Source organism: Sylvia atricapilla, chromosome 1 (assembly GCF_009819655.1).
Source record: "Sylvia atricapilla isolate bSylAtr1 chromosome 1, bSylAtr1.pri, whole genome shotgun sequence".
NCBI lineage: Eukaryota > Metazoa > Chordata > Aves > Passeriformes > Sylviidae > Sylvia > Sylvia atricapilla.
This window is the reverse complement of record NC_089140.1, coordinates 44,488,499-44,776,856: the sequence shown is the minus strand read 5'-3', so window position 1 is coordinate 44,776,856 and position 288,358 is coordinate 44,488,499. Positions and strand designations below refer to the sequence as shown.

The window sequence follows — 288,358 nt, the reverse complement described above, 5'->3', positions numbered from 1 at the left end:
TGAAGAAAGGCTTTTACTTTCTAAAGATTTTCTGCTTTTTCTCCCCCAGTCATATCAGTAACAATATCTTCTGACCGAATGTATGGTCTCCTTTATTAATTCTTGGTATTAAAAAGTGACACTTGAAGATCAGAACCTCAGAGTGAGACAAGGAAGTGCATTTGCTCATACACATAATTAACAGGCTGTATAACTTGAAATATCTATATCTCATGATCTCTGCTCACTTTAGAATTAGCAAATTGATGGTTGGTGTCATTAGCACAATGAGGTCTGTGGGCTGCTGCATTAGACAATAGACTGCATCACCACCTACATTACACTTGGGGCCACTTGCAGCTCATGAAGGGAAAAGGGGTGCTCTCAGAGGCTTGTGTGGAGGTGTTACTTCAGATCAGATCTCAGTTCAGAATGCATCAGAAAGTAAAACTAATGTTATATGAAAATAACTCGGAATGAGGTATTGAGCCGATAAGCTCAACAGAGTCGTATCCAGACAATTGCATTATGACTAATGCAGGTCAAGCAACAAGGGGAAATGACCTGTATTTAATAAATTTAATTTGTGATTACACATTACTGATAGCCCTAATTGAATAACTTATTCAATACATATTCCTAGTACTCATCAGATGTATTCTCTCAGGAACTCTAGCAGTATAGAGCTTATATACTAAATCCAGAAAAGCTATTTACAATATATATTATTGGTCACAGCAGTCATACTGCTGAACAGTGTAACTATAATAGAACATAATTATTCCAAGCAGGAAAAAGCAGACTGGCTGAAAAAATTACACCACCTTTATTTAGAAGCATAGTAACATGCACACTTGTCATTAATGTCATCAACAGGAACTTGGCTGAGAAGTCATATTTCAATCACAATGTTTAAGGCTCCCCCCCTTGGCACTATGCAATTCCAAGACTGCTCCACAACAGCATGATGTAATGCAGTGCAAGCTACAAAACAAGACCTAGGATTTTTTTTTCTTTTTTTGGAAATTGTTTCCTTCTCTGTCTTTTTCTTACAAAAATTAAATGGGACCTGCCCATGCGAGATGTTACAGTGATCAGCATGGCAGTAGCCAATAGTTTGTGTTAGCTGTAGGATTTACCATGAGCTAGAAACTCACTGCCTGCTGAAGATGCATGTGTTGGATGTTTTTTATATGAATATAATAGATAAATATGGCCACACAAAGAAATCAGAAAATAAGGAGGAGAAGGTGTGGCATGTGGTAGGACACCTGCTTTTTACACTACCCCCACCCAAGGTCAGAGGACTCTCCCAGGGAGTGAAGGAATGGGGGTTTCCATCCTGCTTTGGCCACAGAGGTTTTGGCTGCACACACTCCTACCCAAAGAAATTCCCAGGCTACCTGGCTGTAGGTACTGAGCTGGAACTGTGCAAACAGGGCCAAAATGGAAGGGGTGGCAGTGTCAGGCTGTAGATGAGAGGAGATCTGGGGAGTTTTCTTTCTGTAGACTGTCAGTCTTACAGTAAATGAAACCATAATGAACTTCCGAAAAGTCTTATGCATTACACCAGTCTGAAGGAAACTTGTACCTACCTCATCTCAAGTTGTTGATTTCCTTCTGGAATAAAAGCACATACCCACCCCCTGCCAAATCCCCAAACAGTGCTGCTTTTCCTCTGAGCCTTTCAGCACTTCACTTCACTTTTGATTGTTCCAGTGCAGCATCTTTCGCTTCCCATATGAGGGATTATCAGGCACTATCTTCCCTTCTCCCTTGTGTTTTGCACCCTTCTCTTGGCTAGCAGTGATATATTCTTGGCCTCACATTCTCTGGCAATTGACCTGTAAGTTCCTCCTTCTCTGTTATGAATTGTCTCATGTCTGTTCTGCCTTCTGCTCTGTATCAGAAATGCTGCCTTCTGTTCTCAGTCACAGTTAGGTTTTTTGTTTCGTTTCATTGGGGGTTTGGTTTTCTTGTTTTTTGGTGTTTTTTTTTTTTTTTTTTTAATTTTTAGTTCCTTATCCCTGTTTCTTCTTAGTGTTGTTTCTGTGTTGCTTTCGTGCTAGAAAAACAAACCCAAAAATACTAAAAAAAAAAGTCCAAACCAATCAAAAAACCCCAAGCAACCTCCCATGAAAAGTCATACTTGCACTGCCTTCCTTTCACTGAGCTTCAACACACAGACACTACAGACATGACTTTTTTATTGCAACTGACCACACACTTGCCTGACTCCACTCTTCTTGTCTGACATGTCCCTCCTTGCCTACAGATCCTACAGGCCCTGTAACATCAAACATGAATTAACAGAGAGAAAGCGTTGTTGCATCGGTATGTACCATTCACTTTTCTAATGTTTAGTATATGGCTCTCCTGAAGCAGAGCATCCTGCTGGTGTTGGTTACCAGACTGGAAAAGTACTCATTTTTGTTATCTATCTTCTGTTGTTTGAAGAGCAGCAACGTTACTGTGAGACCATTCTGTGGTTTGTAGAGGTTTGACTGTGTTAGAACCAGCCCTGCTTGTAGCTCAAAGCTGTGGGGCAAAAATTGCTTGACATGAGTGAAACCAAACAATCTCCTCCCTCCAGACTGGCACATTTTTTCCTGTAAAAGCTCAGAAGAGCTCTGCTAGTTATGGCACTACCTCACAAAATAAGGTGGCATTCCTAATGAAAAAGCTGACTGCTTAACTGGTATAAACAGAAGTTTGCAACCCAGTACAAATATTTTAAATTCCCTGGTGGCAAGTTAACCCTGGCTGGATGCCAGATGACCACCAAGTTGCTGTATCTCTCCCCTTCTCAGCTAGACAGGGGACAGAAAATACGATGAAAGACAAACCAGACATGACTTGGGGAAATAGGCTTTATTTATTACCAATCAAATCAGAGTAGGACAATGAGAAATAAACCCAAACCTTTAAAATGTCTTCCCCCTCCTTCCCTCTTGGTCCCAGGCTGAACTTCCCTCCAATTTTCTTTCCTTCCTGCCCTGCAGAGCTGCAGCAGGATGGGAGCTAGGAGTTACCATCAGTTCATCACACACTGTCTCTGCCACTCCTTTCTCTTCACACTCTTCCTCTGCTCCAGAGTGTGGTTGTCCCATGGGAGACAGTCCTCTGCAAACTTCTCCAGCATGGGTCCCCCATGAAATCATAAGTCCTGCCAGCAAAACTGCTCCAGGGGCAGGCTTCCTACAGGATCTCTCCATGAGCTGCAGGTGGATCTCTGCCCTGCTGTGGACCACCACAGGATGCAGGGGACAGCCTGACTTGCCATGGTCTGTACCATGGTCTGCAGGGGAACCTCTGCTCCTTCCCTTCCTCCACTGGCCTTTGTGTCTGCAGAGTTGTTCTCTCACACATTCTCACTCCCCTCTCCTCTGGCTACAGTTGCTGTTGTCCTGTTTTTCCCCTTTCATTAATATCACAGAATATTCTGAGTTGAAAGGGACCCGTAAGGATCATCAAATACAACTCTTAAGTGAATGACCCATACAGGGATCAAACGCACACAAGAAAAATATTCTCCCAGAGGCCCTGCCACTATCCCTGATGGTTTCAGCGTTAACCAGCAGTGGGTCTGTCTTGGAGCTGGCTGGCATTGGCTCTGTCAGACACAGGGAAAGCTTCCAGCAGCTTGTCACAGAAACCACCCCAGTAGCCCCTCACACCACAAGCAAAACCTTGCCATGCAAACCCCAAAGGGGATGGACTTGCATCCTTCCAAAAACCAGATACCGACCTCTGAAAATGGGAACAATTTTCCGAGGCTGAATGTTCTTGTAAGAAAAAGAGGTAAAGAATGCCAGTCTGTGTTACAATAGGAGATAAGATACTATTAAACAGTTGTACTTCATTCACTCTGCATGCAGTTTTCCCTCATTTAGAGTCACTGCAGAAGAGACGACTGGATAGTGACTCATTTGCTAGGGAAAACGTGATTAGTTTATTTGCCATCATATTAAGAAAAAAAGGCGAGTGAATCAATCAAATAAATTATTTTCATTTGCTCTTTTGACGTCTTCCCAACCTCCCTCTCCCTCAGGAACTTGATTGCTACAAATACTAAAAATCATATGGGTGTTTTTCTAATGGCAGCACAGAATGGACTTTGCCATTTGCTGATCCATGCATTATAGACGAACATCACTTGCAGAGAGGAAAACAACAGCAGTAATAAAAAGCCAGTTTAACTGTCTTCACTCTTCCTGCCTATTAGTTTTTTCTCTTCCTCTGTTTCATTCCTTCTTAATTTATTTTTACCTCAATGTAGTGTGTTGATAAAGACACTACAATTAATCCAGAGATGAATGGATCATCATCACCAAAGGCAGGCTTTTCTACAGCCCCTCAGTTTTTCATCCTAAAGAAGTTAGGACTGACTGGCTCTTTTTTCCTGTTACATCTCCAAAAGCACATCTTGAAACTAATTTTTTTTACCTTTCCTTTGTGCTACTTCTTTCTCTCTCTATCACACTTCACGTATCTTTCTCACTCCCTACACTCTTGGTAGGCTTTTTCCTGAAAGCACATTCTGGAGCCTTTATTAGATGGAAGCTTTGTGAGATGACTGAATGCCATAAAAAGCAGTGAAAGGTGCTGGGCCTGTATTCAGTACCTCAGATGGACCAAGAGGTGACCAAAGGAGACTTACAGAAGGAGATGGTCATTATCTGCCATGCCGATCCTTAAGGAACGTCCAAGAAGCATATTTTCTAGATCCTGAAGTCTATTGTCTGAGATAAGAGGAGAACTATGCAGGGTGATATATGGAGCAGAATGGTGAATGTCCTCCAGGAGACTTGGGGGTTCCATAATGACCCTGTAATGTGGAGAGAGCAGGCTGTGTCCATACTTGTTTTGCCAGTGGGGATGGCTGTTAATCAAGAAACCCATCCTCCTTTCAATGGCAATGGCATTGAGATAAATTCCTGCTTCCTCACATTCCCTGCTATCTTCACAATTTTGGAAGAAATACGTTGTAAAAAGTATTCACCAGTGTACAGAAAAATTCTCATGAAAAAGACACTTCTGCACTGCTGGGATATAGTAATAGTGTCAGGGATCTCTGTTTCAGGTTTTTACCTTGCACTGGTGTCTTAATGCTGCCATTACAATTTTGAGTATCTGCATTAATCAGGACTATAAAACCTAAAGAGAATTATGAATCTCTATGAGAAAATTCCATTTCTGCTGCAACTTGTTAGCACCTGCAGTACAGCGGTGTTGCTGCATTAACACAGGGTGAATTTATACAGGCACTCTACTGTGTACTGGTGGGCTTGTTTTCTAAGCTCTGTAAAGTGAATTACGTGTTGCATATCAACAAATTTACCTTCCTTCACCTCACTACCTCTCTGAACTCATATCCCCACTTTTGGGAAAAGCAAAGGAGAGCCCTCTTCTTTCCAACCATAGCAAAGTTGATGGCAATGTCTGGGTTTTGCTCTGAGGTAGGTGGCAGCTAATTCCTGGCTGGAGGGAATCCAGGGAGTGGAGGCTGCTGGTGGCATGACCAGAACCATGTTCGTGCTGGCAGCAGTCATGGTGTCATTTTCTGGTGCCTAGAGTTTCTGGCTGATTCCCAGCACAAATGTGGCAGCACTTGGATCCCCTGTGTGAGCTGAGCCTGTTTGAACGGGGCTTCCCTGCTCTCACCTACCTTCACCTGCTGTAGATTTGCTTTGAAGAACCCACGTGATTGCTGTGATCAAAACAGTACATTTTGAAAGGCTTCCTTAGAAGCATGTGGCCTGTAAGAGCCATAGTTATTGCCCTGGAGACATATTAGTAATGGAGTTACGTATCAAGGGACAGTTGTTTAGGTCATTTGAAGTAGGCGCAGCCTATTCTTTTCTTTGCCCTGTCTCTGACTGGGCTGTTTCGTTCTTCCCCAAAATGTTGCTGAAGTCTCTCTGTACCACATAGGTTTATAAATTCTCATTTCATTGTGACTTGTAAACATACAGCAATAGTGGGGAATTTTGATCACATAGTTCAAATTTTGTATCTTGTATTACTATGATTTCACCAGTTAGCTCATCCCACTGAAATGGCCATAGGCTGCACCTGAGTGTCTGAGTGTCCCCGTGCTGGTGTATTTCTGCTTCTTCTTGTTGAAGAATTTGGAGGATTTCCTTCTTTGTGGTCCTAGTAGGGACTGAGACCTGCAGTACTCGAAGTATGGTGTTGAGGGTTTCCTCTTATTAACCAGACCACAAACCATCTGTCAGGCCTTTTCAATCACTAATTTAAAGGACAGATGGATCATGGTGAAAATAGTTCCAGCTAATTGAATGTGTCAAATACAACTGTCTAAACCCTATCAGACCTTGCTGGAGAATATGTTCTAAACAATTCCTGAAAAAATAGTCTATGGAATAGATAGGATGTTTAAAAACAAATTAAAGCTATCCCATATGAAATTGCAAAAAGCAAAACTGCTCCTTAAATTCTCAGGTAGAACTATTTTGTTGGTCTTGGAGCCTTAAAAAAACTGTTAAAAAGAATATTTTTTGAACCTTAGTTGATGATGCCTTGTTTGTGTCCTGGCATCCAGGAAGTAATGGTTCTCTTATATCCAGATGAGATATTTCCTGCAGTTAAAGCACACTGTGAAGGAAATGTGGTATTGAGTCCCACAGCAGCAATAGCTGTGTGTAAATCTTAGTCATGCTGTTGCTGTGAAAATTGTTTACTTATTAATTTTTAAAATATGAGTCTTTCCACAAGCATGTAAATATTTAGCAAGACTTCATTTCCTGTAAACTGCTTGATGTAGGACAACAGTGATTTATACATGTGTAGGTATGCATGTATCATTTTCTGTGTGTGACCCCACGGCTACTGAATCAAAAGTGTTATGGGAATCAATTACTCATGAGAGTATATGTACTTCAAATGCTGCACTCTTAAATAGATCACTTCCTACTTTTTCGTCTTTGACCACTAATTGCAGAGGGCAGTTCTGAGTTAAATAACCTGCAGGGCAGGAATTATTTATAACAGATTGCACACACATAAGACTTTGATACATTTTTTAATGCTGTGGATGGGAGCATTAAACCCTAGAGGAGAGGGTTGCGTCTGTAATCACAGCTTGAAATGCACTTGCTGTAACAGGTGACACCACGTATCACAAATATCAAATGTGTAATATTCTTTTTGTACTTGGCTGAGAGTAATGAAGTCTTTGAAAATGCTGTGAGGCACATCCATGCAGGAATACGTTTGCCCTGGAACTGCAAGTCTGTAGAGCTTTCCTGAACATGTCTCGCGTGAGTGACGTCCTTCTGCTACGGAAAGCGAGTCCCGGTGCCCGTGCGTAAGCACAAGCGTGTGTCTGTGTGCATGTGCTGGAGGGAAACGTCAGCTCAGACTTTTTCTTACTTCTTGCATTGACTGAGATAATCTCTTGTGGTCTCCCTCTGTTTCCTGTTAGTAGACTGTCAGAAGAAAGATATTTATTCAACGCCAAATGCAATTTCATTTTTAAGTCTTAAGGATGTGTTTGTTGTTAAATTTAAGGAGGGGTTTTATCATCTAGCAGTGCTAGAATTTTAACTAGTGTAAATTAGCTTAGAGCTGTGCAGTAGATTCTCATCTCTTTTGTGTGTGGTTGCAATGAAGGAAAGTTTGCATTATACCATATAAAAAGAGAAAGGGCAAGAGAGGGGAAGAGAAAAGGGGGAAAGAGGAAGTTTTTTCCTAAGAGGCAAAAATTAATTTCTCCAGTGTTCAAGATTTTGGGGAATAAGGAAATATTTGTGTAATATTGACTAACTGATTGGAAAAAAATATGGTTGAGGGAGCTTATCCTCATTAGGTAACTGACTGAGAAGAACAGAGGCACAGCATTAGGAGCTGAAGGGAAGTTTCTCTTCAGATTAGTCAGAGCAGAAACAAAGCTCATTCTCCAGATGTGCCATCAGTTGAGAAGCTCATTAGAATCCCTCTTGGTACTGAATAACCTGTCACTCAGAAACCAGAAACAGTCAAGTTTTTTTACAGGGTGCAGCAGCAGACACCACCAGTCTGCTTCTCTGGAGTTCAGTACTCCCATCACTTACCTGAAATCAAATTTTCAGGTGTATCTAAACAAATGTGGGTTTTTTAGAAGAGTTATACAAAACTCAGTTCAATGTTGCTTCCTCCTAAAAGTAGGCACTTGTGACGAATTCTGTTTTGATATTTTATGTAGAGATGAGAAAAGTTTTTATGATATTTTATTTGGAAGGGAAAATCTGTAGTAACCAAAACCTACTATAAGGAGGCATCAACAGAAATAAATTTCCTATTAAAGCTTTAAAACCCAATGAGATTCAACACCCTTGTATATTTCACTAGATCATTGCTAAGATGTAAAAAAATGCTGTTTTCCAAAGCAAAAAAGTTTTCATCTTGAAAAGTAGGGTACTTCAAAAAGTGTCTATAACTTGAAATTTGCAAAACTGAAGATTTTATCTGTTTATCTATTCTGTAATTTTCTTTGGGTGTTAGGTTCATTAGAAACTGTTAAGAGTTTAAGTTTCACCTGATTTTTGTAAAGAACATTTTTGTTCACCTAGAAGCTTGTATAGAATAGGCTTACTTCTTCCTTAGTTGCTGTAATGATTACAGACAATGAACTCATCTGTTCAAGTGAGGCTCAGGACTTCTTTCATCAGTTGGAAACTTATGACTTGAGGAAGCTCTCCTAATACTTTTTAAGCATCTATCTTCCCTTCCAGTGGATTAGAGAAAAGTGAGAAAGCTCCATTATAAATACAACCAACATGTATCCAAAATATTAAAGAAAAGGAGAAAGATTTAGAGTTGTTGGGCTGGTTTCACTCTTAGCTTGCCCCCTTTAGGTCTGTCAATGGTCGGGTTCTCTGAGTAGCAGGTGGCACTGGTAATATGTGCTCTACGTGTGCTTTCCTGTAAACTGGACCCAGCAGAGCAATAGCTACATTTTTGAGCATTTAGCCTTGATCTGTCCCACATCTTTCCCAGTTAATAATTTCATAGGTAATTATAAGGGGATAGCATTTAGCCTTGAATTCATTTTAGAAGAAGCAGCCTCCCTCTTCTGGTGATGATGTGGCCAGTATTTGTGCCCTTGATTTGAAGCAATTGTATTGTTACCGTGCCCTGATGAGTCTTTCCTGTTGCCACTGTAGCCTTGAAAGCTGGAAATTGCAAGTGCTGCAGGTGGTGAGCAGCAGGGTTTGATTAATCCAGATTCCATTTTCGCATTGTTGAAAAAGGATGGGGGGAAAAGGGATGCTCTGCAGCTGAGTGTCAAATCTAGCCAGAAATACTGCAGCTATTGGGGGTGATGATATGGGTCACACGGTAATTATTTTGAGCCAGGAATATATAGTAAGACCATATCAGAAAATTGGCAGAGAGCATTGCTTTCACTTCTGGTTATGTAACAGCTCAGTGAGAAGGCCAGACTGCAAGACAAGTACCTTTTCTTCCATTGTCACATTAAAAATGTGATTTTCACCAAAGCTAGGCTGAGCTACAAGCTGATAACATGAGACATAAGAATGGCGTGAATTTTGTGCACAGATCTCTATCAGAGATCATGCAGTCTTCATGCAATCAGGAAAACACTCAACTGCTGTCCATGAAGTACAGCCTTGTTGAGAAAATAATAATACTCAAAAATTATGATTTTCATAAATAACAGTGGCAGCTTCATCACTTCTCTGATTCCCATTTGCTACAGATCCACTGGTGTTTGGGGTTTTTTGTTTGTTTGGGGTTTTTTTGCTACATCCGTTTAATCATGTTCTTCTAGATCCTTCTCTGTTGGCAATACCGCAGCATCACACTTCTTTCCCATGCTTATGCAAAATGAGGAGGCTTTTTGATCTCATGTGGCATCATGCCAAGCATATAAAGCAGGGGTAGAAGAAGGAAAGGATCACATTTGGAGTGATGACTTTTGTCTCCCCAAGCAACCCTTACTTGTGATGGAGCCCTGCTTTCTTGGAGGTGGCTGAACACCTTTGCATGTATTATGCAAACATTCCCTATTCCCCATGGGAAGTGGTGAGTGAATTTCTTATTCTGTTTTGCTTCTCTGTGCAGCTATTACTTTACCTGTTAAACTGACTTTAATTCAACCCAGAATTTCTCTCACTTTTACTCTTCTGATTCCCACCTCCATCTCAACAGGGGGGTGGTGTTTAGCTGCCAGCTGGGGTTAAACCACAACAGCCCTTCTTGGTGTCAAGTGTGGGGCTCAAGATGATGACAGATTGGATTGGCATGTGCTAGATTGAATTTATAGCTGTTATTACTGTGTAGCTATTAATCTGCAGGCTCTGTGCTTGCCATGGCACACTTGCTTGCCTTACTGCTACCATCTGCACTGACTGGGGCATGGAATGGTATTGGCTGAGTGCAGTTATTTCCTGTAGGGATTGTGTTCAGTTGCAGCTGCCTGTCAGCTAAGTCAGGCATTATCTTGTGTACTTGTGTGTAATCACAGCACAGAGCCGCACCCAGCTTGTGTCTCTTTAACAGCAGGATTTAAAGCAGCTTGTTTTCATGCTGTTGGTAGCTCCTTAATTGGTTTTAGAGGCACATACTTTGCTTGGATCTGTACTGCAAGAAGGGGAATGAAGAAGTTTTTAATAGGCACTGCTATGCTTACTGTGTAGTGTATTTTATGCACTTGCAATCCCTTCCTCTTATTCTTCAGCCTGGGCCCAGTATTAAAGCAGCTGCTAACATAGGACAGGAATGCTGCAAACAGAACGTTTAAGCTCACATCGCTGTGCATGTGCTCAGAAGGATCCTGTCACACTTCTGCAGAGTAACATAACGTCATTGTTCCTAGATGTTTGCATGCAGACCTCTCAGTGACCCTAATGCTCCTCTAACAGGATTCACTTGCTGCCTTTTTTCTCCTCAGATGCTGCACTTCCTCAAGTCCTTAAAATCAGAACCAGTGACTGCTCTGTGGGGACAGCAAACACACACCTGCATCCGTGAGTGTTCTCAACCTTCCTGTGGCTAGGCCAGTAGGACATTGCGCCTATCCATCCCGACGGATACCTGCTCTGCATCTCCATCACTGCCACAGCACAGCCTTTCCTTGGTCGTTTGCTAAGTCTGCGCCACTCCCTTTCCATTCAAACAGCTCATTTTTATCTGTCACTGTTTGGTGGCTTGCAGTGACTCCTGGGAGTTAGGGTGAGATCGACTGTATGAATTGCTGCTGGAAGGAAGGAAAAGTTCAGTATGCTGAGGAGGGAGGAGAGTAATCTCTTAGAGTTGTAACTGAGAGGGGAAGATAAATCAGAACTTAGACAGTAGGTGTCAGGGATCAAACCAGGGCTCTTAATTCCTACACATGGGCATGCATCAAACAGGAGTCCTGACAATCTTCACATGTGGCTTGCCCACAGAGTATGGAAGGAGGGCAGGAATCAGTGAACAATGAATGCTCTTGGCAAACTGCTGCAGTGAAAGTGAATACCTCCACTCCCCTGACTTACAGAAACTGGTATAAGCTTGGAAGACTACTATGAATGCTCCCATTCAGTGGAATTTTCCACTTGGTTAATATACATATGCATGCTGTGTGCTGCTGGGATGCTGGCAGAGTGGATGCAGGGACTACAGAATGAGTGGCTTCTTTGGTGCTTCAAGTACAGGAAAAATATAAGTGGGTAATGATAAGAAATGGCTCATAAAAGCCAGCTCTTGAAAGTGCTGTAAAATAGCAGTTATTCAGGAAGTGAATGGCAGGGTTTCACAAAAGACTACTTATCAGAGACCCCACACATCAAACTGAAATGGTGATTTTTGTGCTTCTATTTATTTCAATGTTTGCATTCATCAGGATTGATACAAGGTTAATAAAAAGCCCCAACATTTCTGACAGTGCCAGCAAAGAGTGCCACTTCCACCTTTCAATTTTCTCTGTGCTGAATCTCTGCAGATCTGTAACCTAGGGGAAGAGAAGGCACCTGTAGATATCTGATTTTATTGGAACACAAGGTGCACTGTGGAAGAGGCTGATCCCAGGTTCCCCACTAACCTAGCTGAATTGTGTCACTTGAAATGCTGAGCTCCTAGAGGAAAAAAACAGGCCAGTGTGGCTTCTTCTTACTGTTTTGACTCTGTTCTATCAGTACAGAATCAGAACTGGCTGTGGGTTCCTGATACCATGGATTGTAAAGAGCTGTGAAACCCAGGTCGTCAAGCATCTCCTTGATGCAGATGCACACCAGATGGGGTAAGACAGCACAACCCCTGTCCTTGATTTTTGCCTGAATAAAATTGCTTCCTGATTACATGCTGGCTCTGATAATCACGATTTACATTTTTTCTTAGGCACTGTACAGCAAATCTGGAACATAAATTTCAGCGAGAAAATAGGCAGATCTTGGAATATTGTAGAAGCTATATTATTTCTCCAGGCCCAGGACTTTCAGAATAAGAAGGTAAATTGGAATGAATGAAGAAAATATTTTTATGAACTTATGGTGCATGTACAACTTTGTACATTTTTCTTCAGGTCCATGCAAGGTTCTGCACACATTCGTTGTATCATTTGGGCCCCACATACAGGCCCTTACTTGAGAAATTATGCATCTACTTTCTTGAATGTAAAATTTGGCACAGGAAGGCAATTTAAAATTTGAGTTTAAGAGGAGCCTCTAAAGCTACTTTGCACACCGGAAAGAAAGATGACAAAAGGGAGCTCAACCCTCCTACCCCCTACTGATGTCAATCTCATCCAAAGGTCAGATTACCTAACAAAAGTGAAGTTTTAGTTTTAGTTTCTTAAAGGAAGTTTCCAAGCAGCGTACTCCAAATAGCGTATTTTTCTGTTCTAGTCTGTCTCTGTGAGCAACAGCACCCCTTCCACTTTGGTCTAGATAAGAAAAACATGTTGTGCTTCTTCCTGTTACAGTTATCAGCATTATAATACTTACTTTGAGTTTATTCCTTGCTAAAAGCTGAAGAAATGACACATTGTAAACAACAACATCTCTATGTGGAGACCCATTTTGCATTTACTGAGCTTTGTATTTAGAAAGACTTTAAAAAAAGTGAGACCAATTTACAGATTATGAAATATGAAAAGGAAAAGAAAGAAGTTTTATTCTTTTATTTGTATTCTACTTGCTCATTTTTATTTTTTGTAGGAAAAAGAAAAAAGAGGAAGTAAAAATGGAAGAAGAGCATGTTCTTTTTCCTAATCTCAGGGGCCATGAATATTTTTGATAGGAAAACCGAGATGTTCATACAAATCTCAGGTGCCAAAGCAGGGCTTTAAGTAATATATGTAACTACTATCTATGCATATTTTCGTGAAATTTCGATGCCATTTACATAGGAATCTCAAAAAAGATAGATATAAATTTTGTTATGCATCTGTCCATCTATCTGTCCCATAAGACAGACTGTTAAAATGTTATTAATTGGCAATGCTTGTTATTTATGCAGTGCCTAGAAATGTTAAAACAACCAAGGCCAGTACTCCACACATATTGTTCTGGTCTACCAGAATCAGTCTGTTGCTAATGCAGGATTCCTTACATTTATTAGTTTGCAGAGGCCCTGAAACCATTTCTTTCAGCAGTTCTTTGATTAATCTCTTTGTATAATGAATGACAATAGAGCCCTTCATCCCCCCTACAAAGGACCTGTAATGCCACTTTCAAGGTTTACAGCTTGTGTAGATAATAATATGGGTTAGACAAGTATAATACATAATAGTACAGAAATGCAAGTAATACTGCAGGTATTTTAGAAGCACAGATGAACCAAAGGAAGATTATTGGGGTTTGACAACATGACAAAATGCCACTGCACAAGGACATCCATCTCTAGAGTCTTAGTTCTGTATTACTGTGAGGGGAACAATCAGCAGAGTAAAATACCCCTTTGATGAGTGTAATTTGGCAACAATTTGCAAACATGATAATGTGCCTTGTTAACTCAAGGGCATTTGACATAGCTGTCTTGACATTTTCATTGCAGGAGCTGTCAAGAATAATCCAGAAGAGTAAAAGAGTCTTATTGGAAAGTGCCTCCTTATCTTCTGTAATCAAATAATCTATAGTGGTAAGGTCAAGTAATTTTTAATTATATAGACTTTAATTCTCTATCAATTACTACTTTTAATTACAGCTGAGCTGATAAAATGTATAGAGGTCTTCCTGGAGTTAAAATGAACAGATGTAACTCTGCTCTGAATAGTCCACTATTGACATAGAGACAGTGGCTCCCTTGCTCCATCACCACCTCCCTGGAAATCAACTGGCTGCAAAAACAAAAGGTGCTGAGCCCATTACACATCATGCCAAAGATCTGGCTGTGTCATAACTCATATCCATGACAAACTGAGGCAAGATTACCGATGAAGTTTTTAGCGGCTTTTCCTAATCTATACCTATTTGACTTTGCCTTTCTATGTTTCTAACTAGCTAGCTACACTAACAGCTGTGGATGTATTTTCTAGATAATTGTGAACATCTCTATGGGCCATGACTTTTTAAAATACCAATCAATCTGACACTAAGTCCCTTCCCCAGGGAGAAGGGAACACCTTGCCTGGGAGCCATGAAGGCCTGCTAAGAGCAGGGCAATCGCAGTACTGAGCAGCACAGTCCAGGCTGTAACATGCATACTGATCACTTGAAGTGTTTTGGGTAGATTAATAAAAGTACACAACATTATTAAAGCCAAAGTACAAATTTCGTAGCCCACCAACCACCCTGAAAAGTTGCAGTTCTCCCTTGATTTCATATAACATTTTTTTCTGAGTTACCTGAAGACCTCACAACTCCACTTCCCTATGGATGATGTGGCTTCAGAGGGTTCGTTTCGTGATGGCACAGTAACAGCTTTACTGATCCTGCAGGGTAGTACTGCAAGAGTCCAGTAAAAAAAAAAAAAAAACAAAACAAACAACTTGTTTATAAAAAACCAAGTAAATCAAAACTCAGTGTGTTTCACATCAAACAAAGACTGTATTTTACTCCTTTCTCTCTGTGAAGGACTTTCCAGAATTCTTAAACAAAGATGCATATGCTGACCTCGCAAATAAGATCAGTGTAATTCAGAGAATGAAATTAATACTTCAAGCCCTGGCTTCGTTTGTCACTTACCATCACTGTAGTTTCTTTTCATCCTTAATTTTTGCTCCTTTCCAGTATTTCCTATAAAGAGCTTTGTTTAAAGGAAGAAATAAAAAGAGGGGTTTATGCATCCATTATTTAATGATGGACTTCTATCCTGGGGGAAAATAGGCAAGAAGGATTCTGATGGCAGAGTGAAGTGAATTAAAGATCAAAAAATTTCCTAAATTTGGCTGAGAGTTTATGACTTAATTTGCATAACTCTGGTTTTAATGTCAGTGACTTCTTTCCTGATTCATTGCTGGGATTTTTTTGTTTTTAAATTTAATTGCTTGTGTATTCATTTTCACAATTCTGGAGCCAGCATCCATGTGAGATCTAATTTAAGGACTGTATTTCCTCTTCGGAAAATAAGAGACAATTTCACAAAGAGAAGGAAGAATCAAGAACAATGCCATTTTTTATATAACATACTTTTATTTCTTTTCAGAGCAGCATTTCTTTTCTAGGGCTTCTTAGGAGGGGTTGTTGTCTTTACACACTTGCATGCATGCTGTTTTTGGACTCTCACCATGACAAAAGGCCAGAAGAGGCACCACAGGCTGCTCAAACTTGCCTAAGTGGACCTGATGCACAAAGGGTCCCCTTGGGCTGGGCAGAGAGAATTCTAGCCTGCTCTGCCTCCTCACTGGCTGGTGTTTCCTGGAAAGAGAAAAGTAGCCTGCACATCACTCTGCTGTGGGAGCAACTAAATTGTACCTCGCCAGAGGTACAGTAAACACTGTTCATATACAAGGTATGTGCAGAACTTTATTTTCCAAACAGGGATAAGAATTGGGTGCCAAAAGTTGTCTAACCTGCTTTCTGTGGTTTACTTTGTGCTCTGCTTCTCAGTGCAGATGGTGTGGCCCCACAAAATCCACGCAGTCGGCAAAGCACCAGGTGACAGTGAGCCTGGGGGGACACAGGGTCACATCCCACACGAGGGACCGGCTTTAGTTTCCCTCTGAAGCACCATGGGCACGCACAGCAGGTGAGGAGCAGGGCAAACCACAGGACTGGGGTACTGTTTTGCAAGCCTTTGCCTCCTCAATGCAGGATGGTGAGTGGGATGAACAAGCTGGGGGGCTCAGCTACTGAAGGATAAACATCTTCTTGCTTTCACCACAGGATAACAGTTTTTATACCACAGTTAACACCACATCCAAAATAGGTCTGAAAAATGCCTTCCCTATTTTCCTCCTTATTTCTCACCATTTTTACTGACAAGATTATGTCAAGCATCCTTGCTAAATGGCTCCTGTGAATATCTGCCTTTATTTTCTCATCTTCCCTCTTCTGGAAGAAAAAAACAGGCAACAAAAAGCTTCCAAAATACAGTATTTAAAAGTTATAGTGTTTTTATATTTATAATATAAAAAATAAATATATATATTTGTTTTATATTTATATAAATATACATTTATATTTTATATTTATAGTAATAAAATTCTATAAATAAAATTTATAGTATTTTATTACTATAAAATAAAGCACAGAGTAGGACAAAGAATTGCAGAAAATACACATTGAAGATGTAATGAATGTTTAATGAAATTATGAGAAACTTATGGATGCTCAAGTGCTGGAGCTTTGTGGTTGCCTAGGACATCCCAGAAAACACACAGTGATGTCTGAAAAGGCAGTAGGAGTTTTATGTGATGAAGATCCTCCCCAAGGAGTAGCAAACATCATGTAGATCCTGTACAATAGAATATGGAGTCTTCTTATTTCCAGTTAAACTGGTAAGAGCTGAGTGCCCCCCCATGAACAGAGCTCCAAATCTGACTGTGTTACTGGTGAAACAGGAGTGACTACCTCCCACATGTCTTTTCCTAAGGCTGCTTTGTCGTTGGTTTCTAATTTCTTTACTGGTGGAAAAGAGTCTGGCTCCATCACAAGTAACAAAGTAAGGCCCATTTTTACTGCAGCTGAAAATCTCCTTTAGCCCAAAACTACTATTTTTTTGAGGGCACACTTGTCTCCTTCCATGGCACTGATGGGTAGCCATGATGGGCTGCCCACCCTAAGCACAAGGTATTCACACCATGGGAAAGCCTGTAAGTACAGAAAGAACAGTACAGACCATAGGAAGTGAAAGCCTAAAATACATTGTACCTGGGTCAGAGGAGCAAAAAAATCATGATTCACAGTTCTAATTTTGATTAGTGGTGCCTCTTCTGCTCTGCAGAGAAGAAGCCTCAAAAAATCACTTCTCCGTGCTGTTTGAAATTAAATTAAAGAACTAATGTATGCTTCTGAAAAGTGAAAACACGACATCTCTGGAAAGAGAATGAAAACAAATAAACTTTCAGTCCTGGCCTCTGTCTGACTTACAGGAGCTCCTGTTCTAACCTGTAAAAATGTATGATTCTGGATTAAGGCTTCCTCTTAATCAAGACAAGAGACCATTCTGTCAAAATACTCAAGAAACTCACTGCAGAGTCATACTCTTACAAGATCCTTTCTGGCAAGCAAGAAAGCCATTAACAAAGACTTTTCTGACCTTCAGGGGCACGTCAAACTTTGGATGCTCTTGCTTCCATTTCTACCTCTATCTGTCCTGCTGGTTGGACTAAAAGCCCTGAAGGTTTTGTCTCTGCTCTGTCACAGCTCTCCTTGCAGTATTGTAAACCCCAGCAAGATGTAGGAGACTGCAGACCATATGTGTGCGTGGGGATAGGTTGAGAGATGATTTATTTTAAGGCCAATGCATTATTTCCTGACAGTAAGTAACAGGAGAGTTACACTCAAAAGATATTCTGGAAAGACTGACTTTTGCAGAGTTGGGAACACTGACTCACTCCTGCCATCCTCTTAATTTCCAGTGCATGATGCAGAGGTGAAGGAGAAGGATGGGAATGATGTCTTCCTCTTGCTGTGATAGAAATAAGGGCTGGTTTCTGACTTGGCTCCCTTCCTGAATATGGGAGACTGCAAATAGCAAGTCACAGATAGGTGGCTTCTTGTGCATAGAACAGATAGACAAATTTTTCAGTTGTCTCACTTTCAGACCATTGCCTAAAATACACCAAGACCATACATTCCCCAAGAAAGAGAAAGAAAGACAAGATTAACTGGTTTTCATATGATCTTCTCATATCAAATCTAGAATAGGTAGAATTGCAAGTGTCACCAGACATGAGTTAAGACGCACATACGAAGATGCACCTACTCCAAAGAAGAGGTCTGCTTAAATTTCCTGTAAATGCCACATTTCATGTCTGCTGCTAAATTAGTGCATTTGCTGATGGAAATGCTCCAGTTTTATCCCCATGTCTCACAGTGCTGTCCTGTCATTGTGTTGCATCACATCAGGGGAATGCATCTGAAATGAATGCAGTAACACTGGAATGCAGCTGTGTTTACAGCAATGAAAATCTTAGGAATTGCATTATTTGGGCAATGAAAGAAGGAAAAGCGATTTAAAATAGCTATTTGGAATGGCTGGTGCTTTGCTTAGATAAATTATTTTTTTTGTATCTGCATTAAAAAAGGCAGTTTTACTCACTCTATGACTACAGGAAGACAATTTGATGCCAATATTTGGAAATACTTTAGATAAAATTGGATGCAAAAATGAATACAGTGCCAAACCTGTAATGGTAGTGAATTCCTCACAAGTACCTTCACTGATGCCTTATAAATGAAAACTGGTCTCCTGGAAAAATTCATTGAAAAAGTTGTTTAAAGTACAATCCAATTATTCACAAAAGTTACGTAGTACAAAGTTTTCATAAGGTGTATTCTGTAAAAAGTTACAATCTTCTCATTGAAAACCAAAATCTAGCTGGGACATACTTTTGTGTATTTGTCTGAAAACTAATATATTGCATTTGAGAGCATCATCCCAGATAACTGTACATTTAGGGGTGAAAATTCCAATTTGGCTTTCTGAGCTGGGTCACATCACCAGACTAACTCTTATATTTAGAGTCCCCCAAGAGATAACATGGGAAGGCAGGGAAGCTTAGCAAACCTGCCCCAGAAAAGAAAGAAGTCAATGTTGTCAGGATGTTTTCCTTAGAAATTAAGTGAGTTGTAAGCATGCAAACAGTTAATAAATGAAGAATAAGAACAACACAAGAAATTATACACAAAGACAAGTAATTGTATTTTCCTATACTTCACATTACAAACTCAAGAAAAGGCAACCTCAGTCTTTACTACAGAGTCATCAGTCTAGGCAAGATTCTCCTAAGTTTCAAAAGGCAGACTTCAAAGAGAATTTGGATACATCTCCAGATGGGAACCTCAGCATAAACAAGGACTTGTTTCTCTGATGATTGGAGCAAAGGCAACAGAGGGGGGCTGTTGTATCAGTGTTACATCTATGTACTAAAATATTGCTCAGTGTAGAAAAATATATGTTAATTCATTTCCAGCGGAAAAATGTCCGCTATATTCCAGTGGAAGGGAAAAACACTAACAGCAAGTGGTATTAGAAATAAATCAGGTGTAAACTGTCTGGCTGCAGACTTCAGGAGAAGAAAATAATACATATTATGAATTTAGTTTCTCTGCTGCTGCAAGGCACTAGTAAGACAACCCCTAAAAGTTTTAGCTGTTAAACCCAAACTTGGAGTGGTTGACAGATTTCAAAGGACTGATGATGACGATGATGATGATGATAATGATGATGATGATGAGTAAAAAGCCAGAAGAAATGAAGGCTGACTTCTCATTTGAGAAATTGTAAAAAGACAACCAAAAAAATGCCCCTAGAATTAATGGCAGACCTATGCAGAAAATTATTATATTCTCAGGAATTCTCCTACAAGAGCAAATGCCTGCAAAAAGGCAAATGTCTCCATCTTCTTTACACTTTTAGTAAATCATCTCAGCCCTACAACTGCAGGTGTCCTGGGCAGCTGTGCAAGGGTCATTCTGGCTTCAGCAGCCAGGCTGTTTCACTGGGCTGTGGAACACACCTTTGCTGCCTCTGTCACTTCCTGAAAAAAGACTTTTTTTTTAATGGTAATACAACACCTTTGCCTTCACATTATACTTCTTGAGCTAAGCTCAACCATGCTCTGACTATGTCTCATTTGTCCAAAGAGTGTTTAAAGAGAGGTTTCAAAATGCAAACAAAATCTAATAAAATCTAATGACTACTATTTAGTGGTGTGACCCAAAAATGTTGAACAAGAGAGAGAGAGAGAGAGACCCCATGGTCAGTAAAGAAATACTGTGGAAAATACAATCTGCATTATGCATTTAAAATCAGGTGTTAATAATGTATGACACGGTCATAGGTGAGGAAAGAAAAAAAAGCCTTCACTCTCATAGTGCCAAGCTGCCTACTTACAAAAATAAGAAACTATGCCAAAAAAAGTGGAAAAAGAAAACATTCAGTCTCTTTCCCTATTGCCAATATACAATCTTTCCAAAAAGTCTGAGCAAGTGCCCTGAATGAAATTAATAATCACTTTCAATCAGAGGACTTTGCTGTATTATCTGTTTATCTATTTATGTATCTGTGCACACTCACAACCAGCAATCAGGTAAGAGTCAATGTCTTTATTCCTAATGCGGTGTAGTTTTTCCAGGTCATGAAATGCAGGTTAATATTTGATCTTCTATCAATACATCTCCCTGTACTAAACATATAAAGGTTATTCCTGGAAAACACAACCTGGCAAGCCATAAACTTACCATGATAGTTTGTAAGAGGAAAAGCTCACTGATTGTCTGGAGAATTTTATTGCAATCATGTGAATATACTGATGTCAATCCCTGTTACAGTTATTGTCACAGGTGATGTTACCGATCAGTATTTGAAATATTTGACTTGAGAATTTAATATAATCTCCCATGGACTCTGTTTCACCATCACAGTAGCTAAATGCCATTGATTTCTTCTGTCTCCCCCTGCTTATCTCCAGCTATTTTATTTGCTTGTCTTATTGATTTTCATGTTCACTTCATACATTACCTTACTGGAAGCTGGTAATGCATCAATGTGGCCACCAAAATTAATGTTCTGTTGTAACCCCTGGGAAAGAGGCACTTACAACTATCTATATCAAAATGTACCAAGTAGTTACTGTGCACATCCAAACAAGGGAAGACATCTTTGTCTCTACACAGCTCACAGAGGGAAGGCCTCTGCAGTCTTTCTGTTGTGTGCATGTATTTTTAAATGCTTGCCATGATACTATGCCATTAAGCATGGGAAAACACTGAGCAAGCCAAAGAGACCTCAGTGCAAGCCCTCCATTCTTAGTAGTTCAGTTATTTGTGGCTCGTTTCATAACCTTCTTCCTGTAAGTTGAGTGTTTTTCTCTGAATCCTTTCTTTTCCTACCTTCAGACCAGGAGCTAGCTCTTATTCTCTGCTTACATTGCCCCCAGTGTGCAGCTGTTATCAGAAGGGTCCCATTAGCAGGAAAGAGACACCCAAAGTATTGATAAAAGTAGTGCTAATTGTGCAGAACAAGGCCAGGACAGCTATGATAACAAATTGTCATTATTTTTGCTTCCTGCTGTTCTTACATCTTTCAGTAACACTATAATTTAATGGTTACTTCATTCCCATAGATGCACTCATTTTTCCAGCTGGCCTGCTGCAGTATACAAGGATAGTGATGCAGCTTTCTGCTGTAGACAGGTTTGGATGAGAAAAGATTTGTTGCTGAAACTGCTGCTTGAAACAATTAACACAGAAAACTAATTTCTACTTAAAGATGCTTTAAATGCATACTTGAGGGAAAAAATATAACATCATAAACATCTTAAACTGACCATCAGCTCAGTGACAGAAAACAGTATATTAAAGTTAAGGATTTTTTCTATGAGATTTAATGTAAGCTAAAAGTCTGCTTGGCTGAATAAAATTAGAATATGTTGATTTTAGAGCTCTCCAACATGAAGGCAAACACTTCATATCTGTATATATACTGTTGAGTGATTACTGACAGTGATTGCCTGTTAATAGTCAATCATTAATATGTAGACTCACACAAACCTCACCATGACCCTCAATGAAATAAGGTTCAAGCAGACAATTTTCACAGAGGCCTCCAGGGCCACACAGCACAGGGCACTGGAGCCTGCAGGTTCCTATCTTGTGTTGCCCACCTGTGTCTTCCATGGGACATTGCACCAACTGTGCCACATCTGGTTCACATCTGGTTGTTCTGGCTACCCACTACAGGACTCCTTAAATGAAATAAAAGTGAGTTTCCATGACTGCATTGTCTGAGCAACCTCCTGTGAAAAGCCAATCTCAGAGTGTTTGGAAAGACTTCAAGGTTTGATTTGCAGAGATTGAGAGTTCTCTCATTTCCATCTAATTCACTAAGGGGCAGACAGCTAAAGGCTTTTCTCAGCCCTGAACGGATCATGAATGCACTGGTAGCAAACTTCCAGGGCTTACTTTGCTGGAAAACAGCAGCACCTCAGTGTTCCACCGCCTCTTCCACTTGCGCTGTTTGCAGCAAATGCTCTCCTAAACATGGGCAGACAGATTGAAACACACTCAAGAGTTACAGCAAGCAAACTGCCAGTGATGAACGAATGCACAAAACAGTATTCCACCTCTTTGTACACAAGGAGTAGTGTAACCGTTCTGCCAGGGGATGCCTGTGAGAGTGAAATGGGTTCAGCCATACGATGTGTCTTTGAACTTTCCATCTCAAACAACAATCCTCGAATTAGCCTGCCCTGAGATCCTCATCAGGCACCTCGAAGTGTTGATTACATTGGCTGGGCTGAGCAAAACCTTGTCCAACTCTACTTTTCAAACATACTCTACTACCGAGTTCTTGGGCAAGGAATTTACATTCTTTCAAGAATTCATTCATTCGAGCAGAAGCAAACCACTTATTTAAAAGCAAAACCAGGTGAGCAAAAGAATCAAAAGCTCCTATACTTGATTAAAAGCCATTTTGACTTTAAAATAGACCAAACAAACAAAGCCCTAAGAGCTACCATGAGGCTTACCAGCATTACAATTAAACTGCAAGTTGTCAACATTTGGTTTTGTTAGTTCTGACATGACTAAGTGAAAAAGTGGCTTATGTGATATTAAAAGATTTGTTTTATTTGCTCAGAAGCCTTTCCTCATTTTCAAGGCAAAGCATGCAATGCATATATGCTGCTTTGTTGAGTGTTTCTATTTTCAAACTCTCAGTTAAGCTTCAATAAATGGGACCCACAATAATGTCTCTGAACTAGCTACCATCATGATTTACAACTGAGAGCAATTCAATAAGCATCTCTTTTATTCAGTGCCACAGGGACATTTCAAAACCCCTGCAGTTCCAGAGGTGCCTGCACCAGGAGCCCTGCCATGTAAAGTCTGAGGATATTCATGAGCTACACCTTGCATCTGCAGCAATTTACCACCAGTGGTCAGTGACCACTTGAAAATACTTTCGTAGTTCTTCCAAATAGTTTTAATAGAGGCCCAATGAAAATGAAATTGCTTCAGCAAATAATCTGTGAAGGTGTCTTAGTAATTGTTTTTTAGGCTGTGTTTATAATTTTCAGTTGTACAGGGTGCTTCCTGGTGACCTGCAAGCACTGACAGTTCTTTATCCTATTTCTTCTTGAATGAGCTCCTGAGAAGTGCAGTTTTTAGTGCCATCTAATGTCTGCCCAGACGGCATAACCTCCTGCTGGTGCAGTGTATTGGACAATTCCATTAAAGCATGGATTCTCCTGAACCTGCTGATCCATAGCAAGACTCCTGGTTCACTACCAGTAGCCAGCCCCATTGCAGGAACTTCCCAACTTAAGTCCTTCCCAGCTCAGCTCATCTCAGCATCCCCCTGCAGCCCGAGGGTCCCACAAATGCCAGTGTCCCCTGTGACTGCTGGCTAGTGCTGCAGAGGCAAAAGGGCAAAAGTACCAACTGTGTTTGCTCAGACACTGGGGCTGGCAGTCAGTTCTAATACTGTCTGGATCCAGCAGCTGACACTTGCCATGGCACCTAGGAGCATCCAGGAGAGGGGCTGGGAGAGGCTCAGCTCTAGGCTTAGTGGGTGTGACTGTTCTGGGGGTCCAGATGGTAGCAGCAAACTAACTCTGCTGCACTGCCCCAGCCCCTCAGGGAGGGCTCATACCAAAGGTCCTGCCAGAGAAGGTTGAGGGTTATTGCCATAGCTGTGTGGTACCTATTCCTTGATGGCTTGTGGGTTACACAATCCATGGGGCAACATTAAGGAGTGATCCTGGCCTCCTCTCACCAGCCAGACTTAGAATGACAGGAGAAAAGTCCACCTGGTACAACCATCAAAGACAGTGGACCACAAATCCCTGGTCTTTGGCAAAAGGGAGAAATGGACTCACTACCCCTATCCTGGCAAGGGGCAGTGAAGGCTTATGTCTACATCTTATATATGCTGAATTCAAACTGCCTGGAGGGGACTGCACTGACACAGCAGTGTCCTTGCATGTGAGATTCCAAGTTCTTATTTCGGCATTGCTTTCTACCATAATGGATTTGCACAGCACTTAACCGCATTCTAATTGACCAGAACCGTTAATTGTGTTATAAGTAAATTGCAGTCTAATTTTACTTAGCTATAACTGATAGAACACAAAGCTACAGAAATTAAACGACATCAAAAGGAAACAGCACTAAGCACTGATGTGAATATTAGACTGAACAAATGTGGCAACAGACCACTGCCACAGCCAACACTGTTTATAGAAATTAATATTTAGGGCCCAAGTGAAGATAAAATAGTTTTTTTAATATGTGTTTTTGCCACATCCATGACTCTAAAATAGAATTTGGATTTCAGTTAAATGGACAAAAGCTGAGGTTGTCGGATGACACTCATTGCAGGTATGTTGACTGGATATTTACTGTTGGGATTTACTGCTGGAGCTGAAGCTGGGTTTACTTCTGATGGCTGTTTTTCTACCATCATATTTCTTCCCTCTTGCCAGACCAACTATTATATTTAATGTGTTGTAGAAAAGTCTGCTTATTGTGCAGATAAAAGACCAAGGGTGTTCATTGTAAAGGCCTAGAACTAGGTCATTCCGTTCCCCTTCCAGATTTAATCTTCTTTCTCTTTTATACTAATGAACCTACAATGGAGGTGGCTTTTTACATTCTTTGGGCATTGAAATGAAAGCTGCCAGCACTTCAGCCCAAGTGAAAATATGAGAAAAAGCTCTATTTAATGCTGGGGAGAAAACACCTGGAGGTCCCCATTGTCATGCCGGGTTCTTTGTAGAGATTTTGCTTTTCTAAAGCAATTGTTCACTCACATATTTCCCAGCTTTTCAGGAGGGAAGCTGAAAATGTTATCAACTTCTCTCTATACATAACAGGCACAGCAGCATTAATATCAGGGAATACTCCCTTTGTGTCCATCCTTTCTGTAATCTTCCCCATTAGCCAGTAAATCAAATATTGTCTCAGACTGTAAACTTTTACATTCACCAAAGCCTGATATTTTCCATGTGGCACTTTAGGGGTGACAAGACACTGTGGCTTTTATCTGGAAATAATCCCATAATGGTAACTTCATCAGCTTCAGCCACTGCTGAGTTCATGCTGTGGTAAAATGCCTCTGGTCTCTTCCAGGATTTTGCTTTTTAAGGGCAGGGTAACCTCACAAGCACTTGTTTTCCCTGTGATTAGACATACCATTTTCAGCAGTGAAGTTAAAATCACAGGTATGCAGTAACTTCCACGGCTGGGCATTCTCAGGAGAGCTATATGTAGAGTAATCTTTAATGCTCAGACAGAGAACCCACTGAGAAGGAACCTGGTTTTGTTATAAGCCTGACAGACCCAGACAATATTTCTCTGGAAGATTGGCTTGGCTATGGTAGGAGTGACTTCATCCCAGGAGCTGAAGACTGAAAGCTGCAGGTCCATGCCATAACATATTTTCTTTTCTCACTAACCAGCTCACAAAGGTTAATATGCAGAGAGCTACTACTCCTCCTATAAGCAGATAATTTCTCAGTTCATTGAACATTATTGTTAAACTACCTGTAGCTCTTCAATTACTCACCTCCGGGAAAAGGGGCTTACAACTAAGTAAGAGCAGAAAGATATATTAAGCAGCTTATTCCAAGGAAATTTCATGCTCTGCAAGATGACTTCAGTTATTTGGTTTCTTTGGTGGGGGTGGACAGAGAGACTGGGTTTGTCTAGAAGGAAGTATTTTGTTAATGCTGAAGAGGGGTGCATTTATTCGTTCAGCAAGCATTCATTTTGTTTCCAGAATGGACAGAGCTCACCAGCCCCTTCTCTCCCACCTCTTACATCACCTTGCTTAATGCTCTCCCTCCAGCAATATGAAAATGTTGACCCTGCACCTTTTTTTCACAACTACATGGTTTCTTAGGAGAGGTCTCCTGCAGACAGGTGGAGCCATCCCTTTTCTTGATTCCATAAATCTGAATTTCGAATTTTGGCACAGCACCAAGGAACTATCAGCAAGTCACTTTTGCACTCTGCTTTTCCTGCTGAAAAGGAGCTGAAGGGACAGAATCAGGTTTGAAGAAGACAGCAAGGAGTTAGAGGAGCTGGAAAATGTGACCAGATGAACACTATTTCAGCAGGAAGAATCCCAATAACACTGCTGCTTTTGGTAAGAAGAAAGACATTGGCAACATGCTGGGGAGGGATACTTGATGCTGGTAAAGAAAGGAGTGAAATCTTGGAAATTTGATAAAACACAAAGGTGCCTTTAAACTAAGTCTAGGCTCTGCCTATCTGGGTTATTAAATGTATCCAGTTTTACTTGTAAAAGGTATATTCTCAAAAGTATGAACAATTTATGACTTTCAGATCAAACCTCCAGCAGAACTCCATTCCATGCCTCCAGAACAATTACCAGTCCCATGAAACCTCAGTTTTTCATCCAAACAACAGCCAGACCTAATTTATTTTCTTACAAAAGAACTTATCAAGGAATCAATTTCTGGCTGGGTCTCAATCACCAACATTTAATTAAAAGCAATGCCACAAGTCCTCAGAACAACCCCTCTGTTACACAGTACAAACGAGTCCAGTTGTTCAGTTGGGAGCAAACAACTTTAGTGCTTCCTTTTCCCCCACGGTCAAAAATTTTGTATGACTGCCAATCTGGGGACAGAAATAACATTGATTTAGATCTGCATTCCCAGCTGTGAATCCAAATCTGAAACCTTTACTCTCTATTTTGCATTCAAAAGAAATTACTATGAAATGATTTATAGATGACATCTTCCCGAATTCTCAGATTGGATAGATATCCTAGAATGGATAGACTCCAAAAGACCAGCTGAGCCTGGTATCTATGTTTTCCAGTGTTATAGGAGACTTCAGGATACCTGTTCACCAAGTCTACTGGTCTCAAAGTCAGCCATGGGGCTGGGTTCCATCATGCAGCTCCTGACCTCAGGAGAGCTGCAGAGCCTGGGTTACAGCTGGTCTCTAGTGGGAATCTCTGTAACAAAGTTGAAACCAGCCAGATCTTACCCAGCCGGTAAGAGATCCACACTTTCAGTGCATGACCAAGCTCACCTCTTATAGAAAGCATTAAAGTACCTTTCTGTCTTTAACAAGGAGAGAGGAAGCTTACACAAAATGTTTATATTGATAAAGTAACTGACACTGAGCCCACACAACATTTAAAAGGGAAATATTTCAATTAAACTGACCCAAGACAATCTGTTTAAATGTAATTCCAAATGGTTTTCTGATATCTAAAACTGATGGGCTCGGTCTTTAAGTTTTATGAGGATTTGTTGCTTGCAGCAGTTGCAATGCTCAAGTTATATTTACAGTTTTAATCTAGACCAGGAGTGAAATTGTTAAGTATTATACTCTAATCTATCTGACCTGCAAACTATTTGGCTTGGGATTCTGTGTCCTGTAATGAATATGTTCCAGAATTGAATAATGTGTCTGCATGTCCTTTCTTCCTAGGGAACCTCTCTGCTTCCCAAACAAACAAGCTGGTTGCACTCATTCAATTTCCTGAAAGGAAAGGCAGTTAGAGGATTAGGGAAACTTTGGGTCAAATCGAGAAATATATTTAGGTGCCTACAGTCCCACAGGAATCAATGGGCACTCAGGCACATAAGAATCTCACTGGAGCTTGTTCTTAAGCAATATTGGTAGTTTCCAAAGGTGCAGCAGCAGCTGGCTGGCCATGTGGGCTGCATCCATGCCTGGGTGTGCATAGCCACCAGTGAAGTCAGTGGAGGGGATTGACTGAATCAGTATTTTGTCTGTGCTTGCTTTGTCATCTCTCAATTCACATTTGGAGGCAGCTGAGAATCATGTAAGTTCTATACCATCAAACCTGGTGGTTCTGAAATTCTGTTCCTACACCCACAAATGATGTTGACTGTTCAAGTCATTTGGAGAGGAGCAGGCACTATTTGTAATGTCACACAGTGTCTACTACCATAGGCTCCTGGTCTGAGGGCAACCCCTAGTATTGTCACTAGCCTGTTTATCCTCAGTACAAGTAACTCTTAGTTTAATTTCAGTGGTATGATCATTAGCATATCTTCCTCAGTCACAAAATCAAAGCCTGCTTCCTGGCACAGTTGATAGACCACCTTTTTTTCTCTCTGAAGTAGCTCAGCCAGACTCTTCCTCACATGTATATCTTTGTGGGAAACAGCTAAAACGAAAGCTTTCTGTTCAAGTGTTTTCATTTAAAAAAAAAATTAGAAAACCCCTTTAGGCTTTTTCTGAGCTTTGCACAAGTGAATCTCGGCTGCTTTGTAGTACTTGGTTACATTTACACATCTGAGCCTGCCATGCCTATACAGCAAGGTACATGGACTGGACCACCATGGATCACGTAAGACCATCAGACTCTTAAATCTCTATCAGGCCTGACATACTTCAATTAGTGTATATGAAGGTTAAATACTACTGTGAAGCCACTCACCTGAAATGACCACTGTTCCTCAAGACCAGGCTGAATGCAGCTGGGAACAGTATCTGTCTCTGTGGTGTGAGCTCAGTGCCAGTTTTCTGCTGTTGGCTGCTTTGCTCTCCTTTTTCACTTTCAAGTCATGGGTTTTAGCACTTTTTGCTAGAGAGATCACTGCTCCTTCCCCAGGAACAATGAGGTGCTGCCTGCTGGCTGTGGCAGATGTCATTATTCCACAGAACTAAGTGTCCATGGGATCACAGCATGCAGTAGGCCACATTTGCCAGATCTGAGAGTGACAGTGCAGAATGACCTGGCCCACTCTACAGGCCTCAAAAGAAAGAGGCAGTAAGGCATCTCAACAAGTCCCCTTACTTCAGCTGCTAGAACATTCCACATAGCTGTCCTTTACAGAACCAGTATACCACAATACCAGGAAAAAAAAAATCATTCAGTACCTTCTTATGTTGCAGGAAATACTATGAATGTATATTTATTTATTTATGTAGAAGATTCCCCAGAGTATCAGCAAATCCCTCCACCTGTGAGCTGAAGATGTTAAGCTACATTTTGGATTAGAGCTTGTTCTGTAATGCAGATGCAAAGATGGCAGCAGGGAGGCTGCTGGACCTGAGCTATTTATGCATGCCACTTGTGGTTTGAGGTTTTACCAACTCTGAGATCAGGCAAGGCCTTGGGCAGGAACAAGCCCTTACAGCTGCATGGTAGGCCACTACTCTCATGGAATGTACCCTCAGTTCTGTGAGGATGGAACCAACCAAGTGCTGGTGCTGGTGAAAGGCCAATTTGTTTCCTTCCATCACTGAGCCTGGCTTATCTGTATACCTCTGCAAAGACAGGGATCACATCCCTGCTTTAATCAGAAAGACATTCATTATTTTAGGAAAACAGGTTCCAGTTACCAACACTTTTTTCTGGAGCTGCGTCTTGGCATTGACTGCAATCACATGAACCACTCTATGCAAGTCAACTCCAGTCATATATAACTGGCACCAGAGTTTCAGAAACTGGCTTTGTAGGCACAGCATACTTTCTAATCACATAATCTTGTAAATCATTGTACTGTAGCTGATTCTTCACTCCTAATAATGATAAGAATAATAAAAAAGGTTAAAGTACAAAAGGAAGGTTCAGATTTACAAAGCTCCCTTTATATACCTGAATCTTGCTAAGGTCAAGAGAAAGTCTGCTTCTGACTCACAATGACATTTGAATCAAGTGTTGAATACACTTCACACGTTGTACAATTTCAGCTCAGGAAGGAATTGACTTCCTTAAAGATGATGTGGTGACAACCTTTATCCTTTCTTAGCAGAAGTCCTAGGAGTATTCACCAAATCAGAGCATTTTTCTTTTCCATATGAGTTTTAATAAAATTCAGTTATAGTTTTGATATTAAAGATGTTAAAAACTGGCTTCAGCCTCCTTTCAAGAAAAAAATTCCACTGAAATTCAAATGCCTGAGAGTATCTGAGGAGCTGCTTCAAATTCTTACAGCTGTGAGAAGGGAGTAGGTCCCCAGACATTGTCCATACCCAGATTTACTTAAACACCCTTATGGGACCAGCCAGCCTGGAGTGGCACTGGAGAGGACCATCATGTACAAATTTCTGATTCCTGAAGGTTTTTCCTTTGAGTTCTACCATGTTTTTGAATGGCTATGAATGGCTGGATCATCACAACTCTTTCCTGTAGACATCTGGGTCTGGCACACAGTCACTCTCATTGCCTCCATGCATATGAGCACCAAGCTCTTCTCCACCTCATCCCACCAGACCCAAGACCATCCCTTCTCTCAGTCTGCAGAGAACTAAGTGGGGAAGGAATGACTATTTAAGCCCTAAAAGCAGATAATTTACTGCTGATTCACCCCCCAGCACTGGCTTGCTGTCTGAGGATAGGCAGCATTGGTTGGTGGAAATTGGGGAGATGCACTAAGGCAGGTCTGCCTCTTTCTGGCACACTTTGCCATGAGCTGACTTTCACCTGCTATGAAGCCATAGCTGTCATTTCCTGCCTCTTCCAGTAGATTTCTTTTTTCTCTCTGAAGCGGTGCACTGGGACATCCTCACACCTCTTGCTCTGTGGTGCTCTTGCACTGAGCTGGGAGTCATCCAAGATGTGCAGCTGCTGTATGGAAGGGGTAGATCTAAGAACAGATTCTCAGATCCTCTACCTCTCAGGCAGAGGTAATTTGGGGAATAATTGCACATGGGTCATGCCTACAACCACCTGGGAATTTTACCGAATCTTGTATTCCACATTCCCCTAGCTAAACTCTGCAGTCCTTTCTCCTGGCTTCTGTGTCACTATTTTCAGCATATGCTGTCTTCCAGTGACATCTAGGGATAGAGACTGGAAATTGCAAGCTGGACGCTTACATAGGTGTTTAAAACATACTTCAAATGGATAAAACTTGCTTCTTTGATAAGCCAAAAGGCTTAAAGAACAATTATAATAAAGAAGAGGTGAAATGAATCTTGCATATTTTCCAGGATTGAATTGATGCCCCAAGGCCCATTCTTCGACTCATGTGCATTAACATTAATTTCATAAAGTGTCTACAGAGACATAGCACTAATTGACATAATGTTTTGCTCTGGTAGAAAGAATACAAGCAAGATAAAGGTACATCAGTACTAACAACAAAACACATAAAAGGGAAAATGTTATCATCAAAAACCACTTTGAGGTCAAAAAATCAAACAAGTAGCTTTAGTAATTGGACCCATTATTTACTCGTACCTACCTACCTACCTACCAACCATTACTAAATTGCTCATTACATTTATGTATCAGTCCCCTGATCACAGAGAGTTGCCATGCTTGGTGATTCACCTACACAGGACTAAGATATGGGTCCTGATCTGGAGATCTTATCTGCAGGACAAGATAGACCCAAAGGATGGAAGCAGTAGAGCAGAGGGAGTGGTGGCGCAATCTACACTGCTTTACAGCGTGACTTTCTGTTAGACTTCAGTTCAGAGTGTTCAACAGCTTATCCCTGCAGGATCAAAGCAGAAGCAGCATCAAGTCTTCCCACTGTGCCTTCATTTTTTAATGAAGCACAGGTAGGCTTCCTCCAGAGCACAACAATGGACAGCCAAGCAGAATTAGACAGAAATCCACTATGTGCCTGCATCACATGAAAGATGCAGAAATGTATAATATGACTCTTTCAAAAGAGACTTTGTATGAGTGTACAATCTACATCTACTCTGGGTTTTCCCCATAAATCTAGACTTCATAAGTATTCACAGCCCAACAACAAAAAGAATTCTGTGCTAATTCATGCCTGGACCTTTGCAGAACCTAAAAAATACATCTCCTTGATGGCAGAAGGGAATGTAGAACATACTATCAGAAGAAGACATCAAGAGAAGTGTTTATACATGTATCAGAGGCCTGCATGTTCAAACCCAAAGTATTTAAATATGCTCACATGGACAAAAATATGCGGAGAGAGTGGGGACAGAGGCAAGCTGCTGGTTTTCAAAGAACTTTTGGTTTGAGCAAATGAAGTGGTACCACCAATGGCCCAAATTCAATGAATTCAGAAAAAATTCAGCTCAAAAGTAGAGATCAAGTAAAGTTTTGAAAAATACAAGTCAGTGGGTGCTTTGCTAGTACCAGCACTACAAGACACAATTCTGAGAATATGGTCTATCAAATGTCATTAAATCCAGGGCAATTTCTCTTGGTAACTGTATGCGAAGTAACTGGGAAAAAAAATCCATCCCTTTGCTCCCAGCAATCACTTTGTCAGATCACTAAACCACTAGAGAAAGCACCAACCCTTTTGTTTCTGGTTTTGTCACAGCTGTTGTTTCTATCCCACAGAAATGCTGCTCAGCAGCCAGAGATGGTGGCCTGTCCTGGTGCAGTCACAAGCAACTTGCACTTTCCTAGTGCACATCAGAGCACCACCAGCTTCAGCAGCATCTCCAAAAGCTTCCACATGGGAACCTGGGAGAAAGCACTGCTCAGGGCTTATGCGGGTGTCCAGAGCTGTTTAGTGGCTTGCTTGCCCACCAGGTCTGCATACAGGGGTACAGCTTTGTATCCTTTGGTTCAGTGCATCTGGACCTCAAGCAGAAGTGTGGCAATCCGTGGAAAAAAGGAGGACTCTCACGTGGGTTGGAGCTGAAATTTATTGCTCCCAGAGGGCCACGCAAAAAGTGACTCCTGGGTTTTGGGTTTGAGCTTAAGTACAGGGGGTGTGGAAAGAGGCAGGGGGTGATCTAGAACCAATGCCCGGTAGGATGGGAGTGACCAAAACAAGAAAACAATTAGCAGGACATCTTATACATAAAACAGGGAGGGGTAACCGAGGCCTTGCCAAATCACAGTGTACCCCCCCCCCCAGAATTTTCCAGGCTTCTGGACAGGATTGCAGGGTAATTGACAAAACCCACCACCAGGGAAAGACCAAGGAGTTTGAACAGGGGATAGGGTGGACCAAACCATATTACAGAAATTGGGTAACCTAAATTTCACACTGCAACAAGGGCTGATACAGGGAACTGAAATAAATGCAGCAGAAATTCTTCTGGGCAGGAAATGCCTCTTAGGGGAGTATAAGACAGGCATCCATTTTTAAAGCCTCATTGCAGAAATATAACAACTAACTCATTAACTTGGAAGATCTTTATGTTGTCTCTTTATACTCAGTTGTTTAAGATAAGCTTTCCTTTAAAGCACTCCTAAGTCCTTCCTCCTGAAAACATACCACAATGTGAATATTAGTAGCCTAAAATGAAATTAAGACAAATAAAAAAATACTAGAATCTAATAGGAGACTAAAGATCACCTCCTGTTATTTAGGTGAACTTTGGCCTTGATGATTTCTGCTTTTATTACTGTAATCTCCACAGCTAACAAATGACAATTTTCCCTCCTCAGAGGGTACTACCCTGAAGCTTGAATGCTACTTTTATCAGACAGACAAAAAGTAAATAAATTACTAGATGGACACAGTAATGTCCATTTCTGTGTCTTGGAGAAGCAGCCAAGATTTGGAAATAGTACAGGTGCTTTTGCACAGTGTAGACACAAGTCAGATGCTGCCACATTCAGGTTTTGCTTCAGCGGGCAGCAGCCTGAAGGGTTCTGCATTGCTCTGCATGAAAGCAGGATGCAAACACCTCCTTCCCTCAACCTCTCTAGAACTGATTTTTTACCTTCCATAGACCTACCAAGGGATGATCTAGTTGCATGGTGATTTAAATTAGTACTAGAACTGATTTCTACTACCAGGACAAATGAAACAATTTGATAACCCCAAGAGATGTCCCTGTCTTCAGTATCCTCAAACACAGCTTAGCACAAATGGCAGTGATGGGTGTAGACTCCAGCTCCAGCTACTTTCAAACAGAACAAAGTTCACAGTATTTTTAATGAAGTAAGATCACTGCTGGACAATCAGAAAGTTTCTCCATGCCACTGCAACAATCTTACTGAAAGGAAAGGCATTTAAGCACAGAAAATACTCTTGGCTCAATATTGCGTGTAATTCATACTGATTTCTCACTCACATGATTTATTTTAAGTAATGTGTGGATTAATTTATGGGTTACTATTTACTACAGGAACCTGGACAGTGTCTTTGTTCTATATATTGAAATTCATCTCCAGCTGTACACTCTGAGTTCCAGGTGTAGGCCACAGATACAGTGCCAGATAGTGAGTGACAAGTATCAGTTTGCAGGGCCATCTTTTCCCTGGTGTTAGGGAGTACATGTGTGCTCACACAGATGTCTGTTCCGTCTGTTCACTGGGGTGCAGCCAGGAGCCATCCCATCACAGAAATTCCTCTCCTGAAGAGTAGCTAAAGGCTGCTTCCTCTATGACAGGGGCTGCCCTTCAATAGATCTTTCCAGCCGGATCCCTGGGAATAGACCATTTAAACCCTTCTTACCCCAGAACCATTGTCCAATTACACATCAACACATTTATGTAATTTGCTGGGTCTACCCAAAAGGGCAACCTTCCCTTTGTGAGGGAACCATTTAAACAGCTCTAGTGCCACCCCTTCCCTGGGGTCAGCTGTCCTGAAGCCAAGGCTTCTCTGAGTGTAGTGTGGGAACAGAGCTGTGCCACTGGCTGATAGTGAGAGGGACTGCAAACACTGCTGACAGCTAAATCCTCTCAGTGAGGAGCAGGACCATTCCACTTGGAACCACATCTGCTGAATTCAGCTACTCAGAACTTGGAGAGCTGAGCCTGGATCATGTGTTGTGTGGGTTTTTTGATTTGGGGCAGGGAGGTCGATTTTTTTTTTCCCTGCATAATCACAGCAAAGATGGGCTGTAAATAAAAATAAAGAGAATAATAAAAATAACCCCATTTATTGTATACATATGTCCTTTTAATCAGGCCTCAAATTCATTTCAGAAATGTGCTGTCACATTTCACAGATGCAAGATATTCTAAAAGAGCTGAAACCAAACTTGAGCACATTCTGGCTTTATCCTAAAATACCATCCATTTTGCTTGTTCAAGAAATTAGATGTTCCTCTTCTACCCAAAGTTTTAGACCTCAAGCCAATAAAAGCCAATAATCTTGTTTTAGAGCCACAATATTCCAGAACAAGTAACAGTATTTTTAAGTTGATTATTACAGTTTGTCGGAAATGTAAGAGAGGAAATCTAACATTTCTGTAAGAAATCAAATCTGATTTTACAAGAGGATCACACACATCTCTATTTAATTATGTTACTTTTATCTTCCACCAAAAACAATATAATCCTCCTTAACAACAGCATAAAATTCTATTTGTTTTAGAAAAGCATACATCAAATAACACTGGCACACTTTATTCTAGAACACTTTGTTGTCTCAGCTCTGCAGCAATACTCCAATACAGGTTAAGACTTGTTCATTAAGAGATCAATGACAGGCACACAGCAAACTTTTAAAAAAGGCAAGCCAAGTACAAATCCTCTTCTGAGATTACTTTTGTATTTTTAATCTAAATGGGAAACAGTAGGCATGAAACATCCATATAGCAAACATAAAACAACTATGCCATTTTACCCTTAATGATCTCAAGAGCTTTTGATCTGGCCACTGGAAAACAACCTTCATGTTGCCATCCCCAGGGGAGAGATTCCTGACTGAGTATGGATGTAGGAAGTTGTAGTACTTAAATACACACAACCCTCTAAGCTCACTTCCATCTCCCCAGCGTCAGCAGCACATTAGTCAGAGGAATGCTCAGTGACACTGATAAACACTGAACAGATACAAGGGACAGTAACTCCTACTGTGTCTCAGAGTGAGCTGTAAAAAACGCCTCCCCCTTTATTTATTTAACAGGCTAAATAATCTTGTATACATTTTCACATAGTGTGAGGAACTGTTGAGCCACTTAAAGATGTAGCACATGGATCCTGTACACTAGAGCCTTGCAGTGGGGTTAGGGAATTAATTGCTGACTGGAACTCAAGGTACATCTGTCCTATACTGCAAAGTTAGAGTAGTACAGCCTGTAAGAGTGCAGTACATCAGATAAAATTCAAAAAACCTACAAACAGGGTATGGCATTACAGCAGGGATATCTGATCACTGCCTGACTGTAAGTAACACATGCATCTTCAGGGCAACTACATACTAACTATAAGCAGGAGGGCAGTATAAGAAAAAATGAGGCCTTCTGCCTAATTGTTATTTCAAATATTTGAAACTTAAGCTTCAATGACTTCGCATTTTATAATTGCTTTAGATGTATTTAGAGGCTTAAATGTCAAGCTTTCTGGGACATTTAACTAGGATTTTTAAAGATGCAGAGAGAGAAACAACAATGCTACAGAGGTTTTGCAATCCAGGAATCAAAGTTAATGAAAAAAACCCTCCAGATATAAATGTATTTTCTAAGACTGTTTTCTAGGTTTTTTTACTAGTTCCCTCCTCCCCCTCCAAAACAAAATGTTATTCATTTAGACTGTGCAAAAAATGGAGTTTGGGAATAAAGGTTCAAGCAAAGCCACCAAAGTAATGACTAGCATGCACACAGCCCAGGCATTCCTCTTTTCAGAGGTTATTCCACTTGAGAATTATCTGCCCAGAGTTGTGCTCCTCATGCTCATCTCTGACACAGAGTCAGATTTAGCAGACCATAGGTGACAGTCAGGGGCCTGATAGTTCACACAGTAAAGAAAAAGTAGGCATCTTACAGACTTAAATTACTACATCTCATATTCTACAAACAAGAACTGCCAGCAGCATTTGGGAAGCAAGGGTTGCATTGCTCACAGCTGCATTAAGTAGATGTAGACTCAGAACAGACAATTTAGTGAATTTATTTATGTAACACTTTACTCCAAGGTATCAGCTCAGAGTCAGTTAGAACAGCCTAATAAAACTATGCACAAGGCTGTGAATTCAAAACAAGTTTCTACATCCAATAACACCTTAAGTCTAAGTATCGCTAAGAAGGCAATCTTGATTGGTAGGTCTGAAAGACACCAACTTCACAGCATTCCAACAAAAAAATCACCATTCTTTGCAGTCTGAGCTTGACCAGCCTCAACTCCTACTAGTGGACTTCAAAAGAGTCTTCTATTTTAAGCTCCTTTTTACTGCCTTGGCAATTATGGGACACATCCTTCAACATTTTTAACCTATTTTGGAATAGATAAAAAGATTGAAACCTGCCTTCATTCGGAAAACAGATTACTGCAGCAGCACTTAAAACCGTTCTTTTCCAAAGCCTTAATTTTCAGCATTTTTAAAATATAGATATGTATTCCAAGTAAGTTTAGCTTTGACAAATATTAGATGACAAAACATTATATTGTTGAAACCTTTTATCTAGAACACACAAAGATTTGGGCTTGTAACAAGGCTAGTTACAGTCTTAGACTGTTTTAGCTTAAAATACTCATGGACAAAAATTTCTGCTTTCCTTCTAGAAAGATTAAATGTTTTGTTGCCACAACAAAGCTCACCTCTTTAAGACTTCAAATGTGTTACATATTATTCAATCTCCTTATAATTTTGCCCTTCAAAGGTCAAAACACAAGCATCTCCACTCAAGCCATCTATCAGCTGCAAGGTTCTTCCAATTAGAAAGGATTTTTAAATGAGAAGGAAGAACACCAGAGCTTTTTCTTATTTATTCCAAGCAAAATGACTATGGAGAAATGACTCAAGCTTAGGTAGTAAAAGTGAAAGGAATGCCATCTGAAATGAAGACTGACTCAGTAACATGAGACCTGCTAGTCATTTGTTAATCTTCAATTCAAAGCCCACTAGAAGTACTTGTATAATACCAGCAAAATAGAAGATAGTGCTTGTTTTTTCTCTTGGGCAGGAGAACAAGCTATAAATGAGAAAATCAATTTTTTAGCATGTGATAAAATAAAAATCACTAAATACTATGTACCCCCAAAAGACATTACTTTAGCAGTTAAAAATCAGGACTAGTTAAACTTGGAGTAGAATGACTTTATTCTGCTCATCTGCAAGACTTGCATAAGATTTATTTTTGGATTTCCATTTGGTATGTGGGTATTTTGCACTTTGCATGAGGCATTTCCTCTTCCTGAATGTATTGCACCTTAACAGTATACAGTCTTCTGGAGCATCCTTGCTCTGGAACAATTAAGATCTGTAACATCAGGCAGAATTTGTGGAGATTGAGACACTGGATTTCTTTAAATGGAATTGTCTAGACCAGATGGAGAAATAAATCGTCATATAATGAATGTTCCCCTAATTGTTGCTAGTGCCTTAAGTGTTCATTTCTGAACTCAAAAATCTAAAAAAAGAAAAAAAGAGTTCAAATGAGTTAAAATTGAAACATTTCTGTTTAGAAAGGCAAATATGAATAGGAAATAAAGTACAGGTACATGTAATATTAAATAATACATTTTTGCCTAATTCTTTACTATTTAGGAAGTAAACAATTACTTTATCAATTCCATAATTTTTTTTTCTGGCTAAGTTATCAGTAAGTCTTAGCAGTAAAAAAATTTCTCTTTCTTTGTTTCCAGAGAATACATGATATCACATCAAGTTATTTAAACATTTCCCTCTATTGTTACGGTTTTGCAGCTCAGCATGTTCTGAATTGCTTCAGAAAAAAATTTCCATGTCTACCTCAAAAGGAGGACAACATCTGCTTGTTTCACCAAATGAATTAATTTCATTCTTCACAAGACATATCCAGCAAGCAGAATAGCAAATGCCTACAGCTAACTAAAACTAGTTTAAAAGCATGGTGGAACAAACCTATTGTAACCTCCAGTAATGCTGAAAGACTTGCCTTCTAGAAAAGTAAACCAAATCAGCTTTTTCTAGTAACACCCAGACATGATTACGAAACCCTCCGTGTCAACTATCAGTCCTAGGAAAACTTTTCCCAAGAGGGAAAAGGTTATTGTAGATCCTGTTCCCTTCCCTGCTACTGCAGCTAACACTACCAGTGTTACTTCAGTGCTCTGCTTGCCAACTTCAACACACAGTCATGGCAGAAGCCAACACAATGTCTTTTCCCCTTACTCAGGGACACAGGAGATACAATATCCCATCCACTTCTTTCAAACGTTTTCAGACTTTTGCCCAAATATTGTGCCTTGAGGAGCTCAGCTTGCTTTAGCCCCACTTTGCTTCACACTAATACCTCACAGTCACTGCAACAAATTTTAGAGAAGATCCAGTTACTTACATAGCAAACAATTGATGTCTTATTATGCTGCTACTAAAGTACACCTACACTACAGGCTTTAAAGCTCTAGTCTTACAGCTACAGAGTAAGATCACATCAAGCTAATCTACTGATTAATCAGCTAGCACTTAATCATGTAGATTTTCCAATTTCTTTAATCAGCAGTGAGCTACACTTGCCACAAAGCTGTTCAGCCATTCTTCAGCAAGGCTGCAGTGCTAGTTTAAAACTTAGGCTAAAGCAGTTCAAACATTCCAGAAATTATATGAATAAACTTTTATTTTTAAGCAACACACACTATTTTAATAAAACTCACACATTTAACTCAGGTGGAGAGTACTAAACTGAACAATCATCACTAATACATTTCCATTGGAAATGTGTTAAAGTTCACAAGGGTCTTCATTACCATCTCACTGAAGTTTTCTTATGTGTTTCTAGTCTACACACCACCTGTTTCATGCAGTCATGCAAATCAGATTGTAAATGTTCAGGTAATAGGGAAGTCCATTCACTGCAAAGATTCATTTTTCACAGAAGAGATAGGTAAGACCAATACTGCAGGGTTCTTCATAAGAGTACAGGTTTGTTAGAAACCATGAACTTTCAGTTGTTCTTCCTTGACAATGCCAATCTAAAGGAGAGAAACAACGTATTTTAGTAAAGTTTACATATTTAGGCTATTACAGTGATATCAAGTTACCACACTCTTACACTTTAATTAAAGAAACTGCTTCACCATGTATACACTCAATGTAGTTTACAGAATGTTTATGGGCCAAGCAGAAGAACTGACTAAACAAAAAGAAAATCTTATCAGACATCTGATTTGTTCTGTAATCCTAGGACTTGTTTGACAGTGTACCAACTCTTCATCATCATTTGCATCAGAGTAAGCCTCTTTCCTCTATAGTGTTTTCAGCCTCACAATTACGGTTTGCATCTAACACTTGATTTTACAAGAACAGAGCTCAAGTTGCACTGCCAGAGAACAAGGGGCGTGTTGTAACAGTGCAAAGGCATTCTACAATGCTTTGATTCTTACCAGAGGCTTATTCTCATTCTACGAGTGTCATTTTACTTTCTGGCTGAAAATACAAAAGAACTACAGTGGCCATCTTTAGCTGGTTAATTAGCATCAGTACCACCTGTCCCCCTACTGCTTCCAGAGAGGTTTAGGTATCTATCTGCAGTCCCTCACCTCCAAAAGGAATTGGCAAATGTTCTTCCTCTGGTCACCTTGCAGCTGGATAACTTCACCGTATTCAGGATGCTCAATCACAGTACCATTACAAGCAAATTTCTAAGAGAGAAACATCCATGTTATAAGACATCTGATGTACATCATGATTTTGCTTAATCAGTCTTTTCAGAAGAACTCTGTCTCAGAAGCTGCTTACTGTTTTGATGCCAAGCCAGGCAAAGGCTAAATCAATTTTACTGGCTCTGAGAGCAAATGGAATATATCTGCTGATACATACATACAGAAACTAAACTGCTGATGGTAAAGTCAGGCAGTGACAGGATTAGCTACTGTGCAGAAGAAAATGGTCAACAGTCATTGCAAGAATGAAAAACAAAGTCATAAGATACAGCCTTTCAACTCCACACTATTTTAAAATAAGTATTTTTATCCTGGCAAAACTAAAGGCCTCTATTTTGAGCAACAACCCAGCTGCAACAGAGGCAGGAATAAAAAACAGCACTACTTTAAACTGATTTTATTCTTCACATCAAGAAAGCCACATATCTGTGAAATTGTAAAGAAACATCCAGAATATTTTTTTTACTTCTTTTTAATATACAAATGTTTAACTTTTTTAAAAAACATGTTACTGGACACTTATAGGTGTTTTGAGAAAGGGAAAGACTAGAATATGAAAATGGTGTGCACTGGAAACAATGAAGTAACATAAATATTTTGTTACTTAGTATTAAAAGCTATCTTACTCCTTTATATGTAATCATTATCCAATCAGCAACTTTACCTTTTTGAAAGCTTTCACAAGTTTCTTCTTGTCATAATCATCTGCAATGCCCTGAACAGTTGTTAGTGTCTTTCTTCCGTTTCGTTGCTGGATCCTTATATGAATGTAATCCTCAGTCCCCGCTGGGAGTAAGTCGTCGCCCTTTGTTGCATCAGCAAAGGGGTCTGCAAGAGGAAAAAGATTCATGTAATTCCCACAAAGGAAAACGCCCAGGTTTCAAAACTAAGAAGGAAGATTCTCACTTCACAAAAAAAAATTATTATTATATTCAGGGTATCACCTTGATTTTCAATCCCTGTTTAAAGACACATTGTAAAACCGAAGTGCCTTTTCTACAGCTGTATGAAGTGTCATTACACTACTCACTCAGGACACCCCTCTCAACTACCACACACAGTTTCTTCCATACCTCCCCAGGTATGAACAGATACTTTTGCTACAGTATCAGTTTACTTCATTGTTTCTTGCAAACTGTAAATCCTGAACCTGAAAACACGGTTCTGAGGGAACATTGAACACACATAAGTTTTAGACAGCCACATACATTTAAAGTGAAAAAAAGCAGCTGTATCTCTTATCAGATCAACTGATAAGAATAGAGAAATAGAAAAGCTCTACAACAGACACTTCCTTACAAGTCCAAAAGAGAAGTCTCACACTATGGTAACTACCACACTTCCAGCATGTTAAGGCATGGATGTAACTCTTGGTTACTAATAGAAATACAAGAGAGATACACTTTAACAGATGTCAGAAGCTGCCTGTAAATCAGAACTCCTCCAGTCAACAGCTTTAGTCAAGAAATGTAACAAAATTAATTTAGGCTTACAGTAAAGAAAAAGTTCTCAAATTCTTCCAAGTTTAGCATTTATCTAGCACAGATAAAACAGAGAAGCATTAAGAAAGAAGGGGGCTTCTGGGTTAACACTTGTTATACTTTGTTCTTCACAAAAACATACTTAACACTCAATCAAGAAATTTTTCAGCTCTACAAATCTCCTAATCAATAGCTCCAAATAAACCTTGAAGCATTAAGCACTTTATTACTTTTAAAGAATAATCACAAGTAATTTTTTGTACTAATCAGAACAATATTTAAGAGGCCATGTAGGTTCAATATTCATGCAAGCTACAATTTCTCAAACTTCCGTTCAAAACTCAGCTCTAAGAACACTGGTGAAGTTTTGCCATTCACTAGAAAGAAATGCCCCAAATTCAGCAGAAGCACAAAACGAAGCACTTCAGCTGCAGACTGACAGATCCTTGTAGAAACAAGAATGGCATGAGCCTTAAAGGCACTGAAAGCGTGAGGATTCAAGCACCACAGGAAACAAGTACAGCACTGGGAGTCTTGACTAGCTCAACTTCCACTACAGAATTTGTTAAACCATGCTGACTTTTACTGTCTCCCACAGCTTGTGGCTCAAACACTAACAGAAAATTTTAGTCAAAGAAAAAGTGAAAGAAAAAAAGGACTTAAGCATGAGGATCACTCGGCAGAGTTCAGGACTCTAGGCTGCAGATAAGCCAAGATCGCTTGGCAGAGTTTAGGGCTCTAGGGTGGAAATAAGCCAGCACTGTAGGTGTCAACATTGGATCCCTTCAAACAAATCCTCTGGGTGGCACCTTCCTGAAGCACAGGATGATCTCCCAAATCATGACTGAACGCAACCTTCTCACATGGCTTATACGTGCAGAAGATTAGATCAACACTGTGACCAAAAGCCTGAGACTATTGTACGAAGTGCTAACTTGCTCACTTCTGGTGCTTATAGATCAGGCAGGAGGAGAACGCTGGCCCGGCACGGTTAAACTTCCCTGCTGATAGGAGAGAAATGACCTGCCATCTGCCTAGCTCACTCCACAGAGACAATAACCTTTGCAGGGCTTGTATAGCGTTTTGGGGCATTGCTGAGGACAAGGTGCGGCAGCGAACCAACTGTAACTGATGAATTTATTTCCTCAGCAGAGGATACGAGCCCTTGATACGGGCAGTCAGAGCTGAGAACATGGCAGCACCTTCTGCGGGAGCAGCGAGGGGCTGAGCCTCCCGCCCGAGGTCTCCTCGCCTTACAACACCGAGCACGTCCCGAGGCCGGCGACACGGGAGGACAAGGACGAGTCCCCGGCGCTGCCCCACGGAGCACGACAGCGACGGCGCTCAATGTCAGCGCGGGGCGGGGGCCGCGGCGCTCGGGAGGCCGGGGGCAGGACGGCGGGGCCGGGGGCCGTGGGTGGGTTTGCCGAGGAGGTGGCCGCTGTTAAAAATGCTGCGGGGGTGGCGCGGTGCCGGCGGCTCTTACCGAAGGATTGGAGGTTCTGGATCGAGGACATGCGACTCTGCGGCGAGAGGCTGGAGCTGCGGGGAAGCGAGTCCGCTCGGGTCACGTCTCCGGCTCCGCAGTGCCACGCGGGGGCGGGGAGCGGCAGGGAGCGAGGGGAGGGGTGACAAAAGCAGAGGGACGCGGGGACCGAACTCGAGACGGAGGGCGAAAGGAAGGAGTAAGAAGACGAGGAGGCGCAAAGGGAAATAAAACGTGGAGGGAGGGACGGACCCCCCGCCCCTCGCCCGCCCCACCGCACCGCCAACGGGCGCCGCCCGCCGCGCGCCGCACAAAATGGCGGCCCGCACGTGACGGCCTCAGCGGCCCGGAGCGCGGAGTCACGGAATCCGCTCCCTTGGAAAGACCGCCGAGGTCATGGCGTCCGACCCGTCACCGACCATCTGCGTGCCAACCGCACCGTGTCTTTGGGCGCCACGTTCAGACGGTGACTCCACCGCCTCCCTGGGCAGCCCGTTCCAATGTGTAATCCCCCTTTCTGTGAAGGTAGTCTTCCTAATGTCCAACCCGAGCCTTCCCTGCTGCAGGCTGGGGCTACATCCTCTTGCCCTGTTGCTGGTTCCCTGGGAGAAGAGACTGACTCCCACCTGGCTACACCCTCCTTCAGGCTGCTGTAGAGAGCGATACGGTCGCCCCTGAGCCTCCTCTTTCCAGACTAAACACCCCCAGCTCCCTCAGCTGCTCCTCACAGGACTTGTGTGCAAAACCTTTCACTGCCCTTCTCTGGAGCTGCTCCAGCAGCCCAATGTCCTTTCTCGTAACAACGTTGTCCTCGGCGGATCCCCAGCAGCAGTGCTGGCGTGTTGCTGGAGCCCCTTGTTCTCCATGCTGGCCCTCAGGGACCCCATGGAGGCCCTTCCATGCTCACATCCCTTTGGCTTGGATGCTTTTCCGGCTGATCTGAAACTGGGAGAGCGCTTCCCCCTTCTCCATTGAAATATATTGGAAACCGCACTCCCTCAGGCCCCCCTCACTGGGTAAAATGCTGCTTTCAGTGCTGAATGTGGTGAGGGAGGCTGTCAGCACCGCACTGATCGCCCGTCTCCACTTTGGGCATCACTTTGAGGCACACGAAGTTCCACCTCAGCATGAGGAAGAACTTCTCTACGTTGAGGGAGGCAGAGCTCTGGAACTGCCTAGGGCGGTCATGAAGTCTCCACCTCTGGAGACATTCCAAACCCACATGGACGTGTTCCTGTGTCACCTGCTTGAGGTCAGAATGCCTTGGCAGGGTGGTTGGACCAGATGATCTCAAGAATCGGTCCAGCCTTAACTGTCCTGTGATTCTGAGAACTTTACACCCTTCCAGGTCGGTGTGGCTGCTGTTCCCCAGTCCCCAGGGACCACCATGGGTGTCTGGCATATGGCCTCACAGGATTCCTGTGTGACAGCTGTTCACTATCTATCCCTGTTTTGGGAGGAAATCAGCAGTGTAGGGGCTGCAATGGGAAAAATTTCCCTTTAAAATGGTGTTACAAAGCTTACTGTTCCTTACGAGGTGATTAATGGCTTTGTAGATGTACAATAAGCTAATTCTACTGGCAGAAGTGTCAGAACCTGTATGTCGGTTTTATTTTTTTCAGTTTTTGGTTTTTATGCTACAGTTCAGCCTTCTTATATCAATGGGATATTTATTTTCTGTGATCCAAGGTCTAGATCAGCACTAGAGTAGTTTTATAAATGCCAGTGTGCAAAGTCTAAGAAAGTTTCTAGTCCCGGCACTTTGTAAGGAAGCTTTTCTTTCTCCTATGGGGAAAGCAAGGTCATTGGCCATGGCACAAAACCTCTGCTTACTCTTTGCTACTGTCACTGATTAAATCTTTCACTGCACTATGGACTGTAAAGAGGAGTTGTTTCACTCCTTCCCAAGCAGCGGTAAAAGGGGTAGTAATGGGAGGATGAGGCAAGAGTTTGAGGCCACAACTTGGACAATTGGATTAAGGATGTGGATTAAGGATGCAGAGCTAAACACTGAGAAACCTGGGAAGGTTGAGGAAGCTCAAAATACCCATCTTCAGGGACGTGACCCCAGGATATCAATAGCACCTCTCTCAGCAAACTTATATTACTACTAATGTCAAGAATTTCTGACTCTGATATATTTTTGCCAATCCTATGTCTCTCTGCAAGATTTTGTTGTATCTTTTGTTCTCCCATCGTCATCCCATGAAATTTTTTCCTAGTGGCAAAGCAGGTCCATCACCCTTTTTTTCCCTCCCAGCCACTGTGTTTTGTTACCTTGGCTGCGCCAGTACCAGTTTCTGTGGGGAACAGGGATGAACCAGACCAGCAAACTGATTTAAGAAATAAACTCAAAAGTTAAAGCCTCAGATCCACTCCACTTGCGTAATCCTGCAACAGTTGTGCTGAGACAACCGAGGAGGACAAGGCTGGCCATGGATAAGAGGAACAGTGGAACTTCAGACACAAACCCCAAGTCTGAGTCAGCAGGTTTGGCTGAGTATACCAATCATTGTGTCACTTCTTCTTACTCTGAATCTTCATGCATTTAAAATAGTTTTACACTTCTAATTCTTGCTGCATGGTTAATCCAGTCCTATGGGCTCATTTGGCATCTGTGGAATTCATCCTACAGTTTACGGACAAATGAGATTAAGTGTCTGGGAAGCAACAAAGATCCTTTTATAAGATGTGACTTTGTTATCCTTAAAATGAAACAACAATGAATAGTTCTGGCAACTGCAGAGGGAATGGAAACAACCCCCAGCTGCACAGCTTGGCATGCACTTAAATGTGCAGCAATTAAAAGAAAGGTGGTGGGCGGCACCCTCATTGTTCTCTTGCCAGCCTTCCACAATGTCCTGTGAATTGGCGTTGCCTCTGTGGGGCTGTGTCAATGCGAAGAGCTCTCCCTTTGCTGTCCTACTCAGAGGGAGCTGCAGGTCTCGATGTCACACCTGTCACTAAGGTCTGACACAAATCCTGTCTGTGCCAGCACATTGCACCAAACTTTGGTGTCTGTGCGCAGAGGCAGGTGGCATCCTGCTGGAGATGTGCTGCCCCTGCTATTGCCCCTCAACAGGACAGTTGTCCTGAGGTCCTTTGACCTGACTGAGTCCTTCCCATTGCTCTTGAGCAGTCACTTGTGGCAATAGACCTGTGAAAGTCCTGGTTGTGAGAGACTTCCATTCACACCAGACTGAAGAAAGGTGGGCAAAACATGGACGTGCAGCAACCAAAAGAGGTAGAAGCAATTAAAATAGGTTTTAAAATCTAAGTGAAGGCAAGAGGTGTTGTTGCTTAACTGCTAAATTCCAGACTTTGAGAACTGTTAAATTTCAGATTTCAAAACCTGTTCAATTTCAGATCATCCTGGGGCTGAGCCTAGAGTTAATCGCATTCACTAATATTAGACATCAGGGTTTAAGCAATATTTTGGGAATGAGACTCTTGTCTTTCCATGACTAATGTATAACCTGCCAACTACAGTTCCAGAAAAGAACATCATCTCTAATTAACTTGATCACAGCTTCAAGCTATTTAAATGTGATAGTTGCAGGACCTGGTTATGAATAGCAATTAGAGATCCCCTTGCTTGCCTTTTACTGTATTTCAGTTCATCTGTCAAGCTGTATGTGAATCATTACAGGTTATTTATGACTGGATAAGCCTCAGGGATTAAAACCAGGGGCTCACTGGCATAGAGATGATGAATATGACATACTGAAGCCATAAAGTACACTGTAAGAAATGTCACCCTAGTGCAGAACCTCACCTTCACTGAGTATTCTCAGAAGCACTCGAGGTATACTCGAACAGCAATGGGTAACCCAGACCAGTGGGAGAAACTTTGTCCTTCCAGAGAATTGCTGTGTTGGAAAAATGGGCTGGAAATGGCACAAGAAAGCCTTGCATCAGGTAAAAAAAATGTCAGCCATGCAATCAATTTAGCTCACAGGGCTAAACCTGTGCTTTGGTTTAGGACTCCGTATGATATCTGTCTTTGGTTGTGTGCGTGTAAAAGGCCACCCTTGTCTACACCTGCCTCTCTGTAATAAACAGAATGAACAACATTGTTTTTCACTTCCTGCAGACACAGTTCTAGTATATACTACTATTATTTTCAGGTGCAGCACACCAATATTTTGAGTTTTATACCTTAGGAGCTTTTATGAAGCCAAAATTTAGTTTAATTAGGGTTTGCTCTGGTAGGCAGGTCTCCCGTACAGCCTGCCTTACCAGAAAATGTCAGACCTGCATGCTGACCTGTCCTCTGCAACAGCCTGGAAACCCAGTTATTGCTTGAAGCACATGGTGTTCAAAGAGCAGTGTAAGTTGCCTGACAAAGCAACTGTGCATGCAAATGGCATGTAGCAGCACTGATTTCCATCCTCCATGCCAGAAGTGCAACTACTCTATACACAAATTCTGCCCCACTCCAGCATCAGAAGCTGGCATATGCTGGCTTACGTTAGCATTCTGAAAATAATGTCAAAGTGCTGGATCCCTGAGAGATATGCAAAAAATTTTTCCAATCTTTATTCTTTTTCTTGAACTTTAATCTTTCCTGCTCTCACTACATGACTCTACCTACAATATCTAGCTCCATATGGAATCTGCACATCACAAACCTCGGTGCAGAAAGCTGCCCAGTAGCTTTCTATCAGGAAAGAAGAATAGCAAAAGTGCCAGAAGAAATCCTCTCCCTTCCATCAAAAAAGTAGTTTTGAAGGTGGCTGTAATCATGCCAAGCCTGACTTGTATTTTTCCATCAAAGCTCCAGCTCTGGTGCAAAGCCTCCACAGTGTGCCAAGGAAGGGCTTGTGGAGAGTGGCTTAAGTACTGAGCTGTAGCCTATGCTTGAGCTGCCCAGCTGCTAACAAGTTGTCCCAATAAGCTTGTGCTACCTGGGAGACTGGGCTAACTGGAAATTGTGCTGATGATGAACACCTGGGTATCCAGCCTATCTCAAGAGAGACAGGGTTGTGTGTAGTTTGGCTGAACATGGTCAGATATCAAGATAGACATGCTTTCCTTTGAAACGTGGAGGGTTCATTCCCTGCTCAATAGTGATTACAAACAAGATGATAATTTTGGCATTAACCACTAGATGGTCCTCTTTCTCAAATTAAAAAAAAAAAAAAAAAAAAAAAAAAAAAAAAAAAAAAAAAAAAGTGGCTCCAAAGTAAAGCCAGTTCTGGCTTTTCTCTGTACCTGAATATTAGTAGAGAAGAGTTTCTTTGTAAAGGTAAATGTTATTAGATGTTATTCATCTAATGGTTTTCTGAATAGGAATAGGTTTGAATACAACTTTTCATAAACCCTCCAGACTCATTTAGTGCAACTGGACCTCTCAACTCCACTACGGAAGGCTGGGCAATTCATAGGTCAGGCAGTAATTTAAGTAATTTGCAAACTTTTCCCAGACTGGTATGTGAAACAATAAGAGTGGTGGGCTGGGGGAGAAAAAGGTTTCTGTTTTTCTATCCAGCTGCATAAAATGTCTTTACTTTTATGTTTTTTCGCCTTCTGTTTGTGGAAGGCTATTACCCTCAAAAAATTACAGAAAAAGAAGATTTGGATTAGTTCTTTGGGAAAACTAAATGGGAGGATTTCTCATCAAACCTATAATCACCATTATTGCCCTCTGGTTTGGTACTATCCTGTCAAAGAATATTTCTCTGCATCAGGCTTGTTGGACTTCATTCTCTTGGGTCACTCCAGCCTCCAGGCAACACCTTCCTATCGTCTCCATTCATCCCCCTCAGCATTTCCTGCCCAGGAGCCTGACCTCTCCTTACCTTGGGAAGTTGCTTTCCTCCTCACAGCCTTTCACACCTCTGCATCTACCACTGCCTTTTGATTTAGTTGAATCCTGGTGCATTCCTGGTCAGCCTTTCCACCTAGACATTGAGACACTCGAGCTAAGCAGCTGGCTCAGCCCTGTTCCTGCTTATAACTTATGCAAGAATTTTATGTGCAGAAGTTTTTAATTGTGTGTGAGGCAGGACTTGAGCTTTTTTCAAGGATCTTCTACAAAGAAGACAACACGTGCCCAGCCTCTCCCTCAGAAACAGGAAAAGAAAGGAAGTTTTAACACACAAACCTCTGCACCTTCACTATAGACCAAGCTGTCCTCTAGATGATCTTTCCGGTTTAGTCTTTCACAACCCTGGTTCCCCTGACAGCTCTTTCCTAGTTCCTCCCAAGTCTGAGTGGCTCTCACATTGCTGTGCTGCATGAGCTGACTTGCTTTTCACAGCCAAAGCATAAGCCCTGCTATAGATGGAGTAACAAAATAAAATAAAATAAAATCCCAGCTGCCTGAAAAGACCCTGAGAAGCCAGGATGATTTCTGTGAAAACTTGTGAGTACTGTACACACCACTGTAGTGGTTCAGTTGTGGTTTGAAATAGAAATAGAAATTATGATGTCCAGTGAATGAGAATAGAGTAAAATTCACTTTGGTCAGAGAAACACCTGATGAGCCTCAATTTAAAAAGACTGTCACGTAATTTATTACACTTCATTGCTGAGAACATTTTACAGTAGCATTTCATGAAGTCAGAATGATTTAAAGTGAAAATGAAAATACTTGAATGAAAGAGACAATGAAAGGTCTTAAAACTGGCAAGTAGTGTGTCCAGAACATATGCACAGCAGTGATTGTTCTTGTAGCAGAGAAACAGCTGTGAAGTTCTTGGCACACAATTTTGCAGATGCTGAGAATTTACATGGGTTCAGGAAGCAGCAGTGAAAGAGAAGAAAGCCATCAAGGGCTACCTACCACAAAGAAACATTTGGTTTGGGAAGTTTCTGGACCACAGGACTTGAGGGTCTGTGAGAAGAGTATAGTGGGGAATGTGAAAATATGCTATCCTGATTTTAGATTTTTCCATAAATGTCCTTTGTTGTCCACTGTCAAAACCAAGATACTGCACTAGATCAACTTTGGGCCAGAATGAAGATAGATGATCATATTAGAGCATTTTAAATGCTGGCTCTCCTAATAATGATTTTTTGTGTGTGTGGTTGGGGTTTCTTTTTATTTTTGTATGGCGTGTTATTTTGCAAGCAGCTTTTACCAGTAAGCAAACATTCTTAACATGAAGACATTGCATAATTTTGTTTTATGTGGTAACTTCCATGTAGGTGACAATCGGTGAAAATGATCTGTGCTATGGAAAGGCTCACATTGCAGTATCAGCAAGACTAGGAAAAGTAAATGGGATGGAAAAAAACCCCTTTTGCATCTATTTTAGGGATCACTAGCAAAACAACAAAGCAGGAAAGGTTATCCAGGATATGCAGGAGAAAAGAAACCTTTACTCCAGCAATTGCCCACTAGAGATCATGAAAGGATACCCACATTTTCTGGTCAAAATAAATTTGAAAAGCAGGAAGGGAAAAGGTCTACAATGAGAAGCCATGAAGAGTTTTACTCACTTAAGAAGATACCCTTTGCACACATGCACACAAAATTAGCACAGAAGCACAGTCACTGCCTAGATCTTAGACGCCGATTGATTTTTAGGTAGGGAGTGTTCACAAGGTTCAAAGGGAACACGCTAAAAGGAGGTTTCTGAGAAAAGCATGTATATCTATTATTGATTGTGATAGCTGTAGGAAGACCTTTTGTGCTGCCATGGACTTGAAGTGCTCTTCATATTTTCAAGTTGTGATCCTGAGTAGTCTGAGTAAACTCTTGAAAACTTGGATGAGGAAGACGCTTCTTTTAGCTGCTGTTGGGTGGAAATTGGAGAACGGAAGATTATTTCTCAGGCTTCTTTACAATTTTCCTTCATATATGTACCCATACACCAAACTATTATACAGAAATGAAAAATCCCTGCAATTACAGACCATACTCTCCCAGTGGTACTTGATGCTTGGATGGTGAGAAAGGGCAGGGGCAGGCAACATTTCACCATGCTTCCTCATAGAAGAACCTTACAAATTGCCCATAGCAAATAAAATACTTTCATATCTTTTGAGAGGTGCCTACAGTGAAATAGCATTATTTGTGCTTTGAGGTTTTCCCAACTTGAGGCTGAAAAACTGAACATATTTTCTATTGAACTTCGTCTTCATCCTAATGGGATTGCAGCATTTCCTGTGCAGTCTCAGTTTATGGATGGGTTCAGGCCTCAAATACCCCTTTCAAAGCACAGCCTTAAAATTGTTCCTTCAGGTACCTCACCAGGACCAGAGCGTGAACATGGGTCTGTGAAGAGCGTGCCTGTGGCTTCCAGTCAGCCCAGTAATGCTTCACATCTCAGCCTCCCCAGGATGGTGCCCAAGGTGTGAAGCACTTGCCAGTCCAGCTGCTCTCCCCTGCAAACCTCCAGAGTAAACAAGGTCTAGCCTCCAGAGCAGCAAGATCCCTAACAGCAAGGCTGCGGTGACACATTAGTCAAGAGACAGAGTTAAAAATAACCACTCAGAAGAGATACCTATTGTGGAAATACAATATTGTTTGACATGTTGGCCTCACGCACATGAAATTTTCTCTGCCACAAAACTGGTAAGGCCTACTTAAGCACTGAATCACTACTTATTTTATCAGCTATTTGTGTGCTGTGTTGCACACAACTCAGGGCCATGACTTAAAATTTATGCACGGGTGGGTTGATCCCAGCTGTGGTTGGGGCTGAATGAAACAAGAGCTGCCATCAAGATCCTAAGCAAAAAGCAAAGATGGGACAACAGCAAGAGGAACAAGGGCTGAGGAAGGAGTGTGTGGACTGATTGTTCCAGCTTCCTAGCTCTGATAGCTCCCTACTGTCCATCTATTCTTTCTCCCCACAACTCATCCTCAGCAATGCGTGCTTCCCCCTGCAGACATGCTCTTCAGACTGAGCATCTCAGCTGGGCAGCACAGAGAGCTTGGCTCTCTGCAGAAGGGATAGCTGCTCCCGTCTGTCTGTGCCCCCTCAACCACAGGGACATGGCAGCAGCCCCCTTCCCTCTGCTTTCTTCGTGGTGGGGCTGGGGGCCTCAGTCATGTGTCCTGCCATGCCCCCCCTAAAATCCCCTGGCTCCGCCCTCAACTCCTGCTCCCTGCCCTGATCACTGGCTTTCTAATAGAGCCTCCGCTCTCCTACCCCTCCTTTTGTAAATTTAAATCCTGTTCACCAGTACTGCTGACGTCCTGCTGGCCCACCTCTTGACTCCCCCTCCCTGCTTCAAGTCTACTTCCCTCCAGTATAAAAGGCACATGCCCCCATCAGCTGCCCTGCCTCTGCTTGGAGCAGCGACTACCTGAGAAGCAGCTTTGGTGCACACAGGTGAGTGCCTTCCCCTGTCTGCTTCAGCGCTTGTCTAGGCTCTTTTTTGCCGAATTTCCTTTTTTTTTTTCCTTTTTGGGCTTTAGCTTACCTAGGTTGACAAACACAGCTGTGCCCTGTGCTCAGTAACTTTTGGCCAGTTTTTGTTAGCCAAGCAGCCCGTGCCGAGGCAGGGTGGCTGACCCTGCGGGCGGTGCTGTGCCCTGCAGGGAGGGCGCGGGCAGGACTCCGCAGCGCAGCCCTGCACCTCGCTCCTGAACCCTGCCTGGCCCCGGGCCTGCGCTCACCCGGGGGCTGATCCCTCGGGGGTGCTACCAACGCTGCTACTGAACAGGAAAGCTTTTCACATTTGCATCGTAGAAGGTGTACACAGCCCCTGATCTCAAGAAAGATGCTGGTTTAGGGTGTAAAGAGTTAATAGCACCTTGTCTTCCGAGGACAACCCGTGGTAGGGGGATATTTGATGGATCTGCAGCAGAGCTTGAGCTTGGTATGATAAGAGCCCCTGTGTGTCCAGAGGGAGAGCCAGGCTGGTCTCCGACTCCTTGTGAAGCAGACCCATGGCAAACTGTGATACTGCTGCTTCACCGTACCTTCGTTTGTGGCTTTAATTTTCCCCTCTCGTGTCGATGAAAGTTGCCAGGCTTCTGTCACACATCTTGCTCCGCCAAAACTTAAAGACTCTGCTTGGTGCCCAAGCAGAAGTGGCAAGTTGATTAAATGACTGTGGCACTGAATTTTGCTGAGCTCCAGGAGCAAAATTATTCCTGAAACTTAATTGTGTCAAGTTTTGTTGCAACTAGTCAGTTTTAAAATGTTAATAATTATTTAACAGTCAAAAAATGGAAGCACAATGGAGGTCTTGTTCTTTTTGAATTTTCCTTTTGGAAGACAGCTGCGGGTCTGGACCTGATGAGATCACAGACCATCTCAGCCACATGACTCTTGGAAGGACTGTGCATAAGTAACCCAGGCTTTTTGCTTAGTGACAAGATGGAGCTGGGTGTTAGAAATGCTCAGGGTGAAGTTTGTGGCAGTACCTCAGTATCTGTTTCTTCCCATATAAACAGTGGTGGGAACAATTTGGTGTAGGAAAAATTAGGGAGGATTAGAGATGCTGAATGCCCTAATTCTTTAGGGTGGCATGTTACTTACTGAGGAGCAGTGGGAGTGATGTGTTTCACAGAAATCCTGGCCAGAACAACGGTATGAATAAAAAGTTCAAAACATATCACTGCTGTAGAAAGTGGCTGCAGTGGCACAGGATGAGGTGGTGGGGACTGAAGCACAGCAGTGCTTAGGAAAAAGCATGTGCTAAAAGCTTTTCTCTGTATTTTTGTCTTTCATCAACAACGAGCTTAAGGCAAACTCTTCTTTCTGTAACTCAGTGCCCAAAAAAAAACCAAGGCACAAAACCAGGGAGCAAGTAACCTGGAAAACCTATCAGCAGCCCTGTAAACACACCACAGAGATGCTTCAAAACACCTTCTTTTTTGTCTCACTCAACCTAAGGTTTTGCTAAAAATGGAGCAACAGCAGAGGCACCCCAGCTGAAATTGAAGGCAGAATTTACCCCATGTGGGTGAACCCTACATACTAAGATAATTTAGTGTTGATTGTCATGAGATATTCGAGTTAGAAATAGTTAATTTGCAGTTCTGAAATAATGAATTAAAAACATTTTCCTCTAAGCTGCCTGGTAAGCAACTGTCAGTGTGGGCAAAAGCCCTTGAGAAACCTTCATGAGTACTAGGGGTGAAGGAGCTTTTGACTCCATTTTAATGAAAGACACAACCAACTTCATGTGTTTTTGCTGTGTTGCCTGTTTGGTGTGGTTGAGAGCATCTTGCATCAAAGATTTTCATTCCTGCTCTGCTTGTACTGCAAGCAGGCTAAGATTTTGGCAGCAGGTGGGGAAAAATTTCGCCTATACAACAAAGAGGAGCGGCTGTGTAGGCACAGCTGAGACGCCTTCCCACAGCCTCTGTGCCTATGTATCTACATCACTTACCTGATGCTTAAGCAAATAGGCTCCTGCTCTACAGGCAGAGACTCCAAGATGTCAAATGTAGAGGCAGACTTTGCATGTCACAAGACAGACTGTCCTGGTATGACAAATGGGAGAGCTGCCATGAGGAAGCTTGTACAAAATGCTAGAGGCAGTGGTAACCAGAGTCTGGCTCCCTCCCCTTCCTGGATGCAATTTTCCCAGCTCAGCACTTCTGTTCTTCCCAGCCCATCCTATGGAAGCTGGGAGAGATTCCTCATTCTGTTGCATCTGGGTGCATTTACAGGACTGAGACATCTACCAGTGGAAACCGTAACTGGAAACTGTAATTTTGAATGCTGGCAAAAAAAGGGTGTGATGGTACAAGAGGAGCATCGCCGTTCATACTGAAATTCATTTAGTTGTAAAGAGAGTGTGTAAAATACAAATATTAGACACATTTTACAAGCAAGGAAAAGGTGCTGGTGGTAGTGGGTGAGACACACTTTGGTGGCCAATGCCTGTGATCATACAGAGAGCCATACAGAATCAGCAGTGAACTCAGGGCCAGGACTCACGTGTCCTGTGGAGGCTTTCACTGCAGGAGAGAAAAACTTTCCAGTTTTTACCTCAGTAGATGGCCCATTTCATAGCCTTTGCCTTCAAACAGGAATGTCCAGGATATGCCCAGCATGAGTGTTCCACAGAACTTAGAGCCATGAAATGGCTTCTGATGGATGGGGACACACTGTTAAAGTTGACAAAGTCTTTCACCTTGAGAGCTTTAACTCATTCGTGTTCCCCATGTTCCCTCTTCTCCTTACAGCCTTCCCACCACTGCTCCGTCATGTGGCATCCAATCTCCTGGACACCACGTGCCCAGTGGTCACCAAACCACTTAAAGCTAGTCACTGTCTATGTCCTGATGCTCTTGGTGTCACTCAGCTTTGCTTCGGGACAGAGCAGGCCATTTAAACATCAGATAGACAACAGAAGTAAGTATGAGTCTCACCTGACATGGTGACCCCACAGTGTCTGCTGCACTGAGGGGTCAGGGCTGGGCTGTCAGGTAAATTTCAACAGCAAATCACGCAGGTGTTTCAGTGGTGTCACCTTGGTGTGAGGCCCTGTGCTTCCATTTGCACTTGTCTGTGCATGTACTGTGCACGTACTCATGTCTTTCTCACAGCCCTTAATTAGCCAAGGCAAATAGCATTACTGTTGATAAATATCAGAGAAGACACTAATGTGCAAAGGACAGACAAGAAAGTGCAAAGTATGCATCAAATATTTAAGCACCAAATTTTCAAGGTTCTGTAGACCTACCAACTGCTGTGTTCTTGTAGCTGTGTTCTGTAGATGTACACAACTGCTTCTATATAAAAAAAAAAAAAAAAAAAAAAAAAAAAAGAAATGGCCCAGAAACTTAAGTTCACTTTACAGACATCTTCAATTCTGTCTGGGACCATGAGTTGTCTGAAAGTCCAAATACAAGCACTTGAATTATCTCCATTCAGAGATGCTGTGAAGAACTGAGAGTATCCAGGTCAGGGATGATACCATGTATCTGAAGTTTAAAGTAGCACACACAATCCAAAAGATTTTTGCGAAAATCACCGAGAAGTCTCATCTTTCCTCCAGGAGCATAGGCTGATAATGGTAGGTGGAGTGGGAGAGAGGCGTTGTGGAGAGAGAGTAAAGTGTGTGGGCTCAGTATCCCATTAAAGAGGATAGAGCTGTTGGGAACAGGTTTTAGGTACACAGGTGCAAGTTTCTTGGGTTTTGTTGAGTAGGAAGGCTGTTAAACACTGTGCTGAAAGACTTAAAAGATGTATTTATGGAGAAATTTAAAGGCAAGGTCAATTTTTTCCTCTGTTCAAGCATCAAAATGCACAGGGGAAAATCTTTCTTCCTTGACTGAGACTTTCCTGTGACGGGGATGATATATAATGCACTTAAATTGTTATTTATTCCTGCTCCTGACAGTTGTCTCTCTCTGGAACGATTTGGGATTTCCTTAGGGTGGCATCTTCTCCAGGGTGTTTTAGAATTTCCCTGCTGCTGTATCTTTTAATATATAGTCTTTATTATCTTTTAAATAATCTTTTTAATATTGCAATCTTTTAATACAACTATAACCCTCTGCACACCTGCCCCAAAACTGCATTAGACCACAGAAATGTCCTGTGTCCAAGCTTTAAAAGAAAAAAAGTTATCCATGAAAACTACTTCCTAAGTGAACAAGAATTAATATTTCATGTTTACATCTCATGTAGGAACCCCCTCTGCAATCCAGTGGATTTGTTAGCCTGTAGAGATAGTGTACTTGGTACTTACTGCAGAAAATTTGGATGGGCCCTTGGCCTCATGTTAGAAATGCAGGTTGCAGCCCAGATGGATGAAAATTAATTTTGCTACTGAATCCTCTTCCTTTGGGCTCTACACATGGAGAGTAATCTTCAAAGGCATCAGTAAACCGTGTGTCTGGCTGTGGTCTTTCCCTTTCTTTTTTTCCTGAGCTCCAAGATGCTCAGGAAACTGCCTCCAAGTGCAGTGGCACATCCTCACTGAATGCTTTGAATTCCAGGCCCTGAGATCGACCCTTTTTGGTACGTAGGCCGTGGTGTTCGCCCCATCGGTCGCTTTGGGAAGAGGCAGCTGAGAAGCAGCCGTGGCAGCCTGAGGCCTGTGAGCAGACACCTGGATTTCATCTTGAATGCTTTGTGGGAGCAAAAACTGGACACAGAGGACAGTGACTGGTGATCTCTGTTCCCCAAGGTGGCAACCCAACCTCTGTTCTTTGAATTGTGCCCTCCCCTGCACCTCAGACCTACAGTTTTCCTTTTGCCTAGCAATCCCATGCTGCTCTTCTTTCTGCTCCTTGTGCAAGTACCTTCAAAAAGAAATATGTTCAGGGTGCAGGTAAAAGACAATGCATGGACACCAGCACTGAGTGCCACCACTGCTTATAAAAACATTTCTTCATTGTGCATCCCCATCAAACTCCTGATCCTGTTAGGTTTATCCAAAACCCACACAGGTTTTGGGCTGGGCTTAAAACTCTGCAGTGTTAAATGTATCATGAAACCTTCCTGTCACATTTCAAAGTCAATGGCTGTTGATATGTAAAAATAAAAAGCAATGGTTGGAAGAAAGAAAAAAGGCTCTTACCAATTTTTAATGTACCTGCATTAATGGCATGAAATACTGCTTCTCTGTGTGTAGCTTTTATAGAGATTGTTAACATCCACTCTTAAGAATAACTCACTGAAGTACCCACAGGCCCTTCATAATTCTTCCTGTACTGGTGGAGAGATATATTAATGAACAAAGAGGAGCTCCTATTGAAGATAAGTATTTTCTCCCTGCTGAAAAAAAAATACTGGCTAATTGAACTCCTTGGAGTAGTTTTGTGCCTACTGTATATAATCATGCACCATAATCCAAAAGGAGCAAGGGCCTGAATAAGCTGATTCCCTTTAAAACAATGTTATTATTTCCAAGTACATTGTCTGAGCAAGCTAAAGTCACTCTTTGAGGATCACAGGCCATGTACTATCTACTCCATTAGTCCACATCAATAAGCCTGGAGATGCAGCTCAATACTCTTATTTATTTATGTTAACATAACTTTGTTATATTAGCTTTATAAGAAGTGTTACAATGTGTTCTTACATCTTGATTAATAACTATTAGCAGGAATAATACAGTTTAATCTATGGCTTATATCCAAAAAAAGATAGTTTATAATTTATGTAATAACTGATGGTTAAATCCAGGCCATGAATCATTCTGCCAAGGCTGAAGTTGAACAGACTTCCACTTCTAGTTGTGCTTCATGAGAGCTACTACTAAAATTGAATAATGGTTGAATTAACCATTGCAGACATTTTAACCCTTCTTTCTCTTTTTGCAAATGGCCTGTCAGCAAGGGATGTTTTTTTATTATAATAAAAAGGGAGTTACTTCTATTTATAATACAGCAAAGCTGCTGACCTGAAGTGTTACTTAAAACACATTAATTTTACTGAATGCTTTCATGGTAGGGAAGATAGGCTGATAAATATTTTGATCCGCATTAATTGCAAGGAAACTCTGGAAGCGCAAGACCAAGATTATTGGCAGGGTTCTTGCCCAGTTTTTGTAGCCATCCTAGAGAGAGATAAGAAATTCCACCTGAGAAACTGTGCTTGAGATGGTATTTCAGCCAAGACACTCAATGGTTTGGAGAAGACTCACTAGCAAATGTTCCTAACAGGATTCTTCCCACCTCAGCCCTAGGAGAGGTGTGAATCGAGTGTGGGCCCTTGCTCTACCCTGGCACCCCTGTGGAGATGCCCATGTCCCGGGTGTGACAGTGTCAACCTGTGGCTGCAGGTCCTGCACGCTTCCAGGGCAAAGTGCACATAAATCCAAACAACAGAGAAGAACTTTTTGGTTTTCTTTATGAATCAAGTCGTTGAAAAGGCATTCATTTCATAAATTGCTTTTACTCTTTTATAATTTCTCTTGACAATAATTCTTGGTGATTATGCAGATAACAACAACAAGGCAAGCTTAATATTCACTCAGACTTAATCAAATAGGTCATATAGTCTTCATTTTACCCATTAAAATATTTTCATTTATAAAAATTAATCTAAATATAAATATTAACACTAAAGATTGAAATCACTTGATGACAAAATAATTCTTTGTGTGCTATAACATATGCTTTTATGATTTTTTAAAACAGTAAATTATATCTTTGCACATATTTGGCACGATAAACATTTGTAAAAATTCAAATGCCTCAGAGCAGGTGAGATTTTTTTTAAGTTTTTTTTTTTTTTTTTTTGCAATGCCTACACAGTACACATTTGTCTGTCAAAGAAGACTGACTGAATATTTTAACATTGTAACACGATAATAGTTGCTTTTCATGCCTCTTAAGGAAAACAACCTACTCCAAACTTTGTTGGCTTGTTTAAATCACACTAACAGAACAAAAGCCAGAGTTATTCTATTAAAATTAGTAATTTCTGTATTGATATTACATACACAATATTAGTTATTATTTATTAGACAAATATGCAGACCAACCACCATTAATGACATTTCATAACACGCATACCTGCATAAACCAGAACCTGGGAATGTATTGTATACATACACAAGAACAGTCAATGGAGGAGGAGATTGAATAACAAAAATTTTACTAGGCATCCTACTCTGTTTAATCTCCTTTGCTGGATTGCATATATAAATAAAATCTATTTGTTTTATGTATATATTTATATATTAAACAGAGTGGGCCAAATTCTTCCCTCACATCTGTGCAAACCAATTTCAGAGAACTAGTATTGTGTGAGAGTAAAAGAAGGCCTAATTTCACCCAGAATGAACACACTGGGTCAGATCTTGGGCAGATGGAAATTCCTTGATGGGATGGAGTGACACTTATGTATTATAAGTGGGAAGATGGTTGTATTTATTCCAAGGGTTCCTCACATGCAGTTGGACATCAGAGTACGGACAAGCTAGATGTCAAATGTGGATGGCAGATTTCAACTGGCACTGTTTTTCCAATCAACCCATTCCAATCAGCCATTCCTTGTTTTCCCCACTCACCTCCCTAAATCCAGCCTAGTCAGGAAATTTGCCCAGTTTTGCTTGTATTTGCCCAACCACATTGCATGGCCTGGAGTCCCAGGGAACTGCTTTCCTGCTGCATGTAACATGTGGCACTCTGTTCACTGGGAGCCCAGGGAATGCAGGAGCTCTCCGGTACCCACAGCTCTCGGGAGAGCTCACCACTCCTTTATGCTGAGGGGGAACTTGCCAGCCTATGCCTTCCTTCATAGCACATTTCACATCAACTCCATCTGCACTTGGGTGCCTGCTCTGCAACTGGTGTGGAAGGTAAGGGATTCACTGGCTTATCACCTCCTCTGAATACCTTCTTTGTATTCTTCAGAGCAAAAAATACCATAGATTGGCAATGTTCTCCCACAAAAGGTGGAGAGGGACACCCTCTGAGCAACATCCTCCCTCCTGGGCATCTGCCAAAGGGCCTTCTAGTTTGACTCACCTGTTAAGGGTCTCAAGAAATGAAAGGAATATTACTATTCACAATCCAATTCAGAGTGGTCCAGTAGTAGTGGGGTGCATGTGGCACCAGCAACAGGCCTCGGATACTCTCTGGTGGCTCCAGATTAGTATAGGAACTGGAGTCTGGGCTACATTTGCCTCCTTCTCAGAAACACCAGTGAATGTCGGAAAGGAATCTCTGGCAAGCTGCTGCCACCCCACAACTACCAGTCAGTCAGCAGAGATCTCATCTCCAATGCTTTCACCTCCTTCTTCCAATCTTAAAGGTTTGGACAGAATTTATTCTGAACTACAGCATGGTTGGCCATCACCAAGTGGACACTACTGCCACGAACAAAATGTATGAAGGTGTTCATTTCTTTAACAGTGTTCGATGTTTCCAGACACTGGGATCATAACTCAGCAGACCTCTGGTCCACATGTGTGGCCACCAGTTCCTGGCTCAGCATGACACTCCTGCTGCCTAGAGCAATATCCCTAGCTCTGGAGCTGAAACATTCCATCTGTGAGATGTACTCTCAGAGAACAGAGAAGTCTTCCTCCTCCTACCAACCCTCCCAAGACTCCCACTGACTCCCCAGGAGCAGAGCAAGGTACACAGATTCTCCTCTCCTTCCACGCAGCTGAAAAGCAGCACACACTGCACAGAGTTGTTCTTATTGCTCGACAAGACAGATGCCCACATGAATAGTAAGAGGCCAGCAAATATGGATCACAGGTCTGCTTTGGCAGATTAATTGCCTATAATTATGACTGATTGAGTGTACAAAAACATACTGCAGTTTAAAGACGACATACTTTAGTACAATCAATAGGGAGAAAAAGTGCATCTTAAAATGTGGAGCCTTGCTTTTGAAACATAGCATCCTGTCTAGAGTCCTCTGAGAACTTTAAGGCAGAGTTTCCTGTAGCAGACCACGATGCTGAAGACTTGGACAGCTTTCTCAGTGAGGTATCCAAATGAAGCCCTATAACGGAGGCTCTGTGGGTTCTTGAGGGTCCATTTTCAGCTGGACATACACAATGGCTGTTAAGAAAAGGCACTCTAGTGTACAGCCTTAGGCAGTGTGTTATTGGCAGTAGGGAAGTGTAAATTTAGTACATCACAGCAGATCCTATAGCAGGTTCCTAGAACAGAGAGGGAAAAGAAAAATAATAGGAAAGATAGGAAAGAAAAATAACATGAATGAAGGACTAAACCATCCTGCTGAAGAACATAACCAGGTCCTTTCCCTTCTCACCTCCCCATGTATTTCCCACATATCTTGTGGCAGACTGCTTTGGGCCAGTCTATTCCCCTTATCCCTCTACAGCTACTGAAGAGAAATGACTGACAGCTGTCCTGGGTGGCCTGAGTGAAGCCTCTTTTTTCAAACCCTGCAGAGCCAATGTGTGACCTGTCTACACCTTAAATTCCACTTAGATAATGTCTCTTTGAACATTTCTCAACAATTAGTGAAATTCAAGATTATTCCCACCTCCTAAGTTACAATGCACAGCTGGTTCTGTGAGGGTCTGTTTCAGAAGTCTGAAATGCAGGGGATGACTAATTTAGTTATTCTTTACAAAATATGGGTAGCACATTCCTGGAGACCTGGCAGCCAGGCTACATTATCACAGGCTGACATTCAGGAGCTGCTGTTCTATGGTATGTAGTCAGACACCTTCCAGGACACTGGTCATATCCGTTCAAGAGTTGCCTCAGCAGTCTCTATTATCTTTTCCTCAGACTATCAAGAGAAGATTTCTGAAGATGCTGAAATACAGCTGCCTACACAGATAGTGCTATCTCTCTACTTGACTACTTTTAACAGAGTTTTAAAAACATTTGTTTACCATTAAGTCCTTGGCAGTGCTTTTCCTCTCTTTAGTTCTTTGTGTTAGAGATCCTTGAAGCATAAAGTTTCTGTTAAACGTTCTGACAGTGGTAACTGGAGAACCATCTATTTTTTCACCTGGGAAAAATACAAAAGGAGAGATTTTTCACATAAGAGATTGAAGCAGATATAAAAAAACTTATGAAGAGTCACACTTCTAGAGAGATAAAACTTTTCCTAAGATGTATGAGGAAAGCTGGATTTAATTTAAATTAAAAACAGCAGGCTGTGGTACTCCAAATTAAAGTTTGAGGCCATGTCAATCAGTGGAATTACAAAAGAATAGTGCAGTGAACCAAGCCCTACAATTTTCAGAGATAATGCACTGCAGAGTTTAAAAAACCCCCCAAAAATAAAAATCCACAAAAAATCATGAAAGAAAAAATCCACTTGATTTTATAAAGACATTTCACAGCCATTCTCTGACATACCAGGAACATTGCTGAGCCATTTCATAGAGCATGAAATCAGCAAATATAGACTTTAAGGAAGTGGTGGGTTGAGGAGGGTGACAGCCACACTGTGTGGTGTCCAGCCACACTGCAGCAGCAGCACCCCTCTTGCAGGGCACGTATTGAGCATTCCTTATTTGCTTTCCCCAGCTTCTGCCCCTGCTCTTGTTTACTTGTCACTGTCACAACCTTCACTGAAGAAAAAGTGGTGATGCTTATAAATGTAACAAAGGGGTATTTTATATAATGTGAGTACATGGAAAATGAGGAGGATGGGACAGTCTATTAGGCTTTCTCTGTTCATTTCATAACTTAAACTTTTCCCTACTTTGCTGACTTGTATGTTATATTGAATCTTACAAAGAGTGTCTCTCTCTCTCATTTATATAACACTTTAGGCGCACCTTGTATTGGTGGAGCTGGAAGTTTTCTCCTCTGCTGTCTTGATGTGTCTATTGTATGCATCTGTAAACAACACATACACGTTACTCAACTCCATTATAGAGAAAGAGGCAAGATTTCCCCAATGTATTTTTGAATACTACAGAATGTTCTGGCACCTGGTTTGTTTGCTTTTGATCCCGTTTCCTTGTCAGGCGAACACAGGGAGCCACGTTCAAGCCTGCAACAGTGAGAGCTGATATTCTGCTCTCAATATCTGAAATCTTCAAAGAAAATAAAAGAGAGAGACAGACAGATGGGGAGGGGGGAAAAGAAGTTTTAAAATTACTGTGGATGCCACTACTGAAATATAACCCTCCCCCAGTAAAATCCTCTTTAATAAGAAAATATAAACAGATGGCTAACTTCTTCAGCAATTCTGACACTTTCCTGCATTCTTTAGTCCTGACACTAAAAGGGGCTTAATTTGTTAGTAAAGATGGAGTAAAAGAACAATCCAACCTACCTTGTGACTCCAAGGAAGAGGCATTTTACTCCTTTTGAGGAAAAAAAGAAAGGAGGAGAGAAAACCTGCATCTGCTATCTCCCAATTACCTTCAGCTACATAATCCCAAATTCATTCAAGCTGTGTTTTTAAAAGGCTACCTTTGTGGGACACATTTCCTAACTCAAAATAATTTCACACATGCGCAAAGTACATCCTCTGTCACAAAATCTAAACATTTGGTCTTAAATATGTATAGTTCAAATGTATATGCATATTAAACACAAGCATGCATAACTGCAGGCACAAAAAAAACCTGCCAGGGGAAAGTAGTCTGATATTTAAAGTAGTGGAGACAAGGGTTGCCAAAAGAGAAAGAAGAGTCAGAGAAGTCAGACATGTAACTCAGCTGATGATTCACAATGACACCTGAAGCCACAGCTGGCTTCACTCTGAGGAAGATCTTCCAATGGCCTCCTTGCATAGCTTAGGCCTCTCTCCTCCCTATCATCCCCATTAACAGATTTACCCTAAAATAACGATCAAAGCCAACAAAACACCACTGCCAGTTCACCAAGTAGTACAGCAATGCACTTCTGACATCAGAGACATGTCAGGCTCTCAGGTATTTGCTCAGTCCCGAGTTAAGCATGCTTCCACTGAGTAAAATCACCAGGTACTTCCCATTAAACTCTGACACAGTCAGGTCACGGCATCTTGCTGGGTACAGACGGGGCAGTGAGCTGCAAGCAGTGCCAGATCCCTTGAGGTCTGGCAGCATTATCTTGTTCAGCTTTTAGCACCAGATTCCAACTTGTTCGGAGCCCTGGACTTTTCAAAGCCTGCTAGAGTGGTGCTAGATCACAGTGCACAAGTGTTCTTGCCTTTGGCTGTGATGTGTGCTGTTTAGCATATAAATCCCACGGCAGGCATGCCAAGCCCTAGGCTCTGTCTTTGGCTCAGCCTCTGGCTGCTGTTGGCCTTTGCTGGTAGAAAGCTGCCAACAGTGGCATCTTTTGGAAAGGGCTTGACAAGTTTCTGATTAGATAAGCTGCCTCAGACTCTATTTGCTGCCTGACTGAGGCCATGCACATGACAGGGAACACACCAGGGGAGCTGCCTGGCAGCAAGGAGCAATCCAACATTAGTACTGAAGTAAGAGGCTGCTGCAGTGCCATGTCCAAAACCAAGCTGAGGGAAGAAACAAAGAGATACAGTACATTGTCTGGGCTGAGTTATACAGCTCAGTTATGCTCTGCTGAGCTTGTGTGATGCAGTCAGCATCTTGGGATCATCAGACTACGGCAGAACAAAAGAATATTCCAAGTGTGTACAGTGAGGTGGGTGTTAGGCAAAGCAGTGTGAAACCTGCAGATGCGGAGGAGCTGCTGTCCTCACCTGAAGCTCTGCATGATGAACCTGGGCAGCTGCTGTGGCCACCTGATCCTCCAGATCGGCCAGCTCCGATTCCTCAGTCACACTGTTGATCTTGCGTGCGGCATCTTCCAGGTTGGTCAGCTGCCCCTCCAGCCCATACACCGTGCTGGCTGTCAGGTACACCTGCAGGGCCAAGGCAGGGACAGGGTTCAGTGAGTCCTGGTTTGTGGGCAGACTGCATTTTCCATCATACCTGCAAGCTTCCCTGCTTGCTAGCCCACCACAGGGAGATTTAGCTGGCAGAGGAAAGTCATGGGGAAATAATCTGAAAAGCACAGATCCAACAAAGAGAAGGGATGAACAAGGTGGCTGCATTGCAGATTTCATAGGTGCTACAATGGTATTCCAAACCAGATTTGTTCCAGATTGATCAGCAAAGAAAAAAAGTTCAAAAGTTTGCTTTTTTTATTATTGATATTCAATCACATAACACCCTAATTCTACAAAGGGAAGTCAACAGATCACACCCCATATAAAGCCATGTTTCTTTAAACTCACTTGATGCCCTCTGGCAGTATAAACTGCACAAATTACTGTTCAGCAGCAAATAGTTACTAACTTCCTATGGAGTAAATGTGCTTATATGTATAATGATATTCAATCCCATCCTGCTCTCAACCCAAATATACAGCAGGCAAAACCTTCCCACTCCGTAGGCCTTTGAGAGAATGTGTGGAGGATCAATAGGGTTATTTGGCCACATAAGAGAGAATTACTGAGTTTATAATTCAGAGTTTCTCCCTAAAAATGAACAACACTTACTGTTTTGGTGCACCTCTGGTATCTGTAACTACAGCTAAAGGTTTTATTTCCCATTCAGCCCCTCAGAGGAGTAATTAGTGATACGCTGTGTTTTATTGTTTCTTTTATTCCATAAACCCCCTAAAGTACAAGAAGTCACTGGTTTATAGAAAAGGCTAATTTCCAAGCATTAGTTTTTGACATCTGTGCTTAAAATTGTGCAGAACCACATGAAAATACTGCACTTTCTGCCCATTTACTCTTCAGGCAAGAGACTTGTTTCCATTAGGCTGGTAACAGCACAGTGGAAATTAAATATATATTCTGATTTTCCCCATTGCAATAGCAGTAAAGACCGTGCTGTTACAAACCCAGCATGAATTAAACATGGTTGTGGCTGACTTCAGGGTTCAAGGGGCAAGCAAACAGGATCTGAAGCAGATCTTTGAGACAACACCTTCATTTCATATGTTTTCCACTCCAGTCATTGTATCTGTCCACAATTCCTGGATCATTCATTTTCTTGACATAAGAGGTATTCAAATAATTTATGGCAATGCTGTGGCTTTATGGATCAAAATGGTGGAGAATGACCAGACTGAGATTTGTTTACTTTTTATTATTTTTCTATTTTTCATTATTGTTTCTTAATTGCTTGAAATAGTTTCCTTTTTTCTTTGTGCCAGTTTCAGATAGGTTTTTTTTCCATGCATGTGGCTTTGCTAAGAAACAAAATCACTACATCTGTACAAATTGCATCTTGTAAGAACTTCTTCTAACTCCAGGCATGAAATCTCTGAAAAACATATCTAAAAGAAATAAGTGATCTGATGTAACATCTTTGCTGAAGTACATGAGGACATGGGTAGTCCCTAAAGTTAACATGATGATTTAAACAGAAATGCTCCTGGTTTTGTGGGGTTTAATTATTCTAACCATTCATTTAAATGATACAACTTTTAAGTATGACATACCATAGCCAGTTCAGATCAAAAGGCAATTTTTTAGATTTCCCTGTCATATCTAAAATCTTAGAGAAAGAAGAAATAGAACATTTTGAACAGCAGCATCTTTAGAAAGTTGAAGAAAAGATGATTTAAGTGCTGTGGCAAAAATCTCTGCACAGTAAGATGTCCTTTTCAAGAGGTGGGGGGGAAATCTAAAGAAAATGGTACTGATAGAAAAATGTGGGAAAGAAAGGTTACCAGTGTTTCTGTAACTCAATCAGCCCCTACATTTGTAAAATGTTAATGAACATTTTCCAGCTGGAGCTAAAGAAAATATTTTTCTAAAAAATGTTCTCTTTACTTGGACAATTGTTATACTTCCGAACAGCAATGGTGTCCTTGCAGGTCTCCCCTACGTGAAGCCCTTATTCATACATTCACACTTAGATTGCAGAGACTTATTTTACCATTATTTAGGTATGTACAACTTCCACAAAACCCCAACCTTTTGCTGGTACAGATGGCCCTACATTCTCCACACTATTGCATGCACAGTCCTCAAAAGGCTAGAGAGAACAAAAATGAACAGTGTTTATAAACACCCAGATCCTCTTGTGAAGTTGCCACAAAGAGGATGTGGTTCATGTAGATATGGTCCCAGCTGCAATGCAAAAAGTTATGGTTTCCTGGATTTCTAAAGGCTCTTTACCACAGACTTTAATGCTGAAATCTTCAAACTGTGACGTTTCTGCCACCTATTTCATGTCCTGTGTGGGACAGAGAAAGATATACTGTGGGGACACCACAAGGCTGAGCTGGATACTTTGTGAGCTCTGCAGGGAACTGGGAGAAGCTAAAACCAGAGATGCTGCAGCGAGGGAGAAGCCAAAGCAAGAAATGCTTTGCCTCTGTTCCCAGTGTCTGCTCAGTGAGAAATGCTTGTCCCAAATGAATGATTAGAGGCCACAGCACCACAGATGCCAAAGCTCCACACTGCTGGGAGCGATTACTGAAGTGTAACTGTAGAAAAAACCCATGCACCTTAGATAGCTTACAACACAGTTCTCCACAGAAAAAAACCCCAAACCAGACCAAAAAAAACCCAACAAAAAACAAAAAAACAACCCCAAAAACCCAGACAACAACGACAACAAACGAGAGCAGATTTCCCCAAATTGCTCTCTGTCCTGTAGAATTTCTTGGTTCTTCTGAAGATGTGGTCCAGCCTGGACTTGGATTTTTCTTCCACATTCCTCTCCTACCAGATGAATTCTATGGTGTTTGGAGCTTTAGGATACTATTTCATGAGACTGAGTCGAGTGTCACAGTGTATCTTCCACTCAGTTCTTAGCCTGGGGCGAATGAGAAAATGCATTTCTGTGGAGGAAACTGATTTTATCCTCTAAGAGGAGATTCTGTCTGAAAATTTTCTGAGGCTAAAGAAAATCAGGATTTGTTTTCTTGAATTGACCAGGATGATCTAATGGGACAGTGCAGATTTCTATGAGATCTTCAAGTGCTCCTAATAAAGGGAAAGAGCACTGAAAAGTAATCACTTAAATGTGGGAAGCAGAAAAAATCAAAAGGTAAAAGTGAACCAACTCCATTAAGTGGATTCACAAAAATTTCCAGTGACTTCCGTCTATGACTTGGCATTGTACTTTCTCCTGCAGATGACAGGTATTAATGAAAACGGATGGATGACTTGGACAAGGCCAAGCAAATGTTTGTTTGATTCAGATTCTCCAGCCTGTTCTTTCTAACAGTTCAGGAGACAGCTCCAGCTCCCTGGGTGCTCAGCGTTGTGTGCTGGGGAGGAAAAGCTTCTCCACTTCTCTGTGTGACTGGAGACATGCTTTCCTCACATGTCCTTGGAGTGATGAGGCTGTGCTGAGATGAGGAAATGTGCAGTTTCAGCCAGGCGTGGCATAGCCATACTGCCACAGAGGTATGGAGGGCATGAGTGAGCTTCTGAGATAGAATTTCTAATTTTAGTTGTAAACCCCAAAGCATCCTATTCCCCCTCCCCTCAGTATTTTAAAGTACATATTAAAAAAAACCCATTGATACAGTTAAACACTGTTGAAACACAATTTTTTCCCTATTTGTGTACTTTTTTAAAAACCCCAAATTAATTTTGAACACACACTGTTGCTGCCCATGTATTTTTCCTTTTGAGTTGGTGCACACAAACAGGTGCACTCACTCACACACGTGAGTCTTTCACATACTGATTAATCTGCTTACATTTTCTTCCAGTGTGGTGAGCTGCTCATCGAGTCTGACAGGATCTGTGCCCAGGGGGAGGGTTCCTCGTCCTCTGTCCTGAATGTCATCTGGGAAATCACAGGGATCGGTGGATTCTGCTATCAGCTCCTCAGTGGCATTGATGACTTTCAGGACTTCTGTAGAGATGTTGCAGAGAGAGACAGCAGAGTACTTCTATTTTGTTACAAGAACAGACAGAGAGAACAACAGCATTAAATTAGCATAGAGGGGTAAGGTATCAATCACCATTCACTAGCCACAGCTTTAGCCATGCTAAAACCATATCCATGGCTCTCTGCTGCAAACAGACACAAGAACCATGTAGTGGAACTGGAATTTATTTACCTTTTCCTCCTTCCCTTTCTCACATACCCACACTGCTACACATGCAAAATAACACACACATGCAATTCTTCTACAACACAATTCTACTGGAGGGATGTGAAATCCATCCCAAATCTTATCCCAAAGGAGCACACAAATAGCCAGCTTTAAACTCTAAGTGAGCTACATAAAGCTGGTTTTGCGGAAGTGTTTTAGATATATTTTAAAACACAATTTTCCTTTCTGGATACTGGCAAAGAGATGTGCAATCATCTATGTCTGTATCCACAGGAGCCATTTAATTGCAGATGCAAACATGGGAAAGCAATCTTCAGCAGCCCTATAAGGATAGCATTTTACTAAAATGCTTCCTAGGAATTAAATGATCACCCCAAATAAACAATGACTGAGCTATAAGTGTGCAAACACTTGTATCCTTTCATTTTTTTATATTTTTAATATGGAATAAATTATATGAGATACCAAGGAAAAGCACGCAGTTTTATTGATTTTTTAAAAACAACTCAACACCTTTTTATCAGTGTTTCTTACTGTCCTGATTCTTTGATTCTTGTGATTCTCACATAGCTTTAAGCTTCAGGACAACTCCTCTGATGAAGGAATAAAATTTCACCTAATGTAACTTTAACCACCAAGCTCAACATCTAAACTTTACACTTTGGAGACTGAGCCAAAGCTTTGTGAAACCGATAAAAATACTGTCACTTAATATATGTGCAATAACTTTAGTGTTGCTTTCCCTAAATAAAAAGTGTGGAAAAAATTAAAACCAAAATTTAATTAATTCCTCAAATCTGCAAACACTTATGTATGTGAATTAGGGGTTCACCTGTCACCTGTCTGTAAATTTTCTCACAAAGTATCTGCGGATCAGTACTGAGGAAATGGACAGTCTTTGGATTTTATACAGTAAATTCTACAGAGAGTATAACTGAATAAAAAGTCTATAGGCAGGATACAGGAGAAATAATGTTCTTTCGATTCCCACAGTTTCTGATGGGTTAGACTGGAAACCTTCTTTCATTATCTCTTTCCTTTAATCAGCTGTCCAGTCTTATGTTAGATAAGACTTTTACTGAAAAGCTACATTTTTAGCAGTACCTATTCAATTGTTGTGTATCAATACGTTAAAGCATCTTTAGCACTATTACTCATCTGAATTACAAGAAATAATTAGAATGAGAGATTAAAGAGAAGAAGAACAAAGCAAATACAGTATGCTTTAGCACTCGATCTTTAGCTTGTTAGGACAGCCAACACAGCCCCCAACAAGCAGGCCTGGGACCCTCTTACTGAGAACAAATACTTGAACCCCATGAATAGCTTACTGTTTTTTTCCATTTATTTTCACAAGTGCCAATTAGGTTAAAAACAGATCAATAATTTTATAGGAAGAAGAGAAGAAAGAAGATCAATGTTACTTTTTTTTATTATTTAATTCCACAAGTATCTAGTTTTGATATTCAGTGAGTAGTGAACAAAAAAGGATGAAAGCCAGACACTACGTATTCTTCATCATATTCATTGATGTATGTTCTTAATTTCAAGAACTGTAGCCTCACTATAGTATTCATTATTTCTTAAATTTTTTATTATCCTTTTTAGTTAATGATGAATTAAAAAAAAAAAAGATTGAATTAAATTAGAAAAAGTTATTTTTATACCACAACATGAGAATCCATATTGGCATTTTTCACAGACCAATTACTATAAAATAATTTTCCAGGTAAAGTTGTTTTTGATAGAAATCTTTGTGATATCAAGATTTTGAGTGAAGAATACACTAGCTTCTCAATAGGTATGGATAGGGGAAAAGACATTCAACAGGATAGACTAGGATAGAACAGAACAGAATATCTTTTCATTTGGAAGATGATGAATGATCACCTAGTCCAGCTACCTGACTAGTTCAGGGCTGACCAAAAGTTAAGGCACATCATTAAGGACATTGCCCAAATGCCTCTTATACACTAACAGGGGTAGGCACTGACCACCTCTCTTGGAAGCCAATGTTTGAGCAACCTTAGAGTGAAGAAATGCTTCCTAATGTCCAGTCTAATCCTCCACAGGTATAGAAATGGGATTTGTAAAAAACTATATACTCAGTTAATGATTTTACATATGTTTAACCCTCCTTTTGAGCAACTGTCAAAAGCTGTTAAAACGGCTCATGTTCCAAAATGGTCAATTTACAAATACAGTGAGGTATTCTAGATATAAATTATTTAACATGTGTAATGAGAAAACCCCAAAATAAAATAAAAAAATTAAAAAAAGAAAATGCGTTGCTGGGTTTTAGTACTTCACAAACCCCTCCCTTCCCTGACCACCCATCTCAAACTCAGGATTTACAGGATCATCTAAAAATCACCCGAAATTCACAGACACACACACATCAAGATCATCCTGGTAGGTGGATTTCAAATTGCTCCAAACACCTCTTGGTTGTCTAATTTATCTTGCCCTTGCAGGAAAGGTCATTGTTTACACCTCTAAGTGACTCACAGAGACAGCTGTCATGCCACGACTCAGGCTCTGTCTTGTCAAGCAAGTCAGAGAACTAATATGGATGTGGTAGATGTAGAAAGCAATCTCTGGTACAAATATCCAGCATGGGAAAGGTAAGTGCAACTATTCTTCTTAAACTCTGGGATGCATTTTGATTTCAACTGTGCTACTCTACCTCTGAATTAACACCACCACTCCCAAATCAAATCCATGCAGCAGACCAAGATGTTTCTACTAGTTGTGAGAATTTTTTCTCTTTACTGAATTTGAGACTAAGCATCTAATGGAATGAGGAAAACATGCATTTATCCTTTTTAAGATAATTAATATCCATGGTCACCAACATGTTAAGGACACAGTCAAAAGAACATGCTCAGTTTCTCTGAGTTCTTTGTGATTGAATCTTAAAACCAATGAAATGGTAAAAATGTGTGTGTATGCAACCATATATATATACATATATGTTTGCACAGAATATAACAAGCATCTTGTAAAACTTCTTTACTGTCATTTCCGTTTATCAGATGGAAAGTATTCCTGTTTTGAGAAGATTATGTTTCAGTGATCTAAAGATAAAGTGGTCTTGATGACTGTTAGCCACTTCCCTTTCCTTCTGCTATCTCTCTTTCCTTTCCCTGTTGATGCTGACAATATTTCCTGAGTTGTTTAGCTTGAGCATGCTACACTAGAAGGTGCTTAATAGACCATTATTTGCATTGTTGCACAAGTAACAGAAGGAAAACAGGATGATATAACTGAAGCAATATTAAGTACCCAAACTGCTAAGAGCAGTTGAGCTTTAAGTGTTTGCATGCATCTCAGCAGCCTGGGACATTTTCACATCCTTTCCTTTGCATGAGCATCATGGCTTTTATTTTTGATGCTCTTAAAATAGTTAAGTTTTCTATTACTAGCACTGTTTATTTTTCTGCCCATTGTACTCAGCCATTAGTGATTTCTTTTTCTCTGCCACTACGATGTCATCATTAGACTCTTTTAAAGAGCATGGGAGGGAGTGACATGCAATTCAACAGAGAACAGTGACATCAACAGCTAGATCAAGAAGTAGAGCAAGAACACCTTTCCATCACTAGCAGTCCAGGCAGTATTGACCACATCCTTGATGACTTGTGGTGCAATCGTTTTTAGCTCCAGTGTCAAGGTGTTATATCATGCACTGAGTCACATTCGATATGACTTTTTATGTAGGGAGATAAGGAGAGCTGGAGAGAAGCTAAGTTTTGCTTTGCCACAGATTAACTCATCCTTTCAGAGTAACCTGACTGAATCCAAGCTGGGTGAAAACAAAAGCAAACCCCAAACCTGTCTACCTAATCTCCCTGCCCTATGGAAATTCATTGTAGAGTTTCCAGAAGGCCCTGAAAAGCCCAATGAAAGTCCTTCACAGGCCAGCAGAATCTGAGACACAAGTCACAATGTAGGAAGAAAAGAGACATTAATGCCCAACTATCTGTGGCAGTCGTCAACCTTGACCTTCAAATGTGAGCCCTAACAACTCATTACCATGAAAACTGCAGGGGAAAAAAAGGCTAAATTTTGCCTGGCTGTCTGATGGCAGACAAGTATACCATGATAAATTGTGATATCAAATTTGAACTCTTCAAGTTTAAGACTTCCCACCTTGACCTTTAACATCAGTATCTCCATTTATGAGCATTCCTTTAGAAAAAGAAGGCAAAATTATCTTACAGGCTGAGCGCTATTATTTTTCTGATAATCTCTAAAGTATAACAGAGAAATAGTCTCTCTTTTTGACTGTGCTAGGTAATCCTGAATATCACATTTTACTAATTCAATCCACTGTCCTAATATACTTACAGATGTTATGCCCATTAACTTATAACTCCTTATTTCTACAATCAAGTTGCCTATAATCATGAGAAAAGAAGTGATTTTCCAAGAGGTGACATACTATAGGCTAAGTTGGAAATTAAAATATTTACATCTTGAAATCCACACAGGATTCTGATCTACAATGGACATAGACTGATGACATTACGCAACTGGAAAAACACTTTTTCTTTAATGTCACCATTGATATTTTTACTAAATAAAATCGAGATAATTAGAAGATGATTAAAACTCGTAAGACAAAATTAAGCACAAGGAAAAAAAAATTGAGAGAAGTGTCTTGCTAAATTAAGCATCAACTTTTAACACAACAAAAGTGATTCTTATTTTATGACTGAGAGGATGATGTATGACATACTAAAAATAGCAGGTATTTTAAAATATAAGATAAACATATATTTGCTTAGGGAATATAATGCAAGTATTTTTTAATATGTGATCCTCATAAGCTGAGATTCAAATAGCACAGAATATGAAACCTCTTTCTGCCTAGAAGAATGGTAAGCAATGGTCACTAGCAGGAAAGTGAGAAGATATCTACTTATTGTACAAACTTTACAATGAATTAAGGGTTTTGATTATTTTTTAAATTGAGAGCTTAGAAAGATTTTTGAAGACCACTACAGTCAGAAAACTTCCTTCCAAATTTCTTAATATAGGTGAGTATATGAGAATAGAAAGTTCATACACCTTATCTTTGTCTTCTGTTCTTCTTTACTGATAAAACCAAATTTTCATCACAAGGCCAAACAAGGGAGCAGTCTGCATCACATATTAACTATGATTATAAAATAATTTTCTGCAATGATTAGTGATTGTGGGCAAAATGTATGATTTTTCAGGCCTCATATTTCCAAGAAAACATTCTGAGTTTGAGAATGTTGATTTGGAAATGTGGAAACCCTCAATATCATGTTATGACATCTCTTACTACATAAGAGATGTAAGAGGATACAAACAAAACAAAGCTTTCTCACCTGCTGCAATACAGTGGATAAAAACTGCAGCTTTAAATGAAGATCAAAAGCCTTTTGTTTTTCCTAGGTAGTGGGAAAGCAGTTAAATAAAAAGGCAGAAAAGGTTTATTAACGGCTACAGAGGTTAACAACTATATAGGTTCAGACTTACAGGGAAGTTTAGGATAAACAGCAATGATAAAGAAAGTACCAAGATTAAAATAGCATAAAATCTAGATTTTACATTTATTACAAAAATATTTAAAATAAAGCAATGCCTAATTTAATTTTGTGAGATTCAGACTAACAGAACTCATTGAGACAGATATTGCAAGTCACACACAATTGTTTATAAAGTGAAACAGAGGAAAAATATTATATCCACCATCACTAAAAGTGTCACTAAGAATGAAAAGAAGAGCTATCTTCACTTTTGGAGTGTATATGGCAGCAATTTCAACAGTAGTGACCGAAGACTCTGTACCTCACTTATGCCACAGTCAGATGCCCACGTGGGAAATACCTGGGCTAAGTTCAGTAAGGTGTCTTGTGCCTAATCACTTCCTACTGTTTGCTGCTGTCCCTCTCCTGGCCTCACTGTCCCAAAACAAACAAGTAAAACCCATAGTACAAGTCTCCAGTGACCAGCCAGTAGGCTTACAGTAATCTCCCTAATTTCCTTACGCCTGTTCAAACTGAACTGACAGATTCTGCCTTAGGTAATGACAAAACCACTGTTGCCCTGATGGCTGTGCTGTGACAGAAGTATCAGCTGAGGAGCAGCATTTCCTTGAAACTCTTCCAGATAGATCTGAAAGAGCTCAGTTTTCACTGCCAGGTCTTAGGGCAGTTTACAAAAGAAGACAAAAAAGTAGTAAAAAATAGTCGGTTTTCCCACCATTTTGTTCCAGCAGCTTACACAAATGTTCACTGATGTTCTGCAACTGGATCTGTGGAATGGCTGGGACATTTTCTCCTTAAGCAAGTAAATCTTTGGCAAGGAGAGAAGTGAAGGAGATTCCCCTTGCATGCACACTGGACAGAGCTGGCTTGGGCGTCCATGCATGCAAGTTTTAAAACAGACTATGAGGAAAAAAGCTGTTTACGAAGATGCTGCATACTCCATGTGAAGGCAGCTGAAGTGTCACCTCTTCTGCCCTTCACTAGGAGATCCAACAGGGCTTTGATTCAGTTGTTTAAACACAGGTAGACAAAGTGCAATTTGAAACAGCTTGAAGTATATGAGAATTTTGAAACAACACTGTCAGATATGACATTGATCTGGGAGATTCATGTTTCTTCTGGACAAGCAGCTTAAGGCCCCGTGGGACACTCTAAGATACCTCAGATGGTCCAGCTACATCCATATTTATGCAACTGTATTGAGCCCAGAAAGTGTCAGAATTGGAGGTACACAAACATCACTTCTTGCTTTGAAAACTTTAAAAAATAAATGTTTATGGTCTTGATGCTTGAAATGCAAGACTCAGATTTTGACAAAATAAACTTAGGATCAGCATGGTATTTCATACTACAGACTGATAAATAGCAAATACATATGAGAAACACCTTTAATGCGAATTTTGTCCAGCAAACCACTTAAACCTCAGTTTAAAGCTGAACATATACTTGATTGCTTTGTTAAATTGAGAACTTATAAATTTGGATCCATTAGCCCAATGTGAAGATTATTGTCTCATACCTCTTTTCACCTTCCCTAAACAAAATGGTTTTTTCTCTGCTGTAATTCAAAATCCTGTTCATAGATTATCAGCAGTTCATAAATCTTAAAGATCACTTTTTACAATGCTGCCCACATTCAGTTTTTAATCCTGGACCTTGGGAGACTGCCCAGATAATTAACACAATCTTAAAAGCAATGATCCATGAAAACACAAGAATTAGTCTGAGCATCTTGCACACAAAAATGTGAAACAACAGACACACAAATATCTTCCAAGCTGTTAACCCAGGAAAGTAACATTGTACTACACTGTTCAGCATTACTACCATAATAGCAGCAATGTAGTAACGCTACTGTACTTACGCTCTTGAGATTTTTGGTTGAAGTGATCCACATGGTTCTCCTTTAGAAACTTTCACTCAGAGACTTCTAAAGCTTTTAGGCATATGAAGCTGGATGGCAGTTTCCTATAAACCCCTGCCTGAACCAACACACCAGCCAAAATACCGAGGAATTCAGGCAGTTGCAAGGTAATGACCACAGAAACTACTGACGTCATCTTCTGTGAGGACAGTGCCTGCACCAGCACTAACGCCTAAAGAAGCCCAGCCACCAGGAGACACAGGCTAACTCGGTATTACAGCACTGCTGTTTCAGCACCCCACACACCCCTGCCAAGATGATTCAACAGGTCTGTGGTACACAGGAGGGATTCACTGGCAAGTGCATATCCAATGCTCTCCAGCTCCATCAAGGCTGTGAGCAGATGTTCCTCCAGCAACCAAGTCCAGTGTGCCCCACGCTTGCCTGACCTCCCTTACTGAGCCCTGGCCACCCCCTCCAAGGCCAGCCCTGAGCACAGCCACTAGCACACACATCAGGGAGCTGCCTCTCTCTTCTGCAGTAATGTGCACCCACATGCACAGCTACAGGCTATTCTTCTTGCTAGAAAGAGAGAGGCAAGGCAGATTTTCTGACAAGGGTCAATCTCATTACACAAGTAGTTGAACAGTGCTAATTTACCTGGTGACAAAAGTAAGATGCACTCTCTTGAAACAAAGGAAATAGGCATCTGGCAAAAACCAACGTGAAAATGTTATTCATAGTTCATACTATCTCCAAAATAAAGTTTTTTAAAACCTAAGAAGAATGAAATGTTTCCAGAGAATGGAAGCATAAATATTTAATGAAAAGATTATTTATGCTGTTATTCATACTGTCAAGAGACTCGGGAGGTATCACTTAGGAAGCAGGATCCCACTGTGCTACTTAACAAACTCACTTAGAGGTTGTCATTCAGAAAAGAGCTACTGTGTCATGTGGTAATGTCAACAGACAACAGTAGAATTTAAATAAAATTACTGAGCCTTGGTTATCTGAGCAGAAGTAAACGCATAAAGGGAATTAAGGAAATTCCTTACACGCACAGCACATTGCATCAAGCTAATGCAAAGAGGAGAGAAACTCCATGTTACATGGAAGCTTAACTCACTTGCTAATTTGTGTAACTTAAGCAAGTTGTAGTACTAAGCAGAAGGAGGAAAAAAAAACCCAGGAGTAAGGTTTTAACAACTCTTTCAGTTTTTATACTATGTGGGCAATTTGAAAAAACAGCAGAGGCTAACCTGTTTTTTAACAATCTCTATAGTTTCTGATAAAGTGCTCATAGGGATAGACTGCATTCAAACTGCAGCCTACAAAAATTACCTTCTAGAATGTAATTCTGGAATACAGCATAAAACAAAGACCAAGTCAATTTATCTTCATGAAAGCATTAAAAGAGAAGAAGAATGGATGGAGGAGAGTATGAACTAAATACATCTCATTTATCATGCTTGCCATTCTCAGGATCAGTAACATTAAGATACTTCAAAGGGAATTTACATTTTGCTTTTTTCTTTAGGCATTCATTTAGGGTTTGGGGGAGTAAAGCAAAAACTAACCAACCAATAAAAAGAGCAAGACAAAGAATTATGCAAATCATTGTGCTAGTACAAGATGTTTCACTAAGACAACAATTGCACAGTTTGAATTTTGGTTTGTTCTCACCTGAAGTTTAGAGGAGCTGAAGGCCAGTTCTACCCTAAGCATGGCTTTTGGTGAAAACCATGGCCTTTCACTGTGCAACCAAGATAAATGGACTTCTCAGGGCTCTGTATATTCCGTAAAGACCATGAACTACTTCTGTAGCTTAATAAGCACAAAATATTCTCCATAAAAACAAGTCTGCTGCAGGATTACGCTTGTTTTAAAATGAGAGCTGTGAATCTCCACAAGAGCATTTTATGCAATCACAAACTGAGGGATAAGGAAAATGAGGTGCTGAAAATCTAAAAAGATTTAAGTCCAAGTCCCAAAATTAACTTGTGTTAATTAATACCTACCTTAATCCTCAGGTATCCCAGATGAACTAAATAATTAACTAAAAGGTCGTCATATTCAAATTTGCATCTTAAAGGCAGAAATACAAATCAAAAGCTCAATTTGAAGTGAGAACTGAGAATCCATAAATGCGAAGCAACTTCAGCTTCATTTCAGTTCCATTAAAGATAATTTTTACCACAACTTCAGATCATAATATATTAATACCCTTTTAAAAGCATCAGCTCAATGTGTGATTACATGAGATTCCCAGTTTCCATTAAGACAGAAGTCCAAGTTTTTAAAGGTGCAGAGAGGTGAAGGTCAAATAAGCACCAGGTACTTAATTTCCAGTGATTAAAAACCAATACATGTTTTTAAGTCTTATCCTATGGGCAGATGTAAGAGAACTAAAACTTCCCAGTGATTCAAAGTTGCTGAAGTGTTAGGATAAGAATTTGTGTCAGAATAAGTGTATAAGAATAGAAGATTAATGACTAACCAAGACAAGCAGTATGGCTAAAATATAAGCAAGATGGCTAAAGTACAGTATTTACATTCAGGAATGAAAAGCAGAATCTAGACACTCCAGCTCTCATTATAATAGTGCAGAACTAATGCTTCTGGTAAATTTAATTTAAAACCTGATGCCCAGGTCAGGAGGCTGTCTCTGACCAATAACGACAAGTGCTAGTGTGAAAGATCTGTAAATCCCTACAAGTGAATTCTCCAACAATCAGGCTTTTTAAACAGACAGCATATTGAGACTTCTGGCTTTGAAGGCATCTAAAATTACTGGTTGCCTGAAAATAGGTTTTCTATGCTTGTCTTTCAAATGACATATACTCCTCCTAAAGTTATTGCATCTTTTGAGTTCAGATATATCTGTATTTTAGACTGCCACAGCCCCACAGTATTATACACTGTCATCTTCAGTATTTCCTTGTAACACGTTGGCCAGCCAACTTTCCAGAGAGAAGGCACAAGTCAGAAAATTTTAAAGTACCTTTAAGGAAAACTTTCAAGAATAAAAAAGAAAGCAGTGTGCTTGTTTCTCTATACCTGGAGAATGTTCCCTTGCCAATTCTGCTGAATTCCAGACCATGAAGAGTACTGGAATATCCTGGTTTCTTTATTATAGACAAAAAGAGTATATACTATGACCATTAATGATGGGAACACTTTTATCCACATCAAATAAAGGATTAGGAACTCCAAAAATTTCTTCTTTGCTGAACATGGTATGCCCTTCTTTTTTAAAACTTAAGAAATTTTTATTGGGGAAAAAGATATTAATCTCTGCTTCATTTTAAATAACTGACATACAAATTTTAAAGAAATAGCAAAATTAGGAGAGAAAAAACCCAACCAATATTACTTGGTAGATGTGTGCAGATGAATAAGTACACCAAAACCATACATTCACCATTTTCTGTGCTCAGTTCTCTATACAGGAGCATTAGAGAAAGTCCTCTTTACAGCCTTTAATTCTGGATTTCATTTGCATCATGTTAACCCCAGCTAGTCCATATATGCTGTTGAATAATGTGATATTGCTGTTTTGTCTTTGCAAACCAAATAGAAACAAATTAAATGCTGCTAACAAGCTCTGACAATAAAGCCTTTATGTGACTTCTTTGGAAAGGTTGTGTGTACGTCATGGAGATATTTGCATACAATAAAAAAGGTATTTATATTCCAGTGTAGTCCATGGCTAAGTAACTCAGAATCAGAGAGTCACACACTCCTTACATTTGGAATGCAAGGGAATCACCTAGTCCAACTCTTTTGCTCAAAGCACATACCCAGGGCCATGTCCAGTCAGATTTTGATTATATCCAAGGACATAGACTCTACAGTCTTTCTGGGAAACCTATTCCAATATTTAAACAACATCACAGTGAAAAAGGGATGGGACTTTTTGTATTTCAGTTTGTGCCCACTGCTTCCATTCCTGTCAGTGGAAAGAGCTCCATTTCCACTTTATTCGCCGTATCAAACACTCCCCACTCTTCCCCATCTTCCCCCTCTTCCCCATTATGTATTTAAACACATTGATGATATTCTCCCAAGTCTTCTCTTCTTTTCTAGGATAGACAGTGCCAGTTCTCTCAGCCTTTCCTCCTATGACAGATGACCCTGTTTTCTAATCATCTCTGTGGCCCTTCACAGGACTCATTTCAGTGTGTCCATGGGTCTCCTTGTACAGGGGAGCCCAGAAGAGGACACAGCAGTCCAGACATGGCCTCACCGATACTTTCAAGCGTTGCATAAGATAATCACTTCCCAGGTGCAGGACTTCTCATTTCTCTTTGCATTTGACTGCTAAAAGCCTTTTTAAAGCCAAAATAAACAATATCCATAGCTCTGAATGTGTCAGATCGCCATGAACTTTCAAAGATGAACCACACAAGAACATGGGCCAGTTCCCTCAGGTCTTGGAAGTGCATCCCCATCAGACACCATGCACATGTGCACATCCCATTTTTTTAAATATTTGCTAACCTGATCCTCCTCTACCAAGGGTAAGTCTTCACTGCTCCAGGCTTTCCCATAGGTCTCAGGGGCCTGGGATTCTTGAGGGAAAATCTTACCTGGAAACTGAGATGAAAACAATGTTGTGTAACAGCCTTTTCCATGTTCTGTGTCACCAGACCACTGCAGTAGTGAGCTCAGCTTTCCCTCATTTGCCATTTGCTGCTGATGCACCTGTTGAAGACTATTTTTCCCTTTGTGTCTCTTGGGAGATTCAACTCCAGATGGGCACTGGCTTTTGTGACACCATTCCTGCATACTTGGACAGCATCTCTACCATCTGCCTGGATGACTCGGTCATGTTTTCACCTCCCAGTGTATTAGTTCTTTATATAATTTGAATAAAACACCTTTCAAATTACAACAAATAGATTTCCTTTAGAGAGTAGTCCACATCCCTTGTCAAAGTTGAGCTGCTCTGTACACAATACCCCAGTCAAGATATGCAGCAGACTAGAATGAGCCTAAGTGGATCTAAGGAATGAGTGCTTGATTGGCAAGGGGCAGCGCTGGGCTCCTATAGCACCAAATTCAAGCACACCACAAGATCTGAAGAGAAATTTAGAGGTAGAAAGGGAAGAGGGGAGCTGGTAAATCCTGTAAGTGACACTGAAATCTGGTATCTCATTTTAAGGGTGAAATGGCACAAATGAAGGATCTCAGGCACTATCAGAACTGACACCAAATTTCAGTTTCATTAGAAAATGTTACTACTCTGAGAAGCCTATTAGCTGACAGGGTAACAGAGTTGGAAAGCTTTAAAGAAACACTAAATATTTTGATAGAGATGCAAAAGAAGACTCTGCCATCAGCATGAACTAGATGATACTACAAAGAGAGGAGCAACTAAAGAGATGGAAAAAACCACTTAAACTGTCTGGTTAGCAAGGACAAATTAAAAAAATGGATATGTTTTTAAATCAAAAAGTGTCAGTCAATTCTCAGTCAGTATAAATTGATGTAATTCCATTAATATTACCCAGTTAACAGTTTTGTTGCACAAGCTAAGTTCCCTGTTTGGAACTGATGCTGTAGGCTGTCTGTTCCTCACAGAGAGGAAAACGTACCTTGACTGAACTTCTATCTGTGCAAGGGGTTCAGGCTCAGACTGACATAAAGGATTCCTGGTCTTTTCAAGACACTGTGTTCAGTTTTCTAGCCAGAATTTTCTCCTTTTGGATTCTAACTCTTACAATACTATCACCATTTGTTTACAACTACCACTTACCTTCTTTAACTCTTCCTGAATACTTTTGCCATTTTCCTCTGAGGACAAACTCTCCTTCTGGTTTTCCATATCTATTCCAGGTTCTGACTCTTGTTCGTCACCAGAGGATGTTTCCTTGTCACTCATTTTAGCAGCAAGCTGAAATAACCTGGATTTAAGCTCATCCTCCATAAGTTCAGGCTTGACATCATGGTGCTGATCCTCATTGCTTATATCTGTTTCTGATAAATCATCAAAATCCTACAAAAACATTAGAATAAACCATATAATTCCTATGCAGACACAGAAAGAAAAAACAAACAGCTTTCTAGAAAACTATAGGAATGATCACTCTGCAGGGAAGCTAGAAAGAAAGCACACTAAGTGTTCTGATAAAAAAAGAATGCCAGTAAACCAACACTTGCTGGATTCTATTCATCATTCCTGCTTACCTTCATTCTATCTAAAAAGGAACTATCAAAATCACTATGTATCTGTTATCTGTGAGCAACTAATAAACATGCCTCCATTTCCCATTCCCAGCACTGCCATCCCTCATAGGCAGAGTGCAGATAAAAGTGCAGTGTGGGAATGAAATAACCTGTAACCTGGCAGTTGTGTTCAGCTTTCAATTGACAGCTGTACTTGCATTCCCTGACTGTACGATCCTGAGCATTATCCATGTTCTTCTTAAAGACCGCTGGAAACAAGTTTTGAAAAACTTCTCTTTTGTTACATGATGTTGCTTAAGATTGTCAGCTTTCCCAGTATTATTTGCATAGGTAGATTCTCTACAAAAATGATTTTTTTCCAAATGCCAAACTCCTTGGAACGAGTTCAGTCTTCAGGAGCACCTCCTGTTATAAGTCTTGGATCCTTAAAGCTGGGGAACACTTAAAAGAGACAGTTAAATACAGTGGGTGCTACAGACTTGGCCACAAGTCCCTTTAGAAGCTGAAGAGAAGCAAAATCTTTTTGCAAATCTGTTTATCAGGATGCCTGCCCAGCAGTTAATAAGGTGGAATGGGAGATAGTTTTGTCAGCCCTTGCTGACAAAATCTGAGAATATCTCATAGTTGTTCTAAAAACTAATCCCCAGGTATGTATCAATTCATTTTCTGGATCTGTGCTGTCTGATAAGGACCCAATTTGCCCTGATTTCCACCACAGTTACTGGAGAGAGACAGGCACCCAACAAAGCAACCTGTTCCACCTACAGCATTTGCTGCCTTCTGGAAATGCTCTCCTACCCTGCTATCTGCTAGAGAAAGTTTTGAATCATGACCTTGTTTGGTGCTTCAGCCAAATCCATGAAATAAGATGGTATTACGTGGGTTTAAAAGTGACAAATATTTTGAAATGGAGCATAATTGTGCAAAATCACCCAGAAGGAGGCTATGAAGAATTCATCCTGGGACCAGAGTGGTAGGCACATCTCAGCAGGTCTAGGAGGATGATTTGGAGCAATTCTCAAAAGGAAATAATTCATGTCTGCCTTAGTTTCTCATACTGTGACAAGACCAGACACTGCTGGAGGGACTAAAATCTGTTCTCTCTTCCATTCATTTGGAAATACATAAACAGCAGCAGCTGTAGCAGCACTGTTCATGGATGAACCAATTGCCTCTAGTTCTCACAGGAAATGTTAACTCTGCCCACTCCCTCACAGCCCCTACCCACCAAACTGCTTTTAATGGATTGACACATTGTGTTCATAATGTCAGTTCTCATCTTGCATACAGTAAACTGTACTGGAGTGTTCAGCACTTTCACAGTGTTCTGGACAATTTCTGTCTGCAGTTATTTGCAATTCAATCAATTACACAACTAAATCATTGCTTTATAGTTCACCTTCAGAATGCAGAAGGCCCTTTTAGAAAACCAGGATTTGAAGGTAAAATCGAAATTTGATAGCTACAATAGAAGGGGAACCATGGGTTTATGTTGAAAGTCTTTTCTCAAACAATCACCTTTTGCAGAATAAAAAAAAAATCACCTTTTTAGCAGAAAAAGCTGTTCAATGATCAAAAAACAAGATTTCAAATGAGTGTTTTCACTTCAGTTTTATAATGACATGCTCTTATATACATGCAAAAGACCTGTGTATTTCACCTCTTAAATTAAAAATCTCTATCATAATGATGTTTCCTCAAATTGCAAGAGAAGTTTTCTTCAGACATTTCTTGCGCATCACTCCAGAACTCATTACAAATATCAGTACGACACACCAAACAACAATCTGCCAATGACCAATACTCACAAATCATTAAACTGCTGTTAAAAAAACCCTGAAACCTGTTGCTGAATCAATCAGTCCATCAATTTGTACCCACGAAAGAAACAATCACTATTTATGTTATATACAGGATAGAAAGCACAGCTAAACTGTGCACTTGTAGTTTATGAGAATACAGTTTAGGGAACATACAGCTCATTAAAACTGAGATATTTACAGCTAGGTATCTAGTCTAAGCTAATTACTGGAACCCCTCTTTACTTTATGAACCTCCATTTATTCAATTGGTACCTCCAAAAACCTGCTCTCATCTACCAAAACACCTGGTTTAGGATTACAGCTCTGCACTAAGGGTGTGACCTTACTCTAGCAGTGTTGATGAATATTGAGCACATTTTACATAAATCTGCAAGGAAAAGAAGAAAATCCCATTCTATGCAGACATTTGAGCAGATCAAGCTGGTAAAGACAAGAGTTTGGTATTCCTGTTTAAATGAGCTTACAGATACATATATAAAATCTAGTGGAGCAGTGAGGGAGGCTGGTAGTCCAGAGTGGTGGATTTTCCCACACTTCCTCCTTACTGCTGTACTGACTTCACTGTGCAGCAGGACATGCATGAGTCCTCTGGGGGCTTCTTAAACAGATCTGTTTAGCTTTAGCAGTTAGCTTTAACTGCTTAGCAGCTTTATTGGAGTAGCGATGCACATATACACCCTTGGAAAGCACCACTAGTTAATTTAAGGAATCTGCATTGACAACAGTAAAATGACAACTTCTCTTGATCCAGAAAAAATACCAGTCTTCATAGGATCACACATGGCAGCAACTTAAAGATCTTTTTGCTAGGTCTGCCAGCACAGATGAAAGTCATGAGATGCCTTGGCAACCCTGGGGTCTCATTCTGTATTAGCTAAATCTGTGTTTTGAATACATGTTGCTTCTTGGGGGAGGACTCATCTTGAGAGCATTGCCTGTCTTACAGCTGGACTCAGGTATGTCTATTACCCCTTTTTTTTAGCTTTCCAACCTCCTTTAAATGAATGGGTGGATTATCTATACCGGCTAGAGCTGTTAATTCCTGTGCACATGCAGAGATAATGGTACCTTACACTGCTGCACTTTGTGGTTTCTGTTAATAGCAGGCTGCTTGATTTGTGTGTTGGGCTTTTCAGATAGTGGCAGCAAACTATTTGTGAGGAGATTATACCTCTCATGGATTGACAAGTTAAAAAACACATTAGCAGGCATGAAAACAATAAAATAAATAAACTGAAAGGTACTACTACTGTTGTTTAATACATGCTGCAATAAATTTTGTTATTCTTTACTGTTCATGTTTTCACTCTTTCTGGTAAGTTTAATGACATTTTTGTGTCATTACACAGACCATTGTGTAAATTCCCGTTTGCATCTATCAGCAATATTTATTGCTAATAACTGCAAAGAAGAACAAAGGGCTACCATTTTACCTGAAAACCGAGTTTCTGTGAGGGCCTGGCAGACTGACACAGCCATGAACCCAGTGCCACTAAGAGAAAATCAAGTGTTTCTATGCAAGCCTAAGTTTTAGGAGACAATGAAGACAAGAAATACACCTTTACTCATAAACAGTGTCCAAATCCTTGCACACAAATCACTGATAACTCAATGTAATCAGAGTGGACAAAAATGAAATACAAAAAGAAGATGCTCCAGAACAAAATCCACGCTGAACTACAAATTCCTGAGGGAAAGTTCCCTTCATATAGGAAACCAAAAATTGGAAACTAAAATTTTTAGGAGAATACACAAATGGTGAGGTCTGCAGGCAGTTTCTGAACAAGAGCCAGAGTGATTTCAGGGAGCTGCTTTCCAAGCACACATCCCAAGCGCCATCCCGTGGGAACAGGCAGTCTGACAGTGCTCACCCCTTACTGGGCTGCAGAGCAGGAGGGCTGTAATTAACAGGTCAAAGAAACCTGATCAAAGAAACAAACCCATAATGAGGACACTTTGTTCACTTGAAGCAATTAAGCCCCTCCACTTTGCCTCAGAAACAAGAATTTCAGCTACGTTAAGCAACAATCATATCTTTCTCGCAAAAAGATAATGAGAGCCAATACATCAATATTATTATTATTAATACTATCAACTATTATAATTATTAATAATAAAAACAGGCAATGATTGGTGGCTTGAGTGTCCGTTTTATGTAAAAGGTTACAATTTGAAAAATAATCATTAAAAGCAAGGTTGCACTTTCCAGTTCAGTTCCCACAGAAATATGTCTTTTATGGTACATAAGCAATCAGATATTATTTACAGCAGGACTTCAGTTTTATCAGGACAGTTGTCATATTTTGCTTCATGACTGTGTTTACAGCATATCTAGGGACAGCTCAGTAAAGGAGTTTGTTCTTTTATTTTTCCTTAAGCAAAAAATTCCACAGATACAGCACATTTTGATATCTGTTCTCAGGTTTCATCTTCTAAGTCACTTAAGATTTTAAACAAAATGATTCTCTCTCAGTCACAAAGTTGGCATTGCACTGTTGTGTCTAAAATATATTTTTAAAAAAACATGCCACAGCATTATCCTAATCTAGGAACTGGATACTGATTAAAAAATACCTGATTTTAAATTGAAATAATTTGTGAGTTATGAACTGAGTGCAGTTTTTCTGAAACATAACTGCTTAGAACTCTCTAGACTCAGAGTAAATAAGAAAAAAGGGTTGTTTTCATCTCACTGAGAAACTTGGAGAGTAGAAAACAAGAACGCAACCTTCACTATTTGAAAATTAAAAATGAAGCCCTAATTTTTATACTGGTAAACTGAAATCCTGTGCTACAATGCTGATGAAAACATAATGGTTAACAAATGATCACATTATTATTAAAATGCAGTGAAATAAGCTTATATTCTAATGCAGTAAAGTACAGAAAAAGTGTGTTTCTTTACTGCAATTGACAGTTTTCTTTAATTGACATATAATCAGTTATTCAGTGTCTAATATCCTGAGATTCAACAAGAGTTGAAGTTCTAGTATCTTGAGGTTCAATAAGAGTTTAGAAGAGTTTGTATGGTCTCTGCAAACTCTGCGTAATCTCATAATATGAAAAGCTATGCCTGTTTTAAGACCTTGCAGTCAATCTTTTTTAAGTCTATGCTGTCTGCAGTTCTTCACACACCTACACTATAATTCTGTAGAACTGTTTCTAAGTAGGGCTCTCCCTGCTGCAGCCTCAATCATTTTACCAAGATCAATACATTATTCTGGGGAATATATGAAACTCTGGCATCTCTTTAATCACATTTTCCTGAGCAGTGTAAATGATGTCTGGATAATTCATTTTCATACATTAAATCAGGTTCCTCACACACATGACAGTTTTACTTGCTTCCTAGAACTGTTCAACCATGCAACATCCTTGCTCTAAATTGTGGTAGTCAGCCCGTTCCTGATGCCAGTCATGCTAGTTTGCATGAGGCTAGAGTAGAAGTTCTACAAATGTGAGCACCAGCTGTCAAATCAGCTACCTCTGTGTGTGAGTGTGTGTCCAAACACTAAACTCGTGCAAATCCCCCCACACATAAACTTCCTAGTGAGAATTTCACTGCTTTGAGAACAGTGGCATGATCTGGAGGCAGTGCTCCTCTGCCTGCCCAGCTGAGGCTGAGGGAGCAGGAACAGCCTCCTTTAGCCTCATGGGTAAAATGAAGGGCAGAGGGGGTTAGAATCCCGAATCTTGCACTTTAAGCACAACAGAGAGGTTACAAGAGACAAAGCAACTCACAAAAGACTTGGAAAGAAGAATCATTTTCCACACCACCTTGCACTTTGAAACACACACTAATTTGCTAAAGGATGCCACCATGGATGTTTGGGAAGCACCTTGCCTTTCTGACCTCACCTAGATGAACATGAAGGAGGTTTAGATTAGATACTATGAAAAATTTATTCAGAGAAAAGATTATCCAGCACTGGAAAAGGCTGCCCAGGGAAGTGGTTGATTCACAGTCCCTGGAGGTATTTAAATGACGTGTAGTTGTGGCACTTAGGGACAACGTTTAGTGGTTGGCCCTGCAGTGCAGGGTTAACAGCTGGAACTGAGGATCTTTAAAGTGTTTCCAACCTAAATGATTCTATGATTCTATAATGTCTCCAGGACTTTCCCTATGAGCGCTGAACTTCCATGCTCTGCATATTGTCCATTGTGACCAGGAAGCTTCAATATGAATACAGACACACAGAGATCATGCACAAAGCCAGAAAGCTAAATGCAGAAGTCTGTGTACAAGATATGGTCTTTGTGCAGTCCCTGCAAAGCCCTGTAATTCTGCCTGATGTTATAAGAAGTCAATAATGGCCACTGATACATCGTACTCTCCTTCAACTACTGTTGATTTTAAATATATGGGGACACGAGTATAAATCAATCAGTACAGAACATCCCAAACACCCACACTCCATCCTAAAAGCACATGAATGGGTCCAGAATTAATGACATCCAGCATTAAAGCCCTGCTGAAATCCTAGAATCCTAATATTGACTTACAATCAGCCGTGGTGACGTTCTTCTGTAGGAAATATAGCTACAGGCCAGTAGCATAAGGAAAGAAAAACTGTTCCAGGCATCCTAAATTTGGTCAAATAGCTTTAAGGCTGAATCAGGCTGCTTGTAATCAGAGGCACAGAGAGAAGACAGCCCTCAGCTCCTTGCTTTAGGCTTATTATTACTCTGCTGCAGCAAAGATGCAGCTTCAGGACTTAAGAGGGGTAGGATGTGGGAAATGGAACTGGACAAGGGGTCAGTATTCTCCTGAGCTTATGTGCTTGCACTGCTAATAATACCTGGGGGATAAATGGATCCCTTAATATCAGTCTCAGGTCTGGACAAACTCCAAATAGGGGAGACACCTTGGCTTTCTGTCATTTAAAAGAAATGTTTGCTGTCTTCAAGCTGTATGAACAGTTTTTCCAAGTTTGAGACATTACAGCCTGTAGTTTGTTTGTTCGGGTTTCCTTTGTTTTCTTATTGAATTGACAAATAATTTAAATGGAAGTAGTTTGCAAACACTCACCCTAACACATCAGAACTCATCTTAAGGTGATCAATTAAAAGCAGACATCAGATTTCACAAAAAGCCCTTTTTAAATTTCTGCTGCTCATTAGCTTTATCCCTTACCAGAATATTTGTCGACACTGCAGAGCAGATTGCCAGGCATATGAGTTATTTCTTATACCAAGAAAACAGAAGTTAAAAAAAAAAAACCCAGCAGAACAAAACAAGTAATTAACATTTCTTAGCTGTTGACAAATCCTGAGGGACTTTCTTCTAAGAGAAATGTATTTTACAAAATTAACCATGTCTTTGATTGTATAAAAGTTGCATATTTGAGAAAAAGATAAGGCCTGTCTATCACCCTACTTTTCTTCTTATTATTTAAGAGACATGAGGAAGATAAAGCTTGCAAGAACACTCCACCTCCCACTCCTGATTCACATGATATTTCCAGCATAGCTTAATTAGTTTTGCCCAGCTCTTCTTAAGAATGCATTTGGTAAGCTCAAACACAATTACCTGACTTAAATTCATCTTGCTGACTTTTGCCTGATTCTTTTCTTCACTTAAGTCTTCAGAGACAGCTTTGTTCTTCTTCCACCTTCTTGATCTCTTTTCTAAATCATAATGGACTTCTTCAGTCTCGCTGCTGTCTGAATACTCCAAGCTAGTTGCCTGTGGATTGAAATTTACATCTAGTTCTCCATGGAAGTGCTTCTTTTCCATTCTGGGCATATCACTTTGAGTTCTGCTTTGCAACCAGAGAGGTTTTCTAGGTCCTTTAGCTTCCTGGGAAGAGTTTACTGAAGATGTTTCCGAATCGGAGAACAGTGTCTCAGTGTTGGTGTATAACCCAGAGGACGGGGAGGTCACTGCTTGGTACTGATCACTGCCATAAACCCACTCAGTGCCGTACTGGGAACTGGAGTAATAGAAGTCGTCTGGCAACTGTCGAGGTCTCCGCCGCAGCTTGTTCAAGGCCACGTTCCAGTCGTAGTCATCCTCGCTGTCCGAGCCCATCTCGTCATAGGCAGACACAATGCTGGACTCGCTCTCCAAAGCTTTGAACACCTGACTCTTTGGTTTGGCGAGCATTCGAGGACGAGGCAGAGCCACATTCTGCAAAGCCACCCAGTTTCCATCAGTGCTTTGGAAAACGGAAGGCGGACCTATGAAAAGGAAACAAGAACGACTGTGATCACACTGTGAATGGCTGCTTTTACTCGCCACAGATTTAAAGTTTCAGCAAAACTAACGAACAAATGCAAGTGCTGCTGCCACATGAATTCTCCCACACTGAGAGCCAGGCTGCCCTACTGGTCAAAAGCCACCACTTTGAGTCCTGGTGATGACTAAAATGGAAGAGTACTTGGACCAAAGCTTTTTTCTAAAAGAATGATTAGGAAAGACTGATGGAACATAAGCACACAGGCATGTATAAACCCAGAGATTTGCAAATGTCTTTCGTTCTGTGTGCAGTTCTGATCCCCCACATTGAAAAGGAAAGATGGAAAAAGAATCAGAGAAGAGCAACAAAGGTTGTACCAGGTTCTAAAACAGTGTCCATTCAAGGAATTAAAGCAAACCATTAAGTAAACCAGACTAAGTAAACCCGAGGTCTGCCATCTGGAGGACAGAAGACTGAGGGAATATATGCTAAAAGAGATGGGAGAATCTCTTCCAACATAACTACTAGATAGCATGAAGTGAAGCTAGAGAAATCAAGGTTCTAAATAAATCAAAGAAAGAAGTGGGATGCAACAGATCCCACTGCAACAGAAGTGGGAGCTTCTTGCCTAAGGTTGTTCTGGAGGCTTGAAATTATCTGTGATAAAACAGAGATGGCTATGAACATGGAATCTAAACATCTAAAATTTACTAAATAGAGAAAAACCTTTCTACCTGAGACAGTCATTAAATTGAAAGCTCTAAAGGTTCAGAGTCTACTTAGAGGCAGTATGAAAAATACTTGCTTTGTCCTAAACTCTCCTAGACTCTTGCTTATGCTGGTGTTGTTGTACCCCAGACTAAATACCAAATGAGCTTTCTGTCTGACACAAACACTGCTACTCTTGCATCCTTCCACATTTTCAGAGTATGTTTTACAACTCCAACATAAAAACCAAAAGAAGTCATAAATATGGTCAAAAAGTGCTATTTAACTCTCATAACTCTGAGAACTGCATTTCTTCTAAATTTAGATTTGCAACTAAAACTGAAAATTCTCCTCATAGGAAATATGAATCTGTGATGACTCTGGCTTCTGCAGCACTTGAAAAATACATAATGCTATGGATCTACACAATAATCCAGCCTACTGAATGAACTTTTTGGACTTAAGTATTCCTCCCATGGATTCAAATTTGTAATTTTCAGAAACCTACAGAAATACTTAATATAAACCATCCGTTTTCTCAAAATGTAAGCAGAATATCACTATTTTCAAATGGACACAGTAATATCTGGATCTGTTGTACAATATAACTAGAATTTTGCATTAGATGGTTACAAACATTAGAATGAAAAGAAGATTACTTTTTCCTTGATACTATTCATAAAGAACATCAGTATGCAGTAAGCTATGATTAGTTTAAAAAACAAAAAGTCTGAGGTGCACTACCACTACCAAAACACTCCCACAAAAAAACCAAAACAAAAATTAAATGGTAATTACACTTAGGAGCTATGAGAGTTTTATGACAAATTTTGCATTTCTTACTCGTTTGAATCCTTTTGGCTTGTTTTCACTTCCTAAGTGTTAAGTCAATAAAGAGAACCTGAGAAAATAAAATTCTTACTCCTGCTTAAAAGGAAATCAAAATTATACTGATTTTCTTGTAGCAGTGACCAACCAAGGATATAACTGAAGTCAGGTGTGTAACTAATAATTCTTTATTGTAACTCAAATTTTGGAGAAAAAAAAACCCCAAATGAGCTATCAAGCATAAGAAACTTCGCTTGTTTACTTTTTCCAACTATACTGACTAACCTAAGTACAGAGTTCTCCTGAGATAAAGAACTTGCCTTAAAATATTGTTCCTTCAAACAAAGCCAACAGCTCTGCAGGATATAAATCTCCAACAGGAATTGAATTCAGCTGCACCACATTACACAAATATAATGGGGAGCCAAAACTTTTTTCTCCCTCAAACCATATCCCTTTATTCTATTTAACACCACGACATGAGAATCAGTCAACCAACCTCAGTTAACTGAAGAAAGAACAGGATACTAGTTGATTACATCTTAGAGGACAAACAGGGTAGAAAGCCACTGAGAACTCTATATTCAGAAAGCTGACTCAGTTTTATCCCAGTTTTATTCTATAATGTCAAGTGCTCCCTTCCTGATTTTTCAAAATGAAGTCACTTACTTGACAGAGTGTTTTTTTCCCACACAATTCTTTGGGCATAAGCTACAATTCATCCACGTGAAAAGGGGAGAAAAAAAAAAAAGATTGAAGAAGTTTCATTGTAAGACTATCGATAAAGGGGGAGAAAAAGGACAATACCATAATTTGGCTCTTGAATCACCATTTAAACCAATACAAACTGTAACCAAAATGAATTGTGAACTACGTTTTGGCTACATGCCTAAAATGCCCATTGATGTTACCACACCAGACTCTTGGTTGACATTTCCCTTGCTTTCTGTATCATAATACAAAACTGCTTATTACTGCACAGGTGAGACCATATTTACAGATACTAGAACAATCAACTATTTACTATTAGCTCAACAAGTACCACAATTTCATCACAAATGTGGTTTTTAGATGAAAGAAGCAGAACAAATCCTCTGTGTAGAGCACCTGAAAAGAAACTGGGTCAATTTGTTTTTCTGCTATGGTTAAGCAATTGTTAAATACTTAATTGCTGAACAGTTGAATGCAATGGGATTCAAGTGAGTTCTTAAATTTAAGCAGCAAATTAACTGCTTTACTGAAAATAGGCCTTCCACTAAAATGCCCAGGAGAAAACCACTTCTGACAGTGGGTTGATTAAGAAATTCACAAAGTAATGAATACTTGGTTAAGTCAGACGTTAGTACTACTTTATTATTAATTTCTTTCATGGGGGAGGAGAAGTACTAATAACACCTAAATTTCTGTCTCCCCAGTTATCAAATGGCATTACAGATAAACAAATAGAACAGATGGGCAGCCCCAGTCCCTGGTCCCCACCAAACCCAAACACACATTTTAACTGCTTCTGCTTGCCAGCATCTAGTGAGGCAGCTGTGGGAGTTACAGCACCAGTGAACTCACCCCACAAAAGAGAAGTTTTCTGCTTGTACAGTTTCAGGAACCAACGTGCTACAGGGGTCAGATAGGTTCTACAGCTGCTACAAGAGAAGGAAGAACAAACAGATTCTGCCATGGGATGATGACACTCGGAGCCAGGGAATGCTGCTGTAACAAGTTCAGCTCTTCCCCTTGTGCAGCTGTAGGGGTAAAAACTAACCAACTCTATGGTGAGGAAGTTGCCTGGTGCTACTCTCTTGTTGCCTCACAAATGTTTCAGCCAGAACAAGAGAGGCAGTGGAAATGGGACCACCCCAAAAGCAGGAGCTACAACTGCAGAAGCACAGAAAGGGTTAGGTTGGAAGGGACCACAGTGGGTCAGCTAGTCCAACCAACCTGCACATGGCACAGGATTGCATCCAGGTTCTTGAGTGTCTTCAGTGAAGGGGACTCCACAGCATCTCTGGGCAACCTGTTCCAGCGCTTGGTCACCTGCATAGTGAAGAAGTTCTTTCTCATATCCAGGTGGAACTTCCTGTGCATCAGTTTCTGCCTGCTGTCTCTTGTGCTATTGCTTGGTACCATTGAGCAGAGCCTAGCTCCATCCTCTGACACCCTCCCTTCAGATACTTACACACATTGATATATTATTCACTTACAACTTGTCTTTATGTCATCTGGAAGTAAGCAGGGAATTGCATTCTATCCCAGGGTACTGATTCAGGAATGGAGCTGACTTGGAAAGCTGCTCAACAGAGGTCAGATCCAGGGAAGCTGCTGGTCTGTGAAGTTCCTACTCACATAACTTCCTCAAACTAGTCTGGATGCACCAGCAAATAGGGCTGCTCAGAACACTGCATTTGTGAATTCATCAGGGTTGAAAATAAAGTTGTAAAGAGGAATTCTAAATGTGAATTATTTTAATGACCATGTAACCTTGTGAACAGTTACCCTGTACCATGGAAGGGAAACAATGGGCTGCAAACTCCTCTAACTGGAGGACAGATTACCAATGACAAAGAAGGGCTCTTGAGCTCTTGTGTCTTAGAAACCCTGAAATGTATCCAAACTAGTTGTCTAAATTTTGTAACAGCCCAAAATCAACTTCACGATGACCCAAATTTTGAGTATTTGTTTTTTAGAAGAAAGTTAAGTGATGACATAGCCCAATGAAAGTGTGACACAGCAATATCAAATACATGTTTTACATGTGACCTCTGAAAGCACAGAGGTCAGCAGAAATGCCCTTGAGAAGGTCTTTGCTTTAAATTGCTTTTATTCCACATAGGAGTGAGAACCAAAAAAAGAATCTTATTCGTACTAGAAATATTTACTTGTTTCATTTAGCCTGTCTACACTCTTCCAGCTGGGTAAAGCAGAGAGCTTGCGTTCCTTCTGCTTCCTGGACTGTCCCTTTTGCTGCCTCCGAAGAGCTTCAGTCACAGATGATGCAGGGTCTTGTCCTTTACTGGCCATATCTTCACTAGCCAGGGAGAATGCAGACTGAGACCTCTGTGGGATTAAAAATCAAGGAGTGCAATTTAAAAATAGAAGTAGTTAATTATCCAACTCCTTACCATAATTAGTATTCAGTTACCCATGGAAGTGTGGGATCTGCTAACACCACAAAGGGGATTTAATGTATTCAAAAGAATTAAGCATTAGATTGCTTATTTATGTGCATTTCTGGTGCTATGCAAAGAGGCAGGAAATTGTTTAGACTACCATGGACCAGAGGGAGAGAAATAATTAAGGCGAAGTTGTTGGGAATGTGCTTGGTGAGGACTGGTATCTAACTGCTTTGACTCAAGTTAGCCAGAAAGGGATCCCATTGTGGTGAGACATGACAATCTATTGTTGGCTCAACAGGCCATCTGGTGTAACAATTTGCAGAAGTTAAAAATTAAAATAAAGCAAACAAACAGCCTGTTCCCCAGAAACAGATATGCAACTCAACTGATTTTACTGCAGAATTCTGTTTGCTAGGACATACATACATAACACCCAATATGCTGAGGGGTTTTATGCCATCTTATTAAGGAAATCAACTCAGGCTACAATTGCACATCCATTTAGTTCTAGGAGGGTCACATTTCAAGACATAATAAGGTAAAATACTGTTGCGATTGTTAATCAGCCTGACTGCTACTGAGGGGAATGGACTTGCCTTTGGTTCCACATAAACAGATCAGACATTTTAGTTTTGACCTAGGCACAGAGCAGTCAGTCAATTACAGAAGACACATTTAAATTTGGCCCATTTTAAAAAGATTTGAGTGCTGTTAGTGTGCTGCTGATTTCAACAGAACTCACATTTGCATATCAAATCTAGAACATAGTTTTAGAAACAAGGCTTTCAGAGCTTGAGTCAAGTTGCCTTCCCAGCAGAGTCAGTAGAAGACTAACTTCTATGCCAGGTTTTCAAGTGGCCCTACTGCTTTGCACAGGCCAGGTTGGCATTCTCAAATCTTTGCACATTTTTAGTGATGTTCAAATTACAAAGAATTAACTAAATCTGTTGCTCTCAAACGGGCCAGTCTTTGCCTGTATCAGAGGTCTGCTTTGCACTGGTGCAGGTGAGGTAAAGGAGAACTTGACTTTCAGCTATTTTCAGGTTCCTTCAATTCCCAGGACAGCATAAGCATTGCTGGGAGTCCTGCTGGCTTACACCACTTACACCACTTTCTGGCTGCACCTCCTCTCATCTGAAATGCTCCTCTGTGGGACTCATATACTGTCCCAAAAGATTTAACTGCAAATCTTCCTGTATCCTCGGCTCAGCAGTAAAAGGAAGCACAATTAAACACAAGGGTTTAGTTTGGCTTCTGAATTCATTAAGAAAAGCCAGAAATATCGCACTAGAATAAAGTATTTTCTATAACTACAACAACTGCACAACTTTGTTAATCTTGTCCATACAAAGACACAGATCATAATATGATGCACTGGAGTGTTTATTTTTAAATTTAGTGATATAAACTATTAACAACAAGCTGAAGTGATTTTACTATAGGGAATCTTTCAGGTGCATCACTTTTACAAGTCAGCAATATTCAAGTGTGCATTTAGTCTGTTCCAAACCTTGAACTGGATCTTTCACTGATTAAGATCATCTGAATCCTTCTTAATTCTGAAAAAGTAATAAAATAATTTAATGCAATGCATACAGGTACATAAATTGTTTCACTGTAGGAAATTTGCTCATGAACTTTGATTTCATCCTGCAGGGTATGTGGACAATATAAACAATTCTGCCACAAATTTGAAATCTGAACCGTGCTGAGTTTTACCTGTGACGTGGTTCATTTCACTTCATTGTAAAGTTAGAACTACCAAATTTGCTTTCAATAAATTAGTTCCGTGTCTGCTGCATCTTTTGAAATCTTTGTGTTAAAGTTGTTATATACTGGAAGCAGCAAGGTGTTGTGGCTGACCATGAATAGTCTCTCAGGGGACATTCTTTTTCTACATACATATAGCAAACACGAAAGATAAGAGATGCTAAAGATGCTGAATTAGGAGCATCTGTTTTCCCTAATTCCTCAAAGAACTGGATCTTTAAGAAAAACAGGAAGAGCTTGAGTAGTCTGTAAAATGATAACTGGGACTCTAATAATGAGAGCTGTCTCTGTGTTTGACAGCTTTCCTCTTTTGTTTGAATGGTAGCTTCTTGTGTGCCTACTCACCGTTCCATAAACATCACAGTGCAGTGATGCCATCGCAGTGATGGCAGCATCTGCTCTTTGCTCTCAACTAAGACCTGCCAACAGCTTAACCCTGACAAGGCAGAACTCGGCAGGGGCTGCAAAACCTCCTGAAGAAGTGGGGCACTCCTGCCTCCAGGCTGATGCTTTGGCAGCAAAGCTGTGACCAGCAGTGCGCAGGCATTCTGAAGCCAGCTCAGGTGCATCCACACTATAGGACAGATAAAGCTTTCAAAAGGACTAGGAGAGACACAACAGCTTAAAGGATTTAAAAAAAGAGAAGATGAACAGCCTGAAGGATGAAAGGAGCTGAAAAACAAGGAAGCACAGAAAAGGAAGTGGACATAGTACCATGTAGTGTAGTAGCCTAGGATCTGAAATAAGCTCAACTAAACAAGCTTATATAGCAAAAAGCTGATTTTTTAAAATTTGTGTGCTAAAACTTTTGGGTCAGATCAGAGGGAAACAGCTCTCCACAGTTTCTGTAAGGTCTCTGTGGAGCAGGAAATTGGTATTAGGCAGGAACTACTGCTAAGAAATTTTCCCAGGAAATCCAGTTCAAATACAGCAAGGTGTATACACCAAAAACTTTTGGTGCCTCCAAAGCTTGTCTTGAGGCCATCCTCATTATTTTTCTACACTTAATGTGAATTTTTGATAATATCTGTCTTGGACTACTCAGCTAGAAGTACCACTTCTTCTCACTGAGGATGGTTGAATGTAACAGAAGGCTCAAGGAGAGAAAAAGTAATGGCATGATAAAATAGCTTGGCTGCACCCCTGCATTTAGAGCCTGAAAAACAAGACGCTGTTGAACTTGCACTCTTCATTACTATATTTGCAGTTGACTGTAGTTCTTGTATCTGGAGAGATTGAAATGATCAAGAAATACCAATGTTCTAATAAGCTCCAATTCAGAAGAATATATAAAAGTAGAGGATTAGGTTATTTCTTGTTCCGAAAGTTAGTTTTAGGTAGGGATGGAGGGAGAAATAGTAGAATTGTGTTTTACTCAGGCAAGCGGGGGTGGAAAGAAAGAATAAACGTTCATCCCTGGGCAGTTCAAATCACTGGTAGCACTGATAATGACACAAAAAAAGGAGTGTCAATAGTCAAGCTTGGTGCAGGAACAGGACAGAAGCACATTCTGGCATGAGAACAAACCAGTCTAAACTGACTGCATTTTTCAGAGCACAAAAGCAAATGTTTGTCTACAAGTTTAGCTCCAATCAATTAGTCATTAGATCATGACTCTATCTGAAATGCAAATGACCTCAAGACCTCCTTTTGTTGTTTCTGCAAATAAAGAGCAAACTAGAAAGATACTTATTTGGTGTGAGGCAACACAGCAAAAGCCCTAATCTTGGCTGGCACATCTGCATCAACTTAAATTCAGCCAGTACCACGAACTCCACAGTCCTACAGCTACAGCACGAGCTACATCCTACTTCCCTGTGGGAGGATTTCACTGCTGCACTGACCTGTGCAGGCAGCAAAACCATACAATACTGTGCTGCATCAGTGCCTCTCTTCTTCAAAGAGGTAACAGCTCATCTGTAGATCCATAGGGGATGTCTTTCCCCTGGGGACATCTGTATGAAAAGCAAAACACTGAAAATAAAGGAACAGGCTTGAGAAGCCTGCCTGGGGGCTTATGCTCCATGTGGCTTCCCTGTGAATGGATGCACGGAAGTACTGGACGTAAGGCTGGCAACTCTGGTAGGCTCTTGGATCAGTTTGCTTTGGAACATGGGGTTTTTACTGGCCAAGTGAAGGAACCATGTCCCTCAAGCTTTATCAACTGTCTACATGCTTGGACTGCAACAAGATCTCAGGGGAGAAGAACCAAAAGTATCAAAAAAAACCCCCCAAAACCCAGGAGCCTAGATATAATTTTCAAAAGGAAGGAATGTAGGAACTTTGATTTATAAAGACATAAGATGTCAAGAAAGGAGCTAAAGATACTTGGCATATTTCTTAGCCAGAAGTTCTTCTTCCTCAGCAAACAAAGCCCCTAACACATCCACCAAGTACTATTTTAGGTGCATTTATGTGTTATAAATGACAAGGCTGCCTGTAAGTTTGCAGTTGGACACTGCTGGTTTCTGCAGTAAATGTGTGCATCAGCAGATGGCACTGCAGCCCCATGGATCACTTGCTGTACTCTGCACGCACCCTACAGAGGCAGGTGCTGCATGCTGGAGTGCTGGGCAGTGCAGCGCAGCTCATAAAATACAGCTGGGGTATTGACAGGCTTTTCTAGACACTCGAGTTAGATGAGTTCCCCACCAAATCCTGCCTAGTGGCACCTCCTGTGACATGTTTGCTTCAATTACAGAGACATTATTATCCTTTAAAAAAAAAATCCTTTTTCAGGGATTTCTGTCGCGTAGTTTATAATATCTGGATGGAGAGAACTCAGCCTTCAATTTTCACTGAACTAGAACGAATCATCTAATTCTTTGATGACCTTGTATACAAAAATAAAAAAGAACACAAAGTGGTTTCTGAAGATTAAAGAAGGAAGGAGTGAATAAAAAGTAATCCCATCTTCTATTACTTAATAAATATAAATATTCCATTTTCTATCAGTAACAACTTATGAGCTCACTTTTCTGAACACCAAATAAATAAAAGCAAACCCTATAAACCACTATAAAGAATATTGAGTCTAATGTCAATAATCTATAGAATCTTTACCTTGAATAACTGCCTCATATGTATGCATATAGTTTAGAGAGACAATATGAAGATTTTGCAGTAAAAGATGAATAAGTATAGTGATATACATATCACCAAAAGATGAAAATAATTCCTCTTTCTCCTAAAGAAAAGCCAAAATGGAAATTCCAAATAGGTCCCAAAAGCATCTGATAGGACTTTACAACTGGATCATGCCTGTTTTTTCCCCCACTTCCCTCCTCTTTCATCCTGTTTTCACCCTTACATTATGCTTCAGTCTGGTATAATAGTGAAACAGTAATCTATTCTGCAATGATTTGAAATGATCAAGGACTCTCCCAGGTTCAGGAGAGATTGAAGACTCCACGTGCCACAAGGCAGCCAGCAGGGTCACCACAGCAGGCCCTTGCATGCCCAGGGACCTCAATACCCATGCTGAGGGCAGGTACCTCTGGATTTGGGTGGCAGAATCCAGTGCTGGGCAAGCTTTGACCTGAGCAGCAGCTGCTAAGTTGGGCTTTGAGGACTACCTTGTTTATTCAGGGAATCACCCTACAACTGACATATTAAACTCAGATGACTTAAATGCAACCTTATCGATCCCCTCTCCTCCCTAGCAAATTCTGCAGCTATGCCTGCCAGCGGTGCAGCAAATCCCCTTCTCGGCTGTGCTCTGTGAATATAATCAGTGCACAGAAAGAACCAGCAGGTCTGGTAGCAAATACAGCAGCAATCCCTGGGCATTAACAGCTTATGCATCCTTTGGTAAGAAAACTCCCACACCAGGAAGAAGACAGTATGAGCTTGCAAATGGTGCCACTCTGCCACAGCCTATTTATCCTGGAAGTGATTTTTGCTCTGCTCAAATGTATGCAGTCCAGACATCTAGCAGTGGGAGTGAAATACCAAGGGTTTCGAGCATCTGTTCCTTAGTTAATCTTGTATGTGGCAAAGGATCTGTTAACAACCTTCTGAAAAAGGGCAAGAACAGGCAGATGAATAGATTTTCACACTCAATTGAAAGAAAATCCCCTCATAACCATCCCTTGTGGATATCCCAGCCATCAGGGCACACCCTTGAACAGGAGGCTGGGAGAAAGCCAAGATGACTGGTCCCTCTCCTGCAAAAGCCTTAGAACACGTGTCTTCCTAGGGTCTGCCCAAGCTGGCTTCTTGCTCACTAGTGACAGACAAATCCTGGCTACAATGAATTGCTTCCATCTTTCTACTGGCCTCTTAGACATCTGATTCCCTAAAAAGCACCATTCCTTTAAAAGGCTACAAAAACAATGATTAGCTAATCAGGAATGGGTCTGTCAGCAGGATGAATTGCACAGCTGTGCAGTAATATGTAGAGCCACATTTGGGTGCACGTTTATTTTGGTTCAGTTCAGATTAGTTGACCTTGATTAACCACATGGAGACGAAGGTTGTAAGGGAGAGAGGCAAGAGGTGATTCTTCAACAAACCCATTGCTGGTGAGCATGCCAGTAGCTCTACACCATCACCTATAGTGTAAAAAGAAGGGGAAAAAAGCTGGCCCCACATGTGAAAGAGCTACTGCTTTGTTTGCAAGGAATTTGTAAGCGAGTAATATAATGGATAATCCATATTGATCCCAGAATATGAGTATAAACATCCTTTTATTGTACTTACGGGGTTAACAATTTAGGAAAGTGCTAGGAGCATAAAATACCATAGTTTGATCGATGTAATGGATTTATGTGAACAACACTATTGAATTTTGTTGAACAGAGAGGCTAGATATACCAATGCAACCGTAATTCATGCAGTGCCTTTACAAGGTACCCTTACACATTTAGCCACTACTGCTCCTCACATGCTCACCCAGAGCCCAGTCTTTTTCCCTCCTTCCTCACTTTGAATGTTGTATGTCATGTCCTGAAAAAACCTAAACAAATGAAACTAAGAACAAACATAGATAACTTCCCAGTTTGAAGACACTGAGAGCTCAGTTAGTATCCTGTGACGAGAGTATTGCCATTTTACTTACAAAAGAGAAAGAGGAAGAGCAAAAGGCACATCCCTGGTTCTGGTGTAAGACAGGAGGATTTTGCTTTGCCACTAGCACACCTCTCTGGAAGAGTGCTTGTGTGCAAGAGGGTAGCAGGAGGAGGTGAGTTGGCACCCATGTTTCAGGTCTAACTGCAGCCTTGCACATAAACACATTCATTTTTTTCAAGTGAATACTCTCCACTAAACACAACTATTCTTTTTTCAACCATCTCTACATATCTCAGTTCCCTGTGCAACCTTTCATGTCCTGCTCTGACCCTCATCTACAAAGCTGTGCTCAGCACAGCACTTGCCCATCAGAGAGAATCACTGTATCTTCTACTCAAACACCAGAGGAAGCCTTAAGTGTTCTGTGTTTATTTACTTCTTCCTCTGGCAATACACACCCTGATCTAACCTAAAAATAAAGTAAGGTTTGTCAGGCAGCCTAGCTCTGAGCATTACAGGTTTTAAGTTAGACCTGAAAATTCTATGAAACCCAGGAATGTATTATAATAGCATCTTTAAAACCAAATACAGCTAAAAGAACAACATATGACCTTAATTATTTGGACAATAACATTGTACAATGACCACCCTTCTCTGTCCTTTCTCCTACTCCCTTTCATGCCTTAAAACCTATCTTGGTTTGCTGACACTATGCGCAATGCAGCTGAATGTAGGCCTGCATGGGCTCAATCACGTACCCAGCATCCAAAACTGCTTGGAAGCTTGTCAAGTGCATAGATAACACTGTGAAACAAAAAAATCAGTAATCTTATGCTAAAGATACATCTCAGGAAGAATTACAAACTCAAGCTACACAAACAACTTTAAAAGGACAATGCTGACAAGTTTAGCCTTGCACTGATTATTTAGCAACCTGAGTCTTAAAATCTGGCACTAGTCAAATTTGCTGAGTCAAAATCACAGACTAGTTGTACCCTATCCTCCTGCAGCAGTGGAAGGAGGGAAATCAACCATGGACAGAGCCTTCATAATCTGAAATTCAGATTGTTTTTGCAGCGAGATTATAACGTTACAGTGTCATGTGTGGAGTCAGCAGATGCCAGTATTATCTGTAATCTGGAAAGTATTTAGAGAAAGTTGGATCTTCAAATAATAAATATTAATGAAAAATGCATCTTATTTTTAGAGCACCGAGTGCTTTTTCATCTCAAAATGCACTGTTCTTTCCCATTCTGTGCGAAGAAGATGGTGCTGCAGTTGGCTTCTTTCAAAGGAAACAATACAGCAAATAACTTGGGACCCAGCTGATGGGCTTCTGGATAAAGGCACATCTGCCTCACTGGAAGTAGGTCCCAGCAATACACGCCATGCAACCTTCTGATGCCAGCTCTTACACAAAAGTTAAAATCTGCATCTTCCCTCTGACATGACACATTTATTTATGACACAAATATGATGTTTCTGTTGCAGCCATTGACAGGTAGGAATTGATATCAGCTGGTACCTGCAGTGCTGTGCCTGCCTCACCTGAAATCACTCTCCCACTATGCTGCATGACTGCTAAACAGGATTCCTCCCAAAAAAGGTCTTCTTCAAGCACTTTTGTTTGAGACTAAACTAAAAAGGTACAGAGCACCTGCAAAACCTCCAGGGATTTCCAATGCAGTGCTAGACCTCAAGCTTGTGGAACCTTCCTTCTCTTTACAACAAATCAAATAGATTTGTTGTAAAAAAGGAAGAAAAAAAAATAAACAGCTGTCAGTACACTGTGGACCTTATAATTAGCTTAACCAGTATATTTCTGCTTCCCCTGAGGTGCATCGTAATGTGTATTTAATGAAATCCTTCTTTTCCCTCTATCCCTAGCTGTTTTATATACTATAAATTATGGATGAGCTTCTGTTTATATATGCAATCTTTATGCTGTAAAATAAAGACCACTAATGCACAGCACTTAAAGCACACCAGGGTGCCTTCACTCCATCAATGTTTAAATGGGATACAACTTGCCAACTGGCCGCTTGCTCTCTGGCTGGCAGTGATGTATGGTGGACGAACTGGACTGAGAGCAGAGAAGCATCCACCCATTGCTCTGCACTTTTCCTATCCCAACACTCCACAGCCTTTGCTTACTGGTAATGAGAAACAGATGGTGCCATCCATCTCTTTTTATGAGATGAGGAAATAAAATATTCAGCCCTGTTCCACTATTTTTAGCCTGGGCGAGGAATCTCAAAAAAATCTAAGAGGAAAAAAAAGGAAAAGACAATGTCTGTAGCTACTAACACTGTAGTACTGCAGTTAATAAATACTACAGTTTGGAGGGGAAAAGTGAGGAACTTATTACTTAATTACATTTTAAAGCAAGTGGTTTTGAATGAGGTAATGCAGGGCTTCCAGAGACCACTGGAAGTTTCTGGCTGATACGGATGAGCTTCACACAAATAGCTGTGATAAAAAGAAAAATTGCTTGGCAGGTGAAACTGCAAGGTGATATCTGGGATTATTACAGCATTCCCTGACTCTGTAAGAAGTGACTTTGGTAATAAAAAGCAATGCAACAATAAACATGGGTTTCTAAAGGGCAGTGTTTCAGCATACAATTGTTTTGTGTTATATATTATTAGTTTCATTGTGTTAGCAAAAGCACATGTATTATCTTCTGCACGGAAGCCAAAAAAATATTTCCTCTAAGATAAATTTTGAGTTTTAAATTATGAAATTCTGACTGGCTTAAGATCTGCTGTCCTTACCTCCCTTTCTCCTGCATGTCTGTCTTCCTGTTAATCATGTTCTTTCCTTTTATTTAATCTGTCCTGCCTCTGCTAATTTGTTAGCCTGGTACTGAAGAAATACTTGAACAGGGGAAGTTCTAGTTAAATAACTTTTATTGGGAAACAGGTTCACATATGTAACTGTGACATAGTAATAGTATCCTTGGATACCTTTGATAGAAAGAAAATGAAAACTTGTTTTTCTTCCTTCTCTTGGGATTGCTGTGGCCACTGTGTCTGTCTGCAAAAGCCTTGGTTACACTAGGAACACCTGTGCTAACAGATCTGTTGCAGCAGACCCCTCGTTAGCTGTGGTGTGTACTAACATAAACAAAGGTTTTTATCATTACAGGCAGATCTCTGCTTAAACTAAGCCATCACACACAATGTTAGGATGTATATACACAAACCAAGAGTTTGGGGGTTTTTTGTCAACAGAATGTTATCAGTTAGGAACTAAGAAAACTTCACTTATTCTAGTGGAATCCAAGAACATTTGCTGTTACAGACTTGTACTCAAGAGTTCCTGGGAGGCAGTAAGGAGCTTTGCCTGGAATGTGCATAGGGCCTCTCTGACAGCTTCTGTAGAAGCTAGGTTTTGTTTCAGAAATAAAAAAAAAGAAGCAATTCTTTTGACAGAAAAGATAACTTTCTCACACGATATACAGAAAAGAAAGTGATGTAGTTTAGTCCTGCAAATCTACTGACAAAAGCATGCGTCTCATTTGCTGCTGAATGAAAACAAAGTGGAATGGAAAACAATCTCAGAAAAAGGAGTTTGAGTTTTTTCAGCACTGTTGATGAAAATCAAGCAGGCTGTATGTGCTCTACATTTTCTCCCCACAAAGCGCCTTTCAGTAGACTTTCCAGCAGGCCCAGGTTCTGTGATTTTAATTGTGCTAACAGCCTAACATAACTGCAACTATCTTTGCTATGGGAATCACTGGAGCTATACTTCCTTTACAAGGGTGCCTGGTCATATTAGTAAAATTCTCCTCTACTCAGAACAAAGCAAAAAATAACATTTACACATTTCAAAGGAGAAAAAAAATAAGATAACACAATCCTAGCAAAGCAAAAGGCAGAAACTAAATTTATGGGAGAGATGAAACAAGTCACAGCAGATGGCCAAATTCATTCGTGTTCCTTAAAGCACTGTGGGAAGACAGTTGAAACAAATGGTGAAAAATGTGGCAAAAGACCCTGTACAGAGGTAGAGTGTCCTTATAAAATACTGTACACATCTGGATCTCTAGTACTAACTGATGGCTACAGAGGTTTTGAAGTTGTTTGCACATTAGTGTGACATTTCTGCTTCTCCAGTGTTTTTCACAAATTCTGCTATTACTCAAGCCAATGAGCCTCCCTCTGGCAAAAAAATCAGGACTAAACTGCTACTTCTAAAGAGAATTTCAAAATGTGTTGAGTTCAAAGTTAAGTCTCCAAATGCTGAACAGGCTTCTGGTATAATGACTGAGGATTTGAACAGCATATTTCTCTGAGCCCTGTCCTTAAACTTTAGAAAGAAAACTTGTTTGAGTCAGACACAAAATTAACTCTCTTCCTGGCTTTTATATTCCACACACAACTTGCCTAGGAGCAACAGAGCAAAGCACTTAAATCATGCTCACCCTAACTTATTAATAGTGGTGCATTACAGGCAATATCCATTCATTTTGCAAATATGTAGAAGACAAGGATATGAATCTGTATCTCAGCAACTCTGGCCCACAGTCAATATTCTGGTATAAATCTGTTCTCACTGGGAGTGTAAGTGAGCAAACTTAGCCGGGAACTAGGACATAGCCCACGTTCAGTTCTGGTGGTTCTGCTTGGTGGGGGAGAGGTGGTTACTGGAACAGTAGCAAGACACTTGGGAGCAGCAGCTTAAACCACAGTGTCAAAACGCACTGGAACTAACTCATCGGTCACTGTCTTCCCTCTGATTGTCAAAGTGCTTGTCCAAGCCGACAGCTTATTTTCACTTCTTTTTACTTGCTGCTCTTCTAAAACTGTTACTAATGCAGCTTGCCAGATTTTCTTTAGCTTTATAGCAGGAGACAAAGATGTGCTGAGAAATAAGCAGACATAAAGGGTGCTCTGCAGCTGAGTTTACATTTTTGTTGCTGGTGGTGGCTGTTTTCTGTAAGATGGCTAAAGAGAAAAAGAAACATTACAGAAACCTAACTTTATCCAAAAGGAAATCTAACACTCGCCAAAGACCTACATAAAGGTTAAGTGAGCAGAAACACTGTTGTGAGGAATAAACACTGAGGCATTGAGTCCTGCTAGCATTCAAATCAAGCAGTGAGACTGCTTGTATCACAAACTTAGTCCTCCCCAACACAGTCACCAAAACAACACAATGTTGGTGATGTACCTCCATGGTCCGTGAGATGTTAGGAAAACATGAAACTGAGTGACAGTTTGTTCAGACATGGAATTAAAGACAGAATTAAGGCTTGTTCTCTGCAAGTCTCCATGTGCCATTCCGGGCAGTAAGTATACTTATCCATGACGGCGATGTTGTGGATTTGTGCCCCAGCAAACCTGGCCAGCCGTGCCGTGCCACTCACCCACAGGGTGTAGGAGCCCCTGCGGCTCCCCGGGAAGGTCAGCATGCTCTGGTCGGAGACGGCTCCGGACGCCAGGCCACTGCTCCGCGACGGCGCCCAGTCCAGGGCGGCCTCGGCCTGCTCAGGTTTGCTCTTCTGCTTCTTTATAATCTGCAGGGCAGGGGAGAGACGGGCGGGAGCGGACAGAAAAATGCTGCTCGGGAAATACTGTCTGAGCCACATGGAGAACATCTAGATGAACCCTGTCTCAAGGCAAGCTCCTCAGGAAAAATATCTGATTTTCCCTTTGCTCTGGCTCCAGCTCATGCAATTACTTCTCATCGGAAGTCCTACTGCTTGCAAGCACATAAGCATTGATGCAATATATAACACTGCCTGTAGGAATACCAGAGGTGAATTACATAAGCATAGAAACCTGTTGCTACAGTAACACTTCAGCAGCATCTAAGTGTCAAAGTATTTTCTCAGACAAGACTTTTTGCCAAGAAACATAAAATACTAGAGACAAGGGGAATTTCAAAGGCTCCCAATGACAAGCAGACACATTCTAGTGAGAACAATGAGGTCTAAGGTCTCTAGACACTATTTTTATTTTTGAAAATCTACACCATCTTGAGAGAGAGAGTGCTCATGTCTCCCTACACTGACAGATTATATCCTGCTACACTTTGTTTCCACAATTCAAATATAAAATACCTACAGAACATTTTTCTATAGCATCAAAGATCTTGTTAGGCAGCTCTTGACAAAAGCAGTAGCAATTCAGGTGCTTCAGAGCCTTCTCTTGACTGAGAGAGGCTCTGGACTATGAAAGACCCAATAAACAGACTTATTTGATAGTCTAACAACGCTATTAAAAAGGAAGGCAGATTTTTTTCCAGTGAGCTGCTGCTCTTCTGGCTTTTTCTTGAAAGCCTTATAACAAACATGTTCCTCTTCTGGTGTGTGAGCCATACACTGTTAAATGCCACAGCCTATACAAAGATGTGGCATCTAGCTTATTTCAGGAGACTAACTCAGCACAGTGGTTACTCTACTGACCACAGGACCATCACAGTGCTCTGTTCAAGCTCATCTGGCCTTACTCCAAATTGTCCAGACATAATCAAGAGGTGATTTTTCCCACTAACCCTCTACTTTCTGCCAGCCATGAGGTTTGCAGGGAGAAGAATGAGCTTTACATAAAAAGCTACAGAATTCACACACCAAGGGTTCTGTGATTTTTTTGAGTGTCTCTGTCACAGCATCATTAAGAGAATTGTGTTAATGATTGGCATTGTTTTCTTCAAACATGTTACAGATGCAGGGTTCAGTAGAGGGTATGATCAGAAGTGATACTTCTTTACACTGGCCAACTTTATCTTTTGGGAGGTGATGTATATGGTCGAGGGCCATACCTTTTGACATTAGAAAACTTTGTGTCTGCGGGAAAATGAAATACAGATGTAAAATTCCATCAAGCAAAGACCTTCCCTTCCAAGAAAGGGCATCACAAACCTCAGGGAGTGGTACCTCTCAGCTCTGAACATGTAGGACATCATGTTAGGCATGAGATTGATCTTACTTATAAACTGAGTTGCCAGACATAGCCCATGAAGCCTACACTGTTGTAGTTCACTTACTTTACTTTCTATGTTGGTGTTATCCTTTTTGTCGTTAGCAGTGTCTGAGCTTGAAAATATTGTGTTTCGGCTATTAAACTTAGGGGGGGAAAACGCATAGCATACCTTCTGCACAATGGTTGTGGCCAGCTCTTCTATGAGATCCTCCTTGTGCTCCTGCAAGTAACAAGCTTCATTCTGCTTGTCCTGCATGAAAATGGATAACTGTATTTGCTAAAATCATATAAAAACAGCCTTCTCACAGAAAATGTATAGATTGGGAAATGGCTAACATGCCCTATTGGCACTGTGGGAAGAAATTATAGGCACTTAAAGTGCATGTCACCTTCTGAAATGCAATGTGTATCTTGGACACCGGTTCATAAAACCCATGCCCAACTCTTTAGGTATATCATGAGACAGTCCACTACTTCATCATGTTTTTGTTTATACCTACTTGGCTTGTTCCACTATGCAAATTAAAAGAAACACGATTATCCTACTTTAATTAATTTTTTTTGAAAGTTTTACCAGGCTGTCACTGTAGGTCTCTGCCTTAGAAATAGCTTCTTCCACTGCTTCCTCTGCAACACGTAAGGCCACAGCAAGGGTATCCATCATGCTGTGTCCTAGATGAAGAATAAGATAAAACCACCATGTTCTTTATATATGCACATTTTGCATAACGAGCTCCAAAATTCAGACTCATATTCCCGACACATATTCAAATCTTAAATTGTTCATGAAGTTATTTCCTCAATCCATAAATATGCACAGTAAAATAAATAAAAAACCCTTAAGACAGAGAAATTTGTTGCAATCTCTAAGTTTCTGCTTAAGTGTAAATCTTAGATACAATAAAACATGGTGTTTTATGTTGCTTATTTTAGACTGTAGCAAAACAGTTCGGAGGAAATAATTGAAAGAAAAAATTTGAAGTTCCTATAAGCAGGAACAACAAAATTTAAGAAAGAGAATGAAAAAAAACATACTAGCATAGAAAAGGAAATGGCGAGGGGAAGTAAAAAAACCTGAACATTAAGAAAATCACACCAGAAAAGGCATGTAATAGGTGTAATGCTGAAGCAAGATGTCCCAGCATGATATGCAAAAGATCCTGAGTGTCTTGCTGAATGGTTCAGTCAAAATATTGTTGGATCTGTGGACAAGACTTACCAGCACTCTAAGCTACTTGTCCAGTAATTCAAAGTGTAAGGACTGTTTTTTAATCAAATGAGATTTTAGCAGCATACCTTCTGTCTGTTGGTAGAAGGTAGAGTCACTGCCACAAATGCTTCCTTCATTCTCAAAGCTTCCTTCATACAAACTTCCTTCTGCTAAAAAGAGAGACAGAATCATGTGTTACTATAAGAAGTACCCATTAACAACAGTGGCATTACTAAATTAGAATATTCACTCAAGATATGGTGGCACTGTACACAATGAGGGATAACTGGAAAATTCCTACTAGCTGTTGCTGTTGGATAAATCATGACAGCAGCTTTTTTACAAAACACGACTGCTTTTATATCATAAACTTCTCATTTGTTTCAAAAGGAAAAAAACTACTACTTACAGTAAAAAAGAGATGAAGAAGCTACTAGGCATAAAACTTACATGGCAGAAGTTAAGTACAGGGAATTTGACTTTACTATGACATTTGGGGTAGAAATAGATGCTACATTTTAAAGGGCAATGCTGTATAAATAAAGCAAAACCCAGACACCTATACTAGTATTTATCTTCAAAGGGAACAAAAGGTTTACCTAGCAGTCACAGGGACAGCAGAAGAAAGTTAGCAATGACATTTAGACTCAAAGGCTTTGCTTAGAAAGGTCTACTCGAGAGGGGCACACGCCACTGCAACTCATCATTGCATCGTTCACACTTCCATTCGAGCACTCATTCACTGAGACTATGCTTAAAAAAAGGCAGCAGGTCATATAAAAGTTTGGAAGCATCCCTGGCCACAGTTTTTACTTCCATTGTCCTACTTCTGCCCTAACTGAAACAAGATTTGCTTGTCCTCACATGTATTTGTTTTCAGTTGTTAAGGAATCTTCTCATGAAATAGGAATTTGATACCCAAAAAGGAAAAACACTAATACATCACAATTTAGTAAATAGGTGGCTTCTCCCTAGAAGCTTTTATGTCAATTTTCATAATAAATGAAAAGAATAAATAATAAATTTCACCTAAAATTTCTACTCAGCACTACAGAGTTTACTTACCAACCTGTATATTTTCAGAAAAAGACAAAGTAAAGACTAAAGTCCAAATTTTGAAATAATTACAAGAGTAAATTATCTGGTCCAATAAATCTAGTGAAATGTCAAACATTCAGCTAGTGCTGGTCTAAGAAATTTGCTGAAGTTATCAGTACGACACCAAGCTCCGCTTTTTCAAACCCATTTTCTGACTCCAATCACTCTTCTTATGAGGTGGGGCATTAGCAAAGCATAGTTAGGGGTGAATTGTGCTTCACTTAAAAGGTTGATGCCAACACTTTATCAGTATCTTTTGCCTATTTACAAACACTGATACAAAACCAAAACCGTGGCCAGTTTCAGATCCATAAGTATGCAAAATCTAAGTAAGGAAATGTCAGTTTTGGTCAACTGAATGTATCTCATGTTAATCAAATTTTGCTTCAAACACCACAGAAATATGCCTATGGTCAAATGTTGAATGCAAAATTATTTTCTCATTCTTTGACTACTCAGAAATGTGATAAATTTGGAGACACAAGCTAGAATACAAATTGCAATTTACTTTATAGACAGTTTTTCTGTATCAGTGCTATAATTAAGAACAAACACTGTTTGAATTCTTAAACAGCTCTCTAGACACTTTATCCTTTTCTCTATCCACTGAGCTATTTCTTTCACAAACAAGAAAATTGCATTAAAAATACTACTGAAATAATCTCAGAATTTCCATTGTCTCAGCTTCTGTGTTAAAGTAGGTAAGAATAAACCTTATAAGAAATCAACATGCTGTTCTTACCTATTGCATCAGGGCAAAGTCCACTCTCCAGTCTATGCTTCTTGTACAAGTTCTTCAGGACCTTGGCACTTCCAAAACACTTAAAGCGGCTTTTGACATTATTGTAATACCAATCCAGAGACTGGGTCCTTAGGAGTCTAAAACATAAACCACATATTTGGAATGATTCTACAATGAATAAATGTGAGAAAAAAATATTTTAGGCCTCAGATAACAAATCTATTAATTAATGAATACTTTTTTGTTTGTACTTTGCAAGTGTCTGGTATACTAAGGAAAGAAAAAACCCAAGAGGTTAAGCCCTAAGTAAGTTCTTCACATTGCTTAAGGGTTTATTTGGTTTTAGTACTATCAGATGATAGAGAGGTGGTCTCTCCTTTTACACATTATAATGTTCATGCTACAGTCTCTTAAAAAATACAAGAAAGCCTTAGAACAGCACAGGGCTTAAAAATAGCTTTCATTTACACAGATTTATAGATAATATAAGAACATGAGCCCATCAGTGTGCCACAAACCTCCACATCTACATAAAAATACATCACTGCTTTTATCTGGGGAAAACAAGAGTAGACAAAGCCTAATAAAGGATCTCGAAGCAGAATGAACTGCAGTTTGCTTTCTCACTTTCCACAGGAAGCATCACTGACAACAGTAATTCATCTTAACAGACTTGTCCCCAGAGCTCAGACACTTTATGAAGCCATGAGATACTGGCAAACTCTGTATTCTTTTGAGCGTGGCATGTGGCAACTCGCTTCACCTGTTCCTTCAGCAGTGCATGGAGAGAACCTGTGCCATATTCCCAGGCAAAAACAACCTCAGGTGACCACAGGGTAACCCACCATAGACCTGAATGTTTCCTACCTGTTGAGGGTGTCATTGGGGGTATCCTACGGGTCCAGCTATAAATTAAAGCTGATTTATTCTTAACAGCAGGTGTATTTGAACAAAAGGCTATTTGAACAACTTTTATTTGAACAAAAGGCTATTTGAACAAAGGTCAGTGCCCAGTGTCAATATATGAACCCCTAAAGAAATTATGTCACCACCAGGAGGGCCAGACTCTCAGCATTTCCAGTCTTCAACATATTTAGATGATTTAACTCCATGTTTTAAACCCAGGGCCACATGTGAAAAACAATATAAAATGACAGTCCCACTGTCACCTTCGAATTTTCCTTCAGAGACTCTGGACTTTTCTTTGTAAAGTGTAAGCCAAGTGACAATGCACAATTTTTGTTTTGTCACCTACCAACAGACTGGAAATGTAATTCTTACTCAGCACCAAACCTCAGGAGACACTCAGTAACAAACAAACAAACAAACATGCTGAGCCTGGGGCTTCAGCGATGTGTTTTCAGTCTGCATCCAGACTTTCTACATTTCAGTATACTGATAAAAAGGAACATCCACTTAATGAAAAGCAGAACATCATGATAGAGTCCACTTATCTGTCATCACCAGAAAGTGCTTAGTAGCAAACACCAGCAGTGGGAAATTAAAAATAAAAATCAATGAAGCCTAGCGTATTCAAACTGTGAACCCTTAAAGTTACATTAGCTGCTCTACAGAGGACAACTGAAGAAAAAGCTCATAATGGAAGAGAAGTCTATTTTTTTCTGCATTCTGCCTCAGCAAGTAGATGCAGGAGAGATGTTTACGGATATTGTAAGAATATTAGCCCTTTAATATCTATTTGCACAGTAATGTCCCAAGCCTAACTATAGTTCCCAAAAGGCTGATTAGTTCCAATATTCACCATTCTACAAATATCACTAACACATGGCAAAGGCAAAAGTAATTTTTTTTTAAAATCCTTACATGTGGTGCACAGATGACTGATGAAACATGAGTGTCCAAAGCACAAGCAATGGGAAGGATGCCTTGATTTGCCTGTGAAATATAGGATTTCTGAATTGCCATAATATTGCCACCAAGAGATCTGCTATGATGCCTGTCCAAGACCTGACCCATTGACCAGAGCATTGCTGCTACCAGAGTGTTGAATCAGAATGGAGGAAAACTGCTCTCCCAAACCTGCAATTCTTTGGCATTTTGAGAACGTGCCTTCTTTGTGGGCAAGAAACACTTGGTCTCATGTAAACTGCATCAGAATACTGTGTCTTCTGCTTGCTGAATTTCATTCACTTTTGTCCCCTGAGTTTCTACAGAATCTGACCAGGGAAGATTTCAATCAATAGCACAGAGTCGCAATAACTAAGAAGGATAAAACTGCATGACTGGGTTGGAACTGGCTTAGCAGGAGGTATTGACCAGAAAGGATGCTTTTCTGCTCAGTAAATTCAGCTTTCTCCAAGCTGTCCACAAAAAAGTATTGCAGCACCATCACCAATAGAGGACTCACAGCACTGGGAGTCCCCAAATGCATTGTTTTAGACCCTTACTAACTCCCTCAGCATGTTTACCGAGTAACTTCAGCTGCACTAGCTCAAAATTTGTAACCTTGGAAGACAAGTAGACCCAGTTCTTGATATTCAGACAGAGTGACAAGATAAAAAACAGAGAGAGTCACCTATCTTTGAATGCTCTGTGTGAGTTAAGATAGCCAGTTATGAATGCTGACCTAGCAGCTTGGGAAAACAAAAGATGTGATTCATTGCAAGCTTGCTTCCTCATCTTTTTCCCTGTGTCACTATGTTTCTTTGGGTTTGATCAATACTTTTTGTATAAAAGTAGAAAGCTAACAGCACTAGTTTCTTGATGAGGTGAGAATGCTTTGCAACTAAAACAGGTTTTTTAGTTGTAATGATAACATTTTCCGTATGTGAAGTTCGGAAGATTCAAAAGGATAGAGATTATACATCTCAAAGCAACCATGAAAGGAGATGCTTGTCTCTTTGTACTAGTTAATCTGGTGTAAACACAAGGATTTTTTTTTTTAATTTTTTTTTCCTTAGGTTTCCTTGTTGCTGTAGGATTAACACTTTGTGAGTAATCTAATCATCTCATGTTTCCCTCCTATGAGCTGGAGAGCTACCAACACTCCAAATCTATGCCTAGTTCCTGAACATGTTTTATAACAGATTACAATGCCTGCCTCTAAAGCTTTTCAGCCTCTTAACTTTCAAATAAGTCACAATGTCCCTGCTGATTCCTCCTACGGAGAAAGGATTTGAAGAAGAGAGAACTTCTCTTATAGATACTAAAATAAAGGACCCGCTCAAAAGAGAAATAAGAGCATTTTTACCTCATTTCAAAATCCTTTAATGCTGACCTATATTTTAAAGCTGTTTTCTGCAAAAGCGGTCCATGAGTCCAGAATAATGAAAGACTATGACAGTGCTAGCCTTAAATTCTTGGAATGAAACACTTCCCTTATTAGTTTTAACAGAAAGCATGCAAATTCTCTCTGTGAATTAAAAGTTCACACTTAAAGGATATCACTTGTCTGCATTTTAAAGAAGCAGGACTGGCTGAAGCCATTTCTTGCTCTTTCTGTGCAACCAAGACTGTTATGTCTTTATTGATAAATAGCTTTAAACACTAAGGGAATTATTTATGTTATATAATATTGCCATGGATTTGAGTTGTATTTTGATATGCTTTTGACAGAGGACAATACTGTGATTTTAAAATTCTGTCTTACTAGAAAGTGTGAAAGCCAGGAAGATGCTCTTGATTTCACACCAAAACCTGAACAAGTATTATAAAGCCCCTGTCCTTTTTTTAGTGCCACAATGTGTTTGTCTTAATCAAGAATCACCATGAGAAAGGATTAAAATCTTTATAACTTGTTTTCAGTACACTTCTCACCTAAAGTACCCAAAGAGTAAAGTTCTACCACTTCCTTCAGGAAAAAAGTACACCAGCTGTGTTGGGAAATAGGGACAGGAACCACATCCCTCATTATTAGTAATGACCAGAAGACAATCACATGAAAGACATCATTCACACAGTCCTCAAAACACAGGTGATTCTTTAGTGACTGATTTGCCACTTAAATTATTTTTTCTTCTAAAAAGTTGAGAGGTTTTACTTGGTCTAAAGGCAATATGGAGCTTCTGCAAGAACCTTTCTCTAAAAGGTAGTACAAATTTAACACATATGACCTTAATCTCTATTCATTATACAAGCTGGGCTACAAAGAAGTGTTTTATAACAACATTTTTTCCATTTCTTCATTTTTTTATCAACTTTGAGGGAAGTTTCCCCCCCCCCAAGATGAACTAGTCTCTTAATGAGCTGCAGTCTAGTTTCTGCAAGTCAGGAGGTGCTTCCTGAAATTTTACAAACACATCATTTGTCAGGGTGAACACACAATCACTTGGATTTTCCGTGCTACTGACTTTCACTGGATAATGATGCCTCCTTTTTCAGCTTTTCATAGCTGTGTTATCTTCCATAGTTTTGTGCCAACACTCAGGCCAGCAAACTATTCTAGTCCCTCAAATGCCATGCTGTGTTTCTCCTGCTGTGCCCATGACCTGCTACAACATCCAGCCTCAGGTCACTCGAGATCTGCATTCAACAAGTGATTAGTTTCACTTAGGAATGGAGCTGCTTTACAATTCTCGGACGTTTTTACTTTTGCAGATGTGAATTTTTTAAAATGAAGAAAATTTAAAAGGCCAATCAAGCCCATCTCTGAAATACAGGACTATGCACAGGTCAGAACTGCTGCTCTGTGGGGAGGCTTCAAAGCACAGCATAATCACATCAAACTTAAGAAATATTAGAAATGCAAATTGTCAGTGGAAAAGCAACATCAATGTTTAGTTTTCACTCTTTGAAAGCATTCCCTGGGCTCATTGAACTACCTGGAGATTCAGCCAGGAGTGAAGTGATGGAGGGGGTGGGAGCCAGGAGAAGGTGGACTATTGAGCTCTGTCAGAGCTGGGACACCAGGGGACAGGACTCCCCCAGAGCAGACCTGCCTAGCCAGATCTGGGCTGGAGACAGAGCCATGCTGCAGTTAAACATTGCTGCCTTTAACTCTGATGCTCCCCCACAGATGGGTGACTGCTGCAGCAGGACTGGCATCCTTGAAGCCTTGGCCCCTCCTGGTGAGCTGCACATCCATCTCCCTCTGGCTGCATTAGTGGCATGCTATGCATCATTGGTTGGGAAACTCCAGCTAACACAGACCAAGCCGTGACAGGCACGATGCCTGTCACAGCCTCCCCTCCACCATGGGCTCTCTCCCTGTACTGACTCACACGCAATACGAAGCTCAAGGCCTTTGTTTCCATTTCCCAGCACAAAGTGGCCTCAACCTGGTGCCCAAAGAAACAATTAAGATTTAACCTGTCACTTCTAATTTACTAGTTTTGGAGTAAAATTGCTTCAAACTCAACATCTTGAACTATTGTTACTCTGCCAATAGCAATATTTGCTTTTTCCTTTGGCCTGATGCTTTAGAGCTCGTAACGTACTGCTTTTTATAAATCATTGAATTAAAGGTTTTCAGTTCCTTTCAGTTTCAGTGAAATCAAACTTACTTCCAGGTTCACCTTCATTCCCATCAGGATGAATCATTATATCACAAAACCACTACACACATGAATATCCTACCAAAGCTCAGTTCTCTAAAAATCAGACTTAAAAACCTACATATATTGAGAAAGTTCAGCATCCTGGAGCCCTGAACAGGAACTTTGGCCAAGCCCATGTTGTTTGAAGAGGGCACTGCTCTGATTGTTTTGCATTTATCCTGTGCTTATGAAAGGTAGTTATTCACACAGAAAAAACAACTCCTAATCATTTATCCCAGCAGACCATTATTAATTCCCAAGTCTCAAGTTGAAATGCAATTTATTTTCTTCTTGATGGCATTCTGCAGGTCACCTATCTCTCAAGAAGTGCTGTTCCAGAAAATTTCTTCCTCCAATTATCCACAGCAGAGGGCTGCACCCAGATTACACTGTGACAGGTCAAAGCACAGCACACTGAGCCATGCAGGTGTGTCACAGGAAAGGCCACAGCAGGGCACAACTAATTCATTGCTCTGCAGTCAGCAAAATCCACGTAACAGCAGAGGGGAGACTCTCTTGAGCCAAAGCATCTAGCCCAGAATGAAAACTGTCAATCCCACTGAAAACATCATCTGTCTTTCTCACAAGTGGAACAAAACAATTGTCTATGTCCCTCACAGTGAAATCATGACTTTCCTGTGCAGTAGACGTGAACCTGGCCCAGTAACTGCACTGCAGGCTCCAGTGAATTATAGATTAATTATTCAGTGAGCTCAACCAACAAGACAGTACCACAGAGGGCATTTCCTTAAAAAAAACACATCCTCCTAACCATTGACAGGGAAGTTTGCTGCTCCAGTTTGGGTTTTTGAATTTCAACACGGAGCAACATACAAGAAATAACAAATTAAGGTCAGCAGAGAGAAAACAAAGATTTGTTTGCTTACAAAAGACAGCAGAATGTGCAACCCTCAAATTTGGTTACTGTCTCCTTTACCTTTGAAATCAGCAGTCAAGAATTTGGAGAAGGAAAACAGAGAAGGTTTTACACAGAAAACCTACATATACTTCATGAATGGAAGAAAGACAAACTTGTAACAAGTTGACCTAATGCTGGTTACTGAGGGAAGTATTAAAACCTCTACTACCCTGACCCTTTAAATCAAGTCTCAGTGCCTTTCCAAAAGGACATGACAAGGATTGCTCACAGCAACATGTGCCAAAGTGCAGGAATCACTTCCTTGTTATGAAGCAGGCCACAGTAAGTGATTACTGGTTCATAAGATAATAAGTCATACTAGCTGAAATAAAAGGCTCACCTGGCCTTGTACTCTGTGTCTGGCCATTGGAAATGACATGGAAGAGATGACAGGAAAGGTCCAAGTAAGCAGAGATTGACTTCAGCACACTCAGCACTGGTCAGTTCAGGATTCTGTGCTTGACATTACAACAAAGCCTCAAAAGACACAAACGGTTGGGCTTATGTTCCATAAATTTGACTATACTTCACCTGAGTCTAGGCATATTTCTGGCCCACTCAAGGCTCTCTGACAATCAGACTCTGCAGCTACTTGCCATATAGGGATGCTTTGCCTTTCTTCACCTTAACATCTACCTCCTAATTTTCTGGATGCCCCATACATGCCCTGACAGGAAATGCTGCAGCAAAGCTGTCTAACACCAGCATGCAAAACTGGGGAAAAAAGCTTTAGTGGAAATACAAGCATTGTAGAACAGCTGAGGAAAAACAGCAAGTAATGTCCTGCTTTCAAAACGAATTAAACTTCATGTAGAATCACATTTCTCTCTACTGGGTAACATTTCAAAACTCACTAAAAAAGGAGAAATATCTTGAATATATGGTATGCAAAATCCACTAAAAACCCTTTCTCCATTCACAGGCAGTTCTCTCTACCATAGGTTTTTGACTCATATGCTCAGTGGTAGACTGATGTAATCTAATCTATGTCAAAATAAACCATGAGATTGCTGATCCTTAAACACAACATTCAATTATTGGACAGGAATCAGTATGTAAAAATCAGGTCTCAAGCATGTACCTCTAACAGCCTTTCTGAAAACTAGAATGGAGAAGATACAGTGCCCCTCTTCTAAGAAAATCACAGACTAAGCCCACGTTTTATTAAATAAAAGAAAAAAAGAGAAAGATTGATTGATATTTGTAATCTTTGTGCTAGTCTTTCCTCCAGTAGGAAAACAGACACAAGAGTAGAACCTGTCAGCATTTAACTGAGCTATTTTGCCCTGTATTTTCCCTGTGAGGCTGTAGGTCAGGATGTCCTGGCTCACAAATAAATGTATATTTGACATATTAACATGACTTGCTGCTCACAGAAAGCATGTTTTGTTTTAGGGTAACCCAAGTGAAATACAGATTTTGCAGCAGTTAATAAAGTCAATTTTTAAAAACAAGAGTTTTCAAACCCAGCGCTTCACTGTAATTTAGCTGACTATAAACTCCAGGGGTGACAACATGATTGTGGAGCATTAACAGCAGTTAAAGCAGCGACCTAAGAAGGGGCAGGACCTCTCTTCAGGCATCTACCAGCAGTAAAAGATGTAAGAGGCCACATCCAATACAGCTCCTGACATTATCTCAGCAAGAGCTAATAAAATTTTGCCATAACAACATGCTTATAAGGATGTTTGTCATGTCTTACAGTCATTAGTGAATGTTTTTTCCCCATTTTTGCCTTGTAAAGTGAGCCTCAGTTAACTGATATTTATTTGTTTAGAGCTGACTTGTGAACTGTAAAGTTCAAAAGGCTGCATTGCAGGGGAGCTTGCAATACAAGTTACTGCTGCTTTCAAGCCACTCTGGCAGAGCCCTAAGCCATGAAAGAAACTGGTGTTCCCCCTGCCCCCAAACATTATGAGCTATACCCCTGTCACTCTCAGCAGATATACAGGCAGCCTGTTCAGACTGCTGATGCTGCAGGGCTCCCCAGCCATCCACCGATGTTTTCCCATCCTAATGTTAAAAGGTTTTCGTAACATTTAAGCCGAACCTTCCTTGTTTCTATTTAAACAAGACAGTATAAGACATTTGCTCTTTTTTTTAAATTTTTTTTTTAAAGGCTAACGAATCCTGTTTCATCCCAGATTGTGTTTTCTAGTCATCTAATCATTCCCACTGTTTCTTCCCCTGGGATGAGTAAGAAAATACCCAAGTGGTCTGTATTGTTCTTTAAACACAGATCTAGAATGGATAATCTGAGGCCATAGCAGCGCTCTTTCATGAAAGCCAAATATAACTGTGAGGATGTGACTCTGCACAGCACAGCCCCAGTGGATGACATCCCACACTGAGATATACCACACCGATCCTGAATCTGGGCTACACAATGCTGTGTGCCACACGTCCCTCAAAGTCTTGCTGAGATTTGTGCTGAGACTTCTTTAGAAAGAAAGAGCTGATCAAACTAAGCGAAGACTATTTTCAATCCACCTTTTCTTTAAATTGATAATTACATGGATGACACTTTCTTAAATGAGGTTTAAAGTGTCTCTATCTGGCATTTAGCTGTTACACCTTGTTACTGATCAGCAAATAACTCTGTCACATAAGAGAACCATGAAGCCTGTCCTTCACAAGAAGCCTTATGATCATATCCATAACACTACCAACTCCACTTGCACAAAAAGCCCAGTTCTCTTCATTTGACTCCTACTTTCACTTCTGGGTTGGCGTGTAATAATCCCCAGATGTTACTGCAGCCACATTAGGTCATTCAGTGGCCAAAACTGGTCTGTAGCCCTCATCACCACACACGTGGAACACACAAATGGAATGAGAGGACTTGCTCCCTTCTTTTTCTCAGCCTCTCTACATGTTTCATTCAATGCCTGGAATTTTTATCTCACCACACTGCCAAGTATTTCCCTCTTAAGCCTTTCATTATAACTCTGATCTTTACACAGTCCATTAATACTACCTGTCAACCCAGAAGAAAATTAAGTAACCACTGGATATTTGAAACTGAATGGAAACAAGTCCAAATCCCTCTGCAAAAGCTGGAACACTCAGACACTGCACAAATGAAACATTCCACATATTCACTTCAAAGTGCTCTTTTCAGGATACACTCCTGACATTTGTATAAGATTCATGGAATTTATTTCAAGGCACAAAAATCATAAAAATAAAAAAATATTACCAATGAAACAAATATTCCCCCTTAAGTAATTTCACCCAGAAATTTAATTTAATGTAAAATTTTTGTTTCTTTTCTTTTGGCCACCTGAATTTGCAATAAAATACATTTTCAATATCGCAGTATTTTTCAAAGGAAAGGAATTTTATATCCTGGCCATCTGGTACCAGATACTTTTATAGGCAAATCTTAAGAATTCATCAATACTGCATCACTGGTAAATTTATGACACTCGCAGGCACACAACATGCTCAAGCAAAATGCAAATAAACATGAATCAAAACAAGTTATTACAGCTACACTGAACACACATATATTGGCTGTCCCTGTCATATTTGTTTCTACTTGCTACAATGCATCAGTCTAATTTTTATTTCAGATTTCTGAAAGAAGACACGGAAAAAGAAAAAAATCCACACTGACAGTACCTCAAAATGAATGCTTCCTGCTGCTTTTCTTAAGAAACAATAACAGCAACAGATACTCATAAATTCTCAATTGGAGAGACATTTGTTTCCTGCTGTGCTAATACTACAAATTTATCCTTTGCACCTACCCACTGAAGTGAAGGAAAATTCATACGGAAACCTTATGTAAATAAACTTCCAAATGCAGCGAGCAACATCAAAACACCCTCAGGAACATCTGCTCATTGAACTTTGCATTCATGTTACTGAAACAAAAGTTATTTATAGTCAAAATACAACTGAATATAAACAGTTACGAATAAATGCACCATTCACCCACATGAGAAATGTTTTCCATAACTGCAGCAGATATCAAACGAAACTACAGAGCATAAAGGCACTTTGATTAGTTACTCAAATTACCTAAGTGAAGGCTTTTCTTTCTGTAAACTTCATTTTTAATCCACAGATTCTTGAAAAACAGCTGAAGAACAACAAAAGTAAGGTTGATGAAGCATAAAAATTTTCACAAAAGAGATACAAACTCTGCTCCATCAGAAAAAAATACCAGAGGATAAACCATGCAAATTAATTCTGTAATCCTGATTAGAAAAATACGCAGGGCTTTTAATATAGAGCTCAAGAACACCAAAAAGACAACAATCCTCTGCTTGAAGGTCTGTTTCTGTTCTTACATTTTGAGAAAATGGTGAACAAACAGCTGTGAAATGCCAGCAAAGATGAGAAGATTCCTCACCACGCAAAACCAATGAGAAAGCTGGGCTCATGGCAAGATTATTTAGAAAAGAAAGAAAAAAAAAAGTGAAAAATAATTTTAAAAAATACTTGCTGGAGATCGAAGAGATACAACTTCAGTTCCTATCTTTTGTACTGGTTACCTCACCCCACAAGCCCAACTTCTGCTGGAGCAGGCTGCACTGCTTTTTTCCAGGAGCTGTGCACACAGTGACACCACCACCTCTCTGGGAGAAGACATACTTGTCACTTTGCAGCTCCACAAGCACACAATAGCTTAAGAAACACGCTGGAGGCACTGCTGTGTTATCCAGCAGGAGCATGACACCTCCAAATCCTCCCATGCAGGTCCCTAGCTGGGAGGTGTAAGCAAAGCATTGCCTCGCTACCCACCCACCCATTGCGGTAAGAGGAAGAATGAGATGGAGTGATATCACACTCCCCAGAGAACAAACTACCCAGACAAGGTTCAGGTGTTTATCCAGCAGTTGCAAGGAGATAACCTTGAACTACAGTGAAAAACGGGCTAGAAGTAGGACAGCTGTCCAGCCCCAGGAGGTGGGCTTAGTCAGTCACTGCACCTCAGCAATTCCTCCCAAATGGACAAAGGGCAACCCATCAGAGAGTATCTGATGTTGTGCAATAGACTCTACTGCTGCGTGCACATGAGCATCCCAAGCATCCCGTATGAGCGTCCTATGTTACTTACCACTCCATTTTTGCTTTTCTATCTGTTGTGCTACTTATTCATGCAGCTTGCTGATTAAGCCTTTAAAACACACACGGCACGACTGTTGGGAGTTTTTTTTTTCTTTTCTAATAATTTGTTTTGTCAAACTGACTCCACAGCCACTGCATTTAAAATGGTGAGGCCTTCCCGGTTGCACAGAAAATATTTTTAGTTAGAAGCTTTATTGTGCAAGCTGTCTAGCAGTCTGACAAAAGCTAAATTCCAGCTTACAGCTGAAAACTGTAGGAAAAATTCCAAAGCCTTTATAAATTATACAAATGAGACTTTAATCCCAGCTGGCCTCACTAACAGGGGCTCTACATCTGGGCACACATACAAATGTACTTTCATATGGATTTTCAGTTATTTGAATAATGAAAAAATAAAAAAAAACCCACCCAAAACCCAACCCCAAATCTCTGGTTTTATAAATGCTTGTATCAGAGTAATAAAAAACCAAGCACAGATTAGCCAGACTGTCAGAGAAATACAGCTGTTTCTCAAAACTGTTCCTGCTTCTGGGTAAAACTGATCAGCTGTCCAGAGGATTCACTTCCCTAACTGCAGAAATCTTCAAAGCCATACAATCCTCCTGCCTTCTCCAAGGCAAGCTTATTCTCATCTGTACAAGGCAGGGGGTATCCGCATAGGGCACCCAGTTGACAAGATGCATTTGTGCATGATATCAGCAAGTTTGATCAACCAAGAAAAATGGGAGGAACTAAAAGAATCAGTGTAAGAACAGGAGGGATGGAAACAAGGGGAGCTGCAAAGCTACCCTGGTCATGCACATGTTGATGCCAGCATGCAGCGTGCCTTTGAGTCCCCTGGTGCCAGCCTTCAGCTGCTGGCAGTGAATGGAGCACAAACATCAAAGTCCTCCTGAGCTACATCCACAAGGCTCAGCTGAGAAGAGCCCCTGCTTCACTCACACTGCAGACTGAGAATTTCTGAGTTCCATCAAACTGCAATTAGTATCTGCTAGATAAAGGATTTATGTTACTTGACCTAGACATCTCTTCCTGCTTTAACTGCAAAAGGTATCACTACCACAGCTTTTCATGTTTGATTAAGGTAAACCCACAGAGGTCGTTTTGAAGAATAAGGAAATCAAGTTATTTCTAACATTTTTCCAAACATGTTGCTTAAGCCCAAAGTGAAATAAAGGGATTTAATGCAGAAGTGCTGCATAGAGACATTCGTGTAGTTTCACCTGGTGGTGGCAGAGGAGATCCCATTGCAATAACAGGAGGTATCTTGGGCATCCCTTCTGTGTGTGGTGACCACAGGGAAAGATGGGGCCAACAGAACTCATTTCTAATTTCTGAGACATCGTTTACTCTCACCTCTCTTCAAAGGAGACAGAATTTAAGCCAATTCTGAAGCAGAACTCCTCTCACAGAGAAGGGAAACTTGACAGCAGTTTTTGGGGAAGCAATCCTAACTACTAGGATCACCATGAGCAGGCTGATGATAGTCTGAACTACCAGCTGCTAATATGGCTCATGATACAGGCTTCCAAATGGCTGCTGAGCCCCAGTGGGTTGGAGACAGAGAGATATGTCTGTCTATCCTCTACATCTAAGGTAGATGCCTTAAAAGCATGAAAATCTTCCTTCTCTCTGCACATATGCAGTACTTTAGTGAGTTACTGTGGGTAATTCATGTTGCTCCTGCCCCTTCTTCTTGCCGTTCTTCTTCCTTTCCTTAGGGCCATGTGAAGGTAGGATAAATGATTTGCTTGCACAACTGAAGACAAATTTGCAGAGTATACTAGGGCAGGCAGGCAGAAGGCAATACATTAAAAATGTTCCCAGTGTCGGTTCATTACCAAACTGACCTTCTTTTAGGAGGTCAGACTACAAGAACTCACCAGGCCAGCAGAACCAGGGACATGAAATGTCCAATATACATAATCCTTAAATTTTATCCCACAGAGGGTGCAATTCTGCACTTGCCCTGTTACAAAGACAGTGCAGGTGCTAAAATAATTTCTATTACACAAATACCCATGAGAAAATAATTAAATGATCATTTTTAGAAGATGTTTTTTATGGATTGGGCACACATATTTTCAACCAAAACAGTTAAAATTATTTTGGACACAGAAAAGCATGAAAAGAATTGTATAATTGAGACACAGAACAGATTAGCCTTAAACATGACAGATTAATCTATACAGAGTCAGATGGATACATTAAATCTGGTAACTGTGTAAAGAAAAATGAAAAGATAAAACCAGTTATCTCTTCTAGATATGAAACAAATACTGACTATTCAAGGGTGTTTACCCTCCACTTTTCCTTTAGATATGATGAACTCCCATTAAAAAAAATATTCTTTCTCATTTCCTTCATAAGTTCATTTTTGAAAAGGAATACAGACCTCAGGAGTAAAAACACCAGGGAAGGAGAGAAACACAAAAATCAGAAAAAAACCCCACCTGACTTTGACTTTCAAGATGGCAAAAAAAAAGTCATTCTTCTCAACCAGTCCCCCAAAATAAGAGGCTGTATTAATGTAAAGTATCTAGAGTCTCTATTTACTTTCAGCATGTTAAGGAAAATAGTAAAAGGATCTACATGGACATTTGTCTCCTAGAATGAATCATACCTCGAATAATGACAGGTTAGTAGTGCTGCTTTAAAATATTTGGGTATTATACATCTAATCCATCTCAATACTATTAAGTAACACAATCTGAGATAATAATAACAAATACTCTGCAAGCTGCAACAATGGGATTACTTATTAAGTATACCAAAATCAAAAACACAGGTAGTGAAAAGGGATTTTCCAAAAAATGTCTAGAAACAGAGTTAAAAACACGAACTTCTTTAATAAATAGTAACCAAAGTATTTTTGCAGGTCAGAGCCAGCTACTAATCCTGTGATATAACCCATGATCCAACCACTAATATTTTTAGAGATTAACTCTGTAAGGGAAAAAGTGCAACAGTTCTATGGTAAGTGAAGCAGCCAGTAAAACTACTTTACATAGATCTTATTTTTATGTGATATTTTATATAATTTTTTACTGCTCTTTACAACCAATAAGAATATACAGTATACCACAAGCTATTTGAAACTTACTACCTCACTGACAATAATGCCATTATTTTAAAGCAATTAAGATCTTCAAAAGGCAGCCAACTAAAATCTCAAGTAGTAAATACAAGAAAGGACCAAATAGCCTTTAAACTCACTGAGGCACCAAAAGACTTCCAGTTACTTTGGAAATCAATGTTTAGAAAGGAATGCAGACATCTTGATTCTAGGGCTTGTGTTTTCCACTCAAGGTGACCCCTCTCTAGTTCTGAGCCAATAAACATTTGTCTGAAAGCTCTATTATAATATCTGCAATTTGTTCAAAATAGATGTTTTAGATTAAATGTTTGTGTTGAGATGCTTAGATGCTTGTGAAGAGAAAAGGTAACCAACACTCCCAAAGTCTTTACACATGAACAACTGTGAGCGAGATCAAAGGGTCGTATAAGGCAGTGTGACAATGCATGCAATCTTCTTCCAAATCCACTAGACAAGCAGCATATCTGAACTTGGAAACAGCCCACAGCCAAGGATTTTGCAGGTTTTTTTGTTAAGATATACGTCAAGAATTATTGATGGCTGAATATATGACAGCAGATGCAAATCTTGAAAACTGATCATCTGCATTAGGCCTACTTAGCACTGCTTCTGTTCCAACAGCTTCACTGCTGTGCTCTGAAATGTATCAGAGCAATAAGACATTCCTATTTTACAGCCAAGGAGCCACAAACACATACCATGTGTCCCAGCAAACTCCTGCAATACAAATCCCTTCATGCAAGCCTGTGTGCCCTGTGGCCCAAACACTGCCTTTATTCTCAAAGGATTGGGGATGACACAGAAAAAGCTCCATGCCCACAGGCTCCAAGCCCTACAGGCTTCTGTAAGGTTCCTCATGCTGCCTCGTTCAGAAAACTCCATCATTCCTCAAGACAACAGTTATCAATGGGCAATGTAGTCCAGGAATATTTTTGGTTAGTATGATCAAAAAGGCTACATTTCCCAAGACACTGCAGTAGCAGGGGTCAGGTCAACTAGCTGAATGCTTTTATAGTTGCCTTTTTATAAACAAGACCATCACTCCAAGTTTGGGCTTATTGAAAATTACTGAATCCTAGGCAAAAGGAAAGCTCCATAAAGAAGGAAATTTCAGAAGAAAAGGGTATTGTCTTCTCTCCTGATACCACCCTTGGATCTAATGTTACCTCTTAAAAGCTTTCATAATAGTCTTCTATCCTGTTGGAAAATAATACTTGCAGAAATTTCTGTGTATCATTGATATCCAAAAGTGTCTGCCACTGTGGCAGCAAAAATATGTTGCAGCAGCCCTCTTATTAGAGGGTAAAATGAGTCAAGGCACAGACTTTTTGTTAAACACAGCATAAAAAGGGTCCTCGTTTATTCCTCTTCAAGCTTAGTCATCTTAACTCCAACTATTCACCAACTCTGGCTGCAGCAAGTTCCTACTGTAGGTTTCCCTTGAAGCTTCTGACTGCTGGCTATTTCCTGCTGAACTATGACTGCAGGTATCAGTTTGCAGACTCTGACTGCAGGCTTTTACCCAGTTAGACTATGGCTGCAGGTTCCATCAACAGGCTCTGACTGCAGACCCAGACTGACCTCACAGCAGTCATTCTTTCTCCCCAGGACCCTGCTACATGATTCTCTCCTTCATGTCCATCAAGATCCCTCCTCCAAACTGATCCTCCCCTTACCAGCTCACCCTTATCTCACTCATCCCTATAGGATATAGCTGTCACTCATCCGGGCAAGGCTGTATTGGTTAATTAACACAGCTGTTACTAATCAGGGGTGAGGTCACCTGTATTCTCTTCTCCTACAAAATATACTTTGAAAATTAACACCAGGACTCTGCTTTGACCTTTCTATTACCCTGTGAATTCAGAACAAATCAGCCACTAGTAAGTCATTGGCCAATACCTGGGGACATGAGGCTAGCAAATCACCGCAAAAAACCAAGCGATGGTACTGACACTGTCATTTCAGACAATTCAGTACAGAAAAGAGCTGGAATATCCAGCTCCACTCTAAACATTCTTTTCCAGACACCCAACTATGAGCTGTGAGGCACAGGGAGGAAGCACATGGACGCATAGCACAATACACATGTGTATGCTGCGCAGCACCACAGGACTGCAGCAGCTCGACACACGCTACTCTGCAGCTACAGAAGACTTATTAAAGACTCACCAAACCAAACTACTGCAGCCATTATCACAACACTTCTGCTGGGTTATGTTCAAGTTGCCCATCACTCAGGGCCTGAACTTAGTGGTTACTGAGCACAATGACAAAACTTAATTGGTAGAGGACCGAAGTTTTTCATGGGGGATTTAATATCTGTTAACCAAACCTCTGACAACAAAGGAGCGGTATGTTACTGCCTTTGAATTTGAGTCACTTCAGTAGGAGGACAGGGAGGATGAAGAGAATATGGAAAGATTTTTCCAACACTGAGTCTTCAAACACATCATCACCCAATTTGTATGAATGCCAGCCACTGTTTTTGGCAGACTAAATGATGTCTTGTTGTATTCCACAGCCAATTTGTTGACTCTAATTAGGAATTTGGGAATAGAGTAACAAGGAAAGATAAATAAAAAATCAGAGTGCACAGTGCCAGTTACTATAGTGAGACACACACTCTTTCATTATTTTTTTGATGTAGCTGTACATAGGCTGTATCCAGCTGCTTCTTTAAAACCAGACGTAAGTAGTTCCACAGAACAGAATATTGTTTACATTGGAAAAGACGTCTAAGATCATTAAGTCAACCTGTTAAACTAACACTGCCAAATCCATCACTACACCATATCCTTAATTGCCCCATCTTCAGGGATGGTGATTCACCCACCTCCCTGGACAACCTCTTTTCAGGGAGTCCTAGAGAGTGATAAAGTTTTCTCTCAACCTCCTTTTCTCCAGGGTAAGCAACCCCAGCTCCCTCAGTCTCTCTTCATGAGACTTGTGCTCCAGACCCTTCCCCAGCTCTGTTGCCCTTCTTTGGACACATTCCAATACCTCAAAGCATTAAGCAAGGAAAAGACAAGCGGCACACTTGCCTTTTCTTTTATTCTGTTGTGCCCAAGTTTTTTCAGGGATATTTAGGCACAAATTTCCATCAGGTGGAATATTTTCTGGGGTTTGCTATACACTGTTCACAATCCTTTCCTCCACAAACAGGTCTTTTGTGGCCTTATGCCACATTTCTCCTATTTGAGAGAAAATAATTTTGTTCACAGCCAGAAAACTAATAGTTAATCATCTTTCTTCATCCATATAGCTGGACGTAGGGGGACTGATGCTGCCTGCAAATGGGCCATTTTGGCTGAAGGGGAAGAAGCAGCTGACCTCACATAATTTCCTTAGCTGGCCATTGCTTCAATGAATAAACTTTCACTGGCAGCTATGACTCTCCTGAGGTTTTCCCAAAGCTCTGCCTAACTGAGCTCAGCCAGCATTTGACTAAGCAGGAGCCACAGCTAGCTCCATGATCTGTCACGGATCCATGGAGGCTTCTGTTTCTCTCTGAGTGTCAGGTGTATGACCTGGGTACCACTCCTCTTTGTGAGCTGTGGCTAGAGAGCCGCTGAAGAGAAGCGAGGTCCACCCCATTTATGTATTACAGGTAGCACATGCCTCATACAGGAGAACACAAAATCAAGTCTTAGTCTTAGCCCTTCTCCAGGTGTTTCTTGAAGAGCATTTTGAAACCTCTGTTCCCTTTACAGACAAAGGGAGTATGGGATGGCAATCATAGAATATGAATCAATGCACCTAAAAAAGATGGATGAAGCACTTTGGTATGAACATCCACCCCAAAAGAGTTTCTGACCAACTTAACCGCAGTCAATACTGACATTTAGACCTTCCCCAATGTCCTGCAACATCTCCTCTTCACTGTCTCCATTGCCTAACACCAAAATACTCTGACAGGTGCAAATATATAAAAGGAACAACCCTCCCTGCTTCCACCACTGCCTCTCCTCTACTCTTAAAAGTCACGTTTTTTTGTTTTTGGTAAGGACAGCTGCTATCACAGCTTTTGTTGCTGTCTGAGTGCCGAGAACTTGAAGTGGCACAGGTGGCTGTAAGACACCCATTGGTGTTGAATCAATTTTTCATAATTTCTTTCTCAGCAAGAGCAAATATATCCTAAACAGCTGCCTTTTACAGAAAAGGAGGGTGAGCCAAAAATTTGCAATGGCTTTGGTAAGAACTGCCATTAAAATTTCACAGATCGAGGCTAGAGTGCTTACACAGAATTGATGAGCACATGAAAAACCACAAAGAAGGCACAAGTAATAAGAAGTTCAATCATACTTTTTATAGAAATATTTCAAATTTGTATTTTGAAAATATTGTATCTTCCTACTGAAAGATTATGGATAACTAACTCAGGATAGTCAGCCCTGAATATTGTCTGCTAAGATATTTGCAACTCTTTCAGGAAGAGAGTTTCCAAGGGGCATATTTCACAGAATCATATAATTGTAGAGGTTGGACAACACCTCTAAGATCATTGAGTCCAACCATTACATCAAAACATTAAATTCTGCATGGTTACAGAAGATTAGATACAGAACACTCACAAACCTTGAGCAATTAAAGAGGCTATATAATTACTGTGTGCAGAGCTTTTCTCTCTTCTAAACTTTGTCTTCATCCTCTCCTCATAACTCTGTTAGTACCGCAGACTTGCTGGCAAAGCAGCAGCACTTCAGCCAGGGGCAGGCTAGCCCATTCACTGGGAGCTGCACTCAGCTCACTGGATGAGCTCACAGATATTTGGCATGTCTGGCAGGTTGTCCAGCAGGTGACTGGCAGTGGCTAGTGTACAGCAAGCAGGCAGTGATCAGATGGTCCATCTGAACAGGTAGCCTGCCTATTTTGGCTGTCAAACCTACACTCCAGTCCAACATGTGCAACAGCCCTGGCTGAGCTGCCAGCCAGCCAGGTTACCAACACAGCAGCAGCTGTGGTCTTGAGCTGGGTAGAAGAGAGTGATCACAAAGCAGTACTGGAGTAATAACAAAGGTAGTAGATGCAACCCCAACAAACATGTGCTTGTTGTACATCTCTGTTCTAAAAGATCTAGGGCAAGCCATAAAAGCCATAAATATTCACTATTTGTCAGTGTCACCACAAGTTATTGTTATGTATTAGAGCTATTGCAAAAGATGGGAATATAACAAGCATTTATTCCCCTAAGGAGCAAAAAAGGTGAGTGCCACAAACAATCACCTGAGTATTGAAAAATTTTTGCATGCCTCTATGTTCCTGTTCTAAAAACTCTGGTAATACATTAAAACCTTTGCTTTTTTTGAGCGATGATAAAGAAAATGGATTACATGTGCAAACAAGATCCAGAAGTTTTATTCAAGGAGTGAAGAAACCTGTTTTGAAAGATCTGCATTACCTTCTGCACATCTTGGGATTCCCTTGAACTCCTGACTCATGTTGATGCTTCTGCCAGGACCTATTTTCAGCCCTCACAGCAGGACTAGCAAGGTCTAAATGATGGCCAGGTGTCATGGTAAAAGTTTAATACAGATTCTGAAGGTGAAGTGTCCTCCCTCAAAACAAAATTCCTGTTTGAAGTCTTACTTCTGTGCATTACACCCACTTTGCCAAATTCACATCAACACTTTAGTCAACTAACACTCCAAGCCTAGCAAAACCCTACTATAATTAAATGCCGCCTCCCACCTTGGCTTCAACAGCTGATTCTTTTGTGTCTGCCAATACTTCTAGCTCTTGTTTGGCATTTACTGATACTCTCCTTACCTATCAAGAATCAAACAAAATTTAAAATGCTGATTATCTGATTATAAAACTTTTTCCTCACTTTAGGATAACTTAAATCTTTTCACCGAACGCTTAAGCTCTTTGGCAATTGTCAGCAGCTTGCTGGTGACACTTGGTGTGCTGGCGTGAGAGTTAACTGGGGGTGGCCAAGGAAACTGGCCACCCATCACTCACATCAGATTGCCTAACTCTCCTGCTGGAACAGGATGTCCCCCACTGCTAGCATGTTGGTAGTGATCTTGAGAAATGCAGGACAAAAAGTCTACAGAAGGTAGCAAAGAACAAAAGAAATTTTTTGTAAGTGTAGCTCAAGCTGAAAGGATAAAATGCCACCAAAATTTTCTTCCTCATTCCTTTGAGAGAAAGGTGGATTGACTGCACTTGGTGCAGTACTGAATCTGCCAACTAACATGTTCAAAATATCATACAAGTTTATGTATTTCAGAAGGCTACATAGAATTAGTGTCTTTGACAAGCTTGATCAGAAGAATTCACTGTGGATACTTGCAGGAAAAGAGCTATCATGGGAAACAGTGTGCACATCTATTTGGTTAAACAAGAGGTCAGAGAGGAGTATCACAGAGACAGGTCAATGATTGCCTCAGTTCATTAAATGTCATTTCCATGCTTTCTGTCAAAGTTCAGCCAGACAGTTCAGAGTAGTATTAGGACCATTATCATTTCCTGGTGTTTGGTAGAAAGTGATTTGTAGTAACAGCTTCTGAAATTAATTTCTAAATTGTCAGCTGACTCACTTGTGTAGTTTGCCAGGCACTTGTCATTTCAATAGTCATTAACAGATAAACCAAAAATACAGTGGCTGGACTTTAAAGATAAAAACTGTGGTTCTTGTTTATATATGCAGACCCAAGGAAGGTTAACGAGTCATAGACAAACAGTATTTAAAACAAGAAATGTTCTGTGTTAGACAGCCCTCTGCCCCAGACACCAAAAGACATGAAACATAATATTAAAGGGGCTTATTCCTAACACATACCTTAGGATTAAGAAGCATGACCACAAGATGGCACACACCCTTATCTTGCATATTTGAGTTAGCCCTAGAATGCTTTTGCAGACTAATTTGATATCAGATAAAGGGAGAGATGAAGGATTAAGTAAAATTTTGTAAGGAGAGTATAAAAGACAACATTAAGTAGTCTTTTTTTCTGTTCCACTTACTGCATTTTCATTGCAATTAGAATTTAAGACTGTGCTAGTTTACAGAACTTATATATAGGTAAAAAGAAAATATTGAATTTGGAGTAAGGATGATTGCTCTACTGATGAAAAATTTCAAAGCATTTGTTCTAAAAATCCTTCTTTCAACAGGTAAATCTCTGTTATGTAGACGAGGAGACACTTGGAAATAAACCTACAAGATTTCTGTAGAATAGAAATCATATCTCTTCAGTCCTACAGATTAAAATATATTTCTAATACCAAAGTTCTTCATGTTTTATTATTCCCAAAGCTTGGCTGTTTGAAATAGACGGGTCAGCTTAATTTTTGGAGATAGCTCAGGATTATGCCCAAAATGAGCAGATATATTTCTTCATTAGAAAGTACCATAAAATCTCAGAATTTAAAAATACTTCAATAAAAAACTACATACAGGCTTATCCTCTTTATTCTACATCTACATCTTTCTTAGCATCAACACTATTTCATATTTATCTTGGTGTCAACATGATCAGAACTTCATTCTTGAAACTGCATATATTCCTCTGCCTCAGTGTCTGTGAGAAGACACTGCCATAAGGTGTAAAAGCCACTAAAAACTTTTACTGGAGCCCTTGATAAGTAATAATGCACAAAAAGCTCTTGCAGAAGAAGGGAAAGTGACCACTAAATCACAAATTCCAAAAGCTGCCAGTAATGCAAGTACCAGAAAGGGACATTCTCAAGAAAACATGTTGAAATCTATGTTAGGTGGCAAAAAATATTTAAAAAGGCACTTAGACCTGCAATGGAGGTACAAGGCTATTCAGCACTCTGTAGCAGTATCAGTAACCCAGAAATAAAGAATGGTGGCTATCCTTAGCTTTCAGTACAAGAAGATCTAATGAATTCTTTATCACTTATCACAGCACATCCATTTACTAATCCTTCACTAACAGTAACACAGTTTCTCATTTTAGGAATAAGATAGACAAAATGCAAGCTGGTGTTTGATGCTGACTTTTCTGTTTCAAACCATGTTGCTTTTGTACCAGAGTAATGTTGCTTGTCCTCCCTTAGTCTCAGGTGCACCACTTCTCCTCCACTGTTATTTCAGACTTGTTCCCTTTCTTTTTACTGCCATTAGACCCGAGTTCCCCCGAGGACTCCAGTTACCAACTCGGCCCAACAGAGACAGAGCTGCTGCCTGTGTACCAGGGCTCTTCACTGTCAGATGCCAACTAGCCCAGGGCCTGCAGAATCAGTGGAGTCTCTGCCTTCAGGAAAACTCACCTACTACACATAATTGATGCACAGCCCCTGGAAGCCCAGGCTCATGGATGCTCAGGCTTAACTCACCTAACTCACCTCAGTGCTTCCGATGGATCAGCTGTCCCAAACCCAGGCAAAACACAAGCAGGCCCACCAGGAAAAAAAACCAAAGAACTCCAGCAGATACTTTCTGTCCCTTAACATTCTCCAGACCTGGAGTACCATGCAGTGACAAAAGATTCTTCCTTTTTCTAAGTAAATTCCTAATTTCTAGGTAAGGCATCAGATAAATCAACTTCATGCTTTTTTTCAGCATCCGAAACATACAGAGTCCTTCAGTAGCATCAACACAAGCATTCCCAAATAGCCTGGTCATTTAGGACTCACATTTAAATCCTACAGAAATACTAAAGGGACAGAGATATTGAAAGGAAGGAAAAGACTTGCGTTTAAATTAGCATCCTCAAACAATGATGCACAAAAAGGGAAATCCCATCTCAGTTTCTTGATCTGTGTGCTAACAGGCACAAGTACATTCTTCTTCATGTGGCTGATTTGTAAGTGTGTGGTGATGAAGCTGAAAGGGGCACAGATCCATTGCTCACATCCATGCATCTGCACCAAACAGAACAATACATCACCAACTGCAGCAGCACTGATGGTCATTAAGACACAGGGAAAAAGGAAATTCATGCTCCTTCCATCTATTACTCCTTCCTCCACCTATTACCACTTATTACCGAGGCATCTGGCACTTGCCAAAAAACATGTCGCAACAGATGCTAACAAAGAGAGTAATCAGAGAAGCTTGTACCAGCATGTGACCCTCTAGCTCATACACGTTGTGTTGCCTCTACAGAAGACTGGTCAAGTCACTCACCAGCTCCATATTACTGCTGCTGGAACAGGGGGACGGATGGGAAGACAAGCAAATCTACTACAAATGAGTTAGGCAGAGTTTTTATCAAATGACTCATGGTAACAAGTGAATAACAGGGATTATGAAAGTACAGACACTGTTGCATGAGGCCATTCATATGACTTGTGCTCCCCAGTGATGCAAGATGTAAATGAATTGAGGACTATTGGCAGTGTACAATTCCTATTTTGCTGCCTACGGTACAATTTAGAGGTAGATTCCAGAGACAGGCTGAGCCAGAGATAAAAAGTGACATGAGGCAGCTGGGAAAGAAAGAGAAATAGACTCAACTGATGTTTTTTTTGCACTTCTTCACCCCCAGAGAAATGGAAACAAACTGATCGCTAAAGGCTTATCAAATGGGGCTTATTCTTCCAGTGATACTGCTTGCTCCCCTGGAGAAGCAGAGAACTTTTCTGCATGACTAAGGCTGTCTGGAAGCCCTGCTCCTCAGAGCCACACACAAATTACTTGACACTAAGGAGCATCTCTCTCCACTGCCCAGACATGGGCTGGCATGAATGTCAGCTGAAACACTGGCAGGACTTTTCAGAGACCCCAAGGTAACTATATACAAGCCTGAATTGCTGTTATTCCTCCTAATACTCCAGCAATTAAATGGGATGAAGTCCTAGGCTCCTTCACCAGGATTTAGGGGCTAACATGCCAGAACATCATTTAGTTTGTACAAGAGAACACCAATGTTGACAAAATCCAAGGCTTTTGCAGCACTTTGATCTGTGGATCCACAAGCTTTCTGTGTGAATGTCTGTTGGGGAAGATGAATCAGGGAAACCTTATAAATATGATTGCATAGCAAAAGATTCTGAAAATATGAAATCTATAATCGAAATAGAAATGAAAGCTTACTTTGAGTTGTAGGATACTGAGTCTTAGTTACTAGAAGAAAGTAGACCTGAAAACAATAGCCTAGCTAGCTGAAGAAGAATCTCTTTTGATTGAACAATACCTTTCTGCTGGCTAAGGGATCCAAAGGTCAATGTAGAAGCCTAAGAGTAGTTTTTAGAGTTTAAAATATAACACAGTATGGTAATATAGTAGTTCTTATAGGCTGTATGCAAATTCCATAGGATTTTGTGTCTTATATTGGTTGGTCACTGTAAATTAGAATATTCATCACAAAAGGAGATATAATGTATTGTAACAAGGACCTCTCTCTCTTACCTCTTTTCTTAACTCTTCCTCTTCCCCCTACTCTTGCTCTCTCTTGCTCTCTTCCCCCTGTGCTCTGACGCCTGTCACCTTGCTCTCTCGCTCCCTTCTCTCTTAGCTCTCACCCTGCTGTTCTTTCTCCCTCTCTCTTTGGGACTCCCTTCAGCTGAGGCTGGTGGCTGAAGGCAAGGCCCTTTTACCCAGGACCCTTGCAATAAAACCACGTGTTCTAGAATATCGTAGGTCAGCAGAATTCCTTGTCCCTGCTGTCCACGGATTCACCTACAAATGTCCAAGTCTTATGTCCATTTCACAGATGGAATAAAAGTGCTAAGCACAGGGAGGAGTGGTTCAATAGTAGTTAAAATCTCTTTTGCATGGGGCACACAGGTGAAATGGTCACTCACTGATCACATCAATGGAGTAAATCACCACAAACCCTCAGGATTTCAATACATGTCTGCTGTCAGTCCACTTGACTTGAATTTCTCAAATCTGGCAAAACCAAGTTCCTTCAAAATACTTTATAGTTAAGTGATAAATACGTTGGATAACAAGAGACAGCAAACAAACAATAAATAGTTCAGATTGAAAGATGATACAGTGAGCAAAGAGGGAATGATACCATCTGCCAGCATGGAATAGATCAGGCCCTGTAAAGCAGCAGCAACCTGTGTCACTGGTATACATAAAACCTGTGGCCCCTACTTTGCCTCTGGATAAAACCCCCTTCAGGAATGGACAGTGCTATTTTCACTGACCTTGATTCTCCATCAGAAGTCAGGAAGTAAGGGAGGATTTTAAATACACACATCCTCCTAGATTATTTTGCACAAACTTCATGGAACCCCAGGAAGAACCACGCCTTGAATGCAAGAATTTTATGGACCTGTATGGTACACTGGTAAAATACTGGTAAATTTAGTATTTTACAGTATGAGGCAACACTAAATGAATGCCTTAATCTTTTCCCAAAAAGGTAACTTCTTTGATGAAGTTCATGAGCCTTTTTAGCCACTAGGGATCTTTGGGTCATTGCTAGAAGCCTACTTTATTAACTCTAGTTTGTCTAGCCAAACACCTCCTGTAACTTAGACATCCTTAATCTCTTCATTGTACTCCAGGTAACAGGAAAGGAAAAGAAAGGAAAAGCTAAGATCCAACAGACTATTTACCAAAATATTGTTCTTATCTGGCATCATGGTTTTGATAGAGACTGATTTTCATAAGATGCATGTGATTAATTTATTTAACAAGAGAGGACATATCAGTTTTCTAAGCAACTCTTCCTCAAAAGAGGTGTTACTTCTCCTTTCATCAAGAAATGATGACAGCCAAAGTAGAGAGAGCCAAAGCTATAGCAGCAGCTCGAATGATACAAAAAAAGCAACAAGTACGCCAAGCTCGTTAGAAGCATTAGAGTAAGAAAGTAAAAAATAACTCTCTCTCTGCCCTAATGACAGAATCCTATTTGCTTACAAGTTGAAAATGTTAGTGTCCATCCCTGATGTGATATTATATAAACCTGTAATACTCCTCCCTCCCAAACAAAACACCCACGGGCTTACCGACTGACTCAGCAGACGAAGTTTCTAGACTATGCCCTTCCTTTTAACTGGGGCTTATTAAAACAACAATGACACCCCTTTCTTCTTACATTAATTACATTAAAGGTTATGAAATACTGTGCTACAGAGGCCACACAAATATCTGAAACAGAATCTTTGTTCGTTGCCACTTCTCTTTAAATCTTCTTACTGGGATTTCCTTTTGTGTCTAATATGATTAGTAACTAGAAAATCTCAGCCTGAAAATCTTTTCCCCTGAACCCACCTGTTCGCTACAGAATTTGCCTCAGCTCTGTCTTACTGCTCTTGTAATGCTTCCAGTCTGGTCAAGTTAGTAAGCTACTGAAATTCTGTGGATTAAGTAGGATCATTATGGAAACAGGGCAGGAAATCACCAATTTCCAGGTATGTTTTAAAGTCGATGAATGTGTTACAGGCTTCCCACACCTGATGTGTTCAGGAGTAACAAATGTGCCTCCAGAAGTCAGAAGCACTACACAGCAGGTCAGAATTTCTCCTGAATTATCTGCACTCTGCGTAGCCAAACACCTCAAGGATCTGTTCAAAAGCACTTCAAAACTTCACATAACTTGAGTGAATTTGAAGCAAGGTTCTACAGTTCCTGATGCAAAAGGGCAGGACTAGCTTTAAGCTGTGTTTGCTTCACTTCACATTTCCTTCATTCCTCAATTGCCTTTGTATCTCTTTAGAAAGATTTATTCTTGGGCATATTTAAAGGGTATTAACCTATGCTTCCAGAAAGCAAATGTGCTCATAAATTGTTTCAGAGAAGAAAAATCACTTTTGTCAGTTACCAACTCTTCCCTCTCTGATTTATGCTGCAGAGTTTACTGGCCTCTGCAAGCATCCAGCAAAATTGGAACCTTGCTAAAGGAATTTTTAAAATCACTTCCTCTAACGAAGTGTTAAAAAAAAAAAATCCCTCCAAAACACCAAAGCCCCAACTTTCTGCACCTGAGCTATCACTAGGGAAGAGCACTGAAATCATACCATGCTGACGCAGTACTACAGAAAATCATGGAAGAATACCAACAAACTTAATAGACTATTTCCCTTATCAGAACTGTGTTAGTGGTTCTTAAACTTCAGAAAAGACTGTGAATCCATAAACGACATCCCGGAGCCCTTTAGATCACACTCACTCATCTCCCTCCATATGATGAGCTCATATTCAGAATTGAAACGCCTACAGGCATTAATAATGTGAAAATCTATAGAAAAGTATATGCTGATAAGGAGAATGTAGAAACAACCTTCAAATAACTTTTCTTTGATCAAATTCTACCTTTTTTTTGAAATGATTAAGTCATTTCATTCCCAGACTTCTGAAATGGTCTTATATTTCAATTCAAGTAGTATAGGTTTTATAGGTAATACTTTTTAAAATAAAATTAAAAAAAAAATCAGCTCTTGAAAAAGAACACTTTGTCATTACTGTCCAGTGCTTTGGGGTTTCTCCATAAGTTCCAGATTTTTCAGTCTGAACTTTTGCACTCCTACCATTTCTTCTGATGCCCTAGTTTTACCATGTTATTCCCATGCTGTCAGAAAAGGAAGGAAAGATATAAAATAAAATTGTTCATGAGGGGCAATGCTCCCTGAGTTCTGACAGTTCTCTTTGTTGCCCAGTTTTCTCCAGTTAGGTTTTAACTTCAAAAACACAACTGTGAATTCTTCTTCAAAAAATGTATATAACAGTTGTTTTCATAAATGTGCTTTAGAGGTAAATGAAGTAGCAACATCTTTTCCTAGTATAGCCTCTCACATTGCTTTTAACTTTGTAGCTGAAGAAATGCATTTAGCCTTTCAAATTTTTATTTATTTATTTAGTTAGTTTTACCTTTGAGCAGAAGGTAAATAAAACTATAAGTTACGATCAAATAGTGCCAGAAAAAATTCCTTGTGTTCTTTTCAGGGAAACAAAGGCCTTTCCGGTAGTCACTGACTGTTCTCACTCATAGCATTTGTCTGTCAGAGACAATCCAGCCTGGCTTCACAGCAGGTTAGTAGATGTTAATTTTTGTAGCCTTCCCTTTCAAATCCAAATGCTACTTGTAAGTTCTATTGAAGACTTATTATTTTAACCTTTATTTAGGACCAAGTAGAATCACATGCTTTCTTCTACTTTTTGTAAGAGTGATTTTGCATTACTCTATATAGAAGCTAAAACCACAACTTTAGGAGGACCCAAACACAACTGTTTCATAGAGTCAACTGGTTTTCTAGTTCATTTTGCTTCCATTACAAGATCAGACCACTATTCAAATACCCCAATAGCCTGCTTAAACACAATTAGGATCACTTTAAGCAAGTAACCTTATTACAAACTAGATGGGACTCTAAAGATGGATAGCAGCAGCAGCTCATAGATGAACCATTCAGAAGGCAACTGGAGACTTTTTGTCACCCGTAGGGTAACTCAGTGACAGCAGCACTGAGAAACACGAGTCTCTTGTTCTGTCATACAACCTGAGCAGCTCCTGTTAAGTGTTGGCCAGTGCAGACCATATTTTTCAGGGTGACTGATCAGAAATGAAAAAATTGGGCAGTGTGATGGAGGCTGAGTTTAATGGCTGCCAAAGGAAAGATGATACACTGAAAGAAATAATTTTAAACTGTTCATACAGATCACCAAGCTGTAAATTAAATGTGTCCAAATTACGATCCCCCCTCCAAAATATGAAATAAGCAAACAAAAAGAAAAACCAAAAACAACAACAAAAACCCCAGCAAAAATGTAAATTATTGAATAAAGCATGCATAACATGCACACAAGTAATACTTTCATACATACACTTGACACAGACCAGAAACATAGTTAGAAACTTAAGAGATCTTATCTGGGTGTCTTAAGCAATCTAAGTCGCAACAGACCTACAGAAAGGCAGTGAGAAGTGGACCAGCTCTTACCTTGAAGTGAGAGATAATGAGACTTATTAAAAAGGAGAGTTACACATGACAGAAGAACAGGGCTGAAAAAAGCTACAGACAAATCCACTAAGATGATCTGTGAAACAGATCTTTAAAAAAAATGTGTCAGACTGAAGGGTTTTTTTGATTAAAAACACAATTAGCATATGGAAGAATTTTTTGCCACAAAGCATGAGCTGCAGCTAGAAGTTCATAAACAGAGCAGCACAGATAATGCTTGCTGGACTTCAACCAGCCAGTGGTCTAGAGCCTATGGTGTTTCACAACCAGCTCGTAACGCCAGCAAGGAAGGAGCAAGGTGCCATGTCAAAAGGCAAAAACCACTTGCCAAGACATGGCCTGATGCCTTTTACATCTCGAGCATAGGAAGGGAATGGGAGATTTTTAGATTAGGCTATAAAACATAAAAACGCTCATCCACTGCAGAGGTCAGTTTGTTCCCAGCAGCGTGCACCAGCCCCAGGGCAGGGTATGATCTGAGAACCACAGCCAAGAGTTTAGCTGCTGGATTTAGTCTGCTGCAAAAAAGTGCTTTTTTTTTTTTCCCAGTTTTCTGCAGAGTTGGCACACTGATCAAATCTGAGAACTGTAATAATATCAGCTATCTATGTCTCAAGGGGAAACTTCGCATTTAGTCAAATTGTAGACAATTAACAAATTACAGATTTCAAGGCTGTTTTACCTTTTCTGAGAGACTAACAATTTATCAGGAGAGTATTTAATATTTTGTAGGCCAAAGCGGACGTTAAGAATTCAATAATTGTAATTAGATATATTTAGCTGCAGTCATTAAAAGGATAAATCCAGTAAAACTGAGTTAGGGATTTTGGTTTTCCTTTGTTCTCGTTAAAACAATTCTTACAACTTTAAAGGCAAAATTTCTGTGTTAATAAACTGGGGGTTGGGGAAAGGGGGTAAAAAACACAGGTTGCATTTAAAGTAGGATGAAGCAGTAATATTTGACACTTTGAATATTACCCACCAGAACCTCAGCAGGAGCAAGCAAGGGTCAGTATAATGAATTTGATGATTTCTGTAATGAAAGCAGATTGAATTAGATGTTCTAGCAACTGTCACAAAAGGCAGCATTAAGTCTAATTCTGAACAATGACTTCTTCAGGGGAAGCTCAACTTACATTACAATGGTGGGGAATACTATTACTCACTTTTATAAAAGGAAAACCAGGACAGAGGGAGCTAAAGGGGATGTAAGCAAGATTTCACAGTCACAGAATTAACAGACTCTGTTTAGCAGCCAATTACCAGCTCAATAAAGTTCCTTCTTAATACTTTTTTATGTCTTCTTCTAACTGTGATAATAATCTAGTTCAGTTCTTTAACTAAAAAAAACTTAAACCAAATGAATATGCACAATTTTTTTTTAATCGGAAAGAAAGGCAATTTTTCCTTGGAACAGAACTGCTACTGCTTCACATTCATTTAATGGTAAAAGAACATTGGAAAAATTCAAGACTGATGATAATTAATACAGTAGTTTTCCCAGATATTCTTTAACTCTTCCTTAGTGAATCAATGAGTTTTCCTTTTTTGCTGTAAAGGATGCTTATTTTTCTTAATACTCGAACACTGATGACATGCAATTATCTGGTACTTGTTTCCTGCTCGGGAGCCTTGTATAGCAACAGAGACTTCTGAGCTATGCTTGTGATACAAATCATTAATTTTCACAGAATACATTATTTCAGAGTCCAAAGGAAATTAACAGCTCATTGTTATTTCCTGCTCACCTCAACAATGCCTGGAAAAAATGGACAAACAAAATCATCATCCTTCACTTTACCAAAAGAAAGCTCTTCAGAGGGATTGGAGCAACTAGAAACAGTGTCTAAAAATATTCAGCCTAGTTATTCTGTCAAAGTGAGGGAAATGTCAGCTGGGTCACTGAGACTACAAAATGAATATTCATTATCATGTGATTATATTATGTATTTTTACCTTTTTGTCTACCTGTTTCATCCACGTGTTGCAGCTGGAATACAGTACTCAACCGGCACTTTATGGTGCAAATAGCAAACACCTGCACTTCTAAATGTGCTGGTGGCTTTGCCATGGACTGTAAGGGTGTAAAACGAGGCCATTAATGTCTGACACAATGGAGCATTTCAGGCTGTCATCAGCCTCATTCTAAGAGCAGCTAACAAAATGACTGAAATGCTTTTGACTGCTTGTTTATGATTAGCTCCTCTAAGGGTGACACAGTCTATTGCAATACATCAAGGCGTATGGAAATGGGTTTGTGACTAATCAGTAAGTTGTAATACACCTCAGCTCTGTGCACGAGAGACCTTTGTATTCGGCTTCATTCATAAACTTGAGTGGAGCAGGGTAACAAAATTAATTGTATTCTTGGCATCATTCTTCAGTGAGTGCTGGGAAAGTGCTTATTCTCTCTTTCTTCAGATTTACTATCCAGATTTTATAAAAGAAATCAACTAACAGGTTTTTGTCTTGTCAACTACTGGTAAATGGCTATAATATTTGACATAAGATTTCATATCTAGCCAGCTGGATGAGTTTTCTCCCATATTTACACCATCAGAATACCTGTTTTTCCGTATCTTTTTCTCACTCATATTTTATATATATGTGTGTATATATGTTAAGTCATAAAAGTAGAGATGACTTGTATTTCTCTCTAAGACCATACATAAAATAGTCTGCTCTTTGTGTGAACTTATGATAAGCATCTTCTACCATACATACACAAACATTCTTATGTCTTTTAACTTCTTTGCATATAGTGAAATATATTTTATCAGTTGGAGACACACTGGAGAACCCCACCAGAAACAGAAAAGAAAATGTACCTTAAGTTTGTAATTGTGTAAACATTATATAAGTAGTTTACAAATGTATATGATGAGACGTAGCCCTCTACAATTGTAGCTGTTGAGACTTTTGGTTGTTCAGTGCTTTCCTGAATGGGAGAGTGTAAGAAAATTCCAAAATATTTCAAATATTTCTTTCCAGATTATGTTCGGACATCACTTTCAGATCAATATTTTAAGAAAGCACCTCTGTCATTTGCTATTTGGCCAGTATTCAGAGATTCTGTACATTGGTAATTCTCTCTGAAATACAAGTTTAGGATGAGGTAACTGTGTGTCAATTTTATAATTCCAAAGCAGATCTTTTTCTTTAGATTCAAATGTGTTTTTTCCTAAATTCATCCATAAGCCACAAACCCACCTTTAGTTTTTTAATTCCCCAAAAATTATGATGATCACTGTATAACAGAGGTTGCTACTGGGGAACAAATAACAAGTCACTTGTGAGAGCCACCAGTTACATAATCACAATTTTTACTTTCTTCCTATTGAAGCCAGGGCAGGAGCAGGCCAGAAGTCCAGTTCCACTGCACAGGGAAATGTCACCACTTGGAAGTGAAGACCCTGCAGTCTTTCTCTCTCCTCGCTGGCCTTCTTCAGAAGTTATAGCCAGAAGCCTACCATGACCTTTACGGCTTCCCAAGAGTGAAAACTCAGCAAGGAAAGCTTTATATGGAAAATAGAGGCCAGTTCCAACCACCCACCAAAAGGTGGTGGAGAATGGCATAGCAGGAGAAACCTGACTGACCTGGCTACTAGCCATGGGGCTGTTACACTTTGCACATGACTGAATGCCAAGGACCGGCTGCATAAAGTCAACTCTATGAGAGGGGAAGAGAGGAGCAGGTGCAAAGAATGCTTAGCGTATGTCAGAGCTCATCTCCAAAGACACCTGCCAGCACCCTGCACCACTGCAGACATTTCCCAGACATTTCCAGGGTAAATCCATGCTCGTAATACACCAGCAAATAAATCTGGCCTCTTTGTTTTCCCTGCTACACTGGTTCATCTTTGCATCCTCCCCACAGCATTGTGCAAGCCCTTTTGTTCTGTACTGCACCTAACATTCGCCTGACAACTCAGACATTAAGAAAGTACATCAATGCATTCAACTAAAATCGCCTCCAATCTGGTGCATGTGTTACTCTGTACCTGCACAACTGCTTGTAAAGGTTCAACAAATACAATAGTTTTAGTGGAACTTGCTGCCACATCCTTGTGGTTAGTTTCTCGCTTGACAGAGACTGAATATCCAACCACATACAGTGTGGAGCCATGGAGGTACAGCAATACTCTGGTGGGGGTGCTAAGTATCATTTTACTAAAAACTTGGGGAGGAGGGTGAGGCAGGAGCTCCTGACTGGAAGATTGCTCCAAGCTCCCATACCTTGCCTGTGGCTCCCACCCAGCAGCCAAAAATTTATATGGACAAACAAGTGGACTTCCCACGCTTTAAAGAAGCCTCCCTGCTGCTAACCCGGGCATATAAAGGTACAGCTGGTTTCTTAGTCTCTCTCTCAGCCTTCTCCTCCTACTGCACACTCTAGCAGCTCATGTATATTTTTCCATTACTAGGGACTTCCCTTTTAATTGCAGAAGCATTGGCAAGAGTGGCAGAATTTTCTCATTAGCCTCCTGGCAAAGGACGGAGTCAGAACAGAGTTGCTTTTCCAGACTGGATATCAAGGGAGGAAAGTCCATGGAAGTTTTCATTATTATAAAAACTGGGATCCCCAGGCTAGAGTCTCTTTAATATATTTGCAGCTACTTTTCCTACTGACAGCCAGAGCTATGGTATCTGTTGCTTCCAGAATTATGAATAAATATCAGTTATTCACAGCCTTATTTTCTACAATCAGTACAAAGATCGTCTCCATAGCACAGGCAGCAGAGATGGGAACAACTCAGCAGCAACACGCCCAAGGTACATTCTCTAATGGCATGCCCTGTCTCTGTTTAAATTGATTATAATTGCAAGAGAGACATTACATCCTTTAAAGGTGTTTTTATAGAAGAATAGGAATATGTTTCACAATGAATCAAAACAATCAGGTATTTGAATATGCCAAATTTTTTTTTTTTTTGCTGTCCATCCTACAATAAAAATAAACATTCAGGATTATGAAGCTGCTGCAGCTGGCAAGACAGAACAAATGAAAGAATCATCCTCCCATTACCTATGGTTAAGTATATGCAGTGTAATAATGTTTCAGCTTCTGCTCACTTCAGAAGTGGTGGTTCCCTCTACATTAGTGGGATAACACACCACTTCTCCAGCGTCACAACACAGATGCTGTGATGCATCTGGCAAGACTTCACGTTGATGTTTGTAAAACCTGTGTTATGACTGCAGCCCGAGAAAACAGTGTTTAATGTTAATGCTGCTTCCTAGAATACAGTTAAAATGCATTAAGAGAGAACATATGCAGGAACACTACAGAATGTTTGTCAAAACACTGTCAATACAAAAAAATAGATGCAATGCTGAAGGAAACACGTCCTACACCAGTTACAGAGAACACTGTGGATCATCAAAACATCATTAAATCAATAAGTAGTTTACTTTGCATCAGTGAGCTCTCAGCATATCTGTATGTCCACGGAAACTCCTGCCACGGTTGTGTCCACTTCCTTAGGCAGCCGCACAGCACTGCATTGCTTGGGATTTTAGCAGTGCCAAAAAACACTGACTAAACATTTATACTTACTCACAAATTTAAGAAGTAAAATTATTTTGTCCATGTAAGCCTTTCTGTTGCCAGATTTGATTTTTGAAGTCTGCATTTGGGAAATAAGCTATTTCAGAACATTAATTAAGGTCATTATAAATGTAAAGATAAATCAAAGCATCTTCAAGGAAATCAATGTTCCCCCTACATAGCCCAGATAAATATTGTGCAGAGATACATTTGTTAAAGGTTCAGAAACAAAGCTTAAAATTTTTGTCACGTTCACTGCATCTCAGCATTCAATACTGCAAGGTACTCCCCATCCTATGATTAAATCACACACTAACGTTATGAACTGAAAGAACTGCATTGCAAGGACAGCAATGCACAAGGAATGAAGTCATCCCACTGTACTGTCATGCATGACAAAAATATGGGTATCATCATTAGAAATGGTAAAAAATAAAGCAATAAGCAGATTTACCTGAAGTAGTAACAGTGTTCTATTCCTGCTTTGTTTCATATTTCTTTCCGGATAAACACCCCTAAAGTATATTCCCCACTTTGCACTAATATTTTATTCATAGCATATGTACTCCTCATTATGAAGTGAAGAACTGTAAGGTTTTCAGAAGGAAGGCAGAGGCTGGGGGGAAGAGAAGGGCCCCCATCCCCAGCTCTCCCAGCTAAAACTCTTATGCTGCAGGTGGACAGAAGGATTCTGCTGGAGGGAAGTCGCAGGGTGTGCAGCTCCTCTCAGCAGCGCTGCTCTCCCCGGCACAGGCAGCTCGAGCGCAGCGAACAGCCTGCAGTGGAATAACAGGAGAATTTCTCAAGTGCCAGTGTAAGCGAAGGAGGGGGTGTCAGGGAAAGCAAGGGAAGAAAAGGCTCAGGAAGCTGCTTCTCTCTTCAGCTAAGGCGTGCTGTATGTCCCTCTTTCATGGGAGTCCCACACAAGGATAGGCACAGCAAAGATTTTAAGGCTCTGAAATGCTGTGTAAGATCTAACACAGGGAGCTGGCTAAAATAACCAACGTTAGGGAATGCAAGATATTACATTTCCCATAGCAATATCAACACCTCCCTGTTTCAGCTCCTGTAATGCAATATACATTTTGAGACAAACAGCAATATGGTGTGAGATAACATCTTCGGCCTGAAATCTAACTGCAAAATCAGTCTTGCTACTACCCCTCCTCAAGATTCATTTGACACTTTTTAAATTTTGCTAGAATTTACAGATACCATTCTCCTCAATGTATTCTTTAGTGTTTTCTCCCCTCTGATGATGAACAAACAACTAAGATATTAACCCTTGCAGGTGCTTAGACAGTGCTGTTTACAGCCCATTACAGAACAGTAATTTAAGTGACCACAGAGAGAAAAAATTACTCTGCACGTACAAATAGCCAGCAAATGTACACAGCACATGTGCCAGACTGGCTTTTATCAGATACGTGCAGTGCTCATCCAGCCATCATATAAGTGGAGTGTAAAAGACCTGCTGAGCCTCAGGCTGAGCATGAGGGTTACTCATCTGGCATCCCCTGTTGCAGCTCCCAGGCAGCTCCAGGGGCTGAGCTGACATACAGTGTATGGCTCTGGCACTTTCCTCCAGCCCTGGGGCTGGATCCTAGGCATCCCTCACATGTGATCTCACAGGCAGCCACAGCACCTGACTACAAATGCACCTTTTGCATTGAACAACGGCAGATGAAATGTTTGATTTCATACGTATTATTGCTAACAGCAGACTTTTTAAGGGAACTCTAACTATTAAATTACTACAGTCTCTTGTCCATGCTGACTTTAATAACCAGCCTTAGGGGATATGACCCCAATTTTCCCTCACCCACAGCTTTAAAACAACGTTACTTACAACTAGTTGTTTTAAAAAAACAATTCACAATGATATAGTAATGACTATATTTTGTAATCCAGCAATAATAACTCAGAGAAGTTTCAGGGAGAATTTTCATCCCCATGTGGTTTATATATGCTAATTCCTATGCAAATTAAAAACACGCTGACACATCTTATTATAATACTTGTCCATTTTGAGCATGTATTTGGTGAAATCATCACAGTCATATTATGCTTTGGAAGATGAACACATCCCAGCCTGTATTGTTGCCACGACAAGAGATGAGATATGGATCCATCATGGGAGTGTATCCTCCACTTTGGGAGGTGGGTGTTCAGTACCACTAAAATTGCGTGGACAGTGGGTGGCAGCAGGTTATAATTTCTTCACTACATTATGTAATTAGTTCTGTCAATCCTGACCTTTTAAAAACTCAGACTATAAGAAATAGAACAAACTGATGTATTTTTACTTATTGCTTCAATATTCTAGCATTTTAGAATCATATTTTCTGCTCTAAAGAGCTGAGCATCACAGCTATTTTTAAGAAAGAAGCCCTAGTTTCCATTACTGTAGAAACTGAAGCTTTAAGGGGAATCACAACAAGATCCATAATAAAATCATGACTGCCAGCAACATTACATACCATGTGAAGGAGAAACCCCCTTATGACATCATACTGTCACTAAACACAAACAACTGACAAGTTATGAGGAAGGAACAGCAAGTAATGTGAGACCGTGAGTGTCACAGTACGGTACAACAGCCCTGCTGGGACACTTCTGAATGGGGAAGGGACTTGAGAGGGGACAGACACACAAATATCAGCCCAACAGGCAGTGCCTCTCTGGTGACAGCTCTGAGAAAAGGCAAACACAATTGCTGAAAAAATCTTTCAAAGAAAGAGCACTGCCTCAAGGCTGAATGGCTCTAACAAGTCAGATTAGGGAAATCATGAGCTCAAGGCATTTGTATGCTGCTTACCTTTACAGCAGCCAGATAACAGTGGGTATCCTGGTCTGCTTCTACATGCAAGCACAGGAGTGCATGGCTGCAACCAGCCCTGAGTGAGGACAGAGAGATTATTCTCTCTCTTAGCTCCTGTAGATCTGGCTCTCTAACCGTGTGTAAGATCTTTGGCTACTTTGGATTCCAAACAGCAATACAGACAGATCACATAGGGAATCAGCTATTCCAAACCTTGCTACGTGGATCAAGGCCTGATCATGAGCATATTTTGCAGATATGCAGGGCCAGGTGGTTGACAGACCACGTGCTGACTGAGCACATCTCACTCTTGGGCCACCTACACAAGCACAGGACATGCCACACTCCTGTGTGAGGGACACCGGCATCGGCAGGAACAACACTTTCATGAGTCCTGATCCAAGCCCTGGAGATGTGATAGCTCTTACACATCAAAAAGAGAAGATTCTTGTCATTATAGCTCCCTATTGTACACTATTAACACAAGGACCAGGAACATCCATCCCTTTGTGAAAAATAGGCTCCTTGGAACTGTATATGAGAGATAAGTGGTAATACTGATGTGAATCCTATTGTTACATGGTTGGAGACCCCCAAGGCCTCCAACAAAACACAGAGAACTGCACAAACAAGAGGCATTCCTTGCCTAAGGGAGCTAATCATCTAAATGAAAAAGACAGGCAGGGAGTTGGAGGGAAAGCAGAAGCACAGAGAGGTGAAAGCAACTTGCCCAAGGCCATGCAGCCAGTCAGCGAGCAAACCAAAAATAGAGGCTGACCCCTTGATTGTCAGGCCATTGTTCTCTCCACTAGACTGAATCTCCCATGGTGAATGTGACACTGAATTGGTATTTCTGTTTTGCTGCTGTCATTTTTAAAAATAAAGCATGACGACAATGTCACTGTACTGAACCGCTGTAATTGAGGCCACACAAGCACTTTCAGAAAGCAAACCATGGAGAACTTTGCGAAGAGAAGAAAGCAAGGCCCCCAGACACAGACACAGGGACTGGAAAGCATACCCTGATTACCAGCTACTCCTCTGCCACGAGAGATGAGTTACTGCAGTTTTGAAGGCTCTATAAACATCAGTGTCTTTACCAGAGCAAACCCTGGACAAGAAGTGCAGCTCAAGAATGCAGCTGAGGGCAGACATTAACAGCAACTGAGAAAGGATCTGGCCCTGCAGAAGACTGTATGGGTGTCTGCAGTAGCTCTCAAACTGGCAGGGCAAATTCTGTGCTGAATGTGGTACTTGCACATGAAACTACTGTTGACAACTGATCAAGGTCCTGGCCGCTCTGGACACTGCTCCAACCTGCTGAGCCCTTTTCCTTTTAAAGTACAGGTTTTCATCCCCCATAAATGTCCCCTTAAGTGTGGTAAAGTCTTCCAAAAGACTTACATCTACATTTTTAAAGGACTGCACCTGTGTCACTTCAGACATCGCAAACACAAAAGGAGACTTCCACCAACGTCCACCTGAAGCAGTTTTTCAGATAACCCTAATGAGCATATGGTATAGTACTTGGAGGACTCAGCAGGAGGAAAAGCCACACATGCTGTCCTTGTGGAACAGGAATTCAGCCACCTGCATTCCAACAACTTTTCTCAAGTGCATCAACATTTTATTACATTAATTCCAGAATAAAATCCCACAGAATTCTTTCAGTTTTTAAACACACTTCCTTGGTACTACATACTTAGCTTTCATACCCCAAACTGGAAGGCAGCAAATGTTTTTCTGATCTTAAAGGAGTACGAGAAGGAAAATTCAGGGAACTACAGGCTGGCCAGCCTCACCTTCACCCCTGGAAAGGTGATGGAAAAAATTCTCCTGGAAAGCATTTCATAACATACAAAAGACAAAGAGAATGGAGTTATAAAGAGGAAGTCATACTTGACCAACCTCATTGCCTTCCTCAATGAGATGACTGGCTTGATGGAAAAGCAGAAATCGCCAGTTGAGTCTGACTGGAAAGTGGGTTTGCCTAGAAGGACCTTGGGGATGTTGCTGGGAAAGAAGCTGACTATGAGCCTGGAACATACTATGGTAGGGGGAAAAAAAAAAAAAAAAAGAAAGAAACAATATGCTGGGCTGCATTAGGATAAGCAACAGCAGACCAAAGAAAGTCAAAGGAAGTGATCCTTCCTCTCTACTCTACTCAGCACTGATGTGGATGCATCTGGAGTGCTGTGTCCAGTTCTGGGTTCACCAGTACAAGAAAGACACGGAATTACTGGAGAAGTCCAGGGCAAGACCACAAAGATGATTAAGAGACTGGACCATCTATGGGAGACAAAGAGAGGCTGGAAGGGAGACTTATAAGTCTCTCTTCATAAGGGAGAAAAGAAGACTAGTGGAGGGATCTTATCAACGTGTACAAACATTTCATAGGAGGAAATTAGAACAAGGGAACCAGGCTTTTCTGAGTAATGCCCAGTGATAGGACAGGAGACAATACAGGCAAATGAAAACACAAAATATTACATCTAACCACAGGAAAACACTTTTCCATTTGAGGGTGGTGGAACAGTAGAAGAGGCTGCCCAGAGAGACTATGGATTCTCCGTGAAGATATTAAAAGCTTGGCTGGATATGTTCAGGGAAAAACCTGCTCTAGCTTGAACAGTGAGGCTAGACAAGATGATCCCAAGGGGGTAACTTCCACCCTCAATAACTCTGTCATTTGCTGGTGCTTCAGTACATAAACAGCAGCCTTTGCTTGCAATGACCCAACTACAGCTGATACAAACGTATGCAAGTATCTCCCCATGGTTTCTTGGTGTGCCTTCTCTCCTTCTGCCAACAACAGATTGCATCAAATTGAAGAATTTAATTCCAGTCTTAAAACTTAAATGTGACAAGTAATTAATTCCTTAATAAGCTGTTGTAATTCACCTTTATTATCTTGTGTCCTTGTGGCAGCTGTGCATATCTCACTCCTTTCCACCTTTTGGCATGTGAACTGCACTCATTTACCTCATTCCCACTAAAACTGAAAATGCAGAAATTAAATTGAAGGGAAGTATGCAATTGACTTCATTATAGAAAGTAGAAGAAACTACCTCACAGAAGTCAGCATGTCTGGCATGAAAGTCAAAGAAATTCACAAAACACGAGTGAAACAATGCAATTTATGAAGATATGTCAATCTACTATTAATACTGGAAAGGTACATACTCACATATTCATATCAGAATTCTTTAAATCTGATATGAAAAGAATTCCTTCTTTGAAGGAAGAAAAGTATCTTGAATACCTAATTTACCAATGTTAAAACATTTTAACTTTCTTAAAATATAAGCTGACAGATTTCAGCATATTATTAATAGTATATTATACTTCGTGCTTCCTCCTCCTTTGGGGAAAAAAGAAGAAGAAAACTATATTTCTGAAGAGTAAAAATTCTACTATTCCTAGGCAGACTTGATCAAGAAATTAGTAATTCAATATTTACAATGCATCTTGCAAGCTAAAATATTGACTTCTGTACTATGATAACAATGTTGGTATAGCAACAGGTCTTAAGATTCAGTAAGTCAGACACTAACACTTCTGGCTTCCTCTTGTAATCTGCACAGCATGGCAACACTTCAAAACATAACATTGTCAAACTACAGTAAAAAAAAAGCAAGCTTGGGAAATTTATGTTGTGTAATTTCCTGGAGAAAAAAAAACCCCTCTAAAACATTAAAAATCCTAGTAAGATTACAAAGGTAAAAAAAATCAGGTTTTCCAAAACAGATAAATTTCATAACACAGATCAATAGTAAAGTAAGAAAACTGAAGTTGTGGTTTCCCTTCTGTGTAAGTCCACCATATTCTCAATCACACATGGATTTTACTTCCTATAGGTAAAATTTACGCTTTCAGGTCAATACTGTTGTGTAACCAAAGAAAGAAAAAGCCATACCACAAAAAACAAATCCAAACTAAACTTTGTGTTTTTCCATGCTACAAAGCAGACTACTGTGGCTAGTTCATTAGAAGAATTAGTACAGGAATTGGCATACTTGGTTATGGCAAAACAAAGTTCCTCAGTACCTCTGAATTTACAACACTCTATTGGAACATTGGTTTCTAGCAAAAGAAAAGCTCAGTTACTCAAGGCACAAAACCAATCTGCCAGCAAGAGATGAGAAATACGGATTAAGATTTCACAATAAAACTTCAATATGGTCTACTGTTTACAATGTCACCTTTAAATTCAGAAAAGGTAAATCTCTCCCACTATTAAATTTTCCCTTTCATGGTTAACACTAAATTGATCATTAGGAGCAGTAAAAGGATCTTGAGTTCAGCCCAGCTTGCAAAGACAAGAGAAGCCACACTCACATGATCAAATAATCCATGATGGAACAACTCCCAGCTCTGTGTTAATTAAGGTTATAATTTGATTTTCAGGCTTTAAACGAAATCTCCACAGCAGGCTGCGAGGAAGAAAACAAGCCACCTTCCAGAAGGAAAACAGTACTAGAATTTACTATTCAATATCACACAGGATTTCGGCAGCAAATCCATCCATGTTAAGGCCCTACCATGCCTGACAACAGAGAAAACAAGTAGGAGGAGATAATTCCTGCTCAGAAAAGCCTGAAATCTGGCAATATGTAGAACAATCCATGAACAATATGCAAGACAATCTGATCTACCAAAGCCTTGATGGATGTTCTTAACCACAGCACATGGATGGCTACACTACAGCAACGTACTCCAAGATTTTAATTAGGCTGCAGCCAAATGAGCGTACCAGGTTTCATTGCCTCACAGAGCACATCTCACAACCCCAAATAAATCCCCACTAGGAGAACAGAAATTAAGAAAAAAACGTGTCTGAAATGGAAACAAGACTCTTGCTTTCTGCTGTATGCCAGCATCTGCTTTTGTCTTAATGCTCTTCCAGTAAATGAGAATGCACTGCAAGTACAGGCAGAATTAGAAAAGAAAGCAATATGGCTCCAAGATAGCATGACACCCTTATATGGTGGCTCCTTTGCTGAAACCATCTACTTGGGTGTAGAGAAAGATAAATATATCCTGTAATGCAATTAGCTTCTAAGCACAAAAGAGGTACAATGATCAGAAAAAGATCCATTGGCATCATCAGTGAAAACACACAGTAAGAAAGGAAAATACTTATCAGTGGTAGGAGTGTGTCCCTACCAAGTTAGTAAATTACGGGAGGTGAGCAGGTAAGGTTTGAAGCATACTGTAAACTGGCTTATAATTAACTGTTACTCTCTTAAGATCACCTGACATCTCCATCTGTTCTTCATTACTTGGATAAACTTCAACTTTTTGAATTGTGTTGTACTTGGAATTTGCCTTACATTAAATATTTAGGAAAAAATAACAGTGTCGTTCTGCAATTTCTAAGGATGAGGCTAAAACCACGTTTTTCACATGTATGGTAACATTAATCTTATGATCTTTTCCTTGAGATGCTTTGCTCTTGCATGGGTTGGAGGACAACTTCTGAAAGACACCAGAAAGTTTGTGCATTTTTGCTCCATGAAAACAAAAAAAGAAACCTTGGCAAAACTATGTGATTTTGAGAAACCACAGCGAAGTTTACAGAGACTTTGCAGCATGGTGTGACTTTGCCAACACACTCTATATAAAAATAAATGCTCACTAAAGCACACACCCTTGCAAAAAGCAGGAGCAGAGCCTGAGTCATCTGCTGTTGATAGATCTCTAAGAAACAACTTGACAAAGCGTCGCGTTTTACTCTCAGGCTGCCGCCCAAAGGCCAACAACCACCTGCTGCTTCTCTTGCCTCGAGTGCCAAAGACCTGCAAGGTTTGCAGAAACAGGCTAAAGATGCACATAGGTCTCAATCTAATAGCACACCAGGAAGACTTCTTTTGGTTTGTTCTTTTCTTTGCAAGAGGACTACAGAAGCTGTGAAGATTCCTGTAAAGAAATGTAAGCTATGCCTCCAGGGCAATTTTTGGCTTATTGACCACATTACTCTCACCTTCTGAAACAAATGAAACAAATAACGCCTTTAACCTCTAGACAGTCCTTTTTTCTCTTCTGCAGTGGGACCACAATAAGTCAGATGTCCTGTGGGCAAACCAGTGAAAAATCACAGACTGAGAAAAATTGATAATGTATAGGTTTGAGTTATCCCTTCACTGTCTTCTTTCTTAATCACTGCAAAACATCTCTCATGTGCTCATCATCGCAGCTTAAAATGCTCTTTATACACCTTTATGTCACTAAGATACTTAGAGCATTAGATTGTGTTTAACTGATCCAGTGATTTTCTTTTTGCAGCCCTTAAGATTCTACAGTGTTAAAAATGTTTTTAAGAAACATTAAGAACAAAGAAAGACAATTAGACCACTACAGATGCAAATAATAAATCTATTAGCTGATAAAATATAATGTTGGTAAAAGTAATAACCAGAAGCACTAAGATTGACCTGAACTGTATCTTTTCTCAATAATAACAAGCTCTTGTATTTCAAGGTAAAGCTAAAGAATGGGAAAACAGAAAAGCGATATTTTACCAAGGAAATATAATCAAAGACCAATGACAAATAGAAGATCTCTCGGAAAATGGCTCAAGTTTTAAATAGCTGGTATCCAGTGTAAGCATAGAATCATAAAGAAAGGAATTTCTCTGCAGAGTACATTACATTTTTCTTTCAATTGTATTCATTCACTTGTCTGTTCATTTGCTCTGAGTTTTCTCAGTATCTGACCTATTATTTACAAGATGAAATTCCTAGTATTTTTACTAGGAAATGAACTGCTAAAATAGACCCAAAAAATCTAGGCATTTTTTTGGCCCTTCTATATTTTCAATATTTGGGTTTAAATTTTAGCCTATTTCGATTTAGCATTGCAGTCAAGAATCTGTAGAAGTAAACTTAAGTTAAAAAAAACCAATAAAAATCTTCAAATTTGTGTCTGTTATCCCAAACCCACCAAACTAAAAGCTCAACTTACATCTCAAATAGATCCAGCTACATTAAGGTATGTACCTGCAAGGCAGATTTTCACAAAAAGCTAAAAGCAGTACGTATCATAGTCTGCAGTCCTATAAGGCTCACAGTCCCAGGTTTAAGATTTTTAAAGAATACTTTTCATTCCCACTCATACCGCACTGTGGCGCAATGAAAGTAGTGGTTCATTTGGGAATGCGAGGTGAATATGTGGATATTGAACAGAGCAGGGATAGCTCAAAGTTGCTGTCTGCCCCAGAAAGCATTGAGATCTACTCCCTTTAAGAGAGCAGTGAGTAATGTGCATTTTAAAAGACCGTCCCGCTGAACAGAAGAGTATAGGGGAAGTAATTTTGAGACAGCAAAGGGATTTTAAGAGTTTCTGTCAGTGAAACGTTATGTCTTAGTTCCCTGCTGAAAAAAAACCCCCTTTCATTATAGAGAATGGCAGAAGACCAAAGTCTTAAGAGGAAATTCCCCATACATAACAAAAGGTTTCAGTGATTAAGTGAAATGGGAAATCTGAACAGCTTGCCCTGTTCTATCATTATGCTACATTATGGAGAGAAATTATTTTAAATTAGATTAAATTCAAATTAATCAAGATACTTATAAAATTTTCAGAATATTTACTTCAACCCCCTAGATGTACTTGTTAATCTTAGCAGCAATATGAAGGATAGCTCTTGTTAAGTATCCCTCTCATGGAGCTCTGCTTCAAATATTTAATTCATTTTAACTTCAATTATGGAAACACAAACAGTATTGACATAATAACATCAAGTAAATTTCACAGATGATGTTAGTGAATATTTATTTATAGTTCATATTTATTTATATGAGCTAAACCAGGACCACATGATCCCACTAGATATATGCACACTGACTCTGAAAGACAAGTTTGGTTTCAGGGTAGTTTTTCCTCCCTCTGACAGCACCACTGTAGATTTTTAAAAATCCTAAATTAACACTTTTCATGTCCTTCTTGTAATGAGGCCAAAGAGGTTGTAAATACACAGAAAAGCCATTTAGACATGGTACATTTACACACAACTAAATCCTTGGCATCAAAGGAAACACAGAACCTCAAATGACATCTTGCAGAGGCTTTGTGTAAAGCAGTTAAAAGGCCCTAAGTATTTTGTGATCTTTCAGTGTAAAATTATGAAAACAGGAGTACCTGGAGGAAAATAACCAAAAGTTTTGATTCTTTTGGAGAAGTAGAAAGCTAGGCAACTCATCTCATGAAAGGAGCTTATTATCTCTTGGAAAAAAATATTTTTTCTATTGCAAACCCAGATTAAGTTAGCAATTTGCTAACAAAAAAAAAAAAAAAAAAAAAAAAAAAAAAAAAAAAAAAAAAAAAAAAGCGATGATACAGCTCCCCGTCATAAGAAAAAGCAAAGCTCATTTAAATCTTGATGTCAGCTTGAATTAATTTATTTCAGACCTGTGGCAATATCCCCTGATGCTGCAGGTTTTTTAATTATTAGGCATAAAAGCAGCTGTCTAATAAATCCCAACAGTAAGGATAACGGTAAAAACATTTTACTTTCTGCAAACTCTCTGAGACCATAAATGCTGCATTTATTCTGAGTGTTCAGATCAAGATGAATCCATAGAAGCATCTGGAGACAATTATTCAGCTAGAATTAAAAGCAGAACAGACCTGAGAGATCTGTGCTGAAAGAAGTGAGCCTTTGTGCTCTGAAAACAGCAAAGTGCCAGTGCAGGGGCTCTGAAGATTTGTTATGTGGGTTTTGGTACCAAGGATCATTTCATCTCCTCTAGGAAGATGGTGCACTAGTGAAAGCAAGCCATTTTACATGAGGAAAAAGGAAGATTTTCTGCTTGTCGTGTATATATATGCCAAATAGGGAAAAGAGCCAAACAACCAATATGTTGCTGTTCTGACAGGATTAGAAGAAGTCACATCACAGAGAAGCAATAAAGACACTTAGCACCTGGTTCCCCACCCCAGATTTCTTTAGATTTGCCAGAATCTTCGCTATCAAAGGCAGAAGACATTTTTAGCACAAGAAAGCCATCACAAAAGTCTGGTAAGGGAGTTATGCTTTCTGGCTCGCCTTAACAGAAACTGCCCACTGCTAAGGAAATTCTGGCTAATACACAGTTCCAGTTAAAAGCATTCTCTAATTAAGCTAATTCTTTCCCACCACATAGTGTCTGAGGTTTTTTTCTTGCAACATGTAAGTAACAGAATTTGGGAGGTTCCATCAATAATGCTTAAATAACAACCTCCTTGATACACAAAGCCTATCTGCAGAATGATCCAGATCTTATTAATGAAGGACAAAGAATCATGTTTGTTACTGCTGATTTTCTCTTATACATGTTGTAACAATGTAAGTTACTTGAAATATGCAGGATGAAACATGTAGGATATAAGTTAGCTCAGTCTGTATCTACAAGCCCTGGTAAAAGGAAATTACTTAGAGAACCCAAATTCACGCTTATATTAAGCTCTCATTCCTGGTCTGGCTCCCCAGGTGCATCTTTGTAAACTTCATCTGCTGGTCTTCCCAAAAAGGACAGGAGGAGATGCCATATGTATTAAGTACACCCATATCTGATTTCATGAACAAGATTTGCTATGATTTAAGAAATTCCATCACAAGGGACCAGGCTACTTGTGAAAAATCTCAGTATAGGACAATTTTTAGAGTTTACTTTATCAGCTATCCAATTTCAACCAGCCCTGGACACAAGCCTGAAACAGTCTGTTAACAGGAGTGTATCATAATGTCTGTGTGTTAACCAGAAGAAGCACAATTTTGAGATTTTTGCTTTACTATTAAAAAAATTATTAAACTCATGAAATCTAACAGCTAAAGACAGCTACTACGGAGGAGGTGTTTCCCTTTGCTAAACGCAAGGCTTTATTTTTATGTTTTGGTTTTTTTCTGATCAAGATTTCCCATCTGCTATGTTCTCCACTAAGGAATTTTCCAGTGAGCTCTCTTCAGATTTCACTTGACAATCATTTGGACAGGAAAGGCTGCTTTTCCCACAGTTGTCTCTCAGGTTCAATTGCACTGCCTCGACCATCGAAAAAACATACCACTGCAATGTGAACGAACTTTTAGAAGCCTACAGTGTGGGGTTTTGCTAATCTGAAGGCAGAAACCCCAGCTCTGTGTCCTCACCCTTCCACTGTTTTCCCATATTACAGCAAAATCTGAATCATCTTGATGCCTTTCTGAACATGGACCTACCTTGTGGGTATAACAAAGCAACATGTTCTTCTGCCTTGGAAAGCCCTTCTTCAAACTGGCCAAAATAAGGCACAGAGCATGCAGACACACAATAAGGTTAATAGAAAAAGCAGACTGGAGATACTCTCCTTCTGGCAGATGAGATGAGGCTCTGGACTGATCCTTATAGAGGATGCAGAAGGAGAAAATGTCTGACCTAGTTAAGTGGATGCTGTATCTGTTGTTCATCATTCAAGACACAGCAAGTTCATCAGAGCCTGGAGCCTTCTAAAACCCTTATGGAACCTGTCACATCCATAGTTTTTATTTAAGCTCCAGGTCTGTATGACAGTAAGTAACAACAACAAAATAATAATAATAAAAAAAATATATATAAACACACACATGAAGTTCACATGAGCTTATCAAGATAGGGATTGCATTTCTCTCATAATGGACGAAAAAAGGGAAGCCAGGGTGACCTACGGAACACCAGACGGTGAGCACCTTCTGAATTCTGTCACCTACAGAATCATAAAAGTACTTCCTCCATTCATATACTATAAAAAAATCTACCAGTCCTCATATGTATCTGAGATACAAGATATGTCAAAACATGGAGGAAACACCCTTTTCCTCCACAGCAGAATCTGTGTATTAATTTTCTGCCTTTAAATATGCATCAAAGTTATGTTTTGATTTGAAGTTCCTCTGCCCTTTATAAAGCATCCAAAGACATTCAAAACACACAGAATCAGCATCAGCAACCATCCAGGAAAACAGAAGTGTCCAAATAATTTTGAAAGCCACAATGATGCCTTCATAATCTAAATGAAAACTGTACAAGTATCAGACAGCTCATGAGATTCAAGACAATTCAGGAGTCATTGCCTGGCTTCAACAGTGAGAATGCATACATTCACTTTTTATTTTACAAAGTAATTCTGACAATATTTTTCAGCTTAAGCAATGCCGCAGTGGCAACTTTTCAATGTGCCCTTTAATAACTGGAGTGGTACAAGTGAACTGAGTGAAGCAGAATCTTTGTGTGACAGGAGTTAACAAAGCCCATGAAAAGGCTAAACCACACATTGTTTCATAAAATAAGAGAGTTCAGAAGTGGTGCTGATCTGTATTTACATTCTGGTAGCACCCATCAGCTGTTCTGTGCCTAACATTTGAAGGGAATTCAGAGGAGGTGCTTTCCAGAGAAGCCCTACACTTAAAGGAATTACTACCATCATCTATCATATTTCACCAGAAAGGACCTAGGGCATGCAGAGTTTAACACACTGCCCTTAGACAGAGATCATCTGAAGGAAAGCTGACCCTCAATATTTCAAAGCAGTGATTTCCTCACATGATGCTCTAATACAGTAACTGGTGCATCTGAGCAATGGCAGCTGTGGGAAAGGACGCTGCCAAACTTGGAGCAAACCTTCCAGAGTGCTCATTGTGCTCATTTAGCACAATGTTCCATATCCCTTTGAAAGTCAACCGATTTTAATAAAGCCTGCAAGGCTGAAGTCCTGGTTGTTTGAGATCAAAGAGGGTTTCCGTCCTAAAACTCCTTCCTCAATGTTTTTCACACCCAGATTACTCTAAATGCTGTTACTGTAGCTAGTCCATGCCGACATCTGAGAAGCTCATTTGGCATCCATTCATCCTAGCAAAAGTGAGCTGTCACTAAAAAAAAAGGTATCACAAAAGTGTTATCACTACAGAGAGCTCAGTGTGCACTGTTCTGAATTTACCTCTGCATTTTACTCAGGCTCTCACTTGCTGCCCTTTGCAAGCCCTGCAGAACCTGCTGTGAATAACTTGCTCTGTTTCACCTTGGACCTCTCATCACCAGAGAGGAGATCACTGGAGCCTCAGTCACTCCAGCCCTGGTGGCTGGTACAGAACCCTGACACCCGAGGAGGAATAAATAGTGTGATTTTTCCAGCTGGCTGTCCCTTTTTCTTTTTTTTTTTTTTCTTAAGTCTATTAAAGCAACATATTGTAAAGTCACAGGCAGCTACCTATAAAGCTGGAAGTCTGCGTTTGCTAATTATATTAAGCACTGGAATGTGGTAGCTCATGGAGTGTGTAAGGCAGGTATCCATCAAACCATTTGTAAATTACATAGTGGAAGTGCTGTTCAGGATCCTGAACATTACCCTCCAGTGTTACTAATCCTTTATGCAGATATGTGCTGTTTAATTGCCAGTTGGGAATTACAATGACACGTTACATGACTAATTTTTCAAACTACAATTGTACTATTTCCCCCACCCTCCTCCTTATACTTTTCCTGTCAATCTCCTTTTACTCTGTTGCTGTTTCTCTCGCCAAAACCACCTTCTTTGGTAGCAACTGCAAAACTTGAAAAGAAGAAAATGTACGGCATAGAATGGATTCAGTAAACCATGCTTTCACACGTCTCAAAACCAACCCTCTCTACCCAAACCCTATGTAATATTGCTTTGAAAGCTGGTGTCTCTCAAGAATATTCAATCTCTAATTATAATTTCCATGATGAGAAAAATACAGAGTAAAAAGAAGAACAACTACTGTTGCCACACTATGCTCAGGACTAAGAGAGACACTAAGTTAAGTATGTTTTTTGTGTGAGTGGTCTATACTCAGAGCAGTTTCAGGGAGCAATGTTGGTACAGACATGTTCCAAAATATCAGCCTTAAATTCCCCTACATCCAATAAATAGCCCTTGGATCCTAGATGCAATGCACAAGAAGGTATTTTGTAATAGGTCATAATGCCAAAAACTGAAAGGCACCAGTTGTAATGTGGAGTTTTTAGAACATGTAAGAGAACTAACTCCCCACCCGCCCCTCCCTGCGAAATGAATGACTCAGAATTTCTGAAGCACAGGAGACAGGGTCATTCAATACATAGCTCACAGTGGAGCTACATTCACACTTCTCAATACACCACTCTACAGTCTTTTTGCCCCAGGACAGTTTCCAAGAGCTTGTTTGATCAAAGGTATGCTCTGCCACCACAGATAGTCCTGCCTACTGGTGTGTTTGCAGGATTGGGACAAGTCATCAGAATTTTTTTCCTTTCTGCTAACAGATATTAATTCACTTTTTATCTTGCTAGAGTTTGAAAGTGATTTTGACAGTTGCAGCTACCTGAGATACAGAGAGCTCCAGAAATCCCCTAGGTTACAAAGTCCTGCAAACATATCAGAGACAAGATTACAACTGTGACTCCTGATGCAATTTCTGCCAACCTTTACATGGGTTTCCTCTATCTCACAAGCATTTATTCAGGTTTCCATACTCCAGGCACTATTCTACAAGCCCCTGCATTGACAGCCAGGAAAAACCATGAACACAAAACAGATCTGTCATCAGCGAATTGAGAACAATGAGAACAATTATGTCTCCATTACACTATTAGTCTCACATACAACCTCAGAGTGTCACAGATGATGGGAAACAGTATTTCCTAATTAGATGAATAAACTTTCATTCAATACTAATTATCTCTTGGGACCTTAATGAAAAGAGAAGGAAGGCTCTTTTAGCCTGGGGCCTGGAGAAGCACCCCACAAATCTTCATGTCAATGGACAGAAATAGAGATGAAACAAAAATGAAGCGGTATGGACATCTGACTCCCACATATTGCCCAGAGACATCACTTGCCAAATTACAACAAGCTTTATAGCATATTAAGTTTCAAATCAAAAAGATCAGGACAGGCAGTATTACAGACCCAACAGCTGCATCCACCTCATTACTTTACAAAGATTCCTTCTCAAAGCAGAAGTGCTCATTCAGGAAGGCACTGGCCAGTCTGTCACAGAACAGCCCTCAAAAGAAACGACTAACAAAACTCCTTCAAAAGAATGTTAGCAACTCCCTGTTGGCTTCTAACATCTAGAGACAAAAGTCAAACTGTAAAGCCACACCATGCTGATTCCCAGAAATGTACATAAGTTTCAAGTATTTTGGTGAGGGATGGGGGTAGGAGGAGAATGGAGAACATATTTGGCATGATTATTTTAATGTCGGCCCTCATTATTTTCCAGTTACTGTGAAGAATTTTCATTTTTACTACAGCATCTTTCTGATGAAAACAATTTATCAAAGTAAATCCCAAGCACACTATAAATCCAATACTAACCTGAAAACAAAAGCTTTCTTTTGCTATGATCAAACAGCATTTCCAAATACTTCACAACTTCTGCAAGCAAAAGAGCTCTGGTTTTAAGCAATTTTTATTTAGGCACTATGTCAAAATTCAATCTTCATTTTTTGAAGCTGCTGCTACAAAAATAAATTTTAAAAAAGCATAAAACAACTTGAAATGAATGAGGGTGGAAACTCAAAGACAGCTTTAGGTCAGAGATGGCTTTTCCAGTATGTTAATATGATCCTGTTTGTAAAAACAAGATAAATGAAAGAGCTGTCTGTTGGCTCCTGAGCTAAAGTGGACAAGATATTTGCTTGGACAGCTCTAGCAAAAGATGGAGGTGGGATGTAAGATAGGAAAGTGCATGAAACACACTTCCAGAACAGGTAACTGGTAACCATTATCATTTATCTCATGATCCACAAATAGGGTCATATTTTGCAAGCTGAGAGAGAGGAAGATATAAGAGTAATTACCTCTCTAACCAGATTCATGCAGTGCTTATCTCAAAGAAGACTTCACAAAAACCTAGATGAAGAAAAGATACTCTACTACAAAAAAAAGTGCAAGAAACCTAAATACTTAATTCAGCATGCTAGTTTGGAAAACCTCATCTTTGTCAGACACTGGGCAATTGCTTTTTCTACCTTCCTTTTCCCACAAGTTGCAGAAGCAGGATGGAACATGTGAATGTAGGATCTCATAGATTCTTACTGGAGACACTCAAGCAATGAGTGCTTCAGTATCTCTTTCATGTGAAAGGTGGGCCTGAACAATAAGAACATAGAATGACTTATTTATTGATGTGCTCAATCTTTCATAAAATGGCAAATAAAATTCTCACTTTAACTCCTTTGGTAACACAAGAATATTTTAAGAGGGTACTACTGCAAATGCACTAGCTAGAGGAAAGACACATTTGTTACTGCCATTTGCTGCCAGTGGCTACAAGTCCAGAGGATTTATGATTTTCTCACCAAGAAAAAAAACCTTTTGCAAACGACAGCAAGCTGTACTTTGTTAAATCTTGGTGGTTGCACAAATACAACAGAAGGAAGCGTGAAGACCCACTAAATGCTGAAACAAACATTAAACCAGGTAGCAATCTTTCATTAGTGATAATAAAAAAATGTTCAGTGATATGGCTGCATGAAAGGGCACACTACTTAGAGCTACCTCTAGAGTGTTAACCACAGCATGGCTTCTTGCTTTATTACATACATTTTATGATGAACAGCATGTAAAGTTCCAGCTGCAGAACTGATGTACGTGAAGTTCTTCCATAAATTGTGCTTGATACTTAGTATTTTCCATCTCAGCTACATGATGTTCCCATGTGACATTAAGTGCCCATACTTAAAGAATCTTGTGCAATTTTAATTAGCTTTGAATTTGTCACCCTCACTGAGAGTCCCTCAGCTTTTGCAAAACTGAAAGGCTAAGTAAGTCCAACCTATAATTTGTATGATTCTTATTACGTGGAAAAACTGTGTTACATCCTTTCATACCCAGCTCCTCCCAGGTTAGCAGTCCCAAGATTTTTGCACACTATTTATGTAATATTTATTACTACCAGGGAAAATGTTTAATAGCCTTTCTTACCTTGACTTGCTGAAGGTAGGTGAAGCCAAACACAGGTAAGCATTTATATATGAACATTGAACATAAAGCCATGATATTCTCCCCTCGTTCATTCCCTAGAAGAATCCAAGCATTTACCTTTCTGTGCAACTGAAAGCCACAAAGGTTTAGGCATGCTGACTGCAGCAAAACTCCTCTAATAACAGCACATTAATAATACTTAGCACTTTACAACCAGAGCATTTAACTTTCTAACCACTAACCTCCAAGAGCTCAGGGTCATCAAATCCATTCTGCACAGGGGGAAACCTGACACATGGAAGTTTCCCCAAGGTGACTTGACAGCTAAAACTGGGATCCAGAGTTTCTAAAACACGGATCAGTCCTCCAGGCACTCAGGCACACATTCACTTCCAAGGCTACTTGAAGCTAGAAAAGATCGCCTGATCAGCACTTGTATTTAGCTGTTTTAATAGACCTCTCTTTCCTACTCTCCTCTTCAATTCCATTTTTAGATACTTTTCTTAAATCTAACTGCAGCATTGCAGTCTGCTGTATGTTATGCAAGTTCAGCTTTATTCTGTCTAGCAGAAATGAAATTCTTCACAGTGCATACTTCAAAATAATTAAGACAGATCAGTATAGCAAAAAAGCCAGCAGAGATCAACCTGTCAAAGCAACCAGTCTGCACATTTCTCTCTCTCCTCCTCCAGTTAGGGAACAAATGAATAAACCAAAGACTGTTCTTGGCTCCTGTGCAAAATCAAAGCTCCTGTCCTTGCTCTTTGTGGGTACAGTGAGCAAAAGGATATGGTGTCTATGATCCACTGTGATGCTAAAGCATGGCAAGGACAAGAAGGTCAAGCAACAGGATACAAAACAGAGAGATAGTGGCAGGACAAGGAGGAAGAAAAAAACTTTGAATAGAACAGCATTTTTGAAGGAACTGCATCAATTTCTACAAGTATATACAGCTGAGAAAAATAATTTTCACTGCAATTTACTAAAAATTAGTAAATCCTTTAAGTACAATACAAATGGGATCATTCAGGGAACTTTCAAAAAAGCAGAATAAGACCCATATAGGTCAAATGAAGACAACATGCACATGGTAAAATGAAGACTATCTTCTGTGCTATGCAACAGAGCAAGTGAACATTCCTATACAATTCTATGATCTTGGAGGCAAAAACACATTTCCTGGCATTTACTTGACAATGTCACAGCTTCCAAGTTCTGTAGAAGTTCTCACTAATGTCAGACATGGACCTCAAACAGCAGAAATAGCAACTGTCACAAAACTATACACAAAGCTCTGAGCTATGGCTGAGGCAGACTACCTAAAATACATTTCGGCTTCCTTTTACCAGATGGCTCAGCCTGCTTGAAGAGCAAAACAAAATTGCTAAGCAGCATTATATCTTCATTAGTTTTCCACACCTAAGTCCTGAAATTGACTGTTTTTGTTACAGACAAACAAATATAAAGTTTAGTTATTAACCAGAAGTATTACTTTTCCTCAAGTACCATACCAATGTTTTGGTGCTTTCTTTCTCTTTTTCCTTGTAGAGACTGTAAAGAGTTTTACACTAAAACTTGCATCAGCTAAGCAGAAGAGATGTATCCTTTTGGCAAACTAACTTCAACTTTATCATGTTTCCACAAATACGTGCTTTGTTCTGCTGACATTGAAACACATCACATTGTTTTACAGAGCCCTCCAAACAAAACTATATGAAATATAAAGTTTTTATTTAGGACTGTTCCTGAAGCTGGCAAAGTTCCTTTCTATTTGAAGACTGTGCTGCCTGCCAAATGAGTCTAGACTTTTATTTTCTGTTGCAATTCTCATTTTATCAGAAGCATTGCTCCATTTTTACATGAATGTTAATTCCAATACATGCCAGTTGCAGAAAAATGTACTGGGTACTGCAGGTAGACTAGACCTTAAAGCATTTTCTCAGCTCTCACTCTGATGTGCACTGAAAAACCCTAATGCATACCTAATTAGGCTAACAAATTTTCAAGTTCCAGTAAGACAATTACATTTGCTACTGATGCAATTTGTTACAGTTCAGTTATATTCAGCAAGGCAACCCCCCAAAAAAACCAAAAGAAAATGTAAGGAACATTCAACAACAATTCTGGATTGAAGAGTTGATGAAGGTAATTGATATACCTTTGCTTTCTTCTTTTTAAAAGCAGCAGTTAAATTGGGTGTGTGAAAACCAAAGTTAAAAAAAAAAAAAAGAGCAGCTCTCTTAAATGTCCAAATAAATCTGTGCTGCAAGCAACCAGTGTGACAATTTTTAAGATACAGTTTGAGCCACCCAAAACACTACTTTGACTGCAGGAAGCCTGAATATGTGCAGCATGACTGTGCTCTTCACTAGTTTACGACATAATGGACAAAAGGACCAGTGACTGAGTCTCTGTCTCTTAATAACTGTTACTAGCAAAGGACCACCATCAACCAGAATAATAAGAAAGCAGAATAATGACTTCTTGCAGATCCTCCTGTCCATGGCCTTGCTAGAGAAAGCAAAGCAGGAGTCCATTAAGTGGTGAACATTCACTACCTGAGCAAGAGTTTTGAGAACAAGTGAGAAAATCACATACCAGAGGGGTCTGAAGACATGAAAGGATTAGGTGCCCATGTTCCCACTCACAACATAGACAGAAATATTTTAACATACAGATGGTGAGCCCAGAAGAAGTGAACCGAGAATGCAGGGGAATTCAGTCATGAAAAGCTGAGGTGGACAGCCAGATGTTTGTACACCTTATTTTGGATTGGACTCTACATACTTATACTACAGTCCAGAAGTAAAGTTGATTATTCTAGAAAAACTGCAAAAATATGCCTTTTAATGGACTATGCTCCTCCCCCCCCCCCCCCTTTTCTCTTTTTATTATTTTTATTATACAAGTGTTAAATCAGAAAGCAGAGTATCACAAGCAGGGTGTTCTGCGTTATGGCTCCTTGGAGAATGGGAAAGAAAAGAGGTCTCACATACATGGAAATTCTACTAAATGAGCAAAGAACCTCTGTGTCCGGCATCAAAAGTGTTAATACAGAGGGCAAAAAAACCTGTGCCTGGAATCTACTTAGCCGAGAGGACTTAAAAAGGACGCACCTCAGCAAGCTGCCTTAATACATTGTCTGACAGATGTCTAACAAGGGGAAATTGTACAAAGCTTTGGAGGACTCAGAACTGCACTATACAGAAATCAAAAACTTGAAATTAGTATTACACAACTTTATCAAAGAGTACTTACAGACTAAGAAGATACATGAGAGGTGAAACCCTGAAGAACATTACCAATAGTATTCAGAGACAAATCTAAATCAAAAAGCATTTGCAGAATGTGTGCTAAATCTGGGAAATTGGGAAATTGAAGGAAGGTTCTCCTGTTCTTCACAAGATTTTTTCAGATATTGCTGTAAAGACATTTTTGAGCCTGACATTCCATACCAAGCCCAATTTCAAACTTTTAAAAGATGCATAGCAACACGAGATGTACTTTAAAGGAATTCAAACATCAAAGTTTTCATTGGCTTACTGTTAAGTTTTCTGCTTTTGGAAGAAGCAGAGACTAACTTTTTTGACTGTTTTTTTACAAATGTTGTATGTTTCAAATGCTAATGTAGATGTCTGCCTTGGAAGATGAAAATCAACAGAATAGGTATCTCCACTGGGGTCAAGCCTTTAACTAACCCAACATGTTTGCTTTTCTTGAGTGTAAAACACTGCCTTCAGATACTTCTAGCCCACTAGAGCCCACTTTCTATTATGCAGTAAGATGTGCAGATAAATAACAGCTAAACCAAGAACCACCTCCTCTCCCTGTGCTACCTTATCAAACCTAAAATAAAAGACACAAGCAGAGGAGCTGGGGAGAGGCATGAGAACACAGTCCACCTGAAGGAAAAGTCACTGTGAAGACTACAGGAACTCACAATAGACTGCTGTGCTTTCCTCTGGAAGAAATATTGATCGAGAGTTAAATCCCACCAAAAATTTCACCGCCCACCTCTCCCCAAACACAAAAAAAATCTCCCACCAAATCAAAATACATCAGCAGCCTCTGAGGAATACTAGCCCCTGATCTACCTAGAGGGATTTTTAAGTAGCACAGAGCAATAAACCAGAACATAAAATGATTAGCAGCAGTGTAAGTTAATTCACTCACTGAAAAATAATGCAAGCTGTGTCTCAGGTCTCATAAATCAAGAAAATGTGTATAACTGAGTTACAGGTGGATGACTCTGCAGGCTGCACAGGATTGTGGGCAAAGCCCTGACTTCAAGGGTCAGAGACAGCATTTTTATAATATAGCTTCAGATTTTTCTTCTGAAATTAAATTATTCTGAGACATCTTCTGTGGAGTCAGCAAAAGATATTTTAAGTGCAGCTCGTCAGCATCGACAAACCTGGCTACTGTGCTGATGCCCGTATGGGTGAACACAGAATAAATGGAAGAAAGAAGTGTAATATGAAATGGTTGAATGACTAAGTGAGAAACAAGCACTGGCTCCACAGCTCTCTGTGTTGCTGGAAAAGATACTCCTGTCATTCATCTGCCTCCTCACCAGGGAAAAGGGAGTTTCTGTAGGTTTTCCAGGGTAAAAAGCAGAGAAGGATAGGGTGCCCCGAACAACACAACCACCTTTGCCTTCAAAGACTGATGTTTGGAAATGGACATTGCCTATCCCGGATCTCTATGATTTTAAGGACCTGTGTCAAATGGCACACACTTAATTCACAGATCCTGTAGGAAAGCTTACGGCATCCTGGCCTGTATCAGGAATGGTGTGGCCAGCAGGAGCAGGGAGGTCATTCTTCCCCTGTACTGGGCACTGGTGAGGCCACACCTTGAGTGCTGTCCCCAGCTCTGGCCCCTCAGTTTAGGAAGGATGCTGAGACATTCAGTGCATCCAGAGGAGGCAACGAGGCTGGTAAGGGGCTTGGAACACAAACCCTGTGAGGAGTGACTGAGGGAGCTGGGGTTGTTTAGCCTGGAGAAAAGGAGATTCAGAGGTGACCTTAACACTCTCTACAGATTCCTGAAAAGTGGCTGTAGCCAGATGGGGGTTGGCCTCTTTCTCCAGGCAGCAACTGACAGAACAAGAGGACACAGTCTAAAGCTGCACCAAGGGAAATATAAGTTGGATATTAGGAAAACATTTTTTATGGTAAGAGTAATAAAGTACTGGAATTGTCTGCCTGGGGAGGTGGTGGAGTCACCATCCCTGGATGTGTCTAAAAAACAGGCTGGATGTTGCACTCAGTGCCATGATTCAGTTGAGGTGTTAGGGCTGGGTTGGACTCGATGATCTTGGAGGTCTCTTCCAACCTAGTGATTCTGTGATTTCAAGTGAGAGTTAATAGGAAACAAGAGGGAATAATATGGCCTTGGTGACCACAGGAGTATCATAAAGCATTGCAAAGAGACTTGTCCTCGTCCTGTGCTCTCCACTAAAGAGAAAGATGAAGAATAAAAATTCATCTTTGTCACATTAGTTTTAGTCACCAGTGGTCAAAATTAAACCACAAAGAATTGAGTTATTTCATTCACCTTTCTTGTCTGAGTTAAACGGACTTTGACTTGTTGGTCAGGACTACATCATCACAGTTATAGCTGCTTTTGGAACTTGGAAACCAGGATTATCACAGTCACCATCCAAGGAATGGCCTCTCTGCTACTGTTGAGTGTTTTGTTTTGTTCTTCTGGCACTGTCTTTAAATGTTGAGGCTCTGTTACCCTTAGAAGAGTGATATAGTAAATCCCTGATAACCTCTGCAAATAGAAGCCTGGCAGCATATTCTGAGCAGATGTTAGGAACTGTAACACGTTGCACCACTATTTTCTTTGAGTACTTGCCCAACCAGCAAGCTGGCATTTAGAAAAGCAATCTAAAACACAGTCACAGCTGGATGATCTATTCACAAATATTCTTCCTTCCATTCCTGACCCATCAGTGGGATTAGCTGCCAAACTACTAACTGCCTTACCACCATCTGTGCTCAGGTTCCATTAGTAAACATTAGGTGTTTCAAGACATCCCAGTCCTGCACAAGCTATGCCCAGTTACTGCTTGCTGATATATCAATCCAGCTAAACAAGCCTGGAAAATGCAACAGGTAACCAAACACTCTCAGAACAAATTAACCTCTACAAAAACCAGGCACGTCAGGAATAAATCAACCTCTACATAAACAGGTACTTCATGTCCTATCCCACCAGAGTTAACTACTGACAAATACAAGGAAAAGCTCAGGTCAGGCCATAGTTGTTTTGCACAATTTACTGAAAAACAGGCCTTTACCTTGCTTGCTGACAGACACTGCAAATCCAAGCCTTCTCCTTCTTCTGGTAAGTGCTGCAGCTCTTGCAGATGTTGTACTTGCAGTCTTGGCACTGTCGCTTGCTGTTGATTAGAAATGTGAAAGGGGAACAGCAGCGAATACAGCAATGCTCATTGAACTTCTGCTGTTTGGAAAGGATGCTGCACTTGTTACCCTCTTCATCCAACTTCTGCTTCATTTCACTGGAATGAAGAGAACAAAAACATAAACAAAATTTCAATGGGAAATCTTTACCCTCTTTCCAAATATTCATGTTATACTCTTCAAATAACTTTTGCAGGTGTGAAATGAATATGAGAAATACATATTCTAAATTTAGAATTGGAAAGCAAAAATTCCTATGTTCCTTTAAGCCACCCAAGGCCAACCCACTCAAACTCTCTCTGAGTCACGAACTAGAGCAAAATATTCTCAGTTCCAGAGAGACAACCCTACGGAAAGCCAGGTTGCTGCTCCAGGCACTCCAGCTGTGCCAAGCCACAGAAGCCATGTGGAAATTCAGGGCTGCTCTCAGAACACTCTACAAATCAAAAATCAGTTTATGGAAGTCAAAAAGCTTGGCACGCAGTAATAAAAAAATCCTTCTGACCAATAGTTTTGAAAACAAAAAAGTTTGTTTTGCTCTGACCCATAGGGTCATATTATTCATAACAGCTCCAATTTGCCAAGCAACATTAATGATACCCTTCATTTCAGAGAGATTTAGGTGCTTTATTAGTTAGGACCAATAATAAGACGACTGCTAACTGTGAAAGTGTTTTCAGGCACTCTGCATAAAGTTTCCTGCATTACAGCAGAAGAGCTCATTTATTTAAAAAAAAACTGAAATAAATTGTGTATGCATGGTATTGAGTAAATTGCTTTCTCCCATTTTACAGTGCTTTTGGTATTTACAAATTAGGCAATATATTCCATGATAGGAGTAATAAAAAAGCATGCAGAAGGAAGAGTTTGACAGCACACAAGTCTGCAAATTCCTCACACCAGGACATACACTATGAGAACAAAAAATAAGAATCAATGAAAAAAGAGTAAAAGAAAAGCTTTTAACACAGAGTGCACTTACATTCATTCTATTTCTCAGAACTAGTGGTGAGCACCATACTATTTCCAATTGCTGATAAAAACTACTTGTAAGACTACAGTAACACAAAAGGCTAAACAAAATTTAGAGGTACCACAAAACAGATGAAGCCGCAAGAATACTTATTCATGACATGCTGACTTAGTCCTAAATTATCATTTAAATATCTTGCTACAGGAAGAAAAGAATACACTTATTGCATACTTATTCAGGAACTCAATCAAAATCATCTATTGATGAGATGATCAAGAACATGATTTTGAGCCAAGCCTGGAATTTTAAAAAGAATCACATTGCTGGGCTATATATCACCTTATTTGCCACTTCTGCCTCAGATTCATAACTCAAACTAGAACCACCTTTTTTATGAAAATCTGACAGGTCAATTCTAAACTTCAAATCTAAAAGACAAGTAAAACAGTGATCTAAACTATATAATTTTTGAACTTGCACATACAACATATTTAAGCATATTCCCAATATATGCCTTTTAATAAATTTAAAATTTGGAAACAACGTATGTTTCTGCTGCTCACACCCTGTACAGGGGTTTTCCTAAATTAGAGTAGGTGATCAAACAGATACTCTTTGCACTTTCAAGTAAATAATCTTTATGATTTTTTTCTGTCCAGATAGCAAAAAATGCTTGTTCTGCCACATTTTTACAGAATGTGCAGAATGTAAAAGGTAAGAGATTATCATGTAAGAGAGGAAATGTCTGAATTATGCAAGCCAAACTGACTTCCTTGGGTAAGGAAATTGATGGAACTGTCCCAGAGATTAAATGGAATGGCTAGACTAGTTTGTCTTAATCTCCATTATTCCCTCCTGCCATGGTACTACATGGACAATCTTTCTAGTGGAAGAAGAGAGGAAGCGAACCGTCTCCATGTTGCTCCTCCACCCACTGCAGACACACTGCTCTGCAGCAATGGGGGAGACACAGCACTGTTTCTGTGCAGAAGGTCAGGCAGGAGCCCCAGGTCCCAGGACAAAAGCTGATGAAGGTGAGGGCAGTATGATTCAAGGAGGATTTCTGGCATGGAAAAGTGTTCAGCAGCCCAAGATGCTGCCATCTTTGCTTCAGGATGGAGACCCCAGGCAGCAGATGCTGACCTTTTCATTAAAATGAGAACAGCTAAGGAGTCAGGGTCAGCGGGAGTGATAAAAGAAGAAATATTTGTCCTTATGGAGTTTTGTTATTTCCCAGAACTAGTAACACTGCTGCTTGGTAGTATAAGCCCACACACTCAACATTGTCATGCTCAGTGGCATTTTGAGCCCTCATTAGGGCCCTGATGCATGATAGCAAGATAAACCACAGAGGCAAAGCCACCAATTAAAACACTACAGTAATGCCTACAATATAAAACCAGGCAGCTTTGTTCACAACAGAGCTAATAAAGCCTGATACCAAGGAAGAGCTGAGCACACACTGAAATCTTTTCATCAGAACAGGCATTAATTACATCTCTCTCCTCTGTCTGGCTGCCAGTATTCGTTACAGTGGTAGAACTCAATACCATTAAGGCATCTGCCTCAGTGTTAAATAGGACTAAAATTGGCCAATGGATTAAAAAAGTAAATAGGATAGGGTTGGACAGCCTGTCAGAGAGAGAGCATGACAGAAAAAGCCTAATTTCCACAGGAAACCAGGCAGAACAGAAAAGAAAGCAAAGCACATCTCTCTGACAGCTGTAACAAATTAAGGTTCTCACGCACTGCCTGCCAAAGGCTATTCTATAAGGAGTCAAATGGCAAAAGGGACTGTCAACTGGACTTGTCATTTGAAGCCAAAAGGCTCCTCTCCACCCTCTTTCCTTGGAAGCAAAGCATGGGTTTCATATGAAAGCGAAGTACTGCAATTCAACCTGCCCGTTTTGAGGAAGATTAGCTGAAGTGAAACGTAGGCACTGGTTTACACTCAGCACTACCGAGAAAATCTTAGTTGGGACCATCCAGCTGGGTGACCACCCTGAGTGGATGATTAATGTGGTCATCAGTGTTGATACACTGAGAAAAGTCTGTCACACTGAAATTCAGGATGTACAAGCTGAACCCCAAGGCACCCCAAATTTGAAAATCTCAGGCTTTACTTTTAGGACGTTCAAATTGCTTAGTGCAAGAAGATTGTCAGAATGTTCTAAGGAAAGGGCAGCAACCAACAACAACTGATTGTCTCATGAAGTGATTCTCGCTTCCAAAAAGACAGCCACCTGTGCAACAGCTATTTCTAAGAAGGTGGTCGAAGCCCCCAGTCACTGCAAACATTATCCTCTCCTCCCCATGCAAAACTCTTTCCCCCAACAAAACACAGCTGAAGGGGATGGGACAGAGAACAGAGGGACAACGCCTCTCCCTCTCTGAATGCACACTCGTGTGTGCTTGCTTCCCCAAGGAGGGAACATAATGTATTCAGAGATGCATACATAGAATAAGTGTGCAAATAAAACAAGCAACAAAATATAACCTCACAAAAGATGGCCCTCTTGGGGTAAGCACAGAACAGTGGGAACAACAAATGACAGAATTTATTCAGAAATCACAACTGATGTGGCTCAGCTATTATGGTTATGTGTAACACAGTAATAAGCACCTGTGGAGAAGAGAACTCCTGCTGTGTGAATGAATCTCAGATGGAGTTTCATTTTCTTTCTTGAGTGGTTGCATTTCACTGATTGCTTACAAGTACAGAAGAAGCAAAAAACTACTCAATGGATATCCAACATGTCTATCACCAAAACCAATCCTGTCAAAGAACATTGTATGAGTTCCAAGTTCCAAATAAATTCAAAAATATGCAGATGCATATTAGATTTTTCTAGAAGCTTTTATTAATGAATTTACACAGTTTGCATGAGAAAAAAATGTAATCCATTTCACTCAATGTTTTAGGTGATAGACTCCCGACATGTAATTCCCACAAATAGTCAGATTAGGAACACTTTCTATCACAGTGTTTGGATGTAGGTTTTTCTATTCTATTCTGAGGGTGAATAGATGTCTTCCTCTCACCACCCACTATGTCTTTATGACTTTTAAAAACATAAATTAAATAGCTTCCATTCGTATGGTTTATTTCTTCTTAGTGTCTGGCAGGTTTAAACATAATTCTTCAATGTTTGCCTGAACAATGCCTTCTCCTCTAATAAATTCCGTTACAACAATTGGTTTATTGCACACAGAAATACAAACTTTGAGTAAAGTATTTCTAAAAGGTGGTGGGGTTTTTTTGGGTGTTTTTGTTTTTGGTTTTTTTTTTTTTTTTTTTTTTTGGTATGCCTCCCACCAAGAGGCATTCCTGTGATTAAATACTCAAGGGATGGGCCAGCTGGAGCTTTAACCTCAAACTGCAAAGTCAATAGTAATATATATGTTGACAACTTGGCAGAATAAGAAAATAATGTGAAATTTAAAAAAAATACAACTGGAAAGAAGCCTATGATGAGTTTAAAAAACAGGTTAAAAATCATTACTAAATGTGTAAGTTTAGGGTGATTGAACTCTAAACCTCGGGGTGCAGCAATGGAAAGGAGATCATAAAACAGGCATTTGTATTACAACACAAAGCTAAAAAAAAGCCCCTGTTTTTCATATAACAAAGAGAACAGTTCCTGGTGAAAACCTGATAGCTGGATTGAGCTCCAAGAGAGTCTGTATAAGCAAGTCTGTCAAAGCAGACAAGGCTCCCAAAGCTGCAAGACTCCCAAAAATGCAGCTCTCTACTCTTCTCTAAGCCCAGTTATTGGGCTGTACCATCTTACTCTTGCCTCACCAGTCTCCATTTCAGAAGTTTAAACCTGGCAATTTAAAAGCAAAGCCCAGCTGGACTGGTTCCCATTTCCTCTGATGCTTTCTGAAGTGATGGTTAAATACCATTTTTCCTGCTGTTTAAACACCTTTTATCTTCCCCAGTAGAGCAGAGGCTAAATCTATTCTAGTTGCCTGCACAGGCAAAGAGGAAAACAGAAGGACAATGTTCCTAGATTCACCTCACTCCCTCCTGATGAACAGAGGAGTAGTGCTTTTACAAGTTATCAAAGACAGGTAGAAACATTCTCCTTCGGTACTACAGATGAGGGTTTCTGTTTCTTCTGTTTTCTGTCCTCTTAATTCAAATTACATCTATTTTATTGAATAAGCCACACTTCATCCATTGGCCTTAGAGCCTTTTTTGCTTCAAAGACTAATGACCACACAGCACACACTGCAAAGTGCTTTTCTTAGGAGAACAGTGTCTGCTCAGCTGGGTAACTGCTTGTCTCTCTGCACTTGTTTGCACTACCTCACTTCCCAGAGTCAATCCAGAGCAGTGCATGACGATCACTAATTTGTCTTAAAACTGGTTTTGATCTTAGTTTGACAACTGCTAAAATGTTCTTTCCCTCCTCAGAAGAGAATGCCTTCAGACACTTTTCTGTTCAGACATCCTTAATACTCTCACCTATGCATAACAAGCTATTGAGGCTTTTGGCTTAGCAAAAAATCAGGATTTCTGCATATTTTGGGGAGCAGATGAACAAGTTCTGATGTACCCATTTCCAGCTCTTCAGAGAGGCCATTTTTACCACTGCACCTCATGTTTTTCCATTCCCACAGTCAACCCAAATTGGGCATATTGGGCTAGAAGTTTCCTTGGGCCACAAAGATCACCTAAAAATACAGGTTTTACCAATACCCTCTAAGCTACAATGCTTAGCCAAAGGGCTTTTCATATTAAGTGACTAAAGTGTACACAGTGTTCCCATCTCCACTCTCTTGAAACCTGCCAGACGTGTGTCAGATGCCAGAGCTGGGGTGAAGATCTCTTAATCTGTGGAGAACATGACAGTCTCTTACTCCTTGAATACTAGTACAATGAGAAGGAGTCACAGACTGAATGTGACTGAAATTTCTCTCTCATTCACATGTTTTCAATTTGATGTTCAAGGTCCTGGATTGTGATAACTACAAGTAATTCCCACCTCAGCTCTTACTTCCTCTCTCTATCAGAAATGGATCAACCAGGTTATTGAAAGGCTGCTGAATTTAGGAAAAACACCCACTGGAAGTTTTATAAGCCTGACTTCTGGACAGGGATCTGAGAGAACAAGCCAAAATTGGCAAGGAGAGATGCTCAGTATTTTATCCCTTCCATATTTGTTGTGTCTGAAACTGTGGCATGGTACAAATAGGGATGAAGCTCTATGCTGTCAGGGTCATACACCTTTTCCACCTGCAGTACACAGCAAGAACCAAATTCTCGCAGCAGGCATATGCCTCCATCACTATTTACTCTCTAAGGGTTCAGTGCTAATTTCTTTTTTGCTGCCTCTTCTTCTAATTTATTTTGTTCTTCCCCACCAAGACAGGCATCTAAGACAACTTCTGTATAGTACTACACCACCACCCCTTTTGTTTCCTTGATGTCTCTGCTAAATTTCCCCTAGTGAAACTCTAATTGGTCTCTGAAAAAGTGGATCATAGGATAGTACTATAGCAAATGCCAAGTCAATTCATTATCTTATTATCAAGGCTATTTTTCCTAAGTTCTTATCAACACTACCACAAGTGTGCCTTGAGCTATATTTAACACTTAGCACATGAAATAGTGCTCTACACATTGCTGGTACTATCAAAAAGCCATGCTAGGCACACATGCAAACACACCACATGCATTTGGGGAGTCTTGGAGGAACACACATCATGTTAATCTGTTCAGGAGGGTATCAGTCCAGCAGCAGTAGCTGTCACTTTTCGTGAGGATTAGACAGCAGAGAGTGTACCATAAATGGGGGGGGTGGGGTACAGGGAAGGTGGGGGGTGACAGTAGTAATGTCAAAAAACATCCTAAAGCAAAAAAAGCAAACTTTTTTATGAAGTCTTCAGGGGGGGAGTCAGGTGCTAAGAAACTCATAAATAGTTATGAATAAGTCACTGTACAAAAATCAGAAATATTAATATTTTACAGTCCAATTACCCCAACTGTAGTTGTGTTCTTTTACTTAAGACTTTACCAGCATCTCTTCAGGTTTTTTTCCCTCTTGAGCTTTTAATTTCTATAAGATTATAAAATTAAATTCTATAATATTCATGTGTATTCCTATCAAATCTCACTTTTTATATTTTTCTTTCCTTCTTTGTTCAAAAGTGGGAGCAAAAAGTTATAATGCTGCATATATGCTATGCCCTGATCTGGGGACAATCTCTTTCTAAAAATAAAGAAAATCATCACAGTGGCAACATTGTTGATGGGTTTTACTTTTTTAAGATCTGCAAACACTTCTTAGACTGGGAAAAAATTGCATTGACACCTTCATATTTCTTATTAAATACCATAAAAGAAACGTTGCACAGACTAACCTGTGGAAGTTTTCTGCTAATCACAGTTGAACCAATTAAACTGCTAATAGAAAGAGAAAAATGCCAACACACTCAACACTTTACCCTTGCCAAAAAACGCAGATTGGGGCATCTCTGCCCTGATGACCTGAGGCATCACGGGCCCATTGAGCTAAGAACAACTCTCCCTTGTGTTGCCAATCTAAGTTTATCTTTGACACCTCTATCTTGCAGCCTGATCTACCTGCTCATTGTTTCGATGCTCCTCGTTAGCTCTGCTCTTGGGGACATGGGCATTTACATGGCAGACTGTGTCTACTAGAGAGAAACCCAGTCAGTACCAAGACAAATTGCGGGGCACTTGCCCCAGACCAGTACCTAGTTTGTCATACCAGGTTCTGTCCTAATCCGTTAATAATTTCATGCTGAGGCAAAGCTGTTTCACAAAATGAGTGACTGCTGCTGTATTACTGTATAGACATAGTGCTAATGGCTATTAGGGGAAGTCTCCTTTTCTTCTGCCAGCACAGGCACTGTCAGTCAGTGTCTATCATCAGCTGGAACTGACTGACATGTCAGAGTGTAGATAAATGAAATAAACTATACTGGTATTATTTTAAATTATTTTTCACTTCATAAACCCATAGAATGTCAAAGAACATTGTATTTAACCCCATTTTCTTTTGTCATGCTGGATATCACAGGAGCACAGACTGTGCACCACACTTAGCGGATAGGCTTTGAAATCTTCTGTGGGCAAGTGGAGCAGCAAGGGTGAAGCAGGTTTTGAAATACAGAGGAGATATTCTGGGAAGCTCTGGGGACATTGGAAATCTCCACATGAAAGCTGAAATGATCTTTTTCAAGACATTGCCAAGAGTACAGGCTCCTTTGCCCTCCCATTCTTTTACTGCCACATGGGACCTATGAAAATAAAGCTGGGTTTTGACATACTTTTCCCTCCTCATTCTTCTTTCTCATCTGCTCTCCTATCTCAGTAAGAGCTTGGTCTTCAGTAAGGTAGGGTAGTCTGAGGTGAAATAATGTGTCACTATCAGGCACAAGCATTTTTGCTGCAGGTTAAATCCCACAGGACCTTCTGGTTAAATCCTGGGTTTGACTCAGAATGATCAAAAGGTGTGTATCCATACTGGACATCAACTGCAAGTGATAGTAAGCTGGAAAGTTCCCCCCTTTTTTCCCTATTATGTCTATATTGAACCACTAACCACTGCAATCTGAGTGATTTTTTTATAATTTCACCAGCATATGTCACAGCCCTACAATGTGACTACAAAATTGCATGTTTCAATTATTATTTACAATAGCATTTTGAGAGCAGTTTCCTCTTAGATTATGAACACATAATACTTTATGTTATACTACCCTACCACACTTCCTAACAACCTAGCAAAACATCATTAGCTTTACCACCTTTCTTATATGGCTTCCCTGTTTTTTCCTTTCCCACACTTGATAGTGATTTTTAGTTACACAAATATTTGGTGTATTTGCCTTTTTCTCATTTCCTCTCAATAAGTGTCATTTATCTCTCCCTTAAGTGTATTTCTCACTGCCCATCTGGTACCTCTCCCTGGAGACCTTTTTCCTGTGAGGTCCTGACTTTTAGTGCAGGTTCATTCCTAGAGCCGTTCTTTAGAATAAAGCATTTTTCAATTCAAAAAACCCCAAAAATACTTCAGTGAAAAGTATTTTTTTAAATGCACATACTCTTCCATCATAGTTAGATGCAGAATCCAATTTTATGCCCATATTAACTTAAAAAACTTCCTTTAATAATAGAAACAGTTCTCCTACATTAAACAGTTCTCTCAGTGCTCCTTTGGCTTGACCTCATAAAGCACAATTCACAGCCTAGCCAGTGTACAGCAGGAGAGTAACTGAGACATTGGCTCTGAAAATCCCTGAAGTATTCACCCTGAGTCATTCTTCCCTCTTCCTGGCTGGACTTCTAGCAATGCAGGCCTACAAAGATTTGTTCTGGAATTGCTGTTGTTACTTGACCCTTCCCCACAGATCACACAGCAGAATAAACAAGAGCAGGCAGCAGAGCAAATAGCAGAACTCGTTAAAGGAACTGGGTCTCACAGCGTGATGACTATGAGTGTGTTGTTGGAAAGAAGAGTTCAAAGATTTTCATCCTGGTTTGTGTACAGACAGGATGAGTGATGCTGTGTACTCAAGGGCCTTCTGCCTGATGAAACTGGCTCTGAAATCTGCCCTTCCCAACCACTGCCACTCCAGAACCCCGGTGGGACGGGAACATTGGGAAAGCCCGGTCCTCCACAATCCTCCATGGGGAATGCAACACAGACCAATCAGCACATAACCTCCTACACTAATGTCCACTGAGTATTTTGCCACTTTCTGCAACAACCACAGGAACCCTAATGAGGCACAAGAAGAGAGCAGAAGACATTAACAAAGGCCTTAGGCCATCCATGGGCTTGTTTCAGCGGAGACTCAGGTGAAATCCTAGGACCACACCATGATGTTCCCATTAACTCGGTCTCACAGTGAATTCCTTTTAACTGTAGCACTCAACACTATACTTTCAATAAGTCTGCATGCATATAGCTCCTAAAGTCCACAACTGCCCATGCTCCTAACATGTAGTTTAATATTGCTCTTTGATATTCCACACAGACTGCAATTCAAGTAGCTTTAAGACTGCAAGCCCTGCAATTCCAAACAATCAGCATGTGTCAAAAATAGCAGCTTGATATTTTTGCAGATTAAAGCATATAAACAATTATTTTCTTAACTACAGAAATTGTTTTTAATTTCCATGTAGGTTTTGTTTGTTTGTTTTAAAGACAGACTTAGAAGATTAAAATTACCACACACCTGTACTTTACACAAGAAAAGTATTTTGGCAGACAAAAGAATCCATTTTCATGGAACGTATTTTATATTTAACATGATGTATTACCCTGGTGTGTTTCATATCAACAATATTAATATATTCTGAATGCAGTATCATATTATTTCTTACAAACCAGACAAATGTCAGCAAAAGTCCAAGAAACAAAGACAGCAAATCCATCTCATTGAAACACGTATATTTTGGGTAATCCTTTAAAAAAATATTGGCATACACTATTTCTATAGCAACACCTGTATTTAACAAAGACACAATCTTCCATTAACATTTTCATAATACTTTGGCTATCTTACAGTTGATGTTCTTAACTTGATCCAGAACTTTTCATTATGGGAATGTTTCTGCAAATTTAACAACATACTGGTAATTCAACATATAAAAGAATATACACTAGTGGACTGAAAGGAAATCTGTAAGCAACCCCAAAAAAACCAAAGAAAATCCCCTAATAATTCAGAATTTATTTAGAAAATAATCACCTTTATTCTGTAGCTGTGAACCAGAAGTGCCACTATTTAGTTTTATTCAGCATATGTGTGTGACCATGCATACACTTACAGCTAAACTGCACTATTTAATATCCCTTGCAAGTGAAGACCAGGATTCTCACCTACCTAATACTCTCCATAACCCATCCCCATGGAAATGTAGTACTATGGATTGTCCTTGACAAGACAATTTAGCTAGAGAAGAGGAAAGCCAGGTTACCAGACAAATAGCCTATTAAGGAACTGGTGATAAATTAAAGTCCTCTTCTGCAGATGCTCCTACAGCTCTGTGAATCCCAGTAAATCTTCTGTAGCCCTTGATAGTATGCCTCACCCCAGGCATGGAAAGCTAAGGCCAGTGAACTGCCTCAGAGGGAAATGGAGGAAGGGGGACTTCATAAAGCTGCCATTTCCATTACTCTTCTTGGCCTGTTTGTGCTCTTGATCTTCCCAATCAGCTATCTATCAATCTGAAGTACAGCAAACATACTTCAGTGGGATGCTTTTGGTGAATGGAAAAAACCCCTGAAATAACATAAAAACTTTCAAAAAATGGAAATTCACCTAATCCACAATTAGAATTCAGATTAGGTGGTGCACATTTCGAAAAGACAGAATGGTTTTTCACCATTTTTAAAACAATGCATTTTGAATTTAAAAATGTCATTTTGTTCTGACTTATTTGTAATAAAAGAATTTCAAATACTATAATTCTGCTCTTCTGTGGACAGTACCATTCACATATCTGATGCCTCTCTTCTCTCCTTGAGCATTTCCTCTCTTGAAAAACAGCAGATGGAAGACATCTCCCCAGTGGGGACTTTATGGCATAGTCAGACCCCAGACTTGTTTCGCACACTTGGCGTAGACCCTGTGGCTGTGTCTGAATTTGTGAGATCTACTTGCGCCAAGAGCAGACCAGCAGCCTGAACTAGACAATGTTGAAAGCCTACACCTACGTAGCATGTAGGTCCTCAGCTTTGCTTCAGGGAAGACAGTATGATTCCCTGGATCAAACATTCCCACACTGCACACAGTCTGAATCTGTTTGACTGCACAATTCATTGGTTCAGAAACATTGACTTAGTTACTTCAAGAAGGAGTCTAGCTTGTGCACACCAAAACCAGCCTGTACACCATGCTGTACTAAGTGAGGAGAAGGAGTAGGCTTGCTCCAAAACTGTGGCTTCTGATTAGGAATTCATATTCTTTTAAAAGAAATCACTGGGCCAGAAGACTTGTGCAGGAGTTTTTGAAAATTTCCCTTGAAATAACATTAGAAATTCAATGTATCATACACCCACTTCATTTTGAGACATATTCTGGATTGATATACTTAAATTTTAGCTTTATAAAGCATTCCCAATAGGACTCTAATTTGCACCAGTTAGTCTGAAGTTCCTTTGAACAGAACTGATTTAATTCTCCATAGCACTGCAATGGCTCACAGTGGTGACACTCTAGGAATTTCATCAACGCTGTGGTCCAGGAAGACAGACAGGGTAATGGAACAAGGAGACAAAAGGTACACCTTTGTAGCTATGGCCTGAAATACTACCAGAGGATGGTCAGACTGTAGGTTTTTATTCAGCAGCAGAGAACGGGTACAGGGTAATCTAGGGATTCTCTCAAGAAAACACAAACACATTTTCGCAGACTTTTCTGCTACCTAGCAGATGTCTGTGCTTCAATTAATTCCTCCTTCCCTTACTATGCCTTCAAACAAAACCAAAGCTCTACCAAGCTGCTCTCCTCATAGGTACATGTAGCTTGGATTTACCTTCCGGACTGAGCAGCTGGAGTGACAGTCTGTGGGCAGAGAACTGTCAGCAGATACTCCCCTCCTAAAGCCCTCTTCTGCACTGGTGCACTGTCACCTGAATTTCAGACCAAATCTGCTTTTGATGTGTGACTGTAAGTGATTTAAAATTAAATACATCAAAAAGGAGAATTACTGCTTTTAAACTAACAATTTGTTCTCAAAATCCTACATTTGTTCTTAAGGAACAAAAGAAGAATGACTGCGAAACACAAATCTTTCAAAATAACAAGAATATAAAAGCACTGGCACGTCCATAAATTCAGGACTTCAAAACTTGCATGATTTAGTCATCACAAGTCATCTCTCTAACTGAAATATTGGTTGATTTATAACAAGTATCAAAATGCATTTAATTAAATTGCAAGTGGAAGAGGATTCTCCAGTAGGAGCCAGAACAATATAATTAGAAGTTACATAATTATACAACTAAAAATTAAAAACTCTGATGTTGACAATATAAATATTTCTTTTTAAGAAATTAAGACCTCAGTTTAGTTTTATACATTTAGTTGCAAATATGTGAAAAGACTGAGGAGTGACCAACTTGATGCTTAGAGGGTAAGAAAAATGCAACTGGATAACTCTTTCGAAACAGTTCTAAAATTCCCATTTAACCAAAACCTTACTGCTTAGAAAAGGCATAACTATGTTTTCTATAAATATTTCCTGACCATGGAGGTGCTTTTCTATTCCTTTCCCTTCCACAGAAAGCAAAGCAATCACCATTTATTTTCTGTCTGTTTGCTCACTTCTACCCTATGCCATACTTTTTACAGCTTTGTCGCTTTTATGTATTTTCTGAATAAAGTATGAACACCCTGGAAAAGGTGCAAGTTAAATTCAGAAAATACGTCATAGAAAGTCAAAGGAGGACCAAAAGTACCAAAAGGCAAGTAGTTCTCCCCACAAGCACGGGTGGAAGACGCATGTAATTAAGTTAGTTCTTGGCAGTTTACCAGCCACTTATATCCATTCAGGAGTAAGAAAAATATAGGCAAATACTGAGATAGCAAGATGATGGTTTTCTTCACACACAAGGCTATATGATTTTTCAGAGAGTTCTCTGCTTTGTTCCTAAATATTTCAAGGTTGTTTTAAACCACCATTGTAGGCTAAAGGTGCAAATTGCAGCCACTGTGGCAGTATGTGTAAGTCAACATAAAAAAGGCAGTATTTTTGAACTTATAGCAAAACACAAAATTCTTCTAAAAAATCTTGATTGATAGGTGCTTATTTTTCCTGAGAAAAATAATTGCACAAATTAATTCCTACAGCAAAAGTCTAATTATACATAGCATTTTTGAGAGCTCTGAAACACAAATTGGAATGCATCAATACTTATAATCAAGGACTCTCCCCTTGAGGGAAAAAAAAAAGCTTTAGAGGAATTCAGTATGCTGGTTATATCTGTGTAACTACAAAAGCAGATAAAACAAAAGCTCTGAGTACAATCAATATTTTATAAATCAAAGCAAAGTCTTACTTCAAAAATGAGAAGCAGAATTGAGAAGAGCATCTGATTTATGAAAACTATTATTTAAAATCAGCAAGGAATTAAAGCATTTCTCTTTCTGCTATACAGGCAAAGTATGCACTGGCTCTAACACACATAATCAATTATGGAGAAAACTATAGCGTCTGAAATATTTCCTCCTTGCAAGAAACACTGGGGTTACAAAGATTCCCTTGACTACAGTTCAGTTCAATTCTGAACAGTGCCACCACAATCTATGCCCAAGAAGTACTGAAACCACTCTACAAATATTTAAGCTCCCCAGCACACTGAAAACCCTGAATTTCTAACTTGGCAAAAATATCAGTTCAAAGGCTTCACAGGGGACAGATCAGCATCAGCTACACTCAATGGTGAGAAAAAGAACAGACTAAGCTCAAATAACACACAATAAATAAATAATTAAAGTGATGCTATAAAAAAGTTAGCAGCAGTTTCAGAGATTTTTGGCTGTACAGTGCCCAGCTAAATCCCAGAGCATGAACCAAGCAATGCAAAGCAATAAAAAGACCCAATGTCATTATTAGATTTGGTCATCTGCACTCTGTGCTCAGGACATCTTTTTCTAAATTGCATTCTGAATGTTTTCAGCCTGTCGGTACAGATATATGTGAATATTAGATCATACCATTCATGTACTGCAGAAAAGTCAGAAAAACTGCAGAAAAAATAGGATGGTAAAGATCAGATGTTTGGTTCCTCAGTTATGGGATTTAGAATGACAAGTGTTTCACTGGACCTTGTTTTTCAGGGAAGTCTTAGCCTTTCTTGAAAATCAAATCCCTTAAATTTCTTCCTCTCTTCTTCTCTGTTTGCATATCTCAAAATTTAAAGATACAAAAGCATTGATCAAACAGAGATTTTACTCTCTACTGCTAACTGGTACAGTATCAGCTCTTCTCGAACTCCATTAAAATGGGTTATATTCAACACAGTGTACCAGAATATTTGCCCTTTTTTTTTCTATCTTACAGTTATACTACAAATATCCATGCTGTGATGAAGTAAACTATATAAACTGCCTCTACTCTGTGCAGCTGAGAAGTTCCTCCAACAATCTTCTCAAAAACCTCCAGTGACTCCAACTTCTTCAAAACCCTTAACAATAAAATATTTGTTTACGAGAGGGTAGAAATTGCCAGATTTATTATTTAATCAGGAGAACATAAAGGCAAGTTTGTAAAAGATCAAAGAAACAGAGATGCAAGAGGAAAGTAAGCTACATAAATTGGAGAAACATTTTAAAATATGTATTATATGCCTGTTACATTTGTGTTTATGCAATTATAACAACCAAAATCCCAACCAAACTCTTCGAGAGCATGCAAGTATTTCATCTAAGGAGGTTTAATGTTCTAGTCAAGGAAGCACAAGTGGGTCATTTTGACTTCCTGGTTAACACTACTAAGAAAGCCTCAAACCCGTAACAACCTAATAAAAATAAAAACAAAAACATGACACCTAAATTTTATTAGGACCATGATTCTCACATCAGAGATTAACAGGGAGTTTGCCCTTCAATAAAATCAGAGCATAATAAAAGTTGTTTAGCACAACCCACAACATTTTGGTATGAATGTATGTGACCTAGTATGAGTGACACAAAATTCACCTACTTCAGTATCTTAATATTAGACACTACATCAGATAGCATAACAGGATCTGCTGCTTGGAGGTAAAAAAACGGTAAGAGCAATGGCACTGATTTTAATTAGCAGGCTGGGTATTTCTAAGACATTTCTGGCATTGCAGTGCCAATTATCTGATATGTACTATTTCATCAAGCCATTGAAAGTGGATCCTTAAGGGCAATTATATAATTCAGTAACTCAAGCTAAGTTCCCTTCAAGTCAGTGAAAATATTCCTCTTCCACACAGGGAGAATCTTTCTCGTTTGGACATGTGCTCGTATTAAAATAAGCTGTTCAGGATTCAACATTTTACTTAAGATTGTCTTCCTGGAGCACCAAAACTTTATTCTTAACATTTTTTTCGTAGTTTCTTTTACTTCTTCCCTTTAACAGCCTGTATGTTTGTAGGTCATCAGCTAACAGCACACATGCTCTAACACTGCACGGAGGAACAACTTCACCCTTCACCTCTGCTCCTCCTGCTTTTCTACCTTCTGCTAACACAGCAATCCATCCCATAATACATGAAAACAGTAACTACACTCACACACCTGTTCTCATGAGAGGCTTTGTGCTGGCACATCCAGAAAGGAAGTCATGGCAACTGATGCATTTCTGAGAGCATCAATGTCACTTTGGAGATGTGTGGCCAGAAACATTTACCTCATGTAACTCCAGGCCTAACTGTGCAATAACAACTCTCCCTGCATTTCACACTTCCAAATGTTGATACAAGAAAAGGAACTATGAAGGTGTCATTACAGTACTGCCCTCTGGAAAGTTCACCATTCATAACCAAAATGTTTATTTACACAAATACTGCTAACCACATACTATTTCTGTTACTTTTTTCACCAATATGAATTTTAAAACTGATTATGCCACATTTTGCTTAAGTAAAAGCAAAAAACTATCTCGTGGGTTTTTTAGAAAAAAAATAGTTCCAGATTCTCCAATATTGTTAATTTAGTCTTCTTTTCAGATTTCTGGTGATCTTCTTCAGCAAAATTCTCAACCTGAGTTTAATTAAAAATCATCTGCCTCTCTTTAGGCTTTCATTCAGTCTTCTGAATATTATAGCACTGAGAGCATTTCTTTATATTGACTCTTGAGCATCTGGTATTGTTAATTGTCTGCCAGAGACCAAAGAATTCATTGGCATATTGCAAAGACATCAGGTACCCTAGCACAGAAACTTACTTTATATATATATATGTATAAAATCAATATGCTCCTGCATAAACCATGATTTTTCCATGCCAGCCCAAACTGATTTGTCTAAAGCTGGTGATGTATAGAATACTTGCTGTACACTGTGCTCTTGTTGCTGTTACTCAGTTGCAGTATCATTTTCTCCCTCTCGTTTTAAGATTTTGGATTTTTCACACACATCAAGCTTGGGAGACTTTATAACTTCTTAAAATTGAGTATTTAAAATGTATTTTCAATGAAATGTTTAAACAACAGCTAGTAATTTATCTCAACAGCTTTTTCATTCAGCCTTCACTTAAAAACTCAGTCTCTGAATTAAATTTCACCCTTTTTTTTTTCTTTTGAAAAGCACATAATCAAAACCTGCAATCAGCATTACAATAGTTTGTCAAGGCTGCATCCTGGGCTGTCTTTAACAGACACTGAAGCTTACACGTACCTCCCTCTCGTGGATCAGGGCACCTCCCTGTCTATTCTTTGTATTGTTCCTTCTTTTTCTCCTCTCCATATTTCAGTTTAGTTACTAACAGTTGTGCAGTGACTGACTTTACTATGGGAAGTAAATTCCATGATGGACTATGGTCCATGTAATACTTGGGACGGGCAGGAGTTTTTTGAACAAAGAAAGTTTGGGGTTTTTTTTTGTCTTCCCTCCAGTTAAATCTAAACCTCATTATTACTTGAAAAATTATTTCCCTTGGCCTAACCATGCAAAAATAATTGGATTTATGTAGTGTAAAGTTGATGATGGTACGTGTTATCATAAGGAACTACAAGAACTCTTAATATTATACCATGTAGTATCTCCTGTACTTTCATTGTGTCCTTTTTTTCCCTTCTGTAAGGCAAACTCTCATGTATTTTTTAATAAGAAAGCTGCTAATGAAAGCCCTCATTACTATCTATTAGTTTCTGTCCTGATCAGAAGCAATGACTATTTTAGGCAAGAAGGCACCTTCCGATTGCCAGTGGAATTACGAGAGCATCAGCACTACATTAATAATTTTTACATCCTCCTGTGCCTACCTTGCACAGGTACAGTTTTTGATGAGGCATCTTCCTACCTATTTCCCATGAGTTTTCAAACTCAGTACAGTACATCTGGCTAGGTTCCCCTATCCAGGTGGCATTGCCCAGCATTTGTTAAAAGGGTAAAAGAGAAAAAAAAAGAAAAAAAAAAGAGGGAAAAAATTAAAAAGAAACCCCAAAAAATCCCAATCCAGTCAGAGCTTGAAATAAACCATTACCTATGTCGTTGGAGACACCTTTGACTTCACCTAACCGAAATCCTTCTGTTGCTTCTGAACACTTTGTCCTTCATTTCTAAATCATTGTTTAGTAAGTTAATGAACAAAAGACCTTAATATAAAGCCCCACATGCCTATAACCAAAGCTGAAAATTCAGTTTGTTCCTACTCCTTAATTTAGTTGCAGTTCCTAGTCTATAACACTTCTTTACTTCTAACCTCCTGATAACATCATGACTTTTTCTTGATTTTTGTTTTAATGGTAATTTTTTTCCCGAACGTTTTCTGGAAATTGAAACAATTAACGCTATGGAGTTAGGCAGAGCAAATAACAAAAACGTTCAAAACTAAAAATTTAACTCTGACACCTGGAGTTTGATATAAACTATGAATGTTATGGCTACTTTTTTTTAGATGTTTAGACAAACACTAATGGATTAATTGAAATTTGACACAATTCCTTAATAATACAATCCTCTTGCTTCGTTTGCTAAACGGAGATGACAACATTTGCCCAACTTCTCTGTAGGGCACCATCATACCTGCAAGTCAAAAGTGCTATAGGAGATATACATAACGAATGCATCTTAATTTATTCTTTGTTGCTAGAGATAGTGACATTAAAAATTGAAAACATACAGTAAGATGATTCCAAATCTATTAAAATTTCGCATCCTATTAATTAAGGTCTAACATAATAAATAGCTAAAACTTATTTTTCATTATGTTAACAAAACAATGGCATTTAAATAACATTCAGAATAACCAAAACATACACGAAACACTGCAGTCTACATGTAGAAAATTAGCTGAACTCCAAACCAAAATGTTTTGCTAGAAATGGTGGTGAGGTTATCTTCTCAACCATGAACTACCTCATCACGTATTCGTTTGTTCGAATTATCCAGGCATGCCTAAGAAAATTTTATCTTCCTCAAACATAGGAGATATATTTTTCCCATGCACATTTAAGCTTCTATAGAAGAAAATATTACAATAGAAACCATTTACAGAAGTTACTTTAAGCTACAGTAGATTAATTTTCTGGCTCTGTGTAGGCCTAAATAAATAATTTTCTACACATCTATTTGTGACTCAGTCACAAATCTTTTCAACCTTTAGTAAGCAAAAATGGCTATCAATATTTGAATAGAGAAGCAGAATAAAAATGCTTTAACAGTCTTCCCAAATGGCTGAAATTACCTTCCCAAAAGTAACAACAACAATATGAATCACAAACTGGGTCCAAATTTTTCAAGCACTGCACATTAAGATGATCATTAACACTTTTTCTATGATGGATTGTGTTCTCCTTACCAAAACATTTATATTACAAGAGAAGGCCTTAAGGTTGGTAGGCATGTTTGTTGCCTTTCTTAAAACTAAGAAAATCCATTACATATGGAAACAGCAGTGTGTTTGTACAGATATGTGTATAAAAAAATCCAACATATCAACACTCTCACATGCTGCTTTGCTGCCCAGTCACTAAGGATCAGAAGTCTCTGTGCAACTTTTCTCAGCATATTTGCTAACTTCATTATCTATTCTTACACTGTTTAAAGGAAATCCTGTAATAATGTAATACTAAGAAAAGTGATCATTTAGTCATATTTTTCAGGCTGAATACTGATTTTTAAAAATCAGTATTCAATCCATGAAATATATTACCTCATACTGCTCAACAGCTTCCTTTCCTCAAGAGCTTCCATTGAGTGAACTTACTGAAAACCTTTTAAATCCAAGTGCAGTATAACAACTTGGTCACCATAACTCACATTTGTCAGACTCTTCAAGGCCGTCTGCTTGACTTGCAAGGAGTGACTTTACCTCCAAAATTAGGTGGATTCCTCCTCAGTATTCCTGGTTTGAGTATGACTATTTTCTTAACCAACTTCATTATTCTTTGAGTACAGAAGTCAGCCCTCCTGGTGTGCAGCTTGTCCATTCCTGCATCCTCTTTTGGAAACCAGCATCACATATCAAATCCATTAATTTTCCTGGTATCAAGAACAATTTAGGAGACAATTTTCATATTGCAGCTCAGCCATTTAATTTTTGAGTTCCTGTAGAACCTGTGAGCAATTGCCATCTGGTTGTGGAGACTAATTTTTCTTTACTGATTTAGTCTAAAACTTACTCTTGACACTTCCAATTAAGGCAGCCCTCACACAGTGAGAGACTGATGTGAAAACTCTTCTAAACTCTTCTGGTAAAAAAAAAAAAAAAAAAAAAAAAAAAAAAAAAAAAAAAAAAAAAAAAAGCCAATGCAAAACAATTTCTTTTGCAGTCATTAACTGAATTTATCTTCCTGTATGGCTCCTTTTTCATCCTCCTCTTCAGATAGCAGACCCACTCAGAAACTCTCCAGAAAATTCCTCTTGAAATCTCTGCATAAAATTCTGGGGCTTCTTTGTTATGATTTTTATTAATTACTTCCCCATCTTTAAAAAGCACTTTAACTGTACTAATTCACTGGCAAGTTCAGTCACCCATGTTACAGAAAACCAAAGGAAGTAATCAAAACTGAATTGCTAGTCATTCCACAAAGAAATTTAATTTTCCTTTCAAGTCCTAGTAATAGACTGCTACTTCTCTTCCCCTAAACATTTTGATGACCAGAAAGATAGTTAACATGAAGAGCATCCTTACTGCCATCTGAATCAATACAAATGAGTTAATTTACACCTCTAAAGCATCATTCCAGCTTTTCTGCAAATTCAGAAAACATGACTTAGTTGGTTTGGGTCTAATTACGTTTTCCAAAGCTTTCTCCACAAAGCAGCTCAATTTGTTTTCCTCATAAAGTATAAACTGTCAAAATTGTGGCCAAATGTTTTGCTCAGATTTTCAAAATCAAAGGGGATATGTCTGCAGAAAATAATTTTTTTTACGAAAATAATCACATTCCACAAAAATGCCAAAAGTATTTCAGAAATGAGTAATCTACTATCACTGGCTTACAGAAAGACACCGTCACCTACGCAAGAGCTTTCAAATGACTGGAATAAGATACAATCCTCTACTCATGGAATATCCTGAAGTCTTCCAGAGCTGATGATAAGATGAATAATAGCAATAGCGGATGATGCACTGCTATTTTTTCATTACTGAGTAATTCGTTTTAGAAGCCATTAGGTACTTCGGGTTTAAAATGAGATGCTGAGCTGTTCTTGCTGCTAGTTTTTTTTAAGTTTCAGATTCCTGACTTCAGCTGGTAGTTATGTAATACTGTAAAAGCAGATCCCTCTGGTTTCCAAGAATAGTTTTACCGAGTATACAGTTAACCAAACAAGAGAACCCAGGAGTTCTGCAAATTACATACTGCTGTTATTTTTTTATTATTTCTCCAGTAAACATAATTATTTCACCAATAAACTTGATTAACTGATGTCCAGTGCAACACTAAGAAAATAAAGACTGCAAGTAATACTTTGGTGGTAATCTTGATTGCATACCATAATGTTCTGCTACATTACCTGCTGCAGAAAATTAAATTATATGCTTACTTTAATTTTCTCAACCTGCCAACACTGGAAAGAAGGCTATTATATGAAAGAAGTTCATTTATACCAAAGGTTATTATTAAGTACAGATTGGCAAAAGAAACCACAATTACCATTTATTAGCTTTCATTAGCAAAAGAAAACAGAAGAGTATCTATTATTAGTTCAGTAACTTTGCTCTTTAGGTTTGCAAACAGGCAACAAAAAGGTATGGATGTAAATTCAGTACAATGTCAGTTTCCCTTAAGCCAAACACTTTGATTTCATCACCTGAAGGGATTGAGAAAGCTCTTGTAGAACATCTCCAGCAGCCCAGCCAGGAGCACAGCAGCTCAACACAGAGAGGAGGAGGAGTCAGGGACTTTTGCAAGTGATGCAAGTTCTCAAAGAAAACTCATGGACCAGCCTCAGTAACAGGATTATCTCTTTGGATCTACCTGATCCTCATTCAAAGAATGGAAAAGCTAGGGTAAAATACAAGCACACCCATCCTTTCTGAGCCTAAGCTCTTCCATCTCATGTAAATCATACTGAACCCCTGTATGCAAATGAATCTATTCAAAAGTCACTTTGCTGATACTTGTACTGGATCTCTCTTTGTTCTGTGCAGGAAAAACCAACTTACATCACTTTTGCGAAATGGAGGTGTAGAGAAGAATGTTGGTCTTTCAAAGGAGTATATTTAAAAATATTTTATAATGGTTAAGCAAAAAAGGGGGAAAAAAGTACATTATCAACTCTACCACTGTTACATAACCATATAAAATAAATCGTATTAAAAATATAAGCATTTCAATTGCAAACATCTGTGTAGTCTTACAAAAAGAAGACAAAACTGGAAGAGCCAAGTGCAGCACAGCAGGACACAACTGCTCCATTTGATCAGTATGGAGAATTGCATTAATAGCAGAAGAAAGACTCGACAGATAAAACAGCATTCAAGAAGCTGGATTATTTTTAAAACACCAGTTTACTCTTCTTTCTAAATTGATAGATCTTTAAAGAACTAGCATCTCAGACCCCTAAGGTAATCAAACAAGTGCAAAGATAACATTACTCCATCAGTACAAATGAAAACTGCTTCTCAACGACATTTCTGAGTTTCTAATTTTTTGAAGGAGCAGGTTTCAAGTGTGTAATAAACAGCTCCACCTACTGTCCCTGAAGCAGAGAAAACATTTCCCAAATCTACATTTCCAGGCTGTGGCAAGTACCAGAGATTTGTTACCATGCCCTTCTGCCCTACTCCTTTGCAACGAAGCTCTATGCCTGAAAAACATGAATATCAAAGTAAGAAGAAGAGCATCAGTCATGTAAAATCCCACTCTGAAGTTCTTGAGATGTCCTTTAGGCAAGTGAAGGTCCCCATCCCAGTCAGAAAAAGCACAAGAGACCCACTGAGACACAGACCCTCCCACTCAGCTCCTGACACATCTCACTAGAAGAGAAGGGAAAGATGCTCCCCAGCAGGTCTTGCTGTTTTGATGTCTTGCATAAATAGCTGACTCTCACCACCATTGTCTGTGTCCCAGTGAGAACCTGTCTAAAAAAACCACTAAAGCACTACATAGACCAAATCAAAGTGTGACACAACTTCTTGTGGACTTTTTTTTTTGATTTTCGAACATGCAATATTCTTGTGTCTGAGAAGAAGTGCATCCAGCAACAGGAGATGACAGCGAGCTTGAGCTTGGATCTTCTGTATTGACATGAGGAGCAATGCTGTACTAATCCTTACTAAATCAAGTGGCAAAATTTACAAGGTCATTTCCTACAGTCTCACAGTAGCTCAGCTATTTTGATGCATTGGTCAGACTTTTACTCAGCTTTCCTTGAGTAAGACTCTCTTTTGTAAACAAATCAATTATCAATGGAGAAAAAAGAAAGACTGCCCTTTCTTCCCTTTCAAGAATCACAAAAACATTCAAATACTTCAGCATTAAGGTACTCAGAAAAGCACAATTTGTGATCTTTGAGCTCCAAACTAGTTTATAACTCACATAACTGTTCAAAGATGAAAGTAAGTTTCTTTAACTTAAAGTTGCCTGCTTTAAATAACCAGTAACATAACACATACAAAATTAACCCAGATACCACTTATACGCTCTATAGGACAGTCAAGTTTTTTTAAGCTCAAAATTAAACCAGTAAAATCCACCCACAACTCCTACCCCAATAAGCAGGCTTTAAACACCTTTGAAAAAACTTAGTTACAATCTGCTTGTGAAAAAAGCAGAGCACAAATTGGCTGTCCAGCTCTCTGGGAAACATCTTGAGACTGCCCAAGTGCAGTGTCCTGGCAGCATTCATGATTCTTGGGTGGGATAATACCACTACATTTATAACCATAACTACATGTTTGAAACTATTGTGACATAAGATGGATAAAATGCTTCATGCAGAAAGGAAAAAAAATTGTGAAGTTCTTGTGGGTTGTTTTGCTTGATCTTCAATTTTTTTTTCAATAACATAAAATTAGGATGATTCAAATGAATCACACTGAAGTTAACTTTTGCTCATGTGAACCAACTGGCACAAAGAGTCATGTCAACTGATTGTAATATATTTAGTAAAGGGAAAAGCTGTGTTGGGAATTTGAAAATAATCCTGTTTCATTTGCTTCTATAGGGTCACACTGAAGTAACAATGTTAGAGGAGAGAGCTGCACAGAGCAGAAGTCAGAGTAGCAGCACATGACATGTCTTTCACACAGTCTTGCCACCTTCTCCCAAAGCTCCAGGCTGGATTACAAGGCACAGTTCTTCAACCTGATGTTAACTGCTCCTAAAAATGTCACCTGCCAAATGTGAAGCCATCAAATGCAAGGCGCACAGCCCAGAATGCAAACCAGCAATGAACATATCAAGATCCTAATCCCAGCAATCTTTCTCTGTCTCACTTTTGACTGGAGCCTGCTTTAGCTCCTAAATTTAGGATCTGTCAGTGTATCAAGTAGATGGCACTACAAGCTTTGGCTGAGTAGAAGTGAGGTGCACGGTTGATAGGAGTATATTTCAGTAGCAGTACATTTTAGAAGGATGCATACACTAACAAAACCTAACTCCTAGGAAAAAGCAGTGAAACATTCTTGCCCTTTGCATGGATGCTGGCCAGATGAGTAAGTGCAGTTACATGCAGCACACTGCTGCCAAAACTTTCAAAAATAGAAACTTCAAGTTTATGACTGTCATTTTTCATAAATACAGACTTACTCAATAAATATGAAAAATTCTCCTATGGGGAGGAATTTATATTAAATGCTTGTATGACATCTTTGTCCTTAATTATTCGGATAGTAAGTGGAAATGTGTCCATTTCAAGGAAGTTACAACTCTTCTCATTTCCCAGCAGTGAAAACATGGTTGGCTGAAGCCAGGCTTCATGCCAGGCATTATAAGGACTGTTAAGCCTTGGGTTACGCCTTGCTACGACAGCTACAGCTCCCCTTACCTGCTATTATCTAACCCCTCTCAAGGACACTGAAGACACTATGCTGACAGGCAGAAGCTGGACACCTTGCTTCACATTCATCAACACTACAATGAGGAGCTGTTCCAGTTGACTTTAAGAGAGTGGCCAGTACCATCCACACATGCAGAGAAGTAAAGATCCCCCAAAAAGTGGTGCCTATAAATGCATTGGTGCACTGACTCTAAATTTCAGACAATTTCTGCTACTTTGCAAACAGAGATACCTGAGTTAGCTATACCATTGGGCAGCTGTACCTGAGCTGATGTGACTGCAGTGAAGCTGCAGTTTTCCTGATTCCATCTTGTTTTGATTTCCACTTCCAATAAGACAGAAAAGCTGCAGTTATTCACCTAAGCCACTTAATATTGGTGTTACGGCCCATAAAATAAAAACTCAGCCAATTCTGCAGCAAAAACCCCCAACAATTCAACAACTCAGCTCTAAGGAAGCAGAGCAGGTTTTGGGCATTTGCTTTTGGGATCAAGAGTTTCACAGAGGACATCTCCAAATCACTGCATGTGTGATCGAGTCTCCTTAAAGTGTGCCCTGAACCATGAACTATCACCTTTGCTGTACCAAGAGTAAACAAGCAGAGTGTTCTCCTTTCAAAAAGCACAGTCAGAAAACATTCAAGATCCAGGGGCATCAATGTCCAGCAAGAAAGTACACACAGCCTGTCTCTTACAGCCCTTTGAACCCTGTGATTAATGCAATCCCAGGCAAAGCCTTAGTATAACTGTAATAGAAGTATCTATTGCGATTTAAACTAATATTAGCAATCTTATGTTTTGCATGCGTATCAGTTTGAGGAAATTGGGTCAATCCTCATTTTGTTCTTTCTTATGGATACGATAGGTAAATTCTGTATTTCTTTAGACAAATAAAATGTGAAATACTGTAAAATCCTGGCAAACACTGTGTCTAAAACTCACTGAAACACACAGCCAGACTCACAAAACATACTTAAAAAATTAATGTTATTTCGTCTCTGTTTTGTAATGTTCTCTTTTGCTCAGTACAATAAAGCAACCCAGTCAAGGCGCCTTAACACTGAATTTATGTTGGTTTTATGAGAGAATTTAGTAATCAGATAGAACAAGCGATCACATTCTCATAGATTTCATATTTATTTCATTATACACTTTTATTCTCATACACAGTAACATTATTAGTTGCATCATTCCAATATTCTTAAAAATGTAAGACAAAAAATGTGGTGAGAAAAGAAAACATACTCAGCATCAAGAACAATGTGCATAAAATAACTCAGCTTGTTATTGGCACTGTTTTATTAAAAGAAAGAATGAAAGCTCTACTGTACTGGAAAAAAATAGTTGTTCAGATGCCAAGACTTAATATCTCCATATGTCTCATCAACTAAAAATCCTGAGTTTATTAAACTCCAGGGGGGAAAGAAGTTCATAGCAGAATCAAAGTCATGCCTTTTTCTTCCTAAGAAAAAGACCACCCTGGCTGCTTCTAGACATTCAGTCCTAAGAAGGGTCAGAGTACAGGCTAACCCAATATCTAGATAAAGTCCATTAGACCATGAGGGTGAACTTTTCTAGCTTTCCTCAACAGAATTGTCACTCTTGATTAAAAAAAAAAAAAAAAAAAAAAAAAAAAAAAAAAAAAAAAAAAAAAAAAGCTTTCCTCCAACTCCTTACATATGCAATGGTGATACATTAGAACATATTAAAGAAATGAAATTCTAGCAAGTGAGCATGATGGGGATTTGGGCCATTGGAGAATTTTATTGGGTTTTTTTTTCAAATATAAAGCAGCAATTTCAGAACAATTCTGAAAGTTCAAAGAAGTCTGTACTGTGATACAGTGGAGATACTCAAGGGGTAAGTTCATGCTGTAAGTTCACATAGAGAGCAGTTGTCAGCAACTATCATCTGCTCTTGGCCTGGACTAAAAGGATTAATTGCCTGGGAAAGAACAGTCCACAGATTACTAAGACTCCATGCCTAGTTATCAGTGATATTGTGAAGTTGTATCATGATATGACCACAGTTTTCATCTCACCAGTGTATTTAAGAACACAATGAAATACTGGTTGTACTTCACTGGTTAAAGACCACGGCATGGTTCTGTTTCTCACAGTAGTTAGGTGAGAAAACATTGCCACTCTTTTGGTGCAGGATACCTTAGAACTTCATCCAACTATTTTTCAGTATCAAGACACTTTTCTACCATTTGGAGCTTTGGCTGCAATTACTTGCAGCATTGGTTGATGCAAATGTATTAAGACTGAAAAAATAATTTGATACAAAAGAGACTAAATTAAATGTTTCATTAAGTATTTCTAGATCTTTGTATTTCATTAAGCCAAACTCTAAGCTTTTTTTTGTCTGATGGACAGAAGTATATTAACTATTAACAATAAAAAGCATGTAGGTCAAAATTTGATGCTTTTGTCCCCAAGTAATATGGCCATACAGTATCTGGGCACTTTGTATTCACCTGTATTCCTTCACCCCCTGTCTCCTCTCTTTTTTTTTTTTTTTTTTTTTTTTTTTTTTTTTTTATTTTATTTTATTTTATTTATTTGCAAGACTGTTTATACTCAAAATTCAAAACACAGAATTTTAAACAACTTTTGAATATAAATTTTCTCATTTATCCTCAGTGTCCTACCTCCTGTCTTTTGTTCTACTAAAGGGCAGCTGACTAGAAGTACTTTGAGTAACAGAAGCAGATCAAGGCAGCTGTCTGTCTTGGTCCTTCACCTGACACACTGAGACAAAAATTTATGCTTTTTGAGGAAGTGTGTGTCAGGCAGCCAGTCACCCTAGGTTATACAAGCTGAATTACAGCAAATTGGGCACAGAAGGCTCTTCGTGAGAACATTTAGAACATTTCATATCTCCCCCCTGCCCAAGGCTGATTCACTTACATCTATACAGCTCCTAGTGAATATTTCTTTATTCCAAAACACTGCTAGAAATGGAGAACTTGCAGTCTTTGCAGGTAAGCACTAAAAAGTCTCACTACCCTCAGTGCATAACAGTGCTTCTCAACGTGAACCTTCACGTCAATTTAAACACATTAATTCATCTCCTAACACCAGCTGTTTATTCCCTCTCTTATTCGAAGACTCATTTGGTCTCTTGCAGTACATGTCAGCTTGGCTGTGCTAGTCTGCAGGACCTCTGAGGTATTTCAGACTCATTCTTGGGTGCACACTGCATTTATTTCACCTGTCTAATTGAGGTTTCTTTGCATGGCAGAGCTGCTGTTCAATAAGCATTCAGGCTAACAGCTGTGGGTGCTGTACACTTACTGAAAGAGCTCCTGCCACTTTCACCATACGACAAAAATGGTCAAATGAGGACGTGGGAAGAACACATGTGTTTGTGTTTTCTAATTTAATAGACTTTGACCTTCCTTCTGCTCATGTGACAGTCAGGGATTGTTCATCCTTTTCTCAGGAGCTCACGCCACTGCCTTTCACACCTTACCAAGCATCTGCCAAAACAAGCTTTCTATCTAATAATCTGTAAGTAGTAGCTTGCATGATATGCCATAGGAGATACAATGAATTAAGTTGAAATACAGGGGAAAGAAAGTATCTGCTTTCTGTAAGTGTAACAATCAGATCCATAACACACAAACTTTACAAAGCCGCCATCTCCTCCCCCACTCCAAGTTCTAAAGCCCGCAATAGAAAAGAAAATGCACAACATATTTAATCTACTTCTTGTCTGTCCAAGGGCTAGTAGTACATGATAAACATTTAATGAGGTTGGAATTAGGACAATTTAACCTCTTTGACTCAAGTGTACACATTAAACACATCCATCAGCTTAACAGGACTTATCTTTACAAAGGAAGACATGCAAGGACATGAGACAGTCTATTAAAAATTAACATCATACTTTTTACAAAATGAACTACAGAAAGTTTTTTGAAATGTAACAAATCTTTCCGTAACTAAAATTCTTTACCTCTGCTATTCTACCATCCCAACTGTTAAATTAGCCTTTATCCTATTTTTATGTACTCCAAAGATATTGCTTTACGTTTTGTACTATGCACCTCAGTGACTCACTCATTTGATCATCTTTTGAGCACACAGTGAAAACATTTCCTGAGTAAATCACACAAATAGGATTATTCTGAAGCAATTTCACCCAGGCTGAAACCACAAGAAAGAACTGTATGAGAGGAGGTCAAAAAAGTACTCTACTTAATATGCAAAAGCTTTCCTGTAAATAGAAAGCAGTTAAGGGTTAACAAAGTGAGTAAGATGACCCATCAGGCACTGAAATCCACAGTAGAAATGAATGCTAGGTGAAAACAGATAATACTGAAACAATACAATCTAAGTCAATGATGTGGTATTCATCTTAAAGAGATGGAGTCCTCACAGCTACTTTCAATCTTAAATAGTCAGGAATAATAACTCAAGATCTCTCCTGGAGTTCCTACTTTTCCAAATGGATCAGATTTTTCAGGAACGACTGTAGTGTTCTAACTAATCCAAAGCAGCAATCAAGATGTATCCACCCTATGTTACCTCATTCACTCAACATCTCAATTAAGCAACTGAAAATTCTTTTTTAAGATAATTAAAATACAGAACGGCATAGCATCAGAAATAGAGGAAATCTACAATAGGAAGTTACAATCTTTTTACACTTTATTTTAGAAGATGTTTCCTCAGGTAGCTGACCAAGTTCAGCTTACTCTTATTTTTCTTGCACTGAAATTTCCCAAGAAGGATTCTTCCTTTCACCCTAGTCTGACAATGCAAAAATGAGCAGAAGTCTCACAAAATCTCTTTTATCACACCAAACTGGAATTAGGTTTTAACCTTTGGATAGATGAAGACTCCCTGTCCGTGATTGTTTAAAATTCATGTTCTCCACATTCTCTAATCTCCAGAGTTTGAATAAAATTTGCTTTAATAGTCTTCATGCTGCCTGAGTCTTGTCATACAGGGAGTTACTACACAATGTCAATCAAACCCATGTATCTTTAATTTTTGACAGAGGTAAAACATTCAACAATAAAGTGCAAAGATAAAAAGTTTCTGCTTTGCTTCTCACAAATCTACGCCTATAATTACTCATGACAGCTTCAGTTAAATTAATTTCAATAAAAAAGGTCAAATCATAAAGGCCTAATTAATTTTACAAATACTCAGTAGTATTTCTCTGGAGAGTCAGAAAACTTGAAAGGACTAATTAAGAATGAGAATATGACATAGTAGCTCACAATTATGGAAATTTTTTTTCATGCATTTTCATTCTGATCTAAACTTCTTGGAACACACCTCAAATATTTCACTAAGTTGTAGTTACAAAGTAAGCCAAAAATGTTGAAAGTTTACAGAGGAATTATTATTTCCCTACTTCATTTATCGCCTCTTCTGAAACAAAATATTTCAATTGTTTATATATATATGTAGGGCAGAGTAGTGCAATTAGCAGGTTTTACTACGTTCAGTTGTCTAGTTTTCCAATACAGAAGAGTTTACTTGTATTGCATAGCTTCCAAAAATAAATATCTGTATGAAATTTAGACCATTTTAAGTGAACACCAGAAGAGGGCTACACTAGAAAGCCACTGAATGATTTAAAATATATTCTGAAAAATAATCTTATTTCAAGATACTCCTCTTCTGCTTTCATCCAAAACTGACAAAAGAAACAATCTGCAGCATACACTGGCATGATAAACTCAAAGCACATACAAGTACCTATAAAATTTCAGCTATCATGTATAAAGAGGAAAGCTTGGGGGAAAAATAAATCTTATCAGAAACCTAAAGAGATAAAAATTTCAATGCAAGTTATAAAAACACTCAAAATTCTGTTTTACTCCAGAATTCCATGGTACATGATGTTCAGCATTTCAGGCCAGCTATATCAAGTGCATCTTTTGATACTGCCTGTTAAGAGAATGGAGTGAGATAAACCCATAAAATCCACTCAGCAGTCACCTGTTTCACAACGAGAGTGAACAGGATTACACAATATATATAGTTCTACTTTGTATAGAGGGGACACGTGATACCCTGTGGACACAGACTGTTCTGCCAACAGAGGCAAACAGAACAGTAATTATAATTAACTGCATTTTTCTCCACTGGATGGATTTATACACACATCAGCCCCCAACAAAATGAAAATTGATTTTAATACAATAGAATAAATACCATGCCATAGAATAGGGTAAAATATTGTTGTTTAAATAGTGAAAGAGATTGGAACTTATTGTGGAGATTTTTGTTGTCTGGTTGGGTTTTTTTTAGTTTGCTTTAGAAGAACCTTATGTTGTTTTCACATGCTGAAAGTATATATTTTTGCTCAAGGTGCTAAGTCTAGGCTGCATACCATCACAAAAATACAGTATCTATTGAGTAATCACAGTAAGACTGCCAGTAAGGAAAAAACACCCCCCCACACAAGAAAAAAATCAGCATGCCCTCATTTGATAAGCATTCAGACATTCTCATCATCTTTAAAATAGTATAAGCTGTAGCAAATCACTCAAAAGTGCAGAGACTACTCATAACATCCAGATACATAAATATACAAAATTACTTCTGAAATTACACATTGCTTTAGCAACTCTTAAACTTGCAGTCATTTGCTGAACGACCTTGGAACCCTTTACATGATGAATCTGCTCTTGCCCTTATGAGACAAACATACAGTTCCATGAACCCTGAATACGTGGATGTTGTTGTTGCCATACAGGAATAAACAATCTCCTGAATTTCATTACACAAAGCACTTCTGATGAGCTTCAAACTTTTTTCATTTCAAATTGCTTGGAGAGAAAAAATGAAATCTCATTTTATTTTCAACAGTCACTTTGTGAATAGTCTCCTCACCACCACCAAGACACAATAATAAATTTTCAAGGAAATCTGCTTTACTTTTAACATATAGAAATAAGCCTTAGGGCTTGCAATAATTTCCCAGACACAGTTTCATGGTATTCTTTCATTAAATATCTCACAAGCATACACTGGCATTGTTTTTTTGTTTTTTTTCTTGGGGGGAAAAAAAAAAAAAAGATACTTCTATTAAAGGTATCTTCTTTAAATAAGAATATGTTCTAACCCCTTGTAGTCTGGCTATTTAGGGCTGAAAAGCAGAGTTTTTCCACTTCTACACAAGCAAGTAAAAATTTGCAGCATTTGGGCAAGAAATATAAATCTCCTATAGAAAAAAAAAACTTCAGCTATTCCTTATTTAAAGGACCTTTCAAAATATTCTACTTATATAATCACACATTCAGTGAGATCAAACATTTATGAAAATATGGAAGCACGGAAATTTATCTGATTTGATAACAAAATGTAAGGCTTTTCTGACAATCCCATTAAGTTTATAGACTGGAATGTCTCTCAGAGAGGTACAGGGCATTTAATCATTTTTTATGGGGGTAGGCATTTTTCTACATTATAAAGTAAGACAGCAAGACAGAGTTTAGAGACCCAGAATGGGCAAGAACAAGAAAAGAGGCCCAGCTGGGGCAGTGCTCAGGGCAATACCTACAGAGGTGGGAAAGCTGAGTTGCCTCAGTGCAGGATATTTAGCCCTGCTCCCACAGGGCTCCCACAGTGTGCCTAGATCAATTTTTCTGATGCCTGTGTCTTCCACATGTGCACAAGAGACCCTCTCTTGCAAAGGAGCTGTTCCTTTTTTCAGGGTTAAAGAGGTCACAGATTCGTCTTCAGAAAGTCCTTCCTGAATACATTTGGGCTTCAACTACATCACGTTATTAACCTCAGACTCCAGCTTTGAAATCAGACCATTAAGGGGATAAACAATAAAGGTTTCCCGGGTTCTTCAAGGCCAGAGTGACACAGATTGTAACCTTCCTGAGTAAGACGGATACCCCACTCAGCCACATCTCATGGAGATGGAAAACTACACCAGAGGCAAGACAGAACCTAAAACAACCTTAAAGCAAACACATACAGAGGTGGAATTAATTGTAAAATAAAAAATGCAATTAAAATGATTTTTGATCAAATGCAACAGAGCAAAATTTGCTAAAATATAAATAGCAAAGATAAATAGCAAAAAATCCATATCTTTTGTTGTGTTTAGTAAGGGTTTTTATATTCTTTTTGCTCCACCACATTCTATCAATATGTAAAGGCTGGTACTGCATTGACTTGCTTTGCAGTAGTGCTTTGTGAAACCAAAATAAGGTATTGTTGCTGTGTTGTGCTTCCTCACTGAACACTCAAGGGTATTCAGCCTTTTGAGTGCATTATGTACAAACATGTAAACCAGGACGAATGCCCAACACTTGAACATGGAATACAACTCACTGGCACCTATATACAAAGCAGCTTTGATTTTTTCACAGAATTGTCCCATCCCTTGCATCAATAGTAATAGAACTTGGCAGCTTGAATTATTAACCTCCTTTGCTAACCAATGAAGATCATAGAGTTAGCATACCAATTACTACACTAGATGCTCATACTTTATGCCCCACAAAAAACTTTGAAACCTTACCACTGTCATTAGCAGTTAAAAACTACTGAAAGTGTGCTGAACTTCATGCAAATGTCATCTAAACAAGGCAGATAGGATCATCTGAATATGGGATGTTCCATATTTTAAAATATTTACTTTGCAGAGAAAATGAGGCCTCCAATTATGGTCAATAGTAAATTATTGTACAGTTTAGATTAAGATTAGATCTCACCTTTTTTGTTGTTTTTGGACAGCATAGCATGGAATGAAAACTTAGCTCTGAGTTCTGATATTTTTAATAACGGTGGAAGAGAGCTAATTTGGAGGATGCAACACTTTCCATTGGGAAAACACTTTGGTCAATGGACTTTTGCATATGACTGGGTCCAAATTTCTGCATGTGATTTACTTTAAACTGTTTTCCTAATCCAACGTAAAATCTGCTCATCTTGGGAGATACCTCTCTGAATATTTCCAAAATATCCATCGATAGTGCTGGGTGTCCCACAAAAGAGAAAAACAGAGTCAGAGTAATGTACACATCCCAGATTACACAAGAATCAATTCGGATGTCAAAAAAGCCTGTTCTAGAACTACAGTTTTATTTCCACATTTGCCATTAAGAAAAGTTTTGCTTCTTTCAGTAGGAAACACCTGAAATACCTAACAATTCAGGTTAGGTTATTAAAGGTTATTAAAATTACAAACTCAGGGAAAAAAGCTGTAGAAACGTAATTAGATATATTCAAGAGTGCTCACCTATTGGTACATAACGTGTATTTTTTAAGATTGCTTAACTGCAATCCATTCTCTTCAGTTATCAAAAAACAGACATCTGAAAATTTTACCTGGGAGAACAGAACTAGAATCTTTAATCATGGAAAATACTGCACATTCTTTACATTTGTTTAGTTAACCAGCATGTTATCCTATTGCCTCCCTCCAGTACAGTCAGTCACCACAAACTTTTGTCATTTGGGACAAAAGATCAAAGTTATGAAACTGAAGTTCTAAGTATTAAAAACCTTAGTAAGAGTTGATTTTCTTATTCACAAAACTGTGTCACACCATCATCTGCCCAGAAGGGTCTGTTTGAAACTCTGTTTTGCACAGCCCACAACATGTGCTCTCTCTGCCACTGAGGCCTTTTACAGTGAGCAATACAGTGAGGCACTCTGCATATGTACAGTAAGAGATTTCAACTGTACTGGTAACTGGCCTTGCCTGCCCTGCCTGCTTAGGCAAAGCACTGAAAAAAAACAAAGAGAATTAACTTGCCAAGACTCACATGACCATTTGGTCACAGGGCTCACTCAAAATGTTCTCGAGTTCTCCCAGAGCTGCCTTGTTTCTGGGTCACATTGTCCCCTTCTCTCAGAGATTATCTTCCCCACGGAAGGCGCATTATGAAGGAAATAGGTGCACAGAGCACAAGCCCTGCGAGCACTTTAATGCCTGGCAGTATTAGGCAGTTGGGATCCTTTACAGGCATTAATTTTCTTCTCTAATGAAAAAAGTTTATTTCAACTTCTATGTCCTTATCTCTAAATTTAATGAGGAAACAGCCTCTTTTCTGCTGTTTTGCAAGTCTCTTTGATCTTATGATTACGTACATTGCTGGTTGCTTGCCATTGTATAGAATCTGAATAATGTATATTGATGCTAGATAGCTCTGAGTACAGTGTGTACCCAGGAATAATGAAAAGCTACTTTTCTGTAACAGGAATCTTAGGAGTGGTTCAAAAATCTTGGGAAGGAGAGGAGGAATATATAAAGCTGTCCCAAAGTAATTCCATGCTAGTTCCATGTCTGCGTCGCCCTAAATCACATAGGGGTGCACAGGGCAGAAACAAGACAAGAAATAAAGCAAAAAAGAACTGCACATGGACCTTACCAAAAACATACTGGGCTCACTCCCTCTTCCTCCTCAGCAGCGCACAGGAAAGATGCTGAGGAAGGATGGAGGACCTCACCATTCACAGTCCTGAACCATCCTACCACCCAGGGAACTCACCACTGCACTTCAGTCTAAAATATTTTCAACCTTAAGGAACACACCTTTACAAAAGCCAAACTTCCAGATGCCTTTGTCTTTTAGGAAATTCTGTCCATTTTGGCCTTACCAAATTCATTTGCTCACTTTTTCTCCTGTACCACACACCTCTGAGGAGACAGGGGATACACCATAAAGACTCTCACTAAATACACCTATATACCAGGATATGTTGCAAAACAATAAGAAATATTCACTCCCCTTTATTAAAACCAGTGGATCCACCTTACCTTCACTTCATACTTGCATTTTGTTGTTCCTCCTCTATATCAAGTTGATGGTACACAACCCTCCCATTCCAATGTGGTTCCAAGGCAGGTCAGGGAAAGCTGCAGTACAAGAGTAATATCTATCCCCATTATGACCATTGTAGAAACTGATCTCAGTTAAACTAAATCCCTGATAACACTTTCCTTTGTAATAACTTCCAAATTTTGATTCTTCTCCTCCCTACCAATATTACTGTGAATATTTTGGACAGTTACATGTGGGTTGACCCAGACAATGCTGACATTTCAGACTTACAGAAGTCTGAAAACAAGAACAACTATTCATCTAGGAAAAAAACAAAAACAGAAACAAACAAACAAAAAAAGATATCTGAAGCTAAACACAGGTCTAAAATGAAACAATTCTGAAATTTTTTCAGCTTTAATAATCTTGATTCCTTTTTAAGTTTCACACTTAACAAATAAATTTGGACAGAAAAAATCGAAACATTAAATATTAATTTTCAAAATACCAATTACTCCACTATCATGACAGCTAGGTTAAAAAATTTATACGATAATATAAAGGGAAAAAGTATTATGCACCAAAAATCCAAAGGAAAGTTAGCTTTTATGGTGGGGTTTTTATGGTTTCTTTCTTTGGTATAAAAGCATCGAGCACTGTATCATGAATTTTTACATTCTAAGCTTGGCTCTATCTGCTTTTACATCCATAATGTGCCAGGTCTCTAAAGGATGCTTATTTGTGACACTTTCATTAGGAGGGTACAAATTTAGATACACTAGAAATTTAAGACTCAGGATATGCACAATTTCACAAACAAGTAGTGCTATTCAGGACCTTGAAATGAAAGCAGTACATAAAAATAGATCTGAAACAGAGGCAGGCAAAACAGGCTACTTCCACAAATGATGTGCTGCGACTTCTCTGCACACATACACACATTTAAAGAGGCAGAAAAAACCCATACTTTCTGGCCTGTTTCAACCAATTACTGAAAGAATTTATTATTTATACTTCTGAAGTATAAGGACAGCACCATCATTATCATAACACATCTCTCAGCCGCATACTTTGCATTCTGTTCTACAAAGTGGAAAATATTACCCTGGAAACAGTTGTTTCAGGATGATTATGCAGAGGAAAGGCAGGCTGAGAGCTTGAACTAAGGCCTGGCCACCAGAGGTAGCGACCTGCACTATGGAAAGCTCCTCTGCAACATCTGACAAGGCACTTCTTCTCTTCTGGCCTCCACTTGTCTTCTGACCCTGCATCCCAATTTTACCTGGCTATCAGAAATTCTCAGGGATGCGTAAAAGGCTGCACAGACCAAAGACTAGAATATGCAGATGCTAATGCAGTTGAAGACTAAATACATACTAAAGTCAAAGAGATACGGAGACAACTCTTGTAGGGGCATCCGTGGATGGCAGGGAGAAGAAACTCTGCAGACCTGAGATATACTAGAAACACATGGTTTTATTGCAAGGGTCGTGGGTAAAGAGGGCTGCTTTCAGCCATCAGCCTCGACTGAAGGGAAGCCCCAAAGAGAGAGGGAGAGAGAGGGGGGGTATGAGGTAAGGGAGGTAAGAAGAGTGCCAGGGTCAGGGTGGTAGGAGAGAGGGAGGTGGAAGGAGCACAGGGAGAGAGCAGGCAAGAGAAGGGGCAAAGAGGCAAGAGAGGAAAAAGGGGTGAGAAGAGAAGAGGCAAAGAGGTAAGTGGTAAGAGTGCAGGGAGAAGAGCAGAGAAAAAGAGAGCAGCGAGAGGGGAAGCAGCAAGAGAGTGAGGACCTTGTTCCAACACATATCTCCTTTTGTGATGAATATTCTAATTTACAGTGACCAACCGGTGCAAGAAACAAAACCCACAAACTTTGCATGCAACCTATGAGAACTACTAAATTATCATATCATCCTATATTCTAAACTCCAAATACTACTCTTCTTATCTACTTTTTCCTTGATGCATTGGCAGGGTGGAGACAGACTGCATTATTTTGTTTTCTGTCCTTCGACCTATCTCCAGTTAATCACCGTCTTCCTGCCTGCCATGCCTACATCTCAAAGCTGGCCCTCATTCCTATTTCACTCACGAATTTTAGATCTCCAGTATTTCTTACCAGACAATCATATCCATAAGCCCTTCCTGTCCCATCTTTCCCAACAAACTCTGGTGTTTATCAAAGGCTACAAAGCTTTAGAAGTAAACAGGAAAACATAACGCAGACAGGGAAGCAGCTGCTTGCCATAGAAAGAGGTTAAGACCCTGCACAAACAGCATGCTCTTGACTTGCAAAAACAGCATCATGTCATTTCCAGACTGGAGAATCACACTGATTCCAACAGCTTTCTTTAAACCCACAGTGGTATCCAGCCAAACACGTATCACCTTCAGCAAGAGGGGGAAATACGTTCCTGAGCCCAGAAGAAGGCTTCTGAAAATACAAAAAAACCCCACTCTTATTTCTTGAGGCTATCAGTGTTAAAATGTCAGTTGTAAAGAATCATTTACACACAAACATGGTTGCATAATTTAATTATGTAGGGATTCTGGTATCATTAACCATTAATTAAATCATGCAGACAAGAGAATTTTGCTTGCAGGCAAGCTATCTTTCCCCAAATTGTAATTAAATAAAATAGTATCAAATAAAAGCTGCAGAAATAAGACAATCTGTGCTCACTGCTGCTGTGTTTTCCTATAGTCAAAAGGTGACACTTCAAAATCCCAGCATACTAATTAGCAGTATGGTGATACAGAAAGACATCACCTGTTGCAAAGGTAACTTCATTGGGTTGGAGTAAAGCCAATACAAACTACTGGATCCATTCAAGACAAACATCTCAAAAAACAGGAAGGCAAAACTTAATTTTCTAAACCTGAGTTGAAGGGACTACAAAGTAATCATCCAGGTCTTCAACATTTTTCGTAGTGGAACACACAGAGATCAAAATTCACAGCAGAAGTCAAATGTAGTTTCAGAAGAAAGCTGTCTCTGTAGGACCTCCCAAAAAATTTGGAATAGTTTGCATCAAATGCACATTTCATAAAATATGCAAGGACACAACGCATGCACACTCATTCTTTACATGACTGAGGGCAACGCAACTCAATGGGAAAAGGAAGGAGTATGAACATAATGAAGAATGACAAAGTGGAGGAAGGTTTTCCAGGGCAGTATTGAAAGTGATCTACTATTACACAAATTTGACTATCCCACCCAGAAAATAACATTATGAAGACTGAGACTCCTTCTCTAAAAATCCCCGAAGAGTTTATGAAAAGGATACAAAAAGAAGCACGAAGAATTCTGTGGGAAGAATGAACCCTTTTGTGAGCCAATCTGATGTTTAATAATGCATAGAGAACATACAGGTATATTGGGTATTCCTTAGTATGTATCAAAAACCACACAAGTGAAAGAAAATAATCCGTTAGAATTTGATGAGACAATTTAAGCACCAAAGTCTATAGTACAGCCAAACCCAGCATCCCTTTTAACTCTTCATAAGCCAGACCACCTTGGCACCTGACTGCAATTTGTCCTTACTTACTTTGGTTTTAGGGTACTACATAGTCCATATGATCCAGGGTCAGATTTCACTCAGATAAACACGGTGATGTGATCACTCATAATCACTGCCTGCAATAGTAGAGACTCCCACAGCTGTGTTAAGCACAGCCTTCAACTACTCAACTTCAACTGCTCAAAACACACGGCGAGGCTTGGCCCTTTGGAGGCACTTTGACATTTAACTCAAGGAAGTCAATGGAAGGCACTCACGTATCTCCAAAAGCTGTGAGGCAAACTGATTTCTCCAAGGTCAGACATTAAAGTATTCTGTGCAAACTCCATCTCATCTCTGGTCACAGGATGTTCCATCTCTTCTGTGAGACCACTGGTGCAAACCAGGCTCCTCAAGGTTAATATAGGGACTGAGGAGTTCTCATGAGCATGATAAACTTGGAAGCAAAATTGAACCAAAAGTTCAGAGGGTCTCCCATATTACCTCACTAAATAATTCAGCATTGTACCCATTGGAGTGAATGGGGTGATGTAGATTAGTCAGTTTTATAAATAATACACTTTAGTAGCAGGCAGCCCAGTCTCTAACAGAAGAAAGAAATCGTGGCAACACTTTAACGCTTTTACTATGTCCTATTTAAGTACAACGAACCTGTAGCAAAATCTAACCTAATCATCTTCCCTTATACAATCTCCATTAACTGCATCTGAGAGAAAAAGCAGTTTTTACAAGACTTTATTACAGTAAGAACTATGAGCATTTCAATGATCTTCAAAAAAAGCTTCTCATCTACATCTTAATGAAAACCTTACAAAACTTTACAAACATTTAGATGGCATTTATGAAAACCATTAAAAATTAAGTCAAAGTAATCTGTGCTGCACAGTCTTGACAATAAGAAATATAGATGCTGAATGGATTGGCCAACTGTAAACAAAGAAAAACTTTCAATGCATCCTCAAAATGGAAAGTGATTAAGTGGCACGGCCAGCAGTTCACTGTTAATTAATGAGGTTGAAGAAAGAATATGTTTGCAAATGACAAAGGCATACAAAATAATCGAGATTGTTGGTAAACTGGCTGAAGAGAAACTTCCGTGATATTTAGTAAGAGAATAATCCAAGGCTGGAGACTTACACAGAGACAATCAGCTGTGCAAACACAGGATGAAGACAGTGGTGGAGCAGTCCCAGAAGAATAGCAGAAGCTGAGTACAAGGCAACAATGTTTTCAATACTACAGCAGAACCACAACCATTGACAGACTAATAACCCGAAAAACAGCCGAAATCACCCCGCTTTACACAGGTAAGATCTCAGCTGAGCTTATTAAACCAGGGTAAGGTACTCTTTTTCAGTAATACAGGCACCAAGCAAATACACTCAGCAGCAGCAACTGTAAGGATCTGAGATCTAGAAATAAAATATGTATATATATATATATATATATATATATATGTATGTATATATATAGAGAGAATATCTACCTAGTAAAAACTATTAAGTCTAGAAAAAAACTGCTGATTTTCAAAGGTCCCATCTATGTCTCTTCATCTTTCTTACAATGAAATGCTCACAATATGTAATTGGCAGGTTTCTAAATAGCTAAAATTCATAGTCAGGGAAAGGAACAAAGAGGAAATAAGCAGATTGGGCAGAGGGTGAAGAACATAACAAAGAGACACAGTCAGGGAAATTAGGAATTATCCTGATTCAAGGAGACTATCACTTGGCAATAACATTTCCCTTTTTAAAAGCTGTAATGTTTTCACGTGAACTCCTTTCATAACTGCTGTGGCAGCCACAGCATACAGACCCAGATAAGATCTTCTAGCCCCCAACTTTCAAACTGTTTCATGAAACAAACATGGTTATTCCTTAGTAACAGATCTTTTGCTTTAAAATACATCATTCTTCATTCTTTCATTCTTCAGAATAAAACTGTGCATCCATGCATTTCTTTTTTCCTCAGGTACCTCCTGAAAGTTTTTAATTTGTGAGGTGAAGAAAATAGAATTGTGGACTAAATATAGCCACTCTCTCTCCTGTCTTTTAATAGAAAAAGAAGGCATCCATCACCACTCACAGATTTATGGACATGTCAGCTGTATGTACACCTGGGTAGTTTTCTGTCTCTCATACTTAACCATCCAAGTAAAGCCTTCATCTCACTTCAAAAATTAGTTGAGCATCCAAGCATTAGGACTGTGTGTGTAGTGAGGAAAATGACTGAGTAGATATGTAAAATAAACTGTTCAATTACAACAAACAATGTTTCAACTGGAGGTAAACCACGAAATGATTGATAAATCTTGTCTGATTTTCTGCCTCTGAAAATCAACGTCAACCCTTGGGATTGCTTCATACAGTAAAAATGAAAACTCTGTTTTGGTTAAAAGTAACCTCAGTTTTGATGTTACTTACATTTCATCATACTTTAAATGCAGAGATGTTGCAAAGTAGTAGGAGGGCACTCCTTACACTGAGCAAAAGACCTTTTTGTCATTTTATCAAAAGTCACACCATATGACTTCAATGCATCTTTTTTCATTTCAGAGGTCTAGCATTCCAAAGTGACACAAGATACAATTGACCGACTTCAGATAACATTCCTAGACAGTCTAATTCAGAATATCTTCAAGGCTGTATTGTGAATATCTTAGAATGTGTCCAGATTTCAAAATACACAAGACTTCTAGGATGACTGGGCTTAGCACTAAAGATTCTTTCACAGTAGTTTGTGAATTGCTATGCTAACATTTTCTTCAGTTAACTTAATAATTGTGTTTACAGATGGGTGAAAAAATCAAATTTGTTTAGATGCATTTTTTCCAACTTGTTCACTATTCTCTTTGCCATAGTAAAAGATATCCCTACTTTAATCCAGATAAATGAAGCATAATTTCTGACAACAGCATGTTACAGGTGTGAGAAAACAAATAGCAAACATTTCATTGCACACTGAAATGCCAAATTAAAGGTGAATTCAGTTTGACAGACTAGTCTTTAATATTCATTGGAATAGCTATATTTGGGAATTTGCGTTTTGGTTAATTTTGTCTTTGTAGTCTGCAAAATACCATAATTAATGCAATTTAAAAAATCATATCTAACTAGAAGGATTCCACTAAGGCACAGCAGCAGACTTAGAACAGGCACATTTTAGAAACTGTCTAGGCTCTGCTTCGACAAATCAAATAATAAAAATCCAGCAGACCACAAATGTCAATCTCAGCTATTTTCTCTTTCTTGCTCACACTGTTCTCAAATGAGCATTACTGAAAAATCTCCCTTGAAAATACCACATACTAAAGCATGTCCATTTGGAAGTTACAACTTTTGTGCACAATAAGGAGTATCTTAATGAAATAAACTATTTCCACTTCATTCTTTATTTCAGCATACCTTTTCCTTAAAAGATTAATCCCTTACACACTTAATTTCTAGTCATCACTTCCAGCATTTCAGAATACTGTTGTCAACAAGCAAAATCAATCTCCGTGCTCTTAATTTCTGCCTGACTTTGTGCCCTTAACTATTTTCTCCAAATCCAACACAATTGCCATGCATTTAATCAGCAAAAAAGCACAGACATCCCTGTGCTAAGTGGCTTTTATATTATCATCAATTTGGCCACAGGGTTTTATTTTTTCATGCTGGAAATATTAAAATGTTGGATGAGAATCTTTTTTTCTCTCTCTGCATGGATAAACCCCAAACTAAATATCGACCACAATATGCTAAAACCTCTGGAATCATCAAAAGTATTAAAAATATTGGTATCTATATTAATTTTAAAGAGTTAGAAATGCACTAGCATCTGTGAATTTACATTTGCAATACAAGACCCTACTGGCAACTGCTGCTTACAGAAGAGAAAAAAGAAAAATTGAAGAAACAGGACAGGGGGATTATCTTCAAAACCAACCAGCACTTTTACATTTGCTTCTGTGAAAGGAACACTAATTTTACAGTTTATGAGAGAGGATATAATCACTGAAAAAATATACTGACTTTTTAAATAAAGTAACTGTAAGATTTTAAAGGAATGTAGATAATATTGTGCCGACTTACATAATATTGCAAGATGATAACAGTGTTCTATTGGCCTGTCAGTGCCATAATCACTAAACTATAAGCAGTCATGAAACAGACATTCAGTTAAAGTCGGTAACATACCCACAGCATGGATGGCAACCTCCATGTATCAAAAGAACCAGCCCTCTTGGCCTTTACCAGTAAGCACAGAAGACAGAACAGAGTACACGGAGAATACAGAAGCAATTGGCATCTTGACCTATGCTTGTCACAGGAAACCTGTGGCAGGAAATTCCTATTTGATATCAGGAGTCAGACGCCCAGTGGGCACGGAGTGAAGGAATCATCAATTCACAGTAGTCCAGTGCAGCCAAACAAAGCATTCACTGCTGACAAGTCCGGCCATCAGCACAATCCTGAACTGGCCAAGTCATAGCTGCACCTCCTGGCCTTGAGAGGAAAGGTGATTCCTCAGCTGCTTCCCACATGTTCTCCAGACATCAGACCAGGCATTGAAAGGAAAAACAGGTAAGACAATGCAAAGTAAGGCAAACTTGATATGGAGATGACCAAAATAAGAGGATTTACATTTTAGACATCAAATGCCATAAACAAACAAAAATTTTGCAAATTTGATGTCTTTTTAGAAACATGAGCAAATCAAAACACCCAGAACTTCTGATTCAGAGCAGTTGGTCAGGCTGCATTGGAAGGAATTTGCTACAGGATAGTGAAATTGTAGCACATGTAGCACAGGATAGTGAAATTTTAAGAAACAGAGTATGGCATAACTGCCAGAATTATAAGAGGGATCAACTTAACTAATCATAAAAGGTACTATTGCTGAAGATGTTGAAAATAAAGGACATGGAATCTGACTCGGGCAACTCTAAAAAAAGCAAACTGCACAAGGAAGTGACAGGTCTAGCGAGCTGCTGAATGCTCGAAGCATGTGAGGCAACAGGCATGGAGATGAAAACATAGTGAAAGTAATCATGGCATGGCCTACAGTTCTGAAAGTAGACAGAAAAGAAAGATTAAGTCTGGCAACTCAACTAGCTGATACTACGTGCTCTTTTGGTACAGCCCAGAGGCCAGGACCTACAAGTACCAGCAGATTAGAGGTTCAAAGTGATGGGCTGGCTGATGAGTTCATCTGTGGCAGTGAAAAAGGTAGCAGAAGGCAGGCCAAGCAAAGTTCAGGAGCCTTATTTTAGCTACAAATAGGTAGCTGGAGTCCCACAAAGTCTTTGGATTTTTTTCAGGTGGGGTGAAGGCTGAGTTTGATCCAAAAAGGAAACAGGCCCAGCATTGAGAGGGATCGACTCATTACCAGTAACAAGACAGCAGTCCTACAATTTGATACACAGTATCAAAGATCAAGAAACACATCTTGCAGAATGTCCAAGAAAAGAGGAAATCAGCATTTGAAAAGGAGAAATCTCCAAAGCGAGTGCTGAAACAGCCACTAGGGAAAGAAAACGAAGACAGATGTTCTTCACTTTGTCAAGATTTCAAGACAAAGATTTCTCTGATTCTGAAGACTACTGTGATGGCAAAGAGGTGGTTTAATTAGTTCAGGGGTGGGGGAGAATCACTTGGAGTAGTGGCCCTGTAGTTCTGCTATTTAAATTCCATTATCCACATTTGACTGTATTCTTAAAATATGGTAGACTTTAGAGTAAACACATTTACTACTATAACTGAAAGCTATTGGGGTAGGAGAAGAGTCCAAAAAGAATGCTTCCTTTGGTGACTAGACAGAGCTGAGGGATAGCTGAAGCTTTTTGCAAAAGTGAGAGGTATGAAGCATTAGGAAGCAAAAGAATGAATGCAATTAATATCTTCAAACCTACCAAATAATGAAACAGTTAAAAGATTCCACAATAATTCTATGACTTCTCAACTGAAGGCTTGAAAACCCTTTCATAGGTAATGCCCCTATGAAAACAGTGTTAGCCTATAATAAAGGGAGAAAAGCACATAACCTGTAAATGTACTAGGAGCTTCATGATTGAATCTTTCCAGTGGATTTAAAAAAATTGACAAAAACTCCCAAAACAAAACAACATAACCACCAAACAAACAAAATAAATGCCAAAAACGCTTGAAATACAAGTGAGAGGCACAAAAAGTGTAACGTTAAAAAGCTTTGTCTCTTTTTGGAAGATTTTAGTTGCAGCACTAGAACACAGTTTTAATCCCGAATTTTTCCAGGGCAACTCAACCATGTCAATCAGTATTTTGATCAGATGAAAAACGTGTGTAGGAGGCATTTACAAGAATACATGTTGGCCACAGAATTACAGTTATAAGACAGGGTTGGCAAAAGCAAAAAACTCTTCATTAATATTTAAAAGGAAAAAAACCTCATCCCTCATCCACATAACTGCTCTTTTCTAAAATTTATAAATAATAATGAACAAGACATTTTATTTATGAATAGTAAGTCAGGAGAGCTCTACAGTTCACATTACTGGAGAAACTTAGTTGAAGTAAAACACATGAAAAATTAATTCTCTCTAAACATATCTCACTTAATATATCCATTTATACATTACATTAAAGAAGCATGCATGCATCTCTGAGCTTGTGTTCATATCATGTCTCAGCTTCAGAAAGAGTCAAGGCAAAGAAAATACTCAGAGGCAATCCAACTGATTTTGACTGCTGTTCTGACCACATATTTTCAAAAATAAACATACTTTGTAGGAGTCAGAGAATAATTAAGTGTCCAGATGCCCATTTAATTCTTACCCTCTGGCAAGCTTGATCACTCCCATGCCATGTGTTACATGGGCATGTTTCCACAGAGCTCAAGGCTAGGACAAACAACTCCCTGTAAGACAGACTGCTCAGCAGAGGGCAACTACTTTGTCACTGCCACTTAAACTTATATTTGAACTTGCAGTCTTCAGGCAAAAAGAATCATATCCTTATCATCCATGTATTATAATTATTTAGTTCTTCAAGCACAAGAACACAAATGTAAATGGCAAAGTCTGTTGAAAACAATTGTGGAGGAAGGGGTCTGTAAAGTCACTGCCACGAAATGTGATGCACCTGGTGTACCTTTCAGTTTTTCTGTTCCTCTGCTGATGATATTCCTGCGATATCTATTGCTCTCAGCAATACAGATGATGTATGCATCCTGTCTTTTTTCAGTTGAAGTAATTAAAGAGCAAAAATTCCTCACACTTTACTAATTATCATAAAGTACAATCCTATGCAATTATAGTGAGGGGTTGATTTTAACCACTGCATGGCTTTATTACTGGCAATTTAATTATTTGTCAGTAGTTTCATTCCTAAAGAGTGACAAATGTATATGATATTCTAAACTTCTATATTTTGCAATTAGTTTTTATGAGGCAGTGTTCCTAATTATAAAATGTTTTGCATAATTAAGCACCCAGAATGAGCAAATTTGACATTTGTACACATACTGTGTTTTACTTTACTTTGTTGTCCTTTATATTACCACAGTACATTTTAGAGTACTACAATAGGATGCTATTCTTTATTTTGTTCTTTTTTGTTCTTGCTTTTACTCATTTAGAGTATAACACCATTTAGCTACCTACCACTTCCACTTTGCTTTTACTACAGTGGCTTGCAAATTCAAAACACGTCCCTGGGCAACCTGTGCCAGTGCTTGGTCACCCTCAGAATGAAAGAATTTTCCCTGGTTTTCAGGAGAAACTTCCTGTGTTTCAGTTGGTGCCCATTGCTTCTAAGCTTGTCACTGGAAAGCACCAAATGGAGCCTGGCTCCATCCCCTTTTGTACCCTACCTTCAGGTATTTATGAAAAAATGTTAGGTTAGTTACTCCTGAGTCTTCTCTCCTCCAGCTGAACAGTCCCAGCTCTCCCAGCCTTTCTCCATAAGAGAGATGCTCTGGTTCCATGATAGTCTCGGTGGACTTTCACTGGACACCCTTTAGTATGCCCATCTTTCTCCTGTACTGGGGAGCCCAGGACTGGACCTGCAGTCCAAGAGCAGCCTCACCAGCTGAGGGGGAGGATGATCACCCTAAAACAGCCAGCAGTGCTTTAGCTAATGCAGCCCAGAGTAACATCACCCTTTTTGTTTGTTTGTTTGTTTTTTTTTTTTTTCTGCAAGAGCACACTGCTGGCTCATGTTCAACTTGGTGCACACCAGGTCCTTTTCTGCTTTCCAGGTGCTTTCCAGACGGGCAGCCCTCAACGTATATTGGTGCCTGGGGCTGCTCCCCTCCACATGCAAGACTTTGTACTTCCCCTTGGTGAACTATATCCCTACTCCAAGAAGCCATGAATGAAAAACATGGAGCCTATTATTTTGCTTTGAATTCCTACACAGCTACACATTGAAATTTAATAAAAGTTACTTTCAACACAGAAATTTTACAGTAGCCTTTCAGCTAAATGAAACTGAAGAATAAATAGATTGATTTAATACCATGCTTAATTAACTTCTTTTTCTCTTCTTAATGGAACAGTCAAAAATGATCCATTACTTTGTAATACAAGATCATACACTTCTCTATACAGATACTGAGAAAAAATTACACTGTTTCTGATGTGTCTAAGGAGCCACTATGGAAACAGAAAGTCATTGCTTCTAGTTCAAAAACAACATGATATACTAGACCCGTAGATTATGCCTATGTATCAAATTTGTACTGTATGGATGAACTACAGAAATTAGTCTTTCTATTTCTAGCCAATTTTAAATGTAGAAAACATCTTCATCCTAGCAAAATTGGAGAACATTCAGAGACCAACAAATTGTTGACAACAGAACCAATGGCAAGATACAGAGCATGAAGGACAAACTTATGAAACAGAAAGAAACTTGAAGGAATCTCTGTGCTGAAGAGACACTTCTTAACAGATGCAGCATAATCCCAAGACTGGCTGTGTCTAAGAGTATCTGAATACTCTACTCTAGGACAAAAACCTGAAGCTGCCTGCATTTAGGTGATTACTGCAAGATGTTTCTCTCAGAGCAGTATTTTTTACGTGGATTGAGACTGTTAGCAGGTTTCAAGATTTTTTAAGTAAGAGGTAAAGTCAAGATTGCATAGAGTTTATTAGGTGACCAGAAGGCTTAGACTCCAACAGAGAGCAGAGGAGTTTTGTTTAGCCTAAAGTGAAAGCTAAACTATTCCACTGCTGACCTGGTAATCACTGACAAACCTGGCAGCAGGAACAACCCAGCACCCCAACAGCACCAGGAGAGCTCCCTCCAGTACTGCTCTTTGCCCAGGAGCCAGAGGAAAACACACAGGGAGAGGACACAGAGCAGGCTCTCACTGTTCACAGAGAAGTTTCTCTGCACTCTATGATTTTAAAGGAGATGGTTTTGATGCTATTTTTAACTGCATATAATAGTGCAGAAAGAACTTGAGTAAATGAAAGCAAAATGATGGAATCTTTTAGGAATGAGACATTGTTGAATGAACATTGCCTCGTTGCACAGCCTCATTTGACCCTAAATGCAGTAGAAACTGCAAACTTGATTAAAAAAAAAGTTCATTACAGTACACACTGTAATGCATAACAAAAAAAAGCACCCACAAGAAACAAGCTGGAACAAAATATATTGAGTCAACAGCAGTCCAAATTCACTGGCTCAACAAAGGAAGTAATAAGAAACAAAACAGAAGATTCGATTTTCACAAGGACCATGGAAAATATCAGGACATTGAGAAAAACAAGTAATTTACACTCATAAAGTAAAAAAAAAAACCTTTAATAATTTAGCTATTGTAAACCTAGGAGAAATGTTTCCTGTTAACTTTTAAAACAAATGGAATCCAGTAAAAGATTTGCCAAACACATTCTAACACCCATTCTTCCATTTCTGAATTTCCACAATTGCTGTAGAAACAGCTTCCTTTTTTACATTTTTTGTAAACATTATTTTTCACGCTACAGTACTAAAACAATTTACAAGAAAGTACTCTCATTTAAAAGGACTTTTTATTGTTTGCTCTACCATTCATGTCTGTATTTTGTTATCACAGTACTCCTCAGTATTTTGCAACCTGCAGGGTACACACCTAAAGCACATTCCCACTTTGTGCTTGTCCCCTTTTTGCAGTTATCTTTCATTCCCATCATTTCAGCTCCTCTAACTTAGGGCATCTCCTCAGAGTCAAAGATTATTTGCTATTAGCTATGGGAGCAGCACCTCACTCTCCAAATACTGTCACCAGATGTGCATTAATTGCTGGGCCAACAAAACTGGGCCAGCAGAGTACTGGAACCAAACACAGTAGAGCTAAAGCACCTGACTTACATGAGTTGTTTGACTGGAAATAGACATATATTTTTAAGAGTTGCAAGAGAAGCCATGAGTATCTGTTTGGAGAATGCTGGTTAACAGAGGTTAAGTTCATTACCTAGACTTCAGTGATCTTGGGGACAATCTTGACCTCATGAGAGAGCATTTAGGGGTGACAGGTCAAAGGAAAGCCGTAGGATCTTTTCTTTCTCTCCCTGAAGGGTAAAGAAGAGGGCTCATAGCTACCAGCACCAGCTAAATCCTGAAAGAGATTTCTCATTCCTCACTCACCCTTAACCTCTCTATGCCCTCTGCTTAAAGAATTATAATCTTGGTAACCTGGATGTTTTCCTCTGCACAACACTGCTGCAAGTCAGCTATTCAAGGCAATACTAAAACCAGTGCCATAAGCAGCCCTGTGATGACACAAACTCAACAAGTTTTGCCAGGCAGAGTTAAGGAGGGAACATGCTTCCCACCTGCCCTCAGCACTAAGCACTGGCTGCAGAAATGAATGCTCTTTCTGGCCTTTGCCCTTCTCTTCCTTGCCTTTGATCTGAGGGGTGCTCTAAGAGAACAAGGATTGCACTCCAACACCATCAACTGCCCCCCTTCACCTGGCTGAAACCTCTAATTTCCCCCCTTTCCCCTAGAAGTACTAGTTAGTATGTCTGTAACATTTTAACCCCAAATTTTTAATGATGTGACACAGAAACAAGTAGGTATTGTTATTATGATAATAAAAAATAAGTTCTGTATTTAACTTGATTCTTTTGTCGGGTTTCTTTCTTCTTAAATAAAAAGAGTTACATAGATTTCTTTTTCCCAGCCATTGACTGGTTATTTTGTTTTCAAATAGATGGAGGCCTCACTACTCAGACATTTATCTAACAACCAAATCTTGCATCACTAAACCATAGTGTTGAACACCTTTTCATTTTTTTTCTGTTCTATTTAAATTAATTTAAACTCTTGAGACAGGGAGAAAGGAGCGAATGCTGCCCTTTACTCTCAGACCTATACTAACTTCGTGACATACATAAAATCTTCGAAGCTTTATGGAATTACAGCTAAAAATGGTCAGAAGTCACCAACCAGGTCTAGCTAAACTATCTTGATCCTGAGATACAGGATAATTAAGAGTAAGTATGTTATCTCAGTACTGACAGTGTCTTTTCAAACAAAAATTTGAGTCAAGCATTAGTGCACTTAGTTTCTTCTCCTTTAGAAAAAAAAGAAGGCAAAGTTGCTCCATTATTTATATTTAATGAATCATTCAAAGACACCAGTTTTGTCTATTTATAATTGCAATGTTTAAATATAGTGCACTGATTGCTTCTTGTCTTTTTGAAGTACCACATGGAAACATCGGCAAGTTTATTTTGGAAAAAAATCAATAGAACCTATAAATTCAGAATCCAAGTGCTCTTAATTGAGGATGCTGATGCAGACTGGTACTTAACAGGACTTACAGTTTCAGTTTGGGTCCACTGGGGTCTGACCCTTCCAGTGGTTTTCAAGGAGAATAAAGAATAGGAAAGCAAAGGGGGAGTCCCCAAAGATGGGGAAGAAAAGGACAACCAGGGAGAGACTCTCATATTGTGTGTGTAAAATGCTGATGCCAACTGCTTCTCTCTCCTGACTCCCTTTGTTTTGACAATATTTCTACTCCATCCTTTTTGGGGACGGGTATTTCCTGTCATTTACACTGTCAGAATAGGGATGTCTGTCATTACACTTTGTGAGAACTGCAACACATATGGTTCTCTATGTCCAGAAATTTTTTTGAATCAAATGCTGCTTCCAGAGCTCCTAGTTAAGGGTTACTACTGCCACAAAAGAGAGCAGCTAAGGAGAAGCAACACAGAACCAAGTTTTCTCCTGGACAAGACTGCTCCAAGACTCTCTCTAGCTGCCAACAGATCAGCAGGTTTATGCTTTGCTCACAAGAAAGCCCTCTCCATACAGGTGTCCAGTTTCTCCCCCTGCACCATTGCTAGCTGTGACCTCTCCCTTTCCATACTGTCATAAGACCTTCTGCACTATTTGAAAGGCACAGAGCATTTCTTACTCTCACACTTCACATGTTACAAACTCACTGTCTTCGCCATGGATTTATCACAGTAAAATGTGAATCCAATCCAGTCTCTGGTGTCTGAGTGCGGCTGCTGTTAGGAGCACGAAAGGACGAAGCAGGCAGCAGGAGGTTAAGCAGGAAAGCTTCTACTTTATTTTTCTGACTCCATATCTATACAATTTTACAAACAGGCCAAGATTGGCTACACAGGTAGCCACCTCTTTGATTTTGTTGGTGAACATCAGCATCAATCACCTTTCTCCTCCCAGAGGAGAAGAATGTAAACAAAGACATAATTTCTAAAAACTTGTTTACTTGAAGCTGCGTGAGAACAAAATGCAAACAGTGAAAAGCAGGCAAACTTGAGGCGACATCTGAGATGTAACACAGGTACACAGACATAACCCAGACACCTGGAATGCACCAGGATACTGAAAGAAAGAAATGTACGAACAGTGGGAGCTGGGGAGAAAACCCCACTTTTGCAAACAACTTTAATCCTGTCCCTACTCTAAAAATTTATTCAAAGCTGTAGCTGCCACAGGGAATTTTTAAACAGTCTCACTGTACACTCAGCTCTCCAAGTAAGTGCAGATACAGTGAAATAAAAATAAATAACAAAAACACTAAGCAACTTCTATGTCTCAATTCAAAGTTTCAGTTGAAATAAGCCTGCCTTTTATAGTTGAGCCATCACTTTACAGTGACTGCTAGAATCCATATTGACCTTAGTCAAAGCATTCTTCTGTCTATATGATCATGTCCACAAAGCATCTCAGGCAATCTGCTCCCTGAGATCATGAAACAGGAGCTCATCTGGCGGTTGGGCATGTAAAAGTATAACTTTCTCCTGACACTGAACAGGATATAAAGGCTTCTATTAGATTAAGGCTTGTCTGTAATTAAACAGTGAGGTGAGCTTGTAGATGGTGCTCCAGGAAAATGGGGATGCTGCACACACTATGTCTGCTTGGTAGTTGTCCACATCCAGCATGACAGCATCCATCCCACAGAGGTGTTTGTCTCACTTAGGGGAGGATTAAAGGGCAAAGGGAGAATGAATTAAATCCTTTAATTTCTTGTCTCAAAACTAGAAGTTTGCTTCTTTGAATTAATGTCCTCTGTCTTGTTCCAAATAGAACAACATAACTGTCAACTCTATATAACTTTATAAGTAATTTGTGAATTAAAAATTAATGCTGTGCAATTTTCCAATCTGACAAGTATGAGTAACTATGATGATCTGCGAGTGAAAGGGTCAAGCAATTTCCGAGTTGAGATTTTCTTTATTTCTTTATTTTCTTTATTTTATAAGCAACAATTGGAGGAAGGAAAGGCCTAAGCATGACATATCAGAAGCCAGAAGTTGTTCTTGTAAAGCAGATGAACAGTACAATTCAAAACCAGGAAAACCACATGTAATTACAGGTCAAAAAGCTGAAAACATTAAGGGGGGAAGGAACCAAAACATTGAGATTCTAAAAGACCAACTAGAAACAACTAGAACAAACATACGCATATAAACAGAAAAAGTAGAAAATAATTAAGTGAATTGAAATAAGACAAGCCATCAAAACACTAGGATAAGCAAGATGTACTGTTTGTCTTTATATCTTGGTTAACAAGAGTATTGAAATGGTCTGGTTTTCCCTCAGGAAATAAATATGTTAGATTTTAACTTTCAGAAGGAAAAATAAAATTAATTCGCAATATTTTTTTAACAGTACTCATGTTTAATGAAAATAATTTGACAAGCCAGAGGGCTATCTGCTCAAATCAGTGATTAATTAAACAAGACTACTTTCGTTATTCTTAAAATAAAACTGCTATATTTATATTTTTAAAAGATTTGCCAGTGGAGAATGCTATCATTTCCAGATTTGAAAATCTGAAAGATTACCAGCCATATATAGAGAAGGATTTGAGAACTGCAGTATGAAAATAAAAGTTAGTTCAGTCTTAAGGAAAGAAAAAAAAAAGGATTAACTGCAAGATGTTCCTACACAGTAAAAAGAGTGCCATTCAGCCATTTGACACAGTCACATTTTTTATATCTGGTATAAAGACTAGATGATTCACATACATCCCTGCTTACTAGTGGGTCTCCTTTAATTCCCTGTCTAAAGGGACTCCCATCTAACAGGCATGTCAACTAGACCGACCTTCGGAATAGACTGGCTTTTCTCAAGAAAAATACGCAAACAACACAAAAGACATCTGATCTTTTGCCAGACTACAGCTAGCTGTAAATATGGATCTTATAATTTGGTACACACCGTACAAAGTTGCACAGCTTTTCAAAACTGGGCATGTTAAGAACATGCACACTTTATCAAAAACTAGGCCACATATTTGGAAATGGGGATAATCGGTTTAAATCTTTGTCAAACTTAAAAGGTAAAGCCTAAAAATAAGATTACAGTAAAACACATTACTGGCACAACAGCTTCCAGAAAGATTAAAAATGAGTGAAACAATTGAGCCTTTGACACAAACACATCAATCTGCAATGCTCACACTGTCATGGAGAGACAAGAAGTCATTCTGTGTTCTAAAGAAATGTTTTTCCTTTGTTTAAACTATGCGGTTGAAACATAATGTACAGGTTTCTTTAATCCATGGTAACTTCCACAATTTCATTATTTCAGAAGCTAATGCAGCAGGGGAGGTGAAGAAGGAAGACAGGTATTTTGGACACCCGAGGCTTTTTTCAGACTAGTCTGATTTTAGTAACTGTGACTTTTGGTGTAGTGAAGGATATAACATCTTCCTACAGATCATATCTTCTTTTTTTTTCTGTAGACAATCTTGGCTGCACTATCAGTATGAATAGGTTTTTGAATGTAGAGTCATTGGCATTCATTTGCTCTTTTTAAATAAACTGTTTCCTCCTTATTCAACCATGTATTGTAATTCACACCACCAATGCAAAATGATAAAACAAAGTCTATATTTACACTTTTCCCGACACTCAGGGTTTTGAAAAGCTATTTAAGCTATCCTCATACAGCTGGGGTTTTTTTCTGAGAAGTTTTGGTCCTCAGACAGAAAATATTCCATACCTTTAATCAAGCATGACAACCTTTGCCAATCATTTAGTACTGCTGTTATATTTTAAAGATAACCATAAATTAGGGAAGTGGATAATACTGAAAATAGATGTGGTAGAAATTAGTGCATTTGAACTAGTCAAGTTTTCTGATTTGTTCTCTATTCCTTTACTAGTCTGTTATCAACATCCTTTCAGATTCCTTCTAGATAGTCCAGTACCACTGAGTACTGAACCAATTCCCAAGACATAAGTCCTTCTTTAATGGCAACAGTTGATTTATTAATTAATCCCATCTGCATTTAACTACTGAAACCACAAAGTCCCCCAGAAGTTTTCATGGTTGCTTTTGATTCACAAGAATCTTTCTCCATAATGAAAAAGTGTCAACATATTGCAACTTCCTGTCTAATATTTCAATGGGGAAAACACTCTTGAGTTTTTGAGACTCTGAGTTCACACAGACATAAACTCCAGTGCTGCAATCACATTATCTATTTGTACTGTCTCCTTTTCATTTTAACAATTATTAGCTTTGCTGACTCCTGACAAATTTGTTTCTTGCTTATTATGTATTAATAGCTGTTATTCACTTAGAAATTAAGGGGGAGGGTTGTCGTTTTGTCTTTAAAATGCCCAAGTTTGCATCTCTTCCATTTTCTTCAGTGGATATTGCCTTCAATTTTTAAAGAAAGCATTTTTATTTTCAACAGATAATTCATTCAGCTTTCTGGAGCTTCTTTTTTTTCTTTTTAGAGTTTATCCCTAATTGGAGCACATTTATTTGAGCCTCTACCTTTCAATGTAATTCGTCCTGACTTCAAGCACTCTCCCTTTTAACTGTTTCTTTATTTCTTTTTTTAAACTAAAATCCTTTTTGTAACTCAGAACACTAGACAAAACAAAAGTAAAACAAGGGTACGGTGGTGCCATCACCTCCACCATAGAAATTGTTCTCCAAAGAATAAAAGGCTTCTATATGCACAGCCATCGCTCCTCTTTCTCAGGCAAAAGATACACATAAGATCTAGTAAAAAAAAAAAAATAAAAAGCTTTAAAAACTCAGAGACACTGTTCAACTAGTGACAGAATTATGAAGACAAAACTTGCTTAGTCTCACCACTGAATGCAAGTTAGACATAACTGGGTGCTTATAACACACCAGTTCCAGGATTACATATGGACTGGACTTTGCAATGCAAAGCATTTCCATCCTTAATTAATAAAGATTACTGGAAATGTCACGCTTTTCATCCTTTCTTTTCCACCTCCCCCGAAGAATTTTATGTTGTGCACCTCTACAGCTAAGTCATTCCCTCTAAATAATAGAATAAACTTCTTCAAGGTCAAGTGCAAGGTCCTGCATATGGTCAGGACAATCCCAAGCACAAATACAGGTTGGGCAAAGCACAAATTGAGAGCAGCCCTGCTGAGAAGGACTTGGAGTCCTGCTATATGAGAGTTGGACATGACCTGGCAATGTGTACTCACAGCCCAGAACACCAAACAAATCCTGGGCTGCATCAAACACAGCGTGGGCAGCAGGGCAAGGGAGAGGATTCTGTCTGCTCTGCTCTGGTGAGATCCCATCTGGAGAGCTGTCCTGGGGTCCCAGGACAGGAAGGACATGGACCTGTTGGAGTGAGTCCAGAGGAGAGCCACAAAGATGATTAGAGGGCTGGAGCACCTCTGCCACAAAGGCTGAAAGAGTTAGGGCTGCTCAGCCTGGGAGAGGGCTCCAGGGAGACCTTAGAGTATTTTTCAGTACCTAAGGGGCTAAAAGAGAGATGGAGGGGAACTTTACATACAGGCATGGAGTGACAGGACAAGGGGGGCAAATGGCTTTAATCTAGCAGAGATATTAGGAAATTCCTTATTGTGACAGTAGTGAGGCACTGGAACAGGTTGTCCAGAGAAGCTGTGGATACCCCCATCCCTGGAGGTGTTCAAGGCCAGGTTGGATGGGGCTTTGCGCAACCCCATCTGGTGGAAGATGCCCCTGCCCAAGGAAGAGGCTTGCATCTAGATGCCCTTTAAGGTCCTTTCCAACCAAAACCATTCTATGACTCTTAAATTATTACAGAACTGGAGTTGTTGAGTGGGAAAAAAACCCTCACACATCAAACATATGTATTTCTAGTGTTGGTTGGCTAAATAAGTAAAACATGTTAGACCATTTTATTCACTCTAGTAGTTTACTTACTTATTAAAGGTTTGTAACCACATACATACTGCTATTATTTAATTTTTCATTTTTGATGCAAACATAAAATTTGGAAATTTCTGGCTTGTTCACCCTTCTTAATGCTACCTCTCTAGTGATCTCTAGAGCTCAATCTTGCCACATAAACTCTGATCCAACGCTTGTCTGGCATAAAAAGAGCATAAAAGACTGAGCTCCTAAAAGACAATTCTTTTGACACAAAGTGGAACATAACTTCTCTTCCGCCAAGAAAAGATAAATCACACAGGTTCAAATAAACAGCAACTGCAATACAGAAATACAGCTGATTAGCAAGAAATAACCAAACCAACAAGAAACAAATCAACCCAATCCACACCTGAGAAACGTGCTTTCACTTTCTTTCAGTACGAAAGAAATGCTCTTGCAGTAGATCTTTCAGGCACCATGAATTAGCATTCCAGGATGACTTGCTGCAAGTCGACCTCACATAAGTGGCCATTTATATTTTGCGAATATTGATTACATGCAGTCGAAGAAAGCTTCCTGAGCTAAAAAGCTGGGGTTCAATAAATGAAAAAAAAAGCCAGTAAAAACTGACTTGCCAATGTTAAAGTAACATATGACTAAGGTACCTTCACAACATCTTTTAAATTTCTGTTCCCTATAAACAAATATCTAATAATTAACAATTATTTAGGCCTAAATCTGACTTATATTAATGTTGTGGATCGTAAATATTTTTCACAATTGGTTGCTGTGAAAAGGATTGTGTGTCATATGCAGAGGATTAGGATGTCACATTGGAAGTGATCAGGAACAGATGGATTTATAAGAACCACTGATCCAGCTTTTATGGAAAGAACATGATCATATCTTTTCCTACACTTTCCAGAATGCAGTAGCAGCAATCTTTTATAGCAGCCTTTTTATTATTGATCCTTTTAAAATAAAAGTTTCAAAAAATCAGAGAACAAAACACAAATAGAAGGTAATAAGGATGTATCACTCCTGAAATGCTCAGAGTAGCGCAGAAAGCCAAACTTACTGAGTCCTGCTTCTGCAAACAGTTCACAGGAGGCTGTGCTCCTTGATTTAATCCTCATGTAACAGTATATAGCATACCAGAGCAAAATTAACCAGTACAAGACCTCTTGCACACCTATCCTTAGAAACAAAAGTCAAAAGCAAGAAACATTCACCTGGGTAAAAAATACACTCAATAGCTCTCTAAAACAGAACTAGCCCCAAGCAGCTGTGAAGACAGGAAGGTCCTAGTTTAGAAGCACCAAGTAGCTTAGGCTGATAGAAGCTTTACTCTGACTTGTGTTCTCAAAGCTGTTAGCAAGTTTTCCACTTGAGGCACTTTACAAAATGGTCTGACTTTGGCTTTACAATACATTTTTCTTTGAAATTAAGTCCTCAGTAAAAAGAAAAAAAAGGGGCAAATCGGCAGCTCTCCTTCCTCAGCCACTTTCATACATAATGTGATAACTTACTACATAAGTAGCATCATTCTTCAAGGACGACCTCCCAATCCAATGGCTCCTGAAGAAGTCAGCCTGCCCATAGACCCACACGAGAGCTGCATCTTGTCAGTGGGACTGGCTTCCCAGAGATGCAAAACATGAGACATCCCTCTGACACCTAAGGGGACTGGCTGCTATTCCCCTCTCTTGATGGAAAAAAAAAGTCCTACAGGAGACTGAGCCATTGCTATAGGTAAATCATGCCATCTATTAGCTACCATTTAAAAAATGTGGACGTCAAACCTTGAAACAAATGGGGTGTTTATGAGATCCATAAGAAACTTTTCTAAACTTGCAGTACAAGTGAGAGACAGACATCCTAAATAGCACAGCGAAGGCCCACTAAGACTATTTAGGGACTATTGCACCTCTCCTATAAGGAGAACTGGTTCTGCTCAGCCTGGAGAAAACTCAGTGGGGCATCTCATAAGTTTTTCATAAATACTTAAAAGGAGGGCACACAGAAGACAGAGCCAGGCTTTTTTCAGTGGTTCCCAGTGACAAGATCAAAGATACAGAGTACAAAGGGTACAAACAGAAACATGGGAAGTTGCCCCTGAACATCAGAAAGCAGCAGTCACCTCCATGATAAAGAGAGCACTGGCACAGGTTGTCCAGGGAAGTTGCAGAGTTTTCTTTTCCTTGAAGAAATTTAAAAGTCACCTGAACATGGCCCTGGGAAACTGGCCCTTGGTGGTCACCTTGCTTCAGCAGTGGTGTTGGACAAGAGGACCTCCAGAGGTCCCTTCCAACCATGCTATGATTTTGTGAACACCAACTAAAAAAGAAAGAAGCATGGCAATTTCTACTTTTCAGAATAAACTGCACTCCAAATTTCACATGGTGTTCAAACCTCAGCAATCTTACTAAATGCTGAGTAGGTCTCATCAATGAAGCACTCTTTAGAAGATGGCTCAATGTGTATGGATTAGCAAAATTCTGAGTATTACTATTGGATCAATACTTTAATTAAGATGGATGAAATTATGTTTGAGAATTACCTTTAGCAGTAATAAGGCAAAAAAATTTCCACTTTCTTACTATGCTTCGATATTAAATATAAATCACAGTGTTGAATAAGCCTCTAGCAAGGTTAATTAGTAAAGCAATATCAATCAAGCATGAAATTCTCACGGGACAAATGTTACCCATGGCAGAAATAGAAGACAAGAAGAGACATCCATCAAAGATTAAAGGCCAGGCAAAGACTGTATTGTTTCCAAAACGAGGCCCTAAGCTGGGCAAGCACAGTACAAAGCTTTAATAAACTATTCAAATGCATCACCTAATACAATAACTCCAATCCATCAATTTTCATGTTGAAGTGCATCTGAATGGAAATACCCATTTACAGCATGCCTGTTTAAATATCACTGGCTTTTCCCTATTGTAAATTTAAAGTCATCAATTATTAATCATTGATAGAATAAAAATGTGGAAACAAATATATGAAAACATGTTCCCTGATGCCCCAAGGCATTCAATCAAAACTTTTGGAACAGCTCCACAGCAGTTCTAGGCCTCACATGAAATGAATCATTAATTTGGTTTGACTACCCAAAACATCTTGCTTAGGCTCAAACTCATCAGCTCTATTTTCCAGCTCTAAGCAGAGGATATGCTATTCTACAAGTTCCCTTTGATTATAATGCCCAAGATTTTGGAGGGAAAAAAAAAAAAAAAAAAAAAAAAAAAAAAAAAAAAACCCAAGACATTTCTAAATCAAAGACTAGATGCAACTCTTACAATTTTGCACCTTTCCTGAGCAAGGTAACATTACAGGAGTCATCTCCTCACTGAGGTGGGGTCATATACTTCATCTGCTGTGCAGGCACTGTGTGCTTTCAGCTTCCAGAGAGAGAATCAGAGCTAGGGACACTTAGTACTTCTCTGAAACAGTCTCTTAATGAGACTAGGAAACATCCCTGACTTCATTTACTGAACCAAATGCATGGAAAAAACAATGATGAGAAAATTCTTCCAGACAATGAAATTTATTTTTACTTCCAAATAAAAACAAATGAGAACTCTACTGAAAAAAGTAGCACCACAGGATGTCATGCTTGCATGGTTAAACAAGTGTTAGGAAATACATGAATTCACACAGAATTAATCATTAATTAATTCTACATCAGGAGTCAGCTTTTAATTACACTTATCTCATGCTAGAGCTTCAAGTTACTCCTGAAATTTCCCACTGATATGGAGTCTTGATGATCTTCAGGGCATTTTAGACTCTTCAGTAAGGTACTTCCAGTATGAAGCTCTCGTTATTTCCCATGCTGTAGTTAGAAGCCACCAGTATCAGAAGGCTGATAAAACTGCTGTGGGCCAGAGCAATATATATATATATATATATATATACACACACACACACACAATCACCAAGATATCAGCTTTGCTTACAAGAGAAATGTTCTCAACATTCATTAGCTTAAAAGGTAGTTTGAGCCTGAACTAAATACATCCCAAAACGAGCTGAAAAACAGCTTGGACCTCTAAAGCTTGCTAGCTACTTCATGCTGCCTGCATTTAATTTTCTGGATGCTTGCCAACATACAGAAGGAAGAAGGACAAAAGACATTTTTAATTATGGAAGTGGTCTAGTTAAAACCATAAAATTAAAAAGAAATCCAGACCATTTAATTCAACACAAAGAAAAAACCTACAGTATCAGAGCTATTGCTCATGACCAGTGCCCCAGTAACACAAAGAACATGAACCAAATAAATGAGCATTTTCTTTCTATGTTATCTGAAGGGAATTATCTTTATTAAAACTAATCTACCCTTTATGAATAATACACACCAACTTCAAGAAGACCAAAGAACAGCTACCCATTACAGAATTACCTCTAGGAAGGGGAAAAAGGACACAGTTTTACTCAACAGATCTGCTTCCTGGTACTTCCAGTCAGAAAGATAGCCATAAACTGTCATATATTTAAAAAAGGCAAAAAAAAAATAACATTCTTCTACAGACAGCCTTGTAGAGCAGGAGCACCAGCCACCACGGTGGGCCTTGCTGCCAAAGGCACCCTTTGTGTGTTGGAAGTAGTCCAGGCATTATTGCCACAGCCAGTCCAGCACACAAGGGAAGAGGGATTCTGCAGGATGCTGTATTCAAATGACCTTCACCTGGGTGTTCCTACCACTTAGGATGGATGCTGTAATTTGAGAAAAACAATAGGAAATAAAGCCCACTCAGTGCACAGGTGGATGGCAGCTTCACTCAAAGCAGCTGCACTGGGAACATAGCAGAAATTGGGCTGTTGTTGCATCTTCGTAACGGGCTTCACAAGCTGACAACAAATTGTTGAGGAAAACACAGATAAAAAACACATTCATTATTCCTGTGGCCTTCGTGTAATGAGGTTGAAATTTAAAAAAAGGTCGGATAATAGTTCTACTGGATGGGTAGAAGGTTAAATGCCCATCAAATCAACTGCTCCAACTATGCCTGCTGTGAATTACTGCAGCACACACTTCAGTTTACTAGAAAGATAACAAATTATTTTGACAGTTTTTTGCTACACTTTAAAGCATTTCCCAAACATTAAAAATTAAAGGCTTGAAATTTAGTGGAAGACTATGAAGAAAATCAAAATCTCAAGTCCTCCATCTATTTTTCAACAACAGCTGCTATTCCAACACTGTACTCTAAAATTAAGTTTGATAGATGTATTCATGCCAAGGTCAGCAGCTTGGCAAAGAATCTGTCCCAAGCAGACTTTAAGGGAACAACATATATACTTATAGACAACTTGTCACTTGGAATATCTTTTCTCAAAGCAGGATGTGGGTGCTTGAGGTTCACAGACATCAGTTAAGCACGGCATGCCCGGCCCAGAGAACACTGCACTTCAATGCTACTAGCTGAGGGTGGAGGTTGTCAAACATAGAAGATAAGGGATCTCTGAAATTATTAATATTTTATCAATACTTTGGAGCAAACAATGCTGAAAACCAGTTGGGAACGAAGCTGTCAGTATGTGCCAGCAACTAACTTAAATTGTTAATAACATGCTGAAAAAACCTAATAACAACATATTAAACAGAAGCACAAATAACATGAAGCTTGGATATATTTTGTTTAAAGGCACATACCACTTCATTTTTGAAATTAACATCACAATTAATAGATAACAAAGTTGGTTCAAGTGATCAACTGTGAATAGTCTGATTGAAGTCTCATTCAGATCAGAAATATTTATGCATACAATACTCCCAAAAAGATACAGCCTCAGAATTTTAGACCTTTTCTATGACACAATGTAGAGGACATGATTCTAAGCATCTTTTAGCATTTCTAGGAGTAAGAAAACAAGACAATATGCTGATGAAGGCAAGGCTAGAAGTGAAAAAAAGTAGTATTAAATACACAAAAAGTCATCATGACAGCAAAATGGAATGAAACTAAAGTAGGTAGCAAAACAGACATCATAAAATTATATTCAGTCGAAGCTGGTCTTACAAACTGCCCTACTCCCTGCCAAAACCCCACAAAAAAATTCACACCTTCATATGATTATTATTCCAACTTTTTTGTCCCAACTCTTCTAGCTGTTAGCACTGATGTTAACGTGTCAAAGTTACACACAGAGGGATAAATCCATATGCAACACTAATGTGACTTGCTTTGCTTCTTCTACTGCAGCCTAACAAAGGAAAACTTACTTGTCCTCCTTTGCCCATTCCCTCAAAGAAACTGCTCTGGCTTGACAAACTCTCTCCTTCTGCCAAGTATCCCCTGTTCCAACATTTCTTTATTTTATTAACTGAATATCCTTATTTGGGGGGGGGATAGTGATGCAAACAAACAATACGTATTTATGTACTACTTCATAAAAATAAAAATAGTGCTGATAGCTTATTGACAGAATTCTTTAATATATAAAGGAAAAAACTCGAGTTTAAATCACTGGACTCATTGCTACAGTGAGTAAAGAGTACAAGCCAAGACAACAACAATAGTCTTCTTATGCTTTACTGAGAAGGTCACATACAGGATTAAAGCTGATAAATCTCCATGGGTGCATGGTTCCATAGATCTTGTGTCTTCAAGACTAAACCTTTGGTTTTCATTAATACTACAAAGAGCAAGAACAAAACCTTGTTAAATCAGATACATAAGCTTATTTCAAGAAATGCCAAAGTCCTAACTCAAATTCAAGAAGATAAAGAAAACCCCAACACACTCTCAGGATGACTGAGGCAGGAGCCCAGGTCACTGAACCCAGCTAATCCCTTGCTAAGTAAAGGTCTCTGCCCAGCTAGAGTCTTTGTACCCACAGAACGCCGTTAGTTTCCTCCAGTCGAGTATGTTCTCAGCTAAGCTTGCAAGTCTACTAGATGGGGATCAGGTTTATTTCCCAGGGTGCTTAAACTGGCTACCAGCTTCTCCTCTATCTACGTCAATCCCATCCGATTTCAAATTCCTGCATGAAGGATCAGTAGCCAGACTGGAGACCTCCAAGACGCAGCACAGTTCAGAACCAGACACGGCTGCCAGTTTCAGAGCAAGTTCAAAGATCCACAAAGCAAACCAGCTCCTTTGCCCCACATTCCCCTGAGGCAGAGCAAAATTGAGATCAATTCTGAATTGGTGTAATAAACATAGCAGCTAATAGCAGAGTTAATTTCAGATGAAATGCAACTCTATTTATACTGTACAGGAGCTGCCCTTTAGCTACAGCGAGAGAAGTACTCCTCACTGCTTGGACAACCCTTCAACCCTCTTCTGTCTCTTGACTCATGCCCAAATGCTCATGAAAGAAAAGCTGCAAGCCTGGAAGGGGGAGAGGCTGGGAGTACACACAGACTAAACAGAAACAGGTAAGAATTAGACATACAGCATGAATGTGTCAATGTTATAGAAGAACATTGCAGTGAGATCAGATAAGAGAGATGAGGTCAAAGCAGTGCTGCTGCAACTGCAATCAGAAACATTTAATGAAGATAAGAGTGACTGCACTAACATGCCAGAGGTGTGAAGGTTGCACTTGTCTTGTAAAATACTTTATTCCACTAATTACAAAACTTTCCCAGAATACTTCTACTATAAAAGGCTCTATCAGAAGTCTGGTTTAAAAATCAGTTGCAGGGGATGAGGGAGAAACAAAGGGCACACTCAACTAAGATGAAGCTTATTTCCCCAAAACAAAGAAACCTTTCTGAACTCCCTCTGACCCATGCCTCTGTCATCTATGGTCTCTCAAGCACTATCAAATTGATTACAGGGGATTTTATAGAACTTAAATAACCCTCTTAAGATTCTGCATTTATCCCTGCCAGGGATGCATGACTCACATTTCAAAAAAAGGCCACTCTAACACACTTGGCAGCTAAATATACTGGAACCAATTATCACTGCACAACTTCAGTTCTGGTGAGTTCACCAAACAGAAAGACTTCTCTGATACACTGTAAAGGTCCATTCTTCCAGCTGAATGAGCAACTTATAGTTGCCATCAAGCTAATTATGTGAAAGCAAGCAATAAGAATCTGCCTATACTGCTTACAATAATAAACATTTTTCAAAAACATAGCCATGTTTTAATGTTTACATTCAAAAGTGCAAAGTTTGCTTTTCTTAGGTCAGGAATATATTATTTAACACTGTAACACATTTCGAGTTCTTGCTGAACAGGATGAGGCACATACAAATGAGAAACTGACATTGTATTTTTTCTTCTCCCCAAGACGTTTCTGAAAGACGACAGAAAAACTCCTAAAAAGTGAAGTTCTTTTTGCCTAGGAACAGAAAGCGTTTTACGTTTTCTTTTTCTACACAGAGTAGGAAATGCTGTACGTAAAACGAAAAATTAGTAACTCTTGCCTTCTTTAATCTTTGAAAAGCAGAGATCTTTGAAAAACTGTTTACTGGAGGGTGGGTTGTGCTCCTAATACTTGGGTTGACAATACGGGGGTGATTTGTCTTCTCCCTTACACAGTTACAGTGAAACACAACTTACACAAAAGCAGTCGGTTCTCTGCTGCAAGGCTCTTTAATGTAGGCACTTGCACAGATTTTTTTTCTAGGGCTGCATCTATGCTGGAGCATAGTAAGGCACACAACCAATCCCTCTGACTCCAGAAACAATCCAGTCCTGTTTGTACTGCCTGGGAGCTAATCAGCATTGCAGGGATTTGTCAGGGAATATGCCCCTCTCAGCCCTGAGACCATAGTTGCACTTAGTAGAACCCGGTCCTGCTGTACTGATGTCTGCTTTACTGCCCAAAAGAGTATTCATTCCTTCAGCAAGAGCCACGAACAAAACATGCTGATGGGCTTAACAATCACGAGGTACACCTCCCAGTCAATGCAATGATCTGTAAGGGATGTAAGCAGACGCACCGATCTGTAGGAAAAAGAAAAGCTTTCGAAGGAGGCCAGAGAATGTAGTAGCTAATGCAACAAAGAACCCTCTTTTGCAAGTGTTCTCAACCTCCTACCAGTAAGCAGAGACAGGTGAGAGACAAGCAGGCTCTCCTACCTCTTTGTTACCAGGAATCATTTACCTAAATCATCTACAATCTTCCACTCTCTTCATTTCAGAGTTAACGAAACCAGAAAACGATACCAGATCAGTTGAAAAGAAGTACAGGAAGATGCAAGTGAGTGAACAGAGCTTTGATTTGCCCCATGAAGAGTGTCTTGACCTAGAAGATTAGTCCCTCTCCTCTTTCTGTCAAGATGGAAAACTGGCCTATGGCAAGGCTTCAAGAACAGTCAAATGAATGCCTGTCCTGTTTCAAAGCAATGACAGTATTTTAGCCATTATCTACTGAGTTTGGAACTATTTCTTTTATATAAGCAGATAAACTTCTTCAAATAGTCACTTGCTGGTGAAAATATAGGCTTCAGCCATCAAAAATTCCCTTCAGATGACCAATAAAGTTTTTACAGTATTACTCCTTGGACAGCTAAATACTCATATAGACACATCTATCAGGAACCACAGCTACACAGAATGTTGAAAAACTGCCTCAGGGCCATATATCAGTATAACACCTACACTGCACTGCTGTGTTCAGTAACTAAATAACAAACAAATCTGCAATTCGTTAGCAAAAAGGTTTCAGTAAACTGAAGGCACAAACACTGCATCAGCCCAGAGCATGAAACAGGGGAAAATGCAGTTAAATCACCTGGAAGAGTCTTACCAAATCCTTGTGATGAGTTCAGAAATTTAAAAAAAGAAAACCATTTGAAATATTTATACCACAATTTATAATGTTATATGGATTTTTTTTCTTGCACAAGACAAACATTAGTAGGCAAAGACCCTAAAAGCCTGCTTCACTGTTAACCTTTTTAATAACCAATTCACTTTTAGCTACAAAAGTTAATGACAGATTATCTGCCAATGCTAGTGGAAACCAGCTGAAGTAGGTTAAATATGAATATAATCCACAACATGAGTGTTTGCAATCAACTAAAATTGTCTTTCCTGTGACAATTTAGTTCTTCATAATTAACCTTGAAGTGACAACTGTAAATGGACAGATGAAAGACACGATCTCAATTCTCTAACAATAGAAGATTTATGTCTATAATGAAAGCTAAAGCCTTTCATGACAGGCTCATTTTAGCTAACAGACACAGAAATGGTACTTGATTTGCATCTAACCCACAGAAACAAAAAATATTATGACAACTGTAAATAACAGGTTTTAAACAAAGGCTCAATATGTCTAAAATTTTAACTCTTGAAGTGTTACTATCTCAGGGGTGGATTTGTGAGATGATGGTTCCAGAAATATTACCTTGACTTAAAACCCAACTCTCTTATTTCTTTATACTGCAGACTCTCCCAGTGAGTATTCATACTTGCTTGATGAAAATCAGTATATAACTTCCTATTCCTCAGAAGCCCTGAAGACATAACATTGCTAAGTTGAAATCACAGATGGCTTTATTACTTCTTATGCAATATTTTACAAAAAAAATCTAATTACTCACAGTCATGCAACCCTACTGGTGATGAAAAGGCTGCACAAGCAATACTTCCATCTCACCAATGCTTCAGGGATTTTAAAAGGACAGCAATGAATCAAATTGAAAGAACTCAGCTCAACTTTTGCAGCAGCCGTCAAGTTTTCAGTAAGTATCAAGGGGATAGAGAATGCAACTGATACTATAATACCAAGAAACAGTAAATATGGAACTGCAAATAAGAATTTTTACATTCAAGTCCTCTAAACTAGGTGTATATTAAAGGGTTTCATTAAGTCAAACACAATCACGCCTTGCTGCACCTTCCTAAACCACAGTCAGCCAAACTCTGTGAAGCCTTCCTCTCTTCCCCCAAGGTAGGACAGATTTGTGAGTCCATTCCAGCATCACACAGAACAGCTTCCAGATGACATCCCAAATCCTCTGTGTAAACACACACACAGATGCTCACTTCAGTGAGACGAGTGCAGTTTTTTTCCCCCTACCACACACTTCACGAGCCAAGGAAGAGGCAGGATACCAAGGACAGCATGATAAAATCCCAGTGCCAGTTGAGAATTTCGCAACACAAGAATAAAGTTCCTACACCCTCAGTGCTTTAAATCAACAGCCAGGATGCAATTCCAATGCCAATGGCATCTAGCTTCTGGTACACAGGAAACAGGCTTTTCTGCTTTTAAGGGCAGCTGCTCATTGCACAACTTCCTTCTGTGTGACACTTCCCTTCCAGTCAGTTTCCTGGGTAATTTCACCAGATTTTGCATAATGTGGAGGAAAAATGGACACCCTGTCAAATGATTCCTGCTAGGAAACAATACCCACTTTTAAACATCATCAGGACTATGCATGAGCTTTATTTAAATATAGTATTGTCATAGCCTTTTCTGACATTGATAACAGAGAGAGTAATTATATAACTTAAAAGGTTCTGTAATAAATACCATTGTGTGGCTTATTATGGCCAAATAAATGTATTTTCTGTCTCAAACTCTAAAATTATGACAATATGTGCAATTTTCTCAACATTTGCCCGTCTATTAAAGCAAATGTTTTCCTAGGAAGTGCATCATGTGTGATCAACATGAGGTAGTAAATAGTAGCTCACAAGCCACGTAGGTAAAAATGAACACACAGTGCAATTTAAAGCTTTGCAAAGCAGCAGAATACTTGGAAACAAATGAGGAGCTCAAAAAGAGAGAAGACCAAATAACATCTATCAATAGATAGATCTAATCAGCACTGATACATACCATGACTTTTTCTCACCACAGATACTTATGGAGAATGCTTTTTCAAGATGTGCAGCATATAAAAAGAAACAGCGTTTGTGATTTCCACCATCCAATTTCTGACCGCTTCATGAAACCTAATATCCATTACCTAGAGATGCTTAACGGTAAGCTGTTTTGGTCTCAAGTTTTGCTACATTATGCAACTACAAAATGCAGAGACTTAAATACATATGTATCTTGGAGTTGTAGTGCCTCACAATTTGGTTTTTATTACTCAGAAAGAAAAAGACTAGATCTTGACTTTACATCCTCCATGCTAAATACTGTTATCTAAAACTAAATTATTTGAGTGAAGAAAGAAATCCACAGTACTGAAGATGAGTTTTATCCATGGACAGCCAACTGAGCTGAACTCATAAATCACAACAGAGGCAGCCAAATCAAGAGAACATAAGCAGAGAAAAAGAACATCAGATTTCACCAGATAACAGTGACTCCAAAGATATTCTTTCTTCTTCCATCTCTTTCCTAATATCCCTTGTCTGAGCTAACCCAAATCACCATTACAAAGTGTAAAATGCTGAAGCCAATAAATCAAAAGAAAATGCCACCATATTAACCAAGTTAAATGCGGAGACATCAAATACATGACTGAAATGCTCTGCAAATTTCTGAGATTACTATTCTGCAGCAAACACCAGTATTCAAAGATTTTTCCACTGAATGAAAAAAGCATCATAGCAGTTTTTAAAATTCTTACCTGTTCGTATACACTACAATTATGTACTGCTTACTCATCACATTAATTGTAATTAATGCTAATGTCAATAACTGATGCTAAAGCAGCAATGTTTGCAATAACATGTATTTAAGATAACACATATAACATACAACATATATATTTAAGTTCATCATTTCTGCTCAAAGTGATGACATCACATTCTCCTCTTGCAACACTATCCTCTGCTGTAAGTCATTCAAAGTAGATGTTGTACAGCCAGGACTGTTTGCTTAAAAGAATATTTTAATGTAGAGTCCTGCTGACAGGAATTTCCTGTTTAATAGCCTACAAGACCACTTAACTGCTGAATCTCAGCAGTCTCACTTGGTACTCCTATCAGGAGTCACTACTGATATCTATCTAAAACCTACCTTACTTAACTCCACTACTGTAAACATGAGACTGGGAAAAATTTTGAGAAACAATCTATCGTATCATAAAAAGTGCCAAAGCTATCAACTTAGCCAGAGAAACGTAGGTCAAAGCAGAGTACTCCTGAAAAGTGCACAAAGTAAATTTCTGTGATGGTGGAGTTATTGTCCTTCCTTTTTGAGTCCTAAGTTGATTAATGGAATGCCGCATATTTTTACATTACTCAAGGGCACACATGATTTGCATTAGGGTGCCTGGAACTGCTTCCTCAATTGACTAAAGACAAAGAAGTTTGAGAGAACTGTTGACCAGAAAAACACTTTTTGGTGATCATAGACTCTACTAAAACCTAGAATAATATTTTGTTTGATTACAAAGAAAATCTATTTCCTCTTGTGTTGCTAATACTTTTGTTCTGTCCTCATTTTTTATGCAGAAAACAAAAAAAATAAGAATACCAGCCTGGAACTAAACTAAAATTTGGGAAATGTAAAGAATTTAAAGGCTATTTCTCCTGAGACCCACTATAAAACACAAAAAACACCTTCAAGCAGGTACTTACAGAAAGCTGATGTAATCTGTGTCAGGAAAACCCTCATTTATAGTTTGCTGACAGAAGTGCCATCAAAAAGAATCTGTGCTTAAGACTATTCCAAACACATGAGTGTTAATTCAACCTCTGTCCAGTGTTTCTGAAACTGGGCTACTTCCAAAGTTCTAAGCTAGTTTTTCAAATCACAAGTTTGCATCTTTGGAGAGCTGCAAGTCAAGCCTGTGTTAATGGCAGGCACGAATGTACTTGTTTGACTTGTTATAAACCTCTTATTTCAGAGGTCTTCCTCTGATTTCTCATCTGCTCTAACAACCTGAAAGCATACTTTGTTAGTGTGGTTGCAGTGAGTAGTATTCTATTATATATTATGCTAGTAGAAAACTAGTATATAGTCACTATTATTAGTATATAATAATAATAATAGTAATAATAATAATAATAATAATAATAATAATAAACATTAAAGCTCATGGGGAAAAAAAAGAAAAATCCAGGCAGCAGAAGGGAAAAGATGCTCAGGCTACTGTATACTTTGCCTGCTGAGACACAGGAAATTCACCAGTCCTGGACTGATACATAAACTGTTTAAGCGCTCCTTTTTGAACTTAAAGGAACTCAGTTTTACACAGATTCACCACTTACCATAGAAAAAAATCTGTCAGTTCACTGATCACACTAGCTAACTAGGAATCACGTCAGCACGGAAGAACTGTTCTCAAGAACCACGCTGAGTAAAATATGAAAGCAAAATAAATACACAGTACTTATACAAATACAGAAATAAACAGTAAATTCACAGTAATTTTAATTAATTTACAATAAAATTATTTTCTTTATCTAGATAACCAATTAGATATACATGAAACACAAATTCACAGTCCGCTTTTATGCACTCTATTTGGCTACATGTAATAATACAACAGTAAAATAGAAACAGGCAATATTTATGAGGCATATAGAAATTTCAAATAGTATTTTATGGAATGGAACAGGTTCCTTTATTAGCGACATTATTTAAATTACAGTCCCCTATCTAACAAGAGATATTCTATACATGCCATACAAATATGTGACTATTTTCATATTAGCCCACAATCCAATAAAATGAAGTTTTCAAAAGACAGAGTCACAGGTGACATCTTGCTACCGACTGAAGGAACATCAATTGACAAGACAGGTTCATTCTTTTGTGACACCAACGAAGCGGAAGGATTACCACAGGATTATCTCCAGGATAACTGACAGCCTACATGCAGTTCCAAAAAAGCCTTTAAAATTCATCATATGTTCAACACTCCTACCAGAAGACCACAACTTTTTTGTATTCTTAAATAGGAAAGTAAAGGAGCAGAAAACTCCACAAACTCAAAACAGAAGGAAGCAACTCACCACTTCCTGCAGGTTCAAGAACTATAAAAACCACAGAATCACAGTGGAAGCATCAATGAGCTTCTCCCCTTTAATGACAGATCTTCTATCACAATACCATGATCCCCTCCCTCCTAGTGCTATGCTGAGAAAAACCATAAAGTCCATCATGCACTGATGAAAACTGAAGAGGGATAAAGCAAAGAGATGCCACCAGCACATAATCAGCCACCCTCACTGACAAATGCTACGCAGTAGCCAAGAGAGATACCAAAGATTCTTTTGTTAAATCTCAAACAAAGTGTTTCTGTACAGCAGGAAAAAAAATCATTAAATCCCTGCCACCTTCATCAGGCATCTCTTTTAATTGCTTCCTGATTTAGAGTTCTTTTGATTGAGACGCAAAGACTGACTTCTGTGCTTCACTCCATTCCCAATGTGCTTCATAAAACCAAGACAACTTTGGAATATCCTTTCAAGCTCAAAGTGCTGCAGAAACACCACATAATTTGCAGTCTATATCTTCCAATATTAACTAGTCAAATTATAATCCAAACCATACCAAGAACCACATGCAATTTGGTTCTTGGTATGCAAATCAGCTTTAGGTTTGCATCTTCCTAATGCACTGAAGAACAGCATTAATGAAGACTTACTATCATGCTCTAAGATACTAATTCTGTTGTAAACCAGCTTTATAGAGATACTTAATATTTTCCTTTATGGAGTTTGGATAGCAGAATGGATAAAGTAAGTACCACAGAGGAAAAAGTTTAAAAAAGTATGCTTGTGCCCAACTGCTTTCAGAAGAACTTCACATCATAACTAGAAGGAGAATCAAATTATTACAGCAATAAAGGAAAAGATGCATAAGCAAGTATATAGAGCAGTTATAATTCATTCCAATCAAAAACAATTCTGGCGGGCAGTTCAAAGACTTTCTCTTGCCTCAGGCACAGAGCCAAATACATGCCAACTATAAATAAAGCCAATAACAGATTAACAATTTACCCCAAGTTAAATTACACTTAAAAGTATGACTGCAGTAACTGCCCATATGTTAGTTCCTTTCCTTAGGCAAACATGAAGCTCCTTACTGTACCCCTCAAGGGTAAATTATAATTATCTTGCATTTATCATAGGGTAGGATTATATACTTAGGCAACACCCATTGCAGCAAAACTTTGTGGTATATTAGGTTGCGTAATACCCTCAGCTGAGATACATGTGACAATTTTGTTATGTCTAAAATATCATAATTCAAAACTTGACTTATTAAATTTCTCTTACTACTAATCTTTTTTCAATTATTTCACAGAAGTAGCAAAAGCAAATCCATTTTATTTCATATACGAACCAACAAGTGGCAGAATGTTTTACAGTTAAAAAGTATCTCCAAAGATATTTCTGAAGCTACACTTTGGAAGTGTTGATGAAGTGTTTTGACATCTGTGGTATTCTCCCACACATGCATATCCATCTTTCCTTTAGCTGAAAATATTCACCAAATTCATTTTGAAAACTTCATGTTGAAAATTTTGGCATTTTTGAAACAGAGATCAGTGATTTCTAACATACACCTTAACTCAGTCAGCTCCATTCCTCACAGAAGTTGACTGGTAGTCCTTGGAATTCACCATAAACACAGAACAGGATTATAAACACTAAAAATTGACCTCCCCTTAACCTACACACGATGACATTTCTGGAAAGCAAGCAGATTAGAGTTTACAATAATTCACTTTGGAATGAGGTATAATGGTAAAGAACCTGGCACAAGTGATTATCAAGTAGCTGTCTTTCCACAGACCTCCTCAGGTTCCTAGGCTCAGGACAGATTTCTATGAACCATATCCCCCCTTTTTGGCATGGCTTATTCCTCTGGCACAGCTTTGAGTAGGAAGCTCTACAGGACAAGACTACTAGAGAACCTGCAGGATGAGATGTTAGGTAAATAAAAACTCACCAAAGCAATTTATTAACATTCACCTCTGCTGATTCAATAGACTGAGATGGATCTTGTGACATAATCCCTTAAGCTTCAGCACAGTGAACAAAACATCCAATTTGCTCTAATGCAGCAACCTTATCTCCCCAAAGTGCTCCTTCCACACACAGAACATTTATTTGTCATGTGGATTTCAAGATGCTTTTGGTACTTTATGGGCTTCAGAAAGGAAGTATTCAAAATGCACGTTTTTATAATGAAAAGCATGGGCAATGAGATACAGCTCCATAATCAGTTGCTCAGCTGCAAGAGCAACTCAACTTCACAGCAGCCCTCTTTCACTCTGTCTTCCTGTGCTGTTTCTTACAGCTGTTCTTTGTTTTACTCCCAACTGGGGGCAAAGTAACTGGCCACAAAAAAATGACCAGAGAAATTTCATGGTCAGAGCATGCAAATGCTTGAAGTAAGCAAAGCAAAGACTATCCCTTGATTCACCAAAAATACTTGAAATAAATCAGCAAATCTAAGCCAATATTAATTTCCATAAATGTCCTGTCTCTGAAATATTATTATTATTCTTAAGAATGGCTACTACTTGGTAGGCAGAAGCAGAAGTGTTTTCCTTTCACAGACATTAGTGTTTCTTTAAAGTATACTTTTACAATTCCATAATGCATATTTTTGAAAAAAGGGATTATAAGTCAAATTTCACATCTAAATGAAAAGTCATAGCTCAGATTGATAATAAACTAACTTCATAATGAGAAGCAGTATTTATTTTTTGGAGAACCAAAGGTGTGTACAACGAAGATGGGAAGGCCTGCAGCTTCAGTCAGGTAAATCCAGATTAGTGCAGACAAGGGCAGACCTATGGGATGTTGTTATAGAAACTTACAGTAAAACCATTCCCTTATGTCATAAATAAACCCCAAAACCAAAACCCAATCCATATTCTAAATACAACACCTCTTCCAAAACTCTAACACTTGGCACTGCTTACAAGTTACTGAACACTATATGGAAATGCACTCAGAGTATCCCTGTTCTCTAAACTCTAATATGAAGAATAAATCCTGAATAAAATACATTATGCAGCCATTCTTCTCATGTTTACTTACATGTTCTGCCATAACTTGAAAGTACTACCAATTGGACTGCTATAATAACATGCAAACAGAGAAACCAACACTTAAGGTAGATTAAACTGCAATGACAGGAGTTCATATGCAAGAGAACTCCCCTTCCCGCACTGCAGGGCCAGTAAGATGAGAGAAGATTACTACTACAAGTCACGTTTAACAGCTCAGACTCCTCATACACGAGACATCGGAGATTAAATATTGATTTTACATTATAGCTATTCATTATCACTAGGAACAGTCACTCCTTTTAGCTAAATTGTAGCCAATAATTTGATTAGTCATAACCCACAATGAAGACCAAATTACACAAAAAAAAGCCTGCAATAAGTTTTATAACATCTCTGCAACATCATGCTGTTTCCTTTAAATACTTACCCACAGTTTATGCAAGCTTGGCACATTAAATGTGGGATGTACTTCAGCTACACCTCCTATGGCCTGTCCAATATTAAAAATGTGAGCTGGAGACACTTCTTTCTATATACAAGTTCCTCTAATATTCCCTAAAATAAGCTACTTCTTTGTGGCATCTTTTCATAAGCATGAAGAAACATGAGAGATGCTGTTTGGTTCACCAGCATTTCCTCTCAGTTGAAACGGCATTTGTAAATACATTTTGAAAAAAGCCAAAACTCACACTTGGCATTGCCCATATTAAAACACTTGGCAGAAAGAGCCTGTTGAGAAGTTCCATCTGTGCTTCTCCTATAGCATCTACATGCCATTCAGATAGCAAGAAACATGGTGGGGTCCCATGATAGTCACAAGCATGCACAAGCAAGATGCACAGAACTAGTTTTAGAGGCAGCTAGGCATAAGCTGCTTTTGGAAGTACCCTGGCATTTTTTTCCTCCATTCAGCAGAAAAAAAAATTGGGCTCAAATCTATAATTTGAAACAGATCAAAGTTCTTTGCTTCAAAAGCCAGATTCTTTCATTGCCTTGGTTTCTCTATTGTAAAGTATAAACTAGACCCTACTGTCTTGTCAGCTGCAATCACTTTCTCCACTCACAGGTGAGGCCAAGATCAATGTCAGAGTCAGCGGAACCCACACAGTCACCACCCCTGCACCAGGGACCCTGCGGTGTCAAGGGAGGGTGTTTTGGGCAAACCACAGAAAATGCTATTGCACTGCACAAGGTAAGACCTTGCATCATTGCTGAGATACCTCTTTCCTTGTCTAACCCCAAACATGGCATTATTCCATAGCCAGCGCATACTTGGATCGATATTTCCTGAAATTAGCAGCAAGTAACAATTTCTAAATGCATTTTAAAGTGCACCCTTACTGACTGCAGCAAAAACAACCATTAGCTATGACTTTTATGCAGAATTCATCCAAGTAGCCATTTTTTGATAAGTAACTTATCCTGACCTGAGAATGCTGCTAAGGAATAGCTGTTAAAATATTAAACACAGCTGTTGAGAGAGGGCAACACAGTAACAGAGTAAAGCATCTAGTACACAGATACAGTTACTGACAGGTCTTAATCCTGACAGGCTGAGCGAGCTAGAAAACAGGTTTGCATCTTGGAACATTATGCAACAAAATTTGTGATAAGCTATAAAAAAAAGAGATGTCTTGCTCTTAATCTTGTTAATAAACCCTTACTTCCACAAAAGAGCTGTAGTGCCCTACATATGTTTTAATCTTGTTTTAAAAGTCAAAGCACTAGCAAAATAATGTATTTAGATGCAGCTATGATTCTGATGAATCATTCCTTGCACCCAAAAATAATTTTAGACATGAGTGCTAAACTCATGACAGCTCAGCAGAACACCAGAGCCTTGCACTGGAGAAGCGTGCAGCAATTTTAACATGGGAGTCACAAAGAACAACTTTCTCAGAGGAGTAAGACCTTTTATCAGAGAGAGAGAACATATCTGTCAGGACAACCCAGGAAGCAGAATAGTGATTACCTGTTAAAAAAAAATTAAAAAAAAAAAAAAAAGGTCAGAGTAATAGGCTTCCCCCACACTGTTCATCAGACTGAAGAGCAGGAAGGCTGACCTTATGAAATCACTTCAAGTAATAAGGTATTGATCAACAAGTTCATCTGCTGGAACTCTGACGCTTGACACAATGAGACCAATCTCCTGTTCCTTCCTCACTAGGAAAACAGCTATAAAATGGCTTTGCTTGGAGGCAAGGAGAAGGGAGAAGACAGGAGAGGTTTTTTGCTCGGTTTTTGTTTGGTTTAAGGTATTTGGTAGAAGCCTGCCACAGGAATGAGAAACAAGAAGTGATATGTAGAATCAACAGATAGCTACCCAAATGTCTGTCCTGGCATTGTGCCAGTTTGCTATGACTCACACCGACAATATTTTGATTAACAAGCTTTGGAAGGAATTCAATATTTTATCCACTACAAGACCCATGACACATACTGTAAAAACACTGAAGTCTACTGTAGTTTTACAAGAAAGTGTCAAACTGGTTTCTGGGTTTTGTTAGGTATGAGAATTTGTTTTCTCCAGAAGCCTCTTCACAGGCCTACTCATGCTACAATAGGATATGCCGCAAAAGGAGCAAAAATAAGAAAGTAGGCAAAAGCAATTTAAACCATTTCATACCCTTCTACACAAGACTCTGTTCTAATCCCTTACTCATTCTTTAGCTAAAAAGGTAATTAAAACAACCAGAACAGACAGGGTCCTCCTGTGAGGACAGACATCTTATTTCTTTTCTGCAAATAAAACACTTTTGGAAATTTGATCACAAATCGCTGCATTTGTCTTTACTACAACTGAAAATGTGACTTCATAAATAAAAAGTAGCCAAACGGATAATCATCAAGCCAGCTGTGAAAGACACAACGTCAAGCAAGACATAGTGATGTTTCTGCCTGTGGACACTCAGTTCTCAACACTTCCCTCGTGCTATTCCAGCAAGCCCCAGGTAAGTACATAAAGTAGTTGAAGTCTTATGATCACATATCCATGTGGCACCAAAAGGTCAGTAGATTTTCTTTGTAAATACGTTTTCTCAGGTGATTAAAACCAGTGGTTTAAACAAAAGAGAACCCTGCTGCCTGCAAAGAAGTGTTTTTCATCCCTGCCCAGTGCGAGTTTTACTACTAAAATACCAACATGCAAATAGCTGATCTAGCATTCACTAAGGTGATGGAAACTCTTCTTAGCCAATGATTACAGAAAGACAGCTTAAGTCACTCCAACCATGGCCTCCTAAGGTAAAGTAGCTGCTGACAGGAAAGCATCTGGTCCTTTTGCAGTCTGCTCTGTTTACAGCTGATCAGCACTGAGCCCCTTCTATGCCTGAAGCCTTCTGCCCTTCTAATTTTCCTCCCTTTGTACTCACTCTGAAGGATAAATTAAGAATCAGAACAGCAATTTTTTAACCTGTCCACATGGCTAAAACAAAACATCTACCACAATAATACGATCCAGCAAATATTTTCTGTAAAATTATAATTTCACTTATTTAAAACAACTTGACTTCTCGGCATTCCTGACCTAAAACAAATGGATACACATGTTTACAAATACAGTCATATTTATGCAAGAATGAAACCAAAGGGGGACTTTATCTGTACATGAGGAAACAAACCATTAGCATGTCCAGTCAACTTCTTCAAAATGCCATCTATGATTCTTAGTTTCCCAGGAGCCCAGAGACAGCCCACAGAGCTTCAGTGGCAGAAGGGATGTACACAAGGTTGTCCTGAGCATACACAGCCAGAAACTCAAATCAATCACTTTCCTAGTTATGCCAGATCTGCCTTGTTTGTCTACTTCAACTGATTCACAGTAAACTCAGCCTATCCATTTGCAAGTCTGCATTATATTTCATTTTAGCCACAATGGTTCCAGGTGACTACACTAACATTGGCAGTAGTGTTATGTTTTTATTTACCCCAAAGACCACAACAAACACATAATCAAAATAGAAAGATAATGGGTGAACAAGTAACAAAGAACAGTAAATATTACTAATCTTATATCACATTGAAAGCCATAGCAAAAAAAAAAAAAAAGAAACTAAAACTATATGAAGCAGTAAGGCATAACAAGCCAACCAGTCTACTCACTAAATAGGTACATATTTATCTTATTGTTATCTTACTTGTTGTAGCCAACCAATTTTTTCTCACAAAACGTACAAGAGCAAACTGTCTGATAACAGTGGGAGATAAAGTTCTGAGAAAGACTTAAATAAGAGAACCACTGCGAAAAATCCTTACTGCAGAGAAATTCAAAACAGCTTTGCAGCAGAAAATGCAGATCACCAGTATGGCTTTCCTCCATACATTATGTCATCTTGTTTACAGAATATGGGAAAATAAAATAACAAGTAAAAACAGCAATATCATAAAAAACATTGGAATGTTAGCTCTAAAACATTTGTCATTTTACTTTACCACCTTAAAAACATTTATTAGAAGATAAGCTTCACCTCTTGTAATATGAGTTAACTGCTCAGCTGCCACTAGAGAAGCAAAATTGAAATTATCAACCACTGACAGTTTTTTTAGCTTTTATCACTCTCCTGATATAGTGGAAATCTATCATATATTCCCTTAAGTATTTCTTGATCTTTAGAAATATTTGTTACCAATGGGAATAATACACAAAGAGATATATGAAAGAGCTACTTAAATCTTGGTGGGGAAAAGCACCCAAAAATAAAACTATCTATGATCAGAAGAATTATACAGAAACCCTATTTTAAGAAAGCAGCACACACAAAAGCTTCAACAGTTCCATTTAAAGTCTAATGTTGCTACCTCAAATTAATTATAGGAATAAAAAACCAAATGCAAAACCATACATTCATATATAACTTGGTTTTGAATTTGTTAAAAAAAGTCTAAAAGTCTAACATTATATATATATATATATATATATATAAATATATATCAGCTTTTTATCTTAGAAAAGATTACAAAGCCTTACAGAGTTTCACTTCTAAATTGAAACTACATGATAAACTTTGCCAGTTGATAACATTCTAAATACAAACACATTGGAGGAAGAACATCAAAGCAGATGTAATCTCTTTTCTTACAGGCTGAAAAATCTAATCTATAGTAAGATCATATAATTTTCTTATATATTTTCAATTACATAGTAAGACAAAAAAGATGTGCTGCAAACCAAGCAACCAAAACCAACCAGAGTGGCCTCATTTAAAAAAAGAAGAAGAAAAAAAAAAAAAAAAAAAAGTCATAGCTTTTAAGTCAGAAGTAAGCTTTGAACTCCACCGACAATTTTGTGTCATTAAAACTACTTAACTTCATATATCTTAACTATCAGCTGAATTTCAGAATTTGTCGGTACAGCTCATTATTCACAGCACTTTAGCACAGGTTAACACTTGCAAAAGGCATAACTTTGCAAGAAAAAAAAAGTCATACATACTTGAATTATACATATTCAGATATAAGCTGAGTTGCATCCATGTGTTTCTCCTACCTTTCCAGTGTTTTAGCTGTCTTCTCACACCAGTTTTCTACTTATGAAATTAAATGTCATGAAAAACTTAAGTTGCAAAATGGCAAACCACAAACACCAGCAAAAAAATTATCTATCCAGGCTTTCCAGTCAGTTTTCTGTGTGTGTGCCTTTCATCCCTCCCCCTCCTCCTTCCACTATGGATCTATTGTATAGAACAGGAAAGATGCCCCAGCACCTCCTAGCTGTGGTATACTTGCTCCAGTAGGACACAACCAGCCACAGTATAAAAAGCCAGAGAGAGCTCACACACTCACCCTCCTTAAGACGTTTCTAGAATCTCTTGGCTGTGTTGTGAAAAATTACCAAAGTAATCAGAACAATCCATGGTACAACAAACAGTCAAAAAAAATTTTTTTTGTGTGCTACCCTCATACAGTTTTTTCTCCCTGCAGCGAGCTTGCACTACCAACCCAGTTCCAACTGCACATAGTAGATATGCCTAGTTTTGTGTTGATATCAGTCACCTTCCTGCTCTGTTGACTTCAGCTTGATACTAATGAAAAAGAAACACAATGATGCCTGAGATACAAATAGCACAGAGAATGTGCATTTACCAACCACAGATAGAAACTTCAGAGCATTCTGGGTAATAAATAATGATGTGTTCAAATAAGGTAGTAAAAAAGGCATAATAACTCAAGGAAACACTGTTGAAACTAGAAAGAAAATATTGCATCTAACAATTCAGGTCTCTATCTGTAGTCCCCTTGTCACATACCGAACTTCCTCAGCTACCCTGCCAACAAATTCCATCTGTTTTCTTCTGGATTATTTCTGCAGGCAATCATTTTGAACACAGACTACTAAAAGCAAAGTTATCTCAATACAATGGATAACACATCCCACTGACTGTTTTGGGGGAAGAGATGGGTTGAACTTCTTCACTTTCAGATGTCTGCATGTAGACAAATTTTCTGAATAAAAAAAAACCGAACTGACTACAGCAGGCAAAAAATTTTCTTAACATGAACTTCTGCTTTTGCTACGTCAAACACTACTTAGCCTCTACCCAGGAGATATACACAGGTGATTTAGAAGCCACTGCAGTAGTTTAATCTAGGATAGACTAAATGCAAAAATTAATTACTACTCGATAATTGAATTCATGCGGAGGAGTTTGAGTATTTCTTGCCTCTGTGACAGGAATGATTATCAATGCATAGAACACCACAAAAAAAGCTGTGTTCTCTGAAAACCAGTTTATAATAATCAAAATAGACCAATATTTTAACCCTTTCTTTATCCTTACCTCAGCCTTTCTTCTTCTTTCTTACGAAGGCTGAAATCTCGCTGAACCACCTGGAGCACATGCTCTGCTTCTTCATCAGTCAAGCCAGAGAGGTCCAGTTTTCTCCCCATTATACACTGGGTCCTGGATATGAATAACTATAAGGAACACCTGAAATTAAAAACAGAAAATAAAATAGAAAAAATAAATTGAAAGCACTCATATTTTTCACAAGTGTGTTGAGATCACAGGCACGTATACATTGGAAAAGAAAACAATTTAATCTTTTTGGCTGGAAAAGACATTTTACATTGAGTCCAACCATCAACTCAGCACTGCCAAGTCCACCATTAAACCATGTCCCTAAGTGCCACTCCTGCACATCTTTTAAATACCTCCAGGAATGGCAGTTCAACCCCTTTCCCTGGGCAGCCTGTTCCAATGTTCAACAACCCTTTTAGTGAAGGAATTGCTCTTAAAATCCAATCTAAACTTCCCTGATACAACTTGAAGGATTCATTTCAGGATTATTTTTCAGGTTCCATGCACTGAAAGCAATCACCCCATCCACTTAAATATAAATGAAAAAGATAAATTATTTGGGACATTAAGAGATGCTGAGGATGTTTTTCTCAAAAAAAGAACATGTTGAAGTAAGTTGAGTCAAATCAGGTATAGACATTTCTTAAGATTTTATAAAACTGTTTGCAGTGCAATCCCTGCCATTGTGTATGAACAGAGAACATACTCTGCTGTAACACTCAAAAATGTTTTACACTGCCAACTAAGAAATCAGGAAGCATCATTTAAAAATTAAGCATAAAAAATTTAAATGGAATTTCCCAGAGTGACTGAAAAGATTTAGATGTCATTATCTATATTTAGATGTCACCACTATATCATTATTTCCCATATTTGGAGGAGAAAAAGTAGTAGTTAATATTATGTGTGAACTGAAGGTACTATAAAGTTTGAACTAGAGCTTGGTCCATTAAGTATCACTAATGAAATTTGTTCTAATTTATTTTCTCATTACTTTTACTCATTTAATTGAATTCTAGTAAATTCAGCTCTCAGTATTAACTTGTGTCATTTGATTTATGCAATTATTTGGGCAATCACAGAAGTGTCCATCTCCACACTGTGTTACAGTTTCAGAAGCATAAGACAGTTTTTGCATCTCTGTTATGAGTGCTCAGCAACATATATAATAACCATTAACACAGTTTAGATCCTACACTGTATAGAAGAAGCAATTAGTGCCTCTTCATCCATGGAGACTGGCAACGGAATGAGGTTATGTAAAACATCTAAGCTGGTTCTGGCTCAAAAAAACCCACCTCTAAGGAAAACTGCAACCACAGACAATTAAGTGCTCCAAGCACTGCAAGTAGAAGCATGGGGGGGAAAATCAGCTATATTTTCTAAACATTTCATTTGCTACTCAAATAATTATGTGGGATGTGGTTGGTAGAGTTTTGCTCGGCGGGGTTTTTTAAACACAGTATTTACCTTCCTACAATCATCTGACTACCATTCTTCAAACAGGAAAAAACCCACACACAGAGAAGGAGGGCACTGCTTATTTTTTTCTGTTTTGGTTAGGCTATTCATGAAGTTTAGAATAAACTCCTTGTTCAAGAAAACAGCACTTCACCAAAACCATGCAGGTGGTATACAAGCTTAGGTGAAATAAACATGACAAGATCCCTCCCCACAAGATACATGCTCACCAAAAAAACCCAAAAGGTCACAATGTTCTGGCTTGACTCTGAATCTACTAAGGAAGATGACAATGAGTACTTAATAAAGGCTATAAAAATTTACTTCTAAAAAAATTTATTCTGATTTTCATAGATGAAAAGAGCCAGCGAAACAAAGGACTGTATGTAGTGTTCATTAATCTCACTTGCAAGACCAAGAATGTATGTTAAAATTAAAGATTGGCTACAACATAGCGAGGAACGACAGGCAATATTTTTCTTCAATGCTACACAGATGCATAAATCTTCTCTAAATTTTCACCAGAATCTTAAGATTATCCTCTGTCCTTTCACCTACAGTCCTTATACCAAAACCTCACTGAGCACTGGCAAGGAAAAGGGAAGGGCTTGCTGAGGGAACACTGGGGTTGCAGCTCAAAGAGCATGAAGTGCCCTGGGACACATCTTTCCCTTCAGGCTTTGGGGTATCTTCTCAGCTCCTCCCACACAAAGCACTTGAGTGCAAAGGCACTTCTGACTTTCTAAAAGCATGGAAGGGCTTCACTAAAGGAAGGCCACATCCATGGGGAAGTGAGCAAGACTCTTCCAAGTAACTTTTTACACACACATACACTTAAGGAGAAAATACAGGATACACAGTAAAAGGAAATAAAGCTTTTTAAAGCAATTCCTGAAGTCAGTGGAGACACCTTCATGCTAGGGCTACAGTCTTCTGAAATACAAGATGATGAAGGCAACTTGGAATATCATCTTTGATCTCCTAGTATCTTGAGCATCAAGTTAACAACTGTAATTAACATTCTCAAAATAAGTTCTCCCTTCAGGTCTTCCTTTTGGAAATGGTGTAAAAATCAGTCATGTTTTTTCACACATGCAAACTCGTCCTTTGATTCAGCTGCCAGTGCTGATTGTGACCATGTATTAGAAGGGGGAAATACACTCCTGAATTTGGGAATAAGTGGGCAGCCCTATCACCTCTGACTGTCTGGTGTTGGCAAAGACTTCATTTCAAGTATATATGCCTTAAAATCACAAGCAACTTTAATTTTTGACTTTCATGTGGTTTAGTTCTCTACGGTATTCTCAGCCTGCATCCCAATATTATATTAATCTCTAGGGAACTCTGTGTGTTTTCCCAGGAAATAATTTTTCATCACATTACTAAATCACCTCTGATCTGAGAGTATCACAGCAGCTTATAAATATTTACAAACAATTCTCAAACGTCCTTTCTGTGGTAGATCAAGATTATGCATTTTGGAAATACACAATGGCAAGTCTTCTAGAGAAAATGTAAGAAGTTAGACTTAATACTAGCTTAAAACATACAAAATAGCTTTTCAGCCTAAAACAAATTCTGGCATCAATTAAAATAAGTTACATGAGACTGTTCAGATGATTGCCTTCATGAGGACTTCTTTGGTAAATCTCAAACTGAATATAAAATCTAAGATCTCACAGACCTTACAAAATAGTATCACTCCCTAGAAAACTTTTGCTCAACAAATTAAAACACTGTAACAGGAAAGCCTAGGCTTACAGGACACAGTTGGGTATTGTTTGAGTAACACTTCTGACAGTCTGTTTTAAAATCTAATTAAAACCTCCACACTGAAAACATTTATTGAGTTTAACCTTAAAAACAAAACCAAACCCCAGCAAAAACAAACAAACAAACAAGCCCAAGAAAATGAAATGTTTTTTAAGAACAGTAAATACCGTTTTAACACAGACAAGGGCATCAACACAAGAAACAAGGGCAAGTAGTGCATTTCCTACTCACCCATATGACAGCTAAGCTGTTTGGACTTGGAGTCTCAGCAGGTGATTAGCATTACTGGGAGGGTGGAGAGGGGAAAAAAAGGGTTTTTGGGCTAAGTGACAACTAATATTTAAGACAAATTCTCTGCTTGACAAAGAACCACATTATAAATTTAATTATGCAATCGGTCACAGTGAATATTGTACAACACAGACTTCTTAGTTTTATGCTGCAGTAAAGCAACTAGCACTAGTGAGGCTGTGTCTGGAGTCATGAGTCCAGTCTGGGCTTCCTCGGAACAAGAAAGATACTTAGGGCCACAATGATGGTTAAGGGACTGGAGCATCTCTCACAGGCAGTGATGCTGGGAATACTAGGACTGCTCAGCCTGGAGAAGAGAAGGCTTGGGGGGTATATACAGGGGGTATCTGGAAGAAAGCTCTCCAGACAAGAATATCCTATAACTCTTTCTGCTTCTGAGCACATTTTTAATCAAGATTTCACCAGTTTTCACAGCACAGTATAAGTTTTGCTCTAAAATGCTGTTGATGTGCATTGATGAAGTGTAATAACTGAGGAACTAAGACCACAAACTCCTTCAACCCAGTTATTTGCAACGGAAATATTTCATACACAATATCTTTTCCCCACACAGTCTCAGCTTTAGAGTCACCAAACTCTCCACCAGCTTTTCTACTCTTTTCTGCTATTCTACCACTTCTATAAATTTCCAGGAAGAAAATGAAGAAGAAATCTACTAGTAATTATATCTTTGATTCTGTCCCCAACATGCTCATCTTTCCTTTCTTCAGCAGTCTTTCAGGACTCAAATAATACTGCTCAATCTTTCTTCTCCTGCTTTCCAGAATTCTTTTAATACCATAAGAAATTTCTTGTATAATCTTACTGGTGAGCATTTTTCCCTTTTAAATCATACAACAAGACAGTCACCTTTCTAAGACAAAGAGCAATACAAGCACTTTGCCCTCAACAGAGCTCCTTCATCATCTCTCATATTTTAAAAAGTTTTCTTTACTGAATTGTCCAAAAGAAGTTGCCACATTGCCCATGAGGTCATTATAATAATTTTTTAATGCAAATGTCACAATATTTAAAATATAAATTACATAACGTCACACACTTCATTTGACAAATATAAGGCAACAAAAGTAAGGTGTGAATAGTGCTTTGAGTTATGTCAACACACTTGAACAAAACAGACTTTAGCCATAACCCAGCATTTAAAAAACATCACTGTCCAAAGTAATTTCTACTACAGTTAGCACATCATTAAGTCTGAAATGAGGCATAATTAACATTGGCCCCAAATCTGCTAATCATTTTTAAACTCCAAGAATGTCTAGAAGCTTGGGTAAAAAACACTGAGTATTCTTCCCTTTACACTCAAAATGAAAAAAATGTCTTAAAATTAGAAAAAGATACTCATCAGAAATAAAAGGCTACCTCTTTGATTGAAAAAGTCAATACAACCCACCTGACTTCAACATGGGACTTGTATCTAGTTTATCACATTTCAAATGAGACATAACATAAAGATCTCAAAGAGGATGTTATTCTTTGTACCCGCACTGATTTTAACTGAGTTTTACTGCACATATTTTCCAATCAATAAAAGCAAAAAAAAAAAAAAATTATCTCGCTTTCAGCCTTGGACTTTTTTTATGAGAGATTTGCAAGCAGCAAAGCAAAGAGGTGGCAAGCTCCTGAGCAAAGTTACACTTGCTTCACTGGGGAGTGTAAGGGTTAAAGCAGCAGGTTTTAAAACGTGAAGTTCATTCAGTTCCTTCAGGGAGAAATGTTCCTTATTAATGCAAGTCATTACAATTATTTTATGTACGCCTGTCTAAAAGATTGCTGGAACATACTATAATGGGTGAAACTGTAAACCTTAGAGGTCAAAGGTTAGTACTTCATGGCTTTACTTTTTAAGCTATTTAGGAAATAAACAGGAGTTTCACATTTTCCTTGCTTCTATATTTAATGTTATTTATTTAAGTACTGAATATGAAATAGCAGAATGTCCCGGTAACAGCTGGGATAGAGTTCATTTTCTTCTCAGTAGCTGCTTCAGTGTTGTGGGGCTAAGCCATGACACAGAATTAAAAATCTTAGTGAAGTCACATTCCATTCAAGAAAGAATGGCATCTCTCATCTAAGGAATAGCACTCTCCTAAAGGCAGAACACAGAATACAAAAGAGTTTCTGAAAAAAATAGAATCTATTTTATTTAAATAGAAAAAAAAATAGATAAGACTAAAGATTGCTCTGTAGGAGCTAATTTCTGTCATCTACCTCTGATAGTACAAAAAAAGTCATATTAAAAAGAGAATCTGTATAACAACCAGATGACCATTTTATACTTATGCATCAGGCCTACAACTGATACACAAGTACAAATCCCACTGGGAATTCAAAATGTGATACAAAAGCTAAACTGATGGACCAGAATAATCTTCTCACTGGTAAAACTGAACTAGAGTAAAGACTTACCAAAATTTGTTCCTGCAGCTGCTTAAGATAATAGGTTATCTAGCTTATACAGATTTCACATATTTCATACTGAAGTGGATTTCTAGTTAGTGTATATTCTCATTTTACTTCAGTCTCTTCTAGCATTGTTTACGCTGAATTAAGGCAAGTCATGTTCAGCTCTATTTTCTCTATTTAGTAGCAACCATCTTATGGAAGACTGCATAAAGATGGTGGGTCTGACAGTATTCTGACTGTGTAAGACTGACTATCACTCTTCCAGAAACAAAGAAGACAGCTTGGAGAAAAAGATAAAACTGGAGCAGTAATGTGCTGACACACAATTGTATCTTGGATGATTTGCCTCTTCTCCATGTGCCTTCAATCTAAAGCATGAAATTCAGCTCATTACTGTAATGGACTGTCAACTAACTCCAGAGTGAATCATCACAGGTCAGCAAGAAAGCCAGCATGTGCACTTACGGAATGCAGCTGATCCCAAAGAGTCCAACACAATCAGAAATTTGCTCATCTGTAAGCACACGACTGCAGGGGCTTCCCTTTGAATGCCTAACCTGCAAAGTGGGGCTCAGAGCTTGATTCTATGTGCCTAGACTCCCTGCACAGAGAGAGCAGCCACTGAACTGTGTTACAGAGAGAACTGCCACTGAACTGAGTTACACCTCTTCCACCTCTGCACCAAAACACAAACCAGAACACACCTGGCAAATCAGGCTTCACACTGTACCTGCTAAGCTTGAGCCAGCATGAAGAGAACACTAACCAAAAAGCTTATTTGTACTCCTACCTCTCCCCTCAGCATTAGCTCAAGAGTGAGGGCTGCAAAAATACATTCACCCACTTGTGCTGCATTACACACGCCACAACCTTCTCCTGAGACAGCTGTGGTCCCAGCATTTCACAATCCATGGCCCTCAAATGATCCACATGGATTGAAGGGAGATGAAAGAAACAGTGAATACTTCTTAGTTCCTTCAAAGAATTGCTGGGCTTCGTTCTCATTTTAAGAGGCAGGCAGAGAAGCGAGCACTCACTTTACCAATGTAAACACATGTAAATACCAGTCTAGTACTGGCACACAGAAAAACTCAGGTTCAATGCCATATTAAATCTGGGAAGGCTCAGTTATTTATCTGCCTCCTTGTGGAGGACAACCGAGAGGAGCACTCATCAATGCCTGTAAGTATCTGAAGAGGGGGGTGGGTACCAAGAGAATCTTTCCAGGCTCTTCTTCATGGTCCCAAGCAATAGGACAATAGGCAAACGGCAGAAACTGATGCAAGGAAGTTCCATCTGAACATGAGGAAGAGGTGACCACACACTACAACAGGTTGCCCAGACAGGTTGTGGCATCTCCCTCACCAGGAATACTCAAAACCAACCTGGATCCAATCCTGTGCCATGTGCTCTAGGATGGCCCAGCTTGAGTAAGGAGGTTGGACCAGATGACCAGATAGTCCCTTCCAACTTGATCCATTCTGGATATTACTGCACAGATCCCTATTTCAGATGTCAACATCCTGTTCTCCGGTATGACCGGAAGCAACTGAATAATACAGAAGGTCCCCTACCATACAAGCTGTGGAGCAGCACATGACAAGTGTGTGTATCAAAGTTAAATGCCTGACCCAATACCACAGCAGTCACTACTTGTTAGAATAACTAGAGAGAAGCCTCCTACAGATAACATTCAATAAACTAACCACGAAAATAGCTCACTAAGATAAGTTTTTCAACTTCAAAATGCCAAAGCATCACTATTGAGTTAAGTGGTGACAAGGCTTCTCATCTCAGTTATTAACATCTTTAAGATGAAAAAGAAAACAACAGGGGAGAAAAAAAAAACAACACTGAGAGAAAAGGTGAACCTTTTGTAAAAAGTCAAACAGCTCTGGAAGCACTACACATTTTGCATCTGCATTTAATTCTGCATTTCAATAATATAAGCAATAGAGTTATGATAAATTAAGAAACTCATCATAATTTAAAAGCCATATTGTGATTAATCCACACAAACTACAAAAGTAAACATTTAAGTGTGGATTTCTTGACTGCTACTAAAACACCCATAACATAAAATCCAACCAATATGCAAACATACCACAGGCATACTTAAAATATCCTACACAGTAAAATCTATTTTTCCCCCACAACTTCTGTTGCACTAATTGATATCCCTCTTACAAAATACCACCCGTGAACATATAATTAAGATTTATCCAAGAACTAAACTTTCACTGAGAGAATCTTCCTGCAGGACTAGAAGGACAAAAGCTCTATTTTTAGAGGTAAAAAAATGCTTCCAACAGCAGTTGCCACAATGAGGCAGTATTCTCTAGTGCTGCCAGACGTGAAAACAAATTTAATACAGTAAATCACTGTTAATTCAAACCACTGACAGGAAACCCCACTGCAAAATACTGAATTTTACAGATTAGCAAGTAAATTAACAATATAAAAGGCTAAAATAAATTCCTAAGACTGTGCTGTCCACATTCACTATGACACTTGTAAAATGCTTCGAACCCTGATTTATCCTCAAAGAAGCAAGAATCATAAGATACACAACAATGAAATGGCATGTATAAAGCCACATGCCCCATTTCACTGAGACTTTGTGATGAGCTGTAGTTGGCTGACACACAACATATGCCCTGTGCACTGTAAAAAGGGTTTCAGTAGCACGTCGTCTTCGGTTTGTTTAGATAACCATTTACCAAGTGGCATAAAACAAGAGTAAAGCAGAGCCAGAGCTGCAGAAAGCCTCTGAAAACCAAAGGAGCTGGGTTAATCTGCCAGGTTGGGGAGTTAATGGACTCGTTTGTTGACACTTGGACCTACTCCACACTGTGCTCAGAAGAGGCTCTGCTTTAGACCAGTGTTCAGCTGATTTTTTTTTTTTATATTGACACTGCACAACATGGAGATAACCAAAGCCTAGATCAATAAACACAAATCTGAAGTTCTGGATCATAAGTTTATACAAACAAAGAACGTTTATATTCAAGCACAATATATGGTCAGTCACTTTCTGGAGTTTAAAGGCCACCTTCGGTGTCAGGTTTTGACTTTTGCTTCACTGATATTTGGATCCAAACTGGAGCAGTATCACAGCTCCTTTAGTTTAAACTGCAGAACCAGTTCATCCTCTCACAGGTTCAAGAAATCATCCAGCTAGCACAGACACCTTTTTGAGTCCCACAGAACTTATTATTTTAACAACGTAATCAAGTTAAGCCACCACCTTTATGAACTAACTAGGGCTCCTCATTTAATCCTGTGGAACCCAAGTCCACAGTATTTCCAATGATTTGCCTCTTTTTTACCTGTGATACTACGCTGGAGCAGGAACATGAAACCTCACAATTAAACATTAGAAAAGAAGTGGGAGATGGAATAATCAGGCTCATCCTCCTCTAGAGGTGAAATGCTTTCTTCCCATTTGGGACTCAGTTCATGGTTTCTGTGCTTGCAGTGATCAACACATGGACAATTTTTGTCACTGGCTTTTAGATCAAGACCGGCTGAGATAGTGAAATACAACATCACCTTTTTGAATCCTCCCCAAAGCTCTTTCAATTGTTTTTGAAACCTGATGGTGCTCCAAGTCATACACTGTGATTTAACTTGAATCCAAGTCATGGTCTGTCAAACAAATATCAAAGCACTTATGACAGCTAGATGCAAGTGCTGAGATAACTTTCAGAAAAGTATACCAAGCACTCCTGGGGATGATCTCTGAGGGGCAAAAGGACCGGGGCGGGGGGGAAGGAATCAATTTATTGCAAGATTAACAATGGTTTGAAAAACAGGTACATCTCTGAAATTTGAGGTATTTCAGGTCAGTGCTAGTTGCATCTCTGTCAACAGCACTTAAATCACACACTGCCTATCTACACTGTAGCAATTAATCATAACGGCACAAGCCAGCACTTCTCTTTTCGGATTACCCTGGGACATAAAATCCTGTTCATACAGCTCAAAAAGGGCAGAAGAAAACCCCATTAAATACATCCTCTGTCCCATAAGTAATACCTAATAAGCAAGAAAGCTCTTGTATTAATTTCAGAAGAGATAAAACTCACCATAAGAGCAGAACATAAAGTTTATTCCAGGAGTTAAAAACTAAATATTTTTGCTTTCTTTGCTCTCGAAAGAAAACAACAGATTACCTACTGTCTTCCTCCACCAGCAGAAAGCACAACAGCCTATTACTATTTAAACAGCACAATCACCTATTACTCTACAAGGAGACAGGTGGAGGTGCCGAGGAAGGGAGGGCTCTGTTATTAAAAAACCCCAAAGATTTCAGGTTGTTGCCTGCCTTCAAGACTCATTAAAGACAGTGGGAATGCCATGAACTTTAATAGCCTTTGAATGAGACTTTACACTTCAGATTGCTATCACATGAAGATACTACATTTCATTTTCTACAGAAAATTACTGCAGCACCCTTTAAACAGACTTCATTCAGAAACTATGGCTGCCCTATTTATTGTTCTCCATCAATAAGCAGCACATTTTGCAAGGAAGAATCCAGAATGAGCTTCTTGAAACTGCTGCAGAGCAGAACTTGAGCTTGGGTGTTCAGAAAGAAGACAAGCTAGAGTTGCCTTCCTGCCTCCCAGTCAGTGCCAGCAAAACACAAGAAAACTAGTTAATTGATTACCATGAGCCAGTAATCCCCACAGTAGTCAGTTCCACCCCAATGGGTGATGTTTTATTTGGAGGTATACTTTGCCTTGAAGAATGCGTATTTCGTTTCCAGAGGTGATGCTTTATTATCTTCAAAAAAACAGTAGATAGTAATAACTCCAATAATCTGAATATCAAACACCAATATTAGTTTTTTTTTTTTTCTTTTCCAATCATCAATGGATCAAAAGGTAAACGAAGCATAAAAGTAATAAAAGGTAACAAGAGATTTTGTTTCTTTTACCCAGTTCAGGGGCTAATAGGTCAGTAAAAACTTGCTAAATTAGGTGTTTTACTATCAGAACACTCTTTAAAAAGTATTTAGACATATATATATATATATTGCTGTGCTGTTGAAATTTAATGCATATTGGCCTGGAAATTTATTGTGTTTCTATTCCCTAAATTGTATGCGTAAGATCTAAAAATCTGTCATTATTGTAATAATGCTGATATTAGCTTTTAACCAGTCAAGCCACTGCAGTCTTTATACCTTCTTCATCTATGATAAAGCTGCTAAAGTGATTCATTAAACCTGCTTTCCACTACAGTGTGCTTTATTTATTTTCGGGACACAGAACGCCAAGCACAATGTTTATTTAGAGAAAATGAAGTTTTAAAAAACACAGCATGGCATTTTTCTACAGGATTATTAAAAGAAAAAAGAAAAAGGATAGCATGTTTTAACTGCAAGTTAAATAGCAAGCACATTGTAACCACTAGCCTACCATATGAGTGACAGAATGGTGTATCAGACACGTACGGGAGGATTTTGTCTCTGGTTTCAGGAAATTCACAAAATTTCGGATACAGGCACCTTCAACCAACCTCACTAAGAGGTTGTGCAAAACTAGACCACTACTTGAAATGTTACCAAATTACACTATATTTAGCCCTTCTGTAAAATTGCCTGGTTTTATCATAAAGGTGAAGTTTCCTTGGTAAATTGAGGAACAGCGTGGTGTGCTTCACTTCACACCAAAATACAGCAGTCATCTTCCTCATCCCTTAAGCCTTAAAAGCTCCTTCTGAAAGTAAGCTGCTATAAATCTCTGAGTATAAGAAACTTGGAGCTGTTTTATTCTCTGGCTGTCAGTGGTTCACAGGTAAGCCAGAAGCCTTTATTATCTCTAAAAATCTATCTAAGAAAATAACCTACCTGAATCCAAAAGGAAGGTGAATAAAGCATTCCACGGGAAGGCAGCATTAATCCACTCAAACAATTCAATGGTTTTCTCAATGAGAAAAGCTGTCCCTGTGGTTTTCACGGAATTATATTCAGCTAGTTTCTTTCAATTTGTCCAGTTTTCCAAGGGCAAGCTAAGATGGTTTACACTGCCAAACCACAGTTTCCAGTCTTATAATAATAGGGCATGTTAATGTTGGCAGCAATACAAAGGAGTCTCATTTTCATACCAATGTACTGTTTATGAACAATAGTACACTTGGTACATACAGCCTTTCTTTATCATCACCCATGCATACTTTGAGGATTTTTTTTTTCTTTATTTAAATACAAGCCATTCAAGTGTTCTGTTTACTGCAAGTATGACGGGAGAAAGGTGAACACCTACTGTGTTCGTACACTTGGGTAACTCTACGCAGTGCATTCAGACGTATTTGTCAGGTTAGCGTAGAAGCAAGAAACCACCTCAGGAAAATAAATGAAAGTTCTAACTCAGTTTTCTAGATGCAGACAGCACGGGTTCAGATGAAGAGAAAAAAGCATTACCCTGCCTGAAAGGACAATATTGTACCATTTGAATAGGCAGCAGGTCCAAGAGGCAAATCCTGTCTCAGGGTGTAGTGCTCTAAGTATGTCTCGCCCATGTGAGGGCTATCAGCGTGGAATTGACTTGTGTGCATTCTCACCACTGGCAATTAATGTGTTACAGGTATTGAAAATGCTGCTCCCTCAATTACAACTGCATTTTACTAAATTATCTGACAAACTCCCCAGGAAGGCTACACAAGAGCCAAGCGCCTTTTTAGATGCTTGGGCATAGGCATCAGTAAATATCATCCGATACAATCCAATACCTGAGTAATGACGGGTAAGGCAGTAGCCTGAAGGGTTATGTACAAGATACAGCATCTTCTGCTTTTTGCACAGCTCTGTTCACTGTCTAAAGGTAGAATTAAGTGGCAAACACTACTGTATGACATTTAACAGCACAGGCTTAGTCAGTGGTCTCAATGCAGTTTAAGGAGAACAGCTATCACCATAAAAAAGCAACTATAAAAACCTGTCCAGTTTGATGACAGGTCCATCAAAATCAGAGAGATGTCCGGTAATATGAGAACTAGACTAACAATCCTTCCAGTCTCTCCCTCTAGCCTTCCAGAAAAGGCTTCCGAGAGGAATGAGTAGCCTTTAATAAATTTAGCCTTTATTGCTAAAATCTTTGCTGTGCCTATTCGAAAAAACTCCTGGCTCCATAGCAAGGCAGCTTCCCACATTTTCAGAAATGCAGGAAATAATCGAATGGTAGGTATGAGGCAAAAAGCATAATTTGTCAAAATAGATAGCTAGTTACAGTTAATGTCCCTCCAAACACGCTTGAGGAGAGACACATACACGCTATAAGGCATCTTACAGACTAATTCAGTTACGCTTGCCTGAAACATAACACAAATCCCAGCACAACACAGGCTCCTACTTAATTAGATTCCCTAAGAAAAGTCAGTCTAAGCCATATGGTATTTTCCTCAGCAGCTACGATAAACTGACCTTGATACTAGGAAAACGCACGCTGCTTCTGTCTGAGGCATAAATTACAAGCGCAGCGTGGCGGGATGCTCCCATGAAACGGGGACAGCGGCAGCGCCACGCTGAAACCCTCCCCGGGCTCCCGGGGAAGTTGATCAAGAGTAAAGCGCTCCAATGATAACGATGATGATGATGCACTGCAGTGACAGTGCTCGAACAGCCACGCGGTCAGCAGAACACCACGAAGCCGCTCAGACATCTGTCCGGTAATTAAAGCACAGCCTAATGCCGCGCTGCCGAGCAGGAGCGGCCGGCCTCGGCCCCGAACGCCGCGGAGGGCGGCGGCCCCTCGGCCCCCAGCCCGCCCCGAGCCCTCCGCTCGGCCCTGCCGCAGGCCGCCCCTGGGCGCCGGGCTGCCGCGGCCGGGGCCCCCAGCCCCCGCCGGCCCCGGCCGTACTCACCCCGGCCAAGTGCGAGGGCTGCACCGCAATGGCAGGCGGGCGGGAAGTGCCTCGCGTTGGGGCGCGGGCAGAGCCACGGCCGGCCGCTGCGCCCCGTCCCTCATGCACGGCGGCGTCTGCGGCCGCCCCGCGCCGGCCCCCGGCCGCCACCTGCGCGGAGCCGCCGAGCACAGGTGCCCGGTCCCGCTCCGCACCGGCCGGCGCAAGGCGAGAGCCGCTGTCTCCTCCTCCTCCTACTGCTGCTGCTGCTTCTGCTGCCGCCGCCGCCGCCGCTGTCGCTGTCGCCGCCGCCTTCAGCCCTCCCCGCCCCGCCGGACGCGCCACCGAGTGCTGCCGCGGTGCCGGCGGCGGCAGCTCCCGCCGCGCACCGGCACCTGCCCGGGCGCTGCCGCCAATCGCCGGGAAGGGGCCGGGCGGGAGGCGGGGGCGGCGCGCCCGGCAGGGGCGGGGGGTGCGCGCACCTCGGCGCCCCGGGGCGCATCCGTGCCCCAAGCTGCGCCCCCGGCAGAGCAGGAGCGGGCTGCTGCCGCCCGGAGCGTGCCCCGCGCTCCGCTGTCACACCCCCCGGCCGGGGGACACCTGCGGCCCGGCCGCCACCTGAGCCCAGCCGGCCGGGCGAGGCTGGGACAGGCACAGGTGCTGCAGGCGGTGCCTGTCTGAGCCCTGCCGTGGTGCGGGCCGCCCGTGGCGGGTGCCTAGCGAAGGAGAGGAGAGGCCGGTTGTTGGGAATGGGCGAAAATTCCATCCATATGGATAAGGCGCACCGGGCAGTCATAAGGAAGGTGCGGCCTGGTCAGTCGTTCAGCTCATCTGTGAGTCACCGCTGTAACGTGGAAGCGCTTTTTTATGTCTTGAATCACTCCGGATTGTATTGTATCAGGCTAATTACTTTTCCCCGGTATTATTTTTCTTTCCCGGTTTCTGTGTGGGTCTTTTTTTTTTTTTTTTTTTTTTTTTTTTTCCAATGCTTGCTTTACTTCATTTTAAAATAACTGCAGCTGTTCACTGCAAGGTATGGATCTCAGCTGAAGTGCTCTGTCAAGACAGATTAATTCAATAAGTTTTGGCAGATTTTCAAAGAAAATATTTTCTGGGAGAGTATTTTTGTTTACATGAATTTTATGGTATTACAAATAAACTGGTTTAGCAAACGTTTATTTCTATGCTAAACTACACTTGCCTGTGTTAGTAAAATTGGTGCTACTCTGTGAGGCAGACATCAATACATTTTAAATGTGTATGCAAAAAACAAACAAAAACAACTTTGGGAAGCACTCCGCATCAAACAGCATTTTGTATTTCCAAAACACAGCTATAGGTAAATACATATCTCAGTGCTTCCCAAACAGAAGAACCTTTTTACTTCTTTAAATAAAAACAAGAAAAAGAAGCAGTCATTTTCAGCAGTAAAATTTTTTCAAGAGCAACATGGCAACAAATGACGGATTGACTTAAAGAACAGGTCACATATTGCCTGTATTGGAAGAGTAATTGATAACACACATGAACACTTTTAATAATTGAAAAACATCTGGATAGAAACCACTCCTCCAATCTTCCAGCTGAAACAGCGGAAGAATAATATTTTTAAAGTCAGCCACCAATACCAATAATTCTATAATGCTTATGATGATACAACCATGAGATCAAACAGATAAAACTGTTTGAGATCCTGCTCCTCACACTCAAGCTACTAAGCTAATATTGAGTTCAAGAGTAATGTCTCGCCCTTGCCTCAACATTCTGCAATTAGGTACACAGAGAGTTTTTTGCTTTGAAGGTAATATTTCACGTTCTTCTCCACTGGAGATAAAGCATTGAGGCTCTTTCATTGCATACCTGCAGTACAGTAATCAATATATTTTTACATGTTCACATGTAAAACAGTACATGTTAACATCTTTTTACTGCAGGAGTACTCCACGGGGAAGGTATTAATCTGTGGCACAGCTAAGCCAGCCATTAACAACTGACAGGGTGCCACTAAAAAAGGAGAAAGGGAACAATGCAAAAAGGAAGAAATACTGAAATCACCTCGTGGATACTGTGCTGCACTTTTCTATTTGACTGTATCTCTACCCTACATATTGGATGCCCTGTTTGTCCTCATCTACAGGTTTTAGTGTCTCACTTGGAGAGAAATCAACTTCTCTTTGCATCTGTAGCAAGCATTTGTGATACATGCCATTCACAGTAAAAACCAAAACCCTCAAACCTCCATTAAATCTCTTTTTCACCCCATAGGCCAAATCATAAGGGATAGATGGGGAAAACTGGGATATGCCAGGCTTTCCCTGGAATCACATGAGACACAGGCCATTGACTAATTAAAATAAGTATCTAAATAAGCATGCAGAATAAACAGAAGTCTAAGGAAGAGAAACTATCCAGCCAAGACAAGTCCCTAGTGGTGGCATGGGAATTTTTACCCCATGAGCAATAACATGCCCAAGCACCTTCCCACCCAGTGCCTGGCAGCTGCAGAGAGGAGCAGGGGACACTGGCAAGAGTGAGCAGGCATCAGGGAAAGGAGACTGCCTGCATGCTTGTCTCACATCCTCTAGCTCTGAAATTCCCAGTTCTCCATCTATTCACAACAGTGAGGATAAACTACAGACCATGCAATTTTTCAGTGATAATAACCTCAATGTGGAGAGAAGCTAAAAAGAAGTCAGACCCAGGGAACGCATCTGTACTAGCAGCAACCATGTTGCCATATGGTGCTGATGAGGAAGCAGCATGGAAAAGAATCTTGTAAAAAATGGGAGGCAGATCTGGTAATAACGGGGTGCAGGACAAGAAAATAATGTGTTTTCTTGGTGGTAAATTTCTCTTGTCACAATACAGCCTTTTTCCATAAAGAAAAAAAGTCATCCAAATGCAGACTGAAATAAGCAGGCTAGTATTGCTTCGAATACTCAGCACAAAATCCAGTGATGGCATAGCTTGTGGCTACAAGGCTGCAGTGGCCAACAGGTGACTTCAAGCTGTCCCCAGGCTGTTCTGTGTAACCAGCTGGCCTGCACTGGTGTAAGGAGGTCAGGAATGGCTGCTGCCAGCACCTGTGGGACCCTGCCTTTGCCTGACAGCAGTATTTCTGGGTAGGAGGTCCTACTATACAAAGAATTTCTCTCTGTCCTCAGCATTCATGGAATGGGACTGCTAGCCGTAGGAAGATTTTTGGAGCACAGTTCATGTGATGAGGAGTTTTTGCCATCTTTTCTACAACATCTTTTCTTGCCGTCTTTATATGATTTTGGAAAAACCTTCAAATAAATTGGTTTTTTGGAAAATAAGATTTTTGCTGGTTTGGTATTCCCTCAGAGGATACATAGAGGGATGCAGAAATATAGCAAATGCACAATAGCCAATGCACAATAGCCAGTGCACACAGTCATGCTGGATTATTGACTGACAATCACAGACCACTCCAGGAGCACTTTATGAAGTTTGCTTTCCAAGTGTCCCAATAAAAGTAGGGGTTTTCATAGGGAAATTGAAAATGCAAATGTGGACAGTACCTGCTCAAAACCCACCAGTTGCTGTTTTAGCCACTGGACCAATTATTAATTCATTCCAGCCTACTGGTATCTCAGGGCAGCAAATGAAGACAGTAATAAGTAATTAAGTTTCTCTTGCTTTCAACTGATCTCTTAAGATCTCAGAATATTTTCACGAAGTGTAGTTAATAATAATTTGATGGTAATAACTTGGAGGTCATTGTAACCTTTTATCTTAGGGTCTTAAAGAACTCCATAAACATAATTCTTTTTACAAAGTGTCTATGCAAAACATGGAGTATTATGATAAATAAGGTAAAATAGTTAAGTTATTAATAGGCAATAAGAAAATGAGTATGAAGAGAAAGAACTGAAAAGAATGGACACATTTTTAACAGTACTTGTATGTAGGGCATAGCATTTGATATTACACTTTTCCATGACTTTCCTTTGGAGATTTCAATGGCCATGCTCCCTGCCCCACAAGCCTCACAGTGTATGGAGGAGCTCTGAGAGATGCTAAGTGTGAAAGGAGAAAAAGGAAAGCTGATAGAAGACAGGATTAGGGTTATATACCTACACTAGTAAAGGAGACAGCTTGAGGAAGTTTTGGTATTTACCTAGCAGAAGCTGAACTTAGGCAAGCTAACACTTTTAAAAAAAGACACTTACCAAACTCTCACAACTGGGATGAAAATCGTTGCAGACAAACTGTAACTAATGCAGAAAAAACAATTAATGATCAGTGAGGAGAAAGGAGGGGTTTTTTGGCTTTGTTGTGGTTTTGTGGTCAATGAAAAGGCAACAACAGGAATATGAGTTAGAGAGACGGTAGCGAAAAAGCATGTGATACGTAATTAATAAAGGAAATTCTTTCTATGATTATTGGAAAGAATGGGAATAATCAGAATGGGAATAAATTGCAGAAGAGAACATGATGCTGCTGTATTGCTGTTACTGTAGCAAGCTTGAAGGTGTCTACAGAAGAAGCTCCATGTAAAGAAGTGAAGAATCTTTCAGTGCTCTTCTCTTATGACTGGCACCAAACGGGTATGGGCGAGGACAAGATTAAGCTCCCACATTTCTGCAACTAAAAAGAAAATTCTTAAAAAGGTCTGGTGACTTCTTTAATTTTCCTTGAGGAGTGGACTTTATTTTTTGGCAGTGGCTGAAACACATGAAACAAGTGCCCTTCATCCTCAGGGGTTGGAGTTTGTGTCTTTGTTTATATTTTATATTCGTCTTTTTCTCCACTTAACCTCACCTTTCATGCAATAACTCCTTCTTTGTCATGAGTCCGAGGATGAGCAAGCAGCAGGAGGGATGCAGTCCACCGATGCTTTTCTTTGGATCCGCATTTGTGTCCTGGGCAAAGTGGTACTGAGGACGTGGTAGCATCTTTAGTGTGGCTCAGCTCTGCTTTCTTCTTCACAAATAAAAACAAAAAAAAAAAAAAAAAAAAAAAAAAAAAAAAAAAAAAAAAAAGAAAAAGCGCTGTGGTGCCCAGGGGAGGAATAAGAAAAACTGTGCAAGTCTACAGCTAAACAGGAAAATGTTCATATTAAGGCAGATTTGACTTCACAGACTCAAGCACTGAACAAACAGAAGTGAATGTTGGTTTAGCTCTTGATCTCTTGTGTTCAGTGGTATTTTCTTTCAGCTTCATTTGATTTCTTTGTACCAAAATCAACAGATGGCTGTGAAATTTTGGGTTTAAAACAAACCCATATAAAAGTATTATGCCTGCAGCTCTCTTTTAGGTTCATTGCTTTAATTCTCTAGCACCATCAAGATTTTTTATTTTACTTAACATCTTTGATACCTAGAGTCCTACTACAAGAATACACTCAAGAAGGTTGGTTTTCATAAAAAGACCTGTAAAATGTTTTCTTATTAAAATAAATTGATATTTTTCATTATTTGAAATTATTAAAATCTAAGTTGTCATCAACCCAACTGCTTTTGGCTAAAGCTGATAAATGATGAAAGTGTTACATGCTTTTATGTCCCTTATTATTACTCTATACAGAAAAACTATGCTCAGATGAATAGAGTATACATTATATAATTCTATGCTTATATTTTACAAGCAAAATGTAAAAATAATGTAACAAATTCTCATGAACAGAGTCTTGAAAATCCTAGGCAGTACAAAACCAGTGAATTCCTTTAAGGAAGAATTAGTCAAAATTAAAATAGTTTATATTAACAACTTATATTTATTGTACAAATATAAGTTGTTAATATACATCCTGAATAAAGCTGAATAAAGTAGTTTTCAGAATTTTTCTTTTTTTCTTTTTTTTAAAGAAACCCTAATCCTGACAGTAATTTCCGCATGGAAATGAGGTCAACAAAACCAGATCAGCAGAATTTTCCAACCAATTGTTTGGGTTTATAGGATTTAACCATTTATGAGTCAAAGAGAAAATTCGTCTTTTCAAAGAGAAAAAGTTTGCTCACGTTTTCCCCTTTCCCATTAGACCACTGGACGGAAATAGGTACAATTTCATCCACATTTTCAAAACTTTTATGCAGCCATCTTACATTGAAGTCCCTTCTTCTGTGATGTTCATCTGTTCAGAATCAGCAGCACATCACTGAGGAAAAAATGGATGTTGTGAACAGCAAAAATGACACAGGCTAGTCCATTAATGCTTCTGAGCCATGTTAGTGAGATACACTGACTGGTAAGGTTTACCCAGGTGCAGTAGTAACAGATATTTTGAGAATCTTTTCTCCATGGTACATCTAGTGGAGATGGACATTAACATAAAAATTACCAAGCAAAAACTGTTTCCATGATGACTTTTGAGGAAAGGTAGTTTCCCTGTTCCCAAACCCAAAGCTTAGTGATGAATGCAAAGCAGCAACAGTCAAAACAATTAAAAGAAAGTTGCCTACCAGCACCTCATTCCAGAAAAGGACTGAGTCAAAGTATTGCGAAAGAAGATGTGTCAGATGCTGGCACATCTAATCATGTAACTGTTTGACATATTCTTGCACAACCTCTCACATGCCTTGATTATGCTCAGTACCCTTTGAGCTTGTTCTGTACAAGCACATAGAAAATACATTGTGCTTGTTTCAAAGAGCTTACCCCATAAATGCTTTAATTCCTCTCCCTGGATTTTCTATAATCAGTTTGTTACTTGGTGTTTTCTCACACACAAAGTAAAATTCTTCTCATTTAATTCACCCCCAAAAGAGCATGGGATATACTGGAGCAGGATTATATCTGTCACAAGCTGCAGAAATGACTGTATGGTTTTATTCAAATCAAATCCTCCAGGGATTGTCCCAAATACTCACAGGTTTCTTTTTTCTATATCTGCCTTGGGACCTCAGATCAGCTGTTTTACTTTTCCATCTTGTTTTAAAGGTATTGTGTCTGACAGGACCGTGTCACTTCACCTTGCATTGTCCTTGCAGAGGGCTGCAGGCACTGCATGGATGCACTCTTTTTCTGCAAGACCAGCACCAGCCCTGCAAGATTTATTCCTTAACTCCTTCCACTCTGCCCAAATTAACAACAGCCAGAGTTAAGGAATTTCTCATTTTTGTAATTCCTATGAGAACCACCTTTCCAGTGTGCAAACTGGCAGACACCAGCCCTCCAGCAGACCCAGGTCCAGATGACATATGTCCTCTTTCACTGCTCAGCTCTGAAACTCTCAGCTCTCAGAACAATAAGGGTGTGTCACTTCAGACAAATATTTATATACTGAGCTTCATTTCCTTATGCAAGTTCCTGGTGAATGTATAAAAATATAGTCACTAGAATTTTAAAACCTAGAATACGCATATCTATTAATTAAGTATTTAAGGTGAGAGACCAGTCTCTAATTGCAGAGCTTGAACTGCTCATTTTCCTATGGGTGCCAATTATTGTTGTTCTCCTTGGTGGCATCTCCACTTAAGACCATGGGGTAATGAAGACAGATGAGTAAATAGTGTATATAAGATATCTGTGAATCATTAACAAAGTCGTTAAAACAATTATAGATAATTTCTACTGAAATAGGGTCTAACACAGAGAATAGTTAGTCTTATTGGGCCCAGGCCATCTGTGATACCAGGAACAGAAAGCTCTGCAGCCAGATCCTAATCCAACAACCTTTTTGATGAAAAAACCTTTATGACATTCACTTTGAAAGCCCTCAGCTGTTTTCTTTTGGTCATTCTTATGCGGAATTATTCTGATGCACTGGCTTTTTGCTGACAACCATCTCTGTGTCAGGAAAGATGCCTGTGGGCCTCACAGCAGGACTTGGGAAGGCTAAGAGGTTGTTTGCCCAAGTGGGCAAGGATTAGTTCCTAACTGCAAATATAAAGTTGTAGACCAATGTTTTTCTTTAAATGCACCTAGGAAGAGCATGGCCATCAACAGCCTTCCTGGGCAGGTGAATTTGAACCAATTGTTGGTTGGTACCAGTGTGCTGCACACGTGCTACCACATTTCCTGCAACAAGTTGGCATTGTTTGAGTCCTCCCTGTATGCCAAACCATTTAGAACAGGCCTCCATCAGTGGGCAATTAAGCTGTCACAGCCATCACTGCTTGATAGCTTGATTTCTGGAAGAGCAGATGGCCCTTACCACTTACTGGAGATTTCAGCCCATTTTATTTCAAGTGTTCCTGGTTCCTGGTTCTGTGCCTGAACAGCAAAGCTGGAGTGGTCCTGAGGTGCCACCTGAAATGCAGCCTCACTCCTATTACAACACCCATCACAGAAAAGTGAGAAATTTGCTCTCCTTTAATGAAACTACCTTTAGTGAAGGTAATTAATATTTCTTTTTCTCTGAAATGGTCTGGCATGTAATCCTTGAAAAAACAAACCTGCTACAATAATGTACTGCCATGGTAAAAGAGACAATAAGGTTTCCACAGCAACTATTAGTAGTGACCCAGCATACACCATGAGCATTATGTGACTTCATTACTTCTAAATATTCGATGGTCTATATTAAACAGCACTGACAGGAATAGTTTCAGTTACACTTTTAATATCCTGTTGATGCACTTGATGCAAATAGCTCTACCACAAGCTATAACTCTTTGGAAAAAAAAAAAAACAAACCCAAATCAAACCCTCAAACAGAATAACAAATAAATTGTCAAGCCAGTATTGCTGTAAGACTTTAGCTTTTATATCTGAGGTTCATTTGTTTCAATTGCAGCTATATTGCCCTTTCTTGCAACTTAATCTTACCTCTACTACATGCATAAACATTTAAAAACATTGCCATATGAAGTACCAAAGAATTTAAAATTACTCTATTCTCAAAGGCATTATCAAGGTTCTTCACTTGGTGGAAGGGAATATCTTGCCAGTGGAGAAGTGAAGGGGAATGCAAAGGGATTTGCAGAGAAAATTCAGGATCCCTGTAGGCCCCAGACACAGCTTTATCTGTGAGGTGAGGTTCTCTGAACAGAAAATGGGGAGGATAAGGATGAATTCTTGATAAGAAGACAGAAATACATAGCGTTTTACCAGCTACATGAATAATAAAATTTCTTCAGTCTGTTGACCAAGGCAGTGCAGGAGCAGGACATGAGCACCAGCTTTCATGGTCAGCTCTAGGACCTCAACATTCATTACTACTTACTGAGAAAATTATACAGAGCCAGATGCACAAACTTGTGGAAGCTGATACCTCAAATCTCAGGAACTAAGGAAAAGGCCAAACAAATTATAAAGTACAAATTAAGTACATTGGTGGAGTGTGTTCAGTTGTTAATGGGGGAATCCATTCTCCTAATCTTCATTGGAGCATTAACTAACTTTAGACCACACATCCTGCCATTCAGATAAAGAAAGGTCTGTAGATTGCAGGAAATCTGCTAAAACTTTAAATCTTTTCCCAATAGGTTGTAACTAATACGGCATCTTAACCAAAAGAGTCCTCATGTATGGATACACACATGAGTTGTCTCTCCAGACTCACTCGGTGTCTCTTTAAAGTCACTAGAAGAAAAAATAAAAATCACATAACCTGCAATTTTTCCATCTCTGCTTACATGTGCCTGATATGTTATGAGAGATGGTACTGTAGTAATAAGTGAGGAGAGAGACTACAGTCAGTGATTCTTGTAGGCAGAAAATAAGCTCACACCTTTCCAACTTCTCTTGTGTGACCGTGTGGTGAGAGAACTTGTGTCTTACTTTGCAGGACTACTACTCACATATGGGACTACTGAAATTTATTATTTCAAGTAATATTATGTGAAAGGTTGGTTTCAGCAATACAAGAAAAAAACAACAGTGAAACAGCCAAGGTTGAGATAAGTTCATCCATCAAAAGCTGAACTCAGTAAAGACAAAATTGTAAAGATGTATGGAAAGAAAAAAATCCCTGAAAACCTTTCCAAGAGCTCCCAGCAGCAACAAATTCTCATTTTACAGGAGTCACACATCATTTTTAGAGGGGTCATACCATTGTTTTGGACCAAAGTCCAATTCCTCCCTGGCATTCCACTCCAGAATCACAGGAGCTCCTTTTGACTAAGAGGCTCCATCCCAAAGCAGTGAACAGTATTCTGGCCTTGTTATAGAAATTCCGACATCAGGACACTGCAATGCAGCTCTGAAGCCCGATGTGGCAGGGGATTACCATGTTGTACAGCATCTCATTCTGTTCTTCCAGGTCAGTAATGACCCGGGTAGGATATAAAATGTCCTCTGAAGTTCTGGGGTAGAAATCAAGGATGACTATTCCTCTGAAGGCTCCCTTGTTATGGCCTTGGCAGGGCCAAAATATTATTTATCAGTGAAGCCAATCTTGAGAGAGACACACAGTCACCTGCATTCTGCTATAAAATTTCTTCAAATTTTTCTTAATGTTTGCTATGATTTGCATTTTTAAGTAAATGCAATCAGATTCAGACACTTTGCAGCACGTATTATAGACACCAAGGGAAGGAGAGAATATGGTCCACATTAGAAATGACAGTCACATCCATTCTACAAGGAAATGAGAATAGATTGTGCAAGGAGTGTGATATCTGTATCAGAGCAACTACATTTGATACAGTGGCACCAAGGTGAGTCTCAGACAACCTCATTATTCCCTGAGTGTGATTACTTCGGTGGTTTTTCTCCTAATGCCTGTTCCTTGTCTTGTAGGGTCTGAATTTGCAAGTTATTCTACCTCTCTCTGCCTATGCTGTACCAAATCTATCATGGGTGAGAGGGATAACTTCAATCACTTCCCAAAATCTCTATGTGACTATATATACTATTTTGCCTATTATTATGTTTTATTCTTTCAAAGATTCTTTAACAGTCTTCTGGGACATTACACTTTATCTACTTTTCAGAAGAATAACTTTTTTGACTTGCAGCAACTGTCATATGTGCAAATAGTTTCTTTTTGACTTGAGAAATAGTCCAGTGCATTTTTCAGCTACTGACTACTAAAACTTTGCTTCTCAAATTAAACTGTCATTTCTTTTCCCAGTCAGGAAAATATAACATGTACTTATTATTTGTTAGCTTTTTATTGAATGGAATAATAAAGGGCACCAGCAAAGAACCCAGCAGCAACCCAGACAACTGTTCTTGCACTCTAACTATAGAGATAAATTAGACCTTTTTCCCTCTCCACAAATCTTCATGAAAAAAACTAATTCATGTCTTTGTCCCGATTTCTCCCTCTACTGGTCTGAAACAGAATCTTTCCTAAGGGAAATGTCAAGACCTTTTCAATTAAAATCTGACCTTTGTGTTTGCACCACTGCAAAGAAAGCATGATGCCCCTGTAGTTCATCCTCTGCAATTCTCATGAATTCCATGCCCCTGTAGTCCACAGCCAAGGACAATGACTTCAACGGCCTGGCCACATTTATGCTATTTCTTCTTAAAATACCTCCTCTCTGTAGGGATTTGAGCTTGAATAGTCATGTGACAGCATGAGAATAAATCACCAATCCATGATTTATACATCATCTTGAACCTCATTCAAATGATGAGAGCGGATTGCTGTTTGAAGTTTGCCCTTTGTTACGCAAAATGAAACACATGAATGGGAAAAGGTGAGACAATTGCCATTTTAAACATTGTAAAGGTAAGAATAGCCCAAATTATCTGAGGCTGGATATTCCTTACTCAGGAGAAGCCAGTCTGCATGGAGGCTCTGCTCAAATGGCATTGCCATTCTGCTCCTCCTCAGTCATGCTTTTCTCTCCTTCAGCAGTCACATAGTGAGCTAGCTGGCCAAAAAATGCCTTCAAAATGTTTTTTTTTTTTTAAATCCAGAAACTCGCACTTCAGTCAGCTTAATAAGAGAATGAATAACAGCCTGATCACAGTTCTGGCACACTCAGGTTGCCTGTTTTCCTTAATATAGCCTTAATTTCGTGTACCACATTTGCTGTGTTCTCCTTCCAAGGGACTGCATCACACTGTCCCTGGTTTATCTTTGAGCCTGAGAGGTGTCCTTTAACCTACATTGCCAGCACACAGGTGGATGTGCCAACACTGAAGTCCACTTGCATACTCTCTGGATTAGGCCACCACGTATTCCCATGGAACGCAGGGAATGTGTCAGTATGGATTATGCTCAGACCAACATACCCTGGACATCCATCTTATGATTTAAACTGCAGAGGAAATATTGATTTTCAGCATGACTCATTGACAAGTTTTTACCTCAGTGTTTGCCACTGACGAAGGCTTGTGTTACTGGGTTCCTTCAGCCACAGGAAGAAAGCCTAATCTCCTTCCAGGCTGAGCTCTCCTGAGGCCAGCATAGACGCCTGCTGCATCCCAGCAAGTAGCCACATAACAGCACCAGGATGCTCAGGTTTTTATTCCTGGAGCAGGAATCCACTGCATTTGCACAATCAATTGGACCAGAGGGACAAGAGACACAGGGGAAGTTTCCAAGTCGAGGTGCATCATACAGCTGTTTGCATGGTGAGCCCAGATTACTTTCTGCACTGGAGGTTGCTTTGCTTTTGGAGGTACAACTTCAGCAAACCAGGTTATTCAAGGCCTATAAAATTAATGGCATTTTTTCCCCCATCACAGCCTGGCAACTTGCAGCTTTGAGTGGAGAAACAGTGGGAGATTACTAAAATTAAATCTAAAACACTCAGCTTGTAAGGACCATTAGTCTTGATGGCAATAAGAAATGTTTGCTGAAGAGTTCACAGGATCATATACTTGACAGTGTGAGAAAGTATATAACCTTGCTGTCAGAGGAGAAAAGAGTGTTAAGATAGAAGAGAGAAGCCTTGCTCAGTGTCAAGGATGGCTAAGCGAGGGTTTAAAGCTGATCACAATTTGGAGAGGTAGCTAGGAGGTGCTAGGCAGGGGAAAAAAAAGGAGTTAATGCTAAACCCATGTGGCCAAGGAAAGGAAAGAAATATTCTGGAAGCCACCCATAGGCAATAGAATTAGATATTTACAGAGTACATCTTAATGGCAATATTGCATACATTTTCATTTGTGGATCTTTCTGGTCTCCACAAAGACAGGAGCAAGCAAAGGTATGAATGATGCCTGTCTCCAGGTTAGATTCTTGTTCCTGCACCATTGATACTGAGGCAGGTGTGAGACAGGTCAGCCCGCCCTAGGATATATATATGTCTGCATAGCCCAGAGTCCTGCAGCCACCCAGCGTCATCTGTCCTCCCCAGCCAGCTTAGGCTGCTCCCCTCAGGGAGATTCTGTAGTTCTACTCAGAATTATCACAACCTGCTAACCTGGTAACTTGGGCTTTAGCCCTCTGCAGCCCAGTCAGGGTGTGCAGCTTTCCTGCAGGAGAGCAAAGGAGGCAAGCACAGGCTAGGGCTGTACTAAAAAGCTGGGGGATTCAATAGCCCAGGGTTTGCATGCCTAAATTGAAAGTTCTGTTACTGCATTAATAATAATTAATTAATCCTGGGGGTGTGGGCACCACACCCTCCTAGCCTCAGCCCAGCAGAGCCACACCTCCCCGCTCTATGGTGAAGTGTAACCAGGCTGACCTGGGTAGAGTTAAATTCAGAGTTTCTATGAAAAGCATTACAAACCCCTGTGTTCTTTATCACTCCTTGGTTTGATGAAGGCAGTGATATGTCCTAACAAAGTATCCAGGAGGCATTCAGCTTCCCATTCCCTTGAATGCATTTGATCTCACATTGTCCATCTCTGCATGCTAGGATGAAATGAGCGGGCTAAGAAATCAGGAGGAGCAGGGACTGCTTCCTCCCAGATCCCCTCAAATGGAACAGTTTCTCAGAAGAGGAAATGGTCTGCAAGGAGCAGATGTGGCTTTGCCATGAGACAGGGTAAGAGAGACGAGGATTGCAGTGGGTGCCAAATTCTTCTTTACCCACTCAAACAGGCAGGACAAGGCTTTGATTTCTCAGCACCACTTATGGTACAGCTGGTGGCTGTGCCCGTGTACTACTCCCCACAGTGCTTAAATAGAGCAACTGGGCACCATCTGCACAGTGATTATGAGCAAAAACACTCCCTGCTCTGGGTGCATGCACACACAGTGGACCTGATCAAGAGCCAGCTGTGAGAAGAGAAAGGAAATGCCACTGGAGCTGGCTGTGCCCAGGGAAGGGATGCTTTGCCACCAGGGAGAGATATGCTCAGGATATCTATGGGAGTGAAGAGACACATGCTGCTAAACCAGGGGAGCAGGAATTGTATGTGTGGCTCTAAGAGGTCCAGAGAAACATGCCTGGTACCCAATAAACTCTGCCCAGAGCTTCCTGCTTGGCTGCCAATAGCTCATTTCTCTCCATACAATTACAGACATTTAACCTCACCAGTTAAATACCCTCCATGACTTTTGATGACCCACGTCCTCTCTGATGTGGCCGTCATTCAGTAGCTCACCCTGAATAAAACCCTGTTTGCACTGCACAGTTTAGCCTCGCAGTTCATTCAGATGCTACTCCTATTCCACCATGGGTTTCAATGGCATCTGCACAGGCATCAAACAGTAGATCAATTCCATTATTCCTCAAGATGCACTTGGGCTGCAGAGCAGCTGTTGTCCCAAAGCCGCCTCCTGTGGGCCAGACCCTTCATATCTCACTGGGATAGAACCCTACCTCATCTTTCCAGCAGTTTTAGTGTGCTGCTGCTTCTCCTCTCTTGGCTTTCTCCAGGACATCTTGATTTTGCAAATTTCCCTGACAAAATGCCGAGCAGAATTGCAAAGTCCTAAAAAAACCCACCAACCCCCCTCCCACCCAAAACCCCCCCCCACAAAAACCAACCAACCAAACAACAAATTGGGGGTAGAGGAAATAAAACCAATCCCATTTCCAAGCATGGCTTAAAGCTGCTTGCCATCACTGCCCGACAGTGCTCGTGTCACATCGGCTGTCTGCTTACTTCTTGAATTCCCTCTACAAGTTACTCTAGGCAGAGGAAAATAAAAGTGACAAGCAGCGCTGACATGTATGTGCTCTGAAGAGGACAAAGGCAAAGTCCTCTGTGAGGTTTTAAAAATAGATGCACTGCAAAGGGTACAAAAAGATGGACTAAGAGTTTCTTTCCCCCACATGCAGCTTCTGTAGACACTCTGAATGCTCGTAGGGTCATCACATGATTTACTGTGTGTGTTTAAGTAGGAGTGCAAGACACACTGCAAGATGACTGTCAAAATACAAGTATTTCATGGTTTGAAATCATTTATCTAATCAGCTAATCCAACGCTACAAAAAATCATATACCTTTTGCCTTCATCACTTGCAGTTTCCTGACATATTTGCAGCAGAAAAATTAACACATCGGTTACCACAAATGGTTTTGATGTGTGTATGACAGATTAAGAACTGGAAACACAGCAGGGGTTTGTTAGTGTTTGGCTGGGCTTTTCCCCTTTCAAGTCATCCCTCTAAGCTTCCTGTAAATACACACAAGTCTTGTGGTTCTTGTATTCCTCTGTAAAATAATAGGAACTGTGCACAATATCACAAACACTTTAACCAATCAAGCACACAATTAACAACCAATTTGTATGTTTTGTCTGCAATTTTCCTTAGCAGCAGCTTTTGTGGAGACTATTGCTTGGCTTGCAAGATCAGCTTGGCCAAGACAGTTGCAACTAATTGAAAGTTTTTCCTATTGCCTCTAAAGGTGGCTGAAAAGAAATTATATACCCAGCCCTGCCTACACAGAAGAAGGCATTGGCAATTCTAAGGAGGTAATATCCATTTTATTTAAATAAGTTTTTATCATGGTTAGTAGAAGGCTGTACAAGGCAAATTAAATTTCTTATCAGCATTAAGACAGAGACAACTGTTGTGATAGGAATTCAATAGCATTATATTTAAATACTTATTTTGCAGGGAAAATAGATCAGTGAAAAATGAAAAACCCTCCAGTTATCAGAAACTCAACTAATGCATACTAAAAATCTGAAATACAGCCAGGAATTTCACTTTAAAAATACACACTGGACTCAGTAATTCATCACAGTCACTGGTGGAGTATACTGTAAAGGGAATTTTTGTTTTCAGCACCTTAATCCTAGGCTACAAAATAAGAGCCGGTTTTCTGAGACACTCTAACCAGCACGTGCACTGAGGAGACCAGGAGCAGTATTCCTCCTGAGACTTGGGTAGTCCTGCAGCAATTGACTGATGTTCGCTTACCTACACACCACAGCCAGCCCCAGATCTCAGGGGTTTTTAACAGATTCAGATGTTTATATTACTTTTGTGAAGTATCACGCATATCAGACCTGATTCCTACCCATCAGTAAGTCCAAGATATCAGTGGAGTTGACCTGTCCTAAGTGTGAAGAGATGTTTTCTACTTTTGCATATCACATAGTCCCAGAAGAAACAGAGGAAGTTCCCTCACCTGCTTCATTCCTAGAAAGAAATCTCATCTTGGGGTGCTGGAAAACAGCAGATGACATCCAGAACAGGAAATTAATTATTGTCATTATTAGTGAGCAAAAAAAATATTATTTTTATAAATCTTTGCAGGGCATGCACAAATATACTCAAGATGTGTTTGCACTAACTGTAGCAGAAAGCCTCACCCACCCACAACTACAAAAAATTAAATGAACCAAAAAGCTCCAAATTCTGTCGTGATAGGCCAGGGATTCCTTGAAACTCTGGAAACTTCAAAAAACAGCTGGGAACAAAGTTCAGACTCGTTTACTATCCAGAAAAAATAGTGGCATTGCGCATTACAAGCTAGTACTTTAATGAATGTGGAAGAAGAAAAAAACCCCATTATCTGACAGAAGCCAGTGTTATTTATCTATTTACATGAGCACTAAGAACAGAAACCCTTTCTAGAAACACCTCCTGGCTTAAATGCCTTCAACATCATGTTTTTCCCTAGCTGCATTTGGATCTTTGATATATTCCTTGATAAACTTCTTGTTACTCACAGGCATTTAAATACCCAAATATTACTGATCATACTTACCCTCAAATTTTGACAACAAATTCCCATTTTAATCTATTATGCAGTTTATTTTTGCTGCAGGAATACACTTCCCTTTTATCTCTCTTCCAAGCAACACCTCTATAAATTTACTGTTCTTTCCTTCACTCCTCCAGAGGAGCTTAACCACCCACAGGTTATATTTTTCTTCCAAGAATGCCAATCTGCTGCTTGCTCAGTTGTGACAGCTTCGATCTAAGCAGAGACCTTTCTCTTAGCAGGAGATTTTTAGTCCCATGGTACAGGGTGCAGTGTTTCTCTGATCACACTGCTGACTGCACTGTTCCTCTCTGTTTCTCTTAAGGGAGGATGTCCTTTGTGAGTAGGCATTGACTTGGTGTGTTTGAGCGGGTTTCCACCCCACTAACATCAACTTCTAGCTCCTCCACCAGAAATCCCTTTGGTCCCAAAGCAAGATCTGCTTCTCACCTACTCTCTCTGTCCCTGTAACGAACCAAGTATTTTTCAGCACTTAAATTTTTTAGCCATAAGGTCCTGAGGAGTGATCCCCACACAGGCAAACAGACTTTCCTCTGTGACCTCCACCTCTGCATTTATCCTGGAGCAATGTTTGTAATGATGCACTGGCAAATTTCCTCATACAGATGTTATGCATGAGATGAGACTAAGCATGTTCTTGGTAATGCAACCTGTCAGTCTTAAATCATCTAGATTAAACAGACATGTCTGCACTCTCTGAAACATGCATGCAAAAAAACACTCTAGGGGGAAAAAAAAGTAAAAGAACAGTCTTGTGCCAATACTTGAGGGGGCAGGGAGCATCTTTATCAGTTCATTTGAAAACCAAGTTGTTGCTGCTGCCCTCAGTGACAATCATGTCTGGCCTAGGCTGCCCATAGAGCAGACTCACGGCTGGAGGGAATGTAGGCAGAGCTCATTGCCTGCCCAGTGGGAGATGCTACACCAAACAGTGTCCGTGCCTTCCACCGTCCCTGCCCCAGGCTCTTTAGGGACCAAGGGTGCCTGGAGAAAGGAAGGTGTTTGGCCCCATATCCTTAGGTTTTGATTTAGGCTGAGATTTGCTGGATGGCACAGCATCCACAAAAGCACCACGCTGTTCTGTGTGTGCATGAAACATGTCCTTGTCATTGTCTCAGACTTGCACTGGCTCTACCTGCAACAGCTACCCTGTCCCCTCTGGAGGAGGAAGTAAGCTACTATGATCAGAACTCGCCTTTGGGGGACCAAGGCTTGTGTTTTGTATAATTTCAAAGTCTAAAACTATCTGTGAAAAACCTGAAATTATATTTGTGTTGGGCAAAATGCTCCAAATAACATTTTCTAATGCTCCAAATCACATTTTCTACCTGGAAACTTTAATGAAGGAATAATGAAATCACTGCTCACAGGCAATTCCCCGAAATCTCACATTGATAGCAACTTACATGCAGTAGATGAAGATATTAAAACACACACACTAGGAGATAGAAGAAGGGAAGCCCTACAGGCTGTGAAAGAGCAGCACAGAAAAAACTGATCCACTCATGTAATTTCTCTTTTCTAGTTTATTCTAGCGATTCCTAGAATTTAAAAAGATGTGAGAAATCTTTAATAAAAGATGAGATAGAAAGCCAAAACCTTTTCTGAAGCTGACTTTAGTCAGATGGGCAAATTAGAAGTTTTGAAATATTCAGTCTTTAAAGGTCCATGTTTCCACTAATTTTTGTATTGTGAACTTAATTTATGCCTCCCCACAGATTTGATACAGTCCTTCAGTAATGACTGCTTATGAAATTCTGAAAAAAAAATCCTTGGACAAAGTCTTTAAAGTAAAAACTGTCCCCAGATAATTGCTATAATAGTCATCAGAAACAGGCAATTATGTTTTAGAAAATGAAATTTCAACTCATGGTTTTATATAAAATACCACCATTTGTTCAAACCTGAATTTCCACACAGCATAACAAAATATGTTCCTGGGACAGGCTGATAAATATGTGTCAGCTTAGAAAAAATTTTGGTGTGGCCAAAAGTAAACACTAGGCATATACTTAATTATCCATATTATATTTAGAACTTGTATTTTACTTATGTAGGACATTTTAGATTTTCCTGACCCTTCTGACATCTGACCACCTTTGGTAATATAACACTTTAAGAAAATAATATTCTCAGTTCCTTTCAGTAGCAGTGCAGTCAGAGTGGGTGACTGACCCTATAAACTTCCGATTGTTTTTCACCTAGCATAAGAAGAGGAAAGCTGTGGGTCTTTCCTGGTCCTGGAAGGGCTTTTTCCTCTCCAGATACTTCCCTAATGATCCATGAGCAGAAATCAGCTGAGACTCCCAGCAATACTGCTGAAGAGCGGATCTTTTTCTTATGACTTGGCAAGACTGGTTTCAACACCAGATGGATCCAAAATAATAATTGGAAGAAAAGCAGTATCTTCTTCCACTGGTCCCCCACAATCTTTTTCCTGTCTCACACACACCTACACTCTTACAGTCACATGCTGAATCCTGCTCTTGGTAGGATTCTGGAGCACCAAGGACTTTCCACTAAATGTGTCCAGAGATTTGCTCTGTCGTGATGCTTCCTTCATCAGCTGTGTTTAAGAGAGACTGGATTTGTTTAG

At 39.5% G+C, this 288,358-nt stretch overlaps 2 protein-coding genes and 1 long non-coding RNA gene across 10 annotated transcripts; 1 reads left to right on the top strand and 2 right to left on the bottom strand.

The window, feature by feature from the left end:
• The first annotated feature begins 11,935 nt into the window (after positions 1 to 11,935).
• Positions 11,936 to 16,011, top strand: LOC136366287 (uncharacterized). Its single transcript, XR_010744509.1, has 5 exons — positions 11,936 to 12,226; positions 12,325 to 12,434; positions 13,981 to 14,064; positions 15,571 to 15,876; positions 15,975 to 16,011. It is a non-coding gene; the product is annotated as an uncharacterized lncRNA (long non-coding RNA).
• Positions 16,012 to 35,317: 19,306 nt separating this feature from the next.
• EIF1B (eukaryotic translation initiation factor 1B) lies at positions 35,318 to 44,262 on the bottom strand. Of its 3 annotated transcripts, none has more exons than XR_010743818.1 (5): positions 43,951 to 44,113; positions 41,648 to 41,811; positions 40,861 to 40,962; positions 40,069 to 40,293; positions 35,318 to 38,750 (listed from the first exon to the last, which is right to left on the bottom strand). XR_010743818.1 is itself a non-coding variant. In XM_066321272.1 (4 exons), the coding sequence occupies exons 1-4, from the start codon at positions 43,979 to 43,981 to the stop codon at positions 40,249 to 40,251; spliced, it is 342 nt and encodes a 113-aa protein (XP_066177369.1). In that variant the 5' UTR covers positions 43,982 to 44,262; the 3' UTR covers positions 35,318 to 40,248. The 3 variants fall into 3 exon arrangements, 1 of the variants encoding a protein (XP_066177369.1); XR_010743819.1 differs by having other exon boundaries at positions 40,113 to 40,293; XM_066321272.1 differs by having other exon boundaries at positions 35,318 to 40,293; positions 43,951 to 44,262.
• Positions 44,263 to 60,119: 15,857 nt separating this feature from the next.
• Positions 60,120 to 268,892, bottom strand: MYRIP (myosin VIIA and Rab interacting protein). Of its 6 annotated transcripts, XM_066321254.1 has the most exons (19): positions 268,846 to 268,892; positions 255,004 to 255,153; positions 173,275 to 173,496; positions 113,250 to 113,386; positions 111,496 to 111,579; positions 110,774 to 110,871; positions 110,369 to 110,449; positions 108,642 to 108,791; positions 96,254 to 96,431; positions 95,316 to 95,411; positions 91,196 to 91,845; positions 83,412 to 83,651; positions 82,154 to 82,249; positions 69,902 to 70,096; positions 65,928 to 66,089; positions 64,204 to 64,308; positions 64,048 to 64,108; positions 63,151 to 63,269; positions 60,120 to 62,442 (listed from the first exon to the last, which is right to left on the bottom strand). In XM_066321254.1, the coding sequence occupies exons 2-19, from the start codon at positions 255,111 to 255,113 to the stop codon at positions 62,410 to 62,412; spliced, it is 2,817 nt and encodes a 938-aa protein (XP_066177351.1). In that variant the 5' UTR covers positions 255,114 to 255,153; positions 268,846 to 268,892; the 3' UTR covers positions 60,120 to 62,409. The 6 variants fall into 6 exon arrangements, with proteins under 6 accessions (XP_066177351.1, XP_066177313.1, XP_066177319.1 ...); XM_066321216.1 differs by lacking the exon at positions 82,154 to 82,249; XM_066321222.1 differs by lacking the exon at positions 82,154 to 82,249 and having other exon boundaries at positions 111,496 to 111,576.
• Between the last annotated feature and the right edge of the window lie 19,466 nt (positions 268,893 to 288,358).

Excerpts from the sequence above, each read along its gene's own strand:
- MYRIP (XM_066321254.1), bottom strand. The coding sequence starts at position 255,113 with ATGGGGAGAAAACTGGACCTCTCTGGCTTGACTGATGAAGAAGCAGAG. Across the intron at positions 91,846-95,315 it reads CAATCCTGTGCCATGTGCAG|GTCCGCCTTCCGTTTTCCAA; the intron begins GTTGGTTGGACT and ends TCCTTTTCATAG. Across the intron at positions 62,443-63,150 it reads GCACTGCCAAGGACTTAATG|GAACCTGCTATAGGATCTGC; the intron begins GTAAACAAATGT and ends TCTCTGTTCTAG.
- EIF1B (XM_066321272.1), bottom strand. The coding sequence starts at position 43,981 with ATGTCCTCGATCCAGAACCTCCAATCCTTCG. Across the intron at positions 41,812-43,950 it reads CCAGAACCTCCAATCCTTCG|ACCCCTTTGCTGATGCAACA; the intron begins GTAAGAGCCGCC and ends TTCCTCTTGCAG. Across the intron at positions 40,963-41,647 it reads TTGTGAAAGCTTTCAAAAAG|AAATTTGCTTGTAATGGTAC; the intron begins GTAAAGTTGCTG and ends TTTCTCTCTTAG.